The sequence below is a fragment of the Tenrec ecaudatus genome, chromosome 7 (genome assembly GCF_050624435.1).
Source record: "Tenrec ecaudatus isolate mTenEca1 chromosome 7, mTenEca1.hap1, whole genome shotgun sequence".
Lineage (NCBI taxonomy): Eukaryota > Metazoa > Chordata > Mammalia > Afrosoricida > Tenrecidae > Tenrec > Tenrec ecaudatus.
The window spans coordinates 159,119,382-159,407,739 of record NC_134536.1 but is presented as its reverse complement, the minus strand read 5'-3'; the positions used below and the strand labels follow the sequence as shown (position 1 = coordinate 159,407,739).

The following is a 288,358-nucleotide window of genomic DNA, read 5'->3' as shown; positions in this document are numbered from 1 at the left end:
TCACCTCCGCCCTGGAGACTGGAACCAGAGGGGCTGGGGGTGGGGGTGCAAATGCATTCTCCCATGGGGTTATATGAGATGAGCCTGCAAGGCAAGTCATACACATATGTAACAGGAAGGGGTTGTGTTAGACTCTAGTAATTAAGAGGCATACGCATTAACAGGAAGGTACATGCTGAACAAGATGGGCGGGTCCGAGAGTTAAGATGGCAGTTTAAGCTTGGTTATATCTGAGCTGCTTTGACCTCAAGTGTCCCTGAGCTCTTCTTCAGGAAAGCCATCTATGATCTTCATCAGAAGGGAGTGGGTCGTACTTAGGGGGGGGGGGGGTCTGATTGCTCTTGATGGCAGAGGGCCTTCAGGCAGTCACCTACCCTTCAAGGGTGTACTGGCAACCACGTGCTTGCAAGCAGCAACTTAATATTGCCCTTATTACAGAGGGACATCGTGGAGAATAGCTTTTAGTTGGGAGAATGTGACTCCAACTCATCTCTGGCTCATAGATGAGAAAGCCTTCCTCCACCAGTCTGCCTCCCAGACTCTTAATCATGAGCATAGAGAATTTGTCCGCATACACTCCCTTTCCAATTCTGTTTCCCACAGACAGCAGGTATTTCAGGCGGCAGATTGTCAAATTTACTTTTATTTTGGCTAATACCCCACTGAGGAGTCCTGATGGCCTAGTGGTTATAAGGTGGAGTGCTAGCCGCCAGGTCAGCAGTTTGGAACCACTAGCCCCTGCGGAGGAGAAAGACAGGCTTTCTACTCCCATGAAGAGGTACGGCCTTGGAACAAGAGACCTAAAATTGATGGCGAGGCGGGATATAATGCCTGTTGGTGCTGGATGAAGTGCAATGTATCCAAGAAGAATTCCTGGGAGCCAAATGGAGGGTGAGCAGGATAGTGGGACAGGAGGAAGGTGAAAGGAAACAGAGGAAAGAAGTAGGAGGCAAAAGCTACTTATAGAGGTATAGTTATAGGCGTGTATACATGTAAACATGTGAATTTACAATGAAAGGGATAGAGGCCAATGTACATAGATTTATATGTTAAGTGTTAAGGAAGCAGATGGACATTGGGCCTCTACTCAAGGCCTCCCTCAACACAAGAACACTTTGTTCTACTAAGCTGGCACTCTTTGATAGTCACCTCTCGACAGGATCACTGAAGATAAAAATAGGTGCATAGCAAATGTGGCGAAGAAAGCTGATGGTGCCCGGCTATCAAAAGATATAGTGTCTGGGGTCTTAAAGGCTTGAAGTTAAACAAGGAGCCACTAGTGGGGAAGCAAATAAGCCCGCATGGAAGAGGCACACCAGACTGTGTGACCATGAAGTGTCAACAGGATTGGGTATCACAATATCCCAAACAAACAATTATATATAAAAAAACCAAACAATTATATCAATGTGAGAGAGGGGGTTTGGAATGGAGACCCAAAGCCCACCTGTAGACAATATTGGACACCCCCCACAAAAGGGTGACAAGGAAGGGATGATTCAACCAGGGTGCAGTGTACCACCCACAAACTACACATCATTCCTCTAGTTCCTGAATGCTTCCTCTCCCTGCCACGTCATGACCCATTTCTACCTTACCAATCCGGCTAGACTGGAGTACACACACTGGTATAAATAAGAGCTCTGGACACATGGAATTCAGGACAGATAAACCCTCAGGAACAGTAAGTGGAAGTAGCGATATAATGAGGGTAGGGGGATGGTAGGGTCAGGGGGAGGATGAAAGGGGGAGAAATAGGGTACCCATCACAAGGCTGAAGATATAGCCCATCCCCCAGGGGGACAAATAACAGAAATGTGGGTGAAGGGAGGCAACAGATAGTATCAGACGCAAAATAACCACAATAATGAACATGCATGGATTCACAAAAGTGGAAGGGTGGGGAGGGAGGGGGTAAAAGAGGAGCTGATACCAAGGGCTCAAGTAGAAAGAAAATGTTTTGGAAATGTTGATGGCAACCTATGTACAAGCGTGCTTAATACGACTGAATGATGGGTTATTATACAATTTGTAAGAGCCCCCCAATAAAATGATTAAAAATGAACAACTCAGGGTCTGAGAAACTCACCGGGTCACTAGGAATCAAAATCTTCTCAATACGTTAGGTCTCTGGGGTGCGTTACCTTGGGTCTTGCTCGACGCTGAAAGAATTCACGTGGCAGCAGCACTTTGGTAAATCCACGTAACTTTTTTTTGAGGGAAATGGCAGTTTCAAGTATTACAGCCTCAAAAGGTAGACACTGTCTCTGGAAAGTACGCAGGCCACGCGGGGACGGCGCAAGAGTTTGTGACTAAGGACGGCCACTTCAGGGCACATGAGATGAATGCGGGAACAGGAGCGTGAACCAAGAGCAGGAAGTCCAAAAGGAACAGAGCCCTGAGAGGGTGCAGGGGTGGGTGTGTGTCCCTGCCCTCGGACCTGCAAGAGAGCACCTGAGTAATGGAGTAGCTGCTTGCCCTCAGTCTGGTCCTATCCCCACTGGCTGGGGAGGCGTGGTTGAGGACACTGGCTAACTTTATTGGATGAGTTTAAGCGCACCTGTGTTATGTCATCTTTCTGGGGCCTAATGTGGGTGTGCTCAGGTTAGTTTTCACCTGGGCCTAGGTGGCCCAGCTACATGACATCACCCAGGTGGGTTTAAACTCAGCCAATGAGGTCATCCAATACATTCAACCACGCCTCCCCAGCCAAAGGAGGTGAGCACCAGCTACAGGGACCCTTCTCTTTTTGACTTCTGACCCTTTTCGCTTTTGTAGGTCAGGTGTGGTCTTGCAAGTCTGAGTGGGGGGCCCACACGGGCCACCCAGGTGCTGGGGCCAGAGCTGTCTCTCAGGCCTCTCTCTCAGGGCACTCTTGAGATTTCCTGCTCTTGGCCCCTGGGATTGCCTGCGAAGACCTGAAACTTGCCTTTCCCTCATAAAAGTTACTTGGATCACAAACGTGCTTCTGCTGCGTGAATTCGATCAGTGTCGCAAGGCAAGAACGGCGGTATCCCGCTCCAGAGACCTAACTACACCAAGTTATTAAAATGAAAGAAGACGCCTTTTATTACAGCTATCGAGGAGAGGCGAGTCTGGAAAAACGCTGACACTGATCAGGCGAGGTAGACAGGCTTTAGACAATCAATCGTTAAGCCAGGGGGCTAGATTTGGGAGGGGGCATTCTGTAGGTAGCGTGTTTGCTTTATGGGGCAGGCAGCATTGGGAGGGGGCCAGCAGGGGACACCTTCAGAGGAGTCAGGGGCTGTCAATATTTACTGCATGCCTTGCTTAACTAGAAGACAGGCTATCTGGAAGGGTTGGGGTCAAGGGCAGAAGGCTGGGAGGGGGGGCGTCTATCTGGCAAGAGTATTTGTGGGTAAATCAGAGTCTATCCCGTGGGGCGAGAGATAACAAGGTTGAGGTCATACAAGATGGCAATTTTAACAAAATACGGTTCTTCCAGCTAGCTGGGTTACTACATGCAGATTAAACCTCTGGTGGATCCTCTCGGACCATAATTCAGGGATGTGAACACCGGCCTCGCCATCTGACAGACTCAATAGGAAAATGAATTATTGCAGATGTTGTTGTTGTTAAGTGCCGTCGGGCTGGTTCTGACTCACAACAGCCCTAGGTACAACAGAGAAATACCATCTGGTCCTGCCCCATCCTCACAATGGTTCCTATATTTGAGTTCACGCTTGCAGCCATGGTGTCAATCCATCTTGCTGAGGAGGACGTCCCTCTTTGTCTCTGCCTCTCGATTTTACCAAGCATGATGTCCTTCTGCAGGGACTCGTATCTCCTGACATGTCTGTGTTAGTCTGGGTGGACTAGAGAAACAAATTCATAGGCGCTCATATGTGTATAAGAAAGACCTTTATATAAAAGAGCAATTGTATATTGAGAAAACACCCCAGCCCAGTCCAGATCAAGTCCATAAGTCCGATACGAGTCCATAAATTCCTCTTTAGACTCAAGGAGCACATGCAATGATGCTAAATACAGGAAGATCACGGCCAGTGGGTAGAAGGTCTTGTGGATCCAGTGGCAGTGGAAGCATCCCCACACTGACTCAGGTCTCCACAGGTCTCCTCCAGCTCTCTGATTATATCAACAGCAGGAAAGGGAAGGCCGAGAGAGTGGATCCAGCCTCCAGTGAACTGTTTTTCTCCAAATGAGGCCATCAAGCTGTGACAGGCTAGACTCCACCCTTTCGCTCAATTTGACAGGAGATTAGGTAACTGCCACAATGTCCAAAGTATGTGAGACCAAGTCTTGCCATCTTTTCCTCTAAGGAGCACTCTGGCTGTACTTCTTCAATGACAAATGCGTGGTTCCTTTGACAGACCGTGGTACTTTCCATCTTCCTCTCCAGCATCAGAATTCAAATGCATTGATTCTTCTTCAGTCTTCCACATTCAATGCCCAACTTTCACGTGCATGTGAGGTGATGGAAAATACCATGGCTTGGGTCAGGTGTACCTTAGTCCTCAAAGTAACCTTCATGTTTTTCAACACTTTAAAGAGGTCTTGTGTAGCATACTACCCAGTGCAGTGTGTCCTTTAATTTCCAGACCGCTGCTTCCATGAGCATTGATTGTCGACCCAAGGATGTGTTGCTACTTTATTTGTTGAGTTTCTCAGTAATTCAGATGTTCTACTCTTATAAAGAATTAATGCAAAAATTCAGTTGTAAAGCTTTTATGCAGTAAGATGTCAGTCAATGTTAACTAAACCACAACAAAGTATCACATTTAAAAAATAAAGAATGCTATTCATGTAGTATCTATATATTCGAGTGGAAGCCGACTTGAGTATCAGCCAGGGCACCTAATTTTACCACAAAAACTGCATTAAAAATGTGCTGGAAAACTCAGTTTATACACGAGTAAATACGGTATGTGGACTCTGACTTTTTTTTCTTTCTTTCAGGACCAGGGAGAGATCCAAGCATCACAAGACATGTGAGACCCCAGGGAGGAGAGTTTTAGATAATCTCCGGTAGACATGGAATTATGATTTTAAACACAGTCATTAATTGAAATCTTAAGTATGGTACAACTGTGTAATTTTAGGCAAATTGCTCAGCCTTTCTTAATCTAATTTTCCTTGGACAAATTATTATCATTAAAAAACTCCACTTTAAAAAAACAACAACTCCACTTTAAAAATAAATAAATAAATGGATGAATAAATAAAACTCCATTTCTTTATTATGGGTAATACTAACATCCTTTTCATATGGCTGTAGAAGCTATTGAATAAAATAAGCCACGTAGGTCCTTAACCCCATGATTAGAATATGGCAAAAGTTTTTTGTTTTATTTTAATGTTCATTTCTTTAACTTTTTATTGTGAATTAGGCAAAGGTTTTTGGAACCTCTCAGCTTGACACTGAACGATTCAAACAAATTTCGTTTCAACTCATTCATTGCAATCACATGAGTGTACCTGAGATAGTTTATTGTGCCAGCCTGGCCTATAAGCACATGTGGGATTAATTGAAGGGCGGAGAGATAAATGGCTTCGCGAGCCTCACCTTTCTTGTCTCTCACTCTTTGATCATCGGACCAGTATGCGGCTGCCTTGCTTGTTCTGTGCCTCAAATTTCAAGCTACACTACCTGTGGGATGCCTAACCTGTGAACTGTGTCTTTGTAAGTTGAGGGCCCGTTAAGACCACACAATTGGAATTTACATCTTGAGCTGGGGCTGACTGTTGGTGATCTGGCTGACTGTTGGTGACCTGCCTTGCTGTTTGCTGCCTGTGCTGGGAAAGCCTGGATCTTTCTACAGAGGACTACCTGGCGGCCCTCAAGACTTGAAGGACTGCCAGTGTCTCACAACTCTCTCACGGGAGTGAGTTGCACTGAGCCATTTGTACTGCTTTATAATTTAACTATTCATTTCTTGTATTATCTATCTATCTATCTGTATATAATTTAACGGTTCATTTCTTGTGATATATATATATAAATAAAAGTATAAAACTATCAGCAATCTGGTTTTGTCTCTCTAGAGAACCCTGTCTAACACAGTACCATTCCTTAGCCCACTCCTCTCTGTGTCTTCCATTTCCATTATTCTTTCTTCCCTAACCCGCTGAACTTTGTCTTTGGGTAAATGCTGGTCTTTAGATATTAAATGGCTGAGTGTTCTAATATGAGAGTGAGTTCCGTTTCAGACCAGAAGAATGACTAAAGCCACACATGATCTTGGGGGTCCATCTATCAATATCCAACGGATAAGATGGATCACTTTAAAATGCTGAGGTTAGTTTCATTCCCCACCCCCTCCCATTCTATCCAGGGCCTTCTAATGTGATTGCTTTCAGGGAAGTTGGAGCTGATAGCAGGTCCCAGTTAGTTTTTCTGGCCCCAGGCTTATGGAGCCTGATGTGTGCACGGTTCATTAGTTCATTGGACTAATTATTTTCATCATCTACTTGTGTCACATTTCTTTCCCTTGTATGAAGAGAAACCAATAGTTGGACCTTAGATGGTGCTTATGAGCTTTTAAGACCTATTCACGACTCCTCAAAATATAATCTAGAACATAGTCTATATAAACTCTGTTATACCCATTGACCTTTGTGTTCCCCAAGGTCACATTCCTCAAGATGTTTGGTTGCCATAAATCTGTCCCCTGTACGCCCTACCACATTCATCAAAACATAGCAAAGGTAAATTCACATGTATAAATAACTTCTGTCAGACCTTTATGTATCAATGTGTACACTACACTCCTCACTTCCTGTTCAGTCTGCATGTCTATCCAGACATGCATAGATCACTACTTGATGAGTAGGATTGTCTATGTAACAGTATGTGCTTATGCTGTCTTTAACTCTTGCAAACATACCAAAGCTTGTCTTGCCACCATCCTTCCCCGTCTCCACTCTCTCTCCCATTGTATCATCTCCTCGTCCCCTTCACCCAAGTTAACACTTGTCAGCTCTCTAACCTTCCCTTCTCGCCTTCTCACTCCTGGTGACCATACAAGAATATTTCTTTCAGTGTCAAAACTCTGTATGGACTTTTAGTACTATTTGCTCTCATATAATATTTGTCCTTTTGTGATCGACTAATTGCACTCAGCATAAAATGTCCTCTGGGCACATCTATGTTACGAGATGTGCAGATTCATCGTTTTTCTTTAATGCTGTGTAGTATTCCAGTTATGTATGTATCAAAGCGTATCCATTCTTCCTTTAATGGGCATTTAGGCACTTTTTCTTATTTTCTCTGTTGTGAATATGGCTGCGATGAACATGGATATATCTATTTGTGTGGCTCTAATTTCTTTAAGGCATATACCCATGGTGGTTGGATAATTTCCTGTCAACTTGAAGAGACAGACATATGCAGGGGTTGTATTTAACCTGTCAATCAGGTCACAGCCTGGTGGTGCCTCTTGTGTGTGGTTTCCTCATAAGGAGGGCCTTGGGAAGCTGCCCTTTTCTCAGCCTTCACCTTCCTGCTGGATGGCCCTGATTGCTGCCAGAGCCCTGGAGATGCATCCTCCACCAATGGATCCACCAGACTTTGTGGATATTCCTGCATTCTGCATCATGGCATGTGGCTGTGTGAGTCTAAGAGGGACTTATGGACCAGTATCAGACTTAAGGACTTGAGTTAGACTGGGCTGGGATGTTTTCTCCATATATAATTAGTTCTTGATGTAAAGTTATCTCATATATATATATATATGAGTGTCACTGAATTTGTTTCTCTAGTCAACCCAGCCTGGCACAATACCAAGTACAAAGATGACAGGATTGTATGGTATCTCTCTTACCAACTTTCTGAGAAAGCACCACGCCTCTTTCTGTACTGGTTTTACGTCCCTACCAGGAGTATATGAGGTTTCCAGTAAATCCATATTCTCACCAGCAATTGCTGCTTTCAGATTTTAGGAACTTTGCTATTAATACTGGTAATGAGGTGGTATCTCATTTTTGTTTTTATTTGCAGTTCTTGAAATACTAATTATCAAGAGTATTTCCTTACATGTTTGCTGGCCACCTTCATGTCTTCTGGTGAAGTGTCTGTTCATGTCCTCTGCCTCATTTTAATTGCATTAAAAATAGAGTTGAGGGGGAGGTGGGGGAAAGGGAGTGGGTGTTAACAAATCCAGGGACAAGGGAACAACAAGTGACCTAAAATCAATGGCGAGGAGGGTCTAGGAGGCCTGGTAGTGCTTGATCAAGGGCAATGTAATTGAGAGGAATTACTGAAACCCAAATGAAGGCTGAGCATGATAATGGGGAAAGAGGAAAGTAAAAGGAAATAGAAGAAAGAACTAGGAGGCAAAGGGCATTTATAGAGGTCTAAATACAGGCATATACTTATTTAAATATATTTATATATGACGATGGGGAAATAAATCTACATGCATATATTTATAGGTTTAGTATTAAGATAGCAGATGGACACTGGGCCTCTACTCAAGTACTCCCTCAATGCAAGAACACTATGCTCTATCAATCTGGCATTCCATGATGCTCACCTTCCCGACATGCTCGCTGAAGACAAAATGGGTGCATAAGTAAATGTGGTAAAGAAAGCTGATGGTGCCCGGCTATCAAAAGATATAGCATTCAAAAAAAAAAAGTGATAGCATCTGGGGCTTAAAGACTTGAAGGCAAACAAGCATTCATCTAGCTGAGAAGCAACAAAGCACACATGGAAGAAGCACACCAGCCTTTGTGATCACAAGGTGTCGAAGGGATCAGGTATCAGGGATCATCAGAACAAAAAATCATATCATTGTGAATGAGAGGGAGTGAGGAGTAGAGACCCAAAGCCCATCTGTAGGCAACTGGACACCCCCTTACAGAAGGGTCTCAGGGAGGAGACGAGCCAGTCAGGGTGCAGTAATAAGGTGACCAAATTTTAACATTGGTAAAGTGGGACACCATTGATAAAACTCATATCCTGGCGAAATAGCCACATCGCAGCCCCAAACCGTATACCCTAGCTTGTTGTGCATGCTTCCCCAAAATCGGGACTTTTTAAAAACTCTGCAGGACACAGGAAAATTTGTTAAAAAGCGGGACATCTGGTCACCTTAGCACCAATGAAACACACAACTTTCCTCTAGTTCTTTAATGTTTCCTTCCCCCAGATCCCCAACTATCATGATTACAATTCTACCTTAAAAATCTAGCTAGACCAGAGCATGTACACAGGTAGAGATACGAGTTGGAAACTCAGGGAATCCAGGACAGATAAACCCCTCAGGAACAATAATGAGAGTAGTGATACCATGAGGATAAGGGAAAGGTGGGGCAGAAAGGGGAATGGACAACAGAAAAATGGGTGAAGGGAGACAGTGGTCAGTGTAGGACATGAAAAACAATTATAAAATATGAAGGGCTCTTTGGGTGGGGGCAGGGAGGGAAACAAAAACAAACAAGGAGCTGATACCAAGGACTCAAGTAGAAGGAAAGTGTTTTGAGAATGATGGTGGCAACAACTGTTCAAATGCGTTTGACGCAATGGATTGAAGTATGGATTGTGATAAGAGATGTATGAGACCCCGATAAAAAAACAAACAACAAAAATAAACAGAGTCATTTTCTATTTGAGCCGCTGAAGTTTTCTATAAATTTTTGAGAGTAGGTCCGCATATGACATCATTTCCAAATTCTTTCCCGTCAGTGTGTTTTTTCACCCACTAATTGCACTGCTGCATACATAGTCAAAACATCTGCAGAAAGGATATTCAGTACTATTGGTTTCCCCTGGGTATTAATATAAAAGATATTCATAGATACTTGTCAACATTAAGAAGTCAATGATAACTCTAAGCTAAACTTTACTCAGTAAAACAGAATGAGGCCACGCAAGTCAAAGTTTAGAAAACTAAAACAGGACCTATATCACACACCATAAATAAAACAAACAAAGCACAAAATAGATCACCCCTGAGAAATAGGGGACAAATTATGGGCCTAAGGACATGGTGGGGGGCCATGGCTGACCCCTCCGACTTCACCAATGCCGAGGAGAATCCAGCTCCACGTCCGTTCAGGCTTGATCCCCGAGTGCCAGGTCAGACGTGTTTCTACCTTCTACCCTTCATCCTATCCTGTCTCTGCTGGACTGCATCACGGCTGCAATGGCCTCAGAGAGCTCACAGACAATACTCACGATAATGAGACGTTATTAGGGAAGTTACCACGTTACCACAGGATAGGACCAAAAAATATTAAGAATACTGTCTGTGTTAGTTTGGGTACTTTAGAGAAACAAATCCACAGAAACTCATGTATAAGAGAGAGTTTTATATAAAGGGTAAGTGCGCATCAAGAAAACATCCCAACCCAGTGCTGCCCAAGCCCACAAGTCCAACATTAACCCATTAACTCATATGTCCCACACCAATCCACAAAGTCCTCCATCTCACAAAACACACGCAATGATGCCGACTGCAGGAGGAAAGCCGAGTCAGTGAATGTGTAAGCATCTCAGCACTGGCAGGGGTCTCCACATGGCTGCTCCAGCACCTAGGGCTGCATCGGGGTAGGTCCATGTGGCTTCTCCTCGGGCATGTCTTGCAGGGAGTGAGCCTTGGCAGCTGAAGGAGGGAACTGGCTAAGGCAGCTACACCCTGGTCTGACTATCAGAAGGCAAGAGACCCAAGAACTAGAAAGGTGAGGCTCACTGAGCCATTTATCCCTCCACCCTTCAATCAACCCCACATGTCTTTATTGGCCAGGTTGGCACAATAAACTAACTCACCATCCTTTTGTCTACAGCAGCATTTCTTCTCTGTCATATCAGAAGGTCCATCTCCCTCTGATCCTCATTCTCTCAGTCATGCTACCTTTCGGCCTCGGCCATGTTGGGCAAGTGTTACAAAGCTCCTTTGGTGCTTGAAAGCGCCCACAGGGCACCCACCCTGCAGGCTAACCTCCTGCAGGAGGAAGGCATCAGTTTACTCATTTTATGGGACAGGAAGCCTACTGCTGCTCTGCCTTGTGGTCTAGGAGCTGCAGCCTTGCTGTTTCATGCTTTCTCTGTGCTGTGGGTTTGCTGTTGATACTGCCCCATCATTTCAGGCAGGGGGCTCACAGCTGTACGACTGTGGCTGGTTATGAGATTTCTCTCTTCCTGGTTCGGAGAGGCTCATAATTATACCCAAAGGAGCAATGAAACTGAGCAATCCCCGAGTTAGTGACCTCTACACCTTATTTTCAAACTCCCACCCAGCCATTGAGTGTGACAAACAAAGGCAAAGGAAGAGCCTTCGATCACAATTTCACTTCACTGCAGGGCCCCCAGACGTGGGGTAAACACACGAACCAACATGACTGAGAACACACAGTGAAAGGCACACTGGATGACTGGGACCCCCTGAAAATGAGATTCTTGACATCAGAAAATATCGCCAAAAGAGTTCACACAAAACTCACGGACAGGGAAGGAATTTTCACCAGTGACATATCAGAGAAGGGTCTGACCTCTAACGTTTATAGAAGGCTTCAACACCTCAACATCAAAAGAACAAATAACCCACTCAACTAGGAGGAGTCAAGATGGCGTCCAGGGAGAATCACCCGCTGTTAGATCAGAAACTTAAGAGCTAGGCCTGGGAAGCAAGCCCAAGGAGAAAGCAACAGGACAGCCGGTTTTGGAGGGACTTGGGAGGAGGAGGGGGCAGGGGTAGGGAGCGGTGAGCAAAGAACGCCATAGACAGGGGAACAACTAAGCAATTAAAAGCAACAATAAGGAGGAGTGGAGATTCCAGTGGTGTTGGAGCAGAGGAATTACTAAGAGGCTGAAGAAGGGCAGGCGTGATGGTGGGGCAGGAGGAAGGTAAAAGGAAACAGAAGAAAGATCTAGGGTCTGTCCAACCACTCCTGTCTGCTATATATGGCAATGAATGGTGCATTAGAATTAATGACACTACAAAAAATCCCAAATGGACCCTTCGCTTGCAGGTGCTGCTACGGAATGAATCCCGCACAGCTCCACCCACTGATCAAGGGAATGCTCCTTGGCTTAGAGGCAAGAATGTGTGGATTTATCCAGCGCCTTGAGGAGACAGATATGCAGGTGACAGGCAATGAAAACAAGGTCCTGGTAGTGATCATTTGCGGGCATTTGTTGAAACCGTGATTGTGTTAGTGGCTTTTTCTAAACTTTTCTCTTAAGCAGCACTCAAAGAGGCCTCGAAGGTTGATTTTATATATGGAATTTAAATGTACATTCAATGTGACTTCTCGTCAGATGCGCAAATGCAGTAATTAAGAGCTAATCACTATAAAAAACATTGGGTCAACTGTGAATGTAAACTCAGAGAACACAGCTCATAGGTTAGGCAGCATGAAATTTGCATCTGCAGATACTTCTTTATCGAATATATATATATATTTCAATGGAAATTTCTTTGGGGCCATAGGACTTAGAATCCGTGGCTCTAGTGTATTTCCCATTCATTAAACAAATATGCGCAATCTAGCAGGCACTGTGCTGGATCCTGAGAATGCATGGTTGGGAGAAAGCAGAATCCCTGTTTTCCTGGGATTTAGGATACGTTGGGGGAAGAGTTACTCATAACCTCATAACAATAGATGGCAAATTGCAGCTGCGACTACCCTCCAGTGAACAAAGGGTATACAGTACTGAAGCGTGGGAGACAGACCATGACCTATTCTGGGCCATCTTGGTTGACCGAAGTGCCGAGTTCGTTAGGGTGACGGGAGCTCCAGTGAGGACACAGCTTGAGCAAAGGCTCGGTGTCAGGGGGGTTGGGCACACATTTCAGGAAGCATAAAGGTGGCATGATGGGAGCGGGGAGGCGGGGAGGCGGGGAGCATGATGGGAGAATGCCCTGGAGACAATAGAGGAACTCATGCACGGTTTTGCAGTCGATGGTAACGATGCTCACCTGTATTTCGAACGCAATGGGAATGAATTAATTACTTATTTAATTAGGTAGTGGGCATATTGTCAATCACCCAGGGATGAAGTAAAAATACATATATACCACTAAGTGAGTGGCCTTAAAGAGCAAAGCCTTTCTTTACTTACAGTCCCAAACAGGAACTTGATCGGGTTGATTCCTTCTATAGGTTTTATCCCAGAGTCCCTGCTGGCTGCTGGCCATCTTGGACACTCCTTTGCTAATAAATGGGTCCTTGCGTAAAAAAAAGAGAAAGATCTAGGAAGCAAAGCTATGGATAGCGTTATAAACATAGGTGTCTTCATACGTAAATACATTAATTCATAAAAATAGAGGTATTTGGCCATATATGTTTATATGGCAGCACAGTGAGGTAGTGCGCCAACTTTGGGCCTCTGTTCAAACCCTGCCTCAACGCAAGAGCACTTTGTTCTAACAACCTGGCATTCTGTAATGCTCACCCTCCCAGCACAACTGCTGAAGACAAAATGCGTGCATAAGCAAATGTGGTGAAGAAAGTTGATGGTGCCCGGCTATCAAAAGATATAGCATCTGGGGTCTTAAAGGCTTGAAGTTAAACAAGCAGCCACCTAGCAATGAGGCAACAAGCCCACAGGGAAGAAGCACACCAACCTGTGCAATCATGAGGTGTCAATGGTATCAGGTAACAGGCATCAGAAGACCCAAAACAAAAAACAAACAAAAAACATATTGTTGAGAATGAAGGGGATTGTCAGAGCAGAGACCCCAAACCCATCTGTAGACAATTGAACATCCTTTCATAGAAGGGTCACAAGGAAGGGATGGGTCAACCAGGGTGCAGTATAGTACCAATGAAACACACAATATTCCTCTGGTTCCTTGAGGCCACGCCCCACTATCATGACCTCAGTCCTGACTTTCATTCTGGGCTAGAATGGAGTATGTACATGGGTAGAGATTCACAACACACGGAATCCAGGTCAGATAAACCCTTCAGGAACAGAAATGGAGTAGCGATACCAGGTGGGTAGGAAGATGGTGGGGAGGCGAGGGGAGGAAGGGGGAGCTGATCGCCATGACTGACACATAACCACACAAACAGACCCACCAGGGGGACAGACAACATTAACCATGGGGGAAGGGACACAGCGGTTGGTATAAGATATGAAAATAATAATACTTTATAATTTATCCAGGGGTCCTGAGGCTGGGAGAGGGGAGGAGGGGCAAACAGAAGAGCTGATGTCAAGGGCACATATAGGAAGTAGACGTTTAGACAATAGCAATGTCAACAGATGCACCGATATGCTTGATACAATTGATGTATGGATTGTCATAAGGCCATAAGAGCCCCCAGTAAAATAATGATGTTAATGGACCCAGAGACAGTGATCACAATGGAGGAGCAGCAGAACCAGGAGCCAGAGCATGGAAGTTATGGAGGACATTCCAAGTGGGAGCAAGGAAAGCTGAGTGCTTCTGTGCAGGAGGAGGCTGGCTTGAGGAATGGGGTGCTGATGGACACTTAATTTAGTGATCTGTTTGTACTGACCCATGGACCTCAAGCTGAATGCCTTTGGGTTGTGGCTTCTACCAGAGTGGTATGGCCCCCTTGGGTATTTATGAGCAGACCTGAAAGAACTTTGTAACATTCTGATAAACAGGTCAACCCTGAGCATTTCTCACTGGTACCACAGCCAATTAACTTCCTTAATAAACCCTTTCATCATGAACAAACAAATAAATAAAATAATGATGTTAAAAAAAGGGCACAAATAACCTATTTAAAAATGGACAGCGGACACAAGGAGACACTTCACCAAAGAAGACATGCAGGCAGCCAACAAGCAATAGACATGGGAAAGATGCAAATCAAAACCAAAATAAACTATTATCTCATGCCAGTAGTTCCAAAAATCCAAAGTTCCAAAAATCCCTTAACCATAATGTTCAAACCCCATCCCGGGCTCCAGGCTCAGGCAGCTCTCCATAGTGCACCTGACCTGACGTGTGTCTGTCTCTGCTTCACTCCAGAGGGCAACACCATAGCCAACCACTTCTGGAAGGTTCCATTTCCTGCGGACCTTTCACTCAAAACTCATCCCCATAATGAGCCGATTGATTCTGATTCATAGCTACCCTATCAGACAGCGTAAAACTGACCCTGTAGCTTACCTAGACTGTAAATCTAGAGTAGAAAAACACATCTTTCTCCTGGGGAGTGGATGGTGGCTTTGAACTGCCGACTTTGCAGTTAGCAGCCCAGTGAATAACCCACAAAGCCACTCCTGCAGGACTAGTCTCCATGAACGCTGTGCTCTCAGGTCAGGGTCATCTCCTTGGAAGTCCCAGGTCCCAGCACCTCCATATGCATGGTCTCTCAGTCTGAGATGGAGTCATGTGTGTTCATGGCGAATCTGTGAAAAAGACCCAAGAGCTTCCTCTCATTATGCATGGGAATGGGTAGGACAATTAGGGAGGGGAATGAGAAAATCGAATATTAACTTCATCCATATGCGTCTGTACGGAAAGGAAATGTTATCTTAAAGCAGGCTCTAGCTTACCAATATGGGACCTTCAAGTGTCAGGCGTTAGATGGTGTTCGGAGCCGTCTCAGGCAAAGGTAGGGTAAGGAGAGCGGCAGACCAGGGAGGGAGATTAGGGAAAAGTCTGAGAAACACAAAGCTTGAGGAGTTTCTTCTCCAAGGCTGGGTCCATAAAAACCTGTCATTTCCCTTCATATTTATGCGTCTTTCCTACTCAAAGCTTTGTGTCTCGGAAAGGCTTGGGCAGTGCAAAGGACCCAGAGAGCAAAACACTCAGCCTCTTCCCATTGGAACCCCCTCAATTGGAGGGTGGCTTCTTGGATGAGTCCCAGCCTCCTCTTCTTCCTTAGGGACCCCACTAGGGGAAGCAGCCCCCAGCCACAGGGATGCCCAGGGAGGTTGTCCCCTGCCTGTACGCCTCCTCGCCTGTCCTCCGTGGAGTTGTGGAAGGGATTGATGCGCCTGTCCTCCAGGGCAGGGCGTTTGGAAGGTCAGTCTTTGTCCCCCGCTGTCGTCAGGAGGCTGGCATTGGGCAAGCCCAGCGTGGTAGGTAGACTGGGCCTGAGAAGGAGCTGGGTCCCCAGGGAGTTCCTGGGCAGTGCTGGGGGGGGGGGGGGGGGCGGGGCACAAAAGGAGAGAAAGGGCGCCGGTGGAGGGGAGGCAGAAAGCTAAGGAAGCAAGGAAGCGAAAGGATGGGAAAACCCATTGTCACTGAAAGGACTACAGGACTGAGACAGCCACTCCCCACCCCACCCCACCCCACCCCACCCCCGCAACAAGAAGCAGGTCCAAGAGCAGGCTCACCTAGGTCGGAGGGGTGGGGGGAGGTGTGGGGAGTGACTGTCCAGGCTCTCTTTTGGCCCCTCCAGCTTTGAGGACGCTCTGGATCTAGATACCCAATGATAATAGACGTCCCAGAGTGTCATCCGTCTGCAGGCAGGGCAACCCCAGGGAGATGGAACAGCAAGTGAACCTTCATGGAAAGGTTCCACTCGTTGGCCTCCCGTGTGCTTGTTCGTACCATGCAGACTTCGCCCTTCCTTTGGGGCCTTCAAGGCGAGATCTTGACTGTGCCCAGGTGCTAACTCTCTCTCCCCCCGCATGCCCCCCCCACCTTCCTCTCCTTCATCCTCCCTCCCAATCATAAGCCCTACTAGAAGCAAGCACAAATCCCCACTCCCTCCTTGTCGGTCCCATGTTCATTCATTTCTTTCTTAAAGTTGTTCTGAACTTCAGCCTTGGCCAAATGCTCTTTCCATCTCAAGCGGCTGATTGTTCCGGGGGGCGGGGGGGGGGGGAGCGGGTGTAAGTCTCTCTGGTGCTGCTGTCTTCTTGCTCTCTTACCTCATTCTTCTTCCCCGTAAGCTTTCAGAAGGAAATCGACTCCACAGATCAAGGGCAAGCTACGGGTGATTGAAGACTTCAGAGGGGCAAGGCCTTGATATCAACTCCTTCCTTTCCCCCTTCCCACCCTCCCTCCCTCACGAACGCTCGGTCATATTTTGTCATGTCTTACACTGTCCGACGTCTCCTTTCACCCACTTTTCTGTTGTCCGTGCCCTGGGAAGGGGTTACATGTAGACCATTGTGATCAGTTCTCCCTTTCACTCCCCACTTCCCCCTTTCGAATTATCTTACAGGTGGGCTTTGGGTCTCCACTTTGTCCACGCTCCTTTACATCAATTTCATTGTTTGTTGTTTTTGTCTTTTTAAAAAAACTGTTAATTTATTGATTCAATGAAAGCTCTTTAAGACAATCCTCCATACATGCAGTTTGGAGTGAAGTAGCACATTGTTGAGTCTCTACACAAAAAGTCCATATCACCTGTGTCATCTCATCTCAAGAATCTGTCTCCCAGCCTCGGAGACCCGTGGGTGGGGTTGGTTTGCATGACAACATCCATACAGCTTTCAAGCAGCTGATGGATCACTGGTTTTCCAGGCCAGGGGATTTGCCTCCCGCTAGCCCGTCCCTGGGGTTCCTTTTGGAAGGCATCAGTCTAAGTTTGCTGACAAACTTTGGCTTTCTGTGTGCTCACATGCATCCGGCCCTTCCTTTTGGAGGGGCCTCCCTGGGAGAGATTCCGAATCTGACCCACTCTTCACTCACTCAGGTCAACTTGTACGAGGGCCGCTGCTTTTCCCTGCAACGCTCAGAGATGCACCAGTTTCTACTGGGCCAATCCCACCCGGCCTACAATGGAACCACCCACTGCGCTTTTTAGATCCAGTGCCTCCTCGGTAGCTTGTGTACCCTCCCTCAACGCAGTCCCTGGAGAACCCAAGGTGTGACCCTGGGCAGGCAGACTGAGCCCCACGACATCCATCCAGCTCTCCTGGATTTGCCTTCTACCCGGAGAACCACCTTTCAGTCCCCCTGGGAGCTGCCATGGGGTGCGCCCTCCGCACAGGGTCATTCCAGAACAGAACTTGATGCCCGCTCAGTCTCTGAGTGTTGACCTTTGTAGTGCCGTCTGCTAACAGTCCCTCACTCGTTTGTCCCTCTGATCCATCAGGCTGAGCTGCCGCTCCTCCTCTGCACAGGAATCTCAGGAGCACTGATGTGCTTGCTACAGGGTGCCTGTGAGGAGGCTCGGCCACGGGACTGTTGCCAAAGTACCTTGGCCTGGGCCCTCTGGGGAGAAGACCCGCCTGGATCACGCTCTCAATGGCTTCTCCCACTAGGGCCACCTACCATGGGAACAAGGAGCCAGGACAGCCAACAAGCCCCAGGGAGGGGAGGGGAATCTGCCACACAGCCAGAGGCCAGTACCATCGGTCTCCCTGTGGTGGAATCCTCAAAGCAGTCACGCTCTGATCGCTTGTGGCCCCCACAACTCGGACATAGTGAACGGCTTCTGGCTTAGGACCCCTTTGTTCTCCCCACCCAGGTCTATGTTTGTGAACACAGGCACTACCTGAGATGATAGTGTAACACTACCCTGTTCCCCACATTTTTTTTGCTTTTCTTTAGGAAATAATTCAATCCTATCATAGGCACTTTTTACCTGTTATAAGGTAATGAAGCAAACAAAATCCCTAACAAAAGTTACTGAGATGAACTGAAGAAATAATATGCTAAATAAACGGATATTGAGTGGGTCAGCATCCCTAGTTGGTATAAAGACCCCTTTCCTCCACATTACCCCACCCCTCCAAACTCAAGGTCCTTCTGGACACCGATCTTGGTGACAGGTGTGCCAGTGGAGGTCTGGACTCCTCCACAGGGGAGAAAATAGCCAGCACATCCAGAGGGCAAGTCAGTCTCAGGAGGGAGCCTTTCACACCGGTCCTGCCCCACGTCTAAGGCGTGAGGAGAGGTCGTAAGCAGAGGTGCTAGAGAAGGAAACGGGGTGCCGGGCGCTATCTAAGTGCATCAGGCCAGCCTGACGGAGAGCTGGTGGTCGGCCGACACAGCTGAGCAGTCAAGGTGGACCAGCGGAGTCGCCGCCTGACACGCTTTCACTGCCCTGGGGCAGCCAAAGGAGAGAAACAGGGTCACAGCTTCAGTGGCCTCTCCTGTAGGTGCCTCTTGGCTGGTTCAGACAAATTAAAAAAAACAAAAACAGAAAGGGGGAGCAGGAGGGGGGGTGGGCAAGGCAGAGCAGGGAGGCAGGAAGCCCAGCTCCCTGGTAGGGGCCAGAGCCGCAGTGTGACCTGCAGGGGCACAATAGAGGGCCTCTGGGAATCCCAAACACAGAGTTTTGCTGCCTGGCACGTGGACAGAGCGTCAGCAGAAACCTAGGTCTTGTGATTTTTCAGGCAGAACACACGCACACGTTAAAGTGCAGCCTGTGCCACGCAGGCAGCTGTACTAACGTGAGAACCACATCAGGACACGGTCCCCTGGCTTTGCGCTCTTACTTTTCAATCTGCAAACTCATCTCTCCTAAGAGAAGAGTCTTGTTTATGAAGTTCCCGCAGACCAAACAACAAAAACAGAGTCTATAGTTAGAGATTGGACCTGCTACCAATACCAATATGATTCATTGGAATATGGAATGTAAACAGATGTTCCAAACAAACAATCTAACCTTATAAAAACATGGCATTATTAAATAACTGAAGAAAGCTGAAGGTGTGATGTAATTGGTGTAGACACCGCTAGCTCCAGCCCAGGTATGTAGTATTCCCATAACCCCAGCTGGGACTCCAAGGGGCAGCAGGGGCGAGGGACTGACCGCCTGCAAACCATGTTGCCGATGGGTCCCCACAATGAAGCCTGCCCTAAAAGAGAAGAAGAAAAAAAGAGAGAAAACCCAAACAGCAGCTAGCTTCCTTTGCTCGTGTGCAGGTCAGCACAATGGGCAAAGACGAACACTCGCTCCAACCACCCCGTGTCTTTCCCAAGCGCCTTGCACATTCCTTCCCTCTCAGCTGCCTGGGTTCCTGGGTGGCCTGGTCTCCACAACCTCAATACCCATCACACCCACTGATGTTTAACACATCTGAGCTTAAGTAGGCGCACGGCTTTGATTATAGCAGGAAATCATTTTCTCTCATGGGGATAGAAAAGGAGGGGGAACTAGGGGCAAAGAGGAGTACATGGCTTCCACCCAGTAAGTCTTTCTTGCCCGTCCTGACCTGCCTGAAGACTAACTGTCCAGCTTTTATTACAGTTCTGAACAAAGAAGCCTGCTCCACAGAAGTGCACTAAGACTGGTGCAGAGGGCTGTGTGGACAAGGGCGAGTTTTCCCACAAGGCAGAAAAACAAACAAAACCCCCCTCCCCCCAACAAACAAAAACAAAAAAAACTCCAAACAAACAAAGCAACCAGATATGTTGGGTGAATCACTGAAGGTGACAGTGAGCTCTGGGTCACTTAGCACCCAGCGTGAGGCTGCTGGACCTGTTTGGGCAGCCAAGGTCTAAGTGGTGCCCCCTACCCCCAACAGAGAGCTCTTTTGTGAAAGTGACTGCCGTTTGTTCCCAGGTGAATCCACCCTTCTAGGGAAACTGTGAGGATGAGGTACATCTCCAAGAGCGCTGTCATTAAAAATCAAACAAAACATAAAACACAAATTTTAAAAAGAGCTAAAAAAAAGAAGAAATACTGTCACTTTTTTAATATCTCCTTTTTGTAAATGAGGCTGGTGTGTCAGTTGAGAGTGGAGACGCTTTGCTAAAACATGAGCCTGAATCTCGCCCAAGGAAACCCAGACTGCTGTGGAATAGATAGGAAGTCAGATATCAGAGCGTGTTGACAGAACGGGTAAATTCAACAGTGTCGCCTGTTAAATGAAGGTAAATGTACAACTCCAAGTCTCTCATCTCCCATGCATTCCGAGGGGAGCAGAGGTTCCCACAGACCCTGAACTATGTGCACCATGGCACACTGCCCCTGCCAGAGGCAAGCACTGGGGAGTTGATTGCTTGCTTGCTGTTTTGACTTTAGGTCTTCATTCTTTTCTTTGCATTTAGAAGGAATGATAAGAATTTCTTTGTATCACACGGTAGTTTTCCTTCATGGTTTGTGTTTTGGTTGGTTGGTTTATTGGCAAGCATCAATGCTGCATTACCCAGCGCTCCCCGCCTTCATTGTGCCACCGAGAGACCACTAGAGAGCATGGCGTTGTCTGCGCCCGGCTGTGACTGCTCCTTCACCACAGGGTAGAAGTACGGTGCTCAATGGCCTCTTTGGCAGTCAGTCACTGTTGAGGGTCGTATCGCAGAAGTTTGTCCAGAAGATCTAGGGCCTCCGGGCTGACCAGGTGTCTGTTCTCACTATGGATAAAGTTTTCCCAGCGTTTCCGTGAGTGTTGTCCCAGGACATCGTTGAAGTGTGGGTCCAGGTCTACGTGACACTTCTTCAGATACCCATACAGCTCATCTGTACCCAGAACCTTGGCAATGCGGACAAGCTGGTCATAGTTGTCCTGTCCATGGAAGAAGGGTTCCTTTCGGAAGAGCATGCTTGCTAACATACAGCCCGAACGCCACATATCCAAGCTATAGTCATACATCCGATAGTCCACAAGGAGCTCAGGCCCTTTTAAGTACCTTGAGGCCACCCGGACATTATACTCCTGCGCGGGACAGTAGAACTCGGCCAGACCCCAATCTATCAGTCGCAACTTTTTCTGCTGGTGATCTGTCATGACATTGTGAGGCTTCACATTCCTGTGCATGATCCCCTTGCTGTGGCAGTAATCCAGAGCTTTAAGTAGTTCATACATATAAAACCGGATATCAAAGTCTGTCAGGATCTGGTAGAGTTGCTTAAAATCTGCATTATTGATATATTCAAATACCAAAGCTGGGGTATTGACACTGTCAAGGTTCTCCAGAATCTTAACCTCTCGTTTTATCTTTTTTCTTCACTGGCTTGAGGATTTTCACAACCACTTTCCTCTCTCATTGTTGGTGATGTTAATGGCCTCAAATACTTCACTATACTTTCCTCGACCAAGTTTTCGAACCAGTTGGATGATTGTTTGTTTTTGAACTTCTGATACCTGTTCTCTTCGACACCTCATGATCACAAAGCCTGGGCTTCTTCCGTGTGGGCTTTGTTGCTTCCCTGCTAGATGGCTGCTTGTTTAACTGCAAACCTTTAAGACCCCAGACGTATTATGTTTTTAACATTGAAATGTTCCTTTAGAAAATTAACTTTCTTATAGTTGATGGTGGTTTCCAGAGTTCTAGCATGTACTTTCAAACTTGTCATGTTTGTTGCCCAAACAATGAGTCGCATCATGTCTAAGCTACTCGTTAGTTTTCTTTCTTTATTTGCTGTAACATTCCCCTTTAATGGCCTGGTGGACTGCCGGGGCCCCAGCTACACAGGCCCCTTGCCTACCCACCCCAGTACCCATAGTGGGGTTTGGGGAGCACCCAGCGTGGGTCTAGATAAGCCAGTTCATTCCCCATCGCTGAGTAGGTCAGGGGAGGCAGCGCCAACCTTAATCATTTGTTGGTCAAAAATATATATATATCTGAGGAGTAGATGGCAGGGAGGGGAGGCAAGGCCAGGAAGGGAGACAACCTCCTTGTTCAGGGGGTCTTCGGAGTTGGGCTCCAAGAAGAGATGCTGCAGGCCATCAACGAAGGAGTTTATCGAGAGGACCGGCTTCCAGTCCTCTCTGAGCATGTTGAGACAGCCATTGATTGCCCTGGAGGTCAATGTTGGGATGATTATTAACCATTGTTTCACGCTTCACCTTGGAGTAGGGGTGGGGGTGGTATTCATGTGGGTAACTGTGGGATACAAAAAGGCTGTTCCCCAGTTCCTCTCCCCCAAATCTATGTCAGACCCAGGACACTGCTTGCAACTAATGGTAAATGATTGTCAAGTTATCTCCCTGAAGGCATCGGCCATCCTGAGCCAGCAGACCCTACTGTCTGTCCCGCCACAGGTGGGGCTCACTCCCTGCTGTTAGAGACAGTGGATTGCTTCCCCCAAGGGCTCAGAATACATCAAGTAACATCCAAGGTTAGGCTGTCATCCTGAATCTAGGATCCGCCCTTTTTGTCTTGACACAAATGTATCTCTAATCCCTCCTCTTCCTACCTAGAGTACAACCCTTTCCTGTGATGTATGTTTTTACCTGTAATCAGGGGGCTTGGATGCCCCCAAAAGACACAGAAGCTTTGGTTAGAAATAAATCTCTTTCCTCCTCCTGCCCGCGCTGTGCACAGACCTGGCTGGTGAGGACATGGCCATCCAGGAGGTGAGCATGCTGCTATGACATGTGTCTGACGCCTTCATTTCACTCTCCTCCTATCTTCCATGACTTTACTATGATCTCTCTCTATTTTAACCGTACAATTGTGCCCATAGTATAGGACCTGGGGTAGAGTTGTATGGAGCTGGTTTCCCCACAGGTAACCCCGACCCACCTCGGGGGCGAAGAGGCGAGCTGGAAACTCATTAGTTTTCTCTAGTCTTTTGCAGGGGTCTCATGGAAACGGATTCATGTCATGGGTCCTTTCTTCAGAAAATTGTGTAAGAACGCAAAGGAAAAAAATTAATATAGAATGTTGGTGCATTGTCAGGGAAACCAGCCCCTAACAATATATCACGGGTCTGTAGGTGCAATTGTATGGTTATAATATGTCATGATTATAGTAAACTCATAGAGAGCAGGAGAGGTGAGAGAGAAGTAAAAATGAAGGGATCAGACACACCTCATAGTAGCACGCTCACCTCAGCCTCTCATGATGGTCCATGTAGAGACTCATCTACATGGGAGGGGGAGAGGGAAAGAGGGAAGGATTTGTTTCGAACCAAGGCTTATATATTTTTGTGGGCATGCAAGCCCCCTCATTACAGGTAATGACCTACCTCACGGGAAAGGGTTGTACAATAGGCATACACATCACAGGAAGGGGGATGAGCTAGGGATGTACACGTAAAAAGAAGGGGAGGGACTAGGGGTACACATGTGACAAGATGGGCAGACCCTAGACTCAAGATGGCAGCCTAACCTTGATTGTCCTTGAGCTGGTGGCTTGACTTACTCTGAGTTTTCCAGAGAAAGCAATCCACTGTCTTTAACAGCAGGGAGTGAGCCCCATCTTCAGCGGACCAGACAGTAGCCTGCCTGCTCTGGATGGCTGATACCTTCAGGGAGATAACTTCTAAGCAGCTTGCTTCCGAGTGTGTTACAATCATTTACCATTAGCTGCAAGCAGTGTCCAAGGTCTGACATATATTTGGGGGAGACAAGCTGGGGAAAATATAGATCATCTGAAGTTTTATAGAATGTTTAACTTATTTTTTTAATTAAAAGATCATTTTATTGGGGCTCTTACAGTTCTTATAACAATCTATATCAATTTTGAAGCATATTTGTCCATATGCTACCATCATTATTTTCTAAACATTTACTTCCGATTGAGGCCTTGATATCAGTTGCTCTTTTTTTCCTCCCTCCTCCCACCCTCATGACCCCTTGATAAATTATCATTATGTACTTATCTTTTCTTTTTTAAAAATTTCATTAGGGGCTCATACAACTCTTATCACAATCCATACATATACATACATCAATTGTATAAAGCACATCCATACATTCTTTGCCCTAATCATTTTCAAAGCATTTGCTCTCCACTTAAGCCCTTTGCATCAGGTCCTCTTTTTTTTCCCCTCCCTTCCCGGTCCCCCCTCCCTCATGAGCCCTTGATAATTTAGATTGTTATTTTGTCATATCTTGTCCTATCTGGAGTCTCCCTCACCCCCCTTCTCTGCCGTCCATCTCCCAGAGAGGAGGTCACATGTGGATCCTTGTAATCAGTTCCCCTTTCTAACCCACTCACCCTCCACTCTCCCAGAATCGCCCCTCACACCCCTGGTCCTGAAGGTATCATCCACCCTGGATTCCCTGTGCCTCCAGCTCCCATATGCACCAGTGTACAACCTCTGCCCTATCCAGTCCTGCAAGGTAGAATTCGGATCATGGTAGTTGGGGAAGCATCCAGGATCTGGGGGAAAGCTGTGTCCTTCATCGGTACTACATCGTACCAACTGATCCATCTCCTCTATCTTACACCTGCCAGTTCATATCTTACACCTGCCAGTCTCCCTTCCCCCATTGTTAATGTTGTTTGTCGCCCCAGTGGGAGTGTGTGTGTGTGTGTGTGTGTGTGGCTATGTGTCGATCCTTGTGATCTGTTTCCCCTTCCTCCCCTCCTTCTCCCTACCCTCCTGGTATTGCTACTCCCATTTCTGTTCCTTATCTGTACCTGTGTTCATGCTCTGGTCTAGCCTGAGTGAAAGACAGAACTGGGGTCATGATAGTGGGGGGTAAGGAAACCTCAAGGAACCAGAGGAATATTCTGTGTTTCATCAGTGCTATACTGCGCCCTGGTTGATTCATCCCTTCCCTGTGACTCTTCTGTGAGGGCCTGTCCAATTGTCCACAGATGGGTTTTGGGTCTCTGCTCTGGCCCCTCTTGTTCTCAACAATATGGTTCTTTGTTTTGGGTCTTCGTTTGTTTAACTTCAAGCTTTTAAGACCTTAGATGCTATAACTTTTGATAGCTGGGCACCATCAGCTTTCTTTACATTTGCTTATGCACCTATCTTGTTTTTAGCTAGTGTGTTGATTATCACAGAATGCCAGGTTGTTAGAACAGAGTGTTCTTGTATTGAGGGAGGACTTGAGCAGAAGCCCAAAGTCCATCCACTATCTCAGTGTATTGCCATATAAATATATGTACATACCCCAAATACCTCTATTTTTATGAATGTATTTACATATGTACACACCTGTTTATACCTCTATCCATAGCTTTGCTTCCTATATCTTTCCTTTGTTTCCTTTTACCTTCCTCCTGCCCCACCATCATGCTTGCCCTTTCTGTCTCTTAATAATTCTTCTCAGCTAGATTGCTGTTGCGCCAACACCCCCAGAATCTCTATGTTCTCCTGGTTGTTGATTTTACTTCCCTAGTTGTTCCCCTGTCTATGCTGTTGTTTGCTCACCGTTCCCTTCCCCTGTCTTCTCCTCCCCCTAAGTCCCTCCAGAACCAGCTGTCCTGTTGCTTTCTCCTCAGGCTTGCTTCCCATGCCTATCTCTTAATTTTCTGGTCTAACAACAGGAGCGCTGGAGGGTCTACCTGACTCCTCCTCTGGACTTGGTTTTTTTTTTTTTACTTTTTTTTTTTTAAGATTAAGTTGATTTTATCCCATAAACACAAAAAGATTTCCACTTGCTTTTTTTCTAAGTTGAAGAGTACTATTAGTTTATTGTAAAAACTACACATATTTGTGATACAGTGTTTGCTGATTCAACTTTTGTTTTATTTAAACTACTGCCTTTTGGTCTATATACAGATTCTGTTTGAACACAATTAAGAATTCTGGAATTGCAATGTTACCCATGATATGTAATGATTCACAGTTAAATATTGTTACACTATCAACCTTGTCTACTCTCAGCCAATAACCATCTGATGACTTCATTCAAAGTCCTTTTCTGAATCTGGCTTGGCTTTCTAGAAATTTTTTGTCTGTGTACTGGTACAACCATTTTAAAATTAGCTACAGCAAAATGTTACATGCGTGTGATATTAAGGATCTCACTCAGTAATTTTCATATTGTTGGATTATTTCTCCTTGGAATGGACATGAACACGGATCTCCAGTCAGTTGGAGATAGTTGTCCTCCAACATTCATCGCATAGACTAGTGACCACTTCTGGTATGGGATCCATTTGCTGAAGCAATTCAATTAGTCGTCCATCAATTCCTGGAGATCTGCTTCTCAGCAACCCATTCAGTGCAGTGGGGATATCTTCCTTTGAGACCACTGATTCTTGATCATATAAATGCCTCCTGAAATGGCTGATTGTTGACCAGTTCTTTGTGGTGGAGTGATTCTGTGTATTCTCCCTGCCTTCTTTTAATGTTTCCACAACATCAAAATTAAAGGAAGTCTTATTAATTCCATAGATTGAATAAGTATGGTGCGAGGATACAACTCTGATGCACATTTTTCTGATTTCAAACAATGCAATAGTCGCTTGTCTATTCATGCAATTGTCTCTTGGTCCGAGCACAATGCAGACAGTGTTCTGGAATTCCCATTCTTCTCAAGGTTATCTATATTTTGTTACGATCCACACAAGTGAATGCTTTTGCATAATCAATGAAACACAAGTAAACATCTTTCCGGTATTTTCTTTCAGTCAAGATCCATCTGACATCAGCAGTATCTCTTGTTCCATGTGTAATAAGGATGTGATGAGGATGTAATGTGATGGAGAAGGTGATAAAGAAGTTGAAATTGTTCTAAGTGATAACGAAATTGAGATTGTTCCAGGTGGTAAGGAAGTTGCGATTGTTCTGGGTGAAACTGTTCTAGGTTTGCAATAAGAATAGAAAGCGGGGGTTAGGGTTAAGGAAAAAAAACTAAAAACAAAAACAAGAACAGAAGGTGGGATGATCCCAACCTTGCGTACAGTTCAGCTTAATCAAATGTTCTGCTTCTGTACCCTGCAGCTTTTGGGAGAAACCACAGCTTCAGCAGATAGTTGCCTTCTAACTCTTCAGTGTTAGCTATAAAATAAAAAAGGGGGGATTATAGAGAATCACTGAGTTTTAACTGAGTTTTAACACTGTCTTTATGTTTTCCCAAGTTCCAAGACGCAATGAGTAAACTGAGAACACAGCTGCCCACAGATTAGTTCCAAGGAATTGTTTGTGCTTAGAGCCATTTTTCTTCTGTTGGTGGCAGGACTATCGCTCGCCTCCTCAGCGGTAGCCTTGGGACTTAGCGGAGGGGCCCTGGAACATTCAGTCCTAACCACGGCCAAGCTAGCCATGCAATTCCAACTGGTCATAAATGCCTCCACCGAATTCCTAGCTTCATTGCAAAGACAAATAACCTCTGTCGCCCAAGTTGCCTTACAGAATCGACGAGCCTTAGACCTCATCACCTCTGCAAAGGGAGGCACTTGACTTTACCTCCAAGAAGAATGCTGTTATTACATCAACAAGTCAGTAATACCAACCCCTGCTGTCCGTGTCAATCCTGGAGTCCCTGCATTCTGTCTGATAAACTTCCCTACTATGCCCCGTACAGCAGGAAGTAATCACCGACGAACTTGTGGTCGCCCCCTTTCCCTATCAGACAGAGTCAGGGATGTCTGGTAAAAGCATGGACACCTTTCCCCCAGACTGAGTTTCCCAAAAAACGGGCTAGTTCTGCGAACAACTGTACCCTCTAAAAGCACAGACTGCCCATATCATTGTTCCTAGAACCAGAACAGACTGACCTTGTACAACTAGAACCAGAACAGACTGACCTTATACAACGAGCAAAGTCACGTACGCCCCACTGAGCAAAACCACACCTTACGTCAACTCTCCAGAAGCTTCAAGTGGGGGAGGGCGGGGGAGAGTGTATAAAAAAACCCCTCAAGCACTCCCCTGTGGCGGCTTCCACAGCTTCATTTGTTGAACCTGCCCGCTTGTCCCCAATAAAGCCTGCTTTTTAATCAGTCCTCGGAAAGTATGGTCCGTCTCTTCTCGTTTTGTGCCTCAGTTTACCTAACACCATGTACTCTTTTGAATTCAGTTCGACTTTCTGGAAGCTCCCTGTTAATGTATTGCTACAATTTGAATTATGTTCAGTAAATTTTTTCTTGCATGTGACATGAGTGATGTTCTATCATTTGGGCATCTGTGGGATTATAAAAAGACTCCCCCCCTTTGTCTCCCCCAAAGACATGCCAAACACTAGGGGCTTTTTGCCAGCAAATGGGGGGAAGTCAGATGCTAAGTGACATTCTCCCTGAGTCAGTTGCCAGACAGGTAGGGCCACTCCCTGCTGTTAAAGACAATGGACTACTTCTCCCTAAAGGCTTGTGCCCATTAGCTTGGTTTCTGTAGGTGGAGTTCACACCTTACTGATAATGGTCTACAGCTGAGCCAGGGAACAGGCTCAGTGACATCCAAAGTTAGGCTGCCATCCTGTATCTACTGTAAGATCTGCCCTTCTTATCACATGTATATCCTCTATCCCTCCTCTTCCTATTGCATGTATGTCCCTAGATTGTCCCCCTCATTGCTGTATAACCTATAGTGCAACCCCTTCCTGTGATGTATGTCTTTACCTGTAATTAGTGGGCTTGCCCTCCCCCCAAAAGATAAATACGCCTGGGCTAGCAATATAGAGCTCTCTCATCTCCTCCCTTGACCTCTTGTCGGCTCCCCCTCTCCTCTCCCATCCTCCAACTGTTCCCTTTCCCCTTGTCCTCCTTCCCCTTCCTCTCTCCACATGGACCACCAAACAGGCCTGAGTGAGCATGCTACCAGGAAATGTGTCTGACTCTATTATTTTGATCTCTCTTCTATCTCTCATGCTCTTGATGACATTATATATATATATATATAAAACTGTACAATTGTGCCTATTGAACCTGTGATTAGTGGTGGGGGCCTGGCACCTCCTTCAACCACAACCATTCATTTGGGTCACCTTTCTCTGGAACGGGTACAAATACAGATCTTTTCCAGTCAGTTGGCTAAGTAGCTGCTTCTAAATGTCCTGGCACTGAGGCGGGCTTTGTCAGCTTGTTGAAGCCTCTCAATTGGTATTCCATCAATTCCTGGGGTCTTCTTTTTGACTGATGCTATCCGTGCAGCTTACACATTTTCCTCAGAACCACTGGTTCTTGCTCATAGCTATCTCCTGATGGGGAATAATTAATTGGTGGAAAGCCAATTCATTATTTTTAGTACAGTGATTCTGTGCATTCTCCTCCCCCCCGCCCCCACATCTTTTGATGCTTCCTGCATCGGGAACTTCTGGCATAGAGGATCTAGCATGTTGGTAGCTTCTGAGATTCTATAATAGCCTTTTCGGTCAAAGGGATTTCCCATATTGCAAGTCCTACTCCTTCCTCCAATACAAGCCAGATAATTTATTTTTCAATTTTTTTGAGATCCTAGAGTCTACATATGTGAACAACCAGTCACATTTGTGCTAGACTTAAGTTTCAGCAGCCAGTAATGCAAGGAAGCAGGGATCTCCCAGAATCCTTCATTTGACAAATGAGTCAGTTGAGGTGTCCAGATTTTCATGAGTACAGCTGGTAGAGGAGTGGAGGGCCAATGCCCAGTGTCAGTGGGGCAGGGCAGCCTGTTGGGTCTGTGCCCAACAGTAAAAGCAATGGACAGTTGCGCAGTGTGGTGAGGACATTGCTCCTGTGGCCTCGACACCCAGTTCTTTGATCATCCCTGACTGCCTAGTATTGGATATATATTATTTTATCCTGTATGAATGGCTATGCTTAACTGAGGAGTATGGGTACTTTGCCCACAGGCCATGTAGGTCAGAGGATTTCCATTTCTGGAATCAGGTTTGGCAAAACACACTGTGAGGGAGAAAAAACAAAACCCATGTGTTGCATTACCAACCCGATAAGTGGATGCTGGGGAGAGGAAAACAACAAACTTTATTGCTCTAAAACAGGGGCTCTCCACCTTCCTAATGCTGCGACCCTTTAATTATAGTTCCTCATGTTGTGGTGACCCCAACCATAAAAATTACGTTCATTGCTACTTCAGAACAGTAATTTTGCTACTGTTATGAATCAGGGGACCCCTGTGAGAACCAGTGCTCTAAAACGGTTTGTTTTTTAAAAAAGTAATACTGGGTTATGATATTGTCCTTTAAATAAGTTTTCTTTTGGAACGTGGAACTCGGCTCTCACGCTGGGGCACATTGCTCACTCGAAGCTGTGGCCTCTCTCGCTCAGTGTCTGCTGTACTAAGTTCTCCCCTGACGTCCAGCACTATGCCCCTCGTGCCTGGGGCCTTAGCCCTGTAGTTTTGCCAGCTCCTAAGCACATGCAGCCTAGCACTTGCGTTCGGATTCCCAGCTAACTCACGCAGAGAGACACACGCAGCTCTCTCCTCTCGGCACCCTACCCTGCATTCCGTCACTTCACATCCAATATACTCTGCGGGGCTCTAGTTCCCTGCGCCAAGGGTGAAGTGTTCCCAGGGGGCCGGGAGCAATGTGAGTCTCATCTGCTTCCCTTCTCTTATCAGCTATAGTTTCTAGCTGCTGGTAGTCCAGTGTGTGAAAACCGTTACCGTCTATAGTTTAATCTGGGTGGATATAGTCTGTGGTTGCCGCTTGATGTGGTAACTGTTTGACCTTTCAGCTCTGCAGGGGAAGAAACTGTGTGTGAACCGACCACCTCCAGGCACTCAGACACGCCTTATTAGTCTGTTCCTTCCCCTCACTCGGACACCAGCACTGCACTTCTGTGGCTGGGTTCAACACTTCACGGAACGCACAGGGGATTTGGAACGACTGGAGGGCTTTATTGGGGGAAGTTCACAGATTTATCTTTGGGCAGAGACCCAAGCTGTTGTCACAGATGGAAGAATCTGCAGAACTCATCACCTCTAGGGCGGTGTGACGGGACGTGCAGGAGGCCCCCCAGGCTGCTGTGCTCTCCCAGGGCTGCTCTTTAGAATGGTAACCCGTCCCCACATTATCCTCACGCTCCTTTATCCCCATTCCTAGCTTGTCTCCCTTTGTCATTTACCGTGCACTGTTTTACTTCTCTCTCTCCAAGTGCCCCAGCAAAGCCCTGCCAGAGTAGGCCCTCAGAAAATGCTCTGGGCTGTAATTTTGTTCGTTTCCGATTGGGAAGAAACCAGAGGGAAGGAATATACCCTATTTACTTGTGTGTAAGCTGAGCTCTTCAGCACATTTTTTATGCAGTGGTAAAATTAGGTGCCTTGGCTGATATTCAGGTCAGCTTACACTCGAGTATATACAGTAAACTGCTTCATTTGACAAGTCCCCATAGTACGGACCATTCACGGACTGCTCATAGGATACAGTGATTACCACCCGGCTGCATATAAAATGGGCGAGCAAGGAGTGAGATCTCTGAACCCTGAGGTCCCCACACAGAGCCATGGCATCAGCGGAGTAACAGAACCATGAGTCAGAGCACAGAGCAGTGGTGGACCACCCAGCCCACAGAGTAAACTCAGTGCTTTGCGTCAGGCTGGCTTGTGGAACCTCTGAGCACTCAAGTGGGGAGCTGGATCTGCTGGTCATAGAGGTAGAAGTGAATGCCTGAGTTGTGGTTTAAGAGTGGAGTGCCTCTGTACATGCGAGGGAGTGGAGCTGGCTGACCCACAGAGCCTGAGCTAAATCCTTTTGGAGTTGAGGCTTACAGAGGAATGGCATGCTCTTTGGGCATTTATTAGTAGCCATGAAAAAACTTTTCACAGGTCCTAATAAACAATTGTATCCTGAGCATTTCTCACTTACATTGCAAACTGTTAACTTCCTCAATAAACCCCTTACTCGTGTGAATTGTGTGGGACCAGACTGATGGGAAGGAGAGTACTGAGGGGACAGGTTGGTATCAAAACGTAGTACTGCGATTGTTTAGAAAAGTTGTGTATTTGGCACCTCTTTAGCCTCCATCTCGCAGGGACCAACCATCCTTCTGCCGATCCTCCTAAACGATTCAGTGTGAGGGGAAAGGGGGCCGTCTCCAGAACGAGATGCACTAGAGGAGCCAGGGAAGGTGGGTGGAGGACACAAAGGGTCCAGGTTCACATGAGGTGTATTCTGAGGCTCCTCATTTCTATAGGTTCCCACCACTGATTCTGTAGGTACTGACGCCCAACATAGCCTGTCAATGAATAACATAGTCGTCCGTCTGTCCGTCCATCCACCCATCCAACCATCGTGAAGGCTTCCTGTGCCTCCGAGAAACGCCACCAGCTAAACGTAGATGAATGGGGCTCGGGCTGATGGCACACATGCAGAACCACCTGGCCCGGCGGTCAGAAACCCTAGCCCAAAATCAGGCAGCAACAAACCATTGTTTTAAGCATCATTTTGAAGTAACTTTTATGTAGCAATAGATTATTATAACATGGTTTACGAGAAAAGAAAAACAGAAGAACATTACTTTTGGGGCACATTGACCGGCTAGCTGGAAGCTAGCAAAATGGTCACTCTGAGCAACCAAACCTTAAGTAGGCTCTGGCAAGGACACATATACATATAAGCAACCCCTCAAGCCCATTTGGGTGGTCTCCAGGCAACACGGAGAGGTTACCTATGGAGCTGACTAGTGCACTGTCTGCCAGCGTCCTTTCACTGCTGCCTCCAACATTCAGGTTGGCACTGCTTCCTTCCCTCATGAGATAAAGATGAAGAATACTCTGAAATGAACCTGGGGGATGTGAAGTGATACCCCACCACAGGCTCCGCATTGTTACCCTTATTTAAAAACAGCAGGGACAAACACACAGCAGTGGCCCTGGCAGTCTGTCCAGCTCTCCAGCCAGCAGTCGGGACTACCTAAAGGTGGAAAGTCTTAAAAAGGCCTGAGACCTCGCAGATAGCGCGGGAACTTGCAGCCCCCGCGTGGCACTGCACTGAGGAAGTTGGAGCCACTGAGGAAACGGGAGCTGGGTGCGGGGGCAGGGGTTGAAAGATATTGAACAGTTCTACCTGGGAGAATATAGGATGGTAAGGACAAAGGATAGGGTAAACAGTGAGAGAGATTTGGGCAGAGACAGAAAAAGGAAAACAAAGACTCGAAATCCCCACAAGACTGAATGACACAAAGTGAACTTTATTTCCTGGGCAGACTGGGTGAATCCATCACTCCCGATGGGCTCAGAGGCTGTACTTTCTCTTCAGGAAGGTCGACTGGAATGGGGAGCGCTGGGCTTGGTGGGGCTTGTGTTGCTTTGAGATCTGGGCAGAGGAGCAGAATTAGAGGTGACTGTGGCCTGTCTTCCGCCAACTCAGAACCCACCTGTGGCCCAGTCTCCTGGGACAGCCCTCATTTGTCTACTTCCTCTCACCTGTCAGGCTCCCCAGCTGGGCTTCAGGCCGGTCTCCCCAGAGCAGATGCCCGGGATCATTGAGAAATCTCTGGCTGCGCTGGCATGTCAGGCAGGTCTGTACTGTCCAGCGCAATCCCTTGCGGCCTATGGTGGATGTGGGATGAACGTGAGTGCCAGGGTTGGCAGGAGAAAAGATCTTCTGCACTTAGTTTTTGCCTCAAGTCCTTTTCTGTCCAAACAAATTTAAGGCCATACAGAGGAGCCTGGGTGGTGTACTGGTTATGAGCTAGGCTGTGATCCGCAAGGTTGGCAGTTCGAAACCACCAGCAGCTCCTAGAAAGACTGGGCTTTCACAGTCTCAGAAACCCACAGAGGGTCACCATGAGTCAGCACTGACTCAATGGCAGCGTGCCAACTTTTCACTTGATGGGGAGAACTGAAAGCATTCCCCTTGCACAATGGAAACAGACAAGGACACCCTTTATCACCAGTCTTATTCAATACTGTACTGTAAGCCTCAGCTAGCTATTAAACAAGAAAAAGAATTCCAAGACACCCAACATGGCAAAGCAGTAAAGTTCTAGTTGTAGATGATTCTACATGTAGAATACTCCAAGGGCTCGGCAAGACAATTGGTAGAAGCAACGGAAAGCTTTGGAACTGTGGTAAGAAGTACAAGATCAGCAAGTAGATTCCTGTCCACAAAGGAAACCAGGACAACAATTACATTTACAAAGGCCACACAAAAAACGAAATACTTAGGAATGAACCTAAACAGAGTGACAAAAGACTTCTACAAAGAAAACCAGAACACAACTAAAGAAACCAATAGAGACCTACACAAGTGGAAGAATATTTCATGCTCATGGATAGGAAGACTTAACATTGCGAAAATGTAAATACTACAAAGAAATTACAAATATAACGCAATGCTGATTCTGATCCAGATTCCAGCATCTTTTGCTAAAGAAATGGGGGAATTGATTACCAACTTTACACAGAACGAAGAGAGACCCAGGACAAGGAAAGGACTACCTAAGAAGAACAAAGTAAGAGGCCTCTCACTTCCAGATCTCAAAACCTATTACACACACACACACACACACACACACACACACACACACACCCCAAACCAAAACCCTACTACGCAGGCCTGGTAGTCATAAGTGGTACAATAATATATGTGCAGAACAATGGAACAGAAAGGAGAACTCGAAAATAAATCCATTCATCTAAACTGATTTTTGACCAAAGACATTAAATAAATGGGGAAGAGAGCCTATTCAACAACTGGTGCTTGCAAAATTGTACATATATTTGCAAAAGGATGAAACAGAGCCCATACCTCACTCCAAATACAAACACGAACTCATTTAAAGACCTAAATGCAAACTCTAAAGCTCATCAATGAAAGAGTAGGGGCAAGGTTAAGGGCCCTAATATATAGCAAAAACACACACACCAATAGGAACATGTGGGCGGAGATTAATCAGATTGCAGTTTGATTGGAGGAAAAAAGAGATAAATGGCTCTGTAAGGCCTGCCCCCATCCCTCTTGTTTTCCAGTGATCTTACCATCGGACCAGCATGCTGGTGTGGATTTTGTCACTAGAGCTTGAGGATCATTTCAGACTGCTGCTGGTGGGGACATTGCTTAAGCTTGAGGCTTGTGGATCCTGTCCCCATGATTGAATTCCAGATCACATTAGCCCCCTAGCTACTTACTCTTGTTGATTCGTCCCGTTGTTTGCTGCCTGCCAGCAGGCATCTACCAGCAAACCCTGCCTGTCTTGCTTGAGGGAGGACTCTGCTGTCTGCTTCCTTGACCTTGGACCTGGCAGCCCAGGTGAGTTGAAGGACTTCCAGTATATTAACTGTTCCATCAAAGTGAGTTGAATTGAGCCCTCTGTACTGTCGTGTGGACTAATTAGCTGTTATATTCCTTCTTGCTGTATAAACCGATCCTCACAATACATATAACCACAAGTGTCCTGGTTTTGTTTCTCTAGAGAACCCTGCGTGACCAGGATAGTCTAAATATAAGACTTATGTGTGTCCAAGGGCTTCATCAATATTGAATTGTATGTGAATTATGTGCCAATAAAGCTGTTTTCCCCCCACCACACCGGGGTGAAACACTAAGGGGGTGCAACAGAGCAGCAAGGGGAGCAAAGAGATACAAAGTCCCTGGGGAACACCAAAAATAGACTTTGGGGGTAAGGGTGTGGCACCCCATCTGACTCATTCAAAAACACTCTTAAAGGTCAACAAACAGACCTTAAACTATTTAAAGGCTTTTCTTTTTTGTCCTTGTTTTTTTGTTTTGTTTTCTTTTTTTTGCTTTGTTTTGTTTTTGTGCTTAATATTATCTCTGCATGTCTAGCTAGATAAGATAGGCAGGATAAACCCAGAGGAGAAAACAATGGGACATGGGAGATAGTGAAGCAGGGGAAAGGAAGGAGGGTGTCAACCAACCCAGGGACAACGAACAACTAGTGATCTAAACTCGATGGTGAGGGCATAGGATACTTGGTGGGGCTCAATTAAGGGCAATGTAGCCAAGAGGAATTACTGAAACCCAAATGAAGGCCGAACATGATAGTGGGACAAGAGGACAGTAAAAGGAAATAGAGGAAAGAACTAGGAGGCAAGGAATATGTATAGACGTCTAAATTCAGGCATGTACATATTTGTAAATGTATTTTTATATTGATAAGGAAATACATCTATGTACATATATGTATATGTTAAGTATTAAGGTAGCAGACGGACATCGGGCCTCTACTCAAGTACTCCTTCAACATAAGAACACTTTGTTCTAATAACCTGGCATTCTGTGATGCTCACCTTCCTGACATAATCACTGAAGACAAAATGGGTACATATGGTAATGTGGTGAAGAAAGCTGATGGTGCCTGGCTATTAGAAGATAAAGCACCTGGGGTCTCAAAGGCTTGAAGTTAAACAAGCAGTCATCTAGCTGAGAGGCAACCAAGCCCACATGGAAGAAGCACACCAGCCTGTGTGATCATGAGGTGTCGATGGGATCAGGTATCAGGCATCTAAGACTCAGAACAAAAATCATATCGATGTGAATGAGGGGGAGAGCAGAGTGGAGCCCCAAAGCCCACCTGTAGGCAACTGGACACCCCTGCAATATAGCACTGTTGAAACATACAACTTTCCTCTAGTTCCTTAATGCTTCCTCCTTCCCACTATCATGATCCCAATTCTACCTTACAAATCTGGCTAGACCAGAGAATGTACAAGGGTACAGATACAAGCTGGAAACAAGGAATCCAGGACAGATAAACCTCTCAGGACCAATCACGAGAGTAGCAATACCAGGAGGGTAAGGGGAAGGTGGAGGGAGAAAGGGGGAACCGATCACAATGAGCTACATATAACTCCCCATCCCAGGGGGATGAACAACAGAAAAGTGGGTGAAGGGCGACACTGGTCAGTGTAAGACATGAAAAAAACCCAAAAACAAGGGCTCATGAACGAGGGAATGGTGGGGAAAGGGGAAATGAAATGATACCAAGGGTTCAAGTAGAAAGAAAATGTTTTGAGAATGATGATGGCAACACATGTACACATGTGCTTGACACAATGGATGGATTGTGATGAGCTGTATGAGTCCCCAATAAAATGATTTAAAACCAAACCAAACCTGTTTTTGCAACATATGTACAAATGTTGATGTATGGCACAATTGATGTATGAATTGTTAGAAGAGCTGTAGGAGCCCCCTCTAAAATGATTTAGTAATTTAAAACAGTTCTACACCAGTAAAAAGAAAGTTAAATCAGCAAAAGTGTGATATATATATTTACAACAATGACAAATAGAAAATAAAAAGAAAACAACCCCCGCTTTTAAAGGCATCGGCAAAAGAGTTAAAAAGAGAATCCAGACTAGGGAAAAAAGGAAAAATTGGCAATGACAGATCAGACAAGGGACTAATCGCTAAAATCGATAGAAAGTGGCAACATTTCAGCAAGAACAAGATCAATCATCTACTTTAAAAATGGGCAAATGACATAGACAGATCGTTGACCAAAGACGACATCCAGGCATCCAACAAGCATGAAAGGAAATGCTGGAGATAGTTAATAATGCAAATAAACACAAGATGAGATGCCATCGAGAGTAGCTAAAAATAACAGAAAATAGCAAATGCTGGAGGGATTGTGGAGAGAGAAGCCTCACATACTGCTGGTGGGCCTCTAAGTCCCATCACTGTGGACAGTGGCATGGTGCTTAGTTATACTTTATTCACATGGCCCTTCCAGCCACAATCCTTTATGCGACCTATTATAGTTCTGGATCTCGTATGCCTGTGGCTGCCGTCCCATTTTGGAGAGCATTCTCTGCTAACTAACAGGAATAGGATGAAATCTGAGGTTAATGAACGGGATCACACTGTGTCACTGCTCACTGTTACTTGTAATGGTTCTAAGACAGGCTACAGCTCTTAGAGAAGAAAAATACGAAACACAAATCCCTCCTTCTGGAGTGGCCTGGGAAACAGGCAGGCTGATTATGATTGGTAGGAGGCCCATGCCTACTGGAGACATCCTGTCCGAGACCCCAGGTCATAGGGTGCATAAAGAAGATACAGTCCAGGGGTAGAGAACAGGTCATTATATTTGGGTGAAAGCGGATTGCACCATGGTCCCCCGCCAAGTGGCCTGCCCATGCACGGATCTGGTAAGAAGGTGTGGGAAGACACTCGTAGGATTTGCCGGTGAGCCACTGTGAACAGGATTCCTGTAATACCGCCCAGCTGCGTATAAACGGAGCCGTCTGAGAAGCAGGGGATGTGAGCTGACCGTTGGCAAGAGTCAGTGGTGGAGCGAGTCACCTGGCCCCAGCATCTGGCTTACCCCTGCCTGACCTTCGGATTTCGGACCAAACAGCACCCATCATCACATGAAAACATTTCCTCGGGCTTTTGTGAGTTCTGTGGGACATGGCAGCAATTCGCCGAACCCAGATCCATGAAGGAATCTATCCAAAGGAAAGGGGGTAGGGGGTGGTGGAGCAAATTAGCATCTTGCAAGGGTTAAACTTTGGGGCCTTCTTCAGTCTCCAATTCCATGGGACTAGTTTGGTGTCAGTTCCTCCAAAAGGAAGTATTACCACAGCGCTTCCTCTAACAACCGGGAATAGAAATACCCCATTACCAGCAGTCCCTTTTCTTGGTAAGTCCCTCAACAGATGCACACCCAGTCATGACAGCAGGAACACGGGAACTGGCACATACACACGATGGAACCTGATGCAGGGCTAGAAAATAACGATGAGGCCGTGAAACCCCTCATGACACGGATGGATCCGAAGGGCAGTATGCGGACTGAAACGAGCCCATCACAAAAACACAATATACGAGACGACTGTTAGAAAGGAGAAATCAAGGGAAAGGTTTTCATCCTAAAAGCAACAGGCTTGGGTGGTGGTGGGGGGAAGCAATATGCTCGAGGTAGGCACACAGGTGTTAACTAGGGGGGCCATAAATTCTACAACAAGGAGGAGAGAAAAAGAAGAGAAAGAGAAAAGCAAGCTATTGAGATGCTTGATAGGCTGTTTAAATCGTTGAATGCAAAAATGATTAGCTGAAATGTAACCCCCTCACCTAATTCCCAAGTTTTTAAAAAAACGTTTTTCTATTTTTTCCCTCCACTGAATGTAAGTTCGATAGTGTCAGGCCCCTGCATAAAGTCCATCAATTTCTTTTTTTTAATTTAATAAACCTTTTTACTGGGGCTGCCCATCAATGTCTTCATACTTTCCCCATCATACTTTTTATTAATTTAAAATTTTACAGACGTTCGCCCTGTGGTCTTCCTACCTTTCAAGAAAACGGCTAAACTCCTTAAGACTCTTCAAGACCTGTCTGGCCTCAGTCCCTCTTCAGCCCTCCCTCCTGCCTCAGCCTCCGGGGAAGCCCCCCACCCCGCCCAGGCTCAGCTTGCAGCTCCAATTCGCTTTCTCTTCGATTGTGCTTCCATCGTCTGTCGCAATAGACTCGATTCTCAATGTACAATACCTCTCTCCTCGGAGAGATTTCGTCTTCGCGGGATGAAAGACCACGGGAACCCCGTCTTTCGTCCGCGAGCCCCGATAGTTACCACGCCGCAATTCTGTCCTTACTGTCCCGGCTGGACGCGAGCCCCAGGAAGCCCAAGTTTGGCCAGGTGGGGCTCCCAATCAATGGAAGCCGGCGGGGGCGGGGGCACTCACGCCGCTGGCGCTGGGTGCAGGTCAGGCCCGGGACCAGGAGGGACGAGCAGCCACGACACAGGGTCCTCTTCACCGAAGGGTCCCTGGGGCGGAGGAAGGCGGGCGGTTCGCGCGTGCCCTCGCGGCTCCCCCGGCCCGGCCCGGCCCCCGCCGCGCCCCGGGCCGCTCACCGCCGCAGGACCAGCCGCTTCGCGATGGTCCTCTCCGTGTGGCAGTAGAAGCGCGCCAGCGCCTGGTTCTCGGGGTCCTGCGCGAGCACGCAGTGCGCCGCCTGCGGAGGGGCCAGCGGTCAGGCCCCGGCCCGCCCCCCACCCCCCGGCGCGCCCCCGACCCACCTGGTACAGGAAGCTGAGTCTCTGGAAGGCCTCGCGGTCCTTCACCGGCCCCGCCATCCCGGCGGCGGCCGCGTCGACGTGCGCGCAGGCCCCGCCCCCGCCCCCGCGCAAGGCCTCCTGGGAAGCGCCCGCCCTGCGTCCGCGCGGCACGGCGCGTCACCGCGCGCTCTCCCGAGGCCCGTACTTTGGCGCCACCCCACGGTCGCACACACTCATGTATTTGTAAACCCATTTATTTGTAAAACCGTCCCCGTCAATCCAAGGGTCCCTAAGAGTTTCGGTTCCTTCCGGTGTCCTTTCTCAAACCCCAGATGAGTTAGACCAAGCAGAGACTAGAAAGGCTACCAGAGTAGATCTTAAAGTTTCTCTGTGCAGCTAAGTGTGGGCAATGGTTATGGCAATCCGTAACCAGCTAGGCCTGCAGTCCCCAAGTCCCAGGCTGGTGCCTGAAGACTGACAGGCAGGAGGAATAGTGGTTATACATTCAAAAGGCACTTGTGCCGGTGGGAGTCAAAGCAGGAAGAACTGAGTGTGATGGCGAGAAGGCTCCCAGGAAAGCACAGCTTAATCCCATTCCTTTCTTCTCACCCGAGAAACGTACTTCCTAGTCTGAAGCATTAGAGCTAGAAGCCGATCAATAGCAATCCTTACCCCTGAAATGACACCCCTACATCTGACCTCTGCCTGCCTCCCATTGGTTGGTTGACATCCTGTTTGGTTCCTCTTCATAGTTAATGGACTGCAAATTCCTGAGGTCAGAAACAAATGGATAGAAGGGGTAGGATGAACCCTGAGATGGGGGTGGGGTGGGGGGTGGAGAGGGCAACGTAGGTCAGGAGAGGTTATGGCCTCGGTCTCTTGCCAGGCAGGCCGGTATAGGCAACTGGATTTCCTGCTCAGAGAAAAGGAAATGGTTGAAACCTCCTCCAGGACCAGTTTGACCCAGGTCCTCAAACCACGGCGGGGAGGAAAGTGTTTCAACAACAGATGCCTAAATCCACCCCAATCCTGGATCATTCGCTGAGGGTGGGGCCTGGGAGCATGCATTTTCAACACCTCGGTGACCTCACAGACTTCACTTGCAGGGCCACTGACAAATTACCACACAACATAGAACACTTCAGTGGGTCCTTTGCTCCATATTATTTCAACCAACCAAAGCGTCTTGCCACAAAGAACCACCGTCAAGGCACAAAGGTAAGAGGAGAAGAGTCTGGACAAAGTCCTGCTGAGGTGGGAAGAGGAGCTGAAATGCCCTCAGGAAATTGCAGCCTCTTGTCCCAAAATCTTCTCTCTTGATTCCCCAAGCAGAGATAAGCCAAACCATTGGCGTCTTGTGTGGCATCCGTCACTTGACCATTTTTGACAACGTATGTACCCTGCAGCATGTTTATTTTGGCCTATTAGTAAAAGAATGTGCATTCTCTGAAATGGGGACTGGCAAAAGATGAAGGATGGCAACAAGCAAAACACTGGCTCTTCCGAACTGGAGTTCCAGGCAGGCCAGGCCTTCCCTTCCCAAACCACCCTCCTTCTACGGTCTTCAGGATGAGAGAGACATTACTGGTCTATCTTTCTGACTTGAGCACATCTTCTGGGTAACAAAGGCCGACATCTTGCCACTAACCATTTCTTAGCCTTCTTTACGGCCCAGAGCTTTGGATAGCCGCCATTGCTTCCTTTGCCTCTCTCTCTCATACCGGACCTTCTCCCTTCCAAGTTCTTTTGGGAAAGCAGTGAAAAGGTGGACATGACCGCAGAATCTCTTTCACAGTGCCTCCTCTCGAGGAGAAAGCGATCGACTTCCTGGAGACAACCAAGCATAAGGCCGCGGGCAGCGAGTCAGCTCTGCTAAAAGGCTGGGCAGGGACCTGGGCTCTCCTGTTTCTTCTCACCCACTCTCCCTGACCCTCTACTTTTGAACAATCTTACTCAAAATGGCAACCTTCGCCTGGGAATGGAAGACCAAATCAGCTCCCTTCCCTAACATTCTCAATACCAAATCTTTGTCCCGGACACCCTCTCTGCTTCTAGAACCATGAGAGCAACTGCCATTCAGCTTTATTCAAACGGGAGGTACACAGACCTCGGGGACCGTCCTCAAGAAACAGGACTATCCTCTCTGGAGAAGCCCCTTAAAAGGAAGTTATTATAAGGGTCTGTTTCCTCCTCCAGTGTGAGGCAGGCAGATCCCCCCCCCCTATCACCTTTCTGCTTCTCCCTTCCCTCTCTGTCTGTGCAATGGGAAACCTGGTGGACGGCAGAGGAGACCATCCCCTGGAAGCAGCTCCGCCCCCTGGCAGTGAGCTGGGGTGTGTGCTGGTGCTCTCACCCCAGCCCAGTCCTCCTCCGCCACACCAACCGTCCTGGAAACCAGGGTGCTCCTCCTCGCCAGTGCAGGGCCAGGCACACCGGGAGACGTCCCAGGACACAGGAAGGAAATCCCACAGCTCTTGACCCTGCCTCGCCCCAATGATTTCCATGTTCCCACCTGTCACTCCCAATCTGTCGGAGACCTAATGGTCAGTGGCGCAGCGTTCTTCCGACCAGCCCGGATGCCCGGGTAGAAGAGGGGCCACAGTTTCTCAGTAAACCTGTCAGTGAAGGTGTAGATGTGCGAGCGGTCTGTGACGTTGTAAAAGGACAGCGTGCCAGCCTCGTAGTCTAGGAATATGCCCACCCGCTTAGGTTTCACCTTGATGCGCAAGGGCGTAAAAGGCGTGGTCGTAGCCGCGTATTTGTCCCCGTTCCATAGCCGCACACGCCAGTAGCCAGTCTCAGGGAGTGGAGTCAGCTCGCCCTTTCGGCTCACGGAGTCCTGGCACACACCCACTGCCCAGTGGGTCTTGTCGCCCACCTCCACCTCCCAGTAGTGTCGGCCTGAGGTGAAACCCTCTGTAGCCAGGACGCAAGGGTAGAAGGTGAAGCGCCGAGGCGTGTCAGGGAGATCCCGGAGTCTTGTCTCCATGAACTTGACGCTCTTCCGATCTTCCGACAGGACGAGGTTAGGATGCGCAGTTTCAGGGTCTAGGGTCAAGTCCGCTGGCGGGAGAAGCCAGAGTGGGAAGCTAGATGAGGATGGGGATAACTGCCTCCTAGCCCTACATTCCCCTTCCAGCCTGCCTTCACAAAGCCTATTGTCTTTAAGGTCCCCAGAACATCCGGTTTGGTTAACTTCCTCAGGATGTCACCTAAGACAGGAGCGCAGGCAGGAACAATGGCTTTGCTTCGGACCTTGACCCTACTGTAAATAGGTAATGATCTCCTGCCTGAAAGGGCAGGTGGGCCAGGTTCCAGCCTACTTTTCTCGCCACCCCCTCCGACATTAGTTCCTTCATGGTGTGGAGAAGCGCTAAGTCAAATCAAGGGCCAGAAGGAAGGATGTGTTAGGAAGAATTCAGAACAAGGTGGCACATGGCCTAGGGACAGAGAGAGAGCTGGCTGCTGGATCTACTTTCCAGCACTGCCTGATCTTCTCCCTTAATGGGACTCCCCTACACTCTACTTTAGTTGGATGCCAAATTACATGGTCATGCAACCTGCTCTAATTAATAACCTGCTCTAATTAATAACAACTCCGCTCTCTGAGTGGCTAGTTAGAAACGATAGGGGAGTGAGAGGTGACCCCTCACTCACTCGCTTTCTGTGACTCTGCTGAGAGACACACTGAAAGCCAGGTGCAGGGTGGGAGGTGAGCATGGAAACGGAAGCCCAGATGCGGTGGGGCCTAAGCGGATTCTTTCTGCTGTTTTCTTTTAGGAGCAACTCACCAACAAACTGTTTCAGGATCTTCCTCAGGGCAAAATACTGTCGAGGGAAATTGCTAAAGTTCTTCTCCAGCTGGATGGACACGGCAGTCACCTCCATGTTCTTCATTTTCTCACATCTGGGAGGGGGAGGGAGAGAGGGGAAGAGAAGATAGAGTCGGGGGAAGGTACAGCCAAGTAACTATTCAGATGTTATCTTTAGGAAGAAACTGAAATTTCCCCCTTCCCGATCGGCACTTGTCTCCTGCTTTCTCTCACCATTCTACTGAGAGCCACAGGCCCCGAGGGCAGAGCCTTTCTGAGTCTGCGATCTGTTTCATGCACCATGTTCAACAGCCATCTCCACGCGCTGCCCCCCCACTGTTTCTTCCTCAGACATGGTTTGGACACAGTGATACCCCGCAGGGCCGAATGGAATCTGCCCCCACATGATCTGTTCTCTTTTCCGAGGAAGGCTTGTGATTCGCCCTCTGACTTTCTGATATACGAAAAAACTTCCTTCACTTCCACATCCCATTCAGATACGATGGTTTTCCCCTGGCCCCTTCCTCCCAAGCCAACTGCACGGCTAGCCTTTGACCGAACCCACTCAGAAATAAAGGCAAGGACTTACTTTTCTAGGGTACTTTTGACATCCTAGAGGAAAGGAGAAAAGAAAGCAATATTGGTCCTGGTATTCAAGAGTCCTGAAAGCAAAAGAGCCAACCCTCGCCCATAAAGTGCTACATCTAGTGAACAGCCCTTGGACAACGTGGAGGTCTGGATCCACGGAGAAGAGCACCAGCGGGACCCATGGGCATCTCCCCTAACCTAACCCCCACTGCCAACTTGGTCACCACAAAATCACCATCACTGACACACCGTTTCCGATGTGTCTCATCTATTCCTCACGACACGGGGAACTCGCTGCACAGGGATAGGATTGTGTGTCTGCTCTGTGTTCTGTACCCAAGCACCAATTACACAGTTCACTTCCCTTGAGGGTCAGGAGACAATCCAAATGGTGGCATAGTTGTGAGTGTGTTACAATTTCCTGTGTGGTCCGATAGCTGCCCTCTGGTACTGGTATACAAGCACACTGATAACTGTGTGCCAACTGGATTTGAGGGAACTTGGGGTCCAGAACACCAAGACGACAAATCTCTGCCCTTGCCAGATGTCTCAGTTTAATGTGGAAAGCAGAACACACACACATGAAAAGAGACAAGGCTACCTAACATGCGCACAAATGAACAGCTTCACTGATTCAGAGGTCTCAAATGGCCCCCACAGCCTGCTAACAGCGCTCACCTGCTTCAGAAAACAAATGCCCCCAACTATTTTAGAAGTCCTAGTTGCATGCCAGAAGTAATATATTGTTACACATAATTTCAAGGATCCTTTGTATGCAGCTTCTATTTTTTGCTTTTGTTGGTCAGCACTAAGTAAATCAAGTCCCCGACTTAGAAGTAGTGGTAATTCTAGTTACAACAAAATGTAATGCATAGTGTCTTAGTCATGTGGAGACTTCCCTCCAAGTACATTTTCCTTTGGTACAAATTAAGCACAGAATTGCTGGTGAGATGTAAGAACTGAGAAATGAGCAGAAAGGGAGGAGAGCAGTCAGGGAAGCGTTTAGTGGAGAAAGAAGGACAGGCTTAGAGCAGCAGAGCAGACGGGCGGGCCTCCCGGGCGGGAAGAGTGACTGGCACAGAGCTTTACTACTGGTCCCGCTGGACCCAAGGAGCCATGCAGGGGCCAAAGTCGAACCTTAAGCATCTCGAAGCCTGACTGCAAGCACTTGCCCTCCACCTCAGCTGCCAGATGGGCCAGGCTGCGGCGCTTGTCCCCGAGGTGAGCAGAGTTTTCCCGGAGCCGCTGTAAGATGCCTTCCTCCTCCTCCTCCAGCTGCGACAGCAACACCTGCTGCTCTTCGTTCAGCCGCCGATGCAGCTCCTCAAACTCTTTCAGGATCTGCTGCCGGCGGCTCTCCACTAGCCTCTGCCAACACAGGGGGATGCTGACTCAGCACAGCAGGTCAGGGGGTGTCAGGGAGTCCCCCCCCCTACACACACACACACACACGCACACCCTGTGTTTGAACAAACAGACCTTTAAAGTCATGGAAAACCATAGAATAGGACACTCATTTTTTCTTTGGGAATTTCCTTCTGTAAAGAAAGGCTTCATCCCCAGTCATCTCCCACTGATGGCTTAACAATCGATGAGATCACAAGAAAAAAATTACTTTCTTTTAAAAATTAGCATCTTAAGTGGTTTATGTTTTAATAAGATAAAAGATAGTACCAAGACAAAACTCACTGCCATCAAGTCAATTCCGACTCTTGATGGCCCTACCGGAGTGGCTGGTGGTTGTGAGCTGACAAGCGTGCCACCACTACAATATGCCACCACTACACCACTGGGGCTCTTCTACGAGACGTCACAACTCACTAGTAGGGCCACGCATGGGACGCAGGCAGTTCAGAGGAAGCGCGAGCTTTGCTCTTGAGCAACTTTAAAGCGTCAGTAGATGCAATCTGTCCAGAGAAGTACAGATGTGGACACGTTAGGCGCTCACAGATGAGGGTGCTACAGCAAGTGTGGTGAGGAAAGCAGCTGGTGCCTGGCTGTCCAAATGAATGGCGTGTGGCTTCTATTCAAACAAGCAGCCATCTAAGTGAGGCATCAACTAAGTCCACATGGAAGAAGCACTTCAGCCTGTGTGAGCCAAAGATGATAAATACCAAATCCAAATATGATGGAGAGAAAGGTATCACAGCTGAAGCTGTGAATACTCAATTTTCAGAAGGCTATGGATGACGGGTGGAGCCGGAAACCTATCTGCAGGGTCCCTCTGTGGATGGAGTGAGGCCCTGGTGGGCCGCATCGGACCACAGTGCAGGGACACAGATAACCTAGCCACCACACAGACCACTGTAAACCTGATGGCAGTGGATGGGACGACAGTGAATTGTGATACCCAGGCACTTGATTTCCCTCTGGACCCATTCTGGATGTTTTTTTTCTCGACAGGTTTTTTTTTTTTCCTCTCTCCTGGTTTAATATCACTGGTAGGTCTTTCCTTTCTTTTAAATTATATTATTTACTCTTTTTTGTATGTTCCCTAGTTTATGAAGGGCAGATGAGCAAATAAATATATATAGGCAGTAATTGATATCAAGACTTCTTGGGAATAAGGGGTGGGGACGGGCTGAAGGAAAGTAGGGGGCAAATGCATACAGGAGGGGCAGGGTGCACTACAATCGACTGGTGACGTATATGATATGTGAATTACATATCAATATTTTAAAAAAGTTAGAAGCCTGTCATTTCTACACTGCAAGCTATCTATCTGGTAAAAACCAACTGGAAAGAAGTCAGTAGCGGTTTGATAACAGCTTGTTACAAAAAACACATGCGGATCTCAAGGCTAAGCCTGTTAAACAGCTCCAAGTCACTTCCGAGGAGCAGTTCCCACCTCAAGAAAAGGTTCCCGGGCTTGTTGGCAAACTAGTTGCTAACGTCTGAAGCGTGTTTTCTCTAAGCAGGAACCCACAGGCTTAGGTGCATGTCCTGAAAGGAAATAGCGGCTGGCTGCCCACTAGTGGCTTCACACCAGTGGGAATCCCGCTTCTTCGTAAGTCCGAGGGACAATACTGCTCCGCAGTGGTTTGCGGACTTCGGGCCTTTCAGAAGGCGACTGCCCCGCTTGTTTACCGGGCCACCTCTGGGTGCGGTGCCTTTGCCCCATCAACTTTTCAGCTAGCTGCCTCATGCGTGCGCCAACATTTGCACACACCCCGGAACCCTCCAAGTCTGAGATGGGAATACTGCATCCTAAAGCCCCAGCCATGTACTTTTTCGTGAGCATTCACCCTTCTTCCTGGGTCTCCGCACAGAAAAACTGGAGTTGCTTCTTTGGGCTGATGGGGAAGGATGAACCCAAAGGAGCAGCAGAGACTCTGACTCTGAAAGGAAACAGTGGGACACACAGGGAGCGGGAGAAGACACGGAGCAAATGCAAAGCAGCACTGGGATTCCCAAGCTTAGCATGTGCGGGCTTCTGCCAATTAGCTGCACTTCTGCTCTAGTCACTTGGTCCTGCTGCTCGCTTCTCAGGTGCATTCTGGAATCTAGCCGAACATCTCACCACGTGGGTCTGCCACGAAAGTAAAACACAGCACCCCCTTCTCTTTCATCCCTTCCTTCTTTAGAAATGATGCACGGGCGCCGGTTCATAATCCTAAGAAGCTAACAGACTTACTCCTGTTTATGCATCCATCATCTCTTATCACTCAATGTATAGGCTGGTGGCTTGATGTGAGGATGTTACCTTCTCTAAGGATACTTTGGAAATGGGGGTGGGGTGGAGAGGGGTTGGTTGCTTGGGTTGGGGGGCAGATGCAATATTGGGCTGAAAACCCATAGGTGGTGGCTGGAGTCTACCAGCCACTTCCCGGGAGACATGTGGTAGCCGACTTCTGAAAAGATTCACGGTCTTGGAAACTCTGGAGCAGTCCTGTCCTCTAGGATCCTTCTGAGTCAGAATTGAACCACTTGGGTCTTGTGTTTGTTTTGTTTTAATGGTTGGGGGGGGGTCTCCTGGCAAAGATGTGTGGGACAATTACACATAATCAACTGACTAGCACCATTTCCTAATGTTTTGCAGGCTATTCAAAACATAAGCCCCCATTTGAGTACCACTTAAACTGCCTATCAGAGCGTATATTCTTTGCACTAAACATGTGGAAGACCACAGTTTATAGGCAGAGCCCTCATCCATTCTTGAGTCTCCACAAGTTGCAGTCTTTCTAACCTTTCAGAGGCCAGGTAAACAGCTTTGCCCTTAGGCAGGTCTGGCTTTTAGAAGATTGCGACCATCCCCCCAGCCAGCTCCGGAAGGTAGCGTAACTCAGAGGGGCTTGTCTGGGTGTGCTGGCTTCCAATTTCCTACCCTATGAATAGGGAAGAGAAGTCATCCCACACAGCCCCTCCGAGGAAAGAAGAAGGCCTGTGTTTGGCTTTCAAGACCAGTATGGGCACCCGAGAAAACTCGGGGTGCACACTCAGGTGGCTGTGCTGTCTTTCTGAGTGTCCCCAAAGTTGACTCATCATTTTGAAACGAGGTGAGCCAACTAAGCGTAGCATCTGCGAAGTTGTGTCACTAAGAGTAGCTTCCGTGGGCTGTGGAGCTGACAGGACCACACATCTACTCAGTCAGCACTTGTACCTGTGGCAGTGGCAACCATCTCATCTCCTAAGCACGCAGCTCCGTGGCACCTTTCCCTCCCTATCGACAGGGGCACGTGCGCTTCCCCATTCTACTAGCATAACAACAGCAGTCTCGGAAAACATGTCCTTTAGGGGCTGTGGTTGGTAGGGTTGTTCTGAACCTGTACTTCTCACTGCAACGCGAAAAATAACTACTTACTTAGCAAGAGGCCAGGAGAGAAGGACTCCAGGGGAGAGGAATGGGGAGCGGAAATAGCTACAGAAAGAATGCTGATGGTAATTTCACAGGCCATTGACATGGTAATTTACCTTTTAAAAAAACACACCTCGTCTAAAAAGGTGACTCTCCTCCCAAGCCTCCACCACGGAGGTAGGCAGGAAGAGAAGAGTTGGTGGCTGAGAATAGTTTCATTTTCATAGTAAGGTTTTCAGTAGCACTGCACAAACATAAAAGATTTTTACAGTTCACCTCCTCTCAGCCACTGCCATTCTGCCCCCCAGATTTACAAATTCACATGGTTTTGTCCCAATAATAATAGTGCTTCTGCTGAGATGCGGTGATTCATTCGAAAACACAACCCTGTACCCTTTTAAAGCCTGTGCTAAATTTCCAGTGGTCTCTCTCTAAACATCAACTCCAAGACCTCAAGATGTCTGTGGAGGCCTGTACTCAGACCGAATCCCTAGTGGGTGCTTAGAAACTGGAAGCTACTTTCTGCGATTTCTTCCACTCTGGTTTCTCTAAATGGAGGGCAGGACTGTTTCTGCTCTTTGTTGTACCCTCAGCACCAAACACAGAGTTCGGTCTGTACTAAGAATTCAGTAAATACTTGTGGATTCACACAGTATCCCTGGTTTTGGATTCACTTCTTCAAGTTTCAATTTCCTCCTGGGTAAGCCCGGGTAAGAGCACCTACCTGATGGGGTACCCAAGTCCACCCCAGAAGCCCTGGTAGCATAGTGGCTTATTCCTTCTGCCGACACTTTGCTCCTCAGGAAAAAGATAAGGCTCTTCGCTTCCTTAATTATTTACAGCATCGGAAACTCAAAGGGGCAGTTCTACTCTGTCCTATAGGGTCACTATGAAATATAATAAACTCAATGGCAGTAAGCTGTGTTTTGTCTTTTTTACGCTCACCCTTGTCAAAGAGGAGCTACAGAACTTCTCTGTCTTAAAGCTTCTCTATGTCACGGGCACCCAATAAAGTAAGGCATCAAAAACCAAAGCAAAACAGAACACATCCCAAAAGCTATGCAAACAAACAAACAAACTCACTCCCATGGAGTCCATTTGGACTCGGCAACCCTACCAGACAGTGTCAAACTGTCCCTGTGAGTTTCTGAGACCGTTAACCTCTTTCTCTTTTTAAAGATCATTTCACTTGGGACTCATACAGCTCTTATCACCATCTACACATCCATCCACTGCGTCAAGCACATTTGTACATGTTACCATCATCATTCTCAAAACATTTTCTTTCTATTTGAGCCCTTGGTATCAGCTCATTTCCCCCCTTCCCCTAGACCAGTGGTTCTCAACCTTCCTAATACCGTGACCCTTTAACATAGCTCCTCATGCTGTGGTGACCCCCAACCATAAAATTATTTTTGTTCCTACTTCATAACTGTAATTTTGCCACTGTTATCAATCAGGCGACCCCTATGAAAGGGTCATTCGACCCCCACATTGAGGACCGCAGCCGTAGACGGTTCTCTCTTTATGGGAGTAGAAAACCTCTTCTTTCTCCAGACAATCAGCTGGTAGTTTCAAACTGCTGACCTTGTGGTCAACCCAATGCATACACACGACGACACCAAGGCTCCTTTGAAGTAATGCACAGAACTCAATAAATATTAGTTACTGCCGTTGCTATAGAAGCGCTGGTGGCACAGTGGTTACAATAGAACTACAAATTGAAGCAAAGTAAGTGACAACATACTACAACACCTCAGTCCCTGGTCCCTGAACTGCTCATTGAAAGGTTGGTCGCCTGAACCCAGCAGGCAGCTCTGTGGAAATAAGATGTGGCAGTTGGCTTCCTTAAATAGTTAAAGCGCTGGACACACTATAAGGCAGTTCTATTCTGTTCCATATGGTCACTCTGAGTGCAACAGATAATCAGTGCTACTTTAATTGCTTATTATCCAATAACAGAAACAGGCAGATATTGAAATACCATACTATAAGCTTTAATAGGATATGGCTATGAAAAAGAGTCAAAATCGTTTTAAAATCAAGAAAGTTCTTTTCTAAAGGGTCAGGGAAGCTGTAAGGAAATGGCTTTCATCCTGGGAACTGAAGGACAGACGGAAGGTTACAGGTGAGGGTAGGGAGGGGAAGAACTTCCAAGGAGTAAAACAACATCAGTTAGTTGAGTCATGAATATGTGGTCCTCATGTCACTGAGCAGATCTCCTGATAACGCTCCTCCCTTCCTGCCCAGTGAATCTTCTAAATTCTCCTCTATTCAATTCCTCTAAGAAACGCCTGTCCTTGCATTCCTAACTAACCAACAACTTTCCACTAGTTTTACAAAATATGGGACCAACATTTAAAGACTTTCCTCAACTCGCCCATTCAAGATGTGCTATCTATTCTTCACCTCTTACATTCCTTTTCAAAATCTAGCTCGTGAGTATTTAAGTACAATGTTTCCTGGTATGATAAACTACCGCTCATTTTGAGAGAAGAGCGTTTTTCTCGTACACCAGGACTGGTGAATTACCTGGCCCCTGCTAGGAAAAGACCCGCAGAGCAGCCACATGGAATCCCTTGCCTGTACCTTGAGCTCTCCGGGCTTCTTCTCCTCAGAGGACTTGCAGCGGGTGAGAACTTGCAGCTTCTGCTCCAGGGGTACCAGGCACTTCTGCAGCTTCTCCTGGGGGTGGAGAGGACGTGGGAAAGGTAACAATTTGGGATGGTGGCACAAGCTTCATTCACAGGGCAACCCACTTGACTGCTTCTTACCCATCTCAGCGCCTCTTGGACACACGCTCTTCCGGCCTGTCATGTAATGTGTAAGCTTATTGGTGGTCCGTTCTTCTGCCAGCAGCCTGTCCCACGTTATCTCTGCTCACCCAATTTTTTCCTCATTGCATCTCATAGCTGTTCAATACACACGTGTGTGTGTGTGTGTGTGTGTGTACTTCCCAACCCCCTTCATATTAACTTTCTCTTACTCTCAAAGTGACCTCTTGTACCCTGATAAAGACTTCAAACATATGAAATCTTTGATCTATATTGTAAATTACTCAAGCCAGCATCCTACATATTTCAGCAAAGTCCGTGTCGACATGCTTACAACACTGAAATTAACACTGAAATTTCTAGTTTTCAACACCCAAATAGCTATTCTGTGCCCCAATAGCAAGTTATGCTGCTGTCCAACATGCAAGAAAGATGCAGACAACAACCTTGTTCGGCTTAGGCTGGTGAGCAAGTCTGAAGAGTAACGTTATCTAGTCTTCGTACCGATGGACACAAGGGATGTTTTCAGCAGGGTGACAGATGAGGAACAGAGTCTGGTTCAGCTTTTGCCAAGTTATGTCTTTTTCCTTATGGAAAAGGAATTTAGCAAAAATACGACATGTTGGACAATTACCCATAGAACACTCAAACGTGTTCTGTGTGACATGTTGACCACTCCACACCACTGCTGTTCTTCAGACTTGAGGCTGACTGAGTTCATGATCAAGAGTATGCTATCCCGCATTCCATGTCCTCTTCCAGCTGAATTCAGAAAGGACACGGAACAAGAAATACCACTGACGACCTCAGACAGGTCTGAGCTGAAGGTAAGAATCCCAGACAGCTATTTATTTGTATTTCATTGACTATGCAAAAATATTTGGCTGTGTGTATCCTACCAAACTATGAATAGCATCGAGAAGACTAGGAATTGCAGACACTTCATTGTGCTCATGCAGAACCTGAACCCAGACCAAGAGGCAGTTGTTGGAACAGAATGACCTGGTTTAAAATCAAGAAAGGTGTGTGCCAGGGTTGTATCCTTTGACCACACTTTCCCACTCTACCTGCCAAGCAAATCATCCAAGAAGCTGAGCTATCTGAAGAAGAGCATGCCATGAGAATTGGAGGAAGGCTCATTCCCAACGTTGCTGAGAGTGAGGAGGACTGGAGGACCTTCCTGATGAAGACCAAAGACTGCAGCCTTCAGTATGGATTATCACGCAGGGCAAAGACAACTAGTACCTTCACTACTGGACCAATGGACAACATCATGACAAATGAAAAAAACACTGAAGCTGTCAAGGATTTCATTTCACTTGAATTCACAATCAATGCTTCTCCAAACAGTCAAGAAATTAAACAATGTTTTACATTAGACAACTCTGCAGCCTAAGCCTCCTTTAAAGTGCTATGAAGCAAAGATGTCATTTTGAGGATGATGGTATTGGCCTGATCCAAGCCATGGCATGTTCAACGGCCCGTGAAAGCTGGACAAGAGTATGGGAGACCAAGCCAATAACCAGAGCAGTGATACCAGCAGGGGAAGGGGAAGGTGGGGGCAAAAGGGGGAACCATTCAGTGATCGATATATGACCCCCTCCCAGGGTGAGGGACAACAGAAGTGGATGAAGGGAGAGACATGGAAAAAAAAATATCATCAAGGGTTCATGAGGGAGGGGGGGGGGAGGGAAATGGGCTAATATCAAGGGCTCAAGTAGAAAGCAAATGTTTTGAGAATGATGATGGCAACAAATGTACAAATGTGCTTGACACAACGGATGTACGTGATGAGTTGTATGAGCCCCCAGTAGAATGATTTAAAAAAGTAAAAAAGAAAGAAAATGATGGCAACATAAGTACAAAAGCACTGGACACAATGGATGTATGGCTGGATTGGGATAAGAGCTGTCAAGAGGCCCCAATAAAATGAATTAATAAAAAAAGTATGGAAGACCGTAGAAGAATAGATGCATTTGAATTAGGGTCTTGGTGAAGATTACTCAAAGTACCACACACTGTCAGAAAAACAAGTACTTCCTGGAAGAAGTAGAGTCAGATTGTTCCTTAGAAGAATGGTGAGAATTCCTTTCCCGCACTTTGAACAGGCTCGTCAGGAGGGACCAGGTCCTGGAAGGGTAAGGTGTTGAGCGAGGTAGAACCGTCAGTGAAAGAGGAAGGCCCTCAACAAGATGGACTGACACAGTGGCTGCTGACGCTGGATTGCACAATGGGTTCACACACAACAATAGTGAGGATGAGGAAGAACTGCTCAGTATCTCATGCTTTTGTACATCGACAGTCACTGCGTGTCCGAAGTGACTCAGCGCGGAAAGCATTAGCGCGAACACAAGATGCAGTCTTGCATAGTCCTCTACGCACAGCGTCTCTCAGCCACTGTTGCTCCACTCTCTCCCCATTGTTGGTATCATGCAGCTGGTTCCCTACCTTGTACTCCTGTGTAGCATCATCCAGTGGCACAACGGTGTGGACCCGGTGGGTGTGGGAGATTGCACATATCAAACATACAGGCTCCTGGTCTTCATAGCAGAAAAGGTTGAGGGCCTCATTGTGCTGGGGGCAGAGACTCTCGTCTCGGATCTTCCTCTTGACCGCCTGGAGCTGCTTGGCAATTTCCACCATGCTGCCCAGTTGCCGATTAGGCCGGAGACTGCGGTATCGAGATGTCTTTCGACACACAGGACACGGGAAGTCCCTCTCTAGGTCCTCCCACCAGCGAGTGATGCAGGCTTTGCAGAAGTTGTGTCCACATTCTATGATGACAGGCTCCTTCAGGTACTCAAGGCACACAGAGCAGCTGGCCTCCACCTGCAAGTTCTCCAGAGCAGCAGCTGTGGAGGCCGCAGAGGCCCCGGCCTCCAACAGACCCGTCTCTGCCATTGTTTAACTTAGGGGTGGGAGAGAAAAGAAAAATATTAGTTGGAAGTTTACTTCTTTTACTCCCTTGACCTGACATTTATCTCCCCCAATATACCCTACCTTCAGGTCTAATCCCACCTTGGTATTTTCCATCTCTTCTCCCACTAGATTCAACCTCTCATTTCTTTCTCCATTGCCAAACGTAACTCTTAGCCATCAATTTTTTTTTTTTGCGTTTTTTCCCTCGTTAGCAAATACACTTACCCCTCAATACACTTAGCTTCTTAACTCTGTTTTGTTAAAAACAGCGCCTTCTCCCTACCCTAGCCCATTCACATGCAGGTCCATCCCATTTTTATCTAAAAGCCAATCAGTTCCAGACCTAGATAGCCCTTAGCTTGACATGTTTTTCTTATGGATGCACAAGGAGTTTTGGAAAGGGAAAATTCCAGGCATTAATAAAGCCGAATCTTGATTGCCTGTCACCTTCCGCTCATTCTTTCCAAGGGTAGTAAATGGAAAGGGGTAGGTGAGTAACAACATCCTCTTTAAAGTTTGAAATTGTTCTTTTATCAGTCTAGTCTAGTGAAAAATCCTTGAAACGATTCATATAACATCTCATTTCTTCTTGTGTGCATTTGGACGTTTGGAACCACTGAAAAATTCATGGTAACTCTATTAAAAGAGTATGGTATTGTGCTCAAACCGATGTCTTTTTTTTTTATTTAAAGAAGGCTGTTAAGTCTAAATATTCAGCAATGACTAGAGTCTTTCAAGGTAGCTTTCATAATTAATTCCCTGGACATACTGTGTCTCCAAATAACTGGTTCTGGAATGACTGGTAATTAAGAGAGAGTTAAGAGGCAATCAAAATCTCCCTCAAGTAATACCTCAGAATTGGAAATGCAGCCAAGAAATTTATACGGAAGAAGGCTGGCGTGCTCCTCCTGCTTTAAAATGGCAAGACTTTTACCCAAGAGTAAGTTTCTCTATGATCGTGTATCCATATCCACCTGCCCACCCGTGCACTCCAAAGGATCCAACAGAAGGACGGGAACTTCTTAGTAGGTTTGTGTGCTGAGTGAAGTGGCCATGGAATTAGTTGGGTTAACACTAAACAAATATATATCAGAGTACATGTGAAACGTGTTTTTAAAGTTGGGGTAGGGCCTCAATAACTAACCCGGCTAGAAATTTCCACCTCCAGCATCAAGTGGCAAGTTTGCTCTAAGTATGGGAAGGAGCGCTGGTGTCCTTGCTACGCATCGGTCTGCTAACCGCATGGGCAGCAGTTGGAAACCACAGGCGGCTCCGGGGGAGGCGAAAGATGAGCTTTCTACTCCCATAAAGAGGGCAGTTGTACCCTGTCCGATAGGGTCGCGATGCGTCCGAAGCGCCTCGATGACACTGACTCAGGAGGACCGGGTATCCCAACTTTGCCCCTTGGCCAACCTTAGCCACGAGCGGCCTCCTCACCTGAAAGGAGTTGATCTGCACTGGCGGAGGTAACGGAAACGGAGCCCGAGGGGAAAAGGATGGAGAGGAGCAAAGGGCCTGGGAGGTAAGGGGAAGGGCTTCGAGGTCCTGTAGAGGGAGGCCTCGCTCGCCGGTGGCTCAGTCCTTCCTCTCCATCTAGTCCTCCTGTCTCCGTGGCAGGACACACTTCGGGGACGTCCTCATTCTGATTCTGCCTCGGTCCAGGGTCCGGGGTCCCCCACCTGGCCAGCCTCTCCCGAGCGTCGTCCAACACCCTATCCCACCCCTATCTCCATCTTCTCCCGCCGGCTGGGGCTCGGGGTGCGGGGGGACCGGACGGCGGGAGAGGAGAGGCCGGCGCTGGCTGGGGAAGCAGGGACGCGCGTCCAGGTGAGGAGGTGTGACGTTCGAGCGGGATGCCCGCCGCCGGGACGCCGCGCAGCGCGCCCGCGACGTAGGCGAGAGGCAGCGGGGCCGGCGCTCGGTGGCGTAGCCAAGCAACGCCGGACGCGCTGACGTCGCCGGGGCGGCAAAAGGTCCGCCCGGGCCCGAGGCGGGCGGAGGCAGCTGTAGTTCCGTGCGAGGCGCCGGTGACGCGGCCGCGGGTGGCCGGGGCGCGCCGGGCAGGGCCGACCGGCCGGGGCAGGGGCAGGGCCCGGGCGGCGGGCGCGGCGTCGGGACAGCACCTACCTCCCCGGCTCCGGGTCCGGGAGTGCGGGCGCGGAGCCGCCCGAGCGCAGCCGCCGCCTTCCTCCTCCCCCCGCCTCCGCCTCCGCCTCCGCCCCGCCGCGCGACGCACAATACTCGCCGGAAGCGGAAGCCAAGCCGCGCGGCCAGCCGGCGTCTGGCGGCCGGCGGCTGCCCGCGGGCGACCGGGGGCGGGGGAGGGGTCGGTGTCTGAGGAGGAAGTCGACGCGCGACGGGACGTGACAACCGGCAGCGGGTGGCCCGGGCCGAGAAGGGCCCCGAGGCGCCAGCCGCCAGGTGAGCGCGGGGTGCGCTGGCGGGCGAGACGGGCCGCGCATGCGCGCGAGCAGGTGCTGAAGCCCATTGCTCGCCGGGCGCCGCAGAGCTGCCCGGTCGAGCGCGCGAACGGCGCGGCCGCGGTCCAGCCCCGCTCGCCGGGTCCCCGGGGGCGTGGGGAGCCGCCCGGGGGCCTTGGCATCTCAAGCCCGACGGGGAGGGAGTGTCCATTGACGGGGCAGCCGGTCCGGTGGAGGCGCCGCGGCTCTCCGCTGGCACGTCACTTCCGAGTGGCGTGCCGGGGTTCGCACCGGCCTGGCATGCAGCCGGGCCCGCCGAGGGCTGCGCCGGCGCCGGGGGCCAGGCCGGGCTGTGGCGGCGCCGGGTCGCCTCTGTCGTCCTCCGCCGCAGTGAGAGCTGGTGTCACGGAGCCCTGGCGCGCTCCGGGGTCCCGGCCGCTGCAAAGCGCTTGGAGGTGTAGCGAGCCTCCCGCGACCTGAGTTCTTGCAGAAACCCCAGGCTCGACGTTGTTAAGCCTCCCTGCCGACAGCTGCCCCCACTGCGTGCCTGTGACTTTGCAAGGAGTGGAGGATTTGGGTCGCAGGAGGAGTCTGCTGGGGAGCACTGGGCCCGGGAACGGCCCCGGAGCTCGTGGCTGGACGAGCCTGAAACTGCTGGTAGGATAGCAAGTTGCCTGCGCCCTCCTTGGAGAGAGGAGATCGTTCAATTGTGTTGTTGCTTGCCAACATGGCTCAGTATTTAAACCTCTCTTTCTGTGAGCTAGAAAGTTTTGGGGTTTTTTGTTTTTAAATCATTTCATTGGGGGCTCGTACAACTCATCACCATCCATCCATCCGTCCATTGTATCAAGCACATTTGTACGTTTGTTGCCACCATCGTTCTCAAAACATTTGCTTTCTGCTTGAACCCTTGGTATCAGCTCCTCATTTTTCCCCCTCCCTCATGAACTCTTGTAAATTAAAAATTATTTTGTCATGTCTTTACTGTCCGACGCCTTCCTTCACCCACTTTTCTGTTGTACGTCCCCCAGGGAGGGGGTTATATGTAGATCTTTGTAATCGGTTCCCCCCTTTCTACTCCACCTTCCCTCCATCCTTCTGGTATTGCCACTCACCACTGGTCCTGAAGGGATCATCTGTCTTGGATTCCCTGTGTTCCCAGATCCTATCTGTCCCAGTGTACATCCTCTGAGTCAGAAAGTTTCACTTACAAAAAACACGATGACAAGTGAGTGAAGTACAAAAATCTAGGGACACACGTTAAATACAGTAGTCTAGAATTACTGTTCCTTAGCAATTTGTTCACCGTGTTTGTGTTTTCAGTAGCCAGAGATTGATAAGAAAACTTGAGAAAATTGTATCGTAATCAATACCTGGCTTTGAGAAACCACACTTAACAATTACTCCTTTTGGGGTACATCTTCAAGTGAAAGGAGCTCTGTGGTGATGATGTAGGATAAACATTGGTTGCTGGCTGCAAGGTCTACTGTTCAAATCCCCCAGTTTCCTCTCCTTTGGGAGAAAAACATGTACTCATGTCAATGTGAGATCTCTGAAGTCCTCTCTAGGTCGATATGAGTTGGAATTATTTGATGGCAATGTTTTTTGGTTTATTGTTAGTAATATATGCTGCCCTGGCGCCATAGTGGGTTATGAGTTAGGCTGTGATCTGCAAGGTCAGCAGTTCGAAACCACCAGCCACTCATCAGGAGAAAAAGGAGGCTTCCTAACTCTCAGTAAAGAGTTATGTCTAAAGGGGGAAGTGGGGAGGGCGGGGTAGGGGGAAAAAAAGGAAAACTGAGCTGATTCCAGGAACCCAAGTGGAAGGTGAATTTTGAGAATGACGAGTGCAACGAATGTATAAGGGTGCTTTGCTCAATTGATGTATGTACGGATTGTGATAAGAGCTGTATGGGCCCCAATAAAAATACTTATTAATTAAAAAAAAAAGATTTACAGTCTAAAATGCACAGGGGCAGTTCTACCGTGGACTACAGGGTCACCATGAGTTGGAATGACTGGGCGGCAGTGACAGAGTATGTCCTGCATACAGTGTTGCAGCATACAAGTACGCTAATGTTATCATTGTTCATTAACAGATGTATGTGCGGAATGCTTCCCACCCCAAAGACAAAGATCACATTTTTAAAGATACTACTGTATATTGATAATAAACGGTAATTTTTAAGTGAGGTATTCAACTTACAGTAAACCTACTTAAAAAGAAAAAAGAAACCTACTTATGACAGAGTCATCTGAATGGGATCATATCGTAAGTTGGGGACTACCAGCATTAACTTTTTTTCTCGTAGCTATTTTACTTGGTGGCATGGCTGATAACTCATTGGGCTGCGAACCACAAGGTCAGCAGTTTGAAACCACCAGCTTGCTGCTCCTTGAAAGAAAGACACATCTTTTCATTCCTCTTGTAGAGAATTACAGTCTAGGAAACCCCAAGGGGCAGTTCCACCCTGCCCAATGTGGTCACTGAGTTGCAACTGACTGGATGGCAGTGAATTTGGGTTTTGGTTTTATTTGACCTTTCAGAATTTTTAGAAGCGATACTGCTAACTTCATGGTTGGCAGTTCGAAATCTCCAGACACTGCAGGAGAAAGAAGTGGTTTAGGGGCTGGTCCCAATCCCAGCTACGTGGACATCTGCCCCTCCACCCGGAAGAATTTATTTCAGAGGACAGTGCTGAGTCTGCAGCTCTGGGAGAGAGGCATGTCTGAACAGAGCGCACCGCACGGGAGCAGATGAATGGGGAGGGAGAGTACAGCACATCCTGGCCCACCAACCCTTAAGGAAAAGATTCCCACTCAGAGCAGCCAATCCACAGAGAAGACCATATGGCCGGCCCCACTATGAGACACAACATCCCTCACTGACCCATAGCCCTACAGGGACAACATGGAAATACAGTGTGAGAATTGTACCCGACCTGATCCCAACACACAGAGGCAAAACACTAAGGACATGCAACAGAACAGCAAGGGGAACAGCAATGAAGTCCCCAGGGAACACCAAAAATAGACTTTGGGGCTAGGTCTTGGCACCCTTTCAAACTTGACCTGAATACATGCCTAAAGGCCAACAGTCCTTGAACTAACTACAAGCTTTTCTTTCATGTGTTTTGTTCTTGACAATCCTATTGAGTGATATTCCACTCTTTCCTGGAGATCCCTGAGTGGAATCAACAAGTGCAGTGGGTTTTGTTTGCTTATTTTTTGCTTCTATGCTAAATACTGAAGGAAAAGGAAATAAATGCCTAGCTAAACCTATAAAACATGAAGGACATAAAGTATGGCATAGAACAGGGGTTGGCAAGACATCTGTAAAAGGCCAGAAAAGACCTATTTTTGGCTCTGTGACTTATGTGGTGTTTGTTGCTATTACTTAACACTGTTTATAGCATGGAAGTGACATAGACTCCTGTCTAAATGAACATGTTCCAGTACAGCTTTGTGGATGCTGAAGATTCCATTGCATAGGATTTTCATTGAGTTTTGGACATCATTCTGTGTAGTGTGAGCTTTTCCCTCAGCACCATTGGCTCTCGCTCATGTACTACCTCCGGAAATGGTGTATGGAAATGAAATGGATGATGGCTAGGAGGGCCATACTAATTGACTACATCTCACCCCCAACTATTTTACAGTGTAAATTTTTCTCCCACTGGAAGGCCATAGGAAAACAGGTGGCTGATTGTAGTTTGCTGGTCCTTGGTGCAGAATAATTAAAGAAGTATGTAGTCATTCTCAAGAGAGAATTGGGAATTGAGTGTCAACAGTATTATGCGCTCCTATTTTCACTAAACTAACCATTGAGCTGTTTCTGACTTATGCTCCGTCAAAAGTGTGTGGGCCTAGCTTCAAGGTATGTTGGGAAACATTTCAATAGTGGTGTGTGATCTTATGGCAATATGTTTTAACTAGATTAGACACTGTAGGGTCACTGTGAGCTGCAGTGTCGCAGAGAGACCATTATTAAAAACAGAATGCCAAGCAGCCGTTTCTCAGCACCTCCAGCTAGGTCCACACACGTCTGAAGGTGAGGTTGCCATCTCTCCGGTCCTTCCCTGAAGAGCGCCATTCTCTGAAAGTTACACCAAGTCAGAACAGTTTTGACATCCTCAAGGGACTCGATTTGCGATTCTTTTCAATGTTCTTTGTGTTTGGGGAACACAAAGCTTGAAGGGGCAAGCTCATGGCTGTAGGGTGGATGAAGTAAGTTTTCTCAGTGAGCTTCTCCACAGGACAGCCCTCACTACCCTTGAAGAGTAAGCAGTTTTATTGCTGTGATGGGAACAATTTTCCTTGGTGTAATTTTTCTAGCCTTTTTCTCACCAGTACTTTTCTGTTTTCATAAATCTTCCTAATAAGCCCCATGACCCTTGAGACAGTCTATCAGAGTTACCCCTTGCGAGTCCCCAAAACCGGTGTCCCTCACCTTTGGAGCTGACTTTTCTGCCTTGCATTTAATTGGCCTAATAGAAGTCATTGGGTTTTGTTTTGTTTTTAGTTTTTGTGAGAGTGAGTGAGTGAGTGAGAATCAGAAGCCACTGTTTTTGATTGGATTTTTTTTAATGGACCCTAATGAGAATAAGTAAGTAAATTACTGATCTGCAGCCATCCACTGATTACAGAGACTTGGTTAAACATACTTTGGAGTGAACGTGCGTATATGAACAGGAAACCCTTGTAGGTACCCTGTTTCCCTGAAAGTAAGACCTCCCCTGAAAATAAGACCTACTTGCAGTTTTGCCTCTTGCTGAAATATAAGGCATCCCCTCGAAAATAAGCCCCCCCCCCCCCCGAAGCTACCGTAACTCTGGACTCTGGGCCGTAGCAGTGGGGCACTGCCGCACAGCTCACTGTTGGCCACAGCGCAGCCGGAGCGGAGAGGAAGTGGGAGGTCTCTTTTAATAAAACAATAAGTGTGTACTGTATTCTTCATGGAAAAATAAGACATCCCCTGAAAATAAGACCTAGCGCATCTTTGGGAGCAAAAATTAATATAAGACACTGTCTTATTTTGTTTTTAAGACACTGTCTTATTTTTGGGGAAACAGGGTAGTAGTACTTTTTAACTGATCCTTGTATATCAACCCATAATTTAGTAGTAAACTAGAATAAGAGATTGCATTGATTAAGGAAAGGGTTACAGAGCCAACTAGTTGCTGTCAATTACTTAAAGCTGAGTTGAGAAAATTAGTGATATATTTGCTAGATAATAATAAAACCAAAACCAACTGACTGCTATTGAGTTGATGCTGACTCATAGTGACCATTTAGGACAGGGTAGAACTGCGCCTGTGAATTTCTATGACTGGGACTCTTTATGGCAGTAAAAAGGAAAAAAAACCTGCCTTTCTCCAACAAAGGAGCGTAGCTGCTATGTACAGTGTAGCCTACATACAACCAACATCCTTGTGGGATTTGATTCCTTCGTTTGCAGGTCCAAGGGCATCGCTTTATGGGGCATCCCAGTTAATTGGCTGAACACTGTACCGTGCTTAGTATTTGTGTTCATCGCATAGAGCTTGCTAACCACCATCCAAGCACAACAATCGGTCCCTGTCCACCCAGAACAGCAGAGGTTATGGGATATGTGGCCCATTGCCTCCATGAGCAGCTGCATCCTTTGCCATGAGATCAGCCGAACGAGCTGATGCCCGGCTACCATTACGAACCCTTTGGATCAAGGTTTCCATAGAAGAGCCCTCATGCAAAACAGTTGCAAATGCTCATGGACTCTAGACTCTCTGGAGCCAGTGAGGGTGGATGAACCCCTGAAACGATTGCCCTCCGGTGATCTTCAAATATCAACCCCCAAATTACCCCTGAAGTCATCTTAAAACTGAACAGTAACCAAGCTTACCTAGGGGAAAATGCCTGCCTTGAGCATTGTACTTTTAACAGGAATATCTCCACTGACATCAGCAACTTGAAAGATTAGATAGCAAGGTCAGTGGGGAATGGACTTAGGTTAATGGGGAAAACCTCCCAGAAAAGGAGTGTGAGAATGGGTGTATAACTCAAAGAATATCATAAATGTCACTGAGTTTTACAGGTAGAAATGGTTGGATTGGAGTATGTTTTGGTGTATGTGTTCTCAAAAGCACAACAAAATTCAAAAATAGTAAAGTGAATAACCGAGAAACGTTAACATATCATGACCTCACAAACTTAGATACAAGTACATTCTTCAAACCAGGGCCTTCTTGTTTAAAATAAAAAGGGGTTGTAGTTCACCAGAGGTGAATTAACATTGAATCTTTATGTTGATTTATACCAAGAAATATTCATCTTGAGAATAACTAAGAAATGAATAAAAAATAATAAAAAGAAATGAGTCCTTATAATAGAGAAATGGATCATTTGAAATGTTTTTTTAAAAACAAATCATTTAAACAATACTTATTCCTAGAAAGAACAGAAATCTTGAGATACCACTGAATCTAGGAGAGGAAATGTCTATCAGCAGTACAGGCCAGAAAACTGGTGGAAATAGGGGTCAACTCTTCAAACTTCTGAGATTCTCACTCAGAAAAGGCAAAGCAGTTACATTTTTTTCTCCATCTTTTTTTAATTACAAAATTTTTCAAACCCAGAGCAAGAACCAACTTCGCTTGGTATATCCTGACTTATTTTTTTCACTTCAGTAATACAGAGTGACCCCATTTTTTTGTGTATTTCATTACATAAAACTTTATTGGATTGGATCAAAGCATCACAAACAAGTCTAAAGGAAGTCATCTAGATCTTACTCATCAGCCTGTTGGACTGTTCTTTTTCAGAAACATAGATACCCTCCCCAAACTTTCCGATATCCTTGTTTTTAACTGTTGTGGCTTGCTGAATTAAAGCAGCTGAATTTCCTTCAGGAATTAACTCATCTTTCTCGGCTTGAGAAACGGTGCAAGCAACACCTGTCCTCATGTGAACCCTCCGGATGTATTTTTCACCCAAGAAGTTACAGATTTCAACACAAGAGGCCCATTCGCCTGTGTAACCACGTTGATGGGGAAGTGGGCGTACACAGACCTCCTCTCGAATCGGAAGCCCAGTGTCACACCCTTGACCATGTTCTCCTCTGTACATGACTACAGATCGTGCAGACGGAAACCAGTTCCTTTCTATTTCCCCACCATTTCTCAACTCTAAGCCTCCTCTTCTTTCCAAGGAGACTCAGTTCTGTGTTGATGTGATTGAAGTCCCTCCACAGAGTTCTTCTCAAGCCCTTCACCTTGACCGTGTGCCCCTTCAGGGAAATGCCAACATTCTCTGGAATATGGACAGTCTGGATACTAGGAATGGGTTTCATTCTCAGAGTAGATGCGGCAAATAGGCCCTGTTTTGTGTGTGTGTGTGTGTGTGTGTGCGCGCGTGTGTGTGTGTGTGTTCGTTCATTGTTTTATTTTTTAGACCTATAACTTATTCTCTCCTTTGGTTACGAGTGGATGTTTAGGTCCCTTTACGTCATAAGGAGGACTGCGGCGGGCATTCTTGCATGTATGCCTTTAGATGGTTATCCGTTAAGTTTGTAGGACAAATAGTGCAATGAACAGATGGAACGAGGGTTGCTTTATCAAGAAATTTTAAATTTTCATATAAGGTTCTAGTTTCTGGGGTTTATTTATATATTTTGGTGGCAGTGGTTCTTTAGGGTATACCTGTCTGTATCTCTTCAAGTGAGCCAGTGCTGATACTTTCAATACTTAACATTTTACCAATCGTTTGTTCGTTTCTGTTTATGCTGTATATGGTGAGAAGAGTTGCTTTATTTGGCTTTTTTGCATTGATTCTCTTGGAAAAACAACTGGAGTGATTTCCCCTCCTATGTCCTTTGCCCTGGTTTTTATCTCAGACTATGATCCTTTGTATTTGACTTTGTAATTGGTTTATTTTATGCATTTTTCAGGATTGCAGAGAATGCGGCCAACTCCACAGAGGTTCGTGGGCAGAAGGAATAGCCAAAGGGGAAAGGCAAGAGATGAGAGAGGTGAGAAGCCTCCTGAAAGAGCCGAAGTGCAGGGCATGGTCCAACACTGGAGGCAATGAGTCCATGACAGGGGCCCAGCAACAGACTCGGTAGTGACAGCAGAAACCTACTGCTTGGAAGGCAGCTAAGAGAGCTGAACAAAAGTAGCGTATTGGCCATGAGCTGGAGCAGTTCACAGTGGAATGACCAGTGAGCAGCAAGAGGAGTGTGCCCTGAGAGCAACAACGGGCGTGCATGGAAAAGAAAAGGGTCCACTTTCTTGCTGGCCCAGAGGAGCTAAGAGAGCTTACATGTACATGTCTGTATTTAGACCTCTGTAAATGTCCTTTGCTTCCTAGTTCTTCCTCTATTTCCTTTTTCTTTCCTCTTGTCTCACTATCATGTTCAGCCTTCATTTGGGTTTCAGTAATTCTCCTCGATTACATTGCCCTTGATCAAGCCCTACCAGGCCTCCTTCACCCTCCTCGCCATTGATTTTTAGATCACTTGTTAGCACCCATTTCCTTTTCCCTGCCTCCCCTTCTCCCATGTTCCCCCCACCAGAACCTTCAGGCCCATTGGTTGTTTTCTCTTCCGGATTGTTTATCCCGCCAATCTTATCTAGATAGACATGCAGAGACAATAATATGCATAAAAACAAGACAGAACGAAACAAAGTGACAAAAGAAAACAAAAAACCAATGACAAAAGAAAAGGCTATACGTATTCAAGGTCTGTTTGTTGACCTTTAAGAGCGGTTTCCAGTAGAGTCTGATGGGGTGACACGCCCAGGCCCAACAGTCTTATTTTTGGTATTCCCTGGCACGCCCTTAGTGTTTCGCCTTGGTGTGGTGGCGTCAGATAGGACACAGTTCCTGCACTGTGTCTCCAGTGATGTCCCTCTTGTAGTGTTATGGGTCAGTGAGGGACATCATGTCTCACAGTGGGGCTGGCCCTCTGGTCCTCTCTGTGCATTGGCTGCTCTGAGCAGGAATGTTGTCCTCAGATGTGTTCCACTCTCTCCCTCCCCGTTTTTGTTTTTTTCCTGTGTGCTCTGATCTGACATGTCCCTCTCCCTGAGCTGTAGCTTCAGTGCTGTCCTCTGAAGGGAAGTCTTCTGGAGGGAGAAGTTTAAAATTTTTATGGAGTCCTGTTTATTTATGTAAGGAGCCCTGATGTCCCAGTGGCTTGCTAACTACAAGGTCAGAACTTTGAACTGACCAACCAACCAGTCCTCTGTAGAAAGATGTGGTCATGTGCTCCCATAAAGGTTTGTAGCGTCGGACAACCTATATAGGGTCACTATGAATCAGGATCGACTAGAAAAAATGCTTGATTTTTCTTTCAAGAATTTGTTGGAGAACAAGGGGAGAAGCAGAGCAACAAAATCCTCAGGGAATGCCAAAAATAAGAAAATACTCCTAAAGGTCAGCAAATAGAACTTGAACTATTTACAGGGTATTTTTGGTCATTGGTTTTTTTGTTATTGTTGCTTTGTTTTGTTCTGTCTTGTTTTTATATTATCTCTGCAGGCCTATCTAGATAGGCGGGATAAACAATCTGGAGGAGAAAACAATGGAACTGAGGGTTCAGGTAGACATGCGGGGGGGTGGGGGTGGGAGGGGAAGTGGGTATTAACAAACCCAGGGGCAAGGGACCAACAAGTGATCCAAAATGGTGACAAGGAGGGTGTAGGAAGCCTGGTAGGGCTTGATCAATGGCAGTGTAACTGAGAAGAAATACTGAAACCCAAATGAAGGCTGAACATGAGAGTGGGACAAGAGGAAAGAAAAAGGAAGTAGAGGAAAGACCTAGGAGGCAAAGGACATTTATAAAGGTCTAAATACAGACATATACATATATAAATATATATGATGGGAAATAGATCTATGTGCATATATGTATAGGTTTAGTATTGAAGGTAGCAGATGGACATTGGACCTCGACTCCAGTACTCCCTCAATGCAAGAACACTTTGTTCTATTAAACTAGCATTTTATGTTGCTCACCTTCCCGACACAATTGCTGAACAAAGAGCAGGTGCATAAGCAAATGTGGTGAAGAAAGTTGATGGTGCCCGGCTATCATAAGATATAGCGTCTGGGGTCTTAAAGGTTTGAAGATAAACAAGCGGCCATCTAGCTGAGAAGCAACAAAGCCCACATGGAAGAACACACCAGCCTGTGTGATCACGAGGTATCAATGGAATCAAGTATCAGGTATCAAAGAACAAAAAATATGTCATTGTGAATGAGAGGGAGTGCAGAGTGGGGGCCCAAAGTCCATCTGTAGGCAACTGGACATCCCCTTATGGAAGGGTATGGGGAGGAGACGAGCTAGTCAGGGTGCAGTATAGCAACAATGAAACATAAACTTTTCTCTGGTTCTTGTTAATTCTCCCCACCCCCACTATCATGATCTCCATTCTACCTTACAAATCAGGCTGGACCAGAGGATGTACACTGGTAAGGACAGGAACTGGAAACAGGGAATCCAGGACAGATGAGCCCCTCAGGACCAGTGGTGAGAGTGGAGATACCGGGAGGTTGGAGGGAAGGTGGGGCAGAAAGGGGGAACTGATTACAGGATCTACATATATCCCCCTCCCTGGGTACGGACAACAGAAACATAGGTGAAGGGAGACATCGGTCAGTGTAAGACATTAAATAACAATTTATAAATTATCAAGGGTTCATGAAAGGGGGGCAGCAGGGACGGAGGGGAAAAATTGAGCTGATACCAAGGGCTCAAGTAAAAAGAAAATGTTTTGAGAATGATGATGGCAACAAATGTACAAATGTGCTTGACATGATGTATATGTATGGATTGTGCTAAGAGTTGTACGAGTCCCCAATAAAATTGATTCTTTTTAAATAAAAGAATTTGTTGGTTTAATTTGGACATTTAATCGTGTAAGCCCTTCTCGTTTTTTGTGTATGGTGTGAGGCATGGATCCTGTTTCATTTTTCTACAGGTGGAAATCTAATTTTCCCAGGTCCATTTACTGAGGAATCACTTCTTTTCCCATAGAACGGGCTTAGCATCCTTGTAAAAGATCTGTGACCACAGATGCGTGGGTTGTCCCCTCATCTTGTTTGTCAAGTATTACTCTCGTCTGTATTCTTGGTACATGTTATAAGGAACGATGCATGTCAGGAAGAAACAGTTTGTGTTAACTTTGTAGAGAAAAGCCGTTTGGGAATTGATTGGATTTTTATAAGGAGAAACGGAACTCTTTCACAGAAAGCACATGCTGTTAGGTTCCTTCGTGTTGGCTCTGACTCAGACCAAAACACTGCTGGGTCCTGCACCATCCTCACAATTGTTCCTGTGTTTGAGCCCAGCATCGCAACCACTGTGTCACTCCATCTTGTCAAGGACCGTCCTCTGTTTCACTGCCCTGCTTTATCAAGTATGCTGTCCTTGAGGGACTGGTCTCTCCTGATGACGTGTCCACAGTACGTGAGATAAAGTCTTGCCTTTTTTGCCTCTAAGGGAGTGTTCTGGCTGTCCTTCTTCCAAGACAGACTTGTTTGTTCTTTTGGAAGGTCATGGTACTTTCAATATTCTTTACCAGCACCATAACTCAAATGCATTGATTGCTCTTAGATTTTTAAAAATTCATTGTCCAACTTTCCTATGCCTAGGAGACCATTGAGAATACTATGGCTTGGGTCAGGCACACCTTATTTTTCTTTTTTTTCACACCTTATTTTTCAAAAGTACATCCTTGCTTTTTAATACCTTAAAGAAGTCTGATGCAGATTAACTCAATGCAGTGTGTGCTTTGATCTCCTGACTGCTGTTTCCATGAGCATTGATTGTGGATCCCAGCACATACTGTGTAGAAAAAGTATACAGACAGAAATGGGTTGAGTGAGGAGATGTGTAGGGTTTGGTTGCGCCCAGATTATGTTTGCCTGCATATTACAGATAAAAGATAACCAGTGGGTAGGGACCTTCCCGGGCCATGGCAGCAAGGGCACTCCTAGGATGGAAGAAAAGGATCAGGCAGTTTTGATTTGCTGCCAAGCAGATCCTGGAAGACCAACCTCCAGACTTCCTTTACATCAGTAAAAGAAGTAGATTGCCTAGTTTTTCTTCCTTGTCTATGTTGTATACCATGGATGAGCATGCTGGTATGTGAAATAGATGAATTTGTTGAAAGTCATATAAATAGTCAAACTACGTATAGTAAAATAATTCAGATGAGCTAATGAAAACAATGGATCACACCAAAATATGGTCTGCTATAGAGCTGTAAGGGGGACTGATCACAGGACCGGCAGTGCTTTGTTTCATACGAGGTTGCCTTGAGGTGGAGCGACAGCAACTAACAACATCACAACTAACTAGTAGCTACAGCAACTAACACCATCACAACTAACTAGTAGCTACAGCAACTAACACCATCACAACTAACTAGTAGCTACAGCAACTAACACCATCACAACTAACAACTAGTAGCTACAGCAACTAACAACATCACAACTAACTAGTAGCTACAGCAACTAACAACATCACAACTAACTAGTAGCTACAGCAACTAACAACATCACAACTAACTAGTAGCTACAGTAACTAACAACATCACAACTAACTAGTAGCTACAGCAACTAACACCATCACAACTAACTAGTAGCTACAGCAACTAACACCATCACAACTAACTAGTAGCTACAGCAACTAACAACATCACAACTAACTAGTAGCTACAGCAACTAACACCATCACAACTAACTAGTAGCTACAGCAACTAACACCATCATAACTAACTAGTAGCTACAGCAACTAACACAATATTTGGGATGCTCTGTGGTGTAACCTGCAGTATGGAGATGATGCAACCTTGCTGAAAGCAAGGAGGGAAAGAAGTACTTGCTTGTGAACGTCAAAGACTAAGACCTTCAGTATGAATTACAACTTGGTGTTAAAAAAAAAATCCTCACAACTGGACCAATAGATGACATCTTAATAAATGGAAAAACAATTGAAATGGCCAAGGATTGCTTAAGTGGAGAGCAAATGCCTTGAGAATGATTGGGGCAGGGAATGTATGGATGTGCTTTATACAATTGATGTATGTATATGTATGGATTGTGGTAAGAGTTGTTGGAGTCCCTAATAAAATGTAAAAGAAGAAAAGAGAAAAAAATGATTAGGGCAAAGACTGTACAGATGTGCTTTATACAATTGATGTATGTATATGTATGAACTGTGAAAAGAATTGTATCAGCCCCAATAAATTGTTAAAAAAAAAAAGAAATGGCCAAGGATTATTAAATTTTTCTTGGCTCCCCAGTCAGTGTTCATGGAAGCAGCAGTCAGGAAATCAAACATGTACTGTATTGGGCAATTCTACTGCACAAGACCCCTTGAAAGTACAGAACAAGGATGTCACAAGTTGAATTGTATATAAGTAGCTTGACAGCACTCCGTAAGGTTATTTATTACTTCATATGCTTATGTATATTTTAGAACCTTTTGGCTAATTGCGACATCTAGAATGTGTGACGGTAGCATGACAGGTTGGCTGCATCGGTTTTTCTCCTGGAAAGCAAGACAGGGATGCAAAAGCAGCACCAAACCGTCTTGGACAGTGTTTCCGGAGAGCCGCAAAAACAGCTCTGCACTTTATCCTAGATTATGGGTACAAACGTTTTTCATTGCCAAGGGGACACTGCGTAACATTTTTTGTGTGTGTGTGCAAAGGGTTCATAGATCAGATGGGTTTGGGAACCTATGGGTCAGAACAAGGGTCAGAGTACACTATTCAGATGGAAGATCCCATCCTGACCCTTGCAAAAATTTAAAAATTATTTGAGAGCCATAAATGTGTTTCTACAAACAAACGAACTCACCATTATCTAAAAAATATCTTTAAAATTTGTTCAATTTTACTTCAGAGCCACATGTATGTACCAAAAGAGCTGCATAGGGCTTGCGAGCTGCATTGTACGTTCCCCTGATCTGGAATGAAGAGCTTCAACAAGTGATTTGAGTAAGATGTTTCTCGGCCCAGGTGATATACTTGGTGGGATTTAAAGAACCTTCCCTCCCTTGGAAGTGTCTCCAAAGTGTGGAGTTTTGATATTGCAGCCCACCTTTGACTAATCAAATGAAAATCCAGACATTGATGGGGTATCCGACACACGTGGTTGAGTTTGGATCTTCGTTCCATCTTTGAGCCATCGATTCATGATGGAAAACAGCTGACAAGTCAGAGTAGCCTGTTGGGAGTTTTATGTCCAAATCCAAGGATTAGTACTTTTGTTGGATTAGGCTGCTTCTGTCTGTGAGGAAGGTATATGATTCATCAGGTTTGCCAGAGTAGTTAAAATTTAGCAACATACAGAATTACTCCTATCAAATTTTATTCTCATAAGTTATAACAAAACTATAATTAAAATATTTATTACTCCTGCTTATTGAACATGGAGGATATTTCTGTGTTTGATGGCTTGGCATCCGCTAGTACTAGGTGGTCCTCCCTACTGCTGCTGTGTAGTCAGGACTGGCATTGGGAATGCAGGCCTCCTGCCTTGTTCTGCTGTAGTCATGCTCTGCTCACTCTGTGTCTCTTTCCTTGCCATAGGAAGTTGATACTTAGCTTTTCCATCTCTTTAAAGAGAGATGTTGGAATCTGCATTATATCTCTAGATGGCTTTGGGAAGTATTGGCTTTCACAGCAGAGTCTTCCTGTTTATGAGGATAGTATACCAATTATAGGACCATGAAAGCATAGCATCTTCAGGCACAGGTATATGGGAACTGTGGGTGTCAATACGCTATAAGTTGAGGAAGTTTAAAAGCAGTTTTCCAGAGTCGACCTCTGTCTGGTGAAGGGAGCAGAGTTATCCCTTCTGTTTTCTTGAACTGGAACCGCAGCCTCAGGGAAGCTCAGGTCTTTGCTGACTACCCACAGAAATGATGCTTCTTTGTAATAGAGGAAGGCTCTGAAAAGTTAGTCACTCGTGAAGCATCTACTCCCTCCCCAGCTAGTCAAAGGAAGCATCTTAAAGCATCAGGAAAGTAGCTTAATGGGGGATGTGCCAGGCACTATGCCAGGGCCCATGGATATAGGGCAAGCCAAATGGGAATGGTCTCTCCCTTTGGGAAGTTGAGTTCACAGGAAGATTAACAACTCGTTTACCCCCCAGCTATAGAATTTGGAATAATTTGAAGGTGTTTGCTAGCTTGAAATCTTAACCTTTTTCTGGCAACCAGGACTTTCTACTTTATTATTTAGCCTTATTTTCTTAGGACTGAAAGAGCAGCTGTCAAGGTGGGTCAATCGCTAGTCCAGTAAGGGCAGTAGAATGACTATTGCTGTCAAGATGTGTCAGTTCGTCTCTAGTCCTCTGAGGATAATAAGATGAATATTGCCTCAAACTTACCCCCAAAGGAAGTAGATAGCCTGGACAGATCTGGCTGGGATAGAGCCCAGCAGCTGTGGGCTGGGCCACAGAAGCAGGGAAGAAGCTTCTGACTCATTAGTTTGTCATGGCCCATACAGTCCTTTGAACACCCTTCTGTAAATCCCCTTGTGTTTGACCTGTGGTGTTGGTGAAGAGGTTGAATATGCGATCCTCATAATTGTTACGTCTTTAGTCACATTTTGTACCAAGAAATGTGCCTAGAAATACCTGATTGCCTTGAGGCACTGCTTTTCCTGTCTGGTTAGATGCCTGCATTGTCTACTTCGTGTCAGGGGAAGCCAGCCCCTAACACATCATTACGGGTCCGGTAAGTAAAGATCATAGTAAAGTTATAGAGAGCATGAGAGATAGAAGTGAAGTATTGAAATAAATGGAGTCATATACGATTCACGGTAGCATGCTCACCTCTACATACATCACAGGGAGGGGTTGTGCCATAGGTAATACCATAATGAGAGGGGATGGTCTAGGGATGTACTAAGAGGAGGGATTGGGGGTATACATGTGATAAGATGGGCGGATAACTTAACTTTGGATGTCACAGTCATTTGGCCTGTTCCCTGACTCAGCTGATAGAGATCATTGTTGGTAGGGTGAGAACGCTTGGTCCAGGCCTCAGGGAGGAATAGTTTATTGTCCCCAGGAGCAGGGAGCGAGGCCTGCGTTATAGTCTGGTGACTAACTGCCCTCGGGAGGATGTCTGTCAGCGTCTGACCTCTCCCCACAACTTGGGAACAATTGGAGGAGATGCCATGTATTGACACGTTGCCGTGGTAATGAGAGCCTGGTGGTGACCCAGTCGCACAGAGCCTTTAAGAAAGTACGTATTACTGTTCGGTGCCCTGGAGTTGGTTCCAGCTCGTAGTGGCTCTTATGCCCAACAGAACAAACCACCGCTGTGCCACCCTTACCTTAGTCGTGTTTGAGCCCAGTTTTGCAGCCACTGTGTCAGTTCATTGCCTTGAGGGCCTTCCTTTTTTCTGATGAGCCTCTGTTTTGTCAGGCATGATGTCCTTCTCCAGGGGCCAGTCTCTCCTGATAATAGGTCCAAAGTACATGAAATGATGGTGTCTGACCAACCTTGCTTCTAAGAAGCATTCTGACTGTACCTCTTCCAAGATAGATGTGTTAGTTCTTCCGACAGCCAATGATCCTTTCAGTGTTCCTTGCCAACACCATAATTCAAATGCATCGATTCTTCTGCGGTCTTCTTGATTCACTGTCCAGCTTTCACACGCATATGCCATAATTGACCACACCATGCCTTGGGTCAAGTGCATCTTGGTCTTCAACTTGACCTCCTTGCTCTTCAACACTTTGAAGAGGTCATAGACACCAGATTTGCCCAATGCAATGCACCACTTTCTTCCTTGACTGCTGCTTTCATGAGCATTGACTGTGGAGCCAATCGAAGTGAAGTCCTTGACAACTTAACTCTTCCCTCCACTTACACTGTACTTGTTTATGTTGTGCAGACTTTGGTTTCCTTCATGTTAAGTGGGAATCCATACTGAAGCCTAGAGTCTTTGATTGTCATCAGAGAGAGCTTCAACACGATGAAATATACAACCTTCCTGTAGTTCCTAAATGCTTCCTCCTCACCCACTATCATGATCCCAAATCTACCTTACAAATCCGCTAAACCAGAGCATGTACACTGGTACAGATAGGAACTGGAAACACAGGGAGTCCAGGACAGATGATCCCTTCAGGACCAGTGCTGAGAGTGGTGATGCCAGGAGGGTGGAGGGAGGGTGGTGTGGAAAGGGGGAACCGATTACAGGATCGACATAACCTCCTCCATGGGTGAAGGGAGACGTCAGACTGTGTAAACTATGACAAAATAATAATAATTTATAAATGATCAAGGGTTCATGAGGGAGAGCAGAGGGAGGGGGAAAATGAACTGATACCAAGGGCTCAAGTAGAAAGCAAATGTTTTGAGAATGATGATGGCAATAAATGTACAAATGTACTTGACACCATGGATGTATGTATGGATTGTGATGAGTTGTATGAGCCCCCAATAAAATGATTTTAAAAAAAAGAGCTTCAAGTCTTCTTCACTTCCTCAAGCAAGGTTTTGTCATCCACGTATTGCAGGTTTTTTATAAGCCTTTCTCCTGCCCTGACCCTAAATTCTACTTCATATAGGCCATCTTCTCAGCTTATGTGCTCGGCATACAGACTGAACAAGTATGGTGAAAAGACACAACCCCGACCCACCCTTTTCCTGATGTGACCCCATGCAGTATTCCGTTGTTCGGTTTGAACGATTGCCTCCTGGAGCATGTACAAATTCTACAGAAGCACAGTGAAGTGTTCTGAAATTCCCGTTCTTCTCAGCGTGACACACAGTTTGTTATCACCCACACAGTCAAGTGCCTTTGCATAGTTAAGAAAACATATTTCTGGTGTTCTCTACTTTCAGCCAAGATCCATCTGACATCAGCAGTGATATCTCTCAAGCCTTGTATGCCTCTGAATCAAGCCAGAATTCCATGCTTCCCATGGAAGGATTGTAGGGGCAAATACTCAGACGATGGAAGGAAGACCAAAAGAAAATGGTCAACATACCACCATTTCAAAAAGTAGCATATGACCAAGAACCAGTGATACTGAAGGTGAAGAAGTTCAAGAACCAGTGATACTGAAGGTGAAGAAGTTCAAGAACCAGTGATACTGAAGGTGAAGAAGTTCAAGAACCAGTGATACTGAAGGTGAAGAAGTTCAAGCTGGACTGAAGGCATCGGCAAAGCAGGGCTCCAGGAATTAATGGAATAACAATCAAGGTGCTTCAACAGGCTAATGAAGCACCGGAAGCACTCGCTCATGCATGCCAAGGAATTTGGAAGACCACTACCTGGCCACCATATTGGAAGAGATCCACATTGGTCCCCAACAAAATGCAAAATTATCAGACAGTATCAGTGATATCACATTTACCATATATTCGAGTATATACGGTAAGTACAATTTTGCTAAAGATAATTAAAAAAGTTATATCAACAGGGAGCGGCCAGAAACTACCCCAAAAATATGATAAAAATCTACAGAATGCAAGATCCCTTTTTGCTCAAGAACTGTGTATGAGTTCTTTTTTCAGTAGACTTGTAGGATAATTTGCAAAAATGTTCTACACCTGTGGAGAGTTCAGATATAACAAAACAAATCCACTACTCTTTTTTTTTTTTTCAGTAGACTTGTAGAATAATTTGCAAAAAAGTTCTACACCTGTGGAGAGTTCAGATATAATAAAACAAAACAAACCCACTACTTTTTCTTTCAGTAGACTTGTAGGATAATTTGCAAAAATGTTCTACACCTGTGGGGAGTTCAGATATAACAAAACAAACCCACTACCAAGTGGGGAAGAGAGGAAGACGCTAAAGAGCTTTCCTGCCTTAAGAGTAGGAAGGAAGCCACTTTTCATCTTGTACTGCAAGAAATAAACACACTGTCTTTAGCTGTCAGACAGGCTTCATCTGTGTGACATGGCTTCTGAAGGACTCAATGGAGGTCAGATCATTCTGGAAGAAGAGCTGACTTAGAAAAAAAAGAAAGGGGATTAGAGCATTGCACCTCCCGTTGACCCTGCCATTAGGTGAATCCATTAAGAACAACTCCCTACTCAAGAGAACTATAAAGTTGGTTGATTGTTGTTATTGTTAGATACTTTGGAAACTAGGGGATATGATGCAGCCACGAGCAAGATCTTTCAAATCAAGGCCATTGGGTTTGAACTCTAACTCAGCTAGAATTCTAACCCAACTCAAGCGGCTTTGAATTCCAACAGTGTGACTTTGAACAAATTGCATGGCTTCTCTGTTTCACTGCATAAGATAATACACAACACAGTGTTCAGAATTATGACTGCCCTGGGAGCCTGAGTTTCCAAGTAGTTCCGGTGAGCAGAGTCCCCATGATCAACCTGTGACAGATAAGGAACACAAGAAAGAAAGCTTCTATTGTAAGCTACAGAGATAGGGGAGTTGCTTGTTATTGCAGCTGAATCTGACCTATCTTGATAAACTGGTGGACTAGGATATTAATTCTGAGATCACTTCTCAGCCTTCATTAGCTGGGTTTACCTTACTCCGTCTTCAGCGCTGTAGAGCACCGGACATGACAGGTTTTTGATTCAAAGTTCTTTCCCCAGGTTTTATACTTTGGGATTAGAGAGAACGATCCTTAGTCTTTCTTGTTTGCGAGGATGAAAGGCATGATGAACCTACCAATCATGGTAGCTTGTTCAGGAAATGGGTCTCAGCAAATGGAGCCGATGTAGAGTCAAGAGGATAGAGAGAGGCATCTTGGTTGCATTTAAGTTCCTGTTCTAGTTACAGCTGAAATTTTCTTGCATTCTTACTTTTCCTTTAGTTAGTTAAGTAGGACAATAAATCCCCATTTGGGCAAACGAGTTGGATTTTGTCATTCTTCGGCAAAAAAAGCCTGCTCATGAATATACCCCTTTTCTAGAAATAGCATAGTGTTTTTTATTTGCTCCGATAGTATAAGCCACTCTAAACAAAATTCTAACTAACCAGGGATCCCAATTCCAAGTCTGTGTTGAGTGATGTGTATAATGCTCTAGTATCACTGAGCTTTTCGATCTCCAGCAGGCGGTGGCATTATGACAGTGTCTGGTGCCAGAGAATTATGGAAGTGAGGTACTATGCATATAAGTTATTGTCAACAATATGGTGCAGGACTGAAAGAGGAACCTTTTAGAGTACTTATCGTTGCTGTTGTAATGGTGCTGAAGCCAAAGTAAGCTCAACCTGTCTGCAAAGTAAGCTATCCGAAGGCTGATCCCTAGTTTAGACAAGACCGCAAAAAGCTTTGGCCTGCTTTGTAAAACCTACCCTCTTACCCTACTGAGTGGTGCTTCTACTCTTTTGAGATCGTTTGTAAATCATACACAGGAATTGCTGGCCCTGCTGCCCACAGAAAAAGGCCTTTTCCCTGGGTCTCTCACAAAGCCAAACTTCCTGTTCTGGGTTTCCCTTTTGATTCCAGTTGTTACAAGGCTGAAGACCAGTCTGCCCAGAATTCAACTGGGCTTGCTACCTGATTCTGAAGATGGCTTCTTGTAGAATGGAAAAGACTGGTGTATTGAAAGTAACGCAGCAGGCAGTGATGTAGGCCTGGTGGAAACGGAGGCCACAGAAGATGCACACGGGGTCCTTCCTGTAATCTGGTAGATACTGCAGGTCACCTCTCCCAGGGGATTCCTAAGAGTAAACCATTAATTAGCCTTGTCTCTGTCAAAGGTGTGTTCAAGGATTGTACTTCTTCTGAACTAACTTTTGACTCCTTGTGAAGGGAAGATGATTTGATTCCTTCCCACCCGTCATGCAGACCTCATTCAAGGAGGTTGAGGAAATATATGTGGGAACAGGTCACGGTGAGAGGCTTAGGATATCTGCAAGTGCAAGGGTGTGCTCTCTTGTGGGCTGGAGAGCATTCTCTTGGCTCCTCTGGGGGAAAACAGTTTGCATTCCATTTCATTCTTGTTTTCTGAGCTCATCAAGGCGATTCTGCCTAAAGAATAAAGTGTCTTTTTCTAGCAGGCAGTCAAAAAGGTGATTTCTTTCCCTGTCCTCCAATTCTCCAGTTCTCTCCAGTACCCGATCTTCTGAGTCAGCACCCAGGAAACCTTCCCAGACCAGCCTCTTGCCCCATCTCAATTCAAGAAGCTGACAGAACTGGCTGTTTTTTAAAGCTGGTCTTTCCCATGCATCCCAATAGCACTGCTAGTGGTGACAACCAAAGCTCAGAGTTATTTGTGGCCACCAAAGATTCAGCATCATAAATAAATAGATGGAGAAAAAGTACAGTTACTCAAACTTCTGATTCTTGGCTTCAAATGAGGTTCTCACGGCCATCAAGTCGGTTCCAACTCATAGCAACCCTATAGGACAGCGTGAGTTACCCCTGTGGGTAGCTCTTAATGGGAGTTACAGAAAGCTTCATCTTTCTCCCAAGGAGAGGCTGGTGGTTTCAAACTGCTGACCTTGCAGTTAACAGCCCAATGGGTAACCCCTCTGCCACTGGGCTCCTTTCTACTGGAGAAAATAAACTCTCTGCTGTCACGTCAATGCCTGCTCATAGGGAGCTTAGAGGGCAGGGTAGAACTGCCCCTGCAAGTTTCTGAGACTACCTGTTCACGGGAGGAAAAAGCCCCTTCTTTCTCCTGCAGAGTGACTGGTGGTTTTGAACTGCTGACCTTGTGGATTTCAGCCCAACTCATAACAACTACACCACCAGGGCTCCTGCTCTAGGGGAAGAAGATACCCTAAATTCAAATATAGCTTATGGTGACACATTGATTAAATATTAGGACAAAGACACAGCATCCCAATGAGAAAGACCGTTAGCACGAGGACATGATGACATCCAAGGACTTACTGAAACAAGGGCCACTTAAATAGGACGTGGAATACAAGGAAAAGTGTCACGGAAGCATGATTGGTGCCAGATCGACATATCCCAGTTACAGATGGGACTTCAAAAGTAGGAATGAGACTATGGTTTACTAGGGGGTTAGCCCCCAAAATCGGAAGTTTTTTCAAAGTTATATATTTATTTATTTTTTTACAAAACCACCTATCACCTACAAAGTTCTCTCCATTACATTTAATACATTTGTCAAACTGAAATTCTGTTCTTGGAAACATTTTTCAAATGTATCTGTTTGGGTGGCTAATAGCACCTCCCTCGTGTTTCTGTCACCTTTTCTATGTCATCAAATCGCTGTGCTTTCATGTCCCTCTTCATTTGCAGAAACAAGTTGCACAGAGTGAGGTCAGGTGAGTAAGGTGCGTGGGGCAAGAGAGGCATGCTGTTTTTTTGTTTTGTTTTAAACGTTTTATTAGGGGCTCATACAACTCTTATCACAATCCATACATTTACATACATCAATTGTATAAAGCACATCTGTACATTCTTTGCCCTAATCATTTTCTTTTTTTTTCCTTTTCTTTTTTTACATTTTATTAGGGACTCATACAACTCTTATCACCATCCATACATATACATACATCAATTGTATAAAGCACATCCATACATTCCCCGCCCCAATCATTCTCAAAGCATTTGCTCTCCACTTAAGCCCTTTGCATCAGGTCCTCTTTTTTTTTTCCCCTCCCTCCCCGCTCCCCCCTCCCTCTTATGCCCTTTGTAATTTATACATCGTTATTTTGTCATATCTTGCTCTATCCGGAGTCTCCCTCCCCACCCTTCTCTGCCGTCCCTCTCCCAGGGAGGAGGTCACATGTGGATCCCTGTAATCAGTTCCCCCTTTCCAACCCACTCACCCTACACTCTCCCAGCATCGCCCCTCACACCCTTGGTCCTGAAGGTATCATCCACCCTGGATTCCCTGTGCCTCCAGCCCTCATATGTACCAGTGTACAACCTCTGCCCTATCCAGCCCTGCAAGGTAGATGCCCTCTTTAACAAGTGGTGCTGGAAAAAATGGATATCCACATGCAGAAAAATAAAGCAAGACCCTTATCTCACTCCATGCACAGGAATAAACTCAAGGTGGATCACAGACCTTGAAGTTAAACCCCAAACTATTAGGGCCATCAATGAGGGAATTGGGACCAACTTGAGAACTTTGGCGCAGGGAATCCACAGGCTATCAGAAATAGGGAAGGACACAAACACAGAGGAGGCACAAATTGACAAATGGGATATACTGAAGATAAAACACTTGTGTACATCGAAAGAATTCACCAAGAGAGTAATAAGAGATTCCACAGACTGGGAAAACATCTTTAGCAATGACACATCAGACAAAGGTCTTATTACTAAAATCTACAATACTCTGCTAGCTTCCAAAAAGAAAAAAACCAATAGCCCACTTGAAAGGTGGGCAAAGGACTTGAACAGAAATTTTACAGGGACAAAAATCCGAATGGCCAACAAACATATGAGAAAATGTTCCCGATCTTTAGCCATAAGAGAAATGCAAATTAAAACAAAAATGAGGTACCACCTGACACCCTCAAAGGTAGCCCAATTCAAAAAATCAGAAAGCAACAAGTGTTGGAGGGGCTGTGGGGAGACAGGAACTCTCATCCACTGCTGGTGGGCCTGTAAGTATGTACAGCCACTATGGAAATCAATCTGGCGATACCTAAAACAGATGGAAATAGAGTTACCATATGACCCAGCAATCCCCCTACTGGGCATATACCCAGAAGAGGCAAGGAACAAACCAAGACCAGACATCTGTGCTCCAATGTTCATTGCGGCACAGTTCACAATTGCAAGGAGTTGGAAGCAACCCAAATTTCCATCAACTGACGATTGGATTAAAAAACTGTGGTATATACATACAATGGAGTACTACGCATCACTAAAAAGCAGTGATGAACGTATGAGGCACATAACGGCATGGGAAGAACTGGAGGAAACCATGCTAAGCGAAGTAAGTCATGCACAAAAGGACAAGTACAACATGAGCCCGCTGAGGTAAGTATTAAAAAAAATTTTTTTTAAATTTTTTTTAATGCAAAAGTAGCATAGGGGAAAAAGCTACTGTATACAAACATTTCTGGGGTGAAGACTGTAGTATGGCAGAGACCAGATCAAAACCAGGGATGCACATGGTAGACAACAGTGGAGGAGGTGGGGAAAGGAAAATAAAAGGATGAATATAAGGAAGAAAAGGGGAGAGGGGCCATGGGGCACTAATCCACCCAACGGGAGGGTATTGTTTATATCTCCACAGGGAAAGTGGGACCAGACTTCAGCCCAGCGTGCTGTTTTTTTGTGTTGGTTTTTTTTTTGTGCCCAAACTGGTGCACTGAGATAGCTGTTCAGGAAGTTAACGGACATCCAGAACCAAGTTTGTCATCAATTGACATTTCACCTTTTTTGAAACAAGAAAATGACTTGTACACATGGGTTTTACCCATAGTGCTGTCCTTGTACCCTGTGTTCAACATCACAACAGCTTCTGTGGCATTTTCCCCCAAGCAAAATTTCATAGTTGCACGCTGTTCCCGTGAATTGGCTGTCACAAAAATGAGGTTCCAGTGAAACTGCTTTTACAAAAAAATTCACCATGACCAGAGAACCTTCCCAGGCGACACCACTGGGTGCCCTAACTCAGAGCAAGTTGCTAGATGTTGACCTAGTGGGAAAATGGTGTACTACGGAAGCTCTGCCCAGCACTCTTTTTCCATGTCTTTGTGGTGGGGGTGGGGGTGGGTCTTGTATATACTATCCTAAATAGTAAAGCTCACAAGATTCGTTCAGGAATCTCTGACCAAGGCAGTCAGGTTATGACCCATGATCATGTGAAGCCAAGCACTCCATGTTCCAGCAGAGGCACACGCTGGCAATTCCCTAAAGGCTAGGCTGCCCTTCCCTGAACTGGTTAGGCGAGTGGTTATAATTCACCTTCAAACACACACTGCCTGAAGGCAAAACTGTGCACATTTCTGGTCAGAAAGAATTCAATGGAGGCTGAATCTCTGTGGATACTTAGAAATGGATTTAAGGCTTCCACTGTAAAACATAGCCTAATGCAAACCCAGTACTCAGAATTTAAGCCCTAAGTGTGAGAAGGCTGTTGACACCTGGAGGCCAGCTCAGATCTTTTGGGTAACTGGAAGGTTACCAAGGAATAAACCCCTGCCTTGGACCATTCCCCTATGGGTCTCCAGAGGGAGAACTGGATGGACTGCCTTATCCCATACAAGGTTCCCGATGGGTAATCATGAGTTTTTACCGAAGACCACTCAAGAACTCCAATCTGCCCATTTTAGCAAGAGGCCGGCTATCTTGGTCAGTTGTAAAACTCAGGTTCCTAAGCCTCAGAAGATAAAATAGGCCTGCTCTCGAGACAGACATCTTGGAAACGTTACATATTTTCCCACTTCTTGAGTCTCCCCAGGTTCCTCACTGGCCGAGTACTGTGGGGTTAACAGCCTTTCCTGTACATTGCCACCTTCCTTAACGTCTGTACCTCTGGGGCAGAGGCTCCCGTCTCCACCCCTGGATTAATCCGATTCACATGGTACCATTCCCAGGTGACTCAGTTCTAGTGGTTGTCAAAGCAGCTATCAATTTGTGCTCTGGCCACTTAATATCCTTTTGTGCCCTTCCTTGTTGAAGGTGGAACAGTTTGGGGGGTTATTTCTCTAGTCTAGTACATGGTTATGCCCATGCAGAAGTCAGTGGGCTTTAAAATGGGAAAGAGTAGCAATGGGACTTCCAAAGATTCCTGCTATTTTATTAACTACTGTGCTTGCCCTTGGCATTCCTAAATATATGGATAATACAGAGTACAAACTGTTAAGACTCCCGTTGAATTGTCACTAACACTGTCATGTCAGACTTTACTCAGTCATGTTCAGTTTAGTCAAAGGTCAATAGCTCAGTTGACTGAACTATTGTATGATGTGAATTATATTTCAATGAAACTTAAAATATTTGACAACCATATGGTGTTTTGTTAGATGACTTCAAGTTGGTTCTCTTAGGTAACCTATGTACAACAATCCTGCACCATCCTTAAATGTACTGTATTCGAACCAATTGTTGCAGTCGCCGCCAGTCTTGTTCAGGCTTTTCCTTTTTGGCTGACCTGTCTTACCAAGCATGATGTCCCTTTCGAGGACTGATCTCCTTCTGATAATCATGTTCAAACTACACGAGATGAAGTACACTCCATGAGTCTGATCCACCTTGCTTCCAAGGAGCATTCTGCATGTCCTGCTTCCACGATATACTTGTTTGCGCTAGTAGTGCATGATACTTTTCAATATTCTTTTGCCAACACCAAAGTTCAAGTGCATCAATTCTTCAGGGGTCTTCCTTAATCATTGTCCAATTGCCATGCGCATATGAGGCGATGGAAAATACCATGGCTTGGGTCAGATGCACGTTAGTCCTCAAAGCGATATCTTTACTCTTCAACACTTGAATGAGGTCTTGTGTGGCAGATCTGTGTCAGGGGAGCCGGCCCCTAATAAATCATCACAGGCCTGACACAGTGATAATATGGAAAGGTTATAGTAAAATCATAGAGAAGAAGAGAGTGAAATAAAGGAGTCAGATACATGTCATGGTAGCTTCCTCACCTCAGCTCCTCTTGGAGGTACACGTGGAGACGGGAGATGAGAGGGCAGGAGAGATTTATATCTAACCCAAGTTTATGTATCTTTGGGGGCATGCATGCCCCCTAATTACAGGTAAAGACATAAGTCACAGGAAAGGGCTGTACATTAGGCAGAAGTGTAACAGGAAGGGGATGAGCTAGGGGTATACACAGGAAGGGGAGGGATTAAGGGTACACATGTGACAAGATGGGTGGACCCTAGATTAATGATTTTGGCCTAACCTTGATTGCCCTTGGGCTGGAAACTTGATTTAGCCTAAGCTTTCAGGGGAAGTCATCCATTGTCCTTAATCGCTGGGAGTGAGCCCCACCTGTGGTGGGACCAGACAGTAGTCTGATGGCTGAATGACCTCTGGGAGGGTTATCTCTAAGCATCTGACCTCCCACCATGTGCTGGCAAACAGCCTCTAAGGCCTGGCATGTCTTTGGGGGAGACAACGCTGGGGAAAGGTCTTTCTGTATCCCACAGATTTGCTCATAGATTGAGTGCTTGGCTTCTGCCTCCATGAGCATTGGTTGTGGATCTAAACAGGATGAAATCCTTGACGTCAGTCTTTCCTCCACTTGTCATGATGGTCTGATAAAATGGTCTAGTTATGATCATTTGTTTTCTTTACATCGAAGGTGACAGTCCTCGATCTTCATCAGCAAGCGCTTCAAGTCCTCACTTCCAGCAAGCATGGTTGTACAATCTGCATAACTTTCTCCAGTCATCGTTCTCCTTCATGTACCTCAGCTTCTCTCATTATTTGCTCTGCTTACAAATTGAGTAAGTGTGGTGAAACGATTTAACCCTGATGCACACCTTTCTTGATTTTATACCACATAGCATTCCCTTTTTTCCATTCAAACAAGGGATTCTGCATGAGCTTGAAGTTTTTTTGAATTCCCATTCTTCTCAATGTTGTTCGTAGTCTGTTACGATCCATGTAGTCGAGTGCCTTTGCATAGTCAATAAAACACAAACATCTTTCTGGATTCTCTGATACAATTTCCCAAGATACATCTGATGTCAGCAATGACATCCTCTGCCCCACTTCCTCTTCTGAATTCAACTTGAATTTCTGGCAATGTCTGGTGGATGTGCTCCTGTGTAGTAACCCACCACAACTGACCCCAGTGTAACCATGATGTAGTAGTCAATTTTGACATAGCCATTTTAACAATGTAACCATACTGTATTAATTAGTCTGAGTGTAACCATTTTGTACTGACCCAAGCATGGCCATTTTGCAGCTACTATAATTCCTTTTGTAACTGCTGAGCTGTTGTCATTTATTTTTGAAATTATATATGTATATATGCACACCCAACAAGGAAGCAGAACAAGGAAGAAGATGGACTCTGGGCCTCTACTCAAACTTCAGGACAAGAACGGTTTGTTCTAATAATGTAGCATTGTATGATACTCACCTTCCTGACACGATCACTGAAGACAAAATGGGTGTAAAGGCAAATGCGAAGAAAGCTGATGGTGCCCAGCTATTAAAAGATAAAGCATCTGGGGTCTTAAAAGCTTGTAGTTAAAAAAGGTGGGGTGGTGGTGAGAATCACATCACCGTGAATGAGGGGGAGTACGTGATGGGGACCCAATGCCCATCTGTAGACTGCTGGACATCCCTTGCAGAGGGGTAGTGGGGAGGAGATGAGTCACTCAGGGTTCAGTGTAGCAACAATGAAACTCAAAACCTTCCTCTAGTTCCTGAACGCTTCCTCCCCTCCCAATTATCATGACCCCAATTCTACCTTGCGGACCTGGTTATCCCAAAGGATGTACAGCGGTGCAGTAGGGATCTGGAAACACAGGGAATCTAGGACAGATGAGCCTCTCAACACCAGTGGTGGGAGTGGCGACACCAGGAGGGAAGGGGGTGTAGAAATGGAGAAGCGATCTTGGAGATCTATGTGTAACCTCCTCTCTGGGAGATGAGCAATGGGAAGGTGGGTGAGGGGAGATGCCGGGGAGTGTAAGATAAGATATAATAATTATTTATAAACTATCAAGGGACCAGGGGGGGAGCAGGGAGGGAGGGGGATGGGGGAAAAAAAGGGAAACCGAGCTGATTCCAGCCACTCAAGTGGAAGGTGAATTATGAAAATGACGAGTGAAACGAATGTATAAGGGTGCTTTGCTCAATTGATGTATGTACAGATTGTGATAAGAGCTTTATGAGCCCCAATAAAAAGATTTTTAAAAATTTTGCCTATAAAAGGGAAAAAAAAAGCTTGTAGTTAAACAAGCAGCCATGTAGCAATGAAGCCCACATAGAAGAAACACATCAGCCTGTGTGATCATGAGGTGTCGATGGGAAAATGTATCAGAAGTTCAAAAACAACCAAATTGATGTGAAGGGGCATGGATGTAATGGAGAGCCAAAACCCATCTCTAAAATAATTGGACCAGCCCCCACATACTAATCACAGGTTTGATAGGCTCAACTGTAATATATATATTACAATTTATATTTATAATATATATAAAAGTCAGAGCATATAAGAGAGAGAGTAAATATAGAAATCAGACACATTTCATAGTAGCGTGCTCACCTCAGCCCCGCTTGGTGGTTGACGTGGAGATGGAAGACAAGAGGGCAGGAGAGAGTTGGGGGGGAAGGAGTTATAAGGGGAGAGGGGACAGGAGAGTGAGGACGGGGGAGAGAGACCAGAAACCAGGTGAGAGAGCTTTTGGCTTATATATCTTTGGGGGTGTACATGACTCCTAATTACAGGTAGAGACATACGTCATAGGAAGGGGTTGTACAATAGGCAATATGAGCAATAGGAGGGAAATAAACAATGGGCATAGCCTAAGTGTAGCAGGAAGGGGATGAGCTGGGGGTGTACACATGATAGGAAGGGGAGGGACTAAGAGCATATATATGACAAGATGGGCGGACCCTACATTCATGATGGTGGCCTAACCTTGAGTGGGCTTGACCTCCCTTGGCTCTCCATCAGGGAAACAATCTACTACTATCCTTATCAGAAGGGAATGGGCCCTACTTAGAGTGGGACTGACTATACAGTCTGATTGCTCTAGATGGCCAATAACCCTCAGGGAGAATAACCCCTGACCTACTTTTGTTGACCTTCAAGTGTATAGTCATTTACCATGTATATAGCAAGCAGGTAAGTTTGGCATATTTTTTTGGGGAGACAACTTGGGAGAAATCTTTGTTTCCCACAGCCCCTCACAGAAAGGCCACACGGAATGGATGTTAAGTCCAGTGTGCTGTGTAGCACTGATGAAACCCACAACTCTCCTCCAGTTCTTTAATATGACCTCCCCTCACTATTAGGGTTCTTGCTTTGCATCATTAATCTTGCCAGACATGAGTAAGTTCATTTGTATAATTAAGATTATTTGATACATGAAAGCCAAGATAGATAACCCTTCAGAAACAATGAAGAGAGTAATGATTCCCTGAGGTTATGGGATGGTGGGGGGGCAGAAGGGGGGGAAAGGAAGGGAAGGGGGAGTTGATGGCAATGAGGACAGTATAATCTCACTCGAGGGGAACAAATGACAGTATTGTAGGTGAGCGGATATGTTGGATGGTATAAGACACGGAAAATAATAATAATATATAACATGACAATAAAGGTCCCTGGGGGGCAGGATAGGGGAGGGAGGGGATATAAGGGAGCTGATATCAGGAGTTCAAGAAGAAAGAAAATATTTTGGAACTGATGGTGGCAGTAATTGTAAAATTCTGCTGGATCTCATTGAATTATGAATTGTTACAACAGCCGTAAGAGCTCCCAATAAAACGATTAAAACAACAACCACAAAACGAAATGCAAACTTGCGTGACTTTCGAACAGAACTCCGTCTAATAAACAAGAGATTCCTGTTCGTTTTAACTTGTGCACAAAATCAGAAGATACCCCCAGGATATTTATTTACTACTAATGTTATTGCTTCCTTGTTTTCTCTCACATTCTGAAGATTCGTGTTTCCAAGGTTTAAAAGCAGTGCTTTCAAACGGTTCACAAACGTCACTGTCGTCCCATCCTGGCTGGTTATCCTCATGTTCTATTGTAAACTCTTGAATTTATAGAAATCGGAACACTGCAGATTATTCATGTAAGAATCGCAATGTACTACTAATAAGAACAAGGGGACAACTAGCCTCTTGAGAAGGTAATAATCATGATAAACTCATGGCTTCCCTCAAACGCAGAGAGAAGACTGTACCACGCAGGCATGCTGCTTGTCCTGCCACAGTAACCTGACAGATAAAACGTTGCTGTGGCAACAAGGACAGTCATTGTGGGAGCTTCCGCCACCAAATAGCTCATGCATTTGCTAGAAGTTACAGCACTCTAATATACGGTGATTTTTTTAAAATAATTTTTTGAGAATTTATTTAAAATAATATATGTTCAGACTGTATACAGCAAAACATACCAACTCAACAATCCCCACATGTGCAATTCAGTGATGTTGGTTACATTCATAAGACTAAACGATGACTTAACATTTAAGGGTTGACCTTGTTTGGGAGTCAGGGACATATTTAGAAGTTACAGTAATAAGGGTCCTTGGGAAGTAAGATTCTAATGCATGACTCTTGTCAGTGGCCTGTTTTTCCCTGATTCTTTTCAACTAAACAAACAGAGCAACTTGAGCACAAAGAAAAAAGAGAAATGATATTTATTTCACGTCTAAAGTAAGATGAAGTGGCTTAGCTGTTTGCAAGTAGCTGTTGGAGAGGGCTCTGCTGTCGCCCCCGGCCCCCCGAGTGAAGTACTGAACTCGCCGATCCACCACCACGAGGTTGCAGTGCATTTATGATTCAGCAACGGACTACGGGTGACCTGCTGCTCCTAGGCCTGCTCCCTTGCAGTGTGGGACATGGCATCTGCCACTGAGCACTGAGTCCTGGAGCTATCACCGTTGTAGACTTTGATGACAAACCCATTGTGTCTGCCTCCAGCGACAGACCATAAAACTCTGGAGCACAAGCGAGGCATTGCCCGCCTGCAATATGAGGATAACTCGTTGTTAGTGCTTCATCGGAGAACACCACTGGGCTACGGGGTGTTGAATGCAGTGCCTGTCTCAGAGAGAGACCTCCGGTTTGATAACAGGAGGATTACCAATGGGGCTGATGATGGGAAACTAGTTTGGGACTGGCAAGTGGCTCCTTTCGTTTTATTTTAAATCATTTTATTGGGGGCACTTACAGGTATTGTAACAATCCATGAATCAATTATATCAAGCAAACATACATATGTTGCCATCATTTCCAAATCAGTATCTTACTACTTGAGCCCTTATTACCAGCTCCTCTTCCCCCTCTTTCCCCCACCCTCGTGAACCCTTGATAAATGACACATTATCATTATTTTTTCCTATCTTATATCATCCACTGTATCCCTTCACCCACATTTCTGTTATTTGTTCCCAGGCGTGGGGTGGGTGTTCTACACCCATTATTGCTATCGGCTTCCTCCTTCTCCCTCGACCCTCATGGTATCGGTATTCCTATTACTGTTTCTCACAGGGGGGCTCTCTGTCCTGGCTTCCCTGTGTCAAAAGCTCTTATCTGTACTGATGTACATACGTGCTTGCTCCAGTCTAGCAGGATTCGTGAGGTAAAACTGGGGTCATGATCGTGGAGGGGAGGAAGCAATAAAGAACCAGAGCAATGTTGAATATTTTGTCAGTGCCATGCTACACCCTGGCTGAATCGTCCCTTTTGTGTGGCTCTTCTGTCAGGGTGTGTCCAGTTGTCTACAGATGGACTTTGGGTCTCCACTCTGACTCCTCTCCTTCACATCAATACAATCTTCCGTTTTTGATCTTCTGATACCTGATCCCGTGTGCCTCTTCCATGTGAGCTTTGTTGCTTCCCTGCTAGATGGCTGTTTGTTTAACTTCAAGCCTTTAAGACCCCAGATGTTATAGCTTCTAATAGCCAGGCACCATCCACTTTCTTCACCACATTTGCTTATGCACCCGTTTTGTTTTCGGCGATCGTGTTGGGCAGGTATCACACAGAGCCAGGTTATTAGAACAAAGTGGTCTTCGGTTGAGGGAAGACTTAAGTCGAGGACCAAAGTCCACCTGCTACCTTAATAATTTAACATATAAATATATGCACATAGATTAATACCCCTATTCAAAAATAGTAATATATTTACGTACATACATGTATTTATACCTCTACATATGACTTTTGCCTCCTAGTTCTTCCTTTTTCTTCCCTCCTGATCCACTAAAATGTTCACTCTACATTCGGGTCTCAGTAATTCCTCTTGGCTGCATTACAGTGGATCAAACCCTACCAGGCATTATACACTATCCTCGCCATCGATTTTAGATCCCTTTTTGTTCCCTGGTCCCTGAGTTTGTTGGCTCCCTGCTTGCTTCCCCTTCCCCTGGCCCCCCACCCCCACGCCAACCATTGGTCCGTTGCTTTCTCCTTGAGATTGTTTATCTTGCCTATCATATATAGAAAAACACAGCAACTTGCTCTTGACCCTTGACACCCTGTGTGGGGTCCTGGTTTACAACTGCCAGCACCAGCACCATGACAGGCTGTATAAAAGCAAAGTCTGGGGCAGACTTAAGCAATAATTTCAGATTCCTGGACACTGATGTAATTCAGTCAGAAAAGGCATCACCTGTCCCAGACTGACCAGTAGGGTACAGCAAACACCGATTGACCAGTCAAGAAAACACACACAAAACTGCTTGCCAACCGCCACTGGACAACGCTGACGCCAGAGGTTTCTCCAATAAGTTTAAAGAATAGCAACACTGGACATCCCCCAGTCCCTGGCCCCATAAAAGCCCAGGGAACAAAGAACTTGAGGCTGATTCCCTTTTGGACACTGGGTCCCCGCTGCGCTGGGCAGTGGAGGGAGGGACGCCCTAGCTCGAACTAGCTAATAAACTCCTTTTGCCGCTTTTGCATCTCAACTGGTTGTAATTCTTCCGTGTGCCCAAGGTGAGCTCGTGTTCCCATCCCCAATCCAACACCTGCAAGCACTTTCTGTTTACACAAATTGATGGATGTGTATTTTGGCTACTGCTTGATGAATTTCAAATCAGCAGCAGCTCCCACGATGACCGTATTTTAATTTAGGATTTCTTAAATGTGTCTCCCAGTACCCAGAATGAAACCTGTTTTCCCTCCAGAACAAACGTCAGGTTTCTTGAGTGGGTAATACCTCAGTTCGTTGCTTTGCACGCTGAAAGAATTCACGTCGAAGCACATTTTGTAATCCACGTGAGTTTTTATGAAGGACAGGAGAAGTTTTAGATTTTACAGTCCCAAAGGGTACACGCTGTTTCTGGAAAGCATGTGAAGCCACATGGAAGCCTCACTGGGGTTCACGTGGAAAAGAGCACCCACATGTGTGCACCTGGGGGTGGGTGGGATCCTGGGAGGTCAGAAGCCCAAGAACCCTAGAGGCTAAGAGAACGGGGCCCTTGTGTGCGCCTGCACAGGGGAGGGAGATGCTCCCCTTCCACCTGCCGCTGACCAGGAGCAGGGAAAGAGAGCCTGGCCATCCCACAGCCAGGATATTTCAAACCTCTGGCTGGAGAGGCGTGGTTAATGATATTGGTTGAGCCCGTTGGCTGAGTTAGGCCCACCTGTGATGTACCTAAGGTAGGTGTGTCCAAGGCATTGGTTTCACCTGGGCTTGTGTCTGTGCATGCTTAGTTTGAGGCCTTGCCATAGGTGTCCAAAGGCTGCCAAAATTTCTTTCTCAAAAAAAAAATTTGTTTTTTCTTTCCAACTTCCTCTGAGGGCCTTTGCAGGCATGGGAGGGACATCGCCCCTGTCCCCAAGCTAGCTACCTAATACATACATCTCCATCTCCAGATAACATTTTGTCAGGGGAAGCCAGCCCCTAACACGTCATTACGGGTCCGGTAGGCGCGATTGTACAGTGATAAAAAGCAAAGATCGTAGTAAAGTCATAGAGAGCATGAGAGATAGAAGAGAAATATTGAAATAAATGGAGTCAGACACAATTCATGGTAGCATGCTCACCTCAGCCTCACTTGGTGGTCCACGTGGAGGGAGAGAGATTTAATGCTAGCCCAGGCCTTTTATATTCTCTGGGGACATGCAAGCCCCCTAATTACAGGTGAGGACCTATGTCACAGGAAGGAGTTGTGTTGTAGGTAAAACAGTAATGAGGGGGTGGTCTAGGGACATACACTCAATAGGAAGAGGAGGGATTGGGGGTATACATGTGACAAGATGGGCGGATCCTAGATTTAGGATGGCAGCTTAACTTTGACCTGATCCATTATCAGTAGGGTGTGAACCCCACCTACTGGAACCAAATAGATGACTGCAGGCATCCATTGTCCTTAACAGCAGGGAGTGGGGCCCCTGCTGTCTGGCAACTGATCACCCTCAGAGAGGATGCCTGTGAGCATCTGACCTCCCCCCACAACATTTCACACTTTTACCCATTTCAGGGTCTCCGGGTCTTGAGAGCGCTCCTTCACAGATGAATTATGAAGCTGGAATCGGTTCTCGATGCTGGGTGGATGCAAAGCAGCCATTCCTACATTTCTCACCACAGACTCCTGGCTTCTACTTGGAGTAGAAGAGAAGCTCATTTCCTCCCTGGCCAAGGAAACAATCCAGTGCTTCAAATGCAAATCGTTCCAAAGAAAGGAACCATGCAGAGAAGACTTGGCCGGCCTCCCATTGACATTCCTCTGTGACATGAAGGAACAGCCTTCTGGGCGGGCGGTGGAATTCTGGGTGCCAAACACCTACCCAGAATGCCCAGGGCTTTCTTTTTCAGAGGTCAGCTTTTTGTTCCTGACCATCCAAGTCCGTATGAAGTCGGGCTCGCATGCTGGGCCATGGGAAAAGCTTTCTGGATCGTTTTAGTAACTCTTCTTGGGTTATACTTTTCTTTCTGAACCAGTCTCTCTTCTTTAAATTTATTTCAATTTAAAGACTAGAAACCTGGTTATCTTACCCCCCACAGGTAATAATGGTTCCTATCTTTGAACTGTCCTCTGTACCATCGCCTGATATGTGGAAGAGTAACCCTTTGCCCAGGTGCTTGCTTCCTGACTAAGAACGCTGTACCCACCTGTAGATACAATGTACATAGCAGTGAAACCTCAAGGTCGCTGGAGTCAGGCCTCAGTGTCTGAGACACTGGTGACGGGATGTTCACATTCGGTCACAATGGGCCTGACTGACGGTGTTTTCATTTTGTCATTGTGTGTATGTGTGTGTTTTAAATGGGAAACTTGTTTGAAGATGTACTTTCTAAAGTTTAACACAACAGTAAAATGTCTTATTTGTTGGGAAGTATATAACCAGAGAGAGACAAACCCCTCAGGAACAGTCATGGGAGTAGCAACACCATGAGGGTAGGGGAAAGTGGGGGGAGAAGTGGGGAAACGACTATAATGATAGACAAATAACTCCAACCCCCCTCTGGGGGGTGGGGAAACGTGGGCGAAAAAGGGAAACAGCGGACGGTGCAAGATATGAAAATAATAATAATTTATGAATTATTGGGGGGGAGGGAACAAAGAGGAGCTGATATTAAGGGCTCAAGAAGAAAGAAAGCGTTTTGCTCTCTCCACTTAAAAAAAGTTTTGAAAATGATGATGGTAACATGTGTATAAATGTGCTACGTGTGTGTACATATGTATCAATTGATACAATGGATGATTATTATAAGAGCTGAGGAATCCCCAATAAAATGATTTATTAATTAAAAAAAGTAAAAGCCACACACACTGCTCCAGAAACAACAGAGAAGTACCTTCAGTTTGTTTTGTTTCGGGGGCTGGTGGGGGTCTTCCGTCAAACATCCACTGTGTTCTAGTGGCGGCTCCCGTAGTACTTTTATTTGCCTTCGCTGTTAACAGTTCTCACAGCTCTGTGTGTCAGTGACCCTGAGAGGGACAGGATGAGAAGGCCATGTTGATTGGGTGGCCCTAGGTCTAGGACAGCGGTTCTCAACCTGTGGGTCACGACCCCCCTCCACAGGGCTTGCCCAAGACACATAATATTTCATGATGTATAGTTCCGTCTTGTTTTGTAATTATTCACTATGCGTTCATTATGTTCAACTTGTAACAATGAAAATGCACCCTGCCGATCAGATATTTACATGATGATTCTTAACGGTAGCCAAGTTAACAGTTATGAAGTAGCAATGAAAATAATTTTATGGTTGGGGGGGGTCACCCCAACATGAGGATCTATATTAAAGGGCGGTGGCATCAGGAGGGTTGAGAACCACTCCGCTAGATATACAATATCCTGACCCACTTACAGGAGCCACGGGCTGCATCTGGCCAGGAGTCAGCGGGGCCTCCTTGAATGTGTGAACCTGGCTACTAGGTCAGTCTGGCTTAGAAGCCCATCTTACGTGGAGACAGGTCCCCAAGCTTGTGAATTCCGCCCCCACCCCCTGCTCCCAGGAACCTCTGGTCACAGGTTGTGGCCCCAGCAGGTTCTCTGCGGCCCTTCGGCTATGCCCCCAAGGTGTGAGTCACTGATCATGCCTGAAGAGGACCTGCTGTCCAGCCACTCCTGCAGCCTCATTCAGTGTTAGGCTTTGATTTGCCCCTTGCTAGTTCCAAAGATCAAGGAATGCTGGTGACATTTTAAAGGACCAGTAAGCCACCCCCTAGTACTGAGGGCTCTCCCCAGGGAGCATCCCTGCACTGCTAAAGGGTGGTGCTGGGCTTGGCTCAGGGGAGCAATGTGCGAACGTGATTGGCGTGACTTCAGAACGCTCCCCCAGAGCCCCCCTCGTCTCTAATGTGCAGCTTCCCCTCCCACATGCTACTCAATGAATTTCTGTTTTTCAGAGGTTGAGTCTCAAAATGTAAGGGAGCTGCTCAAAGTGAGGTAGTGTCGGTGGCAGTGCTGCCCTCTTGCCTGCCCCTCATCTTGAGTTTTCGTAGCAAACTGCTTAAGCAAGCCCCGGGGAGGGCTGCGGGCAGTGGGGAGGCAATTTTTTAGAAAGGATAGACTTCATGCTGTTGCTTGTTCATGTCTCATAAAGTCCCTCTGGTTCCTTGGGAGATCATGGCCTTGGACTATGCACACAGCCTTTGAATTGTGCACTTGACACCAAGGCATTGTGACGGGCTGGGATGAGAGTAGGAAGCCCCAACTGGGCTCCAGACTTTATTTTTTTAAACTGTAATTGAGCAACTGTAAATGACTGTTATAGTCATGTTTCAAAGCACTTGGACAGACTACTTCTAACTTGTAATTAATATGTTTGCCAACTGTGCTGGAAATAAATTTGTATCTGAAAAGCTATTGATGCTGTTAAGTTGTTGATATTATTCGTGGCAGCTTTGCACTGTAGCATGTGCTTAATTAAAACCAAAACTTTAACCTTCGTCCAGTAATTTTGCTGTGTTAGTCTGGGTTGACTTGAGAAACAAATTCATAGACACTCATGTGTATAAAAAAGAGTTAAAAAAATATTTTATTAGGGGCTCATTCAAATCTTATCACAATGCATACATACATCAATTGCGTAAAGCACATCTGTACATTCATTGCCCTCATCATTTTCAAAGCACTTGCTCTCCACTTAAGCCCTTTGCATCAGGTCCTCTTTTTTCCCCCTCCCTCCCTCCCTGCTCCCCCTCCCTCATGAGCCCTTGATAATTTATAAATTATTATTTTGTCATATCTTGCAAGTAAGTTCTATATGAAGAGTAATTGTATATTAAGAAAACACCCCAGGGGGAGGGAGGGGGAAATAAAATGAAGCTGATACCAAGGGCTCAATAGAAAGAAATTCTCTAGAAAAGAATGATGGCAATGTATGTACAAATATGCCTGACACATAGATGTGTGGATTGTAATAAGAGTTATGAGCCCCCAATAAAATTATCTTAAAAAAACCAAACATCCCAGCCCAGTCCAGATCAAGTTCATAAGTCTGATATTAGCCCATATGTCTGATACCAGTCTATAAATTCCTCTTCAGACTCATGCAACACATGCAATGATGCTGAATGCAGGAAGATCACAGGCCAGTGCGTGGAAAAAGTTTTGTAGATCCAGTGGTAGTGGAAGCACTGGTGTGGATCTCCACGTGGCTCCTCCAGCTCCAGGGCTCTGGCTTCATCAGCATAGCTCCATGTGGCTTGTCAACAGGAATGTCCCACAGAGAGAGTGTGTGTCCCACCTCCAGGGAGGAAGACGAGTTCCCAGAATCCTCAGAAGGCCAGCCCCACACAGAGGCATCATTGGCTGTGACCTGATTGACAGGCTAGCCTCCACCCCTTCACTCAAATTGACAGTAGATTAAGTAACTGCCACAATTTCTAAGTAATGTCAATACATACATTATGCAAATTATGCAGTACACCTGAATAAAAAAGGAAACGAGGTTTCTTTTGGTTGATAGTGCACTGAAAATAAACAGGATGTGGAACATGATGTGAGAGCAGGTGTAGTTGTTAAATGACTCTAAGCTTGAACTTTCCACTCATCACATAGCAAAGTTCAGAAAAAAACCTGCTCAGGGTTCCTACCTTCACGCGACAGTCAAACCGAAAATCCGACTTGGAAAGGCCCGTTCTCACCGAGAGTGAGTTGCCACTTCTAACCCCACACGCAAAGGAAGGCCACGCCAGCGTAAGCACTGCTCTTGCTCAGACAGCAGGGAGCCCCGCTAGAACACTCACCATGCTCTTGTGTTAGGCTTTTTTGCATGAAATATTTTATTGACCGTATTGTGTTTTGATATTTAATGTACTGTTTACACGTTGTGTAAGGGGTATTTCCACCACCTAGGACTATTAACTTTGTATGACTATCCTGGATAAAAATGAATTTTAAGTGTACTTGTTGGGCCTCAGAACCAGTAACTTGATTTTCTATGAGTTCTTATGGAAAAAATATGTTCAGTTCTCAAACTTTACGGTGTTCAAACAAAACTTTGGAGCGAACTGAGCTAGACAACCAAGGTGTCACTGTACATTTTAAAATATCTGATAGTCATATTAAGAGTATTAAAAAAAAACAGGTGAAAGAAACCTTTAAAGGTATTTTTAATTTAACCCATTTCAATTCCATTGTTATTTTTAAACTTTTGAAAATTTGACATCTCTGAGATCCAGTGTGCATTTAATAATCAGTTCCTCAGTTTCCCTAGTCCCATGTATCTTTTTTTCCCACCGTAAAATGGAGAGAATGCTCCAACTGCAATAGAATATTTAAAGTAAAAGCAGATAAGAGCACATTTTTTTAATATGCCAGCAAATTTTATTTTTCCAACTTTTTTTTCTTTTAAAAAAATCGTTTTATTAGGGGCTTAAGAGCACATTGAAAATGCTTTAGAATTATGGACTTTAAAGAATAACTTTAGAAAATATCTTACAGAAATTTAAAGTGCATTGATGTGTCACTGTAGAAGAATGTTTTTAATTTTAAATTTCCAGGATATAGGATGAGATGCTATAGAAGAAGCTGTGGGGTGGGGGTAGGGGGGAAGAAGAAGAAGCTGTGGGGAATAAAATTAATCCAAAAAAAAAAGAAAAAAGAGGAGAGAATGACAGAACCCACACCTCTGTTTTGTGATCTGACAAACATGAGAGAATCAGGAAAATGAGGACATGCACTGGAGAATTGATAGCATTAAGAATTGTTGTTAAAAAAAGAATCAAATAATAATTAACACTAGATAATGGTATTGTAGTTATGAGTTGTATACACTCTTCTTTACAGAGACATTAAAACGCAGATGAAATTGCCTGGAATTTTCTTCAAAACATGCAGGATGTATTGTGGTGTGGGGTTCTGACTCATGGAAAACCTAAGTACAGCAGAACAAAGCACTGCCCCATCCTGCCCCATCACTCCTACGTTTGAGTCTCTCTTGCAGTCCTTGTGTAGATCAATCTCATTGGTGGTTGTGTGGGTTAGGGACGAGGTCAGCTAGGAGTGGAGCCCAACCTATCCATCAGGTCACAGCCCGAAGACACCCAGAAATATAATTTTCCCACCCAGTCGGACACGGTGACACTTCTCTTGTGCCCTGATGTCATCCTTACAGCAGTGTGCTGAGGACCTTCCTCCTGTAGGACGGTGAGGAAGCAGAAGGGACAAGGGAGAAATAGACAAGTAGACCAGAAAAATCACACCCATAAGGATAAGGTTAAAAAAAAAAACCCAAACTGCTATAAAATCATAAAAAACATTATGAAACACAAGTATCATATTGTGAAGCTATTGTTTCTTAACATGTCCCTCATATAGGTCTATACCCTACTGAAGGCAGGCCTCCCAACGTTCCAACCCTTTCCCACAGAAGCTCGTCTTCTTTCGCTCAGCAGTTTGGACCTCCTTGAGGCGCTGGAGCCACGTTCCTGTTAAATATTCTCAGGAAGGTGGATGGGAGAAGGTTTCCCAGTGAGTCTCCCAGGACAGCCCACGATGCCCTTCCAGAATGAGCAGGTGTGTTAGGATGGGTCAGAAAGTTCCTTGGCACAACTTTAATGGCCTCTCTTTCACCAGTTTTTAATGAAAAACAAACCTCTTCATAAATAAGCCCCCGTGGTTGTTCTGGGTCCGTCAAGAAATTCTATCAAGACTACTCTTTTGGTGTCTCAAATAACTTGATCAGACTCTGTTTTTGAAGTCACCTTAATGCGACCATGACAAGTGCGTTGCTGAGCAAACTTGTCTGCATTCATCCACTGTTTATAGAGACATGATTAAACATAATGTTTGGAATCAATTAATGCATATATTAACTGGAACCCTTGTAGCTATACTTTTTACTTACCCGTGTGTGTGTGTTGTGTGTGTTTGTGTGTTGTCTCCAATACCCAGATAGGTACCAACAATGTCTTTTTGGGGGTAGCTAATTATGATAAAGTACCATACAGTTCAGACCAAACATGATTTCTTTTTAAACATTTTATTAGGGGCTCATACAACTCTTATCACAATCCATTCATATACATACATCAATTGTATAAAGCACATCTGTACATTCTTTGCCCTAATCATTTTTTCTTTTTTTACATTTTATTAGGGGCTCATACAACTCTTAATACAATCCACACACATATATATACATCAATTGTATAAAGCACATCCATACATTCTTTGCCCTAATCACTCTCAAAGCATTTGCTCTCCACTTAAGCCCTCTGCATCAGGTCCTCTTTTTTTCCACCCTCTCTCCCCGCTCTCCCCTCCCTCATGAGCCCTTGATAATCCACAGATTGTTATTTTGTCATATCTTGCCCTATCCGCAAACATGATTTCTTATGTTTTAAATTCTACTTGAAAGTTTTGTCTTAGGACTAAAGGAAAGACTTAGAGAATAGATCCTGTCCTAAACATAATGGATATGAACTTCCCCCAAAAGGCCATGTGCAGGTATATTCATAACATTTATTTTTCTAGTGATTCGCTTTAATCCCTCTTGAGACTTCATCTGGAACTAAGAACCCTGCTCTGGGCCATAACCACTCCTAAGAAAAAAAAGAATGGCATTTAAAAAATTGATTTTGAGGGATTTTTTTTTCACTGCGATAGTCAAGCCAGGTTTCACCTGTATTCCTTCCAGGCTGCTATGATTCTCATAGGAAATTTGTTAAAGTTGGACAAGTATATTTTTAAATTATTTAATCATTTTATTGGGGGCTCATACAACGCTTATAAAAATCCACCCATCCATCCATTGTGTCAAACGCATTTGTACAGTTGTCGCCATCGTCATTCTCAAAACATTTGCTTTCTATTTGAGCCTTTGGTATCAGCTCCTCTCCTTCCCTGCTCCCCCTCCCTCATGACCCCTTGATCATTTATAAATTATTATTATTTTGTCATATCTTACACCATCCGACGTCTCCTTTCACCCACTTCTTTGTTGTCCGTCCCCCAGCGAGGAGGTTATATGTAGATCCCTGTAATCTGGTCCCCCTTTCGCCTTCACCTTCCCTCCACCCTCCCATGGACAAAGATCTTTCACTACTTTCTCTAATTTTTATGTATGATATCTTCCATAATAAAAAGTTACAGGCATATATAATTATAAGCATCTCAAATCAATAACTTAAGCTTCATTATGGAAGAAGAAATCAAAAGGTACTACCCTTCACAGTAGCCAAGTACAAATTGAAATATGTGGGATATACCTTACCCCCAAAACCATAAGATTTGTATAAGGAAAACTATAGAACACTGTTACAAGAAACCAAAAGTGACCTTCACAAATGGAAGACTATCCTGGGCTCATGGATCGGAAGACTCAATATAGTAAAGATGCCAGTTCTACCCAAGGCACTATCCCCATAGAAAGACCAACATCTTTCTTCAAATAATTGGAAGAAAAACTGACTACCAACTTCATAAGGAGAGGGAAGAAGCCCCGAATTAGCAGAGAACTCCTCAAGAACAGACGGAGGGCTTGCTTTACCTGACTTTTAACACCTCTTATACAGCCACAGTGTTCAAAACAGCATGATACTGGTATAATGACAGATACTCAGACCAATGGAAAAGAAAACTCAGACACAAAACCATTAGCATACAGACAACTGATCTTAGATAAGGGCCCCCAAATATTAAATGGTAAGTGGATTCTTTCTTCAACAAGTGGTGCTGGAAAAAATGGTTATTTGCAGACAATGAAGCAAGACCCTTGCCTCACTCCACGCACAAGAATAAATTCAATGTGGATCACAGATCTCAAAGTAAACCCCCACACTACTGACCATCAATGAGGGAACGGAGACAAATCTAAGAACTTTAGCGTAGGAAATACATAAGCGACAGGAAATTGGGAAGGAACATAGAGGAAGCACAAATTAACAAATGGGCTATACTAAAAATAAAGCACCTGCGCACATCAAAAGACTTCACCAAGAAAGTATTAAGAGAGTCCACAGAATGGGAAACATCTTTAGCAATGACACATCAAAGGGCTTAATATTAAAATCTACAATACACTGCTAGACTACAATAATTAAAAAACAGAACCCATTGAGGGGGTGGGCAAAAGACCCAGAGAAGTTTCACGAAGGCGGAAACCCGAATGGCCAATAAACATATGAGAAAATGTTCCTGATCATTAGCCATAAAGGAAATGCAAATTAAAGCAGCCGTGAGATACCACTTAATACCCTCAAAGCCCAATTCAAAAAATCAGAAAGCAACAAATGTTGGAGGGGGTGTGGTACTAGGAACTCTTGTTTACTGCTGGAGGTCCTGTAGGTATGTACAGCCACTACATAAATTGATTTGGCGATACTTAAAACAAATGGAAATCGAGCTATCATGTGACCCAACAACCCCCCTAGTGGGCATCTACCCAGAAGAAGCAAGGGACAGACCACGACCAGACATCTGTGTGTCAATGCTCACCACAGAGCAGTTCACAATGGCAAAGAATTGGAAACAACCTACATTTCCATCAATTGACAAATGGATGAAAACGCTCTGGTATACACACACAATGGAGTACTACACATCCCTAAAAATCAGTGACGAAAGCAGGAAGCACCTGATCTCATGGGAAATTGTTGGAGGAAATCATGCTAAGCCAAGTTAGCCAAGCACAAAAGGACAAGTACAACATGAGTCCACGAGGCAAGCTCAAAAAGCACAATGGGCATAAAGGATAAGTTACTTAATGCATAATTTCTGGGTCAAGGTCCAGGCACTCTGGCAGGGGTCAGACCAAACCAGAGATGCAAATGACAACCCACTAAAAATGAGGGGGGAAAAAAAAAGATGGTGTGGGGAAACAGCCCTAATCTACCCAGAGGGTACTGATTATGCCTCCACAGGAAAGGGAGAGACCAGAGGTCATTCTGGTGCTCCAAGCCTGGAGGGCAATGTGCAGGCATGGAGCAGTACATCAACAGAGAGGACTGTGGGCCGGCCCCAATCTGACCTCCCTAGAAGAATGTACTGGAGGACAGCACTGCAGATATAGGCTAGGGAGAGTGGCCAGTCAGTCTGTCCTGACCATAGGGGAGCAAACTAAGAGAGAGAGGTGGGAGTGGGGCGGGGGGCGAGGGCGGGGAGAAGGGAAGGGTTTGTTGTTTGGTTTTGTTTGGAATGTGGAGGGGAAATGTAAAGAACTATCCAGAAGGGTCCTAGAAGGAGGAAGGCAAGAGCTGAGCTTGTGTGCAAACCTGTGCGAGGGGCCACCTTGTCGGGGCAGTGACAGGAAAACAGTAACGGTTGCTGTAAGGCTCAAGGACACCCAGAGGGAAATGAAAATAAGAGTGGATAAAATCCTCTGTAAATACCAATACACAAAATTAGCCACAGTAATGACAGCCAGGGCTGACTGGCCTCGGACGTCTTCTCTATCCCAGGTCCTGAAGAGAGGATGAGGGCTGGGTTATGAATGGTCCGGAGCCCAGAGATCAAAGGTTCTGCAGGGACCAGGAGAACAGAGCCTTGGCAATGACCCAGCTAAGGAGTCACTTAGTCAAACCCATAAAGTGCTGAGTCCCCACCAGGCACAGGCCCGCTCCTGCTCAGCTCATGCAACACCCCAAAGGGTCCTCAAAAGCTTCTCCGGGCTTTATTTATTTATTTGGTCCTGCTTCAATGTCCAGATTTTCCTCTTCCATTTCCCAGCCCCCCCACTCTGCTGGAACAGGAATGCCGACGAGGCAAAGGACACAGGTCAGAGTGGAGAAGAGGTCTGGGACTCCTCTCTCCATGGCTTCCCATTATGCAGAAGGGAATGCAAACATATTCAAATGCCAGATGCAGAAAGACAGTCAGGGGTTCTTGAAGTTATGAGCAGCTTTTGTGTCTGCTGTCTCACTAGAGAAGAGGGTGATAAAACATAAATAAAAAGAAGAGGGTAAAAAAAGAAGAGGGTAATCACAAAAAATTGGGGTCAACTGCTGGTGAGTGTTGACACGCTCAGCAGCCAACCACATGTTCCAGATGTCTACATGCAAACCATCCCCTTAACCCAGTCATGCCCCCCGCCCCCGCCCTCCCATGACAGGACCCCTAGGGTCTCTCCTTTAGAAGCAGTGAGAGAGACACACGTTAGAGCCCGAGGCACTGCCCTTGCCTGGAAAAGACCAAAGCAGGATGTGGTCAGAGCGCTCTGGAGGCAGGGAGCTCCCCCCCTTCCCATATGTACCTGTCTGTACGAGTCTAAAGGTCTTCGGGATCCCCCTCTTCTTTGAGCCTAGTTCCCTTCTTTTCCACCTGTGGGAAGCAAACATCCTGTGAGGGACCAGGGAGCAGGGAGGACAATACAGTTCTAACATTAGTCCCAGAGGACTGCGAGGGACCAGGTAGGATCAAGAAGTGAGAATAAAGCAGATGTACGGGGATTGGAACCAATCGCCCTCCCTAGAGGTCCATCCTCAGCAGGGCTGTGGGAATCCGGTCCCCATCAGCAGAATCCTCAAGGTGAGAAATCTTTCCTTCACGTTCACAATATTAGCGTACGGCTCCCCAAGTCAGGGTAAGCAAGGGGTTCCTGGTGGTGCCTCTTAGCAACAAGACAGAAGACAGGCAAACGCCCATCTGGGGCTTGAAACCCACCCCATACCTTACCTGAGATCTTCCTCCTCTTGACCACACCACCAGAGACGACAGCTCTGACAACCACCAGGAGAACCAGGCCCACGATGACTCCCAGGATGGGGCTGGCAGACTGAGCAGAGGACTCTGGGAAGAGAACGAAAGGTGAGGAACACAGACACCGGCACATAGAAGAACCCGTTTCCCTGAGCAGTGGCTCAGCCCTCACCCGCGTCTTACCCCATTTCAGGGTGAGGGGCTCGGGCAGCCCCTGGTGCTGCACATGGCATGTGTATCTGTGCTCCTCCCCGGAGGGCACCACCACAGCCGCCCACTTCTGGAAGGTGCCATCCCCCGAAGGCCTGGTCTCCACCAGCTCCATGTCCTGGGTCTGGTCCTCCCCGTCTCGCTGCCAGGTCAGGGTGATCTCCGCAGGGTAGAAGCCCAGGGCCCAGCACCTCAGCGTGGCCTCGTGTTCAGAGATGGGGTGGTGGGTTACATGTGCCTTTGGGGGGTCTGAGGGAATGAGTGAAAATATTCAAGAACGCTTTATGGGCTCATCCTGAGCATGGACAAGATAACTGGGGCTTGAGAGAGGGAAGGCAAAACCCAGAACCAGCCTGGACTAGCGATCTGGGGCAATCTCTTCCCTATTTCTTGGAAAGTCCTAAAATGAGGGTGAAGCAGCTCAGGGTAAGAGATTCCAGATGCCTGAGAAGAAGAATAGGGATTTCTAGTTCTGACTTGGCCAGAGACCGAGAAACTTGGAAAAGCTGGAATCAGACCTCCAAACGTGAGATGGAGGTGAGATAGAGAACAAAGCTCGACAAACAAAGTCCTTTGTGGGTCCCAGGGTCAATACCAGGATCAATGAGAACGGCTGATAAGTTGGGAATAAAAAAGAGTGTTTCTTTGAACTATTTTTTAATTTATATATTTTTATCATTTTATTGGGGGCTCATACAACTCTTATCACAATCCATACATACAACCATTGTGTCAAGCACATTTGTGCATTTGTTGCCATCATCCTTCTCAAAACATTTGCTTTCTACTTGAGCCACTGGCATCAGCTCATTTTTCCCCCTCCTTTTCCTCTCCCCCTCCCTCATGAACACTTGATAATTTATAAATTATTATTTTGTCATATCTTACACTGTCCGACATCTCCCTTTATCCACTTTTCTATTATCCACCCCCCCCAGGGAGGAGGTTATATGTAGATCCTTGTAATTGGTTCCCCCTTTCTACCTCACCCTCCTGGTATCGGCACTCCACGCTGGTCCTGAAGGGATCATCCATCCTGGATTCCCTGTGTTTCCAGTTCTTATCTGTACCAGTGTACATCCTCTGGTCTAGCCAGATTTGTAAGGTAGAATTGGGATGATAGTGGGGGGTGGGGAGGGAGGAGGAAGCATTTAGGAACTAGAGGAAAGTTGTATGTTTCATTGTAGCTACACTGCACCCTGATTGGCTTGTCTCCTCCCCGAGACCCTTCTATAAGGGGATGTCCAGTTGCCTTCAGATGGACTTTGGGTCTCCACTCTGCACTCCCCCTCATTCACAATGATTTGATTTTTTTGGTTCTCTGATGCCTGATCCCTGATCCCATCGACACTTCATAATCACATAGGCTGGTGTGCTTCTTCCATGTGGGCTTGGTTGCTTCTTAACTAGATGGCTGCTTTTTTACCTTCAAGCCTTTAAGACCCCACACGCTATATCTTTTGATTGCCAGGCACCATCAGCTTTCTTTACCACTTTTGCTTATGCACCCATTTGTCTGACGGTGAGCACACAATATGATTTTTTGTTCTTTGATGCCGCCCTTAACTATTTTTAAGGGCTGCTCATGGAAGCAGCTGTCAAGAGATCAAAAGACATATTGCATTGGGTAAATCTGCTGCACAAGACTTCTTCGGAGCATTGAAAAGCAAGGATGTCACTTTGAAGACTAAGGTGTGCCTGAACCAAGCCATGGTATTCTCCATGGCATTGTATGCATGTGAAAGTTGGACACTGAATAAGGAAGACAGTAGAAGAATCGATGCATTGGAATTGTGGTGCTGGAGAAGAATATTAAAAGCACCAAAAACTGTTAAACGGGCAAGCAGGTCTGTATCAGAAGTAAGATTGTGTTCCTTAGAAGCAAGGATGGCTTGGATTTCATGTTACCTACTTTGGGTATATAGTCAGGAGAGACCAGTCCCTGGAGAAGGATGTCATGTTTAGTATAGTGGAGGGGTAGCAGAAAGAAGAAGGCCTTTGATGAGATGGACAGACACAGTAGCTGAATCAACGGGCACAGACACAGGCTATTTGTGAGGATCGAAGCAGTACCCAGCAGTGTTTTCTTCTGTTGTGCATAGGGGTCGTTTCAGGTCGGTACCTAAGGGAGCTCCTCTGGGCAGTTGCTATGGTACCAGATCTAGACATCTGGGCTAACTTCTCCCTCCTCACCCGTGTGAGAGGGTATTCGGACACCCCATTTCCCACCTTATTTTGAGAAGCCTGAAGCATGGACACAGCTAGAAAGGAGTTCGGGGAGGCGCCCAGCGGTCCCCCTGTACCTGCACTCTGCAACATCTCCTTCCTCTTCTCCAGGTAACTATGGAGCTCCTTTACACAAGTGCTCTCAAAGTAGTCCTTATGATCTGGCAGGCGAGCCTTCTCCCAGAAGCGTTTGGTGACCTCAGCTATCTCGTCTGCGGCGGTCCAGGAGCTCAGGTCCTCATTCAGGGTGATAAAATTGGCGCCGTCGTAGCCCCACCGCAGGTACCCCCGGAAGAGGTGTCCATCCGGCCCCGTGTCGCAGCCCCACATCACCTGAAGAGTGTGAGACACTGACCCCACCCCTCGGTTAGCCCCGCCTCCTGGCTTTGGCCGGCGGTGATTGGTCAGTCTATCAGCCCCGCCCCCGCCCAGCCTCCTGGCTTTGACCGGCCAGTCTATCAGCCGCCCCGCCCGCGGCTAGCCCCACCTCCTGGCTTTGGCCGGCGGTGATTGGTCAGAGTCTATCAGCCCCGCCCCCGCCCAGCCCCGCCCCCTGGCTTTGACCGGCCAGTCTATCAGCCGCCCCGCCCGCGGCTAGCCCCATCTCTTGGCTTTGGCCAGCGGTGATTGGTCAGAGTGTATCAGCCTTTAAACTGCAAACAAATGAAACCCGAGCGATTCCCGCGCAGGTCGGGGTCAAAGGTGGGTGCGGACTGCGAGGTCTGCAGGTGCAGACGAGCCCCTGGGACCCGGGGAGCGTGTGCCCTGAAGCCCAGCCTCGGCGTGACCCACCTGACTGGCTCTGGTTGTAGGCGGCAATCAGATCCCGCAGGTCATCTATGTGACCTTGGGCCCGGCGGCGGGCGCGCTTACTCTCCTTTTCCCAGTACCCCGGCTCCGTCGTCTCCATCCAAGGCGCCCGCGGCTCCAGCCTCGGGTTCGGAGCGTCGCTGTCGAACCGCACGAACTGCGTGTCGTCCACGTAGCCGACTTCAATGTAGTGGTAGTCGTCGGGCGCGTGCGGCCGGGACATGGTGGTGCGCAGATAGCGCAAGGCGTGGGAGCCTGCAGACGGGCGGGCATCGGCTGAGACCACCGCACCACTCCCACCCCTCCACCCCTCGCCCCACGTGGCGACCCCAAGGGTCTGCGCCCCAGCCTGGCGGGTGCCTCTCTGCCGAGCCCGCCTGCACTCACCCGCCCGGGTCGGGGTCAGGACCGAGACCCCCGAGAGCAGCAGGAGGAGGGTCCAGGGAGCCATGGTCCTGCAGAGAATTGGGCTCATCTACAGTGTCACTGGGAGTCAGATCAAAGCTGCGAGGGAGGGAGAATCGGCGCCACCAATTGCCAGCGAGGACGGGCTTCTCCCGAAACCAATGACCCATCAGGAGCCCGGGCCGCGTCATTTGTATCCAGGTAGAAATTGCTGACCGTGTAAAAGAGAGAAACGAAACTAGTTTGGAATCCCCCATCCCTGGGCTGGCGCTCCAAACCCTAAACGCAGTCCTGGGGAGGTCTAAGAGCCAAACCCGGGTACTGGGATTTATTTTTGTCCTGACACTCTGCTCCTGCACGGAGCCTACACAGTCACTGGGTGCTGTAACTGAGAGAAAAGGAAACAAAATAGAAGAAAAAGTAGAACAAGTTAAGAATGAGTTAGAGAAACAAATGGTAAAAATGTTCAATCATAACAGAATATATTGTGGTGCCCTGGCGGTGTCGTAGTTTACATGTTGGGCTGCCAGATAGGAATTCACTCATGACATTTTATTTTCTTTCTTTTTGGGGGGTGACTTTTTATTATTAAAAAAATCATTACAAGAAATCATTTTATTGGGGCTTGTACAATTCTTATCACAATCCATCCATCCATCCATTGTGTCAAACACATATGTACATTGGTTGCCATCATCATTCTCAAAACATTTGCCTTCTACTTGAGCCTTTCGTATCGGCTGCTCATTTTCTCCCTCCCTCCCCACTCCCCCCTACCTCATGAATGCTTCATAATTTATTATTATTTTGTCATATGTTACCCTGTCCGACGTCCCCCCCACTTCTCTGCTGTCCACCCCCCAGGGAGGAGGCTATATGTAGATTCTTTTAATCTATTCTCCCTTTCTACCCCACATTCCCTCCACCCTCCAGGCATTGCCACTCTCACCACTGGTTCTGAAGGAGTCATCTGTCCTGGATTCCCTGTGTTTCCGGTTGCCATCTGTACCAATGTACACCCTCTGGTCTAGCCAGATTTGTAGGGTAGAATTGGGATCATGATTGTGGGGGGGATGTTTTATTTTCTAATGGACCAGCTTAATGTATATTCATGTCCTAGAGAGCTGAAGTGATGTGCGTGTTAGACGGGTGACTAGAGAAACAAGTCCAGACACTCTCATACGTGTGTAAGAGAGAACTTCATATTAAAGAGCAATTGTATTTTGAGAAAACAGCTCAGCCCAGTCCAGATCAAGTCCATAAGTCCAATACTAGTCCATAAATTCCTCTTTAGACTCATGCAGCACATGCAATGAAGCCGAATGCAGGAAGATCACAGGCCGGTGGCTGGAAAGTCCTGTGGATCCTATGGCGGTGGATGCATCTCCAGGTTTCTGGCTGCCATCAGCCTGGCTCCATGTGGCTTGTCAACAGAAAGGTGAAACAGAGTGTGTGGCCCACCTCCCAGGAGAAAGGAAGTTCCCATAATCCTCATGAGAAGGCCATACACAAGATTATATAGCTACCACACTGTGAGAAAGAATAAGGACCTTAGGCCTTATAAATATGTTTAAGACAGCTGATTGAAGCTCCACAGATTATCAAGAGTGGCTCTGCCAATAGATCTTTGTGTAAAGAAAGAATTATATATCCCTGCTGTCCCCTACAGTGGTTATCGATCACATTAGATATAGCTACTGTACTGAGCAGAGCCTTGGTGGCCTTGTGGTTATGAATTGGCCAGTGATCCTCAAGGTCAGTAGTTAAAAAACACCAGCCAATCCATGGTAGAAATATGGGACTTTCCACTCCTATAAACGGTTACAGTCTCAGAAACTCACAGGGGCAGTTCTAGCTAGTTCTATCGGATCAATATGAGTTGGCAATGACTTGATGACAATGAGTTTTTTAAGTTTATTCAAATGTGAAGGTAATTGTTGTTTTTGGCATATCCTCCATTTAGGTCTATATAATCCTGAAGGTGTTATTTCCATCTCTCTAACCTTTTCTAACAAGCTGATGAAACACCATGTCCCCAAATTTGAAAGACCTGTCCGATATACTTGAAGGGGGTCTGTATTTGTGCTCATCCTAGAAAGGTGACAGACTAGGACTTATTTAACAGTATCATTAATAACACATCCAAATAAGGATTTGCTAAAAATAATTTTAAAAAATGGTCACAGTAGTACATCGACAGAGAGCTGCCAAAAATTCAAACTGGATTCCGAAAAGGACATGGGACAAGGGATATCATTTCTGATGTCAGATGGATCGTGACTGGAAGCAGAGACTACCTGAAAGATGTTTACTTGTGTGTTTTTTTATTTTTAAAATTGTTATTGAACTATAGCACAATATCATAAAATTCAGTGGTTTAATTTTATTAAAAAGTTGTACAGTCATCACCACAATCAATTTTAGGATATTTCTTGTAAACATCGAGAATATTTACATGAATTTCTTTCTTGTAAACATTGAGAATGAGAATTTCAAAACACTTCGATGTGCTCACGTAGAACGTACCCATGGGAGAAGAGTCCGTGGTTCAGACAGAACAAGGGAAGACTGCATGGCTTAAAATCCTGACAGGTGTGCATGAGGGTTGCATCCTTTCATCATAGTTATTCAATCTGTGTGCCGAGTAAACCTGAGAAGCTGGATTACTTGAAGAAGAACATGGCGCCAGGGTTAGAGACAGGCTCCTTAACAACCTAAGATACGCCGAATGACACAATCTTGTGTGCTGAAAGTCACGAGGACTTGAAGCATTTGCGGATGAAGGTCAAAGACGACAGCCTTCAGTAATGGATGACCTCATACCTGGACCAATGCACGACATCATGATAAATGAAGAAAAGATTGAGACTGTCCAGGATCGTTTTGGCTTAGAGTCACAATCGGCGCTCCTGGAAGCAGCAGCGAAGGAGCCAAATGACATATTGCTTTGGAGCAAAGTGTTATGTGAGGACTAAGGAACCTGACCCAATTCCTGGTATTTTCCATCCTGTCTGATGCATGTGCAAATTGAACAACGAATATGGAAGACGACAGAATAACTGACTCGTTGGAATGATGGTATTGGGGAAGAACCACAAAAGAATCAGGGACGGCAGAAACAAACAGACCTGTTTGGCAGCCAGCTACTTAGAGGCGAGGATGACGATGGCTGATTGACATGTGGTCAGGAGAGACCAGCCCTTGGGGGAGGACACGATGCTTGGTTATGGAGAGGATCTGTTGGAAAAGCAAAAGACCCCGAAGGAACTGGATTGATGCAGTGACTTCAGCAATGGGCTCCCATGTAGACATGATTACGGTCACGGCACAGGACAAGGCAGTGTTTCGCTCTGCTGAGTCCAACTTGGCAGCACCTAACAACAACCACCCTTCCCAAAGAATTTGGTGATCTTCGATTTGTACTGCATCATCAAAGAAGTGATGAGTCTGGGGGACAAAAAAGGTATTGAAAGGGGCAAGGTCCGGGCTGTAGAGTTGAATGGTGCAAGTTTCCCAATGAAATTCTCGTCATACACCCTTGTCATGATGGAGGGAAAAATTCCTCAGTATAACTTTCCAAAGACCTTTTCTCCGTAAATGTAGTTTAAAATTTCTTCATGGAGTCTTTAAGAAGACTCCATCATTGTATTTTGAAAAAAAAATTAATATTAACTCTTTGCCGTTCCCCAAAGCAGTCACGATAACCTTCTGAGCGGATCTTTCTGCCTTGAATTTTAACTGGCCTTCAAAGGCACTAAGTTGATTTGATCTTATGTTGGAAGGCACGCTAGCAAGACTAAGACCAGTACGTGCCTGAGAGAACTTGTCTGCAACCATTCACTAGTCACATTTAAACATGTTTGGTTGGAATACACTTGTGCATATGTGAGCCATAATCATCGTATCTATACTACGCCTATGACATATTCATATCTAGAATGTCCTGAATTTTCAGTCTCTTCCTTTACAAATTGACTACACGGGGAAGATACTCACTTCTTCTAGCTTCCCAACCTGGAAGAGCAATAAGCAAGAGCCCAGGGCTGATTCCTGTGGAGCAAAGTTTAGGAGTGCCTCCACTCTCAAACTTGATTTCACCAATTCTGCCACGAAGCCTTCCCTTCCACGACATTCTCTGCTTCCCTGTTGGCTTCACAAACTCACATCCAATCCCCTTGGTGGGTTGCCAGCTCTTCATTTGCATATTCTCACCTAATCTTTGGCCGAGAGTTAGGAAACTATGGCTAGGAGAGTCATGTTAAGTAATTCACTGTGCTACACGCTCCTAAAAGCTACCAAATTATTTATAGATGGAGAATATATTAAAATATTTTCAAGGGGAGGAAGGAGGGACTGATCGCAATGATCGATACATAATTACTCCCCCCCCCACCATGAACAACAGAAACATAGGTGAAGGGAGACAGCCGTTGGTGTAAGATATGAAAACAATAATTTATAATTTATCAAGGGGTCTGGAAGGTGGAAGGGTGGGGAGGGAGGGAAAAAAGAGCTGATACCAAGGGCTTAAATATGAAGTAAATGTTTAGAAAATGCTATGGCATCATACGTGCAAATATGCTTGATACAATTGATGTAGGGAATGTTATAAGAGCTGTAAGAGCCTCCAATAAATGATTTAAAAATAAAATAATTGTTATTTTAAAATCCTGCATTTATTTAAGTGGGTCTTAGACATGTTCTTAAAGTACATAGGACTCCCCGGGTTTTGGCACACACACACACACGTCCATAGGACACATAAAAGCTTAATGAATACATTTTTTAACACATAGAATGCACAGATTAAAAGATTGCCCTCTCAAGGTTAGAAATGTTCAGAAATACCCATCATCAGGGCTAATCTTTGCCTGTATTTCACTGAGACTCTTGGTGTTGGCATTTCCTGTAGCCTTAGGAGGAAATAACTATTTACACACAAGTGCTTCTTGATGCCACACAGAGCAAATGCCAGGAAGGTTTGTGGTTTTTTTTTTTTGGAGTTAGTTCAAGGATTGCTTGTTGGCCTTTAGGAGCGTTTTCCAGTCCAGTCTGTTGGAACACCACGCCCTGGCCCCAAAGTCCACTTTCAGCATTCCCTGGGGACCTTGCCACTCCATTCCCTTGCTGTTCCGCTGCACTCCCCCAGTGCTTTGCCTCCGTGTGGCAGGATCAGATCAGGCGCAATTCCCACACTGTGTCTCCGGTGCTGTCCCCAGCAGGGCCATGGGTCCGTGAGGGGCATCATGTCTCATGGGCTGGTCATGTGATCCTCTCTGTGGACTGGCTGCTCTAATTGGGGTCATCGTCCTCGAGACTCTGTGGGCCAGGGTGTGCTCCACTGTCTCCTACTCCCCCTTCATCTGCTTCTGTGTGCTCCGATCAGATATGTCCCTCTCCCGGAGCTGCAGATTCAATGCAGTCCTTTGGAATAAATTCTTCTGGCGGGGAAGAGCAGGCGTCCACTTAGTATTTTGGACTGGGGCCAGCCCCCCGGGCCTCTCCACTGGTTCCCCACTCCACGCCAGAATGTTGCATTCACACCTTGGGACACTGGGTTGAAGTCTGATCCCTCTTTCCCTGTGGAGATATAAACAATACCCTCCCCTTTGGTGGGTTAGCGCCCCGTGCCCCACCCCTACCCATTTCTTGCCAGGAAGGTTGTGTGTGTGTGTGTGTGTGTGTGTGTATTTACTATGGGACAATCAAAGTTTAGAATTGCACCAACAAATAACAATGTATAAATTACCAAGGGCTCATGAGGAAGGGGGGAGCTTAAGTGGAGAGCAAATGCTTTGAGAATGACTGGGGCAGGGAATGGGTTGATGTGCTTTATACAATTGATGCATGTATATGTATGGATTGTGATAAGAGTTGTATGAGCCCCTAATAAAATGTTAAAAAAAAAGAATTGCACCAACAATGGACTTTTTATCATCTTACCTACTGCTCCCCTTTCTCTAAAATTTAAACAATTTTATTTTCCATGACTCACATCCTTCTCACCTCTTCATCTGTAAATAGATGAAAACGCACATGCGGTTTTTACAGTTGTGAAGGGAAGGATTCTTTTGTACGAAATACAACGTGAAAAACCTTAAAACGAATGGGAATGTTTGATTAAATGAAAAATCTCACAGTAACTACCAACTCACAATAGATACATGCTGTGATCAATAAGTTTGTCGTCAGCATGACTCAGTCGCTTTCTCTGGTTGGGCAGTAATGGTATAAGATGGCAGGACATAATAATGCAGTCGTTCCCCCATGATGTGATTGATGTGATCAGCTCTGATCTTTTTATTTATTTATTCATTCATTTATTAATTTTTTAGCTCTGATCTTAACAGAAGCGAATGGTGGTGGGAAGCACCATCTTTACTCAAGTAGCAATCCTGACCCAAGAGAGCTTGCAATACTCTTAATTCGATCACATTCTAATCCAATGTAAAGCAAGTGTCTTTCAGAGTGCGCCTTGCAATGACTACAGATAGCTGTGCTGGCAGAGCCTGCTGCTGTCGGACCTGCTGATCTCAGCTTCATCAGCTCCTGCAGTCACATGAGTCAAGAAGCCTCCAGACTTAAGACGGGTCAGTCTCTGCAGCCAGGAGCCATAGGTATAGATCCAAGCTTCAGTGGTTTTGCTTCCCTAGAAAACTCAGCCCAGGGCAAATGCTTTCTCATAATTTTTTCAAAAGATACATAAAATGTGTACAATTATATCCAGTCAGAGAACAAGAAATAGCTGTTGGAAATGTAAAATATAGTTCAATTCGATTTAATATGAAAATTTAACGGGTGAGCTGAGTGATAAAAACCATTTTTCTTCCCCTACCCCCTCATCAAAGCAATATTCCTATTCATTCCTAAAAAAACAACAACAAAAAAACGTTTTTCTACAAGATAGGACAAAATAGAAAAGACATCGTAAACAGAAGAGAAGTATAAACATATTAGATTAATAATCAAGGAATTCCAACAATGTTGTTACACACGTCAACGGAAATGATGCTAGGAAAGGAATTCAAAATAATCCAAGAAAAATCAGCATTTACAAAGGAAAGCACACAAAGTTTTACTATAGTCAATGCACATGGACCCACACTAATGATTCATCACAATAACAATTTTAGGATAGCAATGAAAACATGTCAGAAGCAACAAAAACCAGCATTTCTTAAAGCTAAAAGGCATGGAATAAATAAAAGATGTTCAACACAGAATTCTACATCAAGCCAAAATGTGATGGAGTGCTATTGTTGCGAAGGGCCATGGAACCTGTCCCAACCGCGGCATCTTCATGGGCAATAAACCAATCCTGCAGCATCCTCACCACGGATGTTATGTTTGAACCATGTTGCTTAGAGTTGTCCTCTTCTTATCCGACCCTCTCTTTACCCAGCATTATGTCCTCCAAGGATTGGTTGGTTCAGATAACAGGTCCAAAGTAATATGACACAAAAATCTCACCACACTTACCTTGAAAGGAATATTCTGACTCTCCTTCTTCCAAGACAGATTTGTTTATCCTTCTGGTAGACCTATAGGATATTTCATAGGCTTTGTCAACACTGGTTTAGAGGATTTTTAAGAGTGACCTTGCCTTCTGCTTACATGACATTGACCATTGATTCAAACAGAATTAATTCCTTGACAGCTTCAATTTCTTTGCCATTTATCAAGATGCTGTTTGTGGGCTCAGTTGTGAAGATTTTAATGTCCTTTGTGTTTAGCAATTGCTCATCCTGAAGGCTGTGGACCTTTTCCCTTCATCAGTAAGCACTTCAAGTTGTCCTTACTTGCAGCAAGTGAAATTGTGTGGTCTGTATATCCGGAGTGCTGGTACGCACAATTCCTCCTCTGCTTGAGACCGGAGCTCCACACTCCTGGATGTGCCATGGAGTGCAGTACCCTCTAGCTGGACGGCATGTGAAATGTGCCTCATCAGACCAGCCGAACACATAGTGCCTATGTCTGGCCACGCCTGGAAGGGCAAGATCTTCTACAACCAGCTGGTTTTTTTTTTTACTTAAAAAAATCATTTTATTAGGGGCTCATACAACTCTTATCACAATCCATACATGCATCAACCGGGTAAAGCACATTTGCACATTCATTGCCCTCCTTATTTTCAAAACATTTGCTCTTCACGTAAGCCCCTGGCATCAGCTCCTCAGTTTTTCCTCTCCCTCCCCGCTCCCCCTCCCTCATGAATCCTTGATAATTTATAAATTATTATTTTGTCATATCTTGCCCTGTCCGATGTCTCCCTTCACCCACTTTTCTGTTGTCCATCCCCCAGGGAGGAGGTCACATGAAGATCATTGAAATCAGTTCCTGCTTTCCAACCCACCCGCCCTGTGCCCTCCCAGTATTGCCACTGACACCACTGGTCCTGAGGGGATCATCCGGCTGGATTCCCTGTGTTTCTGGTTCCTATCTGCCCCAGTGTACATCCTCTGGTCTAGCCAGACTTGCAAGGTAGGATTCCAATCATGATGGTAGCGTGGGGAGAGGGTGGGGGGGGGAGCATTTAGGAACTAGAGGAAAGTTGTACTTTTCATTGTTGCTACATTGCACCCTGACTGTCTCATCTCCTCCCCAAGACCCTTCTGTAAGGGGATGTCCAGTGTCCTACAAATGGTCTTTGGGTATCCACTCCACACTCCCCCCTCATTCACTATGATATGATTTTTTTGTTCTGATGATACCTGATCCCTTTGACACCTCCTGATCTCACAGGCTGGTGTGTTTCTACCATGTGGGCTTTGCTGCTTCTCAGCTAGATGGCTGCTTGTTTACCTTCAAGCCTTTTAAGACCCCATATGCTATATCTTTTGTTAGCCAGGCACAATCAGCTTTCTTTGCCACGTTTGCTTATGCACCCATTTGTCTTAAGCCATCATATCATGGAGGTGAGCACACAATGATATGATTTTTTGTTCTTTGATGCCTGATAACTGATCCCTTTGGCACCTCGTGATCACATAGGCTGGTGTGCTTCCTCCATGAGGACTTTGTTGCTTCTGAGCTAGATGGCCGCTTGTTTACCTTTAAGCTTTTAAGACCCCAGATGCTATCTCTTTTGATAGCCGGGCACCCTCATCTTTCTTCACCACATTTGCTTATGCACCCACTTTGCCTTCAGCAATTGTGTCGGGAAGGTGAGCATCATAGAATGCCAACTTAATAGAAGAAAGTATTCTTGCATTGAGGGAGTACTTGAGTGGAGACCCAATGTCCTTCTCCTACTTTAATACTAAACCTATAAATGTGTGCACATAGATCTATTTCCCCATCCTCATATATAAATATATTTGCATATGTACATGCCTTTATCTAGACCTGTATAAATGCCCTTTGCCTCCTAGCTCTTTCCTCTATTTCCTTTGACTTTCCTCTTGTCCCTCTATCATGCTCAGTTTTCATTTGGGTTTTAGTAATTCCTCTCGATTACATTACCCTTGATCACGCCCTACCAAGCCTCCTACACCCTCCTCACCACCAATTTGGATCACTTGCTCCCTTGTCCCTGGGTTTGTTAACACCACTCCCTTTCCCCCCACCTCCCCTTCTCCAATGCCGCCCCGGAACTGTCGGTCACATTTTCTCCTCCAGATTGTTCATCCAGTCTATCTTATTTAGACAGACCTTTGGAGATATTAACATGCACAAAAACAAGACAGAGCAAAACCAAGCAACAATACACAACAAAACAACAACAACAAACCAGTGACAAAAAACAAAACAACAAAAAAAGAAAAGCTTGTAGTTAGCCTTTAGGAGTGTTTGTTGGCCTTTAGGAGTGTTTTCCAGTCCAGTCTTTTGGGGCATCACGTCCTGGCCCCAAAGTCCACCTTAATCATTCCCTGGGACCTTGCTGCTCTATTCCCTTGCTGTTCTGTTACACCCCCTTAGTGTTTTGCCTCAGTGTGGCGGGATCAGATAAGGCGCAATTCCCAAACTGTGACTCTGGTGTTGTCCCCTGTAGGGCTATGGGTCAGTGAGGGGCATCATGTCTCATAGTGAGGCTGGCCATGTGGTCCTCTCTGTGGACTGATTAATCGGGAACATCGTCCTCAAGGCCTGATGGGCCAGGATGTGCTCCATTCTCTCCTCCTCCCCCTTCATCCGCTCCATGTGCTCCGATCAGATATATCCCTCTCCCGGAGCTGCAGATTCAATGCCGTCCTTTGAAATTAATTCTTCTGCGGGGAGGGGCAGGTGTCCACGTAGTAGTTGGGATTGGGACCAGCCCCTTAGACTGGTTTTCACCCAAATTAACTCATCTACCCTTCAGCAAGTAATCGACCTTTCCTCCTCCTCCCACCTCTGGTAACCATCAAAGAATGTTCCTTACAGCGTGAAAGCCTTTTCTTGGCTTTTAAAAATAAGTAGATTAGATTGAGTAGTAGTAAATTAGATTGATTCATTTCACTCACTGAAGTGTCCTGTTAGTTCATCCATGTGCTGAGGTGTTTCACAGACTGATTGTTATTCTTTAATGTTGTTCTACTCGGGTAAAGAGTTAGTCTCTGAAACCCACAGGAGTAGTTGTGCTCTGTCCTACAGGGTCACTAAGAATTGGAATCGACTTAATGGCAATGAATAAGGAAAATCAATGAATAAGAGGCGGGAGGCAGAAGGAGGAAAATCACACCTGGAGGTAGACACACGCCAATTATGGGATGGGAACGGCAATATATAATGAGGGTGGTCAGCAAAAAAATGGTGAAGGGAAAAAGATACTGGGAGAAGTGCAAGAGTTAAAAGCAACAGAGGCAAATACTATTTCATAGACAATCCTGCAATAACAGTTCTATAGGAGTAGAAGCATGCATAGACATACAAGCAGAATGATATAGGAAAGAGAATGCAAGGTCAATTGGCATGACACCGTCTGTAAAGACAATGTTATGTATCCTACTTGGGTTAGTAGCTACTGGGCCTTAAAAGCCTGTGAGCAGCCATCTAAGGTACGCCTATTGGTGTCTCCCTATCTACGGTCAAGAAGAGGGAAGAAAGCATACGCTTGGAAGCAATTAGGTATCAATGCAAACCTCAGCCTCTAACCCTGAGACTTGAACTAACTACCAATCATTCTAAAAGAATCACATGAAAAGGTACTGAATTAAAAAAAGAAAAAGGTACTGAATAAAGTGGGAGAAAGATATGGGACGAGATGGAAACACCCAAAGACTAGGTTTAGTTTTCAGATAGAGATGAGTGGAACCACAGAGATGTCAGCCTCCAGGCCTGACCTGAACTGACTCTCTTTGCTCTCTTCAGTCAAATAATAAACAGGTCTGTAACTTGACCTGATTTTATTCTTTTTAAAAATTTATTTATTTTTATTTAATAAAATCATTTTATTGGGGCTCATACAATTCTTATCACAATCCATACATACATCAATTGGGTAAAGCACCCTTATATATTCGTTGCCCTCATCATGCTCAAAATTCGCCTTCCTCTTGGGTTCCTGGAATCAGCTCGTTTTCCTTTTTTCCCCTTCCCCTCCCTCCTCATTCCCCTCTCCCCCATGAACCCTTAATAGTTTATAAATTATTATTTTATCTTATCTTACACTGCCCGGCATCTCCCCTTACCCACCTTCCCATTGCCCATCCCCCAGAGAGGAGGTTACACATAGATCCCCGAGATCGGTTCTCCCTTTCTACACCCCCTTCCCTCCTGGTGTCGCCACTCCCACCGCTGGCCCTGAGGGGTTCATCCGTCCTAGATTCCCTGTGTTTCCAGATCCCTACTGCACCGCTGTGCATCCTCTGGTCTAACCAGGTCCGCAAGGTAGAAATGGGATCATGATAATTGGGGGGTGATTTTATTCTTTGACATAATATGTGTACATTGCCAATGACTGTGAGGAAATAAGAAATCCTAATCTAAGGCAAATTAAACCAGAGTTTTCAATCGTTGAAATAGGTATGCTCAGTTTGAATAGTACAGAGATTGGAAGAATAATTATTATGAATTTAGTTGATTTAGATTACATTTACACGTGAGCAACGAAGCTGAAACATTTTTGGGAAAGATTACGCTATAAGGCATTCTCATTTTTGGACATGTGAGTGATAAAATTGTACCTCTTGGGTACTTGTTAGAAGTCTGTTTTGGCTTGTCCTTTTTTCTGAAGAGCAGCTTGTGGTTTTGAACTCCTGATCTTGTGGTGAGCAGCCCAATGCATAACTCACTGCGCCACTAGAGCTCTGACATGCAGCAAAAGACCTCTTTTAAGATGTCACTTTTATGAGTAAAGTGCGTTTGCCTCAAGCCATGGCATTTTCAATGGCCTCGTGGGCATATCAAAGCTAAAAAGAATAAGGAAAACAAGAAAATCAGTGCCTTTGAATTATGGTGTTGACAAAAAATATTCCACGAAGAACATACCATTGACTGCCAGAAAAACGAGCAAATCTGTCTTAGAAGTACAGTCAACATGCTCCTTACAAGAGAGGGTGGTGAGACTTCATCTCATGGGTTCTTGGAGGAGAAAGAACATTCTAGAAAGGAGAAACAAAAATCGAAATTCAGTGCCGTTGATTCTGACCCCCAGCCCCTACAGTAGAACTGCCTTTCGGGTTTCTGAGGTTCTAAGTTTTTTATTTGTTTATTTAACTAAATACGTTTATTGGGGGCTCTTACATCTCTTATCGCCATCCATACGTTCATCCATTGTGTCAAGCACATTTGCACATAGGTTGCCATCATCCTTCTCAAAGCATTTCCTTTCTACTTGAGCCCTTGGTATCAGCTCCTCATTCCTCCTCCTACTCCGCCCTGCCTCCCTCATGAACCCTTGATAAGTTATAGATTATTATTTTGATATTTACATCATCCTCTGTCACCCTTCACCCACTTTTCTATTGTTCTTTCCCTTGGGAGGGGGTTATATGCGGATCCTTGTGATCGATTCCCCTTTTCTGCCCCCCTTCCCCTTATCCTCCTGGTATCTCTACTCTCCTTGTTGGCCCTGAGGGGTTTATCTATGTTGGATTCCCTGTGTTGCGGGCTCTTATCTGCAACAGTGTGCATGCTCTGGTTGCATCCACTTTTTAAGGGAGAATTGAGGTCATGATAGTGGGGGGAAGGAGGCATTAAAGGACTAGAGGAGCGTTGTCTGTTTTATCGGTGCTATACTGCTCCCTGACTGGCTCATCCTTCTCCCTTGGAATGGCTGGTTGGCTTGAACTGCTGACCTTGCAATTCAGCTCAGCACACAGCCCACCACACCACTAAAGCTCCTGATTAAGTAGGTCAGTGGGAAAAAAGGGAAGCCCTTCCACACAGTGGCTTGACACAGTGGTTGCAACAATAAGCTTAGAACATGCAATGATTTGTGAGAATGAGTGAAGACTACACATCACTGTGCCTAGGGTCACTCTGAGTCAGAATCAACTCCACAGCTTAAACAGAAGCACCGCTGTATAAGGAACTTCTGAATATGATTTGTGCTGTTAAACTGTGTGGCAGTTAGATCTTTATGTCAACTTGCACCCGGGTGAACATGTAGAGGTGGAGTCCAATCTATCAGTCAGAGAGAAATTCTCTGCATCTCTCCTGTCAAAAGGCCACAACCCCAAGGAGGCTGGTTGGGCCAGTTAGCAGCAGAGGAGCTGACGACGGGGCAGACAAATGCAGGGCCTTGTCTAGCCGAGAGTGGGGGTTCAAGGCTCAGGGGTGGCCTGCGAGCATGGCCAAGAATAGCTCAGAGAGCTCTCCTGGGTCCGCAGTGCACCTCAGCACTGGCTCAGCACTCCAGCTCAGGGAAGTTTCCAGAAACTCTCCTATGTGTGCTTTGGTCCCGGGAGGTTTGTGCTTCTTCCTTGACAGATCACATTGACTGTGACTCGGGTGTGTGACTTCCCTGTGGCCACTGAGATGAATTATGTCGGATCTAGCAGAGAGAGATAGAGATTGTTGTGAGAGGCTGGCGTCAGAAATGATGAAATTGGAAAGTAGAGGTCTTGCTGGTCTGCATATCCTAGGGACCAGCTTTGTCCTGATCCTCAGTCTTCTTCCTTATTAATTTGAGGAATTCCTTTTGCTAGATTGCGGTGATAAAAACCAGAAAACCGAGGCGAACTGATCTTGGGGATCTATGTGTAACCTCCTCTCTGGGAGATGGGCAATGGGAAGGTGGGTGAGGGGAGACACCGGGCAGTGTAAGATAAGATAAAATAATTATTTATAAACTATTAAGGGTGCAGGGGGGAAGGAGAAGCGGGGAGGAAGGGAGGGGGAGGAAAAAAAAAGGAAAACGAGCTGATTCCAGGAACCCAGGTGGAAGGCGAATTTTGAGAATGACGAGGGCAATGAATGTATAAGGGTGCTTTACTCAATTGATGTATGTATGGATTGTGATAAGAGTTGTACGAGCGCCAATAAAAAGATTTATTAAGTTAAAAAAAACCCCAGAAAACAGAAAATCTTGAAAACACCAAGAATGAAATAATTTCAACTTTTAGCAAGATGACTGACTAGGTAGTCACACTCCCTGGATCCTCTGCAACAAACACAAGGGAGACAAACCAACACACATACGACTGATAGAGACGAACGATAATCCTGGGGCCCTGAGCTTCAGAGGAAAGGATAGAGAAGTGCACTGAATATAGATTAGGATGGAAACAGCAAAAGTGATGACAGAGAAGAAATATGGAGCAAGTGAACTGTCAGACAGCCTGACAACACGGCCATAAAATTTTTGTAAGCTATCAGGATGAAAACTCATAAAACAGAAAGAAAGCAAAACCCCTCAAAAGTCACTCTATGGAGTCAAATCTGACTCATAGCAACCATATAGGGTAGAAAAGAGCTGTTTATGGTGGAGTAGAATGTTGTTGGTACAGTACAAAGCCTCCTTTTTCTCCCATGGAGTGTCTGGTAGTTTTGAACTTCTGCCTTGGTGGTAGGCAGCCCACTAGCCATCAGTGTTCTGGATGTCAACAAGACACCGGAAAGTCACACTTTCCTGGTGACTAAAAGCTTGACCAACTCCCACACTCACCCCACTCTGCATCTAGTGACACCCCTCCTCCCTGAGGTACAGCTCGGCACAGCCCCTGATCCCAAGTCACTCAAAAGAAGCCGGAGAGCTTAAAACACACACACACACACACACACACACACACACACACTCTAGAGCTTTCCTTGTTTTCCACTTTGTAAACTCCTCTGGATTGCAGCCATCACACACCTGCTTCAGCACCAGAGTATTAGCAGAGCAAAACAAGGAGAATCTGCAGCAGGTTTTCTAAGTGCAGCAGGCAGGGAAATTAAGCTTGAAACAGAGACCTAGAGGCCCAGAGGCCACTCAGGACCCACACACCTAGCTATCCAGCCTCTCGTCAGTGCCCCAAGACTCTCACAGAAGCCACCTGCCCTCTGAGGGGGTCATTGCCTTATTCTGCCCTGCTAGGCCACCTAGGTAGGTATAGACCCCATTTCCCCACCCTCACTCGGTCACCACCATCACCCCAAAAGAGGGAACCCCAGCCCCGCCGACCTGATTCACCAGACGTCTATCCTGGGAAGATCATGAACTTCAGTCACAAGAAGATAGGACTCGCAGCCACACCAGACACCAAAATCATTCTCTAAGCCTAAATCTCCACCCTACGCTGACCCCCTACAAGATCACGCAGTGGTAAAACATCAGGCTACCAGACATTATCCCCAACTGCATAAAAGACCTTTGTTCCACCCAGTCCTGCTCCCCCCCTGCCCCCTGCCACCCGCCCAGAGCAAGGTGTGGGACCCGGCAGCTCTTTTTACTGGTATTGTTGTTGCTCGGTGTTCTACACTCTTATGCTCTATCCCTACTTATAAAGTCGTACATTATTCTTATGATTTATCCTCAATATCAGGACTGCCCCATTTGTAGGTGTACATAAGGACAGGGAGAATATATATATATTCACCTAACTTTTTTCCTTCCCATTTAATTTGTTTATTTTCTAGTCCCTTAACACACTATCTGCCCACAAGCTAGCACCCACAACAAGGATTAAGCAACGGAGCAAAGTTTAGAGCCCAAACACACTAATAGCTCTTCTATGTCTTACACTGGGATTATTTTTCCTATTGCTATTCTCAAAACTCATCTCTTGCTCTTTTCTTTAATTTTCTTTTCTTTAACCTAAGTATCGGAAGTTTTACTTCATAACACTATGAATCTATCTTTAGTTTCCGCTTTTCTTCTTGTCAAAGCTTTTCTCTCCTCTGTGGGGAGAGGTCAGACACTTACAGACATCCTTCCCGAGGGCAGTTAGTCACCAGACTATATGGCAGGCCTCACTCCCTGCTACTGGGGACAAGAAACTATTCCACCCTGAGGCCTGTGACCAAGTGTTCTCACCCTACCAATAATGATCTCTATCGGTTGAGTCAGGGAATAGGCCAAACTGACTCTTGGACATCCAAAGTTAAGTTATCCGACCATCTTATCACATGTATACCCCCAATTCCTCCTCTTACTGTTGCATGTCTGTCCCTAGACCACCCCCTCTCATTACTGTATTACCTATGGCACAACCCCTCCCTGTGCTGTATGGACTCACCTGTAATTAGGGGGTTTGCACATCCCTGGAGAATATAAAAAGCTTGGGCTAACATTAAAGAGACTCTCTCCCTCCACGTGGACCATCAAGTGGAGCTGAGGTGAGCATGCTACCATGAATCGTGTCTGACTCCATTCATTTAAATACTTCACTTCTATTTCTCATGCTTTCTATGATTTTACTATGATCTTTACTTATTATCGCTGTACAATTGTGCCTACTGGACCCGTAATGATGTGTTAGGGGCTGGCTTCCCCTGACACTTCTCATCCCCATAAAACCAAAGCTGACACTATTTTTACATTTTTTAAAAATGTATTTTTTTCAAATACCAGTATCCATTTCTCCATCATTGGAAATTAGGCATTTGGGGGGAACAATCGCCCTTCCTCAAACCTACCAAATAACACTACCTAATCTCTCCCATTTTTTTAACCTACTGATCATCTTATTCTCTCTCCCCTAACTCTTCCTCCACCACTTTCTTATCACTGTCCTAACACTTATTTTAACACTAAACCCAGATGTTTAATACAAACTATCACCCACCTAACAGAGTTAACTACTTTCACATAGCACCAGCTACCTATTCCAAGACAAGGTAAAACTAAAAGAATTCACATAAACAAAAGCACCACTACAAAAATACTCAATGAAATACTATGGCCAAAAAAAAACAACACCAACAACACACAAACCTGAGGCCAGCATATAAGACAATTCCTCACAAAAACCAACACACACAGAGCAATACCCAAAGCAAGGAAATAACACAGGAAGAACAAAGAAACCAAACACAATACACATACAAACACACAGCACACACACACAATGCAAAATGGCAGTAACAAATACATATATATCAATAATTTCACTGAATGTTAATGGGCTAAACGCAGCAGTACAGAGACAGAGAATAGCAGAATGGATAAGAAAGTAAAATCCTTTGATATGCTGCTTACAAGAAAGACACCTCACAAAGACATGAACAGAATAAAAATCAGAGGCTGGACAAAAGTATGCCAAACAAATAGCAGCCAAAAAAATCAGGGGTAGCAATATTAATCTCTGCTAAGATAGATTCCAAGGCATGCAATGTAATAAGAGATAGGAACAGACACTACATAATAATTAAGGGAAAATATCTCAAGAAGCCAAACAATAATAAACATATATATGCATCCAATGAAAGTCCCTCAAAAGACGTCAATTAAATCCTCAGAGAACTGAAAAATAATATAGACGCATTGACAATAATAACAGGAGACTTTAATACATCACTCTCAATTAAAGACAGAACATCAAGAAAAAAACCTCAACAAAGACACAAAAAAGCTCAATAACACAAGCAATAAAAACGACCTTCATCCAACAAAACAACAGTATATGTTCTTCTCTAACACACATGGAACTTTCTCATGGCCACAAATCATGTCTCAACAAATCTTAAAAAACTGATATCCTATAATCAATCTTCTCAGACCACAATGTTATAAAATTATAGATCAACAATAAAACAAGCATAAATATAAAGACAGACACATGGAAATTGAGCAACTTAATACTAAAAATGATTGGTCAATAAATCAAACAAATGAGGAAATTAAATTTTTTTGAGAAAAATGAGAATCATAACACAACATATCAAATCCTATGGGACACAGCAAAAGCAGTAATCAGGCAAATTCATGATCATCAACACATAAATGCAAAAAGAAGAGAACACTGAACTCAACACCTTAAAACAACATCTCCAAAAACTGTAACAAGGACAGCAACATAATCTCTGCAATAAAAGAAGGGAAGATCCCCCCCTCCCAACTACCATGACCTGAATTCTACCTTGCAAGTCTGGATAGGGCAGAGGTTGTACACTGGTGCATATGGGAGCTGGAGGCACAGGGAATCCAGGGCAGATGATACCTTCAGGACCAGGGGTGTGAGGGGCAAGACTGCGAGGGTAGAGGGAGGGTGGGTTGGAAAGAGGGAACCAATTACAAGGAGCTACATGTGACCCCTCCCTGGGGGATGGACAACAGAAAAGGGGGTGAAGGGAGATGCTGGATAGGGCAAGATATGACAAAATAACAATCCATAAATTATCAAGGGCTCATGAGGGAGGAGGGGTGTGGAGGGAGGGAGGGGAAAGAAAAAGAGGACCTGATGCAAAGGGCTTAAGTGGAGAGCAAATGCTTTGAGAATGATTAGGGTAAAGAATGTACAGATGTGCTTTATACAATTGATGTATGTATATGTGTGGATTGTGATAAGAGTTGTATGAACCCCTAATAAAATGCTTAAAAATAAATAAATAAATAAATTTTTAAAAAGGGAAGAAATCATAAGGATCAAGGCAGAAACAAGTGATATAGAAACCTGAAACTTATCTTGTTCTTCATAAAATCCCACTTGGATCTCACACACACACGAAAGAAAACAAACAACAACAAAACAATTGAAAAAAATCAACAAGACAAGGAGGTGATTCTTTGAAAAAATTAGCAAAATAGGCAGACTCCTGGCAAACTTAACAAAGGGGAAAAAAGCAAAGATGCAAATACCCAGAACATGAGATGAAAAATTGTGACATTAAAACAGATACAAACAAAATAAAAAGAAGAATAACACACTGCGATGAAACACTGTACTCAAACAAATTTGACAATCTAGAAGTAATGGAGAGATACCTAGACACACATCATCCACTCAAATTAATGCAGACAGATACTGAAACACTCAACAAACCCATAACAAGAAAGAAATAAAGCAGGTCATTAAGAAGGTTTCTCAGGGAAATTGTACCTATTACTCCCAGAAGATCTGACACCAAATACTACACAAACTATTCTAGAACATTAAAAAAAGATACCAAACTCCCACTCATTCTATGAAGCCAGCACAACACTGCTACCCAAATGAGGTACAGACCCCACAAAGATAGAAAATTACAGGCCACTGACCCTCAGGAGCATAGATGTTAAAATCCTCAACAAAGTCTTAGAAGACAATAGATAACAGCAACATATCAAAAAAATACTTCACCAGGACCAAGTGGGATTCATTTCAGGTATGTAGGGATGGTTCAATATTTGAAAACCAATTAATGTAATCCACCACATAAATAAGATGAGAATTAAAAACCACATGATCATATCAATAGGTACAGAAAATGCATTAGACAATATTCAACACTAATTTCTGGTCAAAACACTCAACAAAATGGGAATAGAAGGAGAATTCTATAATGGAAGCCATGTATGAGAAACCAAAAGCCACTGTCATGCTTCATGGGGAACAGCTGGAAACCGTCCCACGGTAAAGAGGAACCAGGCAAGGATGTCACATATCACCACTATTATTCAGCATCGTGCTGGAAGCCTTAGCTAGAGCCATCAGACAGCAAAATCAAAGGCATACAACCAGGCCAACAAGAAGTGAAACTCTTGCTATTTGCAGATAGTATCCTATATATAGAACACCCCCCAAAAATATTTGAAAAAAGAAAACCCAAAAGTCTCCATGAAAAGCCTGCTGGTAACAATTGAGGGATTCGGCAAGGTAGCAGGATACAAAGTTAATAACCAGAAATCAATCAGATTCCTGTATGCGATTGAAGAGTGCTATGAAAAAGACGTTAAGAAAGCAACACCATTTGCAGTAACCACACAAAAGATGAAATAGTTAGGAATAAATTTAACTAAAGAAACAAATGAACTAGACAGAGAAAACTACAGACCATTACTACAAGAAACTAAAAAGGAACTACATAAATGGAAAAACATCCCATGTTCATGGATAGGCAGATTTACTACTGTGAAAATGACAATACTGCCTGAAACAACCTACAGATACAATGTAATACCAATTCAAATCCCAAATAAATTCTTTAAAAAGTGGAAAAACTAATTACCAATTTTATATGGGCAGGCAAAAAACCCAGGATAAGCAAAGAACTTCTTCTTTTTAATCATTTTATTGGTAGAACTTCTTAAAAAGACCCAAGTAGGATTCCTAGTACTGCCTGCCTGATCTAAGAACCCACTTCATAGTCACAGTAGTCAGAACAACCTGGTATTGATACAACGATAGCTACATAGACCAGTAATGGATCAGACATAATGCATCAGCCTACAGGCATCTAATTTTTGACAAAGGACCAGAGAAATATCTAATGGGAGAAAGACAGCTTCGTTAATTGTGTTGAACAAATGATTTCTTTTTTTTTAATAGTTTTATTAGGGGTTCATTGGATTTCTATATGCAGAAGAATGAATCAAGATCCATACCGTTCCCATGCACAAAAACGAACTCTAAATGCATTAAAGACCTAAATTTAAACTTCCAAAGCTCTCAGGATCATCAATGAGATGACTTGAACAAACTTAAGGGCTATATTTGCAGGGCATCCATAGACTACCACATACAGTGAAGGAGGCACACACGGCAGAAGAGAAGATAGATGAATGGGACATGCTGAGACTACATCACTTGTGCACATCAAAAGACTTCATCAGGAGAGTGAAAGAAGAGCCCACAATTGGGAAAAAAATTTTTAAATCATTATATTGGGGGCTGTACAATTCTTATCACTATCTATAATACGTCCATTGTGTCAAGTGCATATGATCATTTGTTGCCATCATCATTCTCAAAACGTTTGCCTTCTACTTGAGCCCTTAATATCGGTTGCTCGTTTCCCCCCTCCCTCCCCACTCCCCCGGGGGAAAGATTTTTTTACTGACACATCAGGGCTAATTTCCCAAATATACAGAACTATACAACAGATAACAGGAGACCCAATTAAGAAATGGGGAAAATATATGAACAGACAGTTCACCAAAAATGAAGTACAAATGACTAAATGGAAAAATGCTCATGATCACTAGCCACCAGGGAGATGCCAATTAAAACCACAATAAGATACCTACCACTTTACACTCACAATACTATCTCTCTCTCTCTGTCTCTCTCTGTCTTTCTCTGTCTCTCTCTCTCTCTCTTTCTCTCTCACACACACACATACACACACACACACACACAAAACAACAAATGCTGGAGAGGATGTGGAGAGATTAAAACTCAAATACGCTCTTGTGGACTTGTAAATACACACAGCCACACTGGAAAACTGTATGGCAACACTTAAATCAACTGGGAATTGAAATCCCACATGATCCAGCGATACCACTGTGGTAGTTACATAATCTCTTGTCAACTTGCGAAGGGGTGGAGTCTAGCTTGATGACCTCCTTTGGAGGCTCAAAGGAGATAAAAAGCTCACTGGAGGGCAGACACACTCTCTCTGCTTCATCTTCCTGCTGACAAGACACATGGAGCTGCACTGATGCAGCCAGAGCCCTCGAACTGGACGATGCATGTGGAGACCTGTGCCAGTTCTCAGATGCTTCCACTACCACTGGATCCACAAGGCTTCCTACCTACTGGCTGTGGTCTTCCTGCATTCAGCATCATTGCATGTCTCTGTCAGTCTAAAGAGATACTTATGGACTAGTATTGACATACGGGGTAATATCAGACTTATGGACTTGATCTGGATTGGGCTGGGGTGTTTTCTTTTAAAATCATTTTATTGGGCTATCACAATCCATCCATCCACCCACTGTATGTCAAGCACATTTGTACATTTGTTGCCCTCATCATTCCCAAAGCATTTGCTTTCTACTTCAGTCCTTGGTATCAGCTCATTTCCCCCCCTCTCCCTCCCTAATCCCCCTCCCTCATGAACCCTTGATGATTTATAAATAAATTACTGTTATATTGTCATATCTTTTAAAAAAACATTTTATTAGGGGATCATACAACTCTTATCACATATATTGTCATATCTTACACTGTCTGATGTCTCCTTTCACCCTCTTTTCTATTGCCCACCTCCCACAGAGGAGGTGATATGTGGATGTTTTCTTAATGTACAATTGCTCTTTGATATAAAGTTCTCTATTACACACACATGAGTGTCTATGAATTTGTTTCTCTAGTCAACCCAGACTAACACATACCACTATTAGGCATAGACACTAAAGAACCAAAGAGACAAAACACAAGTGGAGGCATGTTCTCCCATGTTCTTGGCAGCACAGTTCACAATAGCCAGAAACTGGAAGCAGCCCAAATGCCCAACAGTGGGAGAATGCATAAAAGAACTATGGAATATTATGCATCCCTACAAAACAGTGATGAAAAATGGAGCACAGCGACAACAGACAGTGGTGAAAGCATGGAACACCTCATGCCATAGAAGGACCTGGAAAATCATATGCTGAGTGAAGTTAGACAATCGCAAAAGGACAAGTCTTGTGTGAGTCCACTTCTATAAGAAGAAACACCAATTTAACAAATCTTAGGAAACAATTCCCGAACAAAAGGAGAGAGAAGGCTACCTACCGGCCATGAATCCTACATCACCTCCCTTTTGCGAAGTTCACAAGAGCCAACTTGAAGCAGGAGACCTCATGTGGCCAGGGGTCACTCCTTAAGGAGCGTGTGTTAGATTAGAGAAACACATCCAGAGACACTAAATAAAATGATTAATAAAGTAATTTATTATTAATAATGATTAAGAAATGATTAACGAATCATTTTATTGGCGGCTCTTACAGCTCTTATGACAATCCATATATCAATTGTATCGAGAACATTTGTACATATGTTGATATCCTCATTTCCAAGGCATTTTCTCTCTACTTGAGACCTTGGTATCAATTATTTTAATTTTCATATTTTACATGATCCGCTGTCTCCATTCACCTGTGTTTCTGTTGTTTGTCCCCCTGAGGGGAGGGGGTTGTGCATTGACTTTTGGGATTGGTTTCCCCTTTCTCCCCATTTCTCTCCCCGTCCCCCAACCTTCCTCCTACCCTCCTGGTATCGCTAATCTCATTATTGGTCCTGAGGGGTTTATCTATCCTGGATTCTGTGTGTTGAGAGCTCTCATCTGTACCAGTGTAAATGCTCTGGTCTAGCCAAATTTGTAAGATAGAACTGGGGTCATGATAGTGGGGTGGGGGTGGGGGCACAGAGAAGCATTAAAGAACTAAAGGAAAGTTGTATGTTTTGTTGATGCTATACTGAACCTTGACCGGCTCATTCCTTCCTTGTGACCCTTCTGTGAGGGGATGTCTACAGATGTGCATGGGTCTCCATTCCAACCCCACTCTGCTCTCATTGAAATGGTTGTTTGTTTTGGAGTCTTCTGATGCCTGATCCCATTGACACCTCGTGTTCTCACAGCTGGTGTGTTGCTTCCACATGAGCTTTGTTGCTTCCCTGCCAGATGGCTGCTTATTTAACTTCAAGATTTTAAGACCCTAGGTGCTCTATCTTGTAATAGCCTGGCACCATCGGCTTTCTTCACCACATTAGCTAATGCACCCATTTTGTCTTTAGCAATTGTGTCGGAAAGGTGAGCATCACAGAATGCCAGATTATTAGAGCAAAGTGTTCTTGTGTTGAGGGAGGACTTGAATAGGGTCCCAATGTCTGTCTGCTACCTTAACACTTAACCTATAAATATATATAGATAGACCTATATCCCTATTGTTATATATTAATATGTTTATATATGTACATGTCTATATTTACACCTCTATAAATGTCTTTTGCCTCTTAGTTTTTCCCCTCTATTTCCTTTTACTTTCCTCTTGTCCCACTATCATGTTCGATTTTTATTTTTATTTATATTGCACTTGATTGAACTCCACCAGCATTCTATGTCCTCCCCGCCATTGATTTTAGATCTCTTATTGTTCCCTGTCCCTGGGTTTGTTTGCTAGCCCCTCCTTTTCCTTGACCCCTTCCTCTCCTATGTCCCCCAGGAACCATTGGTCCTATTGTTTTCTCCTTGGGATTGTTTATCCTGCCTATCTTATATAGATAGACAAGGGGGAAAAGAGCCTATGAATAGTTCCAGGTCTGTCTGCTGACCCTTATGAATGTTTTCACATTGGGTCTGACGCATTGCCAAGTCTTGAAGTCTATTTTCAGAATTCTTTGGGGTCTTTGCTACCCTTGCTGCTCTGTTGCACTCCCTTTGTGTTATGCCCTGGTGTGTGAGCATCAGCCAGACACAATTCCTGCACTGTGTCTCCAGTGTTGCCCCACTGTAGTGCTGTGGGTCAGTAAGAGGATGAATCTGACTGCACTTAACAACAACGATGGGGCATCTTATCTTTGGCAAAAGACCAAAAAAGCATTAAATGGGGAAGAGATATTTTCTATAACAAAGGGTGCTGGCAAAACTGGTTAGCCATGTGCAGAAAAACTAAATAGAGGCTTTCTCTCACACCACATATAAAAATGAGCTCAAAATACATTTAAAGCCAAAATGCAAAATCTTGTACTATCAAGATCCTCAATAAAACATAGGGACAAATTTAGGGCCCCTAATATATAACATAACCAGTATCAAACAACTGAAAACAAACAACAGCAGAAGACAAACCAGATAACAGACCTTCTAAAAATGAGACACTTATGTACGTTAAAATATTTCATCCACACAGTAAAATGAGAAACCACAAGACAGGGGAAAATTTTTTTTTGGCAATGACCTATCAGACAAGGGACTACTTTTTTTTTTATAAAACTTATACAAAACTTCATTAACTCAATGATAAAAGGCAAACAACCCAATGAAAGAATATGCAGAAGGCAAGGACATCTCACTAAAACAGACATTCATAAACGAGTGTGAAGAAATGCTTGCAATCATTAGCCATTACTTCCAAGCCATTACCATTTAGTTTATTCTGATTGTGGATATATTCTTTCTGTGCTGGTTACATAATTTTGTGTCAATTTGAAGTCTAGGGGTGGAGTTTAGGCTGTTCATCACGTCACAGCTTGATGCCCTCATTTCTAGGTGCCACTGAGACAAGGGGCTCTCTGGAGGCAGGCAACTCTTTCCCTGCCTTCCCCTTGTTGTTGACAAGTCACATACAGACCTGTGCCAGCCCTGTAATGCTTCCACCACTAGTGGATCAACAAGACTTTTCAACCACTGACCTGCGATGTTCCTGCATTCTGCATCCCTGCATGTGGCTGCGAGTCTGAAGAGAGACTTATGGACTAGTATCGGACATCTGGACTTGAGGTGGACTGGACTGGGATGTTGTCCTGATCTACAACTACTTCTTGATATGCAGCTCTTTGTTACACACACATGTAGTCAAGCCGGCCTAATAGATTATGGTACCGGGAGTGGGGTACTAGAGAAATACATCATGAAGATGGAGAGTGGATGTTTGTCTGACTTCTGCTTCGTGGCACTCTTTCTTCTCTGGCTACCTGGAGGTCAGACATGACCATACAGTTTTCTCGGTTGTTTTCCGGAAGGAACATGGGAAGCTAATGTTTTGATTCCTTTCCTTGGTTGTTGCCTTTGGTTAGCCCTATCGGAAATGGCAAAAATGAATGTGCTAAATGTAAATGTAGGGCTTGAAAATAGCCTGAGTTCATGCTGCCTAGTCAAAATTGCTGACAGAAGGCCTGGATGGAGCCAGAGGCCCAAGACCTTATTGCATGTGAATAGGATCGTGTAGGGAAGGACTGAATTTGACTTTTAAGAATGTGTTTAGCATCTCGTTGTACTAGGATGATCCTGATTTTTCCTAACTCTTGTTATTTATCTAATGTGTGATAGAAATCATTATTGAGAAGTATGAAAAAGGGAGTTTGTAAGCACCCTGCCTTTAGCCATTAACTTAGATCTTTAAATGGGTATAGGACACACCTCAAAGAAGGCTCTGAAAAGATAAGCCTCACCCAATGCCTTGAATGTTCCATACATTTGCATTTGAGAAGACTTACTGAAAGAACTGTTAGCAGATTGAAGAAGAAAAAGTCATTTTGGCTCTGTAAAAAAAAAAAAGAAAGAGAGAAAAAGTCATTTTGGCCCTTCTGAATTTTGAATTACGGGGTTGTGATGAAGCTGGTAAAATCTGGGGCCAGGAAGGAAAGCTCCTCTGTAGGACTGAAAATTATAGAGAACCTGTAGGCAGCCTGAAAACTTGCTAGGTAACCACCTGGATCCACTTGTTGAGTAGAATTGGGAAGAAAGCAGCAATAGAGAGATGGGTTGAGTCTGGCCACTGACACTCATGGACCTGGTTCACAACTAGAGAAGGCAGAGCATTTTGGCTGGCCTGAACTTTAAAGGAATCTGTGGAACCTGAGCCTATGGGGGCTAGTACTGTTGAGCATTTGACGGGGTCCATGGTCAAAAGGTGAGGCGGTCAATGGGCACCCTGGTAAGGTTAAATGAGGCAGCCCACAATGAGTTGATCCAATGCTGGTAAGATTTTTGGTCCTGTGAATTGGTCCATATTGTTGCTGGCCTCTCCTGATTTGCCTTTGCTTGTGGATGCAGACCCACAAAGTTCCAACTAGAATGAAGATTCATCCCACCAAAGAACCTGCTCGTCTCCTCAGAGCCCTGGGTTGATATAAATGGGCAGTACAGAAATTGGATATCCAAAATTGGGAGCATAAAGGGATGAAATGACTTGTCTTACAAATCTTCATGGGTGGAGGAATATGTTGATAGGATTATGATGTAGGTATTCACATAACTGCAATTGCTAAATATAGAATATTTTTGTTTTGTTCACATATACAGTATTAAGTTTCAAAGAGACTGGCACATTTCGAGTTGTATGAATTTTAGTTTAATCCTGCTAGGTACATGTATGTCCCACCTTAGGTGGGGCCCACTCCCTGCTGACAAGGATAGTGGATTGCATCCCTGAAAGACAGCCCAAAGTCAAGGTCAAGCCAACTCAAGGAGGACCAAGGTTTGGCTGCCATCTTGAATCTAGGATCTGCCCATCTTGTCACGTGTACCGCTAGTACCTCCTCTTCTATTGCGTGTACACCTGACTCATCCCCTTCCTGTGACCAATATACCTATTGTACAGCCCCTTCCTGTTACATATATGGTTAATTGGAGCTTGCATGTTCCCTAAGTATATATAAGCTGTGAATGGAAATATATTTTGTCTCTGCATGAACCTGGCTGCTGAGATCATGGCTATCCCGGTGGTGGTGAGCATGCGTCCGTGAAATGTCTGATTCCTTTATTTTATTCTCTCTCCTATCTCCTATGACTTTACTATGACCTGCATATTTTATAACCATACAATTGAGTCTACGGATCCCTTGGTTGCTAGAGGCTGGTTAACAATAACAGGTACAAATATGATTCTACTACCGTCTTTGTTTTAAAAATTATGTATGGTAAGGTAAGATAAAATAATGATTTATAAACTATTAAAGGTTCGCTGGGGAGGAAGGGGAGAGCGGGGAGGGAGGGGGAGGGGAAAAAAAGGAAAACGAGCTGATTCCAGGAGCCCAAGTGGAAGGCGAATTTTAGAAATGGTGAGGGCAACGAATGTATAAGGGTGCTTTACTCAATTGACGTATGTATGGATAGTGATATGAGTTGTATGGGCCCCAATAAAAAGGTTTATTAAATAAAAAATTATGTATGGCTAAAGAGTTGTGAAAGCGACAAGTTGACAAGGGGTATTCTGTGGTAGTTACCTAATTTTATGTCAACTTGCAGTGCAACGGTGGAGGTTCAGCTGTTAATCCGGTTGCAGCTTGATGACTTCATTTGTAGGCACACCGAGATAAATGGCTCTGGAGGCAGGTGACTCTGTCTTCACCTTCCTGTTAAGTTACATGGAGACCTGCACCTGCCCTGTGACCTTCCATTGCTCCTGCCCTGTGACCTTCCACTGCCCTTGGATCCACAAGACTTTCCACCCACTGGCCTGTGACCTTCCCACCTTCTGCATCAGTACCTGTGGCTTCGTGAGTCTGAAGAGAGACTTATAGACTAGTATTGGGCATATGGGCTTGAGGTGGATTGGGCAGGGATGTTTTCCTGATAGGCAACTACTTCTTGGTATAAAGCTCTTACACATGCGTGTCACTGGGTTAGTTTCTTGACACAACCTGGCCGAACAGTGTTTCCAAGGATGTAAATCTTTATGGGAACAGCCAGCCCAATCTTTCTCTTGAAGAGGAGTTGGTAGATTCAACCACGGACCTTCTGGCTGGCAGCCCACATCGCTACCAGGGTTCATTTGACACAAGCTAGGTGTATGGAAATGCTGCTCAATGAGGTGTGTTTCACAATGAAATAAGGGGACTGCAGCTTTCTTTAATCAGAGGAAGTTTACCATAGTGACACCTTGTATGGCAGTTATATAATCTGTCAACTTGTGAAGGGGTGGAGTCTAGCATGTCAATCAGGTCATAGCCAATGAGGCCTCTGTGGGCATGGACTTCTCCTGAGGATTCTGGGAACTCCTGTTTTCCTCCCTGGAGACGGGACATATGCATTCTGTTTGTCTTCCTGTTTATAAGCCACATGGAGACCCCTGATGGAACCAGAGCCCTGGAGCTGGAGGAGCCTCATGGAGACCCACGTCAGCGCTGAGATGCTTCCACCGCCACTGCATCCACAAGACTTCCCACCCACTGGCTTGTAGTCTCCTTGTATTCGACGCCATTGCATGTGTTGCGTGAGTCTGAAGAGGAAATTATAGGCTGGTATCGGACATATGGGCTCCTATTGGATTTATGGATTTGATCTGGACTGGGCTGTTTCCTTAACATACCATTACTCTTTGATATAAAGCTCTCTGCTACACACATATCCAGGGCAGATAAACCCTTCAGGACCAGTGGTGAAAGTGGCGATACCGAGAGGGTGGAGGGAATGTTGGGTGGAAAGGAGAAACTGATTACAAGGATCTACATATAACCTCCTCCCTGTAGGATGAACAACAGAAAAGTGGGTGAAGGGAGATGTCGGACAAGGCAAGATATGACAAAATAATAACAAATTATGAAGGATTCATGAGGGAGTGGGGAGCGGGGAAGGAGGGGGACAATGAGGAGCTGATGCCAGGGGCTTAAGTGGAGAGCAAGTGTTTGGAGAATGATGAGGGTAACGAATGTACAAATGTGCTTTACACAATTGATGCATGTATGGATTGTGATAAGTTGCATGAGGCCCTAATAAATTGATTTATAAATAAATAAAAGGAATACATGTCCATGAACTGCTAGACTGCCACGAAGTTCCACATACATCTAACTGGCCTCAAGGGTCAACACTGGTACTATATGATTTTTAAGGAAGAACTGAGATAAATGACTTAGGTACCCTAATAATTTTTTCTAAAAGTTTTTCTGGAAAGTTTAGGCAAAATTCAGTCTTTCCCTCAGTACCCTTATCATAAAACTAGCCAACAATCATCAACGCCACTAGATGGGTATGCTAAACAATGTGTGACCCAAATGCTAATCATGTTCAATTTGGAAGGCATGATATGGAAAAACAGTTTAAAATTTTAGTTATGCTGACTTTCAAGACAAAAATTAAAATGAATCTTTGTGAGAAAGAGAATAGTCCATAGAATGTTGACATTTTAAAATTTCCATTTAATTTTGAAAAGTTCATGAGTCTCCATACTCATTCTAGTAAGTTATTCCAGTTACCCAAACTCACTGCCATTGAGTCAATTCTGACTCAGGGTGACTCCATTGGGCAGGATAGACCAGCCCCTGTGGGTTTCTGAGACTGTAACCCTTTATGAAAGTGGAAAGCCTCATCTAGCTCGGAAACAACAAAGCCCACATGGAAGAAGCACACCATCCTGCGTGGAAGAAGCACACCATCCTGCGTGGAAGAAGCACACCATCCTGCGTGGAAGAAGCACACCATCCTGCGTGGAAGCACACCCTCCTGCGTGGAAGAATCACACCATCCTGTGTGGAAGGGATGAGGTATCAGGCATCAAAGAACAAAAAACCATATCATTGTGATTGAAGGGGAGTGCGGAGTGGGGACGCAAAGCCCAGTTGTAGGCAACTGGACATCCCCTTACAGAAGGGCCTCGGGGAGGAGACAAGTCAGACAGGATGTAGTGTAGCAACAATGAAGCACACCACTTTCCTGTAGTTCCTAAATGCTTCCACCCCCACCACTATCATGATCCCAATTCTACCTTACAAATCCGACTAGACCAGGGAATGTACACTGGTACAGACAGGAACTGGAAACACAGGAAATCCAGGAGAGTTGATCCCTTCAAGTGCAGTGGTGAGAGTGGCGGTACCGGGAGGGTGTAGGGAGGGTGGGGTAGAAAGGGGTAACCGATTACAGGGATCTATTTGTTACCTCCTCACTGAGGGATGGACAACAGAAAAATGGGTGAAGGGAGACATCGGACAGTGCAAGATATGACAAAACAATAATTTATAAACTATCAAGGCTTCATGAGGAAGGGGGTGGGGGGAGGGAGGAGGAAAAATGAGGAACTGATGCCAGGGACTTTTGTGGGAGCAAATGTTTTGAGAATGATGAGAGTAATGAATGTACAAATGTACTTTACACAATTGATGTATGTATGGATTGTGATAAGAGTTGTATGAACCCCCAATAAAATTATTATTATTTTTTTTAAAGAAGAAGAAAGGAAAGTGGAAAGCCTGATTTTTCTTCTGCAGAGTGCCTGATGGTTTTGAGCTGCTGCCCTTGGGGTGATCAGCCAGTCAGTTGAAACTCATGATAACCTATATGTCAGAACATGCTCTTCACAGGGTTCTCAGTGACTGATTTTGCAGAAGTTGATTGTCCAACCTTTCTTCCAAGGAACCCCTTGGAGGACTCAAACCTCCAACCTTTCCTTAGCAGGGACATCTATGAATTGTTTGCATCAGATAGATGATAAATTAATATGTCGGCAGGCAGGCAGGCAGACAGATAGATAGGGATTCAAGTAGATAGTGGACAGGTCCATAAATAGGTAGGCAGGTAGATAGATAGGTGATAGATAAGCAGGTACATAATCATAAGAGGAAAGGAAAGTCCTTGTAGTAGCAGAATACTAACCAATAAATGAAGAAGATTGACAAAATAGCAATGTGATAGCATCATTGTCAAAAATGAAACCAGGCGACATTTAACAATGGCTAAGTCCGTAAGAGTGAATTTTTGCAGGGACAAGAGGATATTCGCGCATACCGAGACTCTTTCCATGAACTACCTAGTAACCGAAAAAGGGAGAAATGTATCTTTACAGTGGGGAAATCTAAACATATGCTAGACAACACTACCCCAAGAAAGCAGATGGGCCTCCTTGTCTGTTGATGGGCGAGGCAATGACAGGACAACATACTCCTTTGCTACTCCTGCCCCAAAGTGAAATGCACCATCTAGAAAAATCTAACCCGACTGAAAATATTCTACCCAAAATGTTCATAATAGAGGCTGACAAATTATTTCAGATGAGAAATTAGATAGAAACCGGAGAGATTTTACAATTAAGTGCAGTGTGTGATCTCAGGTCACAAAGCAAACCCAAAATCGCAACAAGAAAACAAATGCAACAAGAACAATATTGACCGGTTCGAATCCGAGTCACGGCACCAAAAAAAGAACAATATTGACACCAGTAATGATATCTGATTAGATTAAGAATTGCATAACAGATAAACAGTGACATCCACGGTTAAAACGTTGACATTGCTCATCATACCACAGTTACGTTAGATAAGAAATCATATATTTAAGAGTCAAGAGCTACGAGACTTGCAACTTGCTTTCAAATGACTCAGCCATCATGAGAGGTACATAGGCATAAAGGGAGATTAAATATGGGCTCTGAAAACAGAGACTGTCTATTTACTTATTCATCTACACATACGGTGCAAAAACAGGGAGAAAGCAAATGGGCGAACTGCATTGAATTATCACTCCAACTTTTCGGTAGAGTGGACACTGACATATGCTCAAAATGAAAACTTACTAATCAAAATGGAAGAAAGCAACCACAGAGGGGTCAGTCACATACGCCAGAGTTGACCAGGCATCGTCTAGAAAAACGATCACACAAGTTTTGATTTTGTGAGTATGGGTCGCAAGGTTCCACCCAAGCGCAACCATCCAGATCTCGCTTAAGGCAGAAGCATGGAAATATGCTTACATTCTCCCAGGGCATGTGGCATCAAGTGCCGTGCAGCACCTCGACCGAATGCCGGCAGATCCCACATGGGACCACTCCCTCCAACAACAATGGAATGCACGATCCCGTCCCAGAAGTTTGGCTCATCAGTGAGTCTGGATTTGGCATTCATTGTATTAAAAGAAAATCACATCATCTGGCCCATGTGAAAAAATACTTGTGTTCGCAGTGGGCACCTGGAGGTCGGTCTGCTGTCAATAGTGGAGTCGCAGTTAGAAGAAGATACGAGCCACCTCCATGGGTGATATCCCATGTGCATTTCTAGTTTCAGCTGCTACAGTTTCGTTTGAAGGAAGGATGCCTTCTGAAAAGCTAGAATTTCAAAATGCAAAATGAATATAACTTTTCAATGCACACGTGTGAAACCAACATTTTAACACACTTCCTTATGCCTTTTCAAAGTCTCTGCTCTCATTTTGATTTAAGGAAGTTAGTAGGCTCATATCAGACTTCTTAAGAATCATCTTCATTTATTAACATGCTTTTTTTCTTATTTAATACAAAAAAGAATAAAACATTACAGTCACAATTACCAGCAGATCAAAGCACGGAGCAAATAGGCGAACTATAAAAAAAAGTTTATTAAAAAAATAAACAGCAAATGTAAACATTTTCTTAGTCAAAAGGTTTTATAATACAGGGTCTAAGGAGCACGCATGCCTGACTGTTCTGACAGTGGGCGCACCTGAACTGTGGTCAGATTGTAATCAGCTTAGTGAACCTTTAAAGGAACTATTAAATCTCTATAAAAATAAATAATCAAATTCTGCCAAGTACACAGATACCCACAGAAAATCTCAAATGTACAAGAGATCTCAGCCCCCAAATAATTAACAACAATAATAATAATGAGCTGCAGTTAACATGAGATCGACTCATCCATATACTGCAATTATCTTTTAAATATATCTTCACTTCAAAATACATCAGGATGTAGAGTTGACTAAAAATGTGAGAGGAGAGCAGGATGAAAGGGAGAAAAATCTCTCTTTCTCTCTCTCACACACACACACACACACACAGACACACACACACAGACACATACACACACACAGACACACACACACACACAGACACACACACACACACACACACAGAGGTTTTTTGGTAGAACCAAAACTGACAACATAGTTTCTATACTTTTGCTTCTGTGTATTTATTACTAATCTAGACAGGCATTTTTTCCCTCTTTTTAGCTGGAAGTTACATGCCAAACAAGTGACTGAACACAGAGCATAATTCAACTGTGATACCATTTTGAGCAAACCATCTCAAGTCCATAATTCAGTAAGCATGCAAAATAAAGCCAAGGCATAAAATGGAAAATAACATAACAGATTTCAATAAGTACATGCAACCCTGCTGCAAGAGTTGACACACAAGCTTGTGGTCCTTAGGGCAAGACATGTAATACTTCTATTCTCCAGTCACCAGCTGGTGAGGCACACTTTCTAGGTGACAAAAATTGTCAAATGATTTTTGTTTTTATATATTACAACTAATATATTTTAAAGTTTAGATAATTTAAAAATCCATTTTAAATTGCTGAAATTTGTTACTCGGCAAACCTTAAGTACTTAAAATATCAAGTAATAACTGGGACTTCTCTTTTCATCATTTGGAAAAATCTCAATGCTCTTCGTCAACTGACGATTTATATTCAAGTGAGAAGAAGGTACAAACATAGAAGGTTTAACAAAATAAACCAAGAAAAAATTAAAAACTCCTGGATAGCCATGATATCACCTACTAATTTAGTAGTTTATTTATACTGTGTATGTACAACTTGTAAGAGGTGATTTATAATTTTACAATCCTGGTGTAAAATTCAAAGAACCATTTTATAACCCATTTTTAAAAAGTAAAATATACTGGTGATTTCCATTATATTAAATTATCTCAACATGTGTCTAATTCTTATCTATAACTAATGAAATGGGAAGTAATTATAATGTATTTAAATTCGAACAGTACTGTTTCTTGAATTTGTAGTGTTTCTAGTGGTATTGGAGATTAAGAGGATAATTATACACTTCAATAGAGACAAAATGAAATGGAATATTTGCAATAGATGTTAACTGTGAACAAATATTAAGATCATGTGTAGCATGTTGTGTAAGACTCTATTTCATAATAAAAAAATTTAACACTTTGAGATACCAAATACCAAATATACCACTGATAAAACAAGACCCTTTTCTATGGAAGTAACTACAGCTTATCTTTTCTCAAATAAATGTACACAATAGGGCCTTAGCTCAGCGGTTTTCAACCTGTGGGTCGCGACCCCTTTGGGGTCGAATAACCCTTTCACAGAGGTCACCCAATTCATAACAGTAGCAAAATGACAGTGATGAAGTAGCAACGAAAATGATGTGATGGTTGGGGGTTCCTACCACATGAGGAACTGTATGAAAGGGTCGCGGCATGAGGAAGGTGGAGAACCACAGCCTTGGCTAACCATGAATGACTCAGCTTTTAAAAATTTATTTTGGAGACATTGAAGTGTTTTTACCTTTCCTAAGTTCTGCAAAAGGTCTTCACACAGAGAAATGCATTGCACAATTTAGGGGAGACCTGGAGATATCGTTATGTGTTATAAGCTTACTGCTTACGAGATTTAAATAGGAGTCTACATCTAGTCTAGTGATCAGATTATTTTCCAGACACATTTCCTTATCCATATCGCATTATTTAGACCAAGAAGGCTCTGTTGGCTTTTTGTTTGCACAAGAAAAGAAATGAACGAAGGCAAAAAGAAACAGCGGGAAGGAGGAACATGAAAACTAAAGTGCTGCGCATTGCCATCACGTCTCCTGTGCGGAGACCAACCAAGGTACACAGAAGAACAACGCAGATTAAACTCGTCTATGAAGCACTCTGCCCAGCATCACGCTACACTGCTCTCTACATGTCGTGTTTTAGACTTTTGTGTATTTCACGTTACCGCGGGTAAACCCAGTGGAAAATGTATAGACCAGTAGATAAAAATCACGTGCACTTTTTGAGAAGTCAGCAATCTTCATTGCTACTTAAGGAATGTGGCCACAGCTTTTGAACAAGCAGCATGAAACCATGAAAAAAAAATGAGACATATTTTTAAAATTTGTTCACTTAAAAAAAAAAACAACAGACTTGATTCATACATAAGGCACTTCCATATAAAACAGCGATAGTTTCTCCAGCTCATATGACCTCCTGGCTCGGTCCTTCATCATGAACAGAGGCACCGGTGTGGTCCCTGGTTGGACTTTAGCATCCACATCCAGCGAAGAAGACACAGGCAATTCAGTGCTCTCCTTGACACCAGCGGGCTCCGAGAGACCCACTAGCCTGTTGTCGGCGGTTCTCTAAGGGGAAGCAGGTAGCAGATCCAGCTGGCTTCTCAGGGGGGAAGGGCGAGGCTGAGGCACAATACTGAGAGGTCTCTGAGGTGCAGATGAGCCCTCACTGGGCAGGTTCTTGGGAGCAGAAGGTAGGTGCAATACCTCCCAAACCTGTTGAAGCGGTAGTTCAGCAACACTTGCACCAGCTGGTTGAGAAGGTAGAGACAAAAGTGCAGTTAGAAAGACTGTGATTTCTAAGTCGATGACTGTCCCCACCGTCTCTCCCTCCCCCAAAAGATAATGACAAATCAATCGGTAATTTTAAAGAGTATTTTAATAAAAAATATGACTGGCAAGATATCACAAAATAATAACATGAAATAAAAAGAGAAAAAAATATGACTGAATTTTCTAAAACGATTCAGGTTTGGATTTTTTTCCCCAGAACATTTTAAGCTTTTTTTGAGTAATGGTTCTATTTTAACACCCCTTTGCATACTCAATGAATATATTCCACAGAGCCGTGAACGTAACTAATATCCATATGGTGGTTATAATGTGTAATTATAATATGACTCAATAGTATATTACTCTTATAATTAAATATTCTTTTTTATTAGAGGCAAAACACAATTGTGTAATAAATTTAATAAAGTATTTGAGTTGCAAATCCAATTACATAAGAAAATTATCACAAATCGCTCAAATAGCCTAATTAAATATTCTTATGCTAAAACACAAGAATATTGTTGAAACCTCTCTTTTAAGTGAATTGGTGAATCACTTGCTTGCTTTTTAAATACCTTTGCTACCTTAGAGACAAATGACTATAAAGGTTTTTAACTTAAAAAATGAACAAATCTGAACTTCTAAAATTAAAGCATATAATTTTAAGAACATCAAAATGCCTAATCTTGACATTGCTGTTTTATAGCGTTTTGTCCCTTAGCAAATAATTACCTTTCTGAGCATCACCTTAATTACAAAATGAGATGATACCTAATCCCTTTTATCTGGATGTTACGTGTTCTCTTCCTAATTAACATTAAATTGTTTATGAAAATAAAATTAAGTAAAAAAAATTAAGTGACATAAAACATAATGAAAGAAATAACTGCCCTGATCACTGTGACCCCCCCACCCCACCCCCACAGGGAAAAAAAAAGAAGTAACTGTACTTGTGTGGCAGGAATCAGTGCATTTTAGGTCTCTAATGATTGTATTATTTTGGTAGCTTATTTTATTCATTGGTTTCAATTGCCACATGAATTTCTCCAAATTTGGCTAGGTATTGAGGAATATTGTTATAAAAGTCCTGACAAACAGTCAGATGAGATTATAGACATACATGCTTATGTGCTATTGGGACACGTATGTGCATTGTACAGCACAGAATGTATCACACAGAAAGGATACATACTTAATTGAGTTTCAAAGAGGCCAGAAAATCTATCCCAGAGAAAGTGATACCGATTTTTCCTTTTTCATGGAAAAGGTTGGTAAGAGTGCGTCCACTTCTGCAAATTGCATGGAAACAGAACTCAAATAAAAGCTCCGTCGTGCACAAACCCCCAAATCAAACCGTTGTCCTAGCTCTGGCTGTGTCTCAGACTGACCCCGGGGGTCGGAGCAGAACTGTACTCCACAGTGATTTCAAGGCTGGAACTTATCCGGAAAAGAATGCCAGGCCTTCTTCTGAGATGCCTCCGGATGGCTCTGAGACTCCCGACTTTCAGTTAGTCCAATGCTTGATCATTGTCCACTCTCATAGTACATAGGCCGGTGGAAACCAGAATTTCCTCATGAACTGAATAGATTTCAAGATGGATTGGATTAAAAGACATTCCAGACGCTTAGCAAGGATCGCTATGATCAAACTTTCAGAATACGATTTTGGAAAGCTAATGACAATAGGTGTTTACACCTCGCCCTTCCTCATCTTTGTTCTTAAGAAGCGACCCGTTGTCGGTTACTGGCTCATAGGTAAGAGATAAAGAATAGTTGCTTCTGAGATGACGTGCTGGGGTTTCCGTGCGTATCACTATACATTATTACAGCTCTCGTGTATTACAGAAGCCCTGGCTGTGCTGTTTGTTAAACAATGGACTGCTAAATTCAGAGTCAGAGGTTCAAATCCATCAGCTGCTCTGTGGGTGAAAGATGAGGCTATTTACTCCTATAGAGATGTATAGCAATGGAAACTCTATATAGGGTCGATATTTGATGGGCAACAATCTATCAAAAGACAGTGGAACAATCTGGAAAACTATGAGAACTATCAAAGTAGGTACTTGAAGAGGTAAAGGAAAGATAAAAGAAATAAAAGCTATTCTGGTTTTAAAATAGCACAAACAACCCTTGTATAGCATTTTGCACATTAGAAAGCATTTTCCACATGCATTACTCGTGAGGTAGATGTAATCATTTTCATATGGAAAAGTAACAGTCAATCTCAACGAGTTCCTAAAAACCAAAATCTCACAGCCATTGAGTCGAGGCTGACTCAGAGACCATATAGGCTAGAGTAGACCTGCCCCCGCGTTTCTGAGCCTGTAACCATTCGCAGGAGTGGAAAGCTCTGGTGTTAGCCTGTGGAGCTGGCGGTGGTTTCGAACTGTTGACGGTGATGATTGCAGCCCAATGTGTAACCACTGTGCCACTAGGCCCTTCCTATATTATGCCACTAGGCCCCGGTATGGTATTAACTTCTTACCATTATCCTAACTGAGGTAATGATATTACCACCTCCTCTTTACAGATAAAGAAACTGAAGCACATAAGGTTTTTAATGATTTGCCCAAAGTCACATGCAAGTCAGTCACAGAACTGAGACAGGGTTAAGAGTGGGACCCAGATAATTCCTATAATCTTAACCATTACCCTGGCCATCATGGCGCTCAAGGCAAGAAAATGAGGAAGTCAGTTCAAGAACACAGTCCAACAACAACAAGCATTATTTTCTTGGTGTCTTGGTTTTTGGACCTCCTCCTGGGCTTATTTGGTTTGCGTCGGATAGACTGCATCGGCTCTCGTTTCTTAGATATGGCATTCCACTATATTTTCAGCTGGTAAGTTATACTCATCGATTAACCTATCATCCTAATTTCAAATATAAAAAAGGAGTCCTGGTGGTGTAGTGGGTGTGCATTGGGCTGCTAACCAATAGGTCAGCAGTTTGAAACCACCAGTCTGCTCTGCAGGAGAAAGATGGGGCTTCACAGTTCCAGTCTTGGAAACTGAAGGGAGCAGAATTCAGACCCACAAATTCCAAGAAAAAACAACAACAAAAAAAGGTAAGAAATAATTGAAAAAGAATTAGGTATCAAGGGGCTTTCAAAGAGCTGTAACTAGACCCCTGGTGGCTACTTGGTTACACACTGAGCTTCCAGTTAATAGGTCAGTAGTTCAAATCCAGTCACTCTGCAGCCTTTCAACGATGGAAAGGTTTGGCAACCCAAAGGGGAAGTTCCTCTCTGTCCCACAGGGTCACTGTGAGATCCAATGAGTGGCAGCAGATTTTTCTTTTTGGTACGGGAGGCTGTCAATATACAGAGACGACGAGCTACTCTCTGTAGGAAAATTCAGAGTGAAGCAGGAAGCATCAAGACGGAAAGAATACGCAGACTCACTGTATCCAAAGAACTAGTCGACATGCCACCATCTCCGCATATGGGCAAGGACCAAAGGTACTGGAGGAAGACGTTAAGAAGCACTGAACAAGAATGAACAAAAATAAGGCTCCAGGAATTGAGGGGATAGCCATGGGAACGTTTCAACAAGCTGATGAAATGTCAGAAGCACTCATTTGTCAACGCCAAGAACTTTGAAAGACAGCTACTTGGCTGGCTGACTGGAAGAGATCCATAATCGTGCCCATTCCGGGGGAAAAAAACAGTGTCCCAACGGAATGATCAAGTTATAGATATTGCATGTACATACAATTTTGCTTAAGATTTTCCAACAACGGCTGTCATAGTACATTGGTGGGGAACTGCCAGATGTTCAGGCCAGACTCAGAAGAGGGCGTGATGTCCATCATATGTCATTATCAGGTCACAGGCTGATGATGTCTCCTTGTGGGTGTGGCCTTCTCATGAGGATTCTGGGAACTCCCTCTCTCTCTCCCTGGATGTGAGGCACATACTCTCTGCTTCCGATTCTGCTGTTGGGACACTTGAGGAGCCATGTTTAGACCCGGCCAGAGCTGAGATGCTTCCCCTACCACTGGATCCACAAGACTTTTCACTCACTGGCCTGTGATCTTCCTGCATTTGGCATCCTTGCCAGTGGCTACATGAGTCTGAAGAGAAATTTATAGACTAGTATCGGACATATGGGCTAATTAATATCAGACTTATGGGCTTGATCTGGACTGGGCTGGGATGTTCTCTCAATATACAATTGCTCTTTGATATAAAGCTGTTTCTGACACCTCGTACGAGTGTCCCTGGATTGGTTCCTCTAGTCAACCCGGACTAACACAAGGACTAAGGTGCGCCTCACCCAGGCCATGGTATTTTCCACTGCCTCACTGAATAATGGCGAAGAATTGATGCATTTTAAATGTAGTGCTGGAGCTCAATATTGAAAGTACCATGTACTGCTAAAAGGACAGACCCATCTGTCTTGGAAGAAATACGGACAGAGTGCTCCTTAGAGGCAAGCAGACTTGGTCTTACAGAAGACTTTGGACATGCCAGAGGAGAGAACAGTTCATGGAGAAGGACGCCATGCTCGGTAAAAGGGGGGGCCAGCAAAAACGAGGAAGGCCCTCAACGAGACGGATTGACACTGGGGTGGCAACAATGGGCTGAGGCTTAGGAACCATTGGAAGGATGGTGCAGGATTGGGCTTGGTTTGTTCTGTTTTGCAATGGGTTGCTATGGGTCAGAACTGACTTGCTGCCACCTCACAACAACAACAAGTCACCAGCAAAGCCAGAACACACCTGGAGAGAGTGGAAAAGCAAAAAGAAAATTGAAAAGACACTTGTATGAAAGATGTGAGGACAATTTAGAGGGTCGAAAATGTAAGACTTTGTAGCAATTTTCATAAATATTTCGAAGATCCAAAGTTTTCTTCTTTCAATGTGACGGTAAACATTTCAGAACACGTCTTAATATACAGAACTCAGTGGACAATTCACATCAATTATCTCACAAGAATCTTTTCTGTTAAGAGTCTTTGTGCACACAGGTGAAGTTGAGCCATTTTATAGCAAGGTTAGCACATTTGAATAAAGCAGTTTGAATTCTGACGGACCCATGTTGGATTTCAGAACACTTGCATCTCTTTTTATTGTATCAAAAATCACTTCCAGTCAGACAATTATAACTCACAGGGGGACCCTACAGGCCAGAGTGGATCTTCTGTGTGTTTCTGAAGCTGAAAACCTTCGTGGATGCAGAAAGCCTCATCTTTCTCTCACAGAGCAGCTGGTGGGCTCGAACAGCTGACCTTGTGGTTAACAGTCAAACATACAGCCGATGCCCTCAGGCCTCTTTTATTTACTGCACAGTAGCTCTTACTTCTGGCCCCCTGTTAAGCTAATAAACTGGAACTGCCTGCCAATCTGTTCCCAACAGAGGTGAAGTGATAAGTTGGGGAAAACTCCAAGTTCATGTAAATCGTACTGTTTAAACATATCCTAGGATCAGGGGAATCATGGGAGTATCTCTTGGCTGAAACATTTAGTACAACGCCAAGTACTTTAAATAACACCGGCGTGCACGTCTGCTATCCCAAGCTAGCTAACGCGGCGTTACGATATTCCGATTTTTAATTTAAATGATTAGAACAACTAGAAAGCTGATTCTATTTTGGAGGTCCACACCTGGACATATATTCCATTTAGGGAATTGTGTGTTATATGTGTCCCTGGGGATAATGCCAGCTCGATTCAGTCTCAACACGTGAAGCGGTGTGACAGAAGATAAGGAAGGGCCCTCTCTGGGGATCAGAGGACCAAGTTACTGTTACCTCTCTGTATTATACAGGGTTCTCTAGAGAGATAAAACCAGATTGCTGATATATATATATATATTTATAAAGATAGTTCGATATATATAACACAAGAAATGAACTGTTTAATTATATACAGATATAGATATATAATACAAGAAATGAACAGTTAAATTATAAAGCCGTACAAATGGCTCAGTGCGACTCATTCCCGTGAGAGAATTGTGAGACACTGGCAGTCCTTCAAGTCTTGAGGGCCGCCAGGTCATCCTCTGTAGAGAGGAGAGCTAGGCTATCTCAGTACAGGCAGCAAACAGCAAGGCAGGTCACCAACTGTCAGCCAGGTCACCAACAGTCAGTCCCCAGCTCGAGATGTAAATTCCAATCGTGTGGTCTTTAAAGGGACCTCAACTTACAGCGACACAGTCCACAGGCTAGGCGTCCTAAAGGTAGTGTAACCTGTAAATTGAGGCACAGAACAAGCAAGGCAGCCGCACACTGGTCCGATGATCAAAGAGCGAGAGACAAGCAAAGGCGAGGCTCACTGAGCCATTTATCTCCCTGCCCTTCAATTAATCCCACTTGTGTTTATTGGCCAGGCTGGCACAATAAACTAACTATCTCACTCTCCCGCTCATTTTTGGTTTAGATTTGGGCAAATGATTTGTCTTCTATATAATCTAAGGGAGTTGGATGAGCTTTCTTCAAATTCTATCTGTTCCTGGAGATACTGCACTACCAGGTCTATGTGTGAAGTGGACGGAGCAAGCTCCTATTCCATCTTCCTGTTCCAAAAATCCATTTAATAGATTGTCCTCGGATAGAGGACATATCAGATATTAAACTGATAAGAACAGATACTGCACTTGATCTTAGCCAAAAGGCGGAGAAGCGATTTCTATCTGTTTCAAAACACAATTAGTGATTGAAGTTGTTAGCTGTCCTTGTGCTGTCCCCCGACACATGGCAACCCGATATACAATGGGATTGGATCACTGTGATCCACACGGTTTGATTAGCTCAATTTAAGATCGTTTTCAAGGCCTTTCTTCCTAATCCATCTACCATATATACTCGAGTATAAGCTGACTTGCATATCAGCTGAGGCACCTAATTTTACCACAAAAACTGCATAAAAATTTGCTGAAAAACTCGGCTTATACATGAGCATATACGGGAAGTTTGGAAGCTCTGATGAAACTAATTCAGCATTGAAGTAATACGTAAATTTCTGCTGATAGACAAGAGGTGGCTGTGTTTGTGGTATATTGACTGAGAATTGAACCTGGGTCTCCTGCAGGTGAGGCAAGAATTCTTTTCTCTATGAATCTATCACCTTTTATAATTGAATTTTTAGGAATAAGGGAGAACTGAAGAAGGATTGAATATAACTCTTAATCGCAGTGGAGAGCCTTTTCTTTTCCTGCTGCTAAGCAGGGTTGGCTTTGAACTGTAGACCTTGTGGTTAGCACCCCAGTGCTTAATCCACTGTGCCACCAGAGGTCCTAGGCAAGAATTCTATCATGGAATCACCACTGCCCACATACTAGTGCTTTCTCTCTAGTCAACCACCTCTCATTTCATTGACTAGAAAAACTAGAAAATTTGTTTACATTTATGAATGTCCACATCTGGACACTCGAAGATTCGCTGTATTGTATGTGTCAATGTGGACAATCCCTGGTGAACTCAGTAGGATACCGACATTGAACTATGCTTTATCAGAAGCCAAGTACAGTTAATTAAGAGCAAACCAAAAAGGAGAGGAGGGTAGACACATTAAACATGTTAAGTGAACAATTAAAACCGATTTTTAAAGGCACTCATTTAAAAAAGGAAAAAAATCCGATCTACCCATACAATGTTCCATTCTAAACTCAAAGACTGTTACCCAAATAGAACAACCTACTTGGAAACTGAGACGTATTTCCATCAGACAGGGTCCGTCTGTGATGGGACGTTCTTCCCTGTGAAGGTGCACAATTAGGCACGTTCCCGTGTTTCACGGGGGAAGATGACTGGTTTTTCAGGAGGCCCCGATCAAGGTCAAGTCTTGACACGGAGGTGGGCTCATGATGACATCCTTGGAAAGCGGAACGAAGCTGTGGAGCTGGAATCTCTAGGTAAGAGGTGGTGTGTGCGCTGCCCACAGAGATGTCATCCTGGTCAGCCTGCAGCAGGCACTTTGTGGAAAGCGAAGGCACGGAAAAAAGATTCACAGCACTTGGCAGGGGGAACGAAGGAGCACTGTCGGTCTCCTCTCTCTTAGACGGCAGTCTTGTCAGCGGACTGGCACTTCTGCGAGGCCTGGCAGCACGCTGCAAGACGGCCTCTCTCTTCTTCTTTTCTTCCTTGAGCAGCAACTCATCCGAAGCCTGCGCTGTAGCAAGCTCTCTGATATCCAGCCCCAAAGCCACAGACGCAAGAAGCACCGTGCACGCATACACAGCGGAGTCCATTTTCTTTTTCTGGGGTGGTCTTCTCAGACTGTCCGTCGGGGTCACCTGAGGGGTGCCCGGGGCCGAGCCGGCCGAGTCTTCCTCAAAGCTTTCAGGGGCCCCGGAGTTCTCCCTGTGGTCGTCTCTACACAGCGGCACATCAATGTAGGCTTGATTGGGCAATTTTATTTGCTTTGGTTTTCTGTTCTCCAATCCATCAGGGGAAGGCTTTGGTTCTTCGCAAGCACCTAAAGAAAGGTAGACATATACATCATTGCCGTTCGCTTTTGACAGTAAAGATTATTTGAACTGTCTTCTAAAGAGCCATTGCTGGCTTTTATCACTCAAGAGATGGTTCTTCATCGGTAGGAGTAATAGAAATTAGATAGGAAAAAAATGTCACTCACACGCAAGACATGAGAAAGGTAGGTTACACAAAACATGCCCTCCTCAGGTCTAAAACATACGGATGGATGTCCTTATCCATAGCTAGCTATGTTTAAAAGAACAGTTAGGGTGTGTTTAAAAGAACAGTTAGAACATGTTAGTGTTTCTCTGGGCGTTTTGCCTGGATCAGCAATGACTACATTGCTTGGGGGCTGGTAAAAATGAAAATCCGTGGCCTATCCCAGACTATTGAGTAAGAAATCTGAGGGATGGAGTCCAGCTTCCCATGTTCAAACCAGAGCTTACTAAAGTTTAGGAACCACTGCAATAGGTGAGCAAGAGAAAGACAAGGCTTCCCACGCCCGTAAAGAGTTACGGACTTGAAAACCCACAGAGGTAGTTCCACCCTAAGAGTCAGAATCGACTCGGTGGCAGCGGGCAGTAGATGAAGTTTCCCAAAGGTGACAAAGTCCCCAAAGGGTAAGAAATTCGACCGAAGACGATGCTAAAATCATTTTCCTTATTTGCTCGACTCAAAACCCCTCCATCTGATTTCGCATGCGTCTACCAAAGAACCTCCAATAATTGTTCCAGAATTAGGTCCCAAACAAATAAAGACCACAAACAAACAAACCTTACTGCTTCCACACGTATTGATTGTTGATCCTAGCAAGATGATATCATTGACAGCTTCGATCTTTTTTCTCCGTTTATCATGATGTCTACTGGTGACGCCGTCACGGTTTCTGTTTCTTTACATGGTGCTAAAATCCATAATGGAGGCTGCCGCGCTTGATTTCAACCAACAAATGCTTCAAGTCCTCCTCACTTGCAGTAAGCAAGACGGTGTTAGCTGCATCTTGCAGGTTAAGAAGCTTCCCTTTCATTCGGCTGCGGTGTTCTTCGGATCGCCTGTTTCTCAGAGTGTCCACTGGCCAACACACACCGCGGTGCTTCGAAGGTTAGATCTGTTCCTAGATAGATTTGTCCTGTTGGTTCCAAACTGGTACTCGTGTCTCCAGCTTTTGAGACACAGACTCTATGCCACCTAGCGCTCTTCACTCTTTTTGTCCCATTAAAAAAATCAGGATACTTTAATGTACTTTTCAAAGTATTTTAAGCATGACGGGACCATATTAAAAATGAAAAGGGCAGTTTTAATAGATGAAAATCGACTTATTTCATACTGAAAGCACAGATGTCTGATACAAACTCTCTAGTCCTTTGACACACAGGAGGCTCCTTTTGCAAGTCTTCTGAGAGTGGTGTCTGTTGAGATAATCCGACATAAAATTCCGACAACAGTCTGTCATCATGTGTGCATTCCATCCTCATTGGTATCTGGTTTCCACTGCTTTATATCTTGGTGAAATCTTTCACCTTACTCTTTGCTTAAGTCACTAAGGTTCTCTGGAAAGCTGTCTAGTGACAGGCGTCCTCAAACTACGGCCCACGGGCCACATGCGGCCCGCCGAGGACATTTATCCGGCCCGCCGGGTGTTTTTGCCCCGTTTTGTTTTTCATTTCAAAATGAGAGATATGTGCTGTGTGCATAGGAATTTTTTCATAGTTTTTTTTTTTTTAACTATAGTCCGGCCCTCCAATGGGTCTGAGGGACAGTCTACTGGCCCCCTGTTTAAAAGTTTGAGGACCCTTGGAACTGTGGACAATAACACTCATGTGACAGTCAAGCCTGTAGAAATGAAAGAGCATTTCCTCTACGGGGTGCTAGTCCTAACTGCCTTCTTGTTGCCAAGGAAGTTTTCTACAAGAAGAACAAAGGAAGACCAGGCACATGATCTGATTTCATTCATTGATGCTATGAAATGTAGGTCCATTTATAAAGTGCCTGATCTGTGGACCATCGAAAATGCCTGCCTTAATTTTTTTCCACGTAAGTCCAGTTAACGTAGGCACTATTTATTCAATGCCAGAGGCATTTTTATTCAAAACCTATACAAATTGTCCATCAGGTCCAGCTTTACGACTGTCTCATGCTACCAACAGCTCACAACCACCACATATTCTTATGGAGGCCAATCTTTTCTTGCCCAATGTTCATGCTTGGCTTTATTATCTCCCAAGGGCATAAAAATAAATGTAGCAAATTAACTTTCTTCGAGTCTATAACCAACCCCGTCACCCATGTTTTTGGTAATTTTTCTTTTCAAGCCTGAGGAAGAGAGAGACTTGTCTTCTTCTTTCTTCCTGATGGAATGACTCATTGGAACAGAATCACACCCGTTGCCGTTCTTTAAAAGAACACGTTGCAAACTACTGTTTGAACTGTTAATGAAAAGAAGCCGCTCACTTGCGTTTATTCGGAGACACTACTTTTCTTCAGGTGCTTTCTGGTTGTCATTACAGAATAGGACGTTGTCGTCTTTGGAACAGAATGGCAGCAAGCCCTTTCTCTGCTTCCATAAACTGTAATTTTTGTTCCAGACTAAAGTACATTCCTTTGGTCTGGAGGAAAGCAATTCAGAAGATTCCTTGGAAAGATTTACGCCCATGATAGGATCACCCAATTCATTCAAAATGTTCACTATGCGAAGCAGTTTGGAAACCGCGGGTCGCTTCCTCACTTTCTTTACCCTGCGTGCCGCCAGACATGCATGACTCACCTGCTGAGAGCTGGGCAGTTCACAGAAACGTGGATCCAAGTGCAGAACAGAGTGCGTCACAGGAAAGGAAGTAGACAGATAGTTGTGAAGCAAAGGTCATTATGCACACAAAAATGTGGTCACTTAAATACATACATTTTCCATTCCAGTAAGAAAGCTTGTTAGGAGCTCAAGGAGAAAGAAACAGGACTGACGGTTCCAGAGGGACTTGGGAGGAGGAGGCGGGGAAGGTAAAAGTGAGCAAACAACACCATAGACAGGGGAACAACTAGGGAACTAAAATCAACAATGAGGAGGACATGGAGATCCTGGGAGTGTTGGAGCAACAGCAATCTAGCCGAGAGGAATTACTAAGAGGCAGAAGAAAGGTGAGTGTGATGGTGGGGCAGGAGGAAGGTAAAAGGAAACAGAGGAAAGGTCTAGGAAGCAAAGCTATGGATAGAGGTAGAGGTATAAAGATAGGTGTGTACACATGTAAATACGTTAATTCATAAAAACAGAGTTATTAGCATATGCACATATATTTATATGACAATACATTGAGGTAGGGGATGGACTTTGAGCCTCTCCTCAAGCCCTGCCTCAATGCAAGAACACTTTGTTCTAACAACCTGGCATTCCGAGATGCTCAGCCTCCCAGCATGATCGCTGAAGACAAAATGGGTACACAAGCACGTGTGGTGAAGAAGCGAGCAGTGCCCAGCTATCAAAAGATATAGCATCTGGGGTCTTAAAGACTTGTGTTTAATAAGCGGCCATTTGGCAGGGAAGCAACAAGACCACACGGAAGAAGCACAAAAGCCTGTGCGATCATGAGGTGTCAACAGGATCGGGTAACAGGCATCAGAAGACCCCAAACAAACAAAAACGTGATTGAGAATGAGGGAATTTGGAGCTGAGACCCAAAACCCATCTGTACACAATGGGACATCCCCTCACAGAAGGGTCACAAGGAAGGGCACAGTGTGGCACTGATGAAACACACAATAGTCCTCTGGTTCTTTGAGGCTTCCTCACCCCCCACTATCATAACCCCCCCCCCCAGTCCCATCTTTCACTTTGGGCTGGACCAGAGCATGTATACAGGTACAGATAAGAGATCATGATACACATAATCCAGGGCAGATAAACCTCTCAGGAACAGCAATGGGAGTAACCATAACAGGAGAGAAGGGGGAAAGGTGGGAGGGAGGGGAAAAAAGATCTGATACCAAGGGCTCAAATAGAAAGTAAATGTTTAGAAAATAATGATGGCAACATATGTACAAATATGCTTCATACAATTGATTTATGGATTGCTATACAAGAGCTGTAAGAGCCCCAATAAAATGATCTTAAAAAAAGAAAGAAAGAAAGCTTGTTCTGACATCCTGATTCTGCGAAGGAGATCTTTAGAGGAGCACTTACATTTTTATAAATTCAACCATGTCTAAGAAACTAGACCTTGTCTATCCAATGCAAATTTCAGAACCAGCACCTCAAATAACCCCAGGAACAGGCCTAAAAAATTTATTTCTTGGGCTGTACATTTGTTCAGCATGCAGACTGAATAAATACGGTGAAAAGATACAATCCTGTGGAGCACCTTTCCTAATTTTAAGCCATGGTGTAACCTTGTTCTGCTTATACAACTGTCTCTTGTTCTTCGTACAAGTTTATGGAAGTGGGTTTAACAACTCGTGTGTGTTTATTCCCTCCCTGAGCGGGTCAGGGCTTTATGCATCCAGGGACCCATTTATAATCTTTCCCATTGCTTATGACTACTGGCAAGTATTTGCAGAGCGTTCTGTCTTGGTAAATATAATTTGCATGGAGTTTATATAATTATGTAAATCCAAATAGTCCTTCATTTAGTCATAAAACATTCATATCAGTTAATTCATTCTGAGTGCTTCCTATGTTCGTAACAGTGAGAATGGACCGGGGGGAAGCAGACATGCCTGGCCTTTGTGGAGCTGACAATGGGGGTGGCAGAGAAAATGCGAGCTATAAAACTATGAACATGAGGAGTACTGGGACAGAGAGCGAAGAGTGGAGTATTATGAGCAAAGGCGTTCAGGAAGGACGCTTTCAATTAAACAGAGAAATTTAAACCCAGTTGCTCCTTAATAATGTGGTTAAATTCAATGCCACGGAGTCCATCTCCATTTAGAGGGACGCTATAGGACACAGAACTGCTTACCTTGCAGTTTGTAGTCCAACTCATAACCCACCATACTACAGGGCCCCTCAAAAGAACAACATGGTAAATTGCCAAGTACAAAGGCCAATTTTCTCCTTTGCTTCTGCGATAGTTTATCGTGCCAGCCTGGCCGATAAACAGAAGTAGGATTAACTGAAGGGCAGAGGGATAAATGGCTCGGTGAGCCTCGCCTTGCTTGTTCTGTGCCTCAGTTTAAAGGGGTACACTACCTGTGGGATGCCTAGCCTGTGGACTGTGTCGCTGCAAGTTGAGGTCCCTTTAAGCCCACATGATTGGAATGTTCATCTCTGGAGCTGGGGACTGACAGTTGATGACAGTTGGGGACCTGCCTTGCTGTTTGCTGCCTGGGTATATATAGCCCAGCTCTCTCTACAGAAGGGGACTGGCAACTGGCAGCTCTCAAGCCTTAAAGGACTGCTAGTGTCTCACTGCTTTATAATTTAACTGTTAATTTCTTGTATTATCTATCTGTATAATATTTAATGGTTTATTTCTTGTATTATATATCTATCTATCTTTATAAATATATTTATATATAATTACTAGCAATCTGGTTTTGTCTCTCTAGAGAACCCTGTCCAACACAGCTTCCTTTTTTCGTTTTCATTGCCCCACCCGCAATCATTTGGTTGGCATAGAATTCACATATCATACAATTCAATATCCACTCAAGAAGAGTTGCATAATCATTGCCACAATCAGTTTCAGAACCATTTTCCTTTCAATCTTGTACCCGTTATTAGCTCCCTGTTTGCCCCCCAACCTCCCCTGCCACACCCTTAAGGAACCATTCATCCAGCTGCTGTTGCTATAGATTTACCTATCCTGAATTTCATATACAGAAAAACATTAAAAAAACAAACAAAAACAACTCACAAAGAACAGGGTAAAGCAGATGAAAAACTTCAATAGAAAAGAAAGCACAGAATATTCAAGACCAGAACAAGTTTAAATGGGTGAAGGAAGAGCTAATGATGGGGTGCCGGACTTTAACCTAACCGCGCTTGTAGCAACCCACTTTCCAAGGCACTGTTAGCAAGGTTAGCTAAGGTCATTCACATGCCTGGTCCACAGTCAGAGGGTTTCCCAGGAGCTTAATCCATATGCATCACTCCTTCATGCATAAGTGTGCTTTACACAATTGATGCATGTGTGGACTGTGCTAAGAGTTGTATGCGCTCCAATAAAATGATTAAGAAAAAAGATGTATTGGCATAGTGGCCGCGGCGATGGGATTGAACAGAATAAAAATAGAGAGGATGGTGAAAAAAAACAACTAAACAACAAAAAAACCCAAAACGAAAAAACAAAACAAAACAAAACTGAAATAGCTTTAAAATGGGTCAAAAGGGAGACCAAATAACATTACATTTTGACTTAATCACTTCTGCTAACAGCAATTTTACAATGTCTGCCCTCTGTCTGATAAAAGGGTGATTGATTCATATCCTCCACTATGACAGGAGGGGCTCACCGGAGGCTAATCCATGCAAATGGATTGTGGACTTCCATTTTGTCATCCACGATCCTTCTGGAAACCCGCCGTTCCCAATGTACGCTTTGCTGCCATTCCCTCCTCTATATTGGGGTTATATTATTTGCAGTCCTTGGATCACACAGGCTGGTGTGCTTCTTCCATGTGGACTTAGGTGATGCCTCACTTAGATGGCTGTGTGTTTGAACCTAAGCCTCTAAGACCTGAGCCGCTACGGGCACCATCTAGTTTCTTCACCACACTTAACTTTTTTGGGGGGGTAAGAGCAACCTTTAAGGTTTGTCTTTTCCTCAGTAATTTCCTTATCTCAACCACCTTTTCTTACTGTTCTTATCAAGATGCATTTAAATGGAACAGAAATGCCTACGGAATAGTCTTCAAGCCGTTTTACCGAGTTAAACGCGAAGATTTCTGCCACGTCTGCTGTCTGTGTTGTCGAGTGGGTCCGTGCTCAGAGGGACCCACATCAAGCAGAATGAAACACTGCCAGTTTGGGGTCATCTTCACCATGGCCTGAGCCCCCCTTGTTACAGCCATCAGGTCCGCACGCCTCAGGCCGAGTCTGCTTTCTTGCTGATCTACTTCGTGAAGCAGGATGTCCATCCCCAGGCGCTGCTCTGTTGCATCTCAAGGTACATGAGATGGTCTTGACCCCCTTCCTTCGCAAGAACACGCTAGCTGTCTTTCCAAGACACACCCCCAGACTACAAACCAGACCTGCTGCCATCGAGTGGATTCCGACTAGAGAACAGGGTCGCACTGACTCTGAGGGTGTCCGAGACCGTGACTGCAGTAGTAGAAAACCTCATCTCTCTCCTGTGGAGGGGCTGGTGTGTGGCAGCCCAGCACAGCACCCTCTCTCTGACCAGGGCTCCTTAAGACACCCCCAGAGGTGGCTATACAGCCAGGAACAGAAAAACTCGCAGAGAATCTACATTTTCCTATTTCCTACAGTGAACCAACCTGCTTCTATGCAATTAATCTAGATACTTTTTCTTTTAATCGTTTTATTGAGGCTCTTACAGGTTTTATGACAAGCTACACATCAACTGTAACAAGCACATTTGTACACATGTTGCCATCATTATTTTCTAGACATTTCTTTCTACTGAGCTCTTGGTGTCAGCTCCTCTCCCCTTCCCACTTCAGGGCCCCTTAGTAAATCATAAATTATTATTTTCATATCTTACACTGACCGCTGTCTCCCTTCCCCCCACAGCTTCTGTTGTTCAGCACCCTGGAGAGGGGTGGCGGTGAGTTTCTGTGTTGGTCATCACCTTCGGTTTCCCCTTCCTCCCCTCCTTGGCCCACCAAGACTAATTTTCTACTAAAGGAAAGGAGCGAGCCACAAATTACCTAAAAACATTTGGAGTCTAAGTGAAAACCACAGGTAAATGTTACCACCTGCTCGCCTTTCGGTAACACTTTAATGACCATAAATATCAGGGCAATCAAAAACAAATTCTATTCCTGAAACATATTTACCTGGCTGGTCCACAAATAAGGAAGCCAAGGGCATGGTTTTCTGAGTTTTAATTAAGATAGTTGACCAAGGACTGTTGCCATCTGAGAGAGGTCTTATTCTATAAAACAAAAATGTTAATTTTGATGCAATACAACCATACGACACAATTCCAGTATTTTTAAGGCAATACAGAGAAGACTTCTACACCCTGAGTTCTGCAGGGTTAACAGTACAAATACAAATTTTAACTGAATCATGAGTATGAAAAGCTCATCCATGAAAATGAAATTCCTATCTAGGTCTGTCCGGATTCACTGCTTTTTAACAGACAAGCCTGGTAACAACCACAATGAGAAAGGCATTTGTCTGTCAAGCATCGGGGGCCCTGTGGTCATCACAGGTGTACCTTTCTTTGCAGTTAGTTCTTTCTTTTATCGGAATCGAATTTGGTCCCCAGGTGCAACCTTTCCTCTTGAAGTTCCGTCTCACATCTTCAAACTCTTCTTGGCGACAGACTGTGTTCCTTCCCCAAGTTTTATTGCTTTCATCCGAAGTCACTAAACAGAAAGGGATATTCAGTAAGCTGCATGCACAATGTTCAACATCCACAAGGACGCAATCATTTGTGCCATGATCTGACGAAAAACAAGAAAAAGACACTGACTGTGGTAGCAATTGTACACTACTACTTGACATGACTGAGCTTGGGAATGATGTGATATCTGTATAACTCCCAATGCAATGCTTTAAAAACAAAACAAAACAAGAAAAAGGGGGAAATCATTTCCTTCATTTCGTCTCTGGCATATTTCTTTCTCTTAATCATAAAATAGGAAGATAAAATAAATAGAAATGATTAATCGAATCTTTGCTATCAATTTATCTAACATTCTGCAACAATTAGGGTTTCATTTTATTTGGAAAAGAATCACACTGAGCATTTAACTTAAAATAAATGATTAGCAGCACTCTGATCTTTTAAACCATATCTATTAGAGTTTTGACTCTGAGGCAAAAAAGAAATATTTTATTTTTAAAATCATTTTATTGGGGCTCATACAACTCTTATCACAATCCATACATACATCAATTGAATGAAACACCCTTATACATTCGTTGCCCTCGTCATTCTCAAAATTCGCCTTCCACTTGGGTTCCTGGAATCAGCTCGGTTTCCTTTTTTTTCCTCTCCCCCTCCCTCACTGGACCTCCCCCTTCCCCCATGAACCTTTAATAGTTTATAATTATTTTATCTTATCTTACACTGCCTGGTGTCTCCCCTCACCCACTTTCCTGTTGCCCATCGCCCAGAGAGGAAGTTACATGTAGATCCCTGAGATCGGTTCTCCCTTTCTACACCCCCTTCCCTCCTGGTGTCACCACTCCCACCGCTGGCCCTGAGGGGTTCATCCGTCCTAGATTCCCCGTGTTTCCAGATCCCTACTGCACCGCTGTGCATCCTCTGGTCTAACCAGGTCCGCAAAGTAGAATTGGGATCATGATAATTGGGGGGGGGGGAGAGGAAGCGTTCAAGAACTAGAGGATGGTTTTGAGTTTCATTGTTGCTACACTGAACCCTGAGTGACTCATCTCCTCCCCACTACCCCTCTGCAAGGGATGTCCAGCTGTCTACAGATGGGCATTGGGTCCCCATCACGCACTCCCCTCATTCAAGGTGATGTGATTTCCCCCCTCCCCACACTGCCTAAAAGAAACATTTTAAATTGCAATTTAAGCTTTTGCTAAGTCATCACAAGAGTTTAGCTAGAATTGCCTTTATCGTATCATATTAATATAAAACATCTGACAGTCTCACAGCTCCTTGCCCTCATAGGGAGAGAATTTCCCCATGCAAAATCTATAGTTTCCATATGCTTGCATGTGGCCAGCCTTCAAGTGCATTTATAATGACATTAGAAATCACTAGGGAAAACTAATGTTACTTACACATGTAGGTGTGTGTGTGTGTGTGAAACCTGTAGATGTTCTAAAACCACACATCACGATCAACATAGGCAGAATATGTATTTCCAGAAAAGATGAGTTACAGACAAAATGTTAATTATATACGATATACGGCGATTTTAATAAGAATTATGGGCATATACATCTATGTACATATTTTAAAAGCCAATCAACACAGATACACAACTTCCATTAACATGTTTACTTCTCAAGAAGAGGCCTGATCATGTAAAAGCTGGACCTTTCACTTACTTTAATCATTTAAAAAAATATTTGAGGTCTCATGTTTGCTTGCTTTTGCTTTTTGTGTTTCAGTATTCTTCTTTAAAAACACAGGAAGGGTATGTTTCCCTGTTGGCATTATGTGCGGTTGAGTGAGTTCTGACTCAGTGACCCTGTGCACAGCGGCTGCCCGGCTCGGTGCCATCCGCACCAACACCCTCCTGTTTGAGCCAATGTGGCAGCCGTCCTGTCAATCAACTTTGTTGAGGTCATCCTCATTCTTGTTGACCTTCAGCTTGACCAACCTTAATGTCCTTTTCTAGAGACTTCTCTCTCCTGATCACGTCCAAAATATATGAGACGAAGTCTCACCGTCTTGCTTTTAAGGAGCATTCTACTGTGTTTCTTCCCGGACAGATTTGTCGGTTCTTCTGGCCCTCCACGGTGCTTTCAGTTGTCTTTAACAAACACCACGATTCGAGTGCACCCTTCTTCCTTATTCATTATCCAAAAGAAACACTGCCAAGAGAAACAACAAAGGTCGTGGAAGTACAGCCAGAATGTTCCCGAGAGGTGAGGATGGGGAAACTTCAGCTTTCATACTTTGGGTATGTCGTCACGAGGGACTACATATCCAGGCAAGGACATTGTGCTTGGTCAAGCAGAGAGGTAGCAGAAAAGAAGATCCTCCACTAGACGGATTAACACAGTGCTGCAACAATGTGCTCAAGCCTTAGAACAACCGTGAGCCCGGTGCAGGGAGAGCAGTGTTTCATTCTGGTGTACATCCATCCGGTCACTGTGAGTCAGAACTCAACAAAAGCTCCTAACAACAGGTTCCCACGGGCCCTGATTTGTGGATCCAAGGAAGACAAATTCCTGGAGAACTTCAATCGTTTTGTCGTTTATGATGCTGTAATCGTTGGTGTACCTGCGTGACTTCTGGTTTTCTTTACATTGAGTTCGTTATCAATATTGAGGGCTGTCGTCCCGCATCTTCATGAGCAAGTGCTCCGCATCCTCCCCTGCTCTCATCATCAAGGTGTGTGACCTGCATATTATAGGTTAATAAACCTTCCTCCAGTCCTGACGACTGGTCCTTCTTTACATAGTCCAGCTCTCCAAATAATTTGCTCAGCATACGTACTGAATAAGTACGGTGCAAGGATGCAACCTTATTTACACTTTTCTTGATGTTAAGGAAGGCAACATGCCCTTGTTCTACTTAACCGACTCCGTCTGGGTCCGTGTACAGGTTCCATAGGAATGCAACCAAGTGTTCTGGAATTCCCATTCCTAGCAATGTTACCCCTCGTTTGTTCTGACCCACACAGTCAAATGCCTTTGCGTAGTCAATAAAACACCGGTAAGCATTTTTCTGCTCTTCTGTTTTCAGCCAAGAGCCAGATGACGTCAGCAATGATATCCCTCCTTCCACTTCCTCTTCTGGATCCAGCTTGAGCTTCTGGGAGCTCCCAGTTGATGTACTACTGCCACTCCTTTTAATGATCTTCAACAGAACACCCCCAACTACCATGATCCGAATTCTACCTTGCAGACCTGGATAGGACAGAGGCTGTACACTGGTGCATATGAGGGCTGGAGGTACAGGGAATCCAGGGTGGATGATACCTTCAGGACCAAGGGTGTGAGGGACGATGCTGGGAGAGTGGAGGGTGAGTGGGTTGGAAAGGGGGAACTGATTACAAGGATCCACATGTGACCTCTTCCCTGGGAGAGGGACAGCAGAGAAGGGGGGAAGGGAGACTCCGGATAGGGCAAGATATGACAAAATAACGAGGTATAAATTACCAAGGGCACATGAGGGAGGGGGGAAAGGGGAGGGAGGGGAAAAAAAAAGAGGACCTGATGCAAGGGGCTTAAGTGGAGAGCAAATGCCTTGAGAATGATTGGGGCAGGGAATGTATGGATGTGCTTTATACAATTGATGTATGTATATGTATGGATGGTGATAAGAGTTGTATGAGTGCCTAATAAATGTAAAAAAAGAAAAGAGGAGAAAAAAATGATTAAGGCAAAAACTGTACAGATGTGCTTTATACAACTGATGTATGTATATGTATGAACTGTGATAAGAATTGTATGAGCCCCTAATAAATTGTTAAAATTAAAAAAAACCTGAAAAAAAAAGGTTTATCTAAAAAAAATTTTGTTAATACGTGTATCACATCTTTCTAGTTCAACCATGCCAACCAGTATGGTACAATTGCTACCACAATCAGTTTCCAAATACTCTTTTTCCTTCATGAACTCCTTGACATGATCCCTATTTATGTCTCATTTGCCCCCTCCCCCCACTGTATCCCCTCCCTACCCGAAACCCTTATTCTACTTGCTGTCCCTATAGGTTTATCAATCCTGGGTTTTCGTATCCCAAAAGCAGAAAAACATACAACACAACTTTAAGAGAGTGACACCCTGATTGACATGATACCTCTGAGATAAATCTGAATGTGAACCAAGAAACTAAAAAAAAAATACAGTTAATGTTGAAAACCAGATCAGGTCCAGGATGTATCAGAGAGGGGATCAACTGACAAAGTTTTAACTGTTCAAGTCAAGTTCATCCCTTTGATTTTATAAACTCATCTCCAAAGCACTGTGTTTAGTAACCTCTTCCCTGCCACCCCTCAATTACGGGTGGAAGGAGATCACTGGAGGCTTATTTCCTATGTAGATCCCACAAATGTATTGAGCGCTCCTACTGTCCTCTATAGGCTTCTTCAAACTGGATTCTCACAATTTAGGCTCTGATCCTAATTCCTCCTTTGACTTCGGATTATATGATAAGATAATCCTTCGGTGACCAATGGTGTGAGTCTTTCATGTGGATTTCGTTGACATCCCACTTAGATGGCTGCTTGTTTGGAGACAAGCCTTTAAGACCCCAGATGCTATTTATCCGATAGCCGGGCACCATCTAATTTCTTCACCACACTTTGCCGTACAGCCACATCTTCTGTGTTCCCTTTCTGAGAGTAGTATTGAACAGCTAATTGTTCTTAAGTTCAATGCACGCCCAAGTCCCATTCCTGGATCTATGTCTTCTTTGTTTTATCTGCCTTTGACTCCCTGTTTAATTTATGGTAGAGGGTCTTATTGATCTTCCCCCTAGGGCATAATGATCTTCCATTAATATTGTCTTTGATTAATCCCCGGTACTAATTTTTCAAAACCCTGGTGTGAGAGGATATTGGGCCAATGTAGGCTAACGCCATATCACAGTACCTGAATTATCCTACAGAATCCTTTTGTGGCTGGACGCTATTTACACAAACAATGGGGTTAATTATCAAGGAAATTTACAATAATAATCATTGAGCATGTAGGCACAGGTTTGCCAGAATAATACATATCTTCACACAGCACACAGGGCATTGATGTAGCAGGACCACGTTTGTCCGCCTACCAACAGTTCAATAATATTGGTACAGCCGTCTTCTCTTCCTCAGAGACCATGTCTTTTCCATCTTAAGTCCTCAGGTTACAGGTGCGTATGAGGTAAAATTTAGTTCACCCAGTGGAATTTCCACATCGGATCTCACCGATGCGGCCTCTGGAGCATGCCAGGTGCCCTGAAGATCCAGGATTCAGGGTCCCAGTATTCCATGGCTCCAGGCCTGGGTCCCTAGGATGCACTCAGAAGCCCAGGTCAATGTGCCATTCGGTGCATAGCACCAAAGTCACTCCCCCCAAACATTTTCAGCCGTTCTTCCCCCAAACTGGAGGTTGGTCCTCTCACTTTTCCTACCAACAGCCATGCATTTGTGCTTCCCAAGAAGCGTTTGCTCCCTTGCCCCGTTCCTGACTTGATTTTTCCATCAGCATCCCTCATCCCTCTGATAGATTGTCTACCTGTCTGGGAGGACCTCTTCCTAGGTTTACATGGTGACCACTCAGTAGACAACACCCCCTTCCCCTCCTTTGACCAGTAGCTCCCAATGCCCTCCAGCTAAATGACATTCAAAGTACTTACCTATAGAGGATGCTGCATGGTTCACTGGCACTAGTCAGGCTCTCTACCAGGCTGTCTGCGCCCCTGGCCTGCCAACGGGATGCCCTACAAGCCTGAGTTTTGCCCATTCTTCTGCTTGTTCCTATAGCAGCGGACGCATACAGTATTTGTCCTTTTGTGATGGACTAACTTCACTCAGTAGAATGCCTTCCAGATCACTCCGTGTCTTGAGGGGTTTCATCACTTTTTTTTTTTGGGGGGGGATGCGTAGTATTCCATTGTGTATATACACACCAGAGTTTATTTAATCCAAGATTCTATTGATGAGAATTTAGGCTGCTTCCAACTTCTTGCTATTATGAACTGGGCTGCAGTGAAAACGGGGGAGCATACATCTGTTTGTGATCTGCTTCTCATTTCTTTGGGGGTACATGCCCATATGGGCCATATGGTACTTCAACCGCCATCTGTCTGAGGAATTGACATACTGCCTTCCCCAGTGGCTGCCCCTATTTACAAACCCACCAGCGGTGGATAAGAGTTCTAGTCTCACCACATCCTCTCCGGCATTTGTTGCTCTCAGTTTAAAAAAATTGGGCTGCAGTTATGCTTCCTCAGACACCTTAGATGGTATCTCATGGTTCTTTGGTTTTGTTTTTTTTTACTTGCATTTCCTGGATGGCTAGTGAACGGGCGCATTTCCTCATGTGTTTACTAGTCATTGGAGTTTCATCCTTCAACAAAATATTTCTTGCATGTGATGTTAATGATAGTTTGATGGTTTCTGCATTCTGTTGGACTGCCTTTGTTTGGAATGGGCTAATAAGTGTGGCTCTCTTCTGGTTGCCTGGTTGGGGAGCTGTCTTCCAAATTGCGTGGCATCGATGGATGAGTGCTTCCAGTGCTGCATCAACTTGTTGGCCATCATTCATCGGTGTCCTGCAAATTCCTAGTTCCACATTTTCCACTGTGCCTTCAGTGCAACGTTGTACCTCTTCATTACCCATTGGATTTGATCAGATGCTACCTCTCGAAATGGCTGAACAGCTATGTATATATATTTTTTTCCTTCACTGCAAGACCCAGAGCTTGATGCAAAGCAGGTTTATATACCATGCTTGCCAAATACCCTGCATCCTATGACAAGTTTCCACACAAAGGGGCTATTGACAATGGGCTGAGGGCAAACAAAGAAATATTAATTTTTCTTAGCCAACTTGTCTGTGATCCGGAAGGGACGATAAGGCCAGGAACAGGGAGGAACTGATCCTGTGCAGAGTGCTGTGTTCAGCAGCACTCTCAGGGAACAGGAGGGAAAGTGTCCACATTATCTTAGGGGAGAGTCAGACCATCCAGTGCATCATCAGCTCCCCGCCTGAGCCGCCAGCATTTCCCACAGAGCCTTGCCTGAACCGTGGAAGGGGTGGTCCTCTTCCACTTGCCCAAGGAGCAGACAGGGTTGCCCCCACACCACTATGATCTTTTCTCTTTCCTGTCTGTGCAATGAGCGTTCTGCTTTCTTTATGAACGATGTTCTCGATGCCCTCCCGCAGCTCACCAGGCCTCCTTTCATGGGTGTTCAGTGTGTCAGACTCCAGACTCAAGGTCGCTAACAAGCCTTCCTCCAATCCAGATGTCGCATTCTTCTTCACAGAATCCAGCTTCTCCGATGATTTGCTCAGCAGAGAGATTGAACAAGTGTGGTGAGAGAATATACCCCGATACACCCCTTTCCTGATTTTAAACCTTGGTCTGTTTCCATAACTGCTTCATGGCCCATGTTCGAGTTCCGAAGGAACACAATAAATTGTTCTGGAATTCCCATTCTTCTCCAGGTTATCTCTAGTTTGGCAGGAAGACCTTCCCCGTAATGTGATCTAACATAATGAAGCAAGAATTGTGGGAAGATTGGGGTGGAGGGCAACCCTTCCTCAGGCGCATGGAGATGTGGCCTCCTCCATCTATGCACATTGATACTTCAGAGAACTCCCTTCTCTTCGCCTTCATCCTGTTTTAAAACTCCCACATTTCAGAGAGACCCACCTTCTGTGAAACAGTTAATATACTGGAAGTCCTTCAACTCAGAAGGGCTGCTGGGCTCAAGTCAAGGAAGCAGACAGCTGAATCTTCCCCTCGGGCAATGCAGGCAGCCCGCCAACAGGCAGCCAACAGCAGGGCGGGTCACCAACAGTCAGCAGTTTAGGAGCTTAGTGAAGCAGGCCCAGATGGGATATGGAACTCAAGCAATGCAAGGCGACAGGATCCATCAACCTCAAGCTCAAGCGAAGTATGCATCAGCAGCATGGCGAAGTAGGTCTCAAAGGAAACTCAAGCTCTAGCAATATGGTCCATGGGTGGCTGTCCCACAGGTAGTGTAGCTCACAAGTTGAGGCAGAGAACTAGCTAAGGCAGCTGCAGGCTGGTCTGATCACCAGAGAGCAAGAGCGCCATCTACCAATATTTTTAAACCATTTTATTGACATATACTTTGTGACTACAATTCAATGGTTTACATATATTTAAGAGAATTGTGCCATCATCTCCACAATAATAATTTGATAATTTTGTTCATTCTTTTATCCATTGTTATTAGCTCCCCAACCTGCCCTGTCACGGTCCTCAGATTTATTAACTTAGTTACTGTCTCTATAGATTTACACCCATGCTAAATTTCATATTTAAAAAGTCACAACAAAGCAAACATCCTATTAATGAGAATAAAAGAAACAAAAGAAAGCAGAAAATAATAAACACTAGGCCAAGCAAAAAAATGGGTCAAGAGGGAAAACAAATGGTAAGATGTTAATATTTTAAGTTAACCATATCTTCAGTAATGCATTTTCCAATGCACTCTGAGGACAAAACTATTCACATATCTGGCACAGTCCCCTAGAGAAACAATTTCTGGTGGATTACTATACTCTCTGCCAAGTGGAACCACTAACAGAGGTCAACAGACTAATTTCCACATTGTTATCAGCTATCACCAAGAGAGCTAAGCTGACCAAATGGCATACGGTCATGCACCAGCTTAGGACCATTTCTATTACAAGCTGTATTAGGTCCAATGATATATCAAGATGACCCCCTTCTCTCATTAAAAGCTAGCATGATGCTGGAACCACCTTGCATGTCCTGCATCAGAGGGGAAGACTCACTGACAGTAGAGGACTATCTCTCAAATAATTCTCTCTGAAGCAGGCCACCGTCGGGCGTCACAAGGATCGGATAAGTTCCCAATGATTCCATATGAGTTGACCCAGGGCAAAGCGGTCCATAGGCAGAATTAAGGGGAACTTGCTGCCAGGATGGCAGACATACTACCCAGATCCTCAGCCCACAAGGAGATTAAAAGAAGTAGGCATCAGATATGACTGTGAATCCTGGCCAGGATAGCCAAGTAGATCAAATACTGAAGGGGTTGAGCCAAAGTGGTGAGCAAGGACACAGACAGACTGAGGAGACAGACAGAGCAGGTGACGTGACACAGAGCGACCCTTCTGAACTTTTGGTCTGATTCCACACACCTCTAGACCAGCAAGCATGTCCATCAAGGAATCAGCATCATGCTCTCATCAGGAACCCGCCCCCACCCCCAACCTTTCCTTACCCTTCCTGAGTCTTTCACCTTCTTTTTCTGTTTGTTTTTCTTATGGCCTTTTTTCCCCTTAATTTTCACTACGATTCTCTTTTCTTTTTCTCACCCTAGCTTTCTTTTAATTTACGATGCTTTATTTTTAGATATTAATGTCTCTTTTGTTGTTATTTGATTGTTTGTTTTTTTCTCACTGCTTTTTCTTTTTCCTTTTTTTTTTTTGCCTTTGTTCCCCTTCCCCATCTTGGGACACAGCAACCATTAAAATACTACCACACCAGCCACACCTCCAGCAGCCCTACCTACTGGATGCTACTACCCGATGAATGATAGACGACATCCCACACTAGCCGTAACGGAGTAAGGAGCCATAACCATAATTAACATCCATGCACCCAGTGAAAGACTTTCAAAATACATTAACCAAATGAAGAGACTGGTAAACCAAAATACAATAACTCTAGGAGACGCATCACTTTGGAGCAAAGATGGATCCACTGGGAAGAAAGTCAGCAAAAATACCAACGAACTAAAGAACGCAATCGAGGGTTGGAAAATCTCATAAAGGGGCATATTTTGTATCACCATTATTCTACAGGAGATAATAAAATGATTTTCACACTAAAGGACAAGACTTTAAAAGAGAACGGCAATGCCATGAGTGGGGTGGTAAGGAGAGCAGGAGGAAAAAAAAAGACCACAAGAACTATATACTGTTCTACTATCCCTGTTCTGATTAGAAATTACATAGTATGTTTTTCTTGTATGGGTTATACTTCACAAACAAAAAGGAAAAGGAATGAAAACAAAAAGGAATTTAAAAAGAAGAGAGGGGTCACAGTTTAAAAAAACTCTTCAAATTCCTTACCCATCAGACCCAAACTCCTTTTCTGAGTGGTTATAAACAAAACAACAAAAAAGTAAGATTGAAATCGGCTGAAACTATTTTGACATGCAAGCTAGTTTCAAACAAAAATAAAATCTCTTTTCCAGAACAGTTTGAAGCTCCCCCACATACAGGGGCTGATCAAATTGATGGCAGTGGGTTTGGTTTTGGGGAGTTTAAGGACTTAAAAGGAACCCAGGGTAGAGCAAATAGTTGAGCACTTAGTTACTAACCAACACTTGGGTGGTTGTAGTTCACTCAGTACATCTGGAGATCGACTTTAGAAAGCTGTGTGGAACTCAGCTCTACTCTGACACACGTAAGGTCAATCCTAAGTAGGAGTCCGTTTGACAATCATTATTTTGTTTTTCTTTTTGTTAAGGACCTAAGTAGGAATGAAGTTTTGTTTCCCAAATAGTAGCGGTAACATCTGTTTCCCTGACTTAGAAACCTACTGACTAGATCTGGATGAGTGAGCTCTGGTGGTGCAGTGGTCACGAGCTGGGCTGCGATCCACAAGGTCAGCAGTTCGAAACCACTAGCTGAAGGGAGCAAGATGTGCATTTCTACCCACGCCAAGAGTCACAGTCTTGTGAATGAAGGGGGAGTGCAGAGTGGAGACCCAAGGCCCATTTGTCAGCCACTGGAGATCCCCTTGCAGAGGGGTCTAGGGGAGGAGATGAGTCAGTCAGGGTGCAATGTAGCACCGATGAAGAATACAGCTTTCCTCTAGTTCCTAAATGCTTCCTCCCCACAACCATCATGATCCGAAATCTACCTTGCAAGTCTGGATAGAGCAGAGGTTGTACACCGGTGCAGATAGGAGCTGGAGGCACAGGGAATCCAGGGCAGATGATCCCTTCAGGACCAGGGGTGTGAGGGGCGATACTGGGAGAGTGGAGGGTGAGTGGGTGGGAAAGGGGGAACTGATTACAAGGATCTACATGTGACCTCCTCCTTGGGGGACGGACGACAGAAAATTGGGTGAAGGGAGACGTTGGACAAGGCAAGATACGGCAAAATAATAATTTATAAATTATCAAGGGCTCATGAGGGAGAGGGGAGTGGGAAGGGAGGGGAAAAAATGAGGACCTGATGCAAAGGGCTAAAGTGGAGAGCAAATGCTTTGAAAATGATGAGGGCAAAGAATGTACAGATGTGCTTTACACAATTGATGTATGTGTATGGATTGTGATAAGAGTTGTATGAGCCCCTAATAAAATGTTAAAGAAAAAAAAGTCACGGTCTTGGAAACCCAAAGAGGCAGTTCTGTCCTGTCCCATAAGGGCACTATGAATCAGCGTCGACCCAACGGCAGTGAGTGCGATTTGGATGTGAGCCAAGCAAATGTCAGAGATAAAGGTGCACGCCCCTGCGCCCGTCAAGACGGGAGGAGGGACTTACACTGGATGGCTCGGAGCCGAGGGATTATCGTCGGGCTGCTTGGCGGACTCGAGCTGTTACTGTGCAAACTTCTTCGTTTTTCCAAGTTGGGAGATGCTTGCACGGTAATTTTGTGCTGAAAGTCTGTTGGAGAAGAGGAGAAAAAATTATGGCGATGTAGTCTTAAATCATCATCACGCTCATGCCGCTGGCAAATAGCACAATTCTTTTTGATTTATTAGAATTACTGAATTATATGGAAAAAAATAAACCCAAAACGAAAAAACAAAACAAAACAAAACACCCAGTGGAAGATAGCGCTCCAACAGAGAAAGCCCCTGGAGTCCAGGTGGGAGGTTCACCTGGGGGCACAGGTTGTATGATGTCATATAGGTGGGTCTGACCTCGGCCAATGGGGTCTGCCAATATCTTCAATCCCTCCACCCCCACTCCCCCAAATCGCAGTGGGGCTGGAGGGAATAAGAGCCAGCTGCGGAAAGGCCAAACCCATTTTTGACTCTGCTCTTATTCTGCTGCAGGCAGACGGTGGGGGTGTCTCACATGCCGGTGCGCACACACCTGCACACCCCCTCAGGGCCGCTCTGGGCCTCCAAGGGCCCCACATGCTCTTGGTTTCTTGACTTCTGGGGATTCCCCAGTTCCACACATGTGGTTTCCCACACTCCGGTTCCTGTATTCTTTCACTGTAGTTTTTCGTGCCCATTTGCAAACCCCACATGGCTTCCACGCAGCCCTGCACACGTTCCGGAAATAGTGTGCACCTTTTCGAGACTAACACCTGAAACTCCCCTTTCCTCCTTAAAAACTCCATTGGATTACAAAAGTGCTCTGCCGGGTGAACTCTTTCAGCGTGTAAAGCAACAAACCGAGGCAAACCCAATCCAGAAACCTAACAAACTGCTATTAAACCCTAGCTTCTTCCTTTCGTATATCTTCAATTCAAGGTTCAATATAATGAGAGCGTAATTTCTGGAACACTTGGTTTGGGGGAGGCAGCAGTTTACAGAGTAAGCCCTACCTCCATTTTGTGTCTTCTTTTTTTGGAGTTGGTCTCAGATGCTTTTTTTAAAAAAATCAGTTTATTAGGGGCTCATACAACTTTTATCACAATCCGTACATACATCAATTGTGTAAAGCACATTTGTACATTCATTGCCCTCCCTCATCGTTCTCAAAACATTTGCTCTCCACCTAAGCCCTTGCCATTTTGTGTCTTGACATAAATTCAGACACCACTTGCATTTGTTCTGACCATTTAACGTGCAATGTGGCTCTGAAAGCTTCCAGACAAGCCCAGGGAAGGGGAGTTTTGCCCTCACACGTACACAAAGAACCGGGTAATTTGCCTGGCCACGTCTTCCACTGATCTACTGAACATAGCTGCATGCTAATTTAAAAGTTGCCTCTGGTGCCTATGGCTCAGGGCTACCTGGTCCCAAGGACCAGAAGCACCCTGTAACGTTTTTTCAGATTTGTAATTGTGTACGGCTTTATTTATACTCCTGTCAAAGTTACAGTCTTGGAAACTCACAGGGGCAGACCTACCATCCAATAGGGTCCCTGTGAGTCGGTATTGTCTCAATGGGCAGCAAAAATTAAAAAATAAAAAATTTTAAATGTATCCCTTTCCCCCTATCTGTAGTCACACTTACGACTTTGACGGATTAAAAAATCCACCAGTCATTATCTGGTCATGTTTTCCTTCATATGTGATTAGTCCATGGTCATGAGTCAGGAAACTTCATTTTGGTCCCTGTACTGTGTGCTTTCTGATGGTTTTCACTATCCAGGATGACTGTGTCTTAGTGCTGCTTAAGGCTCAAAAACAAAACAAAACAAAACAGGTTACTAGAATATGGTTGATTCTGGTGTCTTTCTTTCCCTGGCACAATGATAATAAATAATTCTGAGTTTATAAGCAAGTGATCTAAAGTCAAACATAAATATCCTGCAAATTTCATGGCAAGGGAATTTAAGCTTGTTTAGTTTCAGCATCTTCATTTATACAAATAGAGGGAATAGATCATTCTTCCTTTTATAATGGACCGCGGGGATTGCACTGGATGAATTGAAACACAATGTATACCAACTGTTGAGTGTGAAGTGCTGATCTACTTTGCAAACTTGAACCTAATCCACTATAAGAAGTAAAAAAAAAAAGAAGTAAAAAAATAAAGACTATATTCAGGATAGATTCTACCCTCCTGGATCTAGGAAGTTTAGAGTCTACACGTGGTCCAGTGCATTTAGCGGATACAATTCTTCTAGCCATGGTGTTTGTAACTAAAAAGGACAGGGTAAAATCATAAAAACAGGTGTCTGGGACTCTAACAGAGGGTCAGTTTTGCCCTCCTGTCAGGTGTAACAGGAGCCATCTCAGAAGCAGGAATGGGGGACCTCATCACCATCAGGAAAGAAGAGCCAGGAGTGGAGCCAGTCATTTAGTCCCTGAGCTACCTGCTCTGAACCTCTTCACTTCCAGGAGAGAGGCAGAGAGAGGGCCATACCATAGGAGAAGCAGCAGCAGAGACAGCAGAAGCAAGCCCACGAGACAGAAGGTGGCAGACTCCCAGCCCACACGGTCCGTGAAATGGAATGCCTTTGGGCAGAAGGCTGGCTGGCAGAGCGGGGTACCTCTCGTCACCTAACTGGGCAGTGAGGTTTGCTGACTCTCACAGCTAGAGGAAAGCACCATTAGGTCGGGGTTTCTGGTGAAGTGACCTGCCCTTTGGGCGTTTGTTAGCAGTGCTATAGCAAGGTGCTTGGTAACACTTGCCAACGAGCAGCCGAAGCCAAGGGGCCGCTTGGTAGAGGGGCTTGAGGGCTAGGCTGGGGCGTGCCTGTGGGCATGGCTCAGAAGAGGCACTCCTGATCCCAGAACTGTAGTATCTAATGGTCCGCATTTCTGACCCTGAATTGTAACAAGCCAACTTCCCTAATGGACCCCGTAATCTTGAGAGTGGGGGTAGGGGTTGTGAAAACATTCCCCTCATCTCTCCCATTTTTTCATGAACTCCCTATGTTGCTGCGAGATGTTGCCTAACTGGTTGCAACTCACAGCGACCTCATGTGCATCACAAGGAAACCCTGCCGGATCCTGTACGATCGTTTGCCTGCCGTTGTGTCGATCTCAACCCGTCTCAGGGAGGACCAGCCTCTTGAATGATAACCCTGCCTTTCACTAAGTTCGCTATCCTTTGCAAGGGCTGCTTCCGCCTGAAAGCATGTTCAAAGGACACGAGACAGCGCCTCACCGCCCTCACTTCTAAGGAGCATGCTTCTTCCAAGACAGATTTGTTCCTTCTTCCAGCAGTCCGGAGTGATTTTAAGATTCATATCCAACACCTTAACTCAAAGGTATCAGTCCTTCTTGGGTCTTTCTTATTCCTGGTCCCGCTCTTGCGTTCATACAGGCTACTGAAATGACCCTGGCTTGAGCCAGACACACATTAGTCTTCAAAGTGACATCTTTGCTTTGGACCACTTGGAAAAAAATCTTTTGCATCATATTTGCCAAATGCAATAATATGACATTTGACATCCTGTGCAGCGATGCAGATAAACTATAAAAATAGGTGTTTGGGACTCTAACAGAGGGTCAGTTTTGCCCTCCTGTTAAGTAACAGCTTGAGATGATGACTAGCGTTGTTTCATGTCTTTAAAATATTCATGATCAACCCCGGAAGAATTCACTACAAAGGACAGCACTGAAGCCATAGTTCGAGGAGAGGAGCACATCTGATCAGAGCATACCGGAGCAGAGGAAGAGGGAAGGAGAGAGTGGAGCACATCCTGGCCCACCAACCCCTGAGGACGATATGCCTGCTCAGAGCAGCCAATGCACAGAGAGGACCATAGGGCCGGCTCCACCACAAGACACAGACACGGCGCCCCTCACTGACCCATAGTGCTACAGGGGACAATACTGGAGACCTAGTGCAGGAACCGCACCCCATCTGACCCTATCCCACTGGGTCAAACTAAGGGCATGCAAGAGAGCAGGAAGGGGAGCAAAACAATGAAGTCCCCAGGGAATACCCCAAAAATAGACTTTGGGGCCATGGTGTGGTACCCCATCAGACTCAACCAGAAAAACACTCCTAAGGGTCCATAAACAGATCTGGAACTATTTATAGGCTTTTCTTTTTTTGTTGTTGTTGTCCCCCCCTCCCCCTGTTGTTATATTTTGCTTTGTCTTGTTTTCGGGCTTACTATTATCTCTGCATGTCTATCTGGGTAAGACAGGCGGGATAAACAATCCAGAGGAAAAACAACAGACTGATAGTTCCAGGTGAACCCGGGAGAGGGGGAGGGGGGGGAAGGAAGTGCACGTTAACAAACCCAGGAACAAGGGAACAGCAAGTGATCTAAAATCAATGGCGAGGAGGGCACAGGATGCCTGGTGGGGCTTAATCAAGGGTAATATAGCTTAGAGGAATTATTGAAACTTGAATGAAGGCTGAACATGGTAGTGGGACAAAAGGAAAGTAAAAGAAAACAGAGCCAAGAACTAGGAGGCATATGTAAATACATTTATATATAATGATAGAGAAATATTATTTATGTACATATATTTATATGTTAAGTATCAAGGTAGCAGGGGGACTTTTGGCCTTTACTTAAGAACTCCGCAACACAACAACACTTTGTTCTAATAACCCAATAGTCTGTGATGCTCACCTTCCCCACATGATCACTGAAGACAAATAGGTGAATAAGCAAATGTGGTGAAGAAAGCTGATGGTGCCTGGCTATCAAAAGATATAACATCTGGGGTCTTAAAGGCTTGAAGATAAACAAGTGGCCATCTAGCTGAGAAGCAACTAATGTTGATAGGATCAGATTTCAGGCATCAAAGACCCAGAACAAAAAAATCATATCATTGTGAATGAGGGGGAATGTGGAGTGGAGACCCAAAGCCCATTTATAGACAATTGGACATCTTCTAACAGAAGGGTCACAAGGAAGAGACAAGCCAGTCGGGGTGCAGTGTAGCACTGGTGAAACATACAACTTTCCTCTAGTTCTTTAATGCTTCCTTCCCCCAACTATCATGATCCCAATTATACCTTACAAATCCAGCTAGACCAGAGCATGTACACTGGTACAGATAACAGCTTGAAAGACAGGGAATCCAGGACAGATAAATAAACTCCTCAAGATCAATAATGAGAGTAGTGATAGCAGGAGGTTACTAAGGGCAAGGTGAAGGGAGAAAGGAGGAACCAATCACAATGGTCTACATATAACCCCTTCCCAGGAGGATGGGCAACAGAATAGTGGGTGAAGGGAGACAGTGGTCAGTGTAAGACATGAACAACAAAAAAAAGGTAAATTATCAAGGGTTCATGAGGGAGGGAGGAAAATGAGGAGCTGATATCAAGGGCTCAAGTAGAAAGAAAATGTTTTGAAAATAATGATGGCAACATATGTACAAATGTGTTTGACAAAATGGATGGGTGGCTTTATTGTGGTAAGAGCTGTAAGAGCCCCCAATAAAATGATTTAAAAAAGGGAAAAATGTTCATGACTAATCCAAACATAATGGTTAAGAACATGTATTAAGTTGATGTAAATAGAAGAAATGTTTTATGAATCTACTTTTCAATTACTTTCCTCTATAGCTTTTCATGTAAATTTGTTTTTGAAACTTCTCTAAAATAAATAGTGCATTTTGGGAAATTTATTTCTTATTCTCTCTTGGCAGCTAAAGAGCTACCACCAAGTTTAAATACTAAGCTTATCAAAATAGCAAAAATACTACTACTACAACTCCTATTGTTGCCAATCATATCAAGGCCTTCCCTCTCTCCTCTCACAATTAGTCTCGACTTTGGAAGGGAGACTGAACAGAAAAAAGTAATAAATTCCATTAAAATTTGGTCTATGCAAAATAATAATCTATAAATTATCAAGGGCTCATGAGGGAGGGGGGAGCGGGGAGGGAGGGGAACAAAAAGAGGACCTGATACAAAGGGCTTAAGTGGACAGCAAATGCTTTGAAAATGATGAGGGCAAAGAATGTACAGATATTCTGGGAGGCTGGCCCCAGAACCATAAATTAAGTGGATCCCTGCCCCTCCCCCAAAAAGAATTTGTTCCAAAGGACGACATTGACTCTGCAGCTCCGGGAGATGGACATATCTGATCAGTGCACACGGGAGCAGATGAAGGGGCAGGAGGAGAGAGTAGAGCACAGCCTGGCCCACCAGGCCGTGAGGATGATGTTCCTGACTAGAGCAGCCAGTCCACAGAGAGGACAACATGGCTGGCCCCACTATGAGAAATGATGCCAATCAGTGACTAAGGGCGATACAGGGGACTGCACCGGAGACACAGTGTGGGAATTGCACCTGAACTGAGGCAAATCACTGGGGGAGTGCAGCAGAACAGCAAGGGAATGGAGTGGCAAGGTCCCCAGGGAATGCTGAAAGTGGACTTTGGGGCCAGGGTGTGGTGCCCCAACAGACTGGACTGGAAAACGCTCCTAAGGGCCAGCAAACGATCCCTGAATTAACTACAAGCTTTTCTCTTGTGAACTGTTTTGTTCTGTTCTTTGTCAGTGGTTTGTTTTTGTTGTCTGGTTGTATACTGTTGCTTTGTTTTCCTCTGTCTTGTTTTCGTGCATGTTAGTGTTAGTGTCTCCACAGGTCTGTCTGAATAGGACAGGAAGTGGTATTAACAAACACAGGGACAAGGGAAAAACATGGGACCCCAAATGGTAGAGAGGGGGAGTGGCAGGCCTGGTAGGAAATGATCAAGGGTAAGGTTGCTTAGAGAAGAGGTATACTCTAGCCCAGGTGGCAACAAAGCATGGTAGAAGGGCAGGAGGAAAGTCAAGGGAGATGGAGGAAAGAGCTAGGAGTCAAAGGGCATTTATGGAGGTCTAGACAAAGACATGTACATGCAATATATATAGGAGGATGGGGAAATAGATCTATGTGTCTACATTTATAGGCTAAGTATTAAGGTGGCAGAAGGACCTTGGGCCTCTACTCAAACACTCCCTCAATGCACGAATACTTTCTTTTATTAAATTGGAACTCTATGATGCTCACTCTCCCGACACAACGGCTGGAGCCAAAGTGGGTGAACAAGTAAATGTGGTGAAGAAAGCTGATGGTGCCCGGCTATCAAAAGAGATAGTGTCTGGTGTCTTAAAGGCTTGAAGGTGAACAAGCGGCCATCTAGCTCAGAAGCAGAAAAGCCCACATGGAAGAAGCACACTGGCCAGTGCGATCACGAGGTGCCAAGGGACCAGGTATAAGGCATCATGCAAAAAAAAAAAAGATATATGTGTGTATGTATGTATATGTATATATATGTATATATATATACCATATTAAATGAAGGGGGAAGTGCAGAGTGGAGACCCAAGGCCCAAGTGTCGGCCAATGGAGATCCTCTCATAGAGGGGTTTAGGAGAGTAGATGGGTTAATTAGAGTGCGAGGTAGTACCGATGAAGAACACAGCTTTCCCCCAGATCCTGGATGCTTCCTCTCCCCAACTACCATGATCCGAATTCTGCCTTGCAGGGCTGGGTAGGGCAGAGGCTGTACACTGGTACATGTGAGGGCTGGAGGCACAGGGAATCCAGGGTGGATGATACCTTCAGGACCAGGGGTGTGAGGGGTGATGCTGGGAGAGTGGAGGGTGAGTGGGTTGGAAAGGGGGAACTGATTGCAAGGATCCACATGTGACCTCCTCCCTGGGAGAAGGACGGCAGAGAAGTGGGGGGAAGGGAGACTCCGGATAGGGCAAGATATGACAAAATAACGATGCATAAATTACCGGGGGCACATGAGGGAGGGGGGAGAAGGGAGGGAGGGAAAAAAAAAAGAGGACCTGATGCAAGGGGCTTGAGTGGAGAGCAAATGCTTAGAGAATGATTGGGGCAGGGAATGTATGGATGTGCTTTTTACAACTGATGTATGTATATGTATGGATTGTGATAAGAGTTGTATGAGTCCCTAATAAAATATAAAAAAAGAAAAGAGGAGAAAAAAAATGATTAGGGCAAAGAATGTACAGATGTGCTTTATACAATTGATGTATGTATATGTATGAACTGTGATAAGAGTTGTATGAGCCTCTAATAAATTGTTAAAAAAAAAGAATGTACAGATGTGCTTTATACAATTGATGTATGTATATATATATGGATTGTGATAATAGTTGTATGAGCCCCTAATAAAATGTTTTAAAAAAACTTGGTCTATGGTATTTTCTAACTTAGGAAAGATACAATGTTGTTGGCTTATTGTGACATTGGGTAGCATTAAGTATACATGTTTGTGTTTCTAAATCATGTTTGTGTAAACAAAATTATAAACAATATTCATACAGATCCTTTTCTTCCTTCTATTTGTCAAGTGCACAGGTTCGCCTGCCTTGTTTAGTCTTATTCTGTCTTGTCGCCAACCATCTCTGCTTGGTGGCCATGTACTTGGAAAAGAGGTCGCATGATCCTTTACTTGTACCCCACAAATTATCTCCCTTATCCTACTGACCACAGAAAATCTCCTGAGCGGATGAGATTATGTTTACCTCCTTCTAAGCGCTCCCTATCTTGAATGGTCTGTCATGGTCTGCCTTTAAATCCCTTCTTTTCCTTTATTCTCTAACTAATGACGAGGCTAAGTTATATTCCAAGGCTTACCTTAGAGAACGTCTCCTACCAGTACCTTGTAGAAAACACTGAACAGAAAAACCATTTTAAAAGGAGTACTCCCCCCTCCGCCCTTCAGAATGTAAGCTCTTCAAGAGCAGGGACAATGTTTTCCCTATTTTCTACCGTGCCTCCAAAAAACCTAATCTCATTGCCATTAAGTCAATGTCCACTCATAGCTACCCGCTGTGGGTTTCAAAGATTGTAACGGCTAACTGGAGTAGAAAGCCCAGTCTTTCTCCCGAGGAGCTGCTGGTGGTTTCTAACTACTGACCATGTGATCGCCGTACCAGTGCCTGGTACACTGTGAATGCTCTGTAGATACGAGGGGCTACCCAAAAAACAACCAGATTCCCCCCACCCCAAAACTATCTATGTATTTATTTATTTATTTAACAAAACAACCTTATCACCTTCAAAGTACTCTCCATTACACTTGATCCATTTGTCAAATCTGCGATGATTCCATTCTCGGAAACATTTTTCAAACTCATCTGTGTGGATGGCTGACAGCCCCGCCCTCATTTTTTTACTTCACTTCTTCTACGTCCTCAAATCACTGTCTTTTCATGTCCCTCTTCATTCACGGAGACAAAAACAATGTCGCACGAGTGAGGTCAAGTGAGTAAGGCATGCTGTTTTTGCCTCAAACTGGTGCACTGAGTAGGTGCATTGTTATGGTGGCAAAACCAGTCCCCCGTCTGCCACAAATCTGGCCTTTATTTCGGTCACATGCTATTATGCTATCTTTTTAGAACCTCTAAATAGAAGCTTGATTAACAGTCTAACCTGGTGGAACAAATTCCAAATGGACTACCAGTCAACATTTTAGTCCGTCTGGGAATTTTTTGGACGTCAAGAATGAGGTTTGTCATCAACTGACATTGCACATTTTTTGAAAGGAGAACACCACTTGTACACTTGCATCTCCCCACCGGGCTGTCCTTGTCAGCTGTTCAACATCACCACGGTTTCTGCGGCATTTTTCCCAGAGCAGGAGACAAAATTTCACAGCCTCACGCTGGTCTCTTAAATCGGCCGTCACGAAAAATGAGGTTTGAGTGAAACTGTTTTAAAGAATAAATTCACTGTGGCCAGAGAGAACTATCCAAGGTGATACCACCAGGTGCACTAACTCAGAGCGAGTTTTTCGATGCTCACTTAGCGGGAAAAACGTGTACTATGAAAGCTTCACCAGCAGGGCGGGTAGGGTACAGTACCCCTCGTATTGTTGATGAGAGGTAGTGAGTCTTGATCATAAAGATGAGAAACTGAAACCCCAAACACTGTTTTATTGGCTTGTTCCATCGTGACCTCAGATCAAGCTGGGAAATATCAGTCCTTTTGGAAAAGTGTCCCCAATATTAGCCTCAAATAAAAGTGCAACAGAGACTTTGGGGGTTCTTTGTTTCAAGGAGAAAAGATCTAGTAAGCATTTAGGTCGATACAAAAATGAATTTTCACTTAAAATTATTTTACTCTGCCTATTGATTTCTTCTGATCCCAGGACAAGAAGGTGAAATAAGTTACTGCTAAGGAAAATTAAGCTAAAGAGATAGATCTCATTCAATTAAATTATAAATAAAATCTAAAACATCTTCCACCAAAAAGAAGAAATAAAAAATCAACACCCTAACACTGCACCTTCAACAACTGGAACAAAAGCAGCATTAGCCCCCCAATAATAGAAGAAAAATAATAAGGATCCGAACAGAAGTAAACAATCAAGGTGGGGTTGGGTGTGGGGTGTTGGAAAAAATCAACAAGAAAGGATTAACAAAATGGACAGATTGCTGGCAAACAAAGGAAAAAGAAACAATGCAAATATCGAGAATTAGAAATGAAAATGTTGACATCACAAGAGTTCCAAATGAAATAGAAAGTATAACACACTTTTATGAAAAACTGTGCTCAAACAAATGTGATAAGCTAGGAGAAATGGACAGGTACCTAGAAATAGATCATCCACTCGAATTAATGCAGACAGATGTCAAAAAATCCATCAGACCCACTAAAAAAGAAGAAATAGAGAATGTCATTAAGAAACTTCCAACAAAGAAAAGCCCGATGGCTTCACGGGAATTCTACCAAGTACTTTAAGAAGACCTGCCAGCAAGTGTGGTAGTTATATGTAACTGGTGTCAATTTGGGACTTGAGAGGATTAAGAGTGAAGGGATGGAGTCTGGTGTGTCAATCAGGTCATAGCCAATGAGGTCTCTATGAGGGCATGGCCTTCTCCTGAGAATTCTGGGAACTCTTGGATTTCCTCGTTGGAGGAGAACGATACACATTCTCTCTCTCCTCACTCCTTGAGTGATGCTCTACTGACAAGACACAAGGTGTTATGCCCTGGGAGCTGGAGAAGCCACATGGACCTACCCTGATGCAACCAGACCTCTGGAGCCGGAGAAGCCACGTAGAGACCCCTGCCAGCCCTGAGAAGCTTCTACCACTGCTGGATTCAGAAGACTTCCAACCCACTGGCCTGTGACCTTTCTGCATTCAGGGTCATTGCATGTGTTTCGTTTGAGTCTGAAGAGGACTTTATAGATTGGTATCGGACACATGGGCTACCATTGGACTTATGGACTTGATATGGACTGGGCAGGGGTGTTTTCTCAATATTCAACTGCTCTGGTATATAAAGCTCCTTCCTAGACACATGAGAGTCTACGAATTTGTTTGTCTAGTCTACCCAGACTGACACAATATTTGAAAAACGAACAAAATGTAACCCACTACACATAAGTAAGGCAAAGAGCAAAACCCACATGATCATGTCAATACGTGCAGAAAAGTCACTTGAAATAATCCAACATCGATTTCTGATTGAAACAATCAACAAAATAGAAATAGAAGGGAAAGTCCTCAACATAATAAGATCCATATAAGAAAAGTCAACAGCCAATATCAAGCTCACTGGGGAAAAACTAGAAACCTTTCTCCCTGAAAACAGACACCAGACAAGAAGGTCTCCTGTCACCAGTCTTATTCAACATCTTACTGCAAATCTTAGCCGGAACCATCCGACAACCAAAAGAAATCAAGGAAATACATAGAGGCAAAGAAGAAGTGCAACTCTTGCTGTTTGCAGACGATACGATCTTACATGTAGAAAACCCAAAAGTCATTTAATTAAAAAAAAGAAAAGAAAACCCAAAAGTCCCCACAAAGAAGAGTGCTGGAAGGAATGGAGGGATTCATCAAAGTAGCAAGCTACAAAATCAATGAGCAAAAAACCTCAAAACAAAATTGGATCCATGTATACCAAAGAGAGCACTGTGAAAGAGATTAAGGAAACAATACCTTAGGGGGGAGCGGGGAAGGAGGGGAAAATTGAGAGCTGATATCAAGGGCTCAAGCAGAGAGCAAATGTTTTGAGAATGATGAGGGCAACAAACGTACACACGTGCTTGACACAATGGATATATGTATGGATTGTGATCAGAGTTGGATGAGCCCCCAATAAATTGATTGTAAAAAAAGAAAAGACAATGTTCTAAAATGGATTATGGTGATGATTCTACAAGTCTTAAGATGACTGAATTACTGAATTGTACGATTTGTGAGTTTTATCCCAATAAAACTGTTTAAAAGAGAAATAAAAACCCTTCTTAAATGAAAAAAGAAAAAAAAGAAAAAGAAAGCAATACCATTCACAATAACCACAGGAAAGAGAAAATATTTAGGAATAAACCCAAACAGGGATGCAAAAGACTTGTACAGAGAAAACTACAGACCACTATCACAAGAAATCAAAAAAGATCTACATGAATGGAAGGATATCCCAAGTTCATGGATTGTTGTAATAGCCCATGTACAAGACAATGAATCCTGCCCAGTCCTGCGCTATGCTCACAATTGTTCTCACGCCCAAGCTCGTTGGTGCACCCACCGTGTCCATCCATCTCGTTGAGGGTCTCCCTCTTTTTTGCTGCCCTTCCACTTTACCAAGCATGGTGTCTTTCTTCGGGGACTGGTCTCTTCTGACAATATGTTCAAAGTCTGTAAGATGAAGTCTTGCCATCTTTACTGTGAGCGCCCTCTGGCCTTACTTCTTCTAACACAGATTGGCCTGTCCTTTCGGCAGTCCATGGTACTTTCAGTATTCTTCTCCAGCACCACAATTCCAATGCATCCATTCTTCTCCAGGCTCCCTTATTCAATGTCCAACTTTCACAGGCATACGATGCAATGGAGAATCCCATGGCTTGGGTCTCAGGCACACCTTAGTCCTCAAAGTAACATCCTTGCTCTTCAATGCTCTAAAGAGGTCTTGTGCAGTAGATTTACCTACTGCAATATGTCTTTTGATCTCCTGACTGCTGCTCCCATGAGTATCGATGATGGAGCCAAGCAAGACAAAATTCCTGACAACTTCATCATTCATCACGATGTTGCCTATTGGACCAATCGTGAGGCCTTGGGTCTTCCTTACGTTGAGTTGGCATCCAGACTGAAGGGCACGATCCTTGACCTTCATCAGCAAGGGCTTCCAGTCCTCCTCCTCACTTTCAGCAAACAAGGTGTGCCATCGTCAGCTTTATCCTGATAATAAGCCTTCCTTCAATCCTGATGGTCCATTTCTTTCCATATAAGCCAGTTTCTCCAATCAATTGCTCAGCCTACAGATTGAACAAGTATGGTGAGAGGATACAACCCTGAGGCATACCTTCCTTGATAATTAAACCATGCAGTATTCCCATGTTCTGGTCTCACAACTGCTTCTTGACGCATGTACAAGTTCCGCATGAAGGTTCCATAATGAAGCGTTTTGGAATTCCCATTCTTCGCAAAGTTACCGATACTTTATCATGGTCCACACAAATGAAGGTCTTTGCATAGTCCATGAAGCACAAGTGAACATCTTTCTGGTACTCTTGGGGTAGATTCACCTGACATCAACAATGATCTCCCTTGTTCTACACCCTCTTCTTAATCTGGCCCGAATGTCAGGCAGTTCCCTGCCAAGGTGCTGTTGCAAGCATGTTGGAGGATATAAAGCAAAATTTGTATTTGCATATGCTGTCAATGCTATGGCTGTCTAGTTTGAGCAGTCTGTTGGGTCACCTTCCTTTGGAATGGGCACAACTATGGATCTCTTCCAGTTAGTTGGCCAAGTAGCTGTCTTCCAAATTTATTGGTACGGATGAGTGAGTGCTTCCAAGGCTTCTTCAGCTTGCTGACACGTTTCAAGGGGTATTAATTCCTGGAGCCACGCTTTCACCTAATGCTTTCCGCACAGCTTGGACTTCTTCCTTCAGCACCATTGGTTCTTGCTCACATGCTACCTCCTGACATGGTGAACTGTCTACTAGTTCTTTTGGTACGGTGACTCTGTGTACTCCTTCCACTTTCTCTTGATGCTTCCTGTATCATTCAGTATTTTATTATAGAATCTCTCAAGATTACAACCCGACCCTTGAATTTATTTTTCTTGACTCTGTCAGTTTCAGATATGCTGCGTGTGTTCTTTCCAAGTTTTGTTGTAATATTTGGCTTTGTTTTCTCAAGCTGCCCTTTGAAAGTTTCTAGTTAGCTCCTTGACTTCATCCTTTCTTCTATTTGCTTTGGCTGTTCTACAATGAGGAGCACAATTAACAGCACGATTAACAACACAAAAGGGGGCAGGACACATGAACTTCTTTAGATGGATACACAGAAATCAAACTACATCTGCAGCTAAAACTGTTATAGCAGCTGAAACCAGGCCCACGGCCAACTGTGGTCAGTTGCTCATATTTAAGTTCAGGATAAAGCTGAGGAAAATGAAAACAAATCCACAAGAGCCAAAATACAGGTAAATGTTTGTTTGAATAAAAGCCTTTAAGACTCCGGGCACTATTTCAACTGGTAGCCAGCCTGGCACCATCTGCTTTCTTCACTACACTTGGCTGTAGCACCTGTATCTTCAGCGATCACTTCCTGATGGTGAGTATCCAGCAGAGCCACGTCATAACAACAACCTGTTCTTGGATTGGGACTAGAATTAAATGGGAACCCAGAATCCATCTGCTTGTTCACAGGTTATGTATGTATGCCTCTGGCTTACTTTAGCAGTCTTATTGTCATTTGATGACAAAACACGATCAATCATCTCCCTAGGGTCTAAGTCGATTCCATTAATAACAACAGTAATGTATCCACTGGCATCGTATCTAAGGCACTGTTGCTAAAAGGAGCTGATGGTAGGATAGTCCAGCTGTAATCTGCAGCCCACGAGTTGCGCTTTGTACCAACTGAATTCTTAAACGACGGGCCCTCTTCTTACATTGAGCACTGGGGTTGGTGCCAGGGGGGATTTCTTGTAACATTGCTAACAAGGGCCAATCCTTGACTATCACATTAATACAGGTATTAATGCCAGGAGGGCATTAAGATAGTAACTAGATGGTGGTTTTGTGTCCTCTTTCACGGGACGGCTGCTAAGCCATGGATCCTAACCAAGGACCAACGGCCGCCAATTCCACAGTCTTGGGGTGGCCCTTGTTTGTTTTTCTTTCTCTAATCAGTGTTATTCTGAATAATTACCAACTTCTTAAGGGGAGGCAAGAGACCCAGGAGAAACAAACAACTTCTTAAAAAGAACGAAGTAGGAGGCCTCACACTGGCTGACCTAAAAATCTACTACGTAGGCAGAGTAGTCAAAGCAGTTTACTACCAGTACAATGAAAGATCCACAGACCACTGAAACAGAACAGAAAACACAGAAGGTAAATGCATCCGCCTCCAGGCAACTGATCATCAACAAAGGACCAAAATCTATCAAATGGGATAAAGGCATCCTCTTCAACCGATAATGTTGGATAAATTGGATCTCCCTAAGCAGAAGAATGAAACAGGACCCATGTCTCTACCCATGCACAAAGGCAAACTACTCCACAGCTATCAAGATCGTCAATGAGAAAAGTGGAACAAACGTAAAGGCCCTACTGCAGGCCGTATGCAACTTACTGCCGTCTAGTCAATGCTGACTCACCCTTCATGTGGGTTGCCAAGACTTTGTTTATGGGAATAGAAAGCCCAGTCTTTTGCTCTTGGTGTTGATGGTGGTTTCAAACTGTGTGGGAAGAGGGTCCTCCCCCAAATCATTACAGGTCTGGTAGGCTCAATTGTACAGCGTTAATAAGTAAAGATTATAGTAAAGTCATAGAGAGCGTGAGAGGTAGAGGAGAGATCGGAATAATGGAGTCAGACACAATTCATAGTAGCATGCTCACCTCAGTCCCACTTGGTGGTCCTCGAGGGGGGAGCCCAGCCATGAGAGCAGGAGAGAGCCCCACTTTATTGCTAACCAAGGGTTATCCCTCCTTCGGGAGGCATGGTTACAGGTAACCACACGTCACAGGACTAGGCATACACATCATAGGAAGGGGATGTATGATAGGCTTAAGTGTGACAGGAAGGGGATGAGCTCGGGGCATGCTCATAGGAATGGGAGGGACTAGGGGTATACATGTGACAAGATGGGCGGACCCTAGATTCATGATGGCAGCCAAACCTTAGTCATCCTTGGGCAGGTTTGACCTCTCTGGGGTCTCCTACAAGGAAACAGAGGACTACTATCCTTATTAGAAGGGAGTGGGCCCTATTTGTTGTAGGATAAACAGTGGTGTCTGCTTGGTCTAGAGCAACTTGGGCAGGAGCAACTTGACATAGGGAAGGGATGCTGAGCAATAATTCTAGAGAACCCACGTGGAGAATAAGCCTGGTACTATGTTTCTGGTTAGACACTTTTGACTTAGTTTCTATCCAACCCTCAGTAACCCAGGCTGTGTGCTATACCATGATGACCTCAGACTCTATCTTTTTGGGGAACACAGCATTCGCATGCAGGTCCCATCAGAAGGACTCAGTGTGGAAATCCCACTGAATGACCTGGGCTCTACCTTAGAATCACCTGTGGCCCCTGTATTGATACTCCCTGGCAGGAGAAGTAACAGGTGACTGCCACCTCAAGGTGGTCACTGGGCTTTGCTTCAGATTCCTTGATTTGTGGGTAGCCAATGCCAAGTGGCCCAGAACCACCATCTATTCACTATTTTCATGCCCTCCTTGTTCTGCCCTTGTCAATGAATGTTATACTGGAAAATTTCCCCTATCACCAACCCTCCAAGGTAAACAGAGCTCCATTATTTAAGAATTCAATCTGTACAAGGCAACAACTCATGGAATGTGTGTTTGAGCTGGCCTATACTTGCACCAGCTTCCTTTGCTCAATCTGTGCCCTTGGACAAATTAATGACATTATCAGTACAATTGCCTTTATACCCCAGGAGTATGATTGATAACATTGTTTGCCATAAAAATGACAAGGAAGCCTGTCACGTGAACCAGAGATGTACATAGTCCACAGGCATGTGGTAGACTTTGGGCTCCCACTGAATTCTAGTTCCAAACCAAGAGCATTTAGTTTTCATGACATGACCCTGCTTGATGCTTGCCTTTGTGACGAGATCACTGAGCATTATGGGTAACACAGCAAAGCGCGATGAGGAAACCAAATAGGCTCCGGGCTATCAAAAAGAACAGACCAGCATCTTCAAGGCTTGTGTTCAGACAAACAGACATCCAAGTGAGGGGGTCCACTAAGCCCACATGAAGCACGTCAGCCCGTGTGACCCAAAGAAGACAAATAACAAAATTCAAATACGAAGGGAACACTGTCAGAGTCTCAACTGTGAACACCCAATTTGCAGAAGACGATGGATGACAGGGGACCCCAAAATTCACCTGCAGGATACCTACATAGATTAAGCCTCTGGTGGATTCCCTCTGACCTCTGTCGAGGGAAGTGAATGAATCCCTCTTGACCCATTTTGGTTTTATTCTAGTTTTAAATATTTTCTGTTTTTTTTTCTAGTTTTAAATATTTTGGGGGGACAGATTTTATTAGAATAAAATCTGGTTTATTTTAATATTGTCTGTGGTCGTGTCTTTCAAAACAGGTTTGCTGTTTATTTGGGGGTATGTTTTCTAGTAGAGAAAGCACAGGATGGGTGGCTGTACAGAGACAACAGTGATCAGGGCTAGGGAGGGAGGATAGGGGGAAAATCGAGAGCACACAATAACTATGGGGCATGGGAGATGGTGGTGACGTAGCTACAACTCTTAAAATACGACGTAACTATATGTGAATTACAGGTCACTAAGACTATTGGGTAAACAAACAAACAAAAATGAATGTCCGATTTTACGCTGTCTCATTTTCAAAGCACTTAATTATCTTTACAGTCTCCGACACCCATAGGTGGAGTTCTGTCCTGCTCTATAGTGTTGCTATCAGTCGGAATCAACTGGCCGGCAGTGGGAGTGAGCACGTGGAAAGGAAGGGCCCCACACTGGTAACCGTACCACAACAATTTAACACCATCTTGTGGACAAAAGACAGAACTGTAAAGCGACATTACAAACGCAGAGTTCATGGTGGATTAGGATGACATAGTTTTGGGGTTTTTTGGGTTACGTGTTGTTTTCATCAGAACCTTTATTAAATCACACAAGGTTAACAAAGGTGTAATTCAGCTTCCTCTTCTGCTTTCAGAAAGAAAACAGCCCACTGGTGCAATCCAGGAATACCCCAGTGAAAAGATGAGTTAGCGCGGAATCATCTCAAGGTTTAGCCAAGGACACAGGAGAAGAAAATCAAGGATGAAAGAACAGAGCTCTTTATTTCCTGTTCCATTAGTTTCTACCTAGTCCCTCCCCAGTTTTCCAAGAGACACTGTGAATATGAATTTTTATCCTATTTTCACAGAATAGATAGAAGAAAGCAAATATGATTGCGAACTGGAGGCAAGAATTCACAAAAATCCCTCTGTTCTTGAACATATAGGTCCCAACATAAATAAAATACTTTGGTTTTGAATTATGGCTGACTGGTATGTAAGATATTTCAGTCAGTGATCCTCCAATTTATATGGTAATCGAAAGAAATCACCAGAAGAGGGCCTGAGGGCAATGAATGTACACATGTGCTTGATATGATGGAGGGAAGGATGGATGGTGATAAGAGTTGTATGAGCCCCCAATAAAACGATTAAAAAAAGGGAAGAGGACCTGATAAATGAGTATTTGTCCCCCCCCCCAAAAAAGTTAAAGGTAAAATCAATAACTTGTTTATGCTCACCATAACAAATCAAATCATAATAATATATGGTACGATTTTCCGATCAGTTGAGAACATGTGCAATCATCTAAAAAGTCACAATATGCTTTGTGACCTCCAGTGCTTCATAATTCTTTTGCAAAATGGACTTATACGCCAAAAACCCAAACCTGTTGCACGGATTCGATTCAGAGCCATGGTGCCCGGTAAGAAGAAGAACGGCCCCACGGGGTTTCCACGGCTGCAATCTTTATGGAGGTGCATCTTTCTTCCACAAGTAGCTGTGGATTCAAGTCACCGACCTCTTTTCATTTTGCGGGCAAATGCTTAACCATTGTGCTACGAGGGCTCCTTAGACACTTTTTTTAAATAAAAACAAGAACTATCATTATTATTAATTAAATTAAAATTCTAAGTCATTAACATGTCTTAGGAAAACACTACAATCCCTTAAAAGCACCACTATATATAATACACATATGTAAACACAATATAATATAAATATAGAACACATATATAATATATACATATAACACAGATACAACATACATATATTATACACACGACACATATACATATTTAGAGAGATGTAGACATTTAATACACATTCTAGAAAAGTGCATCCTACTCTAATTATGTCACCATTCTCTTTTGTGATTAAATAAACACACAAAACACAGTGGGAATATTTAGTTTGTCCCCAAATCTCATATAATCTATAATTTCGAAGAACTTAATTTGAGGAGTTAACATAAGCTTGTTTGCTATTACCGATTGTATTCCCTTTTTCAGAAAATGTACAAAAACATTAAGTTTTTGCCACAAGGTTTTAAAAACGTTTTAACAGACTTCCTAGATCTACCGGTTCATATTTGTACCCCAAGTCTGAAAAACCCTAAGACAGAAGCAGAAACATATAATCGAAGGGCTTTCTTTATTTTGTGGAAAGTGCTAAGATTAGACAGGTCAGATCACGTGTAGACAATAAACAATGCAGTGGCTAAAGTTTCGTTGTCTGGACCTCCACCGAATGTCAAAAACCATCGGCTCAGGGCACTCAGCTCAGCTAAAGAGGGGTTCCACTCTCACTTTGAAAGGACTGACAGCAAAGTCTGCTGAGAGTTAAAAACGCACAGCACCTCACGCCTCTTGCTGCTTCATCCGTGGACATCCCACGAGCTCGTTCACTTATGAATACAGAGACCCCAGGTGATGCCAGACCGTGCGTGCGCACATCACCCAAAGAGATTCAAGTTCATGCGAACACGCCTGGTCATCTACTGCAAAATAAGCCACTGAAAACCCCACGAAGCGCAGTTCTGATACACGCGCCATCTCTGTGACTTTGTGTCAGTGGGAGGGTAACCGGTTAAATATGAATACAGTTGAAGAAAATACCTGAGGCTATTTATTTAGTGTCTTAAAGACTTCCCCACATCTCTTCATAGTTTTGATGAAACAAAGAAGCTGGCATAGCGTACGTGCATACGTACAAGGGAGACTCAAGCACTTAAAAAAAATAAATGAAGGGAGAGTGGAGGGTGAGTGGGTTGGAAAGGGGGAACCCATTACAAGGATCCACATGTGACCTCCTCCCTGGGAGACGGACGGCAGAGAAGGGGGGGAAGGGAGACGCCGGACAGGGCAAGCTATGACAGAATAATAATTTATAAATTATCAAGGGCTCATGAGGGAGGGGGGAGTGGGAAGGGAGGGGAAAAAACGAGGACCTGATGCAAAGGGCTAAAGTGGAGAGCAAATGCTTTGAAAATGATGAGGGCAAAGAATGTACAGATGTGCTTTATACAATTGATGTATGTATGGATTGTGATAAGAGTTGTATGAGCCCCTAATAAAATGTAAAATAAAAATCATATTAACAACAAAAAAAGAAAAGATCACGTCATTCCCCCCACAACATTGTGCAGTCCCCTCATGTATGAAAGCCGTTAAGGAATGTAAGAACACCGTCATACCTGAGGGTAAACTGATGCGATGTCCATCTCGGAGCTTTAAACGGCTTCTTTTAAACTTCCCTTTCCTCTTCTTCACATTCGGCTTCTCCTGATTTAACTGGAATATCATGATGTTGAGCTCCCGCTCCAGCACGTCAATCTCGCGCTCTGCAAGCTTCTGTTCGCGCCGTTTGAGCAGCTCTTCCTGAGACTTCTGCTGAAGCGCTGCCCGGGTCAGCTCCTCTTCGCGGGACCGCAGCTCCTGAGACAAAGAGTCACACCAACGTGAGTCACTTCCAATGGCAACTTCACGTCTGTACTCTGCACAACACTCAGACTGCCCCTCGCTACGGGACTTCCATGCGAACCGAGAAGCTGAAATCTCCTCGGAAAGGAGGCCTGCTGGTGGAGTTGAGAACCGCTGCTATGGGGTCAGGATCATTATTTTTGTTACCAAAGACTGCAGTTTTATCTTTTTCACATTTACGGACTTCCTCAGGGTGCTTACCGGAGGCCTGATGGAGTTGTGGGAGGACTAACTGACAAGGACTAACTGACAAGGCTGGCAGTCAAAACCCATCAGCTGGTCTGTGAAAGAAAGATGGTACTTCGGTTGGCCACAACACTAGGTGTCAATGACATGATTGGGGGGTTAAACCCAGCCAGCCACTCCATGACAGAACGTTGTGACAATCACCTTTTATAAAGATGTCCGGCCTTGGAGAAAGCTATGGGGCATTTTTACCCTGTCTTCTATGGTCCCTAGGAGTTAAGATCGCATGGACCACAGTGGGTTTGGTGCGGAGGTTGAGAGTGCTCAATTAGTTTCTTTAGCGATGATTACATCTTGGTAGTGAGATAAAGGGGAGAAAACAAAGATCACGGTTTGTAAGTCGGTTGCAGGCCCACTGGCAGGACTTCTCTAAAGTATCAGCACACAAAGGGTTCTTCAGGACGGCATACACAGGGAGGGAACACAGCCCACCACACACAGATCTTACAGGTGAGCTGAAAAAGCTCATCCATCAGGATACTTACCAATGAAAGTGTAACTTTCTCTTGGTTTTAGAACGATTGACTCTCTGACAAATACAATATGTATTACTTGTTTTTAGGGAGGTGAAGATGTAGTCCGCTATTAATCAAAATACTAGCAATATAACATAATTTAAGATTTCGTTTGCTGCACGTCTAAAATGTAACAGCCTCGTCACTTATAATAAACGTTCCTTTTAATCAGTGGGATGGTCTTCCAACTCAGGAAGGGGGTAAGCAAAGCTATTAAGATTGGCAGCCAGGCATAAAGCACCCCCCATTTAGATAAGCAGTGTAGTGCGGTGTTTCCGGAGCTGGTGGTCCGGTAGCCTCTGGAGAAACGTATGTCTAGATGGTAACTTCCCGTGTCAGATAGTTAGGAGTCTCATTGCCTGGAAGCACGGCAAGACTTGCTTTTGCAACACCGCTTGGGGTTAGCAAGTATAACTCGCTTGATTTTTGCCTAGACTTTCAATCCGTTTGGAGGTGGCAAACCCCACTGCTTCTGTCATGCATCTGCAGAATGAACTTAAGAGTTTCTTGACTCAAGCTGGTCTCTGCCTTTGAAACTGTGGCAGGCAATCCCAGACCCTTGCTCCCAGCAAAAAAACGAAACAAAACAACTTTGATCCCATTAGAAATGTATTGAACAGTAAAAATTGAGACCTCTACCTTTTTAAACGATGGCTGCCATGCCCCTACCATTATTTCATTTCTGAAAATTGTTCTCTGCAGAGAGGTGCATGTTTCTTTCAGTGATGAACTGTTTTCTACTTAAGATTACCCCGTTAATAAGTCAAGGACCGGCACAGAAATCAGAACGTGCATAAGTATTTACACACCGCTCTGACAGATGCAATCTTAATTTTATATTGCCCTAACACCAACACTGTTGTTTAAAAACAGGAGCTGTCTTCTCAGATGGAATACTAATCATAAATAGAGCTATGAGCTCTGCCCCAACATTTCCTATAACTTGGCCACATTTGGAATAGGCTAACTTTAAAAATACTGATTTGAGAAGAAACACGATATAAATTCACTATATAAATTCAGAAAAAGACTGGAGTCAACCACGGGACTAAAATCACAATTCACAAGGTCTTGGATTCTTTTTACAGATGAGTTCAACTGGTAACTAGAGTAGATCTGTCAGTACAAATATCATGAAGAAAAATAAACAACGACCATCTTCCTACAAATAAATATGAAAATATCAAGAAACATTGTATGTGGGGGCGGGTCTTGATAGCAAAGAAATACATTCAGATCAAACGAATCCTGAATTTATGATAATTATACCAAAAATAACTGAAACCTCTAAAACATTCATTTTTTTTGGGGGGGGAGGGGTTGTCCCAAACAAACTACATGAACAAAATTGTGGGAAAATTATTTACTAAGAACGATTGATGCACAAATCACTATGCTAATATTACCAGCCAATTTGCACTTCTAAAGGAGACATATTCCTTCCCAACACTGTGCCAAACATAAGTTACTATTTATTACTTAACAAAAGAAAAATGCTACATGCTAAAAAAGTTCCGTGATACGTTTCACTGACGGCTTTTCTCAGCTGGTGCACCCACGTTGGATGGTTTTATTTTTGTATATTTGGAGGTAGCCGATTATTTCCAGTCAGTTTTCTACTTTAACTCATTACCTGGGTTACATGTTGGCTGCTAACTGCCAAGGTCAGCAGTTCAAAAACACCAGGACCTCCTGGGCACGGGGGAGGGGGGGGAGATGAGACTTTCTATTCCTAAAGAATTACTCTCTCGGAAGCTACATGGGAAACTCTCCTCTGTTGTAGGCATTCAAATAGACCCCATGGCAGTGAGCGAGTAGCAAAGGAGTGAGTAGTGAGCCTGTAGTGAGTAGCGAGTGCGTGAGTAGTGTGTTCGTAAGTAGTGAGTGAGTGAGTAGTGAGTGGATGAAGTGAGTGAGAAGTGGGTAGTGAGTAGTGAGTGAGTAAGTAGTGAGTGGTTAGTAAGTGAGCGAGGGAGGAATGAGTGGCGAGTAAGGAGTGAGCAGTGAGTAAGTAGGAGTGAGTGAGTTAGTAGTGAGTGAGTACTGAGTGATTGAGGAGTGAGTGGTGAGTGGATGAGGAGTAAGTGGTAAGTAAGCAGTGAGTGGATGAGTAGTGAGTAAGTAATGAGTGGGTCATGAGTAGTGAGTGGGTAGTGAGAGAAGTAAGTAGTGAGTGAGTAGTGAGTAGATGAGGAATTAGTGGTACGTAGTGAGTGGATAAGTAGTGAGTGGGTAGTGAATGAGTGAGTAGTGAGTGGGTAGTGAGTAAGTAAGTAATGAGTGGGTAGTGAGTGAGGAGTAAGTAAGTAGTAGGTGAGTGGATGAGGAATTAGTGGTAAGTAGTGAGTGGGTAGTGAGTGAGTGAGTAGTGAGTAAGTAAGTAGTGAGTGAGGAGTAAGTAAGTAGTGAGTGAATAGTGAGTGGTGAGTAGATGAGGAATTAGTGGTAAGTAGTGAGTGAGTAAGTAAGTAGTGAGTGAGGAGTAAGTAAGTAGTAGGTGAGTAAGTAGTGAGTGGTGAGTGGATGAGGAATTAGTGGTAAGTAGTGAGTGGGTAGTGAGTGAGTGAGTAGTGAGTAAGTAAGTAGTGAGTGAGGAGTAAGTAAGTAGTAAGTGAGTAAGTAGTGAGTGAGTGTTTAACTTAGACTTTCCAGGTGGGCTGGGGTTTTCGGTCTTCTGCTGAGAACTTGCCTCTTTATCCTGCTCTGATAGATGAAAAGGTTTGTGGACCAAGGAAGGTTAAAATCCAAATCAAATTTATTGGGAAGCAAATTCAATTAGGCCTTTTATGTATCAACATAACAATAATTGATTTAAAAAACATTTTAAATTCCATGTCCCAAGCTAAAATGTAGATCCTCATCATGAATTTATAATCACTTAAAAAAAAACCACTTGCTTAAAAATTAATCAGTTAAAAAAAAGATCAAAGAGGAAAGCAGCAATAGATTTTAAATACTCAAAAGTAAAAGAAAAAAAAAGTCCAATGTAGTAGAACCCTTTTAAAAACTTTGAAATTAGGAAAGTTAGAAAGCACTCTAGTTGAGATTAATAGCAGTAATAGTTAATTGCTTGGCACAGGTCATTCTAGTAATGGGAAATCCAGATTCCTGGCAACAGATGTTAATGATTAACAGTGGCATGCCTTCTATGGCGGCTCAAAGGCAGGTGCATGCACAAGTGCACAAAGACAGACACACAGAGATAAGCCGGGAATGTGGGAGGAAGCATTATCAGCGAGGCTACAGGCTACTGAGTAACACAAATCGCAAAGAAGTTACTGCCCATTAAACCCCCAGTCTGAGTTTCCTACTTTGCGCAGCAGCAGGTAAGCAAGAAAGGGAGATAGAGCACGTAGCTTGTGATTTTTTTACCCCATCAAAGAAGGACAGAGTTAGAAATGTTAAGCAAAATTGAATATTCTATGATTATAATCAAAAAGCTTACAAGGTTGTGTGAGTACCGCAAAGAATCAAGTAAGAAGAAGCAAAGGGAGCTATGAAACAACAAAACAAATTTATCAAGTCGTTTTTGGCTCAGCTCCACCCTGTAGGATGGCTCAACACCAATCAAAAGAATCATCCACAAAGGATTGATTATAAGCCTTCGGAGGAGAAAGCACAGAGACCTTGTCTTGAAGCAGGCTTTGATTTTCCTTCCACATAAAAGAATCAATTCACATATCTATATTCTACAGTTTTCATCAATAATTATCATTAAAAATAATTAATGGAACAGCAATTAACTCTTAATAATGCTACTTGCCAATTATGTATTCTGTGATTTCCAGTTTTCTTTTTCTTTTAAGGTTTTTCCCCACTTCCTAATATTTTTGTTTTGCTACCAAACATCTAAGAATCTAAGAATTCTTAAGAATTCCTGAAAACGTTCCTTATCTTTTGAATTCAACTATGAAAATGTCCACAAAACACCTGCAATACGAATGTGTCAAATTTCACGGATCATACTCTTTTTCTTTTTTCTTTTTAAAGGCAAGATTTAAAAAAGCAATCCAGTCCGCCTTTTCTAGACCGTGAAGTGCCTGGGTCCAGGAATTGTAGGAACATGAGGTGGCTATTGTTGGGACCTGCTCAAGCTTCAATCAGCAACCCCTGTTTGAATAAGGCAAATACACACAGCCACGAAGGGGAGGTGGTTAAACTGCTTAGCTGCAAATGGAAGGTCAATGGTTCAAACCTACTGCAGTCCAAGGGAGAAAAGAAGAGATGATCTATTTTCTCTGAAGAGCATAGTCTTGGAAATCCCAAGGGGCAGTTCTACCCTGTCCCCTGGTCTGTCCTCTAAAAGCTGCCCTGAGGCAGAATCGACACAAGCACATACAGACACAGGCGAAGGCATAGTTCTAAGTGTTCTACAGATAATACTGATTTAATCCTCACAATTACCCGGACGTAGCAGTTTCGATGACTGCTTTAATCATGGGAAGGTACCAAAGGTCATCCTACAGGTAAAAGTGGCTGAGATAGCTCAACCAGGCTTTCTATGACTCTTTGGTCTGTCTTAATCCCTCCCCACCGCCAAAGAATCTGGTGTTCTGCAAAAGACAATATAGCATGGGAGAAAGTTGGTCTACTGAATGCTTTTGAATGCCACATCAATAGCTATCCTACCCTCCACGCTGTCTCTGCTTAAATTATTCCAGTGAAGGAAGTTGAAAACTTGATGCCTGCCCACTCCCACCCCACCCCCACCCCCGGACCTAGGCGCGAGAGATCTACTGACTTGGACACCATGTTCCAATCCCTGAAGCATTTTCTTAAAAGGTCCCACTTTGAGCTCTGAAGCGGCATGAAGCAGACTTTCTCACAGCTGGGAGTTTCAACTGACAGCCTAAGGTTAGGTACAACTTATAACAACTAAGCTACAACCACTAATGGATATTGGTATTGTTTCCAGGTTTTTCTCTATTATCAACAATGCTTAAATGAATAGCCTCAAGGAAGCATGTCTCCTTGAGTGTGTCTTAAGCATATAAAACCAGAAGTTCAACAGCTGAGTCGTGTCTTAAGCATGTAAGACCAGAAGTTAAGTGTGTCTTAACCATATAAGACCAGAAGTAAGTCTTAACCATATAAGACCAGAAGTTAAACAGCTGGCTTGTGCAGTGGGGCACTTTGGGGCACTGAATTGGGGGTAGTTGGACCTGCTGACCCACAGAAGTGGAGCTGAGTGCCTTTGAACTGAGGCTTACTGGACTGGGATGCCTCTGGGCACTCAGTTCAAGAAACTGGGTTTGCTGCCCTATAGAGTAAGTGGAATGCCTTCAGACTGAGGCTTATGTCAAAGCAGTATTATTCCCGTTCAGCGTTTATCAGCAGACTGGACAGAACTTTGCAACATGTCCTGATAAACACTGCAACCCTAATCATTTCCCATGGACATTACAACATATTAACTTCTTTAATAAACCCCTTTAGAGGGAGGGGGGAGCGGGGAGGGGGGAGCGGGGAGGGAGGGGAAAAAAAAAGAGGACCTGATGCAAAGGGCTTAAGTGGAGAGCAAATGCTTTGAAAATGATTAGGGCAAAGAATGTACAGATGTGCTTTATACAATTGATGTATGTATATATATGGATTGTGATAAGAGTTGTATGAGCCCCTAATAAAATGTAAAAAAAAACAAAACCCCTTTAATCATGACTTTTGTCGGTGAACCTCTGTGTAACCATTGCAATGGGTACTAGACCTAAAGATCAAGGGGGGGGACATCAATTATAGAACATTAATTAAAACATTAGAATTGGCTTAGTCTTATTAAAATGCCTGAAAAAAATCAAAACAGTGGTTTCTGAGGGGATCTGTTAGGTCAGTTAAATTCAAGGCAGAGAGGTTACCTTGGAGCAGTGGTTCTCAACCTTCCTCAGGCCGCGACCCTTTCATACAGTTCCTCCTGTGGTGGTGACCACCCCCAATCATAAAACTTTTTTCATTGCTACTTCATCACTGTCATCTTGCTACTATTATGAATCGGGCGACCCTTGTGAAATGGTTGTTCGACCCCCAAAGGGGTCGCCACCCACAGGCTGAGAACCGCTGCCTTGGAAGGTTACGGGGATTTTTTTCTTGTTATAATTCAAAACAGACGATCTTAATAGATTTTCTCAAAGAGCACAAGGCAGTTACAGAAATTTCTTAAGAAGTTTCAGGAAATCGGAAACATGAGTTGGTGAGGAAGAGACCGGGAAAGGTGTGCTGAGGAATTCTTTTCCGTCCTATTTGTGTGTTGCTCATTCCTCAATGGTAGGTAGCAAGGCCTATCCCAGGAGGAGTTTGTTTGGAAACCTTACACCGTCCACCTCACAGCTCCGATCTTGTCCAGCAGACTTCTTTGGTTGCTAACCCTCAAAGAACCTTGGAAAGGAATACAACTTGAGACCCTGGAGGACACCATTTTGACATGTAAATCAGAGCGTGCAGGACGCTCGGCGGGAACGCTGGAGAAAGAGACGCTGACTTTAGAAGTAAACAAACCTAAATGTTGTCCAGGAACAATAGCTTCCAATTGAGGTATTTTGGTTTAAAAGGGATTCTGTGTTTTTTGTCCACCACTCACCTGTCTGTTTTCCTTGCATGCTACGGTGGTGTGGATGTTGCTGGAAGCTATACCACTGGTATTTCCAACACCAGCAAGGTCACCCACGGTGAACAGGCCCCAGCAGCGCTTCAAGACTAAGAACAGACTATGAAGAACCAGCTGTCCAGCTAGAAGGGATTAGCCAATGAAAATCTTATAAGTAGCAAGAGAATGTAGTCAGATGCTGAAAACCTCATGAAAAGCAGGTTGTCAGATATAGTGCCAGAAGACTCACTCCCCCCAGGTCAGGAAGCATTCAAACTGTGACTGAGAACAAGCTGCCTTCTCCAACGAGAGGAGACTACAGTGACATACAATGCAGATGTGGTAAAGCCTTCTGGACCTTCCTTTGTTGAAGGAACACCACGCAACATGAGAAGAAACAGCTGCCGATATATATTCATAATTGGAACTTGGAATGTACAAGATCTAAATCTAGGAACATTGGAAGTGATCAAAAATGAAGTGGACCCAGGGGAAGGTGGGGAGAAGAGGGGCGGAAGGGGCTGATCCGAAGGACACACACATGGTCATACCCCGTCCCCAGGGGGCTGAACAACAGAAACCGTAGGGAAGGGAGAAAGCGGTCAGTATAAGAAAATAATAATTTCACCGATGAAGAATACAGCTTTTCTGCAGTTCCTAAAAACTTCCTCCCGCCCTCCCACCCCTCACTACCATGATCCGAATTCTGCCTTGCAAGTCTGGATAGAGCAGAGGATGTACACTGGTGCATATGGGAGCTGGAGGCACAGGGAATCCAGGGTGGATGATCCCTTCAGGACCAGGGGTGTGAGGGGCGATACTGGGAGGGTAGAGGGTGAGTGGGTTGGAAAGGGGGAACCGATTACAAGGATCTACATGTGACCTCCTCCCTGGGGGACGGACAACAGAGAAGGGGGTGAAGGGAGATGCCGGATAGGGCAAGATATGACAAAATAACAATTTATAAATTATCAAGGACTCATGAGGGTGGGGGAGCGGGGAGGGAAGGGTAAAAACAGGACTTGATGCAAAGGGCTTAAGTGGAGAGCAAATACTTTGAAAATGATTAGGGCAAAGAATGTACAGATGTGCTTTATACAATTGATGTATGTATATGTATGGATTTTGATAAGAGTTGTATGAGCCCCTAATAAAATGTTTAAAAAACAAAAAAGGAAATAATAATTTATCAAGGGGTCATGAAGGGGGGGAAGGAGGGGTGGAAGGGAAAAATGAGGAGTTGATACCAAGGGCTCAAATGGAAAGTTTAGAAAATACTGATGGCAACATATGTACAACTATGCTTGATACAATTGACGTATGGATTGTGGTAAGAGCTGTAAGAGCCCCCAATAAAGTGATCTTTAATAAAAAAATGAAATGGACCACATAAAGATCAGATCCTAGGCCTTAGCAAGCTGAAATCGACTGGAATTGGCCGTTGGCATCAGACAATCATATAGTTGACAGATTCAAATGTCGCAATCACTGTCAAAAAGGACATTTCAGGATCCAGCTGTCTGTGAAAAGATAATATCTAGCTTCATGCAAGGAAATCCAAACAATACAATTGTTATTCAAATTTGTGCACCAACCACTAAAACTAGTGATGAAGACATTGAAGGCTTTTACCAACATCTTCAGTCTGAAATTGACCAAACATGCGATCAAGATACCCTGATAAGTACTGGTATTTGAAATGCAAAAGTGGGAAACAGAAGAATTCGGAATCGTGGTTGGAAAACACAGGCGTGGTGATAGAAATGAAGCAGGAGATCGCATGATAGAATGTCCTCAGACCAGTGACTTTAAAATCCACACTGAAAGCTCCAACCCTTGACGGTCATCAGGAAATGTGCCAGGTCTTCCTCAAGGCGAAGTCATCTGTCTGGCTGTTGAGAAGCCTTCCTTAAATCTTAATGCTGCAGTTTTCGTCATCTATTCCAGAGTCTCTGGTAACCTGCTTAACATACACATTAAAAGAACAAAATCCTCATAACAACCAATAGGGCACAGCACGGCAGATGGAGAAAAGGTTGAAGTTCATCGTGCTTAAATCCACAATCAACGCTCAAGGAAGCAGCAGTCAAGAGAACAAAGGACGCATGGCAACAGGCAAAATCAGCTGCAGAGACTCTTTTTAGAATATTGAAAACCCAAGGGTGCTACTTTGAGGACTAAGAAGTACCTGACCAAAGAGCCAGGCTCTTTTCAACTGCCTTGTATGCATATGAAAGTTAGGCTTTGAATAAGGAAGAGTAAGGAAGAACTGATGCATTTCACTTGTGGTGCTGGGAAGAATATTGAAAATACCACTGTGGTAGTTACATAATTTCATGTCAACTTGATAAGTAACTGTAAGGTTAGAGGTAAGCCTGTCAGTCAGGCCACAGCCTGATGGTGCTACCTTATGGATGGGGCCTTCTCAGGAGGATTCTGGAAACTTTCCTCCCTCGGCTTCACCTTCCTGTTGACAAGCCACGTGGAGCCACGCTGAGACCTGAGCAATAGGGACCTGTGATGCTTCTACCGCTATTGGATCCACCAGACTTTTCACCCACCGGCCTGCGATCTTCCTGCATTCTGCATCATTGCATGGGATGTGTGAGCTTGAAGAGGGATTTATGAACCAGTCTGGGACTTATGGGCTAAAATCAGACTTATGGACTTGATCTGGATTGGGCTGGGAGGTAGAGTTAATAGACAATTAATCTATGATATAAAGCTCTTATACATATATGAGTGTCTCTGGATTTGTTTCTCTAGTCAACCTGGCCTGACACAGCCGCGGACTGCTAAAATGACAAACTGATCTGTCTCAGAGGTACAGTCAGAGTGCTCCTGTGAGGCAAAGATGGCAGAAGTCATCTTATATCTGGACATGTCAGGAGAAAGCAGTCCCTGGAGAAGGGCATCATGCTTAGTAAAGTGGAGGGGAAGTTAAAGCAGGAGGAAATTAAAAGAAGTCCAAGAAAGCCAAAATATGACACTGACTATATCCCACCTGAATTTTGTGAACATTTCAAGCACTGACCACAAATGACACACGAAGAAGGCAGAAAAGAAAGAAAAGACCAAACAGCACGTCAATAGAAACCCTGAAACTTGCTCTTCATCAAAAAGTAGCTAAGGCAAATGGATGAAATGGTGAGGTCAATGAGCTGAAAGGAAAATTTCAAAGGGCAGCTCCAGAAAACAAAGTATTACAGTGAAACATGCAAAGACCCAGAGTTAGAAAACCAAAGGGGAAAAAAATCACATTCTCATATCTGAAACAGAAAGGACTCGAGACAAACTCAAGCTCTGAGTTGCAATATGGAAAGATTCTTTGGATAAAATAGTGAGTGAAGCATCAGAAGAAGACGGAAGAATATACAGAGTCACTGTCCCCAAAAGAACTAGTTGGCCTTCAGCCATTTCAAGAGGTAGCACGTGATCAAGAACCGATGGCACCGAATGAAGAAGTCCAAGCTACACTGAAGGCATTAGCCAAAACCGAGGCTACAGGATTTGATGTCATACTAACGGAAATCCTTCAACAAGCTGCTGAAGCACTGAAAAACACTCACTGAACTATGACCCCAAATTTGGAAGATAAAGGCGACTCAACAGAACGCTCCAATTAGAAAACAATTATCACTGACATCACATGGAAGTAAAACTCAGTGGAAGATCATCCAACAATGGTTGCAGCAATGCATCGACAGAGAGCTGGCAAAGATTCAGGTCAGATGCAGAAGAGGTGGGACAAAGGATATCATTGCTGACATCAGATGCATCTCGGCTAAAAGGCAGAGAACACCAGAACAGTCTTTGCTTGTGTTCCATGAATTATAATAAAGGTATCTGACTGGGTGGATCATAAGAATCTATGGATATTCTTGAGAACAACAGGAATTCCAGGACACTTGATTGTGCTCATGCGGAACTTGTACATGGATCAAGAGGCACTTGTGCAAACGGCACGGCTTAAAATCAGGAAAAGAGTGTCAGGATTGTATCCTCTCACCACAATTATTTGGTCACCTGTATGCCGACCAACTCATCAAAGGAGGTGGATTATATGAAGAACACAGCATCAAGATTGGGGGACTACTTATATGCAGATGACACGACCTTGCTTGCTGAAGAGGACTTGAAGCACTTGCTGATGAAGGCCAAGGATTGCAGTCTGTATTACAACTTCATGTAAAGATAACCCAAATCTTCACAACTGCATTGACAGCAGCACCATGACCAATGGACACAGGCTGGTGTTAGCAAAGGTTTCTTCTTACTTGGATCCATAACTGATGCTCATGGAAGCAACAGTCAAGAGATCAAGTGACAGACTGCATCGGGCAAAGACTGCTTTAAAATGACGTACAGCAGGGATGTTCCTTAGAGAACTGAGGTATGCCTGACCTACGTCGTCATCACATTTTAAATCACCTCATATGCATATGAATTGTGGACACTGGACGACCAAAGAAGAATCGACACATGTGAATTACGGTGTTGGTGAAGAATGTCAAGAGAACAAACAGGTTCTGCCCCGGAAGAAGTACAGCCAGAATACTGATATACTTGGAGCATATTGTCAGGAGGGACCAGTCCCTGGAAAAGGACATCATGCTTGGTAAAGTGGGGGAGCAGAGAAAGCCAGGAGAGACCATCAAAAGATGGAGCGACACAGTGACTGTAACGGTGGGCTGGCACATGAAGACAATGTTGAGGACAGGACTAGGCAGTGTTCTGTGCCGTTGAACACAGGGTTACTCTGGGTGGGAACCGACTCAACACCACTTTTGACTTACCTTCCTAGGAGATATACAAACTCCTCCTTGGAAGATCAGGTGGCAATAAAAAGGTCAGCTGCTATCAATGTGTACTTCATAGTTTAGACATGGCACGCTCAACAAACAACTGAGCCCACGGAACAATCATAATTTAGAGATCAAGAGTAAACTTTTGTTCATCAAAGTGCTCAAGTTCACTTGATGCAGAGAGCTTAAGTGGAGAGCAAATGCTGTGAAAATGATGAGGACAAAGAATGTACAGATGTGCTTGACACAATTGATGTATGTATATGTATGGATTGTGATAAGAGTTGTATGGGCCCCTAATAAAATGTTAAAAAAAACCCAAACAAACCAAAGTGCTCAAGTTCTACAAAAATATCTCTAAAAAATTTAATGGTACAAGCATAGCACAGAATCATATTCGGAATGTAGGGGGTACTCACTGTTCATCAGTATTCATTGGTCGCATTCAAAAAGAGACCAAGCGAACTAACTTTTCAGTTAGTTTGCCTTCCAACGACCTGCTTTTATTTCTCACATTCATCCTGCGTGTAAATACACCTCAGCATAGTTAACATAAAACAAAAGTCAGTTGTCGTTAAGGCAATTACAACTTGAGTGACGTTTGAGTGTCTGAGGAGAACTGTGTTACATAATGGTATCCAATGGCTGATTTTTCTGAAGTAGGAGGTTGCTAGGCCTTTCTTCTGAGGTGTTTTTGGGTAAACTTGAACCTCATTGTTAACAGTGAGTGAGCTCACCAGCTATACCATGCAAGGACTCCATAGGAGGGTTGATTTATAGGGCATGTACACACAGTGATAGCCCTCAATTCATGCCAAATTCATTTTGAACACCGATAAGCTCGGGAAAAACTAAATAACTGGCCCCCAAATCACACTTTTTTTGGGTTTTGTTTCTAAGGTTTTTTTTTTTTTTTTTTAAAGACTGATGACGGGCCATTGAAGAGATGGGGAAGTTATCTGGACTACCTTGGAGCTTGGTTCAGTGAATTTCAACAGAGATTTGGGAATGAGAAGGGTCACTGACAAAGTTGTGACCAGGAAAAAGAGCATGCCGTGCTTTGAAAGAACAGATTCTGAAGTGACCCAAACTTTTTTCCAAGGTCATTACTGGTGATGAGACATGGTGCTATTCTGAAGAGCCTGAAAGCAAACATCAATCAAGCCACTGGAAGATGCCATTGTAACCTTGTCCCCCCCCAAAATCTCATCAAGTGAAATCAAAGGTCAAGATGATGCTCATTTGGTTTTTTGATGTGTCGGGGGTAGCATATTTGGAATTCGTTCCACCAGATCAGACTGTTAATCAAGCTTTCTATTTAGAGCCGTGGTTCTCAACCTTCCTAATGCCGCGACCCTTTCATACAGTTCCTCAAGATGTAGTGAACCCCCCAACCATAAAATCATTTTCATTGCTACTTCATAACTCATTTTGCTACTGTTATGTGAAAGGGTCGCTTGACCCCCAAAGGGGTCACGACCCACAGGTTGAGAACCACAGATCGAGAGGTTCTGAAAGATAGCGTAACAGTGTGCGACAAAAAAGGCCTGCTTTGTGGCAGACGGGAGGGGGGCATGACAACGACAATGACTGGTTTTGCCACCATGACAATGCACCTGCTCAAGAAGCCATCTATCTCAGTGAACGTGTTTTTTGGCAAACAACAACAACAAACCAGCATGCCTCTCTTGCCCCATGCATAATGATGTTAATAGTGGTCCTTGGCCCATATTTTGCATGAACTTCATAAATGCGATTAACTACATAATTAAAAAGATATCCGCATGGAAGCATGCCTCTACACATGCGACTGTTTGCACATACATTCACACGGAAAATAAAGCACACAGGACACACATGGAGGAATACTTCTTATATATAACCTTACAGGATTGCATTTCTCAGCTGGAAGGATTAGGGTTAAAGTGCCACGTGACCTCTCAATCACCTAGTGTAATCTAGTTCATAATGTTGGGTTCAATGCTCTAAATTGGTGAGAAGTGTCTGGGGTCTTTAAAGCTTGGGAGTAGCCAGAGAAAATACAATTACGCATCTTTATTTGTCTTGAGCAAAACAGAATGAGATAGTCTTCAAACTTTGAGCCAAAACTAATCCTTCAGGCCACCTCGTAGACACATTACGAATTGGCTGAAAAATAATGAGTAACACCGGAAAGTATGGCACGCCTTTAAAAACATTTTGAAACAACGATGAGACTGTAAAGGGAATCAGATGAATAGAAACTTAGCAGCCGGAATGGATATAATGAGAATCATCAAACCTTGAAAAGAATGTAACCAGTGTCTACTGTCACTGAACATTTTGTGTAGAAATTGCTGCACAGGAACTTCAACTGCCACATTGCTCATTACCCAGACACAATAAAATATTATGCTTACACACGCGCGCACGCGCAGACCTCACCTTTTCCTTTGTTCTCAACTCATCAAACATCTGTTGAATTTCCAGTTTCCAATCATCTTGCAGTGAATGAAAAGATTCTTGAGGCAACTCGGTCATAACAGCCCCCTCAATAGCAGTCAGTTGATCAAGAATTAAGGCAAACGATGGACGAACATGAGGATCTTGTTCCCAGCATTCTAAAATAAACCAAAGTCATTAATCCCATCTCTCAGCATAATTCAAATGATCTCCAAGAGATGATTTAGATTGAAATATTTTCTACTTAGCATTAAAGACACAACCCCCGCCCCCCCAAAGAAAAAACAACTCACTGCCACGGAGCCAATGCTGCTGATTCACAGTGACTCCCGTGCACCACGCCCCCCCACCACTCACAAGCCCCCCACTGGGTTTCCTAGAGTATAGCTATTTACATGAAGAGTAGAAAGCCTTGTCTTTCCCCTGCAGAGCTGCTGGGGGGCACAAACTGCCAACCATGCCGAGATTGAAGCCCAACACATAACCACGACAATACCAGGGCTCCACAAACCCCGGGCCCATGCTGCATATGTCTACCGAAGATTTTAAGAATCTACTGATGCCTTTTAATAATTTATTTGATACAGTGTCTCAGTTAAAGACATGCATGGAAACTACTATTAAATGAGCTGCTGCTGTCACTGCTAGATCGCACTTAATAGATGAGCATCGTACGTGGATTTCATGTGTTACGCTGGGTTGGAAAGGCCTCAGTTTTCCCGGGTAGATGATTTAGTGGTCCAGAGTTGTATAACCTGATCCAAGAAAACTAAAGTCTCTGAAACGCCACAGGCACAAGAGACTTTCTAAGAAATAGCCTAACGGTGCGAAAAGTAGAGCTTGCTTACAAAATCAGTTAGTTGGTCATTTGAGGAAGGCTCAAGACTGTAACATGTGGGGGCAGAGGTCAGCCGCTCACAGGCATCTTCCCTGGAAGCAGTCCCTGCCAGACTGCTGTCTCCCCACACCACAGGGTGGGCCTGCTCCCTGCTGCTAGAGACAATGGGTTAATGGTCTCTATCAGTTGAGCCAGGGAACAGACCAGACTGATCTGTGGCATCCAAGGTTAGGCTGCCATCCTGTATCTAGGATCCGCCCATCTTGTCACACGTATACCCCAATCCCTCCACTTCCTGTTGTGTGTATTTCCCTAGACCACCCCCTCTCATCACTGTATTACCTATGGCACAACCCCTTCCTGTGACGTGTGTCCTCACCTGTAATTAGGGGGCTTGCATGTCCCCAGAGAATATAAAAAAAGCCTGGGCAAACATTAAGCTCTCTCTCCCTCCACGTGGACCACCAAGCAGGGTTGAGGTGAGCATGCTACCATGAATCGTGTCTGACTCCATTTATTTCAATACTTCTATCTCTCATGCTCTCTATGACTTTACTATGATCTTTACTTATTATCGCTGTACAATTGCGCCTACTGGATCCGCAATGACGTGTTAGGGGCTGGCTTCCCCTGACAGTAAAACCTTGATGTTTGTAAAACATCAGGTGAAGTTTAAAGTAATGGGTCTAGAGTCAGTTGAATAGTATGCTTGGACTCCACCCTTGCACTTGGTTACGATGAACACTCAGTTGAGTTTTTATGCATAACTGAGTCGGTCATACAAGTGGGCTGCGCTTAAGGAGCCCTGGCGGCATAGTGGTTTATGCGTTGGGCTACTAAACGGGAGGTCAGCGGGGCTTTCTGCTTCCACAAACAGTGTACAGGGTTGCAGAAACCCAGCTGAGCAATTTCACCCTGACCTACGGGGTGGCCGTGAGTCAGAACTGACTCGATGACGGCGGTGAATTTGGAATGAGTACATAAAAACTTAACCTCCTCTCTTAGATCAAAGGCGAAGTATAATTACCAAAAATTAAGTGGAAGTTAGCATCACAGAAACTCCTGTTTTTGGTGAATGGCTTTGCACTGACCCCCCACCCAGACACAAGCACAGAGGGTACGCAGTTACCTTTCATTAGCTTAGCAAAGGGCTCAGGACAGGTAGACGGAATGGGCAGAGTAAGCTTATTGACGGCCACGCCGTAAGCCACAGCAAGACCGTCGATGCCCCGATAGGGAGCTTCTCCTGTGAGCAGTTCCCACAACAGCACTCCGTAACTATAAGGCAAATTTTTCACAAGGTTAAAACGAGTCAACTGCTGTCTTTTCCTTATGGTGCAATGCGTGGAATAAATGCGTTATTACGGTACTCTAACGGCCAACAAGACAACCCTTTCTCTCCTAGCAAAGTCCAAAAGTGGCTATTGCCCTAATGGGACAGGTGTGCTCCTTAGTCAGCTACTCAGCACGTGCAAAGCCCCTCTGTAAGCCATCTACACAGCCATGGTAGGTAGGAATTAAAATTACCCAGTGCACAAGGAAAGCTCAGATGCAGTACAAAACGGAATTACACAGCCAGAGTCAGTCCGCATGTTGGTAGTAATGTGACGATTTGGGTAAGACTTACCAAAAGAAGCTGTTTCCTCACATTTTTTCCACAGTGAAATAAGGACATTTGAGGGCTATTAAGGTATTAACCCAGCCACAAAGACATCGCATGCTACACACCATAGGGCTAAGAAAACATTTTAAACGTTTTTGAAATTGTTCATCGTTCTGGCCTCACCTCTCTATATTAGGGCACGTGGCTTTTAAAAAAATCACTTTATTGGGAGCTTGTATAGCTCTTATCACAATCCATACATCCAGTCACTGTGTCAAGCACATGTGTATATTTTTTGCCTTCATCATTCTCAAAACATTTTCTTTCTACTTGAGCCCTTGGTTATTGGCTCCTCACTTTCCCTTCCCTCCCCCATGAACCCTTGATAATTTATAAATTATTATTATTTTTTCATGTCTTGCACAGATCAATGTCTCCCTTCCCCCGCGTTTCTGTTGTCCGTCCCCCTGGGAGCGGGTTTGGCCATGCGTTTCTAAAGGTTCCAATACATTGATTAGTGTAACCAACAGAAGAAATCAATGGAGGCTCTTGAGGTTATTGAGCTGGTAGAAAGTAGCATTTCTCCAGAAATTGGAAAGAAGAATGCCAGCTGCCAGCAATGCAGATGGGATACAGGAGTCACTGGTACTGTTTTTGCAGTTCTTCAAAGGGAAAGACTATTACAAACAAGAACAAGCCAACACATACATCGAGATTTTCTGAATGATTTTCTCTTTTTCCTAAATGAATTTTTTAAATGAAACTGAATGACCAAATTCATGACACATGATAATTTTAAGGAGCCCCAAATGAAAGTTAGCGAATCTGAGCATAAAAATAGACCTGACAAAAAAAAAAGAAAAGAAAAATAGACCTGTGATACCTACTTTCTTCTATTTTTAATTCAATTAATATAAACAATAAGTTTTATTTATATCCGAATGCTTTAAAACCTCAATAATATTAAGTGTAAATAATGTTCTAGATTTAGCGAGCTATCTTAATTTTCATTTATTCTCTTATACTTCAAGTATAGTGTTAAAGATATCAGAGAAGGTGTGCGTACGGAAAAGAAAGACAAACAACGGAAGTCAGAATAGTAGCACAACATATTATTGAAATTTGGCTTCGGACGCCAAGAGTCTCATTTGCTTCTTCTCCAATCTTCCACAACGTGAACACAATCTGAGAAGCAGTACATGTGAAGACCCGCTCTGCACAGAGCTGGACAGCTATGTGGATTCCAGGCTCACGCCAACGCCACACCTGCATATCGTGAATGTAAAGGCCTCTCCATCTAGTGCCACTGGACGATACAGAGTCTACACTACGTTCTCAAGTCATACAGAAAAGAATGTAGAACACAACAGATTGTGCCCAGAGGGGCCTTAAATGCCATCAGATCAGCCCCAACCCATAGCAACCCCATGCACAACAGAACAAAACATGTTCACACAACTGCTCCTTATGCTTGCGTCCAATGTTGCAGCCGCTCTGTCAATCTGTCTCTTTTTGACTGTCCCTCCAGGGACCTAGTATGATACCCTCCAGGGACTGGTTTCTCCTGACAACATGTCCAAAGTCTATAAAATAAAGTCTCATCATCCTTGCCTCTAAGGAGCAGTCCGGCCATATTTCTTTCAGTACAGATTTGTTTGTACTTGGGTGGTCGATGGTTGTTTCTTTCTTTTAAAAAATCATTTTATTAGGGGATCATACAACTCTTATCACAATCCAGCCACACATCAATTGTGTAAAGCACATTTGTACATTCGTTGCCCTCATCACTCTCAAAACATTTGCTCTCCACTCAATCTCCTGGCATCAGTTCCTCATTTTTCCCCCTCCCTCCCCACTCCTCCCTCCCTCATGAACCCTTGGTAATTTATAAATTATTAGTTTGTCATATCTTACACTGTCTGACGTCTCCCTTCACCCACTTCTCTGTTGTCTGTCCCCCAGGGAGGTTATATGTAGATCCTTGTAATTGGTTCTCCCTTTCCACTCCACCCTCCTGGTATCGCCACTCACACCACTGGTCCTGAAGGGATCATCCGCCCTGGACTCCCAGTTCCTATCTGTACCAGTGTACATCCTCTGTTCTAGCCAGATTTGTAAGGTAGAATTGTGATCATGATAGGGGTGGGGGAGAGGGGGAGAGTAGTGGTAGTGGTGGAAGCATTTAGAAACTAGAGGAAAGTTGTATATTTCATCGTTGCTACCCTGCACCCTGATTGGCTCCTCTCTTCCCCATGACACTTGCATAAGGGGATGTTCAATTGCTCACACATGGGTTTTGGGTCTCTATTGCACACTCCCCTTCATTCACAAGATGATTTTTTTGTTCTGAAAATCCCTTCGACACCTCGTGATCACACAGGCTGGTGTGCTTCTTCTATGTGGGTTTTGTTGCTTCTCAGCTAGATGGTTGCTTGTTCACCTTCAAGCCTTTAAGACCCCAGACACTATATCTATTGATAGCAGAGCACCATTAGCTTTCTTCACCACATTTGCTTATGAACCTGCTTTGTCTTCAGCAATTGTGTCGGGAAGGTGAGCATCATGGAATGCCAGGTTATTAGAACAAATTATTCTTGCATTGGGGGAGTACTTGAGTGAGGTCCAATGTCCTTCTGCTACCTTAATACTAAACCTATAAATATATGCACATAGATCTATATCGCCACCCTCATATATAAACATATTTACATATGTACATAACTTTATTTAGGCCTCTATAAATGTCCTTTGTCTCCCAGCTCTTTCCTCTATTTCCTTTGACTTTCCTCTTGTCCCACTGTCATGTCAGCCTTCATTTGGGTTTCAGTAACTCCTCTCGGTTACGTAACTCTTAGTCACGCCCTACCAGACCTCCACCTCACTACCGATTTGGATCACATGTTGTTCCCTTTTCCCTGGGTTTTTTAACACCACTTTCTTTCCCCCATCTCCCCCTCTCCCATGTGACCCTGGAACTGTTGGTACCATTGTTTTCTCCTCCAGATTATTCATCCAGCCTATCTTATTTAGAGAGACCTGCGGAGATAATAACATGCACAAAAACAAGACAGAGCAAAACAAAGCAACAAAACAAAACAACAAGTCAATGACAAAGAATAAAACAAAACACAACAACAAGAAAGAAAAACCTGTCCTTAGTTCAAGGACTGTTTGTTGGCTTTTAGGAATGTTTTCCGGTCGAGTCTGATGGGGTGCCAAGCCCTAGCCCCAAAGCCTATTTTTGGTGTTCCCTGGGGACTTCGTTGCACTGTTCCCCTTGCTGTTCTGTTGCATGCCCTTAGTGTTTTGCCTCAGTGGATCAGATAGGGTGGAATTCCCACACTGTCTCTCCAGTGTTGTCTCCTGTAGGACTGTGGGTCAGTGAGGGATGTTGTATCTCACAGTGGGGACAGCCATATGATCTTCTCTGTGGACTTGCTGCTCTGAGTGGGAACATTGTCCTCAGGGCTTGGTGGGCCAGGATGTGCTCCACTCTCTCTTCCTCCCCCTTCATTTGCTCCCGTGTGCTCTGATCAGATACGTCCCTCTCCCGGAGCTGCAGCTTCAGTGCTGTCCTCTGAAATAAATTCTTCTGGAGGGAGGGGCAGATGTCCATGTAGCTGGGATTGGGGCCGGCCCCTCAGACCTCTCCACTGGTTCTGGTTCTTTCAATATTCTTCACCAAGGCTACAACGGAAATGCCTTCCGACTGTCTCTAAACAGAGGCATCTTAGTCCACAGTCAGGGCCTCCAGGGCCCATGCTCTGAACAGAAGACGTGACAGGTTCCCAGAGACGGAGGACTGACTTGGAGGAGCTGGATGGTTTGAGTTGGAGCTTTGGGAGTGTCACTACTGACTTGCTCTCTCTCTACTCAGCAGCATCCTTAACACTGACCTTCAGTTAACTCAGCTCTGCCATAAACCCAAAACTAAACCCCCTGCCACTGAGTTGCCCCTGACTCACAGCAACCGTATACAGAGTTTCTGAGGTGGTAAATCTTGACAGGAGCAGATAACCTCAAAGCTCTCCCAAGGAGAGGCTGATGCATTTGAAGCCCCGATCTATGGCGAGCAGTGTAACTTTAACTCAACAGCTCCGCCTGGGCTTCAGCATCTGTACCACTTCACTTACTTTTAGATAATAGAGCAGTTAACATAGTATTATGGTCATCTGTTCATCATACTATGACATCTGCTTTATTGGTTTTGCAAAAATTAAATAAAGAAATATGGCGGGGACTTTAAAAATTCATGGGGAAAATTCCACTATCTTTTCATTCCATGTTACCACAACCTTAACAAAAAAAGATTAGCTGCTTAGTATCTATATTATTCTTAGCATCTATATTATTCTGTTGTCAATAAGTTTGCCTTGAGTCAAAAGCAGCTTGAGGGTACCTAACAATAACAACAACGTCTATATTATTGTTCATTAGTAGAGACATATCTTAACTTCAAGAATAGGTCAATTTGACTCTTAAGTTAACAAAAATTAGAGCAGAAGACCACACAGTTCTTAGAAAGAATAACTGGATATTGCCTAAATTCAGAAACTTCCTTGCTGTTCTCATGAATCAATAAAGCCCAAACAAGCAGAATTCTGTCGTTGAAAATTTCAGAGAAAGAACAACTGAGGAGAGGTCACTTTTCCAGAAAAAGTAACTGTTTTTACAGAACTCTTTCTAAATTGTAATACGTCTTTTTCTAACCTATGAAACTGGGAATGGCACGGATTCAGTAAACTCTCTCCATGTCAAGGAGCATAAATGACAAGGGGCTCTGGTCACAGGAGTCAAGAGTCGTAGTCTGGTATGTTGGTCTGGTACTCACTGTTACTAGCTTCGTGACCTTGAAGAAATCTCTGAAATCTGTACATCGGAGCAACGGGAGAAGTGATTATAGTAAAGCCCGTGAAAGCCAGGACCTGTGTCAGGCACACACTCGTCGGAGAAGGAAAACCCAAATATTCTCCACTAATATGGAAGGGCTTCAAAAGTTCCATGAGGAAAATGGGATGCAAAGATAATGGAATATTTCCATGACCTTTCTGAAACTTGTTTGTAAAAAGCGTAGAAAAGCCAGACTCTTGGTCAGAGGTAGAAACGCGCAAGGTTTGGAAAATCCAAGTATACAGAGCAGTTGAATTTTCATGATATTTTATGAGTTAAATTTTTAAAATTTATTTTGGGTAAGAAAGAAGGGGGAAAGATGATTAGTAAATACATAATCGCTAATCTCAAGCACTGCACACTCTAAGCAAGTATGCTTGCTGTAGTTTTTAAACGTTTTTTTATTGTAAATTGGGTGACGGGTTCAAGAGAAAAATCTGCTTTCTAGTCAACATTCATACACATGCTGTTTCATGGCACTGTTTAGAACCCCCAAATGTACTATCACTCGTCCTACTAGCTCCCTGTGCTTCCCGTCTCCAGGTCTCACCCTTCCCTAACCCTCTGAAGTTGGTCCCTGGGCAAATGCTGCCCTACTGAAGTCAAAGGGTGGATTATTCTGAGGTTTGTGTACCTCCCGAGTGCTATTACTCCCCTTATGGACTTGTCTACTGTTTGGATGAAAATGAGTCATGGGGGTAAGTTCAGTTCCAGGCCTGAAAGTAACTGAGGGGTGAGGGGGGGGGAAGGCCCCTATTATCTATCAGATCAATAAACCTAGGCGTGTTTATGATTCTGAGTTTTGTCGCACATTTTCTCACTCTATCCAGGGCCTTCTAACTGAATATAATCCCATTCTGGGCACCAACTAGTTCTTCTAGTATCAGGATCAGGGAGTCCTGGTGGTATAGTGGTTATGCATGTACTGGCTGCTAACTCCAAGGTCAGCAGTTTGAAACCAACCCCCAGCTAGCTCCTCCTCAGGAGAAAGATGACATTTTTGTTATGTAGTCTAGCTTAGGGGCTGGGGCGTCCATTATGCATGCCCAGAGGTCTGAGCTTCCGGCCCATGAAGGAGTGGTACACTGTGCATGCTCAGAGGTTCAGGTTTCCTGCCAGGAAGGGGAGGTACACCTGGGTGGGTGCTGCACCTGGTTTGGCCCACCTAGGCCAGGTGAATTCAATTCAGCCAATGAGGTCAACCAGGGTCGTCCACCACACCTCCCGCGGATTAATTGAAAAGGTAGGAACCCAGAGCCTTTCTGAGCAGCTTCTAGGGAGGCTGCATGGGATGAGGGGCCCTGTGGGTGCCGGTATAAACCTGAAACTTCTTCTAACTCTCATAAAACTCACTTAGATCACAAACCAGGCTTCAGTGTGAATTCTTTCTCACACAGAGCCAAGGACCGAGGTATATCTCTCCCCGGAGAGCTGTAACATTTAGTCTGGGAAACCTATAGGGGCAGTTTCACTCTGTTCTACAGGGTCATTATGAGTCAGAATTAACTCGATGGCAGTGAGTATCACTACTCACCAAAGTAGGATATAGAACAGAGCCATGGTATTTGAGTGGAACTTTTTAATGGGAAGATTATGAAACAATCATATGGGCCGTTCAGAGTAATTGGTCCAGCTGTGAGGGGAGCAACATCTGGCCATTACAAGCATCTCCTTCCCATGATTCTCTTCACCCCTACATCTTCCCAAGGGCACCAGATTCCTGTGCTTGTCAGAATGTATGTGCCCCCACCCCTCCCTTCAAACTTGCCAATCAGGATCAGATATACAGAGCCTTCCCGAACCTAAAAACCTAATTATCAACCACAGCCCCCAGGGTTTATTAGCGGGGGTTTCTGTTTTGCCTTCTGACCCTGATCTCCCTCTTGCTTGCTCTTGCCCGTGGCTATTCTGAACTTCTGTTTCTCTCCATTCTGTTTCTTCAACCTCTTTGCTCTCCCTTCCAGTCTGGATGAAATCCACAGGTCACATTTTCCAAATAAGGCCTATTAATCGATACTCACTCTCCATTCCAGTCTATAACTTCTAACATATAGATGACCATCCTGACAAGCTATGAGTCTGTGTTAGTCAGGGTTGACCAGAGAAGCAAATCCAGGGAGACCCTTATAATGTGTTTAAGAGAGAACTTTATATCAAAGAGCAATTGTACATTAAGAAAACACCCCAGCCCAGATCAAGCCCATAAGTCCAATATTACGCCATATGTCCGATACTACTCCATAAATTCCTCTTTAGACTCAAGCAGCCATGCAATGATGCTGAATGCAGGAAGATCACAGGCCAGTGGGTAAAAAGTCTTGTAGATCCAGTGGTGGTGGAAGCATCTCAGCATTGGAGTGGGTCTCCATATGGTTCTTCCGGTTCCAGGGCTCTGGATCTGTCGCATAGCTCCATGTGGCTTGTCAGCAGGAATGTTTCACAGGGAGTGTCTGCGTCCTGCCTCCAGAGAGCTAGAGCTATTATGTCCTTGGCGTTTCTAAATGAGGTCATCAAGCTGCCACCTGATTGACAGGCTAGATCCCACCCCTTTGCAAGTTGACAGATTACTGTATATACTCATGTATAAGCCAAGTTTTCAGCACAAAAAATGTGCTGAAAAACTGGGGCTTGGCTTATACACGGGCCAGTGGTACTCCAGTGAGGTGTAACATCTCGCTGCCCCCCCCCCACCCAGATAACGGGACGAGTGCTGTTATCTTGCGGGTGATTGCTGTTTCTCCGCTGTTCATTCAAAGCCCCGCTGACACTGCAGGGCTTTGAATGTTTGTTTACTCACATCTAACCAATCAGAGCTGTTCTATGACATTCGCAGAAGCACCCGTAGTGATTCACTTACGCAGCAGCTGAACTGGTAAGGATGTGTCTGTGGCTGCGCTCTGTCTCTCCCTTCTGGTCTCTATGTTAATTCACATCCTTTATCCCCAGCACACACGGACTCCCCCGCTCCTCCCGGCTAACACAGCGTGTGGGTGGGGGGGGGCATTACCATGAAAGTTCGTTTTCAAAGTCTTGGTTTTTTATCATATTAGAAATGGATACTCTTGAACCCAAACAAAAACACCGGTCATATGAGGCTGGTTTCAAAATGAAAGTTATGTCAAGAGCAGAAGACAGCAATAACAGTATTGCAAGTAGGGAATTCTGTGTTGACGAAAAGCAAGTGAGGGAATGGTGGAAAATGATGGCTGACTTGGAACAGATTCCAAAAGCTAAAAAAGCTCGTCATGGTTTAACGTCTTTTTATGGGGCTCTAGAGAGTGAATTGCATAAATGGGTTATGGAGTGTCATCAAAATGGTTACTGAATAACACGCATGGGAATCCACATATGTGCTCTACAAATGGCTAAGGATGACAAATATAAAGCCCCAGACATTGAAAAATTTGCTGCGTCAGCAGGATGGTGTACCCGCTTCATGAATAGGTTTGGCCTACTATGCTTGAAACAAAGAAAAAAGATTTCCCAGAAGTTGCCACAAGACCTTGAAAAAAATTATGTCATTCCAGTCATTTATTATAAAATAAGGAAGGATTTATAATTATGACCTGGCAGATATTGGGAATATGGATGAAACTGCCGTGAGTGTTGATCTTCCAAGCAACAGAACTGTGGCAAGTTTAGGAGAAAAAACCATTTTTCTCAAAACCTCAGGAAAAAAAACAAAAAACCAACTTTACAGCTGTTCTATCATGTTTGGCTAATGGAACTAAGCTGCGTCCTGTCATTATTTTTAAAAGAAAGACCTTGCCTAAAAAGATCAATTTCCCACCAAGAATTACCATGCATGCACATGTTAAAGGCTGGATGGATGAAGACGGAACAAAAAAAGGGCTGGAAGAAATTTGGAACCGATGACCAAGAACAGCCTTAAAGAAAAAGCCATCGTTACTTGTTTGGGATACGTTCAGAGCCCACCTATCGGATGACATAACAAATTGGCAAAATCTACTAAAGTTACTGTAGCCCTTATTCCAGGTGGGCTTACATCTGTACTGCAGCCTCTGGATGTATCTTTGAATAAGCCTTTTAAAGACCGTGTGCGAAGGATGTGGCATGAATGGATGTCATCTGGTCAAGCCCAACTAACAAAAGGAGGAAATCTCATGAAGCCTGACAGAGTTAATAGCAAAGTGGGTTCGAGATGCATGGGAAGACATTCCAGAAGACATGGTGCGACGTGCCTTCCAAAAATGTAGTATTAGTAATGCTATGGATGGCAGTGAAGACTGCACTTTGTAAGAAAATGACAGCAGTGATGGTGATGACGGCGATCTCAGTGAGGACAGCGTCTATGATGACCTCACACCAGCTGAAGCTCTGCATTGGGATACGGATGATGATGATGAATCCAGTTTTGAAGCATTTTAACTCTTTACATTTTAGCTTGGTTGCTGATTGAGCTCAGGGAATAGTACTCTTAAGGTATCATTGTTGATACCTTATTTTTTTGTTGAACCTATTTTCCACTTACTGTGCTGGTTTGCTAATGTTAAATGACTTGTCCTTTTATTTATGTTTTTTTATTTAAAATAAATATTTAAATACATTACCCCATTGATGTCTAAATTTTTAGTAATTTTATTTTCATTTGTGTTGATTATTGAAATCACCAATAGCTTCTGCATTTTCCACCCTAGGCTTATACTCGCGTCAATCAGTTTTTATGGTTTCCCAGGTAATAATTAGGTACCTCGGCTTATACTTGGGTTGGCTTATATTCGAGTATATACGGTATGTCACTGCAACAGACTCTCGGATGTTTTATTAGATCAATGCATTCTGGAGATAAATAGGGGTATTTTGCCTGCATAACTATGTAGGTCCCTGAGATTAGTGTTGTTAGTCTTTTTCATAATATATTAAGCCTTCCCCCCAACTTTGCTTTTGGCTATTATTTTTTATTATTGCTAGTTTATCATCCCTTCCAAATCTTCTAATTTGTTTCTTTTAATGAAAGATAATCAAGCTTTTTAAAAATGAGAGTAAGCTACAAATGAATGGAATTTGAGTGAAGGCCTCTCCAATATAAGTAGACGGCTTTGAGGGCACACCTGGCTGATTTTAGAAGTTTTTGCTATTGTTGTTGACTTACTGATTCTCTTCTACTTTGGTACAAGATATAATTTCACATAATTATAAACCGCCTCCAAATTTATTATTCTAATCTCAAAATGGATTCATTATGCATTTTGAGAATGCTTAGTCTCAAAGTCAAATTCTTAAAACAAATGGCCTGATTCACTTAAGTGCTTTGTTATTTTATATGACCCAAGTGTATTCGCTGGCAGGACTTAAAACAAAACAAAACTCAGCAATGGCATCAACCCAAATGAAAACCCATTTTCTCAAACCTTAGATTGAACAGGCACATTTTCCTGTCCCATGTTCTGATCAAAACCAGAAAAAAGCAACCCCCCAAAAAAACACCTTCTTCTTAAAGGCAAAAATGAGCAACCCCCCCAAAAGAAACCCACCCTTCTTCAAAAAGGCAAATGCCCCATATTGCTGAGTACACGGGATTCATTTAAGTGAAACAGAGCAACCAGCTTCTGCAAGCATTTGCAGACACAGTGTGGGGGAGCTTGCTTACCTCCAGACATCACTTCCTTTAGAAAACAGGGAGGACTTGATGACTTCAGGTGCCATCCATGCATAGGTGCCCGCAGCGCTCATTTCCGTGGTCCTGTGCCACTCCCTTGCCAGCCCGAAATCCGTGATCTTCAGGGTTTTATTCCACACGTCATCGTCCCGCTCTATCTTCTCCAGGAGTAAAACTAAGGGAAAATCCGAAATGGGATACTGTTTTACTATAATGGGATTATTTACGATGATTTTATTTCGCCAATCACTTTTTTTTCCACATTAAAACATAGCCGCCAGTGTAGCTGACAGAGTAAATGAGATGGACTTATATTTTTACCATTTTATCTTACTTCCTAAGCATTTCTCATAACGACCTTGAATATGCTCATGCTTTAGAGGTTCATCTATGCTAAAAGTTACAAGGAGGGTGTGTGTGTGTGTGTGTGTGTGTTTTTTGACTTGTCCAGAGACAATTCAAAGTAGCACTGGAGGGCTTTTCTTTATCATAGGTTACTTCGGAAGTCTGTAAAAGTTTACCTATGAGGAAAAAAAAAGTTTTCTTCAAAAAAGGTTTACTCCTACTTTCTCCTGGGGCTATACTTGTACACGCTCCTTTTCTCAGCAGTCTGTTAAATGCTACATGTGGGATAAAGCGTGAAGCTATTGCCGTATGCCCCAGGGGGAGGATCGATAATGTTCTTTATCATAAAATGATTATGAGATCTCTAAAGAGAACCAGAGACATACAGGAAGGAAGGGATTCTGGGTAACCACTTAATTCTAGCCCCAGGTCAAGAACCTTTAGTTCTTATGACCTGGCCCTGCTCTGACAGCCCCCTTCCACAAGAGATCACTGACGATAAAGGTGCTACAGCAAAGTGCGGTGAGGAAACCAGATGGTGCCCAGCTACCAGGTGGAATAACATCTGGGGTCTTAAAACCTTTTATTCTAACAAGCAGCCATCTAAGCGAGGCGTCAACTAAGTCCACGTGGAAGAAGCACACCAGGTGCGTGATCGGAAGATGACTCAAACCAAAATCCAAATATGATAGAGGGAAAGGTTTAAGAGCTTAAAGACTGTAGAGGTCAGTGGGAGCCCCAAACCCATCTACCACGTCCCCATGGGGATTAAGCCTCTGGCAGATGCCCTCTAAGCAGTTGAGGGACTTGGACTTGACCAGCTTTGCCTTCAGACAGATTATTGTAAACTTGCTTATGGTGGACAGAACTATGGTCTAATACAACACCTGGTCATTTGACCTCCCTCTTGATGCATTCGATATTCTGATTAAATATTTAAAAAAACATTTTATTAGGGGCTCATACAACTCTTATCACAATCCATACATATACATACAATTGCTTGTTTCTCAACAGAGGTTTTCGCTCTGCCTTATTACTCTTTTAATTTGCCGTCTTCATTCTCTCTTTTTTTGTGCCGTTCCTCAGTTTATGAAGCAAGAAGGGAAGGATGTATTGAGACAATAATTGATATCCTTGCTTTTCAGGGATATGGTGGGAGGGAGGTTGAGGAGAATTGGGGAGCAAATGATAAATATGGGAGGATGCACTAGAACTGGTTATGGTTTTATATATGTATATAAAACTTTTAAAATACAATGGAACGATGGAAGTGTATAACATGTGAATTATATCTCAATAAAACCATTGGGGGGGGACATCATCAAAAGCTTATATTAAACAAACCCTAAAAAAAACCCTCCCATCATATCCTGTAGTCGAGAATAGCGTCCACATCACTATCCTTGGACGATCACGAGCCTGTGTATTTGTACAGCAACCTTTACAAACTACATTGTAGCCGTCACTAAGTGGGCTTCCTCCATGGAAACCAGACCACCATGCATATAGCCATCTCGTTCAGGCGTTACCCTCTCAATGATACTTTTCAAATCACCAGAGCAAAGGAAAATTATTCACTCCTCTAGAGTCACAGGAGAAGCTCTGGTGGCGTGGTGGTGATGTGTTGGGTTGCTAACTGCAAGGTCAGCAGTTTGAAAACCCCTGTTGCTCTGTGAGAGACAGACAAAGCTTTCAACTCCTGTAAAGAGTTACAGGCTTGGAAACCCACACGAGCAGTTCTACTCTGTCCAACAAGGTGGCTATGGATCAGAATCAACTATTAGCAGTGTGAACGAGTTTCTAGAGTTACACAGCTTTTCTTCCTGTCTCCATGATAGAACTTGTAAAGTACAATGTATTATTATATTTATTTTAAAAAGTTTATTTATATACATTTAAAAGATCATTTCATTGAGGACCCTTACAGCTCTTATAACAATCCGTGTATCAATGGTATCGAGCATATTTTGTAAATATGTCGCCATCATTTATTTTCTAAACATTTTGCTTTCTATTTGAACCCTTGGTATCAGCTCTTTTTCAAAACCCTTCCTTCCCCTTCACCCACCCTTATGACCCCTTCATAAGTTAGAAACTATTATTATTTTCATATCTTACACTGACCGACTGCTGCCTCCCTTCACCCACGTTTCTGTTGTTTATCCCCCTGGGGGAGGGTGTTATGTGTCGATCATTGTGATTGGTTTCCCCCTTTTCCCTGCATCATTACTCCCTTTACCTTTACCTTCTTGGTATCACTTTACCTTTACCTTCCTGGTATCACTACTCCTATTTCTGCTCCTGAGGGGTTTATCTGACCTGGATTCCGTGTGTGTCTTGAGCTCTTATCTGTACCAGTGTACATGTTCTGGTCTAGCCAGAACTGAAAGGCAGGACTGGGGTCATGATAGTGGGGGGTGAGGAAGCCTCAAAGAACCAGAGGAATATTGTGTGCTTCATCGGTGCTATACTGCATCCTGGTTGACTCATCCCTTCCTTGTGACCCTTCTGTGAGGGGATGTCCCATTGTCTACAGATGGGCTTGGGTCTCTGCTCTGACACTCCCATCCCCCCCTCCAATTCTCAACCATAAATTCTTTTTGAGTTTTGGGTCTTTTGATGCCTGTTACCTGCTCCTGTTGATACCTCATGATTGCACAGGCTGGTGTGCTTCTTACATGTGGGCTTGTTGCTTCTCTGCTAGATGGCAGCTTAACTTCAAGCCTTTAAGACCCCAGATGCTATATCTTTTGATAGCCGGGCACCATCTGCTTTCTTCACCACATTTGTTTATGCATCCATTTTGTCTTCAGCGATCGTGTTGGGAGGGTGAGCATCACAGAATGCCAGGTTGTTAGAACAAAGTGTTCGTCTATTGAGGGAGGGCTTGAGCAGAGGCCCAAAATATGTCCACTTCCTCAATGTATTGCTACATAAATATATATATATATATATATAGGACAATATCTCTATTATATGAATTAATATATTTACATATGTAAACACCTATGTTGATACCTCTATCCACAGCTTTGCTTCCTAGATATTGCCTCTGTTTTCTTTTACCTTCCTCCTGGCCCACCATCACACTTGCCCTTTTTCTGCTTCTTAGTAATTCCTCTCAGCTAGATTGCTGTTACTCCAACACCCCTAGGGTCTCTACATCCTCTTCATTGTTGATTTTCATTCTCTAGTTGTTCCCGTCTATGGTGTTGTTTTCTCACTGCTCCCTTCCCCTCCTCCTCCTCCCCCAAGTCCCTGCGGAACCATCAATCCCATTGCTCTCTCCTTGGGCTTGCTTCCCGTGTGAGGTAGTTAAAGTTTATTGTGTCAACCTGGCTGATAAACACATGTGGGGGTAATTGAAGGGCAGAGCTATAAGTGGTTCAGTAAGCCATGCCTTTCTAGTTCATGGGTCTCTTGCTTTCTAATGGTTGGAACAGGGTGCAGCTGCCTTAGCCAGTTCCCTGCTTCAACTGGCAAGGCTCACTTCCTGCAAGATACCTCCAAGGAGAAGCCACATAGACCTAACCCAATGCAGGCCTGGGTGCTGGAGCAGCAGTGTGGAGACCCCTGCCAGTGCTGAGATGCTTACACATTGACTGATTTGGCTGTCCTCTTGCAGTCGGTATCATTGTGTTTTGTGAAATTGCGGACGACTTTATAGACTGGTGTTGGACATACCGGCTAATGTTGGACTTATGGGTTTGGGCATCACTGGGTTGGGATGTTTTCTTGATGTGCACTTACCCTTTACATAAAACTCTCTTATACATGAGTTTTTGTGGATTTGTTTCTCTAAAGTACCCAGACTAACACATTATGGTATCATAATGTGGGGTATTGGAGAAACAAATCATAAGATGGAGAGTAGATGTTTTATCTCTCCCTCATGGTACTTTTTCTTCTTTGTCTAGCCAGAGGTCAGATAAAACCAAACTGTTTACTCAGTTGTTTTCTGGGAAAAATATGGGAAGTATGCAAATAGAAAGCTTGTAAGCTTTGAGTCATTAAAATTTGATCTTTAGATGGGTTTAGGCCACACCTGCAAAGTTAGCTTTGAAAAGATATGCCCCACCCAGTGCTTTGGAGTACTCAGGTACCCATGGTCTTTGTCAGAAGCTAGAAACAATCTGGAACCATGAAGAAAACTCCTCTCTAGGGCTGAATATTAAAGAGAGCCTGAAGCCAAGCTAAAATGCTTGCTAGGTGACCACCTGGATCTACGTGTTGAATGAAAGTGGGAGAAATGCAGCAATAAAGAGACGGGTTGAGTTTGGCCACTGATACCTGTGGATTGGTTTATAGTACAAGGAGGAGAAGACGATAACGGATTGACTGGTCTAAGTTCATGGCCTAACACGAGGGGCTAGGCTTGTTGAGTATTGGTGAGAGCCTGCGGTCTAAAGGCAAGGCGACCAGTGGGCACCCTGTGAAGGCTGAGTGAGGCAGCCCACAGTGAGTTGACCAGAACCTGACCAGATGAAGCGATTTTTGAGCCTGTGAACTGGTGCATACTGTTCCCAACTTTATGGGTGGCCTGTCTAGATTTGACTTTGCTTATGGATGCAGACTTCACAAGGTTCCAACTGGAATGAAGATTCTTCATGTCGAAAAATATGATTGTCTCCTCAGAGCACTGGGTTGATGTAAGTGGGCAGCATAGAAATTGTATACCCAAATTGGGGGGATAAAGGCATGAAGTGGTTGGCTTACAGACTTTCATAGGTAGGGGAACATATTCATAGGATTAAGGTGTAGGTGTTACTTAATTGCAATTGTGAGGCTAAAGAATTATATACAGGTGCCACGCTGGCAAAGGGGTGGATTGGAATAGTTACAGTTTATTGTGCCAACCTGGCTGATAAAAACATGTGGGGTTAATTGAAGGGCAGAGAGATAAATGGCTCAGTAAGCCTCGCCTTTCTAGTTCTTGGGTCTCTTGCTTTGTGATGGTCGGACCAGGGTGCAGCTGCCTTAGCCAGTTCCCTGCTTTAGCTGGCAAGGCTCACTTCCTGCAAGACATCCCTGAGGAGAAGCCACATGGACCTACCCTGATGCAGCCCTGGGAGCTGGAGCAGCCGTGTGGAGACCCCTGCCAGTGCTGAGATACTTACACATTCACTGATTTGGCTTTCTTCTTGCAGTCAGCATCATTGTGTATGTTTTGTGAAATTGCGGAGGACTTTGTAGATTGTTGTCGGACATATGGGCTAATGTTGGACTTGTGGGCTTGTGAATCACTGGGTTGGGATGTTTTCTTGATGTGCACTTACCCTTTATATAAAACTCTCTTATACATATGAGTTTCTGTGGATTTGTTTCTCTAATGTATCCACACTAACACACTACGCCTATTTTATATAGGTAGGCAAAACAGCAATAGCAGCAATAAAACAAAAAGAAAATTAGAGATTGAACAAAAAGAGAGAAAAAAAGAAAATGAAAAAACATACATGATTCTAGGTCTGTCTGCTGACCTTTATAGCCATCCCCCTACCAGTCTTGGGGGGTTCTGGGAACTGCCTAATTGTTATAAATAAATTACTTAAACCTGACACCCACATTAGACTATTAGCTTTTAATATAAGTGTGAGTGAATGAGTATATGGAATGTGTGTGTGAGCATGTGAAGGAGAGGAGGAACATAAGACATATTAAATTCACGCAACTATTTTGTGCCCAGTCTAATTCAGGGTAGGTATTTAATATTATAGAAACAATGGAATAAATCCTGAATAGACCATGGATATTCTTATACTCAGGGTCACTATGAGTTGGATTTGACATGAACAATAATAACAAGTTAACAAGAGACTCGCTGACAAGTACTCAGGATCGACTAAGCCTTATTCTTTACATGCATTCTTTCATTTTTGGTCTTCATTATAGAGAATAATTAGTATGGGAAAAAAATGAATGTGACAAGGCGATCCACTAAATGGTCACCAAAATTCCAGAGTAGGACCTGAATAGCCATTTCTCCAAAGAACAGATTGAAATATGCACATTAAAACATGCTCAGTGTCGATCCCCTCATAGAGGGGTTTAGGAGAGGAGATGGGTTAATTAGGGTGTGAGGTAGCACCGATGAAGAACACAGCTTTCCCCCAGATCCTGGATGCTTCCTCCCCCCAACTACCATGATCCGAATTCTACCTTGCAGGGCTGGATAGGACAGAGGCTGTACACTGGTACATATGAGGGCTGGAGGTACAGGGAATCCAGGGTGGATGATACCTTCAGGACCAAGGGTGTGAGGGACGATGCTGGGAGAGTGGAGGGTGAGTGGGTTGGAAAGGGGGAACTGATTACAAGGATCCACATGTGACCTCTTCCCTGGGAGAGGGACAGCAGAGAAGGGGGGAAGGGAGACTCCGGATAGGGCAAGATATGACAAAATAACGAGGTATAAATTACCAAGGGCATATGAGGGAGGGGGGAATGGGGAGGGAGGGGGGGGGAAAAAGAGGACCTGATGCAAGGGGCTTAAGTGGAGAGCAAATGCCTTGAGAATGACTGGGGCAGGGAATGTATGGATGTGCTTTATACAATTGATGTATGTATGTGTATGAACTGTGAAAAGAATTGTATCAGCCCCAATAAATTGTTAAAATAAAAAAATTAAAAATAAATTAAAAAAAAAAACATGCTCAGTGTCATTGGTCAAAAACTCAAAACCTACTGCCACAGAGTTGATTCCAACTCACAGTGACTCTAGATATAAGAATACCCCTGGTCTGCTCAGGACTGTTCTGTTATTACTATAAATATTAAACATCTAGTGTGCGTTAGAGAGGACACAGCATAGTTGCATACATATGAAGGTGGAGACTAGAGAGGGAGTTGCACCTTGATTTCAAGGCTACAAAGATTCACAGAGGCAGAATGTCTTGTCCCTCTCCAGAGGAGCAGCTGATTGGCTCAAAGCGCTGACCTGGAGGCAGCGGCTACTTCATTAGTCATTCCCACTCACTGCCACTGGGTTGATGCTGACTCATACCAGGCCCAAGTACAGGGTAGTTTCGGTGACTGTCTGAGACTGTAACTCTTTCTGGAGTAGAAAGCCCTGTCTTTCTCTTGAGGAGGGGTTGGTGGGTTTTGAACTGCTGGCCTTATGGTTAGCAGCCCAAAGCATGACCACGATGCCACCAGGGATCCTCATCAGTCATTTGGGCGATGCAAATCCAGGCCACAAGGATGACCACCTCGCCTCTCCTGAGGGGACTTAGAAAAAACTAGAATAGGCAATGGCAAGGCTAAGGAGAAACTGGAATCCTCTTTCATTGCAACGAGGGCACACAAAAGAGTGAGGTCTACTGGGAAAGCTGAAGGCATTAGTAGAAAAACAAGGCTCCAGGAATTGATGGAGCACCAACTGAAATGTTTCAATAAACTGAATGAAGCACTAAAACTCACTCACCTAGCTAAGAAATTTGGAAGGCAGTTAGCTGGGTAACTGGCTGGACGCGATCCATACTTGTACCTATTCCAAAGAAAGGTGTCCCATAGAACGCAGAGATCATATAACAGAATCATTACGTGCAAGTAAAATTTTGCAGAAAATATTCTACAACAGTTATAGCAGTTATATTGACAGGGAGCTGGCAGAATTTTCAGCTGGATTCAGAAGAGGACCTGGAACAAGTGATCTCATTGCTGCCATCAGATGGCCTTTCGCCCGAAGCAGAGAATAACAGAAACTTGTATTTTATTGATTATGCAAAAGGTTTTGACTATGTGGAGTCTAACTACTTTGGAAAGCATGGACCAGAATGGGGTTCCAGAACACTTCAGTGCGTTCATGCCGAACCTGTACACGGCTCCCAGAGGCAGGTCTGCATACAGAACAAGGATTGTATTCACTCACCATACGTATCAATCTGTATTCTGAGCAAACCACCAGAGATGTTGGGAAACACATGAAGAAGAGTGTGACATCAGGCTTGGAGGAAGGCTTATTAACAACCTGCGATATAAAGATGACTGAAGGACTTGCTGATGAAGATCAAGGAGAGCAGCAGCCTTCAATATGGATTACGACTCAATGTAAAGAAAGCCAAACTCCTCACAACTGGATAAGTACATGACATCACGAAACCTGAAGAAAAGACTGAAGTGTCAAAAGATTTCATCTTGCTTGGACCCACAACTAACGCTTAAGCAAGCAGCAGGCAAGAAATCAGATGACACACGGCACTGGGTAAATCAGCTGTACAAGATCTCTTTAAAGTGTTGAAGAGCAAAAAGAAAAAGAAAAAAAACTGTTGAAAAGCAGGGATGCTCTTTGAGGACTAAGGTGTGCCTAACCCAAACCATGATCTTTCCAATGGCCTCTTATGCTGGACACTGACAAAGAATATTGAAAGCTGTAAGGTTGAATATTGAAAGAATACGGAAACGCTGGCTCAGACTAATCTTTCTGTGCGTTTGGTCCATTCCCTATCACGGGAATTACACTAGGATGTATGTCCTAAGGAAAGAGTAAGGAGCTAATGCGTGGGGGCAAGGCAAAAGTGTTCCTCTAACATCTCTCAAGCTCCCCACCAATGAGTCGATGGCAACGCACAGTGACTCTATAGGACAACAGAGTACCCTGTAGGGCACTATAGGACATAGTGCCCCCTTTGAATGTCCTAGACAAACCTTTAATGGGAAGGGCGAGTCCCGTCGTTCTGCAGTGAAGTGGCTGATAGGTTTTGTACTGCTGAACTTGTGGATCATCACCACTACGCCAGCAGGGTTATAAACATCACTGGGTGCTTTAATAAAAATATAAAAATGCAAAGCTACTGTTTCACAACATATCATCTATCTAGGCCTGTATGCTGTGAAGGTGGTATTTCCAGTCTCTCTGTCCCTTCCATAAAAAATTCTGTCCTTTTTGATTTACAACACATCAAAACGACAGTTTGAAAATCCTCAAGGGTCTAGATCATGCTCTTTTGTGGCAGTTAATCATCTGTTGTCAATTTGAGACTTACAAGTGGAGGGGTGGAGTTCATGTGTCAGTCAGGTTGCAGCTTGATGACCTCATTTGGAGGCGCTAAGGAGATAAATCAGCTCACTGGAGGTGGGACACGCGCTCCCTCCTTGTGAGACATTTCTGACAAGAAGCCACATGAAGCTACCCTACTGTAGAAAGAGCCCTGGGAGCTGGAGGAGCCACGTGGAGACCCCTGGCAACGCTGAGATGCTTACAGTGCCACTGGATCCACAAGACTTCACACCCACCTGCCTGTGATCGTCCTGCATTGAGTGTCATTGCATGTGTTTCGTGAGTCTGAAGAGGACTTTATAGATTGGTATCGGACATATGGGCTAATATCAGACTTACGGACTTGGTCTGGACTGGGCGGGGAGGTTTTTCTCAATATTCAATTGCTCTTGTACATAAAGCTCTTTCTTATTCACATATGCATGTTTATGAATTTGTTTCTCTAGTCTACCCAGACTAACATATCCTTTTAACGGTTTTTCACATTTTGGAACAAAAAGTACCTGTAAGGGCAACATCAGGGCCTAAGGGTTGATGGGTAAGGTTTCCCAAGGGAAGCCCTTGTTCCCGGAGAACAATGAGCAGGTGCATTTCTGTGATCCAAAAAAATTCTTCAGCACAATGCCCTGGCCCTTTTCTCATCAGGGCAGTTTCCAATCTTTCTTAACAACCTCTTTCTAATAAGCACCCACGATTATCCTGTGTTTGAGAAAATGCATCAGGGTTAACCTCCGAAATCCTCAAAGAACAGAGATCATCACCTCCGCAGACCACCCTTCTGTCCTGAATTTAACTGGCTGGTAGAAGCCATGGGTCTGATAGAATCTTCTCTTTTGAAGGCATCTAGAAAGACGAAGACAAACGTGCTGTTGAGAGAACTGGTCTGCTGCCATCCACCGGCCACAGAGACATGTTTAAACACACTTTGTCTGGATAGATGAACTGGCACCTGAGAAGCAATATTTTTTGACTGGCGGTCATAAATGTTAAAACATTTAGAGCAGTCCTGAGACATAGAATTTTGTAAATGTTTTATGCACACATACATATCAATGGGTTGACCCTGTTTTTTAGCCAGTATTTATGATCATTTTTGGGAACTTGTATCATTTGTAAGGCTTGGAATTTCACTTGGCAATAGATTTGCATTTGGTTTATTCTGTGTTATCAAATGTTTATAATATTATCTACTGCCATCAAGTGAACCCAAATTATAGAGAAAACTTTCTTTTTCCTAACACTTATCTACACACTAGCTCATCATTCTTATAAACATCCCAAATAGGTAAGCATCCAAACAAGTACTTATGTAAAAACACATTAACACCATTTCATATCCATAGACCCACACTGCAGACACCAACCAAACCCCGGCATTCCTTAAGAAGAAAAAGAAAAAAACCAACACACACACAGGAAGGAAGTAGAATAAGGGATAATGCACTGTGAGGATTACAATCAATGACATGAAACAAAACTGATTTCCTTTGTAAAACTACCCACTCAACAACAAAGAAGTAATACAAGTTTTCCTAGACATATTCAAAAAACTCACAGATTGGTTTACACTACAGGCTTCAAAGGCCACAGTCTCAGAGGACAACTCAGTCAATCCACACAACAATGTTCTACATTTTAGTTTGGCAAACCACATCCGAGGTCTTAAAAGTTTGCATGCAGCTACCTGTGACACAACAACTTGCCCTACTCATATAGAGCAGAGTGAATGAGCGACATCAAAAGTTTCAAGTAAAAAAGAATCTTCTTAAACATCTTATTAGGGGCTCAGACAACTCATCACAATGCATACATATACATACATCAATTGTATAGAGCACATCTGTACATTCTTTGCCCTCACCATTTTCGAAGCATTTGCTCTCCACTTAAGCCCTTTGCATCAGGTCCTCTTTTTTCCCCTCCCTCCCCGCTCCCCCTTCCCTCATGAGCCCTTGATAATTTATAAATTATTATTTTGTCACATCTAGCCCTATCCGGTGTCTCCCTTCACCCCCTTTTCTGTTGTCCGTCCTCTAGGGAGGAGGTCACATGTAGATCTTTGTAAACGGTTCCCCCTTTCCAACCCACTCACCCTCAAAAATGAATCTTTGTGACTAGCAGTCCACAAGAACCAAAACCTCTTCTAACTTAAGACCAGAAGGACGTGATGACGAAGTGAAATGTCTTAATATGACTCTTCATGTCTTTGTAACTCCCACCAAATGATTGGGCAAGACTATGCAAATAATGTGTATGAAACCCTAATAGAGGGGATTGGTGAGTTTAGCTACTGTTCCCTTTGCTATGGGAGAGCTATCTCAGCAGCAGGAACATAGAGCGAATCTTTGAACCGTCAAAGAAAAGGAACCACCAATGGGAGGGACCTATTGGAAATCCCTTCCTGAAAGGGCAGAGGCAGAAGATGCCATGGGACACTGAGCCTAGCAGCCAAGGCAAGAAGACATGAAGCAGAAGAGAGGAGCAGGGTGGAAATTATGAGACTTTGAGGCAGAGCAGTGGGCCTGCCTCCTGGGCCACAGAGGCAGAGGCTAAAGAAAACATTGCTGAGAGGCTAAGGACTAGCAGGGGTCCGCAAACTTTTAAAACAGGGGGCCAGTTCACTGTCCCTCAGACAGTGTCCCATTGGAGGGTTGGACCATAGTTTAAAAAAACACAAAAAAACTATGAACAAACTCCTATGCACACTGCCCATATGTTATTTTGAAGTAAAAAAACAAACGGGCAAAAACACCCGGCAGGCGGATAAGCGTCCTTGGCGGGCCGCATGTGGCCCACGGGCCGTAGTTTGAGGATGCCTGGCGCTAGAGTGAGACTTGGCTGTTCGATAAGAAGGGAGTGTGTTAGTCTGGAGACTTTAGAGAAACAAATCCACAGCAACTCATGTATAAGAGAGAGTTTTACATACAGGTTAAGTGCGCATCAAAAAAGCATCCCAACCCAGTGCTGCCCAAGCCCACAAGTCCAACATTAGCCCATATCTCCAACACCAATCTACAAAGTCCTCCTCAATTTCACAAAACACACGCAATGATGGTGACTGCAGGAGGAAAGCCAAATCAGTGAATGTGTAAGCATCTGAGCACTGGCAGGGGTCTCCACACGGCTGCTTCAGCACCCAGGGCTGAATTGGGCTACATCTATGCGTCTTCTCCTTGGGGATGTCTTGCAGGAAGTCAGCCTTGTAAGCTGAAGCAGGGAACTGGCCAAGGCAGCTGCACCTTCCTGGGACCATCACAAAGCCAGAGACCCAAGAACTAGAAAGGCGAGGCTCACTGAGTCATTTATCCCTCTGCCCTTCAATTAACCCCACCTGTGCTTAATCAAACCAGGTTGGCACAATAACCTAACTCAGTGAGGCTGTGGCCCAATGACTACAGCCTTAATGTTTTCTGATCATGGCTTCTGATAGGTAGCCGTTAACTTCCCCAATGACCTTTAAGGATGAGTATTGTCTGTGAGTTGTGTGGCCATTGCAGTGGGTCATCCAACCCAGCAGAAAAGTGGGGTACCATGAGAGGAATGGCTGGTGGCAGAACGGGTAAGGAAAGATGGAGGGTGCTGGCAGATTTGATCTCTGCTGTATGGTTATAACTGGTATTAGGCAGGTGTGGGTTCTCCTCCCTTGTATAGCCAGAGGCGTTCAGATGTGGCCTCCATCTGTTCTCTAATGGCTCAGACAGAATGAAGTAAGACGTAGGCAGACAACACAGAGACTAAAAGAACACCCAAGGCTCTCACGCTAAGATACCCTATAACCTCGAACATAAGCCGACCAGAGGATAAGCCAAGGCACCTAATTATTACCCGGGAAACCAGAAAAAATGACTGGCTCGAGGATACGCCTAGGGTGGAAAATGCAGAAGCTATTGGTGAGTTTCCATAATCAACACAAATGAAAATAAAATGACTAAGAATTGAGACGTCAGTGGGGTAATGTATTTAAATATTTATTTTAAATAAAAAACATAAATAAAAGGACAAGTCATTTAACATTAGTAAACCAGCACAGTAAGTGGAAAATAGGTTCAGCAAAAACAATAAGGTATCAACAAGTACTATTCCCTGAGCTCAATCAGCAATCAAGCTAAAATGTAAAGAGTTAAAATCCTTCAAAACTGGATTCCTCATCATCATCCGTATCCCAATGCAGAGATTCAGCTGGTGTGAGGTCATCATAGACACTGTCCTCTCTGGGGTACCACTGACCCGTGTATAAGCCGAATCCCAGTTTTTCAGCACAAATTATGTGCTTATACACGAGTATATATAGTAACAGTGAAGCTACAGTAACATAAAAACAGACTTGAGTCATATGCTATCAGGTGAGGTGCCTAGATTAGGGGTAAAAGGGGTTGTCTCCCCAATGCCTGCATGGGGCCTGAATAAAGGGGTTACAGGGAGATCAGGCACACTAATTGGATGCCTATGGGAAAGTCCAGAATGGGGCATGTAAAAACCAAGCCTCTGCGCCCAGGTCGGAGGTCCGCCGGGGCGGGTGCACAGACTTGGCCTAACCTTGACATCACACAGGTGGGCCAAGACTCAGCCAGTTAGTTCAGCCAATGCCCTCAACCACGCCTCCCCAAGCTTGGCACTCAGCAGGACGAGCTTTCTTGTCCAACCTCCAGTCCTTTATTGACTCTGTTCTAGCTCAGGTGCATGTTGGAAGCGGTGGGCTTCCCGCATGGGGGTGGGGCGGGGGGAGGGCGCACCCACCTGCGTGCCTCCTCTGCTACAAGCCCTCAGCTTCTGGGGCCTCCCCAGTTCTGCACGTGTGGGGCTCACACTCCTGTTCCTGTGTTTTTCGTGCCCGTTTGCAAAACCTGCGTGGCTTCTGCGCATCCCTGGCACGATTTCTAGAAATCGCGTGTGTCTTTTTGAGGCTGTACTACCTGAAACTTCCCTTGCCTTCAATAAAACTCACTTGGATTACAAAGGTGCTTCTGCCGCGTGAATTCTTTCAGCGTGTGAAGTGAAGAACGGAGGTACACCACTCCAGAAACCCAGTACTCCTTTAAATAATGAACTATATGAGTCCAAGAGGTCAATACTTTCCAAAGCCATAATGAAAACCAAGGGAGAGGAAGGGAAACTAGATCAACAGAAACAGGGCAAACAGAATACACACACACACACACACACAAAACAAAGGCTAACACAATGAAAAACAATTCTTTTACATCATTTTATTGGGGACTCAACTCTCACTACAATTCATACATACGTGAATTGTGTAAAGTACATTTGTACATTCGTTGCCCTTATCATTCTCAAAACATTTGCTCTCCACCTAAGCCCCTGGCATCAGCTCATTTTTCTCCCCACCCCACTTCTCCCTCCCTCAAGAGCCCTTGATAATTTATAAATTATTATTTGTCATATCTTACACTGTCCAATGTCTCCCTTCACCCACTTTTCTGTTGCCCATCCCCCAGGGAGGAGGTTATATGTAGATCCTTGTAATCGGTTCCCCCTCTCTACCCCAACCTCCCTCCATCCTCCCAGTATCGCCACTCTCACCACTGGTCCTGAAGGGATCATCTGCCCTGGACTCCCTGTGTTTCCAGTTCCTATCTGTACCAGTGTACATCCTCTGGTCTAGCCAGATTTGTAAGGTAGAATTAGGATCATGATAGTGGGGGGAGGGGGAGAAGGAAAGCATTTAGTATCGAGAGGAAAGTTGTAGGTTTCATCGTTGCTACACTGTACCCTGACTGGCTCATCTCTTCCCTGAGACCCTTCCCTAAGGGGATGTTCAGTTGCCTACAGATTGGCTTTGAGTCCCCACTCCAAACTCCCCCTCATTCACAATGATGTGATTTTTTTGGTTCCGATGATGCCTGATACCTGATCCCTTGACACCTCATGATCACCCAGGCTGGTGTGCTTCTTCCATGTGGACTTTGTTGCTTCTGAATTAGATGGATGCTTGTTTATCTTCAAGCCTTTAAGACCCCAGATGCTATTATCTTTCGATAGCTGGGCACCATCAGCTTTCTTCACATTTGCTTATGAACCTGCGTTGTCTTCAGCGATCGTGTTGGGAAGGTGAGCATCATGGAATGCCAGTTTAATAGAACAAAGTGTTCTTGCATTGAGGGAGTACTTGAGTGGCGGCCCAATGTCCATCTGCTACCTTAATACTAAACCTATAAATATATGCACATAGATCTATTTCCCCATCATCATCATATATAAATATATTTACATATGTACATGCCATTATTTAGACCTCTATAAATGCCCTTTGCCTCCTAGCTCTTTCCTCTATTTCCTTTGACTTTCCTCTTGCCCCACTATCATGCTCAGTCTTCATTTGGGTTACAGTAATTCCTCTTGGTTACATTACCCTTGATCAAGCCCTATCAGGCCTCCTACACCCTCCTCACCACCGATTTGGATCACTTGTTGTTCCCTTGTCCCTGGGTTTATTAACACCACTTACTTTTCCCCCAACTCCCCCTCTCCCATGTCTTCCCCCGCCCAACTATCGATCCCATTGTTTTCTCCTCCAGATTGTTCATCCAGTCTATCTTATTTAGACAGACCTGTGGAGATAACAACATGCACAAAAACAAGACAGAACAAAACCAAGTATCAAAAGAAAACAAAACAACAAAAAGCCAATGACAAAACAAACAAGCCACAACAACAATAAAAAGGAAATGCTTGTAGTTAGTTCAAGGATTGTTTTTTGGCCTTTAGGAGTGTTTTCTGGTGGAGTCTGATGGGGTGCCAAGCCCTGGCCCCAAGGTCTATTTTTGGTATTACCTGGGGACTTTGATGTTCTGTTCCCCTTGTTGTTCTGTTGCATGCCCTTAGTGTTTTGCCTCGGTGTGGTGGGTTCAGATCGGGCACAATTCCAACACTGTGTCTCCATTGTTGTCCCGTGTAGGGTTATGGGTCAGTGAGGGATGTCATGTCTCCTAATTGGCTACTCTGAGCAGGAATATCGTTATGAAGGCTTGGTGGGCCAAGATGTGCTCCACTCTCTCTTTCTCCCCCTTCAATTGCTCCCACGTGCTCTGATCAGACATGTCCCTCTCTCAGAGCTGCCCACATAGTTTGGATTTGGGCTGGCCCATCAGACCTCTCCACTGGTTCCCTACTCCATGCCGGCATGTTGCACAGAATGCAAAATTTTAATCACTGGGATGAAACAACAATCTGTATACATTTTTTAAGAAGAGAACCTAATTAGCTGTGTAAACTTTCACCCCAAGACAATAATATTATTTTAAAAAATAAATTTTAAAGAAGAAAAAAAGGCAGATCTAAACTGGATCAGGTATAAGGCATCATCCAAAAAAAAAAAATCTTACCATAGTGAATAAAGGGGCAAGTACAGAGTGGAGACCCAAAGCCCATTTGTCGGCAACTGGAAATCCCCTCACTGAGGGGTCTAGGGGAGGAGATGAGTCAGTCAGGTGCAATGTAGCACCGATGAAGAATACAGCTTTCCTCCTGTTCCTAAATGCTTCCTCTCCCCCAACTACCATGATCCAAATTCTACCTTGCAAGTCTGGATAGAGCAGAGGTTGTACACTGGTGCAGATAGGAGCTGGAAGCACAGGGAATCCAGGGCAGATGACACCTTCAGGACCAGGGCTGTGAGGGGCGATACTGGGAGGGTAGAGGGTGAATGGGTTGGAAAGAGGGAACTGATTACAAGGATCTACCTCCTCCCTGGGGGACGGACAACAGAAAAGGGGGTGAAGGGAGATGTCGGACAGGGCAAGATATGACAGAATAATAATTTATAAATTATCAAGGGCTCATGAGGGAGGGGGGAAGCAGGGAGGGAGGAGAAAAATGAGGATCTGATGCAAAGGGCTTAAGTGGAGAGCAAATGCTTTGAAAATGATGAGGGCAAAGAATGTACAGATGTGCTTTACACAATTGATGTATGTATATGTATGGATTGTGATAAGAGTTGTATGAGCCCCTAATAAAATGTAAAAAAAAAAAAGTTATGGCAGGATGTAATCTAGCCTACTTTGTAGAGCCACTCTCTAGAACACCACTTCTTTCCCCAGGCCCAACGTTTCCATAGGAACTGAAACCTCTGACAACTTTTGAACTGAAAGAAAACAAGTTAAAATAACAACCTAAATGTCAGAGTTCCGTGAAAGGCCCATTGTCTTGAGTTCTATTTCAGAAGTGTTCGGCGGAATTCCTGAAATTCCTTATCTTTTGGGCAATGTGACCGAAACCAAAACTAGCTGGTCTCGCCACAGGTAGTTTAATTGGGTATGCTGCCAGGTTTCAGCCCACAGCCATTAAGGTGGCGGCCAATTTCCACTTCCTGTCATCCCTCATCCCTGCAGGAAGAACTCCTAGCATGCTAGCTATTTACCAGAAATTATCATGTACAAGCCGAGCAAACGATCATCTTTGGCCACAGAAACGGTAGATTCTTGCTGGTAACCTAGCAACAAGAGTTTGAGCACCCTTTTGTGCACCTTCAGGAAAGATTTTTGACCCTGTTCGCCTTGTTCTGTAACAACTGGCCTTTACAGCCTTGTACTGAGCCTGCTTATTCAACCACGAGACCCTTTAATTTCCTCGGATCACACTGGTATTTTCAGAATGTTAGCGTAAAATCTATGTTTTCAGGAAGCAACTACAATGGGTCTAACTCATTTTCTCAACCCATGTGGGATAACTGTACAAGTTTCATTTAACCAGTAAAGGGAGTTGGCTTCCATTAAATTGGCAGTACAGCAATTAGACACTGGACTACTAAGCACAAGATCAGCCGTTGGAGACCCCCAAATGCTCCTTGAGAGAAAGAGAAGACTTTTTACTCTGCAAAGAGATCCTGCCTAGAAACTCACGACGGTAGTGCTACCTTGCTCTGTAGTATAGGGTCACTATGAATTGGAATCCACTGGATGACAGTGGAGTTTTCTTTTTTGTGCATTTATTGTTTAGGACTATATTACCCATAAAGAGAAAGAAAGCATTGAGAAAAGCAACAAAGTGGAAGAATGTATTAACCAACACCACTTTCCTCTGCCTAAGATTTTTCTTTTTGTTTTCTAACATTTTATTTTAAAAAAATCATTTTATTCGGGCCTCTGCCTAAGATTTTAAGATGACTTTATGAACTTAAACTTTGAAAGCAGCCACTGATTTACATGGGATCAATGATGAATGTCTAATAGCATCGTTTTTTTTTCTTCTTCATATTTCTTTCTATCCCTTCCCCCACTAGTACCATGTCCTTTTGCCTGCTTTGGAATAAAATCTAGATATTTAGCCTGGTTTTATGTCCCATGCTAAATTATCCTTTCAGTTTATATTATCCAAAACGAACCCTAACCAATTCTGTGTACTAAAAGGCAGCAGAAGCAAACACTGTTCTACAACCCAATCCTGCAATAGTGTTGAATGGCAAGTAGATGCTTAGAGAGACATGTAGGCTGAACAAGTATAGGAGGGAAAGTGGGAGCAAGCCCTCATGTGTACTGATATTTGGGTTTTAACAGAGGATATTTGTATGTTGATTCTTCTGCTCCAAATATATCCACAAATGTGTTAGAGCACATCAAAAAGTAAACCCACTGTCGTTAAGTCGATTTTGACCATTAGTAACCCTAGAGGACAGGATAGAACTGTCCCTGTGAGTTACCGAGACTGTAACTCTTTATGGGAGCAGGACACCCCATCTTTCCCCGGAGGAACGCCTGGTAGTTTTGAACTGCCAACCTTGGGGTTAGCAGCCCAACTCATAACTGGCGCACCATCCGGACTCCCATGTGATAGAGCCTACAGGGGACAAGGTTGTGAAAACTTCTTAGACATAAGTACTTTATGACAATGAGTTGCTGAGTCTAAGGAATCAGGTCCTCAGTCTCAAGGGACACCAAGGTCAACTGGCGTAGCACACTGTTCACAAGCACACAGTCTGCATCCTACTTTGGTGAATAGCTACTGGAGTCTTTAAGTGTTTGTGAGCAGTCGTGTAAGATGCAACTCATGGTCTGGTCTCTCCTGGTGCACAGGAAAGAAAAGTGATAAAAGTGGAAAGACAGATGGTAACAATTAGTCCAATGGACTTACGGACCAGGCATGCACGCATGCATCAGTCTCCACAACTTTGAGGCAGAAGAAGAGCTGGAGTGCCCATCTACCACTACCCGCGGTTCCATAAGGGATTGCAGTAGAAGCTCCTGGATAGCATGGGGGAAAGGTAGAAGAAAGCTCAAAATCACCAAAGAGCAGTCTTAGTGGCTGGATAGAGGCTGGAAGCACCTCTAGCCCATGACCTTCCAGTCTAGAACTAGGCTCAACTTCGTGTTAGACTAATCAACCATTTCAAGATCACATGGCAGCATTTACCCAAAGACAGAGGGTTAGGAATTTGGGAGGAATGGAAACAGGAAAACACTGGGAGTAACCGGGATAAGGATGGTCCATGGAGAGGGTTGGAATTTATGAAGCGAAGCAAAATTTGTATAAATTGTTGAATGTAAAACTGATCATCTGCGTTGTAAGCCTTCACAAGTTAAGGGGAAAAAAGACAAAAAGTCACCCATCCAAACTTGTTCTGTCTTCATGCCTCCGCATGCTTTCTATACAGAAAGCTTCCTTCCACCCTCTTGAAAAATCATACTTCTCATTCCACCTCCCCCTCTCCCATCAAAGAAGGAGCACTGGATGAGGCTCTGAAGGCTTGGCTCTTAGACACGGCGACATTAACCGAGAAGGTACTTACAATTCAGCTAACCTTGACAATCTCAATTTCGTCAATGAAAAACAACAGCACACCAGCTACTTCATCAATCTCTTCCTGCTCCACTATTGTCCAAAAAACAAATCAAAATCACTGCTGTTGAGTTGATTCCAGCTCATGGCAACCCTTTGGTACAGAGTAGAATGTTCCCCATGAGTTTCCGAGACTGTAACTATTTTTTAAAAATCCATTTTATTGGGGGCTTGTGCAACTTGTCTCACCATCCATCCATCCATCCACCCATCCATCCATCCATCCATCCATCTGTCAAGCACATTTGTCACCATCATCATTTTCAAAACATTTGCTTTCTACTTGAGCCCTTGGTGTCGGCTCATTTTTCCCTTCCCTCCCTCCCTCTCGCCCTCCTTCCTTCCCTCCCCCTTGATTATAAATTGCTATTATGAGACTGTAACTCTTTACGGGGGTGGAAAGCCTCATCTTTCTCCCGAAGAGTGGCTGGTACTGCGGTTAACAGCCCAACTCGTAACCACTGTCTCACTTTGCGTTGGAATCAACTTGATGACAAACGGGAAGGTTTGTTTTCCGTGGTAGATCCCCCTAGAGTCTCAGCTACAAGTTCTCTGCATTTCTAAGACACTCAAATTCCACCACTCTCGGGATACAACTACTGCCTTAAATTAATGTCTTGCATGTCCCTATCTCACTGATGAAAGTCGAAGCAATTTGAAGGTAAATGATTAGGGCAAAGACTGTACAGATGTGCTTTATACAATTGATGTATGTATATGTATGAACTGTGAAAAGAATTGTATGAGCCCCAATAAATTGTTAAAATAAAAAAAATGATTTAAAAAACTTTATAGAAACATTAACATATGTGGACTTCATTTGAATAATTTAATGAAATAAAATGATAGTATTTAAAAAAAATGTGAGATCTATAGTTTCACTGCATGGCATTTAGTATTTCACATGCTCAATAAACACTTATATAACCAACACATGACTACTCTAAGAGGAAGAATACGAATGAAGATGAGTTATAAATGTTTTGATACTAAGCCAGGAGCTAAAGACGAAACCAATTACTCTCTGCACTGCTAATAGAACTCCCTCCAAACAAAGCAAGAACCCTCACGGCCATCATAATGATCCTGCAGGACAGCCCTTTGGGTTTCCACGGCTGTGACTCTTCCAGGAGCAGAAAGCTTCCTTCTCCCAAGGAGTCGCTAGCTGCTGGTTTCAAACTGCTGATGTTGTGGCATGACCCATTTATGCTACCAAAACCAAGCTCGCTGCTGTCCACTCAATTTTGATCCACGGTGACCCTACAAGACGTGCCCTGTGAGTTTCTACGGCTGTACCTTTACGCCGTGGCAAGCCTTTCTCCTAAGAGTCGGTTGGTGGTTTTGAACTGCTGACCTTGCGCAGCTCAGCCCATAACCACCATGCCATCACGTCTCCTAAAATAGTATAAGGACAGTGCATAATCTGGTTCCTTACCTCCCTGACTTCTGGTTACAGGAGAACTTCAGCTCTTTAGCCTCTTGTCTCTTTCATCAACACTCGCCCATCAGTCACTGTCGGGCTTTAAACCCAATTATGTAAGGAGTCCTGGTGACTGTGGTTTAACATGTTTGGGGCTGCATGTACCTCATCCCCTACTCTTCTTTCGCCTTCCTCCCTCTCTCCCCCTCTTCTCTAGAGATTAGGTAACTTCTGTTCCCATTCTTCCCAAATGACCCACTCCATCACTTTCTTCAGCTACACGAGGGGGTGGGGGGCATCCTTTTACAGTAATACCTTCCTTAGGCATGCTATCTAAAATTTCGGCTGCTCATCCTATTATTATCACCATCTTCCTGGTTTTTGATCTAAGCACTTATACTACATATTTCCCCGATTTGTTGGTTGAATGTCTGTTGCAACCAGAGTACAAGTTCTGAGAGGGCAGGAGCTTGTTTCTGCTCTGTCCACCACTGACTACTCAGAGCCTGGGAGAGAGCCTGGCACACAGAGCACAACCCATCGTTCTCTAGGGTATGGGTTAACAGTTTAGTCTATTAAATACGAGGGGGCTTCAGAAGTCCACAGGAAAAATGGAATAGAAAGATAAAGGAATCCTTCCAAGAAGGTTTTGAAGTCCCTGCAGACCAAGACTTCTATAAAGAAAATAAAAGAAGCGGTCAGCCAACTGAGGCTTTCCTAGCGTGCAGATACCGAAACCAAGACTACGAGGCATATGCAATACTTTATTTCAATGATGGCACTTCTTCCCCAACCCAGACCACTGCCCGGCAGTTGATTCTGACTCCCAGGGCAGACAGAGGAGAACAGCTAAGTAGGGCTTCCAGATGCAAATCGCCACATCTGTCTTCCACGGATGGGTGATGGGTTCTACCCACACCCTTTGGATTCACAGTACAATGCTGAGTTCGCTGCCCCAGTAGGAATTCTTCTAATACTTCTGTTTCATTGCATTGTGACATGTCGTTCTGTTCTCTGTGAACGTTTTTAAGGGGGGAGTGGTACAGTTTGCTTTTCAATTTTGGCAAAATAGACACATAATAAAACATTTCATGTTTCCACATATTTCATATTTACAGTGCTGTAACAGAACAATTCATCAGTTGCCCCATTTTCCCATAATCTGTCACAATGTCCCCTAGACAACAAATCCTATTTCTTCATTACATTGTGGAAAACCTTTACAAATACTTCAGATATTCTATATGCAAAGTGTCCCAGCTGACATCGATTTGTTCTTTACCCAAGAGAGGTTTTTTTGGGTTGTTTTTTAAAATGCACCAGCTAATAATGAACCCTGGCAGCGAAACAGTTACAAAGGGAATGTAGTACCTTCCACCTTCTCCTTGACCCTCAACTTATCATCCCAAGTTGATATGCCAAAGCACACAGATCCCAGGCCTCAAACAGAGAACAAAGCTCAGGATTGTTTTCTAACATTGCCGGCCAGCCTTCACCGAGTCTGGTGCTAACTTGAAAAGACCCTTGCCCCAAACAAGATGAATAAATATGTGATTAAATGAGACGATGTTTCCCAGAACGCATAATGAGACATTCAAAACGAGCCAAGTGGCCAGTTTATATTCCTATTTTTCCCGGCCGTTTATTAAAGGCTTTGGTATATGCCAGAAGTTGGCAAATGACAGCCCGAGGGCCAAATCCAGAACACTCCCTGTTTCTGTAAGGTTTTACTGGCACACAGCCATACACATATTTACATATTGTCTATGGAGCCAATGGCACGGTAAAGTGACTGCTACAGAAACAGTATGGGCGACAAAGCGTTAATGATGTATCTCACATTTTATACAGGAAAAAAGGGAGTGGGCTCCAGGTGTGCATTATGTCACTCGATCCTCCACAACACCCAATTCAGAAAGCTGGAGCCCAAAGCCCACAGCTGGGAAGCAGTATAGCAAACCTTGGATGTGCAACCACAGTATCTGTCCCCAGGTCAGACGGCTAACTGCTTGCTGGCGTTACTTTCCGACAGTGGCACGCCTAGAATGAGCCACCTATAGCCTCACAGGCACCATCTTTTTTTTTTTTTTTAACATTTTATTAGGGACTCATACAACTCTTATCACAATCCATACATACATCAACACCTGCACCTTCTATGATCAACGACACATCGTCATCGGACAGTGACTTTCCCTAGGGTCATATTCTATGGCTTGGGAAGAACTGATGTCCGCCAAGAAAGCTCTTAAAGTGGACACCCTAAAGCTGGTCCTGTGGAAAGCAATTTCCAAACTTGCCTCTGCATGGGAATCACCTGGAAGTTTTTGGAAAAAAACAACTCCGCTAAAAACAATGATGGATTGAAAGATAAGGGTTAGACGGTGTTGAAGCAATTTGTTGCTCTTGTTCATGACCTTCAAGTCAGTCCTCAACCAATAGGCTTAGATCTTTGTGGTCTATAAGGTTTACTAGATCCCTTGATAATTTATGATTTTCATTTCATGTATCACACTGACCAATGTCTCCCTTTACCCACTTTTCTGTGGTCCGTCACCCCTGGGAGGAGGTTATATGTAGATCATTGTGATTGGTTCCTCCTTGCTTCCCCTACCTTCCCCTTACCCCCTGGTATCACTATTGTCATTGTTGGTCCTGAGGGGTTTATCTGTCCTGGATTCCCTGTGTTTCCAGCACTTACCAGTACCGGTGTACATCTTCTGGTCTAGCTGGATTTGTAAGGCAGAATTGGGGTCATGATAGTGCAGGGAAGGAAGCATTAAAGAACTAGAGGAAAGTTGTATGTTTCATCAGTGCTACACTGCACCCTGACTGGCTCATCTCCTTGCAACCCTTCCGTAAGGGGATGTCCAATTACCTACAGATGGGCTTTGGGTCTCCACTCAGCACTCCCCTCATTCACATTGATATGATTTTTTGTTCTGGGTCTTTGATGCTCGATCCCTGATTCCATTAAAGCCTCATGATCACAGGCTGGTGTGCTTCTTCCATGTGGGCCTTGTTGCTTCTGAGCAAGATTGTTGCTTGTGTATCTTCAAGCCTTTAAGGCCCCAAACGTTATATCTTTTGATAGCCAGGCACCATCAGCTTTCTTCACCACATTGGCTTATGCACCCATTTCTTCTTCAGTGATCCTATAGGGAAGGTGAGCATCACAGAATGCCAGGCTATTAGAACAAAGTGTTCTTGCACTGAGGGAGTCCTTGAGCTGAGGCCCAATGTCCATCTGCTTCCTTAATACTTAACATGTAAATATATGTATATAGATCTATGCCCTTATCACTATATATAAATATATTTACATATGTGCATGACACAGGCTCATTTTTAAATGTAGATCAGGAGGTCTTTTTTACCTTCTCCAGCTAAGTCTGGCAGCTCCGCTGAAACCTTTTCTGCACCATGCCCCATCGAAACACACGTGCCTCCACTGACAGATAGATGGGTAGTGGCTGCTCTTGGGGTGAACTACCTGGGCACTAAACCCAAGTCTCCTGCACAGAAAGTGAGGCTTCTATCACCAAGTTACCACTGCCCTCTGCAGAAAGCTTACTGTTTTGCTGTTGAGTCAGCTGAGTCAGAGCAACCTAAAGGATAGAACAAACCCTATGTGATAGCCTGCAGCATCTGCATCATTGCTCTTTTCCAGCCCACAGCATGGGTTGTAGTAGCACTCCATCTCATTGAGGGGCTCCAGACGAAGCTAGATAATGGATACACAAGTGCCCACTGAGAAGTCTTTCTTTTCTTTTTTTAAAAACTTTTAATTAGGGACTCATGCAACTCTTACCACAATCCATACATATACATACATTAATTGTATAAAGCACATCTGTACATTCTTTGCCCTAATCTGAAAATTCTTTCAAATCTGTATATTGATCTTAAAAGCAAACTGTTGGGGAAACAAAATCCCATTGGTAGTTCCCAACTAATCAGACTATTCAAGGGAGGGCAGGGAAGGTTGTTTTTTAAATGCTCACTAGGAGATTCTCGTGTTACATTAAGTTGAGGAATAAGTGCTTTACAGGGCTATGCTTTATAACATAATTAATTACCTAGCCAAGCACTTCTCAAAGTATGGTCCCGGGACCCCTGGGGTTCCTGAATTAGAGACAGATGGAATCTAAAAGCCCAGCATTGAAGTGAGCTTCAAAAGAAGAAAGCACGACCACTGTTCTTGCTAATTTCCTTCTTTGGGAAATACCTTGCCTCGTTAAATATAGCATGCTAACATGTGATGAGTCTATTGTTGTACTTATAGCATCACATATTCTTAAATGTATCCTTTTAAATGTCTAACATGGCACACGAATACAGACAGAACACATACACACAACAGCTCCTGGGTTCCTAAGTCCAACCATTTGAGAATTGAACTAATGCAGGACAGGAGGATAAAAGCTCCAGTTCTACGATCGGGGGTCCTGGGTTCAAATCACAAGCGCCTGCCAAGCTGAGTAACCTTAAGCAAAATCAATTCACCCCTGGCTTCAGTTTCTGCATCTATAAATTGGACATACTTAAACGCGTTATCTTAAAAGGTTACTGTGAGGATTCAGTGAGGATGACATTAGGGCAATGTGTAGCACCTAGCAAGGCCTACAGAAATGTTTCCTGTTTCTCTTGCTATGTGACTCCTATCATCTGATTAAACACATTTAAGATGAAAGCCAGGAGTTTCACTCCACTATCAACTGAAAGGTTGCCAGTTCAAAACCACCCAGAGCCACCTCGGCATAAAGGCCTGATGATCTGCTTCTGAAGTCACAGCCTTGAAAATCCGATGGAGGAGTCTTACACTGCACACACTGGATCTCCCTGAGCCAGAATCAACACCAAGGCAACTAACAAAAAGATGAAACAGTATCTGAATATCAGTTTTTAAAATTCACTAAATCCACAGTGATTAGGGTAGTGGGTCTATCATAAAGATTTTAAGTTCCTGTCTCCATAAAAGACCATTCTAGATCTCCCTGCCTCCCAGGAAACCCTCTTGCCACTGAAATTCCTTCATTGGGGCGCATCTACATTTTAGTCAGCCCCTCAAGTAGCTCAGAGTTGGGAGACAGACACCGATATTTGAGTTAGATAATCAAGCTGACATGGTAGATCATGTCAATGTTTTCTCATCTTAATGACCTGGAGTGATTCATTAAAGTAGCCTAAATAAACTCATTAAACAAACCCTGATTATCAAAGCCGACCCAGGTTGTAAATGATAAACTATGTACGTCAAACCAATGTCTAGGTAGATTACTTTTACTGCTTCCCTCGACAGTCTACGGTAAGACAGTCATTAAGCAAAGCTTCCTAAGCCATTTGGGGGGCAGCTGTCTGTCTGTCTTTTAGTAGCTCACGCTCGCAGCAACCTTCAGTGGCTCTCCAACATGTGAAATGCTTGTTTCTCTCCTTCAGTACCCCTTTGGACCTTCCGTTCCCACCACATCTCTTTACTCCTCTTTCTCCAAAAGACTACAAGCCTTCGTGGCAGGATTGGCCCATGTGCTATTGAAGGATGTGGAACCGTTCAGCCGATTTCCCCTGTAGGACTTGGGTCGATCTCCAAGAGAGGTTCACATTGCGCTACGCCAAGAAATCCAAGCTTCATGAGGTTAGATGGCTGGTACATGACGACTTAACAAGTCAAACCAAACCCACCTCCATCCAAGTCAGTGCCGACTCATAGCGACCCTACAGCACAGGGTAGAGCTGTCCCTGTGAGTCTCCGAGACTGGAATTGTTTGCGGGAGGAGAAAGCCCCGTCTGTCTCCCTCGGAGTGGCTGGTAACTTTGAACTGCTGGCCTTGCATGTAACCCACTATGCAACTCAACATATAACCACTCCATCACACAGGCTCCTGTAACTGATGATACCCCTAAGGGTGGAACTTTGCCAGAATAGTGCAGCTCATGGAAAGAGCCCTGACTCTTGAGTCAGCCAACGAGTAAATGATGACACTATTATTCAAATACAGGTCTGAGCGCCGTCAAAGCCAGTGCGCTACACCATTCTGGAAAACTTCCACACCTAACTGCTACTGGGAGAAAGCAGGGCTTACAAACCATCCTCTGACATGGACGTGTAGACTTCACCTCCCCTCTGCTTTCGCACACTCGACAGTGACCACCAAAACGAACACATGTGCACAATCAAGAATAGGTTGTAAGCCCTCTCCCAACTATAAAAACGAGAAGCTGCTTGTTGGACTGCGTAGCATGAAAATGGTGGAGGGAGATGAGCTGCCTCTTTGGTGATTGTTATTCTTCTCAAAATACATCCTTTAGCTAACTTTGTTTTAAAAAAAAACCAATTTAACGCTCAGCTACCATGGGGCTATCTAGATCAACCTCATCTGCCTTTTGAACAGGAAGCATCTACAGCATGAGGCTCCAAGTCTTGAATCAAAAAACAGAACGGGAAATACACCATATAGCTCATAGTAAAAGAAATAGGAACTCCTCTAACTCATGCTTGTAAGCTCCCTAAGTATGTTATGGTGAAATTACATTTGCTATAACTTTCTCAAATCATTCCTTTATTTACATTGTACTAATAATTTATTTTATTTATTTAGTTCACTAATAATTAAAAAAAATTGGGTTCCTTACCTTATAGTTTAAGTTTTACCAAGAGCTCTACGTTGCTTTTCACAATAACCCCAAACTTACTGTCACCCAGTCAACTTTGACTCAGAGCAAAAGATACCGAAATGTCCTTTTATACATTGTAGATCTAGTTGTAGATATTGATAATTATCCTCAGAAGGTTAAAAAATAAGGATACATGATATTTAATCATTGAAAGAAAAGGGATAAAAGTAAGCAGCTACTATATATTTCATGGTTCAGTTTATCATGTTATCTTTGCTTTCTTCTTTAAAAAATAAAAAAAATTAAAATTGAACACAGGAAAAGGCCTGACAAGCCTGGCTGATCTAATCAGACCCACCGCTCCCTCCACTCTGGGCGTTCCTCTTTCAGGAGGTCACGCCATCTCCCCGTCCTCTGCTCAGCAAGGCCTGTTCTCATGTTCTGTTCCCTTTGCCCAGATCTTTGCCTGAAAAACCTCATCAGCCACGTCTCTGCTCACGTCCCTTACAAGGAGAGCCTTTATTTCATGATGGCCACTTGTCTGAATTAGCAGCCCCAGCCTCCACCCCATCCCTTGCGGTAGAAAGGGGATGCCAGCCCCCCACCACTGATCACGGGTTCGATAGTCACAATTGTACGGTTGAAATATATAAATATTATATTAAAGTCACCGAGAGCATGAGAGATAGAAATAATAGAGTCAGACACATTTCATGGTAGCATGCTCACCTCAGCCCTGCATGGTGGTCCACGTGGAGAGAGGGGGAAGGGAAGGAGGACAAGGGAAAGGGAACAGGGGCCTATATGCCTTTTGGGGGAGTGCAAGCCCACTAATTACAGGTAAAGACATACGTCACAGGAAGGGGTTGCACGATAGGTTATACAGCAATGAGAGGGGGACACTCTAGGGATATACATGCAAAAGGAAGAGGAGGGATTTAGGGTACACATGTGACAAGATGGGCGCATTTTAGATTCAGGATGGCAGCCTAACTTTGGATGTAACTGAGCTGGTTTGATCTGTTCTCCATAGAAACCATTATCAGCAGGGTGTAAACCCAACCTACAGGAACCAAGCTAATGGTCAAAAGCCTCTTGGGAGAAGTAGCCCATTGTCCCCAGCAGCAGGGAGCAGCCCCACCCTTGGTGGGACTAGACAGCAGTCTGGCAGCTGACTGCCTCTAGGGAAGTAACCTTTACCATTAGCTGCAAGCAGTGTCTTAAATCCAACATATTTGGGAGAAATCTTTCTGTTTCCCACAATCCCCCCCTTTCTCTTACAGCGCATCCTCTGTTGTCTTGAGTAGCGATATTTACAATTACAGGACTACGGTCTGCGTTTCCTACCACAGTCACCTCCATGATGGCAGAGATACCCCGGTCTTGTTCATTGCTGTGTCCTCTAGAGGACCCCAGGAGTGACTGGCACAGGGGGGACACTCAGATGTATGCATGAGCTTTACCACAGACACATGCCTTTTCTTCCTCATGTAAAGTTGGCAGTCTTTACAGTAAGTGACCCCAAGTGTCCTTCTGTTATATAGACATTGAGACACTGAATCAGAGACGATTTGATGGCTAACGACGTGAGGGCAAAAATATACGAAACTTTGCACCCTGGAAATGACAAGGCCTCTCACAGCTGTACAACATGAGGGATGCTTGCTAGTTTGCACAACTGTCAATCTGTTGGTATTGTCAGCGAAGGAACCAAGTTGCCTCTGTCATCAGAACACACGTACATAAAATGTCAGACGGGAAAGAGGGGCCAACATCTGTCATGCGTAACAGATTCTTTTGACAAATTTTTAGCATTTAATTTAAATGACAATTGCTTTCTTTAATTTTAAAGTTTTATTAGTCATCCACATGTCATCCACATGTCATCCAATCCAAAAATTCAATCCTATAAAGAAGAGTTACTTGTACAAAGGGGGCACATGGAAGGCAGGGGTGGGGGTAGGCGGTAGGGAGGGTAAGGGGATCTGGGAGTAAACAGTGGAGATGGGAGCGAGCGCTAGACTGGATCGTGAATGCATAACTCATCTCAGAGGCAATTTAACCATGGGAGGGGGAAAATACTCTAAAAAATGATGTGGGGGTGATTGTACAATTCTCCTTGACGTGGCTGAGTGACTGAACTACTGAATGATATGACAGGTACATTATTTGCCAATACTGTTGAAAATAAATAAAAATTTTAAAAAGTGCAATTATCAAATTAAATTCTAGAACCTTTTCTTCTTCTTTGTACTCATTGCTGTTCATGTAATTATTCTTTTTCTCACTGTGGCAAAACGCTACACAAGGGAACATTCTCCAATTGTGCAACTTCTGCATGTATAATCCAGCACCACTGATTACACGGCGGCTCTCCTTTTCCAAATCATTTCACCACCATTACCATAAACCCAATTCCCCCTAAGCAACGCCTCTTTTTTCAAGCTTGGTTTCTTTTGCTTTGCTTGTTTTCAGTAGTTTTTGTGATACGGTATTCCCACAGCATACACTCCTGTGGTTAAATGTTTTTTAAAGAGTTATACACATATCACCCCAATCAGTTCTAGAGATCCCTTCTCCCCCTTAAGCAGCAGTTTCTACAGACTTGGTTCTAGGCTTATACTAGAATTCTTTGTTACCTAGTAGACTGGTTACAAAATGAACTTCAATATTGATTTTACAACGATGTTTACATGACCAACTCACTACCACCATTAGTAAATAACTAGCAAAGTCAAACAAAATGTACTGTGATGGAGTATCTGCTCTATTCAAAAGGTTGAGTGAGAAGTTATAGCTTCAGATAAAAGCACTCAAAGCCTCATATCATGGGAAAATTCCACAGTGCTTGCATTCATTAATTCAACAGATAAAACCAAGATAAGAGCATTGTACTAGGCACATATTTGTCTATAATACCCTATGCAAAAATTTCCACTAAGACCTTGAAGTTAAACCCCAAACTATTAGGGCCATCAATGAGGGAATTGGGACCAACTTGAAAACTTTGGCACAGGGAATACACAGGCTATCAGAAATAGGGAAGGACACAAACACAGAGGAGGCACAAATTGACAAATGGGATATACTGAAGATAAAACACTTGTGTACATCGAAAGATTCATCAAGAGAGTAATAAGAGAGTCCACAGACTGGGAAAACATCTTTAGCAATGACACATCAGACAAAGGCCTTATTACTAAAATCTACAATACTCTGCTAGCTTCCAAAAAGAAAAAAACCAATAGCCAACTTGAAAGGTGGGCAAAGGACTTGAACAGAAATTTCACAGGGACAGAAATCTGAATGGCCAACAAACATGAGAAAATATTCCCGATCTTTAGCCATAAGAGAAACGCAAATTAAAACAACAATGAGGTACCACCTGACACTCTCAAAGGTAGCCCAATTCAAAAAATCAGAAAGCAACAAGTGTTGGAGGGGCTGTGGGGAGACAGGAACTCTCATCCACTGCTGGTGGGACTGTAAGTACGTACAGCCACTATGGAAATCAATCTGGCGATACCTAAAACAGATGGAAATAGAGTTACCATATGACCCAGCAATCCCCCTACTGGGCATATACCCAGAAGAGGCAAGAAACAAACCAAGGCCAGACATCTGTGCTCCAATGTTCATTGCGGCACAGTTCACAATTGCAAGGAGCTGGAAGCAACCCAAATTTCCATCAACTGACGATTGGATTAAAAAAACTGTGGTACATACATACAATGGAGTACTACGCATCACTAAAAAGCAGTGATGAACGTATGAGGCACATAGCGGCATGGGAAGAACTGGAGGAAATCATGCTAAGCAAGGTAAGTCAGGCACAAAAGGTCAAGTACAACATGAGCCCGCTGAGGTAAGTATTAAAAAAAAAAAAAAGCAAAAGTGACATAGGGGAAAAGCTACTGTATACAAACATTTCTGGGGTGAAGACTGTGTAGAATGGCAGAGACCAGACCAAAACCAGGGATGCACATGGTAGAGAATGGTGGAGGAGGTGGGGAAAGGAAAATAAAAGGATGAATATAAGGAAGAAAAGGGAAGTGGGGGCATGGGGCATTAATCCACCCAAGGGGAGGGTATTGTTTATATCTCCACAGGGAAAGTGGGACTAGACTTCAACCCAGTGCGGCAAGGTGTGAATGCAATATCCCGGTGTGGAGCAGGGAACCAGTGGAGAGGTCTGGGAGGCTGGCCCAGCACCAAAAATTAAGTGGATTCCTGCCCCTCCCCCGAGAAGAATTTGTTCCAAAGGACGACATTGACTCTGCAGCTCTGGGAGATGGACATATTTGATCAGAGCACACGGGAGCAGACGAAGGGGCAGGAGGAGAGAGTGGAACACAGCCTGGCCCACCAGGCCGTGATGATGATGTTCCTGAGTAGAGCAGCCAGTCCACAGAGAGAACAACATGGCTGGCCCCACTATGAGAAATGATGCCCCTCAGTGACCAAGGGCGATACAGGGGACAGCACCGGAGACAGTGTGGGAATTGCACCTGACCTGATCCCACCACACCGAGGCAAATCACTGGGGGAGTGCAGAGGAACAGCAAGGGAATGGAGTGGCAAGATCCCCAGGGAATGCTGAAAGTGGACTTTGGGCCTAGGGCGTGGTGTTCCAACAGAGGGGACTGGAAAACACTCCTAAGGGCCAACAAATGATCCTTGAACTAACTACAAGCTTTTCTTTCGTGATGTGTTTTGTTTTGTTCTTTGTCAGTGGTTTGTTTTTGCTGTTTTGTTGTCTGGTTGTATACTGTTGCTTTGTTTTCCTCTGTCTAGTTTTCGTGCATGTTATTGTCTCCACAGGTCTGTCTGAATAGGACAGGCTGGATGAACTACCTGGAGGAAAAACAGCGACCGACAGTTCCGGCGGGGGGCTTGGGGTGGGAGGAGGTGGGGGGGTAAGGAAGTGGTGTTAACAAACACAGGGACAAGGGAACAACATGGGACCCAAAATGGTAGTGAGGGGGGAGTGGCAGGCCAGGTGGGGAATGATCAAGGGTAAAGTTGCGTAGAGAAGAGGTATAGCTGTAGCCCAGGTGGGGACGGAGCATGGTAGTGGGGCAGGAGGAAAGTCAAGGGAGTTGGAGGAAAGAGCTAGGAGCAAGGGGCATTTATGGAGGTCTAGACAAAGACATGTACATGCAAATATATATATGAGGATGGGGAAACAGATCTATGTGTCTATATTTATAGGTTTAGAATTAAGGTGGCGGAAGGATCTTGGGCCTCTACTCAAACACTCCCTCGATGCATGAATACTTTCTTTTATTAAATCGGCACTCTACGATGCTCACCCTCCTGACACAACTGCTGAAGCCAAAGCGGGTGAACAAGTAAATGTGGTCAAGAATGCTGATGGTGCCCGGTTATCAAAAGAGACAGTGTCTGGGGTCTTAAAGGCTTGAAGATAAACAAGCGGCCATCTAGCTCAGAAGCAACAAAGCCCACATGGAAGAACACACCAGCTTGTATGATCGCGTGGTCCCGAAGGGATCAGTTATCAGGCATCAAAGAACAAAAAATCATATCATTGGCTGCACACCTCCATGATACGATCGCCGAAGACAAACGGGTGCATAAGCAAATGTGGTGAAGAAAGCTGATGGTGCCTGGCTATCGAAAGAGATAGCGCCTGGGGTCTTAAAGGCTTGAAGGTGAACAAGTGGCCATCTAGCTCAGAAGCAATAAAGCCCACATGGAAGAAGCATACCAGCCTGTGCGATCACGAGATGCCAAGGGGACCAGGTATAAAGCATCATGTAAAAAAATATATATATACCATAGTGAATGAAGGGGGAAAGAGTGATGACCCAAGGCCCATTTGTTGGCCACTGGAGATCCCCTCACAGAGGGGATTAGGAGAGGAGAGGGGTCAGTCAGGGTGCGATGTAGTACCGATGAAGAACACAGCTTTCCCCCAGATCCTGGATGCTTCCTCCCCCCCAGCTACCATGATCCGAATTCTACGTTGCAGGACTGGATAGGGCAGAGGTTGTACTGGTGCATATGGGAGCTGGAGGCACAGGGAATCCAGGCCGGATGATACCTTCAGGACCGTGGGTGTGAGGGGAGATGCTGGGAGAATAGAGGGTGAGTGGGTTGTAAAGGGGGAACTGATTACAAGGATCCACATGTGACCTCCTCTCTGGGAGATGGATGGCAGAGAAGGGGGGAAGGGAGACTCCGGATAGGGCAAGATATGACAAAATAGCAATCTATAAATTATCAAGGGCTCATGAGGGAGAGGGGAGCGGGGAGGGAGGGGGAAAAAAAAGAGGACCTGATGCAAAGGGCTTAAGTGGAGAGCAAATGCTTTGAAAATGATGAGGGCAAAGAATGTACGGATGAGCTTTATACAATTGTTTATGTATGGATTGTGATAAGAGCTGTATGAGCCCCTAATAAAATATTTTTTAAAATTCCACTTATAGTGATTTTACAGTCCTAATTATAATAAGGGTCACATTTAACAAATATATGGCTAGGCTAGTGTTTTGCCGATTAAGTCTTTAAAAATTTTTTCAAATTGTTAATTAGGTGGGGTTTACATCGCAGACCTTTTTTTTTTTTTTTAATTTAACAACTTCTCCCACCTCCCAATGGTTTCCCCTGCCCCTTCCCCCCTTTTTCTCTTCTTCCTCTTGTAGGACATTATTTTGGTTAGACAGGTATTAACTTGGGTGAAAGAGAAGACAATGAAGTCTTTTTTTTTTTTAAGTATAACAATTTAAAGCAAAGGAAAGCTTGCCTGACAATTACGGATTAAAACTGCTACAGGTAATTTGTTAATTCGTTCTGGGGGAGTAAGTCTTCCAAAAATGAGGTTGTAGAGGGAGGGAGAGAAGAAAAGAGGAGCTTATACATAGCGCTCGAGTAGAAAATGTTTTGGAAATAATGATGGCAACATATGAACAAATATGCCTGATACAATTGATGAGTGGAATAAGAGTTAGCCCCCAATAAAATGATTTATAAAAAGGGGGGGATTTAGTTAGAGACTCTTGACTCACATAAAATAAGCTGAATTTAGGGAAAGAGATTTGGCAATGGAAATAGTTGAAAAGAAAGGGAGTAAATGACTTCCAAATTGGAATGTGAACGAGAGAAGGCAAGGAAATTTTTTTCAAGTGAGTATAATCCCACAACATTGGGGGAGGATGGGGCAGGAAACTGGCTCAGGAGACCAGGCGGGTGGAAACATTAAGCCCAGCTACTCTGAATTAAAATCTCCATAGTCAAGAGATGCATTTCCCTGTGGTTTAAAAAGACTAACACAACAAGATGGCAATAGCTTTCATCTTCCATGTCAACTGTGACTGTGACCAAGTGATAGTGACTGCCTGTGGGGTAAGACTGATAATGAAAGATGAAAGAATAAATTATCAATGTCTGCTTGGGCAGGAAAAAAAAGGAATTGGCAGCATATAATCATTACCTTCCAATTGCATAATATCTACCATACTCAGAGGACTACAAGTTTTTGTGGTGTCAATAAAAACCACTTATTCCAGGGTCATATTATTTCTTCTTACTATTTAACAGTTTTAGGCATTTTTGGTCAGTGATAGAAAGACAACTGAATGCCTACAAGGAAGACCAGTTAAATTTATTATTACTAAAATGTATGTATCGACTACTAATGTCAAAGATTTAAAAATCTGAATATTTTACCAACTTCTGCAGTCTAAAACTGATCAACATGCAAATCAAGGTGCACTGAATGTTACTAGTGATTGGAATGCGATGTTACAAAGTAAGAGAGATCAGTAGTTAGAAAGCATGATAGATATGACTCTGGAGATATGATAGAATTTTGCAAAACCAATGAGCTCATTACTGCAAATACATATTTTAACAACACAAATGGAGACTGTGAGCTTTACCAGGTAGCATGCACAGGCACCAGATCAACTACATCTGTGAGATGAGACACTGAAGATGTCAGTTATCAAGTGCTCATCTGCTAGTTTAAGTTGAAACTGAAAAAGTATGTCCACGAGAAGCCAAACAACACACTGGAATTTAGAGACCACTTCAAGAAGATGTCTAATAAATTGGACATTAATAACCGAGGACTAGATGAGTTGTGGGACATCAAAGCGTCGTACATAAAGAAACCAAACGTTTGTTTCAAAGACAGGAAAGAACTGAAATGGACGTCAGACACACTGAAAAATGCACTTGAACTTAGAGTAGCTGAAGTAAAGAAATAATGACGTGAAAGAGCTGAATAGATGTCAAGGACAGCTGGAGAAGACATAAGGAGTTAATTTTCAAGTGATAAAACAATCAACATGTCTCAAGCTGAAAGAACTGAAGGAAAAATCCAAGAGATTCACCACTAAAAAATTCAATGGGAAAGATAATGAATGGTACAGGGAGCAACGAGGGGAGATGGGAGAATACAGTCACAGTATGAAAATTAACTGCTTGATGTCCAACCATTTCGGGAGACAGTATATGATCAAGGTCTGGTGGTCTTGAAGGAGTAAGTCCAAGCTGCACTGAACACACAGGCACACAAACCAAGGATCTAGGGTGGATAAACACCAACTGAAATGCTTCAAAAACCTGATGCAGCACTGGACGCACTCACTCATCTACGCCAACACATTCGGAAAACAGCTACCTGGGGAACGGACTAGAAGAGAGCCATATTTTTGCCCACTCTAAAGAAAGGTGACCCAAAAAGGATGCAGAAATTATCCATCAATATCAGTCAACACCACACTGATGCAAAAAACAATTGCCACAGTATTGACAGGTAACTGCCAGATTCAAACGAGATCCAGTGATATCACTGCTGGGTATCATATAATCTGGAGCGCGCGCGCGCACGCGCGCACACACGCACACACACATACACACAAACCCAGAAAGGTATTTACCTGTTTTACTGACTACGCAAAGCATTCATTGTGGATAACATTAGAGAGAGAATGGAAATTTCAGAACATTTAATATGTGTTCATGGTCAACCTGCACACAAACTAAGAAGCCATCCTTTGAACAGAATAAGGGCCTATACATAGGGGTCCTCAAACTTCTTAAACAGGGGGGGGCAGTTCACTGTCCCTCAAACCCGTTGGAAGGCCGGACTATAATTAAAAAAACAACAACACTATGAACAAATTCCTATGCACACTGCACATATCTTATTTTGAAGTAAAACACAAAATGGGACAAAAACACCCGGGGGGATGGATGGTGGGCCGCATGTGGCCCGCGGGCCGTAGTCTATGGTGTAGCTTAAAATCCAGGGGGGTGGAGATGGGGGAAAAGTGCATTGGGACTGAATCCTTTTCACATATTTGTTCAATCTGGATGTAAACAAGTCATCTGCGAAACTGGAATATATGAACACGGCATCGGGATTGGAGATAGACTTATCAAAAACCTGCAGTACGCATATGACATCTTACTTGCAGAAAGTGGAGGACTTAAAGCCATTACTGATGAAGATTAAAGACTATATAAAGCTTTCAGTGTCGATAAGTACATTTCAACGTGAAGAAAGCAAGTCTTCAGAACTGGACCAGTATGTAATCATGTGATAAACAGAGAAAAGACCGAAGTTGTCATAGATTCCATTTTGTCAGGGACCACAATCAATACTCATGTAAGCAGCGGTTAAGAAATCAGGTCACATATTGGGAAGAGCGAATCTGCGGCAAAGGACCCCTTTTTAAAGTGTTAAAAAGCAAAACTGTCACTTTGATGACAAGCTACGGTATTTCAATCACCTCGTGTGCATGCAAAACTGGAAAATGATTAAGAAAGTCCAAAGATCTGATGCCCTTGGATTGTGGTCAGCGAAGCATATTGACTACACCACGGACTGTCCGCAGAATGAGCAAGATTGGAGGAAGTACAACCAGAATTCTAGGTAGCACAGGAAGGTACAATTCCATCTCACATGCACACTACCGGGAATGTCTAGTTCCTTGAGCCAACCAGAGGACCAGTAAAAAAGAGAAAGTGCTCATGGGCAATGAATGGCCTGGTGGCTAATACCATCAGCTCATGGCAACGATTGGGAGGATGGTGCGGGATGAGGCCGTGCTGTTTTATTGTACGCCTGGCTGCTATGAGTAGAAACCAATCAGAGAGCATCTCACAGCAATGATGCTGAGGGCAGGGATTTTCACATCGATGGTCTAAGGGTATCTCAACGGAGGACTGCTCCTTTGGGATCTCCGCAAACGGGTGTTGAGCTTCCACTGCCTCCCACGGCCTTCTTTACAAAATTAAAAAAATAAAATTTACTGTTTTCAGTGAAAGTTCACACAGAAAATTAGGTTTTTATGTAACCATGTCTATACAACTTATTTGGTAAACATGGGTTATATTTTTTTTAATCTAAAAGAAAGCAGAAAGATAATTTTTAAAACAATTAAAAAAACAGAACAAATTTAAAAATGGATTGAAAGGAAAAACAAATAAGATGTTAAAATTTAAACCAACTGAATCTACATTGAGAAGCCCTGGTGGCGTAGTGGTTACATGTTGGACTGATAACCACAAGGTTAACAGCTCGAAACCACCAGCCACTCCACAGGAGAAAGATGAGCTCTTCTATTCCCATAAAGTTACAATCTCGGAAACGCAAAGGAGCGCGTCTACTCTGTCCCTATGGGGCCACTATGAGTTGGAATTGACTCGATGGGAGTGAGTTTGATTTGGGTCAGATGGTCTCATAGGAGAATTCTATCAAGCATTCAAGGAAAATCTGACACCAATCCTACACAAACATGTACAGGGTATAGAAAAAGATGGCAAACTCCAGAATTCTTTCTGTGAAGCTACTATAACTCTGAGACCTAAAACCAGGCAAGGATCCCACAAGAATCGAGAACTACAGACCAATATCCCTACTGAACACCAGTGTAAAAATCCTTAACAAAATACTGGCCAATAGAATACAAAAGTATAAAAAATAAATAATTTCACTATGACAAAGTGGGATTCATACCAGGGATGCAGGGATGGTTCAGCATACAAAAGCCCATTAGTATCATTCGCCACATTGACATGAAAAATTAAAAGAACCACATAATAATATTGATAAATGCAGAAAAAGCATTTGACAGCACCCAACACCCATTTCTGTTTAAAACACTCAAGAAGATTGGAATGGAAGGAAAAATTCCTCAATATAATACAAATTATATATGAAAAACCAACAGCCAACATGTTAGCCAGTGGAGAGAAGACAAAAACAATCCCACTGAAAAAGGGGACCAGACATGATGCCCCTTGTCCCACTCTTATTTAACATCGTAATGGAGGTCCTAGCATAAGGCAAGCACAAGACATCAAAGGTATTTATGTGGGCAAAGAAGAGTGAAACTATCGTTATTCGCAGATAATAGGATTTTATATATGGAAAATCCCAAAAGTTCCACAAGGGGAGTGCTGGAAGCAATAGAGGAATATGGCAGAGTGGCAGGATACAAGAGCACCAAACAGAAGTCTATCAGACTACTATACACATTGGACAAGACCACAGAAGAGAGGATCAAAAAGGTAGCACCCTTCACAATAGCCAAACACAAATGGAAATATCTAGGGAAATACCTGACTAAAAAACCCAAAAGATTTGTATGAACAAAACTACAGAACACATTACAAGAAACCAAGAGTTACCTCAAGAAAAAGAAGAATATTCCATGCTCCTGGATCAGAAGAGTAAATATACTAAAGATGTCAGTTTTGCCCATGGCACTATATAAGTTTAATGCTATCTCGATAAAAATACCATCATCTTTCTTCAAAGAATTGGAAAAACTGATTACCAACTTCATATGGAGAAGCCCAGAATTAGCAGGGAACTCCTCAAGAAGAAGGACAAAGTTGGAGGGCTTGCTTTACCTGACTTTAGCACCTATTATAATAGTACCTATTATACAGCCATGGTGGTCAAAACAGACCAAAGGTAAAGAACTGAAAACCCAGAAATAAAATCATCAGCATACAGACAACTGATCTTCAATAAAGCGCCCCAAAATATCACATGAGGAGCAGATGCCCTCTTCAACAAGTGGTGCTGGGAAAAATGGATAGCTACCTGCAGAAAAATGAAGCAAGACCGTTACCTCACTCCTTGCACAAGAATAAACTCAAGGTGGATCACAGGCCTTGAGGTAAAACCCCAAACTATTGGGGCCACCAATGAGGGAATTGAGACAAACCTGAGAACTTTGGCACAGAACTTAGGCTACGGGAAATAGGGAAGGACACAAATACAGAGGAGGCAAAAATTGACAAGTGTGATATACTGAAGATAAAACACCTGTGTACATCAAAAGAATTTGCCTAGAGAGTAATAAGAGAGCCCATGGGCTGGGAAAACATCTTTAGCAATGTTACATCAGACAAAGGCCTTATTACTAAAATCTACAATACTCTTACAATACTAGCTTACAATAAGAAAAAATCCCAAATGCTCATTGAGAAGGTGGGCAGAAGACCTGAACAGAAATTCGAATGTCCAATAAACATACGAGAAAATGTTCCCAATCATTAGCCATAAGAGAAATGCAAATCAAAACAACTATGAGATACCACCTAACACCCTCAAAGATAGCCCAATTCAAAAAAGCAGAAAGTAACAAGTGTGGGAGGGGCTACAGTGGGGCAGGACCTCTTGTCCACTGCTGGTGGATCTGTAGGTATGTAACAGCCATTATAGAAATCGATTTGGTGATATCTAAAACAGATGGAAATCGAGTTACCATAGGACCCAGCAATCCCCCTACCGGGCATATACCCCAAAGAGGCAAGAAACAAACCATGGCCAGATCATCTGTGCTTCACTGTTCATCAAGGCAAAGTTCAGAATCACAAGGTGTTGGCAGCAACCCAAATTTCCATCAACGGATGAATGGATTAAAAATCTGTGATACATACACACAATGGAGTACTATGCATCCCTAAAAAGCAGTGATGAACACATGGAGCACATCGCCACATGGGAAGAACTGGAGGAAATCATGCTAAGCGAAGTAAGCCAAGCACAAAAGGACAAGTAGAACATGAGTCCATGGAGGTAAGCTTAAAAAAGCAAAAGGGGCATAGGGGAAAATCTACTATACACACACATTGCTGGGGTGAGGTCCAGGTACTATGGCAGGGGCCAGACCCAATCCAGGGATACATATGGCAGCCAATTGAAAAGAAGGGGAAACGAAAGGGAAAGAGGGGGGAAAAAAGGCATGGGTAGTGGGAACAGGGCACTAACCCACCCCAGAGGAGGGTATTGTTTATCTCTCCACAGGAAAGGGAGAGAGGGCCCAGACTAACCCAGCATGCCAAGATATGAATGCAACATACCAGCATGAAGCAGCGAGCCAACAGAGAGGGGTGCAGGCCGACCTCAATCCCAGCTACGTGGACCCACCCCAGAAGAATGCACTGCAGAGAACAGCACTGAGGCTACAGCTCAGGGAGAGAGGCATGTCTGATCAGAGCACCCAGGAGCAAAGGAAGAGGGAAGGAGAGGGAGTGGAACACATCCTGGCCCATCAAACCCCAAAGATGATATTCCTGCTCAGAGCAGCCAATGCAGAGAGGATCATAGGGCTGGCCCCACCAGGAGACACAGTGTCCCTCATTGGCCCATAGCACTACAGGGAACAACACTGGAGACTCAGAGCAGAAATTGTGCCCGATCTGACCCCGGGGTGGGGGGGAGGGGGAGGCACAGTGACATTAAGGGAGTGAAATAGAGCAGCAAAGCAATGAAGTCCCCAAGGAATACCAAAAATAGGCTTTGGGGCCAGGGTGCAGCACCCCATCAGACTGGACTGGAAAACACTCCTAAAGGTCAACAAATAGACATTGAACTATTTATAGGCTTTTCTTTTTGTTGTTGTTTTGTTTTCTTTTGCTTGTTTTGTTTTTGTGCTTAGTATTGTTTTTGCATGTCTATCTAGATAAGCTAGGCTGGATAAACAATCCAGAGGAAAAAACAATGGGACTGATGTTTGGGGGTCCAGGACACAGGAGAAGGGGAGATGTGCTTGACATACAATGGATGTGATAAGAGTTGTGCGAGCCCCCAATAAAATGATTTAAAAAAAATCCCCCAGGGCCAATACTGAGAGTAGCAATAGCAGGAGGGGAAGGGGAAGGAAGGTGGGGGGGAAATGGGGAACCAATCAATCACAATGATCAACATATAACCCCCTGGAGAACAACAGAAACACGGGTGAAGGGAGACAGAGGACGATGTAAGATATGAAAATAACAATTTATAATTTATCAAGGGCTCATAATGGCAGGAGGGTGGGGGAGGAAGGAAAAAAAGAGAAGCTGATACCATGGGCTCAAGTAGAAAGAAAACATTTTGAACAGGATGATAGCAACATAAGTCCAACTGCTTGACACAATGGATTGTTCTAAGAAGTGTTTGTATGAATTGTTATAAGACCTGTAAGAGCCCCCATAAGAATTGTTTGTATGGGGGGGGAGCGAGAAGGGAGGGGAAAAAAGAGGACCTGATGCAAAGGACTTAAGTGGAGAGCAAATGCTTAGAAAATGATCAGGGCAGAGAATGTACAGGTGTGCTTTATACAATTGATATATGTATATGTATGGATTGTGATAAGAGTTGTATGAGCCCCTAATAAAATGTTAAAAAAAAAGAATTGTTTGTATGAATTGTTATAAGAGCTGTAAGAGCCCCCATAAAATGATTTTTTTCAAAAAGCTTAGGACTGAAGGAGTTTAAAAAGACAAAATCCTCCAGAGACATAAAAATAAATACATTGCTTGTTATTGTCGCTCTTCCTCTAGCTGACTTGGGAAAGGACACTGTTTCAGTTTGCATTAGCACCTGTTCTAGCAGGTTTTACAAGGTTGGAAGCCATGTGGAAGGCCAATGCCCGTTGTGGCTGCATCCTTTCATCTGTCATGGGATTTCAGTTTACTCTAAAAGTATCATATACAGTGAAGCTCAATATTAAAGAGCTAACTTCAAACAACAACTCTACTAGTTATTTTTGCACAGTGAAATTGAATAGGATTTGTATTTAGGTCATATGGTAACTCTTTATGGAAGCCTGGAAAATCCACTCTCATTTGGAAACACGCTAAATGGTACAGCTGAGCTCTGGAGAATTTCTAATGCCTGCGAACGGACAATACACTAGTTCTCCATCAATTTAAATGGGTCTCACACAAACTGGCGTTTCTTGACTAAAGACTGCTCAACCCACACTCAAGGCAGCAAACCATTCATAAAATCACACAGAATGATAGCAACATAAGTACAACTGCTTGACACAACGGATTGTTCTAAGAACTGTTTGTATGTATTGTTATAAGCGCTGTTTAAGAGTCTGGTTGAAAAATCTTTAGAACGCAAAGCCGCAGTAGGCGAACAGAAATCTCAACACGGCACTGGGAGGATCCTGGGCCCCTCACAATGCAAGGAAAGCCTCAGCCTGCAAAGCACCCCCTAAGTAAAGCTCTTATGATGCCTACAGGCCCCCCACCCCCCCAAAAAAAAATCACTTTTCAACTGCTTCATCAGCAACCCAATCTGGTCAACATTTTCAAGCACGCAGGCCTGTTACCTAGGCGTGTGGTTTTCCTGCAAGCAAGTGTCCAAGGTCCAAGTGGACTTTTGCGCCCTGGAAGAAGGCTGCTCTGGGAGCCCTGCGACTTGATCCCCGCCCCCCACCCCTGTCTATCAGCACCCTACCCCATGGGATCCACCCTGGGGAGGGGGGTCTGGAGTGGGCTGCCACGCGGTGCCCAGGCAGTGAGCGCGGGCTGGCAGCGCCCTCCGGCCTCCTGGGCCCGCCCGCCCGCCATGCCACTCACCGTTGCTGGACTTGAGGTCCCGGTGCAGGATGGGCACGACGGCCTCCTCGTGCAGGTAGAGCATGCCGCGCGCGATCTGCACCGCCCAGTGCACCAGGACCTGCGGCGGGATGCGGCGCGCGCGGCGGAGCCCGGCGGCGTGCGGGTCGGCGGCGGCCAGGGCGCGGTTGAGCGTGCCCCCGCGGGCGAACTCCAGCACCAGGCAGAGGTGGGGCTGCCGCAGGCAGACGCCGAGCAGCCGGATGATGTTGGGGTGCCGCAGCCGGGAAAAGAGCTCGGCCTCGCGCCTCACGCTCGCCGCCGCCGCCGCCGCGTCCTGCTCCGGGTCGCGCCGCGCCGCCTTCACCGCCACTTCGCGCCCCTGCCAGGTGGCGCGGAACACCTGTCCGAAGCCGCCGGCGCCGATCAGCTCCTTCAGCTCCAGCCGCTCGAAATCGATGCGCACCGGCGAGCAGGGCCGCGGCGGCGGCGGCGGCGGCGGCGGCGGCCCCAGCGCGGGCGACGGGCCGGCGGCGGCCGGGCGGCAGGGCGCCACGTAGTTGGCGGGGAAGATGCCCAGGCGCCGCTGCACCTGGCCGGCCCACCAGCCCTCGTCGCCCGACACCGCGGCGTCCTGAGACAGCACCTCCACCAGCTGGCCGCGCCGCAGGCTCAGCTCGTCCTCGCCGCTCGCCTCGTAGTCGTAGAGCGCGGCCCACAGCCGCCCGCCGCCCGCCGCCGCCGCCGCGCACGAGCCGCAGGAGGAGGCCGAGGAGGACGAGGACGAGCCGGCCGCCGCCGTCCCCAGCGCCGGGGACGCGGGCCGGTCGGCCGCCCCCGTAGCCGCCGAGAAGGCCATCGGGGGTGGTGGGGGGCGTCCAGAGGAAGGAGGAGGGGGCGCGGGACGGCGGCTCAGCCTCCGGGGCGGCCGGGCGGGCGCATCTTCCGGCAGGGTCGCCTTCCCCCAGCCCCCGGCGCCGGCCGCAAAACGGGCCGAGAGAGCGGGCTACGCGGAGCCGCGGGATGGGCGAGCCGAAGGCCGCGGCTCTTATCCCCAGTTCTTCCTCAGCCGCCCTTGCTGCTGCCGCTGCACGCGCGAGCGCCCTTGCAGGAACTCCATAGTGGCTCCCGGGGTTCCAGCCAGCCAGAACGCGCGGGCGGGCCCGCCCCCGAGGGCCCGCCCCCTGAGGACTGCCTCCGAGGGCCCGCCCCTGAGGACACGCCCACCTAGAACCCGCCCCCGAGGGCCCGCCCCCTGAGAACTGCCCCCGAGGGCCCGCCCCCTGAGAACTGCCTCCGAGGGCCCGCCCCTGAGGACACGCCCACCTAGAACCCGCCCCCGAGGGCCCGCCCCCCTGAGGACTGCTCCCGAGGACCCGCCCCCTGGGGTCCGCCCACCTAAAACCCGCCCCCGAGGGCCCGCCCCCTGAGGACTGCCCCCGAGGACCCGCCCCCTGGGGTCCTCCCACCTAGAACCCGCCCCCGAGGGCCCGCCCCCTGAGGACTGCCCCCCGAGGGTCCGCCCCAGGACACGCCCCCTAGGGACCGCCCACCTAGAACCCGCCCCCGAGGACCCGCCCCCGAGGACCCGTCGCGCTCCCTAAGTCCTGGCTTGAGCACTTTAGCGTGCCATAACCTGGAAGCGAGCCTGATGACTGGGAGGGAGACTGAGCGCTTCAAGGATGTGGTGCTTTGGAGTGTAAAGGAATTGTTGCTCCGAAAGAAGGACAGGACATCTCTGAATAGGTTCCAGGAGTCAGAACAAATCCAAGAGCGGCCCCAAACCTGGGACGATGTGTGCACCACATCATCCAGGTCTGATCTATTTGAAATCAAAATGTATTTCGGAATGAGCAGGGTGCAGATCATAGTACAAAGATAGTTACACGTCCAAACAGTCCTGCAATGTCCTTTTTTCTTGACTGTTAATTTTTTGTTTGCCTTACTGCCTGCTCCAAAGGACAGGGCATCCTGCGTCCCTGTGAACCCACTGGTTTGAGTTAATTAAACGTTGACATTGACTGGGTGCTCTGGCTTCTTAGGCTGTATTTGCCCTAGGAAGTGTGCTTCTGTTTTCTCCCAGAAAATGTGAATAGGGAATTGGAGTCACCGTACGAACAAACTCAAGCTTTCCGTCGTGTACTGACTATTCTTTAAAGCAGTTGCTGTAGATTTTGCTGATTTGTGGCAACCTCGTGTGTGTCACAATAACAAGACACGATAGGATTTTAGAGGGGTCCTGGTGGCTTAGTGGGTTATGCATTGGGCTGCTAAGCAAAAGGTTAGCCCTTCAGATCCGTGAACTGCTGCTCAAGAGCAAGGTGTGACTTCCTAATCCTGTGAAGAGTTACAGTCTTGGAAACCTACAGGTTTCTATTCTGTCCTATAGGGTAACTTTGAGTGGAATTGACTTGATGATACTCAGTTTGCTTCGAGTGGCTGAATTTTTTTGGAAGTAGTTCTCCACATGCCTTTTGCTAGACTCAAACCACCAACACTTTAGTTAGTAGCCAAGTGTCTTTTGGCTACCAAGGAACTCCTGAATATTCATTAAGCATGTGTAAAATACAAAAATATTACACTATGTGGGATTAAATAGTTCACGCAATGTGTATATGCATACACATTCAGGGAAGCAGAATCTCCACTTGTCTTGATCAATAAGCCTCACCGTACTCCAGTAAGGAGCCCTGGTATCGTAGTGGTTGCTTTGGGCTGTAGTTGGCAAGGTTAGCAGTTAGAAACCACCAACAGCTCCAAGGGAGAAAGACGGAGTTTTCTACTCCGTTAAATAGTTACAGTCTTGGAAACTCACAAGGGCAGTTCTACCCTGTCCTACAGAGTTGCTATGAAGCGATGCGATGGCGGTGAGTTTGGGTTGGGTTTGGTCCTCCATTAGCCAAGTATAGTGATACTTCTCTGGTCACACGGAAAGGGGTCACACTTGAGTCTAAGCACCACCCTTGTGCAGGCAACAGATAGTGCTTGTCTTGGTGCATTAAAAAATTCATCACTGTGCTTTTTTTTGCACTTGATTTGTGTAAAATATCTTAACCATGGCTCCAAAGAAATTTAGTGGTACCAGCAGTGAAGCTAAGAGGAAAACTGTGAGAACCATCATAGAGTTAAAGAAAGAAAGAAAGAGAAAGGGAGAAAGAAAGAAAGGTCAAAATTTGAATTAGGTCGGTGCTTGTCTGATTTGGCTGCTGAACAAATACTTTCTTCTATTAAATTGGCATTCTATGATGCTCACCCTCCCGACACAACCGCTGACGACAAAGCAGGTGAACAAGCAAATGTGGTGAAGAAAGCTGATGGTGCCCAGCTATCAAAAGAGATAGCGTCTGGGGTCTTAAAAGCTTGAAGATAAACAAGTGGCCATCTAGCTCAGAATCAACAAAGCCCATATGGAAGAAACACACTAGCCTGTACGATCACGAGGTGTCGAAGGGATCAGGTATAAGGCATCAGAAAAAAAAAAATCTTACCATAGTGAATGAAGGGGGAAGTGCAGAGTGGAGACCCAAAGCCCATTTGTCGGCCACTGGAGATCCCCTCGCAGAGGGGTCTAGGGGAGAAGATGAGTCAGTCAGGGTGCAATGTAGCACCAATGAAGAATACAGCTTTCCTCTAGTTCCTAAATGCTTCCTCCCCGCCAACTACCATGATCCGAATTCTACCTTGCAAGTCTGGATAGAGCAGAGGATGTACACTGGTGCACATGGGAGCTGGAGGCACAGGGAATCCAGGGCGGATGATACATTCAGGACCAGGGGTGTGAGGGGTGATACTGGGAGGGTTGAGGGTGAGTGGGTTGGAAAGAGGGAACCGATTACAAGGATCCACATGTGACCTCCTCCCTGGGGGACGAACAACAGAAAAGTGGGTGAAGGGAGACGCTGGACAGCGCAAGATATGACAAAATAATAATTTATAAATTATCAAGGGCTCATGAGGGAGGGGGGAGCGGGGAGGAAGGGGAAAAAAAGAGGACTTGATGCAAAGGGCTTAAGTGGAGAGCAAATGCTTTTAAAACGATGAGGGCAAAGAATGTACAGATGTGCTTTATACAATTGATGTATGTATGGATTGTGATAAGAGTTGTATGAGTCCCTAATAAAATGTTTTTTAAAATGTGATTAAAGTGGCTGTGGTAGTTACCCAACTTCATGTCAACTTGAAGGCACATAAAAGTGTAGGGGTGATTTTTAACCTGTCAATCAGGTCACAGCCAAATGGTGCCTCCTTATGGGAGTGGCCTTCTCATAAGGATGACCTTGGGGACCTCCCCCCACCCGTTTCCTCTGCAGTCACTTCTGGCTGGCTGATCCTGTTTGCTGCCAGAGTCCTGGAGATGCATCCACTGTCCTTAGATCCACAAGACTTTGCACCCACCGGCCTGTGACAATCCTACCTTCGGCATCATTGCATGCGGCTGCCTGAGTCTGAAGGGGAACTTATGGACAAGTATCAGATGTATGGATTTGAATTGCACTGGACTGCGATGTTTCCTTTTTTCCTCCATCATTTTTCTGGCTACATAGAACATTTTATTTATGTATTTCAACAGTTTTATTGGCAAGTCTTTTATACATATTGAATGATTCAATAATTCGATCATATCAAGGAGAATTGTACAATCACCCCCACATCAATTATTTTTAGAATTCCCCCCATGCTTAAATCGCCTGCAAGATGAGTTATATAAATACAATCCATTCTAATGCAACCCCATCCCGTCTTCACCACCCACTCCCTTACCTTCCCCATCATCCACTCCCTCCCCCCATCCCTGTATTTTCTATAACCTCTTGTATCACTTATTCTCATTATGCATCCACTCCTGTGCTTCACAGCAGGGAGACCCAAAAAAACAAAACAAAACCAAAAAACCCCAAATCACACTAAGGTTAAGACATAAAAACATCACAGTATACAGACAAAGATAAAAATAATGTGTAAGAAGGGACAGATCCCCCAACAACATTCAAAAAGTTAGGGAAGAAATTTCTGACATGAAATCAGCAAGAGATACTTACACCCAGAAACTGTTCAGATCACACCTATTGGGTGGTCAGCTGACCACATCTATTGGGTGGTCGACCCAGCAGAATCAAGATGACAGTGGTCTCTGCCTATGAGTAAGGCTGTTCGAGACTCTTGCCTGTGGCTGGAGCGGAGCTGCCTGTGGCTCCGCAGACTAGATATTCTGCAGATGGGTTTTGGTCTCCCATGGTCCCCCATAGCCCTCCAAAAATTGGGTGTTCATAACTTTTTGCCCTGATGCTTTTCTCCTCACCATATTCAAATTTTGTCATTGTCACCTCTCGATCACACAAATTGGTGTGCTTCCTCTATGTGGACTTCGTCGACTCTTTGCCTAAGTGGCTGCTTGTTTGAATACAAGCCTTTAAGACCCCAGACACCAATACGATTGATAGCCGGGCACCATCTGCTTTCTTCACCACACTTTGCTGTAGCACCCTTATCTTCAGTGATCACTCCATGACTGTGAGTGTGTAGCAGGGACATGATGTAAGATCTGGTTGTTCTTAAGCTGGAGCGGGGATTTAGCGTGACCCCCAAACCCATTCCTCGATCTATGCTTTTTTTTTTTACTGTAATTTGGGAGCCAATACATATGTTATATCCATAATCATACATGATTTCCAAAACATACTTTTCCTTCCTGGACTTCTTGATACCATCTCTCTCTTATCTCCGTATCCCTTTATATCCCCCTTCCCCTAAACCCCTGTTACAGTTCCTTTCCCTGTAGGCTTAACATTCCTGGGTTTCATTTACAGAACACTAAGGCAAAGCACAGCTTCAGGAGGGTGAGCCCCAAATGGCGACGCGCCTCTGAGCTACACCCTAATATAAGCGAGCATAAGCAGAATAAAACAGAGTGTCCATCACAGGATGGCTGGGATAATATGTATCAATACAGCATACAAGCATTGATGTACCAAGATCTTTTTTGTTTGCCAGCTAACAGTACACGGCTCTTGGTTCAGCTGTGTTCTTCTTTCTCAGGCACTGTGTGTTCTCCAGCTTAAGTCCTCGGTTTAAGAGTGTGTCTTGGGTAGAGTCCAGTTCACCCAGTGGAGTTCTCAGTTGGGGTCTCACCAATGCAGCCTATGGGGCATGATGTGTACCCCAAAGATCCAGGACTCAGTGTCCCAGTGTTCTGCAGTATTTGGCCTGGGTTGCTGGGATACCCTCCAGATGCCCTAGGTCAATTCTGCCCTCCAGCTACACACTATTAAAGACCCTCTCTACCTAGGTCAAGGGCATCTGCAGGCTCTCCTCCTCCAACCTGGCGGTCAGCCCTCTCTCCCCTTCCCCCACCGACATGCACCTATGTTCACCTTGACTTGACCATTCCCTCTCCCCTCTCCTGTGCTGCCCCTCCAAATAGTAAGCTTCATTCCTCTGACAGGTCTACCTCCCTCGCTAGGGGACCTCACCCCAGATCCACATGGCATCGACTCAGCAGACAGCATCCACCCTGTCTCCCCCAAGCATTTGATCCCAGCTGTCCTGAGGTGCCCTCTGACCAAGTGACCTCCACGATACTTACCTGGCTGGAGTGGATGATGTGTGGTTCATTGGCACTGGTCCAGTTCTTTACCAGGCTGCCTGGTCCCCTGCTAGAAGACTGGGTGGCCTGCAACCTTGATCTTGATCCCGATCTGCTGTGTGCTCCTACGGCGGTGGACTCAGACAGTATTTGTTCTTCTGTGCTTGACTACCTTCACTCAGCAGAGTGTCTTCCAGAGCCCTCCATGCATTAAGCTGTTTCGAGGTCTCATCGCTGCTTTTTAGGGCTGCGTAGTATTGGCATGTTTTCTTGATACATAATTCTTTTCTTTGTTTTAACATTCTTGATATAAAGCTCTTTCTCACACATACATGAATGACAATGGATTTGTTTCTCTAGACAACCCAGCCAGACACAGCTGCTAATGTAATGAAAGGTCTACCATTGTTCATCACAAGACAAAGAACCCAGACCATCGAGGAGATTGAAAATTTACTTTGAATTTGGGTAAATCAGAAGCAACCTGATGGCGATGACATATCAGAGGCAGTGATCAGTGGGATGGCTAAAAGCCTCCATCGTGATTTAAAGTCCTCGAAAAATGGATTTGTAACTGTGATTTGGGGGCCTCAGAACCAATTATTTGTGTTTCCATGATTTATTATGAGGAAACTTTTCAGTGTTTGAACATGAATTTGGAACAAATTGCGTTGTACAACCGAGAACACTTTGTTCTATTAAACTGGCATTCCATGATGCTCACCTTCCCAACACGATCACTGAAGACAAAGCAAATGCATAAGCAAATGTGGTGAAGAAAGCTGATGGTGCCCAGCTATGAAAAGATATAGTGTCTGGGGTCTTAAAGGCTTGAAAGTAAACAAGCAGCCATCTAACTCAGAAACAACAAACCCCACATGGAAGAAGCACACCAGCCTGTGTGATCACGAGGTGTCGATAAGATCACGTATCAGGCATCAAAGAACAATCATATCCTTGTGAATGAGGGGGACTGCGGAGTGAGAACCCAAAGCCATAGGCAACTGGACATCCCCTTACAGAAGGGTCGTGAGGAAGGAGACAAACCAGTCAGGGTGCAGTGTAGCAACAATGAAACATACAACTTTCCTCTAGTTCTTTAATGCTTCTTCCCCCCAACTTTCATGATCCCAATTCTACCTTACAAATCCGGCTAGAACAGAGGATGTACACTGGTACAGAAAGGAACTGGAAACACAGGGAATCCAGGACAGATGAACCCCTCTGGACCAGTGGTGAGAGTGGCGATAAAGGGAGGGTGGAGGGAAGGTGGGGGAAAGGGGTGGGGGACGGTTTCAGGGGAGCATGGCAAAACATGTGGTGGAATATCAGAACAGGAGCATGGAACCAGCGTGTGCAGCCAAGGGCAGGGAATCCCAAGAGAGCCAAGAGAATGGGGCCACAGGTGCTTATGCCACACATGTGGGAGAGATTCCAGATTCCCACCCACTGCTTGCAGAGCACACCTGAACAAGAGAGGCGAAAGGGGGCTCATGATCTGCCTGTAGCCTGCTTTTATCCCTTACCATCCCCACGGGCTGGGGAGGCGCGTTTGAGGGTAATGGCTGATCTTGTTGGCTGAGTTTAGGTGCACCTGTGTGATGTCACATCGCTGGTGCCTAGGCATATCTAGCACCTGGGCCTAGGTGATTTGGGTCTGAGCATGCTCAATTCTGGATTCTTCCATAGGTGTCTAATTAGTGTGCCTGATTTCTTTTCAACCCCTTTTGGTGGCATGGACAGCGGATTGTCATTTAGCGGAAGCATCAGGGAGACAATCCACTACTGTCCCCTTCACTTCCTCACCCAAGACTCCCCCCTCCTCCCTACACAGACACACAGACACCCACTTCACCTCACTCCGAGGCCGATGCACTCTTCTGCTTCAGCTCACCTAAGCCCAGATGCCAATAAATCTTGTTGTTTGCTAACGCTTGGCCTCATTTCTGAGTTAAGTCGCCTGGCTGATCCTTACAATGTCTAAGCCTCTGGAAAAACAGCTGATGGGGCCCCTTCTCTTTTCGTGTTGGACTTCAAACCCCTTATCCTATTCCTCACAAGGGGGAAGGAATGGAAGATGGTAAAAAATTAATCTAGTGCTGGTGGGCTAATGTCATAAAGGTTCTTACAAGTTAAAGACTAACAGATAAAAAGAAATAGCAATATAAATAACACACTCTCCTGATTTTCCCAAGGACTGAAGGTTCATCAGTGGTGGGTGGGGAGCAGCATTCCAGTAGTAAAAGTCTCACTTCCATGCAGGAGACCTGTTTTAATCTTTGACAAATGAACCTCAGATGCAGCCACCATGAAACAGAGTTGTATGAAAGGGTACCCTCCCCCACAAAAAAAGTTTTTTGCAAAGCTGTGCATTAAAATTTTTTTTTTTAACAAAACAACCTATTACCTTCAAAGTACTCTCCATTATACTTAATACATTTCTCAAATCTGCAATTCCATTTTTGGAAACGTTTTTCAAACTCATCTGTTTGGATGGCTGACAGCACCTTCCTCGTTTTGTTTTCTCTTTTCTTCCCCTCTTCTACAACGCCAAATCGCTGTGCTTTCATGTCCCCTCTTCATGTGCACAAACAAAAAGAAGTCACGGAGTGAGGCCAGCTGAGTAAGGTGCGTGGGGCAAGAGGCATGTTGTTTTTTTGCCCCAAACTGGCGCAGGGAGATGACTGCGTGAGCAGGTACATTGTTGTGGTGTCAACCCATCCCCCATCTGCCACAAATCAAGCCTTTTGCTGTCACACAGTGTTAGGCTATCTTTTCAGAACCTCTAAATAGAAAGTTTGACTAACAGTCTGACCTGGTGGAACAAAGAACTCCAAAAGCACTACCGGTTGACATTTTCCTCTGTTCGAGAAGTTGACGGACATCCAGAATGAGGTTTGTCATCAATTGACATTTCACCTTTTTTGAAAAGAAAAAAACACTCTTACACTTGAGTTTTTCCTATAGCGCTGTCCTTGTGAGCTGTGTTCAACATCACGACAGTGTCTGTAGCATTTTTCCTGAGCAGGAAACAAAATTCCACAGCGCCTGCTGTTTTCTTAAATCGGCCATTTAAAAAAAACCCAAAAAACGAGGTTTGAGTGAAACTTCTTTTACAAAAATATTCACGGTGACCAGAGAGAACCTTCCCAGGTGACACCACTGCATGCACTACCTCAAAGCGAGGTGCTCAATGCTTGTCTAAGCCGGGGGAAAATGCATACTATGAAAGTTCTGCCCTGCCCAGCACAATTCTGTTTTTTTGGGGGCGGGGTACCCCCTTTTATGTTGCTACGATGCTGAACAGGTTTGAGTAGAATGACCAGACTCAAATAACTCTGGAAGATGTGTCTGGGAATCTACTCCCAAAGCTCAGTAAAAACAAAGTAGAACACAGGTACAATCAGAAACCCGTCATGGGGATGGTACAGAAACAGACAGCCCTTCATTCTGTTGTGCAGGGGTCACCCTGAGTTGGAGGTCAACTCAAGGACATTTAATAGCATCTAGGTCATTTCTGGACACAGGACTTTCAATGCTAACAGTCTAGACTGGTGGGTTAGTATCAGAAAGAGAGAGCTTTAAAGATGAGAAGGAATTGGATTGCGGCTTATTCAGGGTGGAAGGAGTTCAGTGCAAACGGTTAACCATCAAAAGATAGCTAGCTCAAAAGGCATGGTGATCTCTGTCCCCAAATCAGCCTTTAAAATCCAGTGGTACATGGTTTTGTTGAGACACGTGAGTAGATCTACTTAATGTTAATGGATTTCAATGCTGTATATTTGTTTGTGAATAGATCGGTAGATAGCAAAAAGCAAACACAGGATCATAAGGGAGCGAGGGGCTAGAAATAGAAAAGCAAGAGTAAAGACACAAAACAAGACTGAGGAAAAGATTTTTTCTTAGAAATAGCCAAGAAAGAAAGAGGGTTACGAAAGAACATTAACAGCACACTGAAGTGTCTGACCATGAGGAGAGAAATGAAATACTGGAAAGCTGAGAGAAAGGAAGAAGGAAAAAAAATCCCTCAAAACTGTACATGCGCGTTCTTTTTAAAAAAGGAAAAATCATAGGATTAAAAAATCCCTACCCCTACCCCGCAAGAAGACAAGCCAGCCAGGGTGCAGCATAGCACTGTGCAGTGTAGCACAGTTGTATATTTGTAAGTTGTCTTTCTTCTAGTTCTTTACTGCTTCTCCCCCCCCCCCCCACTATCATGACCCCATTTCTACCTTACAAATCTGGCTAGACCAGAGCATGTACCTGGGTACAGATAACAGCTGGAAACACAGGGAATCCAGGACAGATAACCCCCTCAGGACCAATATTGAGAGTAACCATACCAGGAGGGTAAGGGCAAGGTGGAGGGAGAAAGAGGAACTGATCACAATCATCTATCTATAACCCCCTTCCAGGGAGATGGACAACAGAAAAGTAGGTGAAGGGAGACATCGGTCAGTGTAAGAAAAGAAAAAATAATAATTTATAAGTTATCAAGGTAGGGAAGGTGGGGAAGGGGAAAAATGAGGAGCTGATACCAAGGGATCAAGTAGAAAGAAATGTTTTGAAAATGATGATGGCAACAAACGTACAAATGTGCTTGACACAATGTGTATGGATTGCGATAAGAGTTGTATGGCCCTCCAATAAAAAGATTTTTAAAATGTTCTCCCTCAAATTTTAGCTATTTTCTCAGACCTTTATATTTCTAGATATAGAATACAGAATTATAGAAATATTATTAACAGAACAATGGACTTGCCCATGTCAGGTTCTATCCTGAACTTTTAAAGACAAAAAAAACAAAACAAAACCAGAACAAAATAAAAAACAATATCCTGGAATTTTGGAAAGCCAGCAGTTAGTCTTTCATTTTGGATTATATTTGGGAGTGTGTGTGTGTGTGTATGTGTGATGTGTGTGTGTGTGTGCGTGAGAGAGAGAGAGAGAGAGAGAGAGAGAGAGAGAGAGAGAGAGAGAGAGAGAGAGAGAGAATTAAATACAATCTGTCATCAATAGTATCTGTGAAGACCTGGGCTTCACTCCTTCGTTGTTTTTTTAATTTTTATTATTACTTGCTGTGTGAAATTTAATCTCGTGCCTCAGTTTTCTCCTCTGTAAACGACTATAACAATAGTATGTGTTCTATAAAGTTATCCTTAGGACTTATTGGGCAATAGTATATAAAACATATTATCAGGAGAAACCAGTCCCCAGAGAATGGCATCGTGCTTGGTGAAGTGGAGGGACAGCCAAAAAGAGACCCCCGACCATGAGCTGGATGGACACAGTGGCTGCAACCATGGACTCACACATAAGAAAGATTGTGAGGAGGGGGCAGAACCAGGCGGTGTTTTGTTCTGTTGTACATTGGGTCACTATGAGTTGGCACCTAATAACAATACACAAAACCTAGCTCTTGGCTCATGCTTAATGAATGCTAATGATTATTATTTTCATGTTAGATATTGCTCAAGGAGAACTCATTAAGATAGGACATTCAACAGAAAGCACATTTATCTTTCCTTGATTTGTCTGACTCCTGTAATAGATAGGTTTTGTGTCAACTTGGTTGAGCTAAGACTCTCAATGGTTTGGCAATTGAGACCTACCTATTATCCCCCATAATGTACCCAAGCACACTGTAATTGACTCCATGATGGAATCTGCTGTGAGCAGCCAAGCAGTTATAGCAGGATTGGGGTGGAGCCCAGATGCAATTGTGGGAAGTTTTCTGAGGGGTGTGGCCTAATTTAAATCCAAGTAGACACAATGTACACTGCAGGGGAAGCTTGTTTGCTTTTTGCTGCCTCTGGATGCTGCGTCTGATTCCCTGACCTCTGGTTCTTTGGATCTGACCAATGGCCTGTCACATGGCCTACTAGTCCCACGGTAATCAGCAGCTTGATACTTGACCTTCCACCTTTAGATTTGTTTGCTTTCCAGTTAGCAGCCTGGCCTGCTGACTTCGGTTGGATTCATCTGCCTCTGAAGCCTGTGGCTCCCAGTCCCTGTCAGTCCTGGGTTGATCAGCTATCAAGGTGACTCAAGTATGAGTGTGGGAGGGTGGGTCTCCAGCTGAACATCTGACCTATGAATTCAGATTAAATTCAGACTGGATTTACAAACTTCTACAGCCCTAGGGCCATTTTCTTGATACAGGCTACTATCTATCTAGCTATCTATCTATCAATCAATCAATATATCTATCCATCTATCTATCATCTATCTACATACATAGATACATCCACCCACCCATCACTGGTTCTGCTTCTCTATAGAACCCACCCTAATACAGCTCCCACTTCATATCTTATCCTATGTCAAAAAGATGAATTTCATCCTCCAGTTAAAATGAAAGGTTTTACCTAGTTGCTAGAATTCAAAAGTTGGAATGATAATTGGAAAGAGCATAGCTAAAAACAAAACTTTGTAAGGAAAACAAATTTGTAAATATAAGTATAAAATTGGTAGATATATATGTATGATACTAATTCCATGTTATTGTTACCAGTCTTTCTATATCATGAACAATGTTGCAATCCTCACAAGATAGGACAGAAAACATAAGAATAGAAGGTTCATTATTCAGTAAAATGAGTATGATGTTCTAATCTAAATGCTTGAAATATAAAGGTAAATAAGACAAAGATCGTTGTCTTCATGCAGAAGTTTGCAGAAAATAGAATAAATAAGCAAATTATTTAATCTTGGATTGACCAATAGCTTCAACAATGGACTTATACAGGCCAACAATCATGAAGCTGGCACAGACCAGGCAATGTTTTGTTCTGTGCTACATCATGACCCTGTGAGTCAGAGCTGAACGGATGACCAGCAACCACCACCACAAAGATTTTGAGAAATCTCTGTAAAAATAAGAAGAGAGAGAGTGTGCGTGCGCATGGCAGTTACAGAATCTGGTGTCAATTTGGGACTTGAGAGGATTTAGAGTGAAGGGGTGGAGTCTAGCCTGTCAATCATTGTATAGCCAATGGGGCCTCTGCATGGGCAGGTTCTTCTCCTGAGAATTCTGGGAACTTTGGCATTTTCCTCCTTGGAGACGGGAGACTCACTCTCTTTCTCGGCTCACTCCCTGAGAGACACTAGTGACAAGACACATGGCACTACACTGATATGGCTCATGACCTCTGGAGCTGGAGAAGACACATGGAGACCCTTGGCAGCGCTGACATGCTTATAATAGCACTGGAGTCACAAGACTTGCAACCCACTGGCCTGTGATCTGGCATTCAGCAACACTGCATGTGTTTCGTGAGTCTCACGAGGACTTTATAGATTGGTATCGGACATATGAACTAATACTGGACTTATGGACTTGATCTGGACTGGGCTGGGATGTTTTCTCAATATCTAATTGCTCTTGTATATAAAGCTCTTTCTTATACATGTATGAGTGTTTATGAATTTGTTTCTCTAGTCTACCCAGACTGACACCGGAGGGAAGTGTATCAGAAATGGAGGGATGGGGCAAACAGGAAATAGAGTGGTAGAAGCAGCCTCATTGGAAAGGTGAAGTTTGAGTATGTTTACAAGAGATAAAGGTGAGCCAGTCAGGGTGCAGTGTAGCAACGATGAAACATACAACTTTCCTCTAGTTCTTTAATGCTTCCTCCCCTCCCTGCCGCCACTTTCATGATCCCAATTCCACCTTACAAATCTGGCTAGAACAAAGGATGCACAGCGGTACAGATAGGAACTGGAAACACAGGGAATCCAGGACAGATGAACCCCTCAGGACCAGTGGTGAGAGGGGCAAGACCGGGAGGGTGGAGGGAAAATGGGTTCGAAAGGGGGAACCAATCACAAGGATCTACATATAACCCTCTCCTTGGGTGATGGACAACAGAAAAGTGGGTGAAGGGAGACGTTGGACAGTGTAAAACATGACAAAATAATAATAATTTTTAAATTATCAAGGGTTTGTGAGGGGGCCAGGGAGGGAGGGTCAAAATGAGCTGATATCAAGGGCTCAAGTAGAAAGCAAATGCTTTGAGAAGGATGATGGCAACAAATGTACAAATATACTTGACACAATAAATGCATGTGTGGATTGTGATAAGAGTTGTATGAGCCCCCAGTAAAGTGATTGAAAAAAAAAAAAAGATAAAGGAACAGGACAGGCAATGATACTGAGAAAGATTACATGGACAAATCCACAAGGCAGTTTATAATATGCTCTGGCTTTAGCACTCTGGGGAAGGTTCAACATATCACTTCCACTTTTATAGTTGGACAGTTATAAAGAACAAGGTGTGAGTAAAAAGTAGCTTGAAATTTTTAAAACCCTGTTTTATGCAATTTTAAACTAGACTTTTTTTTTCTTTTAAATCTTGCTCTCTGACTTCCTTTTCACATGTTTAAAGATTTAGGGTTAAATGAATGAGATCGTAATAGTAATATTAGTGATGATGATAGAGCTGTAATAAATTAGCAATAAACCTCTATCATAAGCACTTAAGCTTTAAACTATAAATTCTGTCTTTGTTTGTCAGGCTACGTCTTTTTCTCTAAGGGTCTACTAGGTTTCTGCTTTACACAGAGCAATTGTGACTGTTAAAATTTCTGTAACATTTATCACTGAGTAAGACTGAAGCTCTGCCTGCCAGGTTCTAAAGTTACAGATTACAGTCAGGGCCACTGAAGTGGACAATGGACTACTTCACCAAATAATGCAACAATGTAAAAACCTGAGTATTTTAGAAAGTCAAAGTCTTTCTGAAACCTTTGAAAATATCCCTTCTGAGCTAAGAGTACAAAGCTGACAACCTTGGACCGGAGACAGAAAGATTTCCATTTCACACTGATTGCCATTTTGGTACATTTGTCTTAGTAAACAGAATAACTTAAAAAAATTTTAAAGTGTTCTACACTCTTTTAATAAAATGAAAAATTCTTCACACCTGGCTAGAAATATCAATATATTCCTTGCACAAAGGAAAAGAGGATAAATAAGAGTCAGGTAATACCGCCCCCGCCAAGGTCAGAGTTTAAACTTGCTTTGTTTGATATGTATTAAATGTCAGTAGCTAGCTTGCTAGTTGCATGTCAAAACCTAGAGAAAGTTACTATTTTTGACCAAAATACCTGACTCCTGGACTTACAGGTCACGCGACCTGTTTTTGTGAGATTATTTGTGGACTCTGAACATGCTTAGTGTTCAATGTAGTGCTTATTGTCTTTTTACCACAGTTATTGGATAAAAATAATTGCTTCTTGCTATCAGATGTATTTCTACCCTTCCTCAACTAGACAGGAGCACATGAGAAAAGTCAGACTTACACCATGGACTTTTTTTAGAGACCTTGAGCTTTTCCTCCAGTAAAAATATCTCCATTAAAAAATGAAGTTAGAATAACGTTAACATACTACTTTAAAATATGAATATGAGATCTATGTACATATATTTATATGTTAAGTAATAAGATAGCAGATGGATATTGGGCCTCTACTCAAGTACTCCCTCAATGCAAGAACACTTTGTTCTAATAATCTGGTATTCCTTGATGCTCACCTTCCCAACAGGATCATTGAAGATAAAATGTGTGCATAAGCAAATGTGGTGAAGAAATCTGATGGAGCCCGGCTATCAAAAGATATAGCATCTGGGGTCTTAAAGACTTGAAGGTAAACAAGCGGCCATCTAACTCAGAAGCAACGATGGATTGTGATCAGAGTTGTATGAGCCCTCAATAAAGTGATTTAAAAAAATAATAAAATAACACAAAAACGAATTTAAAATATAGCTCTTTTCAAATTCTTAGCAGGAAAACATTAAGCGAATACAAGACAATTTTTCTCATTCATTAAACCAAAACAAAAACAAAAACCAAGTCTGCTTCCATTAGGTTGATTCCAACTCACATCTACCTCATCGATAGGATTTCTAAGTCTACAAATCGTTCCCCTGTGGTTTGAACTGTCAGCCTTGTAGTTAGCAGCCCAGTCCTTACCTGACTGAGCCACCAGGGCTCCTTGCAGCACTGAACTTTTACTTCTGTTTCCTTTCATGATCCAATCTTTTTTTCCCCTAAGTGTTTTAAAATGCTACTGATATTGTTACAGAGTTCCTAAATTAACTTCATTGACTTTTCCTTCCTTCACCAACTAGTGTACAACATGTCCTTAGAGCCCCTCTGCTTTTATACAGTTCCTGTTACCTCCAAGTCTCCTGCCCAAGGTTAGTTTCATGGTGGTAGCAATTGTACAAAGCTTCTCAATGTGATTGAACTATGGAACGACATGATATCTATATTAGCTCCCAATAAAATGTCTTGGAACAACAAAAAATAAAGATTAGTTTTATTCTCTGTAAAAACCTCCAGGGACTAGCGCTGTGATGTCTGCCATATGATGTGACTTTCTCGATTTTCTGGATATTTTTTATTTTTTTGCTACTTGATTTTTCACCGCATAGATTTGCTATTGTCATTCTTGTTCTGAAGTTGCGGATGATTGTGGAGTTCCTCGGAAACTCATATAAATGTAAACTATTGCTTTGCGGTCATTATTTGGAGTCTTCATGAACGCTTAAGATGTAACTTGATGAAGTTGAACGTTTTATGCATGCTCAAAGATTTCAGTAAGCCTTTCCCCCTCAGGGGTATTCTCTTGCACAAACCTTTCTGTAATGATAGATGATAGTAAGAATGCCCTTTAGACTTCATCCAAAGAGTGAGAAGGGAGCCACAGAGTCAGGAAAAAATCTGAGCAAGGGTACAAAGGACAAGGGACCACTAACCAGGATTTATAGCATTCTGCAACGCCTCAATAAGAAAAAACAAATAATCCAATTAAAAAGTAAGTAAAAGACAGGTTACCAAAAATGATACTCAAATGGCTAGCAAACACATGAAAAAATGCTCGAGATCACTAACCATCCGGGAGATGCAAATCAAAACAACAACGAGATATCACGCCCACAACGACAGACCAATTAAAAACAAAACCAGAAAGCAACAAATACTGGAGAAGATGCGGAGAGATTGGCACTCCTGTGCACCACAGGTGGGCTCATTAACATGTGCAACCTTTGTGATTAAGGATACATGGCGCTACCCAAACCAACTGGGAATAGAAATGCCAAACCCAAACCCAAACCCAAAACCAAACTCACTGCCATACAAGTCACCTTTGACTCATAGCAACCTTATAGGACAGACTAGATTTATCTCTGTGGGCTTTTGAGACTATAACTCTTTTGGGAATAAAAAGCCTCATCTTTCTCCCGAGGAGTGGTCAGTGATTTCAAACTCCTGACTTTGCTGTTAGAACCTCAACGTGTAACCCACTGTCACGAGATCTCCTTTAAATTCCACAAGGCCCTGCAATACCTCTGAAGTAAGAGACAACACATGGACAGACACATGTTCTTATTTTTTTTAATTAAATACTTTTATTGGGGGAGTTTACATCTCTTATCACAATCCATACATTCATCTACTGCGTCAAGCACATTCGTACATATGTTGCCATCATCATTTTCCAAGCAGTTTCTTTCTACTTGAGCCCTTGATATCAGCTCCTCATTTTCCCTCCTCACTCATGAACCCTTGATAATTTACCCAAAGCAATATGTCGCTTGATCCCTTGACCTCTGCTTCCATGAGCAGTGGCTGATGGTTTTAAATGGATGACCTTTCTGTGAACAGCCCAACTACTATGTCACAGAGCAATGGAATTAGGAATGTAGTACTGGGCAAATTCTCCCCTTTGGGTTTTCTATAAGTATTCTCAAGCGTTCCCATCCCCCTATGGGTGGTTGCTCCTCCTTATTTATTTACCAACAGAAATATAATTACCTTCCCTGAGACATGCATGCTCCCCTCCCCCATCTTGACTAGAATTTACAGTAAATTTCTCTAATCACTCTTGGGGGTGTGCTTAGCACAATGTTGTGTGGCAGCAACGACATGATCTCCCTCTTGCCCATCTTGAAAAACTGATCCTAGCTGAGGTGAGGTCTCCTCTATGGAAGTGGTTTTAAAAATACACATATAGAGGCGGCGATATAGGTCTGGTTCATGGGCACTAGGCAGGCTCTCTAACTTGTTGCTTGGGAGACTGAATTAGAAGATGACAAGACCTGAGAGCAGAAGCCATGTTTCATGGATTCATGACTAATTTTTTTGGAGTCACATGTATTCTATTGTATGTATGTACCAGAGGGTTTTAAAAATTTATTCTTCTACTGATGGGCATTTGGTCTGTTTCCAGTTTCTGGCTGTTGTCAACTGTATAGCAACAATGCATCATGGAACTGGAAATGCCCGAGTCTCTTCTTGATTTGTTTCTTATTGGGACAATTTATTCTTAGCAAGGGTAATTCTGGGTTGTATTAGTTTTCTTTCCCCAATTGTTTTCCAAACTCCAAACTCACTGTCTTGGAGTCAATGCTGTCTCATAGCGACCCCTCAGTGGGTTTCTGAGACTGTAACTGTTTATGGGAGTAGAGAGCTCAGTCATTCTCCTGTGGAGCTGCTGGTTGGTTTTGAACTGCCGACCATACCGATTGCAACCCAAAGTGTGACCACTTCACAACAAGGGCCCCAGTTGTTTTAGGTAGCACCATATCACTTTCCATCACCATCACCATATCATAAAATCATGATACATGGAGAAAAGATTGAAGTTGTCAAGGATTTCATCTTGCTTGGAGCTACAATCAATGTTCATGGAAGCAGCTGTCAAAGCATCAGATGCTGCATTGGGTTGGGTAAATCTGCTGCACCAGACGTCTTTGGTGTTGAAAAGCAAGGATGTTACTTTGAGAACTAAGGTACGCCTGATCCCAGCCATAGTCTCTTCAGCACAGTCCATAACAGGAAGAAGCTGGAAACAGCCTAAATACTCGTGTATTTTACCCACCTTTTAATTGGATTTTTTTCTTACTGTGGTGTTGAAAGATTTTACAGAATTTGGAAGTTAGTCTCTCATCCGTTATCATTGCTAAATATTTTCCCCCAATTCATGAGCTCTCCTTTTATTCTTTAGATGAAATCTTTTGATGTGCTTATGAATTTTATTTTTAGTAGGTTCCATTCATCTATTTGGTCTTCCCCTGTTTGTAGTTCCTTTACCATATTTGGCAGGACCTGCAATAGAACCCTCAAATTTGTCCCAAGTTTATAATTTAGACCCTTGTAACTCTGAAATTCACATTTAGGTCTCTAATTCATCTTGAATTGGTTTTTAATTCCCTCCATGGGGCAAGGTGTGGGTCCTGTTTCATTTTTCTGCATGTAGAGATCCAATTTTTCTAGTATCATTTGTTTAAGAAGATATTCTTTCCTTTTTTTTTTGTCTTTTGTAGAAAATTAATTACCTCGTAGGTGGATGCTTTTATGGCTGGGTATTCTAATTTCTTGCATTGGTCTGTCTATCTATCTAGCTATCTGTCTGTCTGCCTATCTATCATCTATCTATTTTGCCTATCTGTCTATCAATCTATCATTATCTATTTCTCTCTCTCTGTCCATCTATCTATCTATCTATCTATCTATCTATCTATCTATCTATCTATCTATCTATCTATCTATCTATCTATCTATCTATCTATCTATCTAATCTCTATATACCAATACCAGGCTGTTTTTACCACTGTAGCCACATAACAGATTTTGAGGTCAAGTAGTGCAAGACCTCCGCCTTTGTTGTCTCTTTTGAGAAGTTCTTTGTTTATTCTGGGCTTATTCCTCTCCATCTGAAGTTGGTCATATGCTTTCCCATTTCTTTAAAGAATGAATTGGGATTTGGATCAGAATTACACTGTATTTGTAGATTGCTTTAGGTAGTATTGACATTTTCACAACATTAATTCTTCCTATCCATGAACACAGGTAGTCTTCCATTTGTGTAGGTCTCCTATGGTTTCTTGTAGTAGTCTTCACTAGTTTTCTTTGTACAGTTGTTTTTTTTTTTTTGGTCAGGTGTGTTCTTGGGTAGTTCATCTTTTGTGTGGCTATTATAAATTAAATTGTTTCTTGATGTCTATTTTCGAACTCTGGTATACAGGAATTCGATTGATTTCTGCTTGTTAATCTTGTAGCCTGCTATGTTACCAAATTCCTCAATTGTTTCCAACAGTCTTTTTGTGAACTCCTTGAGGTTCTCGCTGTTTAAAATCATATCATCTGTAAATACTGAGCGCTTCTTCCTTCCCCTTTGTGTAATTGTATTTCTATGATTTATTATTTTTCTCTAATGGTTCTAGCTAAGACTTCCAGTACGATGCCGAATAAGAGTGGTGATAAGAGGCACTGTTTTCTGGTTCCCATTTTCAAATATGGTTTTTATGATATTGAGGCATTTTTCTTTTTTTTTGCATTTTTCTTTCACTCCTATTTTATTGAGTGTTTTTTTTATTAGAAATGGGTGTGGGTGTTGCAAATGCATCTTCTGCATCTATTGCTATGATCATATGGTTCTTATTCTCTAGCTTATTTATTTGGTGGAGTACATCGATTGTTTTTCAGATGTTGAACCTTCCTTGAATCCCTGGTATGAATCCCACTTGGTCATGATAAATTATTTTTTCTGATACGTTGTTGGATTCCATTGGCCAAAATTTTGTTGAGAATTGTTGCATCTGTGCTCATGAGGAGTATTGGTCTGTAGTTTTCTTTGTGGGGTATTTTCCTGGTTTTGGTGTCAGGGTTATGTTCTTTGTAGAATGTGTTTTGCTTTGCTGACCCTTTATATATTCTGGAATTCTCTGTACAGAATTGGTCACAGCTCTTCCTGGAATACTTGTTGAAATTCTCCTGTGAAGCTATCTAGCCCTGGCTTCTTTAGGTTGGAAGATTCGGAATCACTTTCTTTAATTTGAGTAAATGGTGTATTCCTCCATTTATTAGTCCATTTCTTCAGTATTAGTCCATTTCTTATTTGTCTATTTCTTCTAGATTATCTAACTTGTTGGAGCACAGTCATGTGTAGTCCTGTGTTATTACCCTTGTTATTTCTTTTAAAAAATCATTTTATTAGGGGCTCATACAACTCTTATCACAATCTATACAGACATCAATTCTGTAAAGCACATTTGTACATTCATTACCCTCATCATTCTCAAAACATTTGCTCTCCACCTAATCCCCTGGCATCAGCTCCTCATTTCCCCCCTCCCTCCCCACTCCCCTTCCCTCATGAACACTTGATAATTTATAAATTATTATTTTGTCATATCTTACTATCTTACCCTGTCCGACGTCTCCCTTCACCCACTCTTCTGTTGTTCGTCCCCCTCCTTGTTATTTCATGTGGATCTGTTATGTCATCCTTTTCATCTCTATTTCTAGATGTTTGTATATTTTCTTTCTTTTCCTTTGTAATATTTGCCAGTAGTTTGTCAATTTTGTTAATACTTAAAAATATTCTTGTCTTATTGACTTTTTCCATTACTTTTTTCTTTTCCAATTCATTTATTTCTGCTCTAATTTTTAGATTTCTTTTCTTCTGTTTGCGGACAGTTTACATTGTTACTCTTGTTCTAGATTCATACATCCATCCATCCATTGTGTCAAGCACATTTGTACATTTGTGACCCTCATCATTCTCAAAACATTGCCTTCGGCTTGAGCCCTGGTATCAGCTCTTCGTTTTCTCCCCTTCCCTCCTAACCCTCCCTCCCTCCCCCCTAATAATTTGTAAATCATTGTTTTTCCATGTCTTACACTGACCAATGTCTCCCCTCACCCACTTTTCTGTTGACCATTCCTGAGGGAGGGGGTTATATGTAGATCCTTGTAATCAATTCCCCCTTTCTCCCCCACCTTCCCTTTCCCCTCCAGGTATCACTACTCTCATTATTGGCCCTGAGAGGTTTATCTGTCCTGGATTCCCTGTGTTTCCAGCTCTGATCTGTATCAGTGTATATCCTCTGGTCTAGTCAGATTTGTAAGGTAGAATTGGGATCATGATAGTGGGGGGGGGGCGGGAGGAAGCATTTAAGAACTAGAGGAAAATTGTATGTTTTATCGTTGCTACACCACACCTTGTCTGGCTCATCTCCTCCCTGGGATCCTTCTGTAAGGGGTGTCCAGTTGCCTACAGATGGGCTGTGGGTCTCACTCCACACACCCCCTCATTCACAACGATATGATTTTTGTTCTTTGATGCCTGATACCTGATCCCTTTGACAGCTCGTGATCACACAGGCTGGAGTGCTTCTTCTTCCATGTAGGCCTTCTTGCTTCTCAGCTAGAGGGGCGCTTGTTCACCTTCAAACCTTTAAGATCCCAGATGCTATATATTTTGATAGCCGGACACCCTCATCTTTCTTCACCACATTTGCTTATGCACCCGCTTTGTCTTCAGCAATTGTGTCGGGAAGCTGAGCATCATGGAATGCCAGTTTAATAGAACAAAGTGTTCTTGCATTGAGGAAGTACTTGAGTAGAGGCCCAATGTCCATCTGCTACCTTATTACTAAACCTATAAATACATGCACATAGATATATTTCCCCATTCTCATATATCAATATATTTGCATATATACATGGCTGTACTTAGACCTCTATAAATGCCCTTTGTCTCCCTGGGTTTGTTAACACCCACTTCCTTTACCCCGCCTCCCCCTTTCCAATGCCCTCCCCCCATACTGTCGGTCCAATGTTTTCTCCTTAAAACTGTTTATCCTGCCTATCTTATCTAGATAGACCTGCAGGCATAATAACATTCACAAAAAACCAGACAGAGCAAAACAAAACAAAGACAACAAAAAAAAATGATCAAAAAAAGAAAAACCTGTAAATAGTTCAATGTCTGTCTGTTGACCTTTAGGAGTGTTTTCTGGTCGAGTCTGATGGGGTGCCAAGCCCTGGCCCCAAACTCTATTTTTGGTCTTCCCTGGGGACTTAGTTGCTCTGTTCCCCTTGCTGTTCTGTTGCATGCCCATAGTGTTTTGCCTTGGTGTGGTGGGATCAGGTTGGGCACCATTCTCACAGTATGTCTCCAGTGTTGTCCCCTGTAGGGTTATGGGTCAGTGAGGGATGTCATGTCTCATAGTGGGGCCGGCCATATGGTCCTCTCTGTGGATTGGCTGCTCTGAGCAGGAATATCGTCGTCAAGGTTTAGTGGGTCAGGATGTGCTCCACTCTCTCTTCCTCCCCCTTCATTTGCTCCCGTGTGCTCTGATCAGACATGTCCCTCTCCCTGAGCTGCAGCTTCAGTGCTCTCCTCTGAAATAAATTCTTCAGGGGGAGGACCAGGCTTTTTGGT

General features: G+C 44.3%; 4 protein-coding genes, 1 non-coding gene and 2 pseudogenes across 8 annotated transcripts; all 7 read right to left on the bottom strand.

Annotated features, from left to right (window-relative positions):
* Nucleotides 1–20,888: 20,888 nt before the first annotated feature.
* LOC142453014 (casein kinase II subunit alpha' pseudogene) lies at nt 20,889–22,031 on the bottom strand (annotated as a pseudogene).
* Nucleotides 22,032–33,498: 11,467 nt separating this feature from the next.
* Nucleotides 33,499–40,416, bottom strand: RPP21 (ribonuclease P subunit p21). 2 transcript variants are annotated; one of them, XR_012785407.1, is made up of 6 exons: nt 40,317–40,416; nt 40,152–40,252; nt 39,982–40,064; nt 38,625–38,748; nt 33,754–33,879; nt 33,499–33,643 (listed from the first exon to the last, which is right to left on the bottom strand). XR_012785407.1 is itself a non-coding variant. In XM_075555298.1 (5 exons), the coding sequence occupies exons 1-5, from the start codon at nt 40,371–40,373 to the stop codon at nt 33,519–33,521; spliced, it is 492 nt and encodes a 163-aa protein (XP_075411413.1). In that variant the 5' UTR covers nt 40,374–40,416; the 3' UTR covers nt 33,499–33,518. The 2 variants fall into 2 exon arrangements, 1 of the variants encoding a protein (XP_075411413.1); XM_075555298.1 differs by lacking the exon at nt 38,625–38,748.
* Nucleotides 40,417–41,691: 1,275 nt separating this feature from the next.
* On the bottom strand, nt 41,692–57,356 carry TRIM39 (tripartite motif containing 39). 2 transcript variants are annotated; one of them, XM_075555296.1, is made up of 7 exons: nt 56,621–57,356; nt 54,713–55,172; nt 52,080–52,175; nt 45,833–46,063; nt 44,697–44,719; nt 44,087–44,202; nt 41,692–43,358 (listed from the first exon to the last, which is right to left on the bottom strand). In XM_075555296.1, exons 2-7 carry the CDS (start codon nt 55,163–55,165, stop codon nt 42,811–42,813), a joined length of 1,467 nt encoding a protein of 488 aa, XP_075411411.1. In that variant the 5' UTR covers nt 55,166–55,172; nt 56,621–57,356; the 3' UTR covers nt 41,692–42,810. The 2 variants fall into 2 exon arrangements, with proteins under 2 accessions (XP_075411411.1, XP_075411412.1); XM_075555297.1 differs by lacking the exon at nt 45,833–46,063.
* A 7,013-nt stretch (nt 57,357–64,369) lies between these two features.
* LOC142453013 (large ribosomal subunit protein uL6 pseudogene) lies at nt 64,370–64,930 on the bottom strand (annotated as a pseudogene).
* A 34,142-nt stretch (nt 64,931–99,072) lies between these two features.
* On the bottom strand, nt 99,073–107,519 carry LOC142453713 (class I histocompatibility antigen, Gogo-C*0203 alpha chain). 2 transcript variants are annotated; one of them, XM_075555294.1, is made up of 7 exons: nt 107,362–107,519; nt 106,957–107,229; nt 106,242–106,514; nt 103,912–104,187; nt 103,705–103,818; nt 103,283–103,350; nt 99,073–102,951 (listed from the first exon to the last, which is right to left on the bottom strand). In XM_075555294.1, the coding sequence occupies exons 1-6, from the start codon at nt 107,447–107,449 to the stop codon at nt 103,331–103,333; spliced, it is 1,044 nt and encodes a 347-aa protein (XP_075411409.1). In that variant the 5' UTR covers nt 107,450–107,519; the 3' UTR covers nt 99,073–102,951; nt 103,283–103,330. The 2 variants fall into 2 exon arrangements, with proteins under 2 accessions (XP_075411409.1, XP_075411410.1); XM_075555295.1 differs by having other exon boundaries at nt 99,073–102,551.
* Nucleotides 107,520–140,578: 33,059 nt separating this feature from the next.
* MAP3K21 (mitogen-activated protein kinase kinase kinase 21) lies at nt 140,579–265,667 on the bottom strand. The gene is made up of 10 exons (XM_075555293.1): nt 264,559–265,667; nt 220,532–220,715; nt 209,557–209,705; nt 207,572–207,747; nt 192,719–192,959; nt 171,965–172,087; nt 160,323–160,473; nt 159,937–160,034; nt 151,214–151,990; nt 140,579–143,549 (listed from the first exon to the last, which is right to left on the bottom strand). The coding sequence occupies exons 1-10, from the start codon at nt 265,394–265,396 to the stop codon at nt 143,368–143,370; spliced, it is 2,919 nt and encodes a 972-aa protein (XP_075411408.1). The 5' UTR covers nt 265,397–265,667; the 3' UTR covers nt 140,579–143,367.
* Nucleotides 150,011–150,200, bottom strand: LOC142453880 (U2 spliceosomal RNA). Its single transcript, XR_012785453.1, has one exon. It is a non-coding gene; the product is annotated as a U2 spliceosomal RNA (small nuclear RNA).
* Nucleotides 265,668–288,358: the final 22,691 nt, after the last annotated feature.

Coding starts and splice junctions, on each gene's coding strand:
- TRIM39 (XM_075555296.1), bottom strand. CDS start 55,165: ATGGCAGAGACGGGTCTGTTGGAGGCCGGGGCCTCTGCGGCCTCCACA. Junction 46,064..52,079: donor AGAAGCCCGGAGAGCTCAAG/GTACAGGCAAGG, acceptor CTGTGTTGGCAG/AGGCTAGTGGAGAGCCGCCG. Junction 44,203..44,696: donor GTCAAAAGTACCCTAGAAAA/GTAAGTCCTTGC, acceptor TCCCCCTCCCAG/ATGTGAGAAAATGAAGAACA.
- MAP3K21 (XM_075555293.1), bottom strand. CDS start 265,396: ATGGCCTTCTCGGCGGCTACGGGGGCGGCCGACCGGCCCGCGTCCCCG. Junction 160,474..171,964: donor TCGGCTCCGAGCCATCCAGT/GTAAGTCCCTCC, acceptor CTTTCTGTTTAG/TGACTTCGGATGAAAGCAAT. Junction 151,991..159,936: donor CTTATTTGTGGACCAGCCAG/GTAAATATGTTT, acceptor ACCTTTCTTTAG/GTGCTTGCGAAGAACCAAAG.
- LOC142453713 (XM_075555294.1), bottom strand. CDS start 107,449: ATGAGCCCAATTCTCTGCAGGACCATGGCTCCCTGGACCCTCCTCCTG. Junction 107,230..107,361: donor CCTGACCCCGACCCGGGCGG/GTGAGTGCAGGC, acceptor GCCCGTCTGCAG/GCTCCCACGCCTTGCGCTAT. Junction 103,351..103,704: donor CAAGAGGAGGAAGATCTCAG/GTAAGGTATGGG, acceptor TGCTTCCCACAG/GTGGAAAAGAAGGGAACTAG.
- RPP21 (XM_075555298.1), bottom strand. CDS start 40,373: ATGGCGGGGCCGGTGAAGGACCGCGAGGCCTTCCAGAGACTCAGCTTC. Junction 40,253..40,316: donor GACTCAGCTTCCTGTACCAG/GTGGGTCGGGGG, acceptor GCCCCTCCGCAG/GCGGCGCACTGCGTGCTCGC. Junction 40,065..40,151: donor AAGCGGCTGGTCCTGCGGCG/GTGAGCGGCCCG, acceptor CCTCCGCCCCAG/GGACCCTTCGGTGAAGAGGA.